A 288,358-nucleotide genomic window follows, 5' to 3' on the forward strand; every position below is an offset into this window, starting at 1 on the left:
AAAAGGTACTTGCTATTGCTTTATTATTTGAAGAGCTGTCTGGAAAATTTCACTAAATTAAACTGGAAAATAAATAGTATAGCAATTTTCACTACATTTTCTCAGTTCTTGGAATGGTTATAATTATTCCTTCAGAGAAAGCTCCTAGGGACCAAAATCTATTGCCTGTGTACAAAATCAGGCAAACAGTCCCAAACTCTAAAAATTTACAACCTGAATAAAATCCTAATCCAGAAACCCATTTACTCATTCGTTTTACAGTAAGTGTTTAAATAGCCAGGGCCTCTTAAAATCATGCTTCAACAGATGAGCTGTGTGGATGTAAAATATGCTTGTCACTTTCTGACTTTTGCCAGAATTTCCATAACTTATATAGACACAGAGCTTAGGAGCATAAGAGCTGAAATTCCAAGCAGTATTTTTATACATACACATATACATATTCTCTGTGTGTGTGTGTAATATATGTATAGATCTGTGTATAAATATGTATTCATGCACAGATGTGTATCCAATTGCAACGCTTGCACTACTGCTGGGAATCTTAGTCACTTCTGTGAACTGGAAAGGTCACTTGAGCTGTATGAATTCAGAGAACTTGCTCTGGGGAGAGAGTCTGGAAGTGTCAGCCCATATAGCTGTCCAAGTATGGGAAAATAATTCTGGATTTTATTTTTTTTTTTAATAGGGATGAGCCTGAAGAGCAAAAGATAGAGCCAAAGTAGCAGAGTTTGAAAGTGAGTTATAAATTGATTTCTCAATAGAGAAACAGTCATTTGTCATTTGGAAGGACAATCAGGAGGGTCCAATCATAATACTGGGTAGGAGCCATTCTCAGTCTTTCATGCCCAATAAGGCCATTCATTAAAATACTTGACAGCATTGTACTACATGCCTCTCTTTTGCATTGCTCTTACTGACTCAGAAAGCTACAGGGGTCAGCTGAGTGGACAGAGAACAGTACCAGTTTGAATTTTTGAATTATTTTCTGGGTGACCCTTCATCCTTCTCTCCCATGTCAATGTCCATGTTTGATGACTCTTTCAGGTCCTCAGTGAAATTTACACTGGTTACACAGGACTGCAGATCAAATCACAGATCCCCACCTTTTGTGTCAGGGACTCTCAGCTACATTTGACCCAAGCTATGACATTTGTAGAATTAGTGAGCCATGATTACAGGAGCCTCCCCGCTCACTCATCTCTACCCAATGCCAGCTGTATAGCCCCAGAGGGAAGGAGATCAAAGGGAAATATATTCTCACTTTGGGAAAAGTATTGCAGATGTCAGGAAATTCTTTTCACTGTCTGATGGAGTACAGGAGAAAGAGCAAAGTGGGTGGTGCTCTGTTGACACTGCCTGTCCCTTAACAGTGTTAGCACAGACTGATGTTAGAGGGGACACTGAGTATGTAGTTTAACTTTAGTTGACATTTAATGCTCCAGGGCATTTACCTGCTGATGGATAACCAGGGTAGTTGTAATGTGCTTATTTACAAGGCACTGAATGCAGTACCGTAATCTCCTTTAAGGAATATTTGTTCTATTTTCTTCTTGTATTTTGTTTCCAATTCCTCAAGATGTAGTGGTTGCTCTTGGCAACGTTCTTCAGATTCTTCCCAAAATTTATGAGGACAAAATGGCACATTTGAGGAAAAGCCAGTTTGCAAATTAAACAATCCACTTCCATTCAGTGGCAACGTCAGAACCATAGGTCTTTTGCCTTGGTAGTTTCCTGAGATTACTGTCATCTATTACCAAAGCTAGTGGACCTTGCAGCAAAAAACCCAGCATGCCCCACTCCCAGGACAACCCATCTCTTAGCACATCCTGGGATGTGCACAGTCCTGCTACTCAGAAAACAAGAACTATTTCATCAAAATATTTGAAATTATCCTCTTTGAAGTTAACCACCTAACAAAAAAAAAAAAATCAACAAAAATATTTTATTTATTTTATCTTCATTCCAGACTAATTTGAAATCTGTTACCACATACTTCAAAAAATATTTTTAATGAATATCAGCTCTATAGAAGCATTCACAGAAATTTTTATCTAACATTCCTGAGTGGATGACCCACAACTGAATAATGTTTCAGTGGCCCCCAGGTAGTTTAATAAAAACAGGAAAGCAAAATAGGCACAAAACTTCACAATGGGGAAAAACAACAGTGAGAAAGATGAAGGAAAAAAATCAGTTATTCTAAATAAATCCTTAACCCCATCTGCGCAGTATTTAATTATAGGAAAGTAAGAAAATCAAACCCTTTAGACACCAATATTTTCAGGCAATTGACACATCTTGGCATTAACACAATCATATTACAGTGAAATAGAATACCTAAGTCCGAAAAACCTTGGCTGTAAAACCAGATTTTCCTGAAGATGGATGAATGTGGAAGAAAAGAAATAGTATTTGCTTACAGACTGAAGTACCAATTAGGCAAAACTATATGCAAAATATGCCACACTGGTCAAAAAACATGTCACTTAAATTTAAGTTGCTGAAAAGAAAAATCACTTGGCGAAAACAATGTGATAAAGAAGTTATTTGAATCAAGATTCCACCAATTCAAGTTAATAAGGGGTTAACTCCTGGTTTAGTTTTTTTAAAGAAATTTTACAAACAGTGTTGGCTTGAAAAAAGGCACATACTCACAGTGCCAGTTACAGACATTCATACTTGTCAAGAAGGAAATGGAAACTTTCCTAGTAAAAGATATACAGTGGTGGGGCTAATGTTCTGATTTTGATCTTGTATGTTAAGATTAAAGGGTATTGTTGTGGCATGGCCATCGTTTAGTCTTTGCTGGCAGTACAGTACATCTTCACCCTCTTGATTTTGAAGTCTATTATCTTTTTAACCCCTTTTATTTTAAGAGGGATCTGAGTGCTTTTGTTGTTGAGCAGACACAGGTGAATTTATCACCCGTCAGCTTGCCAAAGGTTTTACCAACCTGCCTGCTCAGAGTTTGATCAACCAGACAGGGATTAAGTAAGAACTAATTAATAAACTATTTTATCCCTAATTTCTTAATTTTTAAGATGGAAGTTGACAAATTGAATCAGTTGACTAAAAAACAGCTGTTATTTAAGTAAATGCAGTTAAATGAATACCCTAAATTTTACTCCAAAGAAAGATTATTTTCTCAGCTCCATATCCGAACCACTTAAAACTCTGTATTTGAAGTTTAAAGCTGACAAAGAAGCAGGAGGGGAAATACTGCTCAAATAAAAACTGGACTCCAAGAGAGTTTAGGGTGAAGTTCCTGAAAGCACTTCCTCATTACCTAATAGGGATGTTACCACTTCTCCAGGAAGAGTGACACTGAGCATTTCTGAACCCTCAGAGATGTCCTTCTCATCTCAGGTGGGCTGTGTCCTGTGCAGTTTCACAGCAGTACCCACCACAGGGATGGATATGTCAAAGCTTGTTGCCTTCACTGTTGTAGTAAAGAGAGTCTATAGTGGTTAAGACACCTAGCCCGGCTGTGGGTGTAACACATCAGCCCTCTGGCTTATGGGCTGCTTTGCTCTTTGCTAGCTGACTTCAAGACAGGAGCATGGCTTCCCAGAGCCAGCCCCTCTACCTGCTACCTGTCCAAGGGGATGTTTGAGCTCTGCTCCCAGCCTGTCCCAGCAGGGTGGGGCAGCATGGTCACAGATCCAGCTGGAAGAATTTGCAGTGCTTTGCTTCCCTGGGACCCCATGGGAGCATACTGCAGCCTATCACCACAATTCCCTCCTGCAGAACCTCCCCTGCCTCCTCAGAGCACTGAGTGTTCTCGCCCCAGATTAAGGTATCAGGTTCACAACAACATTTGAACTTGAGCTGCTGACCCAAGTTAAAACTAAACAACCTGCTGTTCACAACTCTTTGAAAACAGGTTAGTGAACCTAGATTAAGAAGATACCTTTTTTTCCTGTACTAGTAAAGGCAGAGTTCCAAAGATGCTCTCTCATTTGTTTTGGTGGTGTGGTCTTACCAGGTTTTATATACATAGCACCATTCTGTTCCTTTTCCACCCTAAAGCAAATGAGGAAGGCCATTTCTGTTCAAAGTGAGTGTACATTTGTGTGAGATGTTTTAGTAACAGCAGCCTTGGAAGGTAAGGGCAACATGCCCAGATCTATTTACAGAGGGGGCTGAGGATGTTACATGTATTTACATATCATTATTGTAATAGGGAAGAGTAACTTTCCATACCTCTGAGCACTTCTCTTGCATCCAAAATCGAAAAAGACAGATCAAATGAGGAGTCTGTCAGGAAAATAAACGTCTCATATAAAGGACATATAAACTCAGGGAAAGATATGACCAAAAACCCAGGCGTGGCAAAAAAAAAGCTTATTTAAAATTACATCCATAATTGTAACAGTTCCCCTTGTTTATGCATTTGGCTTCTAGAGGAGATATTGTTATGAAATTAAGGTGAACATATTACGCTGTTCCAAATGATCATCTTTATGTTTTTCAATACAATGTAGGGTAATTTACTTAAATGTAGGGTAGTTCTCTTAAATGTGAACTTCTGAAGTTTCATACTGTAAGAGAATCAGATATAAGGAGAAAAAGTAAATTTGTCCAGGCTTGGCTTTAAGTACCCCAACCCCCTTCCCCCAATTCAAGGACATGTAAATTAATCACAAAGCAATCTCCTCTGAGACTGTTCTTGCTGGAGAGGGGGACAGGCAGTAACAAGAGCCCTGCTCCTCAGCTGGAAGACATCGGGAAGCAAAGGAAACACAGAACTGGTCTAAGGCAGGAGGGTTGGCTGGGGGAGCAATTACTGGGCACTGCCAGTGCAGTGGGCAGTGACAGCTGTTTTAAAAACATGCAGAGGATTGTATAGGACATGGATAAGAAACATCAGATTAACAAGAACTGACTTATATCTGTAACTGGTCTTATTCATGCAAACATTGGTCATGTTGCAGGAGGAAATGCTCTAAGGTCTGGCCTCAAGTTCTCAGTGTCAAAGTTAATGGTGCCAAGCTCCAAGAACACTTTAACAGCCAAACTTAATTGCAAATATGTACTTTTGCCAGGTCCCAATAGCAATTAAAGGGAGGGAATTAAGTTCAGTCTCTCTGAGGGCCCTTTTCCAAGGGTTTTCTTAGATGAAACCTCCACAGCTCCCCTGTACGAGGGCTTCCTCTCAGTCCCTGGGAACAACTGCAAAAGGAGCAGACAGAAAAGGTTCATGACAGCCCTAACCATATTTATGGGCAATGAAACATGCAAAATCCAGCTGGCATGTCAGGACGGTGATCAGCAGCTCAGTTAAAAGTATTAGTTATTGAGTTTGGTGAGGTCCAGGAGGCTTAGTCACGCAGCAGCTTAGTCAGCTCTGAGTCGCTTCAGCCTGTCCCAGACCCAGAGGGGTCAGGATCATTATGTGGAGAAATTCAGAGCCTGCAAGATGGTCTCCTCTCACTGAAAGTCTCAGTCATATTGTCTCACCTATATGCTCCATCCAGCACCTAGGTGGTAAGCATCACTCGGACAAGTGACAGAGATCCAGGCCTATTTTCCCACATAGCCTACAAGTATAAACAACTGAAAATGGAAAGTTTTCAATTGAAACAAGAATACACCACATGCCATGGTGAGCTGCACTTACATTTGACCAAGCGTTCTATCCTGTGATTGAACTGTACCATTTTCACATAGATATGTGTTTCCCGACAAACAGTCTCTGTTCCTTTTGGAAAGGATACTGTAACTTGCCAAATACAGCTACAACTACTTTCCCAAAAAGTAGTTTTGTTCAATCCCTCGCCACAGGTCTTTGGCTGTTTCAAAACAGCTGCTGTGGCATAAGCTCACATCTTTCCATGGCCATACAAATTACTGAGTAGCTTATTAAGCTTAAAATAGGATCCAGAGTAATTTAGAGAGCATATGAGCTTGCTTCAATACACAGAATGTGGCTGCAGTGTTGATTGATTGACACTTTTCTACAAGCCTTTGTTTTTCGGAGAGAACAAATGTGTTTCTACAAATGCAGTGGAGGGGGATTAGCTCTGAAATCCACCACTGCTGCCTTTTGTCTTTCAGCCCTTCCATGGCGTAACAAAGAGAGCTGTCACTGTTCTGTTAGTTACAGTTCTCTCTCTGGTCTTACGTACATAAATCCCTAATCTCGTATGTAAAAGCAGTGGTACACAGTAGGCAAAAATCTTCTTTAGAGACGCCTTATGGAAGGTTTGGATTACAGCCCGGTTAGAACATTTAATAACAGCAGCAGCGTTCCCAAATTCCTTTTTCAGAGTTTGCACAACCAGTAAATGAAGCTTTAAACTCACACTGAAAATTGATACAATTTGTTTGTTGATATAGTTACCGTCATCTGCAGTTGTATAATTTATTATCACCTACTGCTGTTGGGGATAATAAAAGAGTGAGTGGGTTTTGAGATGTGAGTAAAACATGAGCACAAAATCTCCACTGGAAATACTGAGTCACTTAATAAACATGTAGACCACAAATTCATTGTACATTTTTCATTACACAGGTTACAGATGGGCCTGAAATAGAGGAGTCTGCTTAGGTTTGTGTGCACATCTGCTCAAGCAGGGAGGAAGGGAGTCCAGCTCTGGATGTCACTTCAGCCCATCTCCAAAGACAGACGCCAGAGGAAAAACTTGGATGCAACAGAGTGAACTGGAGCCACCTCCAGGCCCATCAGCATGCAGTTTTGTAGGTTTTGGGTAATCTCCAATGTAAATATTGTTAAAGATGTTGTTGAAGAAATAGTGATCAGGGGTGTCCATATTCTTATAAGCAGCAGATAAGACATCAGAGATACCACAGCTTCTTTTTGACAGCAGCAGCAGCTGGCCCACACAGCCTGGCTTCCTGGTAAGCAGTACAGGCAGGGGCAGAGTCCAGGTATGCCCACAAGGTGCTCTTAGTCATGTACATGTGGCAGTGCAATAGAAGCTGACCCTCAGCTCCAAGGGACTGATCCTGCCCTGAAGGTAGAGCCTGGGCAGCACTCACTCCCAACCCAAGAGTCAGACCAGAAGTTAGAACTGCTAAGTTCAGCATTCATTTTAGACCCCTGGGAGGAGAGAAGCATCTGCAGAGAGAAATGCAGGGGATGTAAGCACACTGGTGGGTGCACAGCTGTAGGGAACAGAGACAAGCTGGTCTTAGAAAGTGGCTCTGAAGCAGGTTCTGCCTCAGAGCTTTAGCCAGACAAACAAGGGCAATGCTTCTTCTTACCTGGTGCACTTGCCTAACCCAAAACAAGCAGCACAACCTGTCTTTTCCAGGCTGGAAACTTGCTCACCTGCTTGGGGGCGGGGGAAGAAACCAAACCTTTGAAGATTAGATGTAGCTCTGCCAAGTAATGACACCTGTCATAACATGAATAAACTACTAAGAGTTTGCATTTGCCATTTGAAGTGCACTTTGTAGGAGAAATACAAGGAAATTGGTGTTCAGTATAAACCCAAATGTTAATCCTGTGTGTGTTTTGGAAAGGGGGAGGGAATAGGAGAAATGGTGGGAGTTCTATTCTAAGTAATCACCACTGTTTTGCTAATTTTTTTTCAGCCATGGACCATTCTAAGTTGTGGCTCCTAAGTGAGATAAGTAACCACTTGTAGATTTAGCCATCATGGCAGAACTGACAGAAATCAGTAAAATTCCCCCAGACTGAAGCACTTATTTGCTTTTTCATAGTTTTGCTGCTGTATTAAAAAGGCCAATTATTGATGATTTCCAGCAAAAGCTCTGCAGTCACATTTTTGTTCATTGCATAAGCCTTTAGATGTAACTCGATCATTAAATGTCTTTTATTGTTCTTTTTATTTCTACTTTTTTTTTCTGCGAATGGTTGTGCAGTGCTGCAGTTCAAATGTCTAGAAAGGCTGTAATTTCTTTGGATCATCATAACTCTGTTGTAATAAAATGGGCAAAATGCTTAATAGCAACCTTAGTACTCTTTTTGCAGTCATGGTTTGACATTTAGATGAATGCTAACCCAGCTTACAAACATGAGAGCATTCAAGCTCAGGTGCCAAGGCATGGCCATGCACTCCATCTGCGATCCCTTTGTGCAGCTGTCAGGGTGCCTACAAAATGCCAGACAAAAAGATAGGACCACCGTCTTACCCAGGAATCACATTACAGGCATTTATATTTTCTCTGCATTTTACACGCTTCCCCACCTCTTGAAAAGCCACTGTACTCACTTGCAGTTGACAACACATCCATCCAAATTCAATCCTACAGCAGTTTCCTAGGTAACTGGCACAGAAACCCTCTACATAGCAGAACAAGCCAAAATACCCGTTAGCGTTTCCACTTCTTTTCAATCCTTTTGGAACACGAAAAGATACAAAAAACCCACCACAAAAGCATTTAAAAAACCCAACCCCAAAACTAAACCAAACCAACCAACAAGAAGAAAGCCAATGACAAGGTAAGTTCAACCACTCTGTTTAACCTTCATCCAGGGACTTCTGCATCTGCTAAATATTAGCTCAAATCTGGAGACAAGACCAATTTAATGTCTGAAATTATTTCTCAAGGGTTGGAATTCTTTGGGTTGTCTTCAGAGATCACAAAGATCTTTCTAGGCTCTGACTCACACCAGTAATGTGGACAGATACTTCTGAATCATGCTGGGAGCTAACAATTTGTGTCTCTGCTCTCCTAGGCCCTCTTAGCGTAGCCAGTTTCCAGTGGGACTTTACAAGGGCTGCGAGGCAAGGACCATTAACTCCAGTCTCTTAGTGTACTTCCAAGGAGGTGTTTCCTCAGATTGCCTTGTAACATCCTTCGGTTCAATACTCGCCTGGGATCATGCCAGCTCTCATCTCTAGTGCTCTGCACGTGGCTGCAGCTCACATACCAAGGGTTCCTCTGTCCACCTCAAGAGAGAGACTCTGCAGTCCCCACTCTGGGACTGCTGTCTAGAGGCTCTAGAGGAGGAAGAGCAATGAGGGAAGGGGCAGAGGCCAGCAAGTGCATCTGGTTCGGCAGCACAGCTGTGGTTGCGGCACCTGTGGTGGGGCAGAATACATTTCCTTGTTTTGTGTGCAAGAGAAAGCAAATTCTTGCCTTCGCCTAATATCCACGTGTTGCATTTAAGCAAATACATTTCCTTGTTTTGTGTGCAAGAGAAAGCAAATTCTTGCCTTCGCCTAATATCCACGTGTTGCATTTAAGCAAATACATTTCCTTGTTATGTGTGCAAGAGAAAGCAAATTCTTGCCTTCGCCTAATATCCACATGTTGCATTTAAGCACTGGGAAAAAAAGCTGCAGCCTGAAGCCACAGGATCATAGAAGAGATTGGGCTGCAAAGCTACACTGACAGCCCTTCCTAGCACTAGCATGCACACACACATAGAGCTGATCCCTACAAAAAGGTAATTAAGGTGAGGGGGAAACCTGGGAGTGGCTCGAATAAAATACCCTAAAGGGGAGGAGTGGGCTTAGGAATGTGCATCTGAAGGGCTTGGTCCGGTGTCAACTTTTGTGAACAAGTCCTGCTGAATCTTGCTCACATACCCAGGTGAAGCCAACTCGGCAGGCTTTCACCAGCCCCATTCACAAGGAAGTAAGAGAGCTTCACAACTGGAGGCTGTAGCTTGCAGGCAAGGCCCTCCCTTCTCTGCCTGCAATTGTGATAGCTTGCTGAAGGGCAGCATGTGCACATCAGACTGGAGCATAGTTCAAAAGAAGTAAGTGTTGCCTGCAGCTGTCCTCACTTCAGAGCATGTTATAGCAGGTTGAAGGCTGCTGTAAGCTCTGCCAGTCGTTAACTAGAGGAGCTTTTCTAGCAACCAAGCATTGCCAGGACATAAGGACACACCAGCTATGTCCCCTGGAATGGCCTCTTTTCCTGGAGCTTGGGGGAAGAATTCCAAGGACACTTTCTGTTGATGTCCTGCATCTTACACAGGAGAGGGGAACTTCAAAAAATGGAAATGCAGGGTTAAGTGTATGAAGTTTAATCCTGTGACCTAGTGTGACACTGACACTGAGTCCAGCTACCCTGTCACACTAGCTAATTTGAGATATGGTAGGTTTACAATTGCAGACTTTTATGCCTGGGATCTTCTAAAGCATAAAAAGTAAGCACTTATAAAAAGCAAGCACTTCTCTCACTGCCATCTAACAGAACACTGTTGCTGAAGCTAAACAATCAGGGGGGTAGCAAAGCATGTTGTTCCTTGTTCACTCTCAGTGTTATAACAAGATGAGGATCATTCTTTTAGTTGTGCTCCCTTTTTAGATTCCCAACAGCTGGGTTAGAGTCCTAAGCCAGGGTCCTGTGTTGTTACCCCACTGAGATTTGTGTAGAGAAGCTCTAGCACGGGCCTTAGGGCTTGGCCCTTTCACAGTTGCACTGTCTGATAGCCTTCAGCTGAACTGTAAGGTTCTCTGTGCCAGGTCAGACTGAGCCCAAATCCCAGAAGAATTTAGTTTTTACTGTTTGAGGATGTTGGTGAGCTGAAGGCACGTAGACTTTAATCCATTCATTTGTCAACTTAAAGGCCACGCTAAGCTATATGGTGCTACACAAAACAGTCCTGTGCAGTTTTCTGCTTTAGGTCCTTCATGGTGCTGAGTGCTTCTTTACAGCTCGAGTCAAACTAGACCTTGCTTCCCCAAATCCAGCCTGCTTTTTTGTCCGCTCTGACGGAGCAAAATCTTTTGGTTTATGCCCTTGTTGACTTAGTTTTCTTAGATAGCAGCTAGATAAGTGGTACCTGAGTTTTCAAACCATTTTGGTTGTCAGCGGTAATATCTTCTTTTTTCTCCTTAAAGAGGTTATCATTGAAGTTTAATAATACTCCTGCACAAGGTTTCGTTGGTCACAAGAAATTCTCCTGATGTATCTGACTTGCAGCTTAATTGGAAATTTATGAAGGTGTAGCGAGGGTACAGCACAGTCCAACAATAAAAGCAGCACTTGGAAAACAAAATGAGCCCTGTCGCTGAATGACACGGTAGCCTGACATTAATCTGTCAGAGCAGCCACTGCTAATAATGCAGGAATGGGGAAAAATGGGTTTTTAAACACTCCTTAGAGGAACTACATTGATTTAAGTGAGTTCATAATCACCACTGAATCAGAGATCAGGGTGGACTGTTAAATATAACCATTATTTCTTTGTATGCTTTATGATTCCCCCTTCAGAAATTTCGACTGTTTTGAGAGCTCTTACGTGTAACCAGCACACAGGCACAGCCAGTGATCACACACCCGGTTTCACTGCACACCTAGGGAACATCCGACACTTGGGAAAAAAAAAAAAAAACACAAACCACACAGCTGTTTTTTTTTCTCTTTCTCTTCCATAAAAAGCGCGGGACAAAGGCTGACGCCCGTTCCCCACACTCCCGCCGGGCCCTCGCAGGGGCGAGGGGCGGCGCGGGCCCGGCCCCGCGCGGCGCTGCCCGCGGTCCTGCGGCGCCCCCCGGCGGCCGCGGGCGGAGCGGCGGGCGGGGCCGGGCCTGGCCTGAGGCACCGGGGTCCCGCCCGCCCGCGGCGCGCGTCGCTCACCCCCGGTACGGGGTTGTCGGCTCTTTGGCCTTTTCCGCTGCTCGCAGCCACGCGCTGCCCTCCGAGTGCGTTTCCCCGAGCAGATTCACGTCTCTACGTTGCTAAGAGTGCTTGCAAGGCCTGGGCTGGGCAGCCCGTGGCGGCGGATTTTCCATCCCGCTGCCCCTCAGCCACCCCAGGGCCGCCGGGGCTGTTGCGGCCCAGAGCCCTGCTGTGCGGCTGCGCTTCTGGAGCCGCGGATTTCCAGAAGATGCCAGCTTTTGCTCTTGCTAGGGCGTTTGCATTATGAAAATAAAAAATGAAGGGCTCATCCGCGAGCCAGGCGATGTCCTCCTGTCACAGACAGAGGCTGTCACCTCTGCCGTTGCTGCACGGATCGTTGCCTCCTTGAAAGGCAGATGAAGCCCTATGCTTTGCATAGCTGGAATGGCTGGCTGGCCTCCTGCTTTGGATGGTGTCACCAGAAGAGCCTTGCCACACTGTGTGCACTGTGTGTGTCAGGCGCCTTTTGTCACAAAAGCACTTTGGGTTCAGCTTCATTGAAATCAGTGGCCAAGTTCCATGTTCTACAGCACAGACAAAGCAAATAGAGAGTCCATAGAAATGCAGTGTGCATGAGATATGTGAGGGGAGGAAATAATGGGATTAAACCAGCCGTGAGAGCAGCCACGTACAAACTGAAGAGCCGCCCCAGAGAGGTGAGGTATTCAACAGTCTTCCTCTGACTTCCTCCATTTGCTCTCACTCTCTGAAGAAATGTAAATGTTGTCAAATCCAACAGGTATTCTTTGGAGACAAAAAGATTCAGCTCTGAGCTGGTATCACACAAAAAAATGATGGGAGAACAAGACTAAGATGAATGCTGGTGTTGGGAGGTTGCGGGGGGAGATACCCACATAAAGAACAAAGAGAAAAGGTTAAGCCCTGCCATGGTGACATCTCTGTCTCCTCCTTTACATTTTGGGGTTTGGTTTATGGAAGTATGATTTAAGAATGGCATAACAGACATCTAACAAAGAAGCCTGCATGTATAGTGGAGCTGAAACTTTATATGGATAGCACAGCAGCAATGTCTGGTGCCGCAGGAATTTAATTCTGTTCTGAGCTCCCCAACAAAAGAAAATTCGATGTGTTTCTTCCCTCTCTTTTCGTGAACATGATGAATGAAAAAGGCCTGAGGGTTGCATTATTTGTTTTTAATATGAATGGCTGGTCTGTTCCACCAATAGGCTTGGCTCTGGAGCAGAACAACTGAAAGCTGAGTCCAGTCACCAAACTCCACTAAACTTTGCCTCACAGTTTTGCAAGAGCAATGATGGAAAAGGGCAAGACGAGGGAATAAGAAAATTTCTTACATTTTTTAGAAGAGCAGATACTGTACTTCAGCTGTCTCAAAAATCTCAGGGCCTTTTTCCTACCAGATAAAAAGGAGCAAAAGAGGTCAACAAGCTACTCTCAAGCTGCCTGTGAGAAGCTTGTTGATGCTTCCTATTCCTAGCAATTACAGACTTTATGTGCCTTTTGAGACTAGGTACAGAGCAACTCAAAAGTTTATTTGTGCCATCAACTTAATTCTTCCATCCTGGTTAACTCCTAGAGAGTCATCTGTCAGAAAGTAAAACAGAATCACAGAATCAACTAGGCTGGAAAAGACCTTTGAGATCATGAAGTCCAACCTGTGACCTAACACCACTTTGTCAACTAACAGTGCATGGTATCTTTTTGACAAGCCCTGCTGTTTCCAATACCAAAGCAGTGAAGTTGGGCCAAATCCCTTGACCCTTCAGGAAGATGTGCACTGCACCTATAAGGCTTCAAGGAGTGGCACTTCTTTTTGAGGCTTTCAATCAAAAAGAGAGGGGCCAAGCAATTATGCCATAAGTTTTTCCCTGGGTCTCCCCTTTTGGTCCCCCCAGGTGAACAGAGGCACCATTTCTGTTCCTTCCTTCCTCCCCCTCTATGCTTCCCAAGCTTCTGCTCTGCTTTCCGTGGGGAACTGTTTCTGATTTAGCTGAAACTGTACTGGTTTACCCATCACAGAGCACCTGACTTCTTTAACATCATACATGAAGCTTTATCAGAGCTGATGCAAGAAAATCTCTTATACAACATAGAATTTGAGATTAAATATGCCCACCTTGACATCCCCTTAAAGTTAATCTCACAGGCAGTGCATGTGTCAGACCATCTGCAAAGAAAAAAGCGTGGCCAAGCTGTACATGAAAACTGCTCCATTAGAAGAAACTGCCTCTGTAGCACTGCATGTTCTCTATCTGGTTCAGAGCTGCATTCTCAGGCCTTCAAAATCCTAAAAAAGTATTACATGTTTTTTAAGAATTTATTTTTATTGTAATTGCCTTTTTTTGTGTGTGTGTGTGTGTGTGTGTTGTTTTGTCATTCCTATACACTCAAGGGTTGAAAGGTTGCTAACTTAATCTCAGACCTTGTCCGTCACTCTGGAAGAAATGTATTGTTTCTAAAACTGGAGGATGCTCCTTGTGGGCTCTCTGTTTTGCTGCAGCTTTAACAGACAGCAGTCCAAGTATAATGCTGCTGCTGGCTTTGGCTTCTAACTTTGCTCAGTCACTAATTTTTAGAAAACATTTCCCTCTAAGCTATCTCTCACTCGCTGAATTAGATTTTTTTGTTCTTACACGTTAGTGTAGTATTGCTATATTTTTTCCTCTGAGTGGACACTCTTTCTGCAGCATGCAAATACAGTTATCAAACATACTTTAAAATAAATATTTTTGGTATATACTGTAACATTTAATTGAATTGCTATTTTACAATATTTGCTGAATTTGAAATCTTAATTTTTGGTTTAAATTGCATGACAAGAGTTCTTAAAATATCTAGGATTGTCTTACTGCCCTCTGCATGAGCTTGTTCTAAATGGAATTATTATTCTGCCTTCTATAATCACTGGTCTAGCATAGACATGGGCATCTTGGTTCTGTGAAAACCTGCTGCAATGAAGCAGCCTAGGCCAGTCAGACCAGACAATGGGAAGGTGCTGGAAATGCAGAGGTGATAGTGCTGCTGTACTTCCTGAAGAGTAGGAGTCTGGAACATGAGACATCTTGTCTATTAAAAATTATTTTTATAGGTGTTGGCATAAAGGAAAACAATTTCAGCATCTTGCTTTGGCTCAGGAACTTCTATTTGGCTGCAGCTGAAATAGGGTGACAAGGTTCAATACAGAAGATATTCCTTCCTGATACTTGTCAGTGTGAAAACAGCTTTGGGAGCCAGGAGAAGATGAAATCTTTTTATGTCATTTATATCCCTGAGGACCTCAGAAATGCTTTTTGAATATTTATCTTCTGCTCTGTCTGTATTTATGCAATATCTCTGAAATGGAGAATTACACCTACCCCCATTTAATTAATCACAAAATGATGAGTGCAGAAACCCATGACTAGGTTCTCAAAGTCACACAGTATATCTCACTGATATAAATGAGAAGGAAATGTGAAAAAAAGACTTAGTCTTCACTGAAATGAATGATTTCAGACTTAGTGAAAATCCACACAGAGGGTGATACCACACAGCCTTTCACTACAGACCACTGCTTTACCATGTGGGCCAATATTGAGTTGTAACTGCATTTTGGCAGGGCTCTGAAGCTGTAGACATGTTAAAAGTAATCAGAATAAATAATTCTGAGTTGTCCAATGAGCATTCTAATAATGAGCTCCTCCTCATCACCTTTTGAAGGCAATTTTTCCAGAGGCAATCTAAAAATTTCTGTGAAATTCTTAGGTGTCACTCTTCTAGCAGTAAGCAGCTGAAACCTCCAAAAGACTTGGCTCTTGAGAATGTGGTTCTTATACTAGCAGAGGTAAACATACAGCTGTATATTTGCCTTATCTGAATTTCTGTATTGGTAAACTGCAGTCTACAGATTTTGACAGCTTTATGCCTTTTCCCTCAGTACCTTCTAAGACATTTTGACTTGACAAGGCAGAATGTATAAGGTTTTATGTCCCAGTTCAAAACTATGGCTTCAAAACATACCAATGACTAGAAAATACCTAACTAAGGAGCATTTCATTAGACCAGGGTCTGCAGCTGAATCATTAGCATCACCTAGAAGGCAGTTTCCCCTCCTGTCTCTGCACCCAAGGGGGGAGTTTGGATCACAAAATTCGGAAGACCATTGATCTGTGCGACATGCCTGCCACACACAACCTCTTTCATAAGCATGGTATTTAACTACCAGAATACATGGTCATTCCTGCAGACACTGAGAAGATTCATACATGACCTGTGTATTTTCTTCTTCTCCTAGAGAGTAGTCAATGGACTGGAAGAAGTATTGAGACTCTACTCTTGATAGTTGTGGGAAGAGTTTTTAATCACTTACAACAACCAGAATGTTCATCACCTGGCTTGAGAAAAAAAATCTCATCCTTTAACAACAGTAAACTTTCTTGCAGATTGCTTTCTGCTATGCTTGCAGAATTATAATAGAGTATGATGGAATCACCGTTTTGGGCTTTCAAGGAAGACTGCCATGACTTTCTTTGTTTAAGGCAAAAGAAGAGTAGAAATCCTGGAACTCTTTTTCCTTGAGTGAAATGGGCTGTAGATAGTGGAGTAAATGACTACCCAGGACCTGCAAACAGACATCTTCATAGAGGACAAGTTACAGGCTATAAGTAAAACCTTGGAGGACACAGAACAGCCACGAAAGCCCTCTCTGAACTTGTCTTCTGTGTATCTTCTGTAACCCATATCTGGGTTGAACCTGACTTCTGAGAAAACAGGCAGCCAAACTGGACATGTAATTTTTCTGTGAATTATGAAAATAAGAGGTCATGAAGCTCTGTTTTTTCCTATCCACTCACAGCAGTTCTGATGCCTCTCTAACACAAAGGTTAAGGCCAAAAGCTTCTTCCTCTGCCCACAAAAAGAGACATAAATTTGCATTTGAATATAAAATTTAGAACATTTACTTATCACAAAGAAAATAATTGTGTGATTATATGACAGGGATTATGAGTTTAATCATCTTTCCTCTTCCCCTGCATGACATATATATAAGGCAGTACTGCATTCTTAAGGGAAAACCAAGAGGGAACTTCAGCTGGTTTATTTATGCATTATAATCACAACAGCAATGAGTTTTTAAAAGATAGCAGTCCCTGGGAAAGGAGTCCAGCACAAAATTTGTCTGATGTAGCATGCTCTACTATGTCATTCCTAAAATCTTGGCATTTACGATCCCTGTTCATCAGAAACACCATAAATGAAATAGTTTAGCATGTTCTTTTGCTGCTATATTTTTTGTCCTCTAGGGGGAGATCAGCAATGCTGGACTTCATTTATTTCTCAGGATCAGAAAGGAAAAGGTATCCTAGTATTAGACACAGTGGTCAAAGTAATGAGGTTAATAAAGTTGAGGGCTTTTTGCAACAGAATGAAAAATTCCATATTTAAACAGATCGCTCCCACCACACAGAATAAGATGCCTTTTGTTCAGAGATTTACCATGTTTAATTAGTCATTTTTTCAGTATCTTAACCATGTATTCAGTTAAATAAAGTAATAAACAAAAGTGTTCAAAGTGAGGCAATACTGTCTTTATGTTATTATTAAATTGTGATCAGATATCTGTGGGACATGGAAAACTAAAAATAAGTACATAATCTTTTCTTCTCTAGCAAAATTTTAGTGCCAAATTCTGCTCTCAGGTAAATTTCTGTAAAGCATTGTTCATAACAGCATCACAATAGAAGGGTATGTTCATGGTTTTAAAAAGTGCCAAAGGTCAGTAGTTGTTCTTGTATCTTAAAGGCTCAGCACACATCAAGTGGAGCCGTGGAGCCATGGAGCCATATCACCTCACTGCCCTACTACATTTCAAGAAATAATTTGGCTATTTTTTTTTTAACTTCAATTTGCCTGTACCAACAAATGAGAGCACAATTTGGCTGCTTTCTCAGGGAAAAGGAAGCCAACCAAACATGACTTTCACCAGGCCTCAGTTTTTGGCCCCAGATTTCAACATACACTATTACAGCAATCAAAAGAACCATAGAAATTACTTATTTTACTGTTCCTTAACACGTATCACACAGTTCTGCAGCAAGCAGAATCACAGATGAACCTCAGAACATACAGAGAGCACAACTACTACACTGGACATGAAAAGGAAATTTTATTAAACATGTTTACATAACATGAGTTGGAAGTTCATTTAAAAGCACAGGGGAGTGTTAAGACAAGTGGTCAAAATAGAAAGATACTATCGAATTATAGCTAGTTGGTTTTTGTCCACTAAGACAGAACAGGATCTAGTAGTAGTGCACCAATGCTTGAGTTCTTCCTGCTCAGCAGGTCGAGCAGTAACCAATCTGTGCCCTATGGAAAGATGGGCAGAATAATTCCCATGTGTTGAGTAATAATAAATAGTTCGCTTGGTGCAGGCAGTATGTCTATGAATTAAAACCTAGTGTGTACACAGTTTCTACATGTGTTACAGCCCCACAGTAGGATTCTACACCAAAATAGTTATTAGAAGGAATTTGGTCCGTACTACATCACGTTTTCCATAGGGTAAAAAATAAAGTCCATCTATAGACATTTAGCACCAGACCCACAGACCTAGCCTGGCTAAAACCTGCAAAATGTCTATAAGAAAAATGGATGGCTTAGATTTCTTGGTTACTTCAGTATAGTAATTACGAGCAAACTGTACAAGTACATGCAACATACAAGCTGGCCTATGTGGAACTAACATACATTATTAAATAACCTTTTTCATCTCTTTTTACAAAACGTGCATGCAGCTTTGAACAGTTCCAAGTCATGCTGCTCTATTTGTGTGATCACAAAATTGAATGGCCTGTAAAAGGAGGGGAAACATATCAATGCACCTGCAGGAATCTGCAGTTCTTTGCACATTTACAGAATATCACAAGGGATTTCAAGGCCAAGAAGAACTCAAATGAATAAAAAGCAAATTGAAATTTGATTTTTTTTTTCTCCAAAAAGTAAGATATCTTGCGTTAAAAAATCAAGCCTTGTGCTTGCATCAATCTCAAAGAAATGTAAACTAAAATTTGGTAAAAACATTAGTAAGTGCAGAATATTTCAACTGGAATCTCCAGTGAAACATTGAACAACTCATACCATGCTCTATCCAGGGCAGACAGGTGCGTCTGAAGCGACACACATCAGAGAAGCCTGGGTACAGCTGAAAGTGTCATATGCTCAATTCATTCCTGGTCAACATTTTGGGAAGTCAAATATACATTTATACACAGAAACATAAGTATTTCCTCTCCAATTCTAGGAGGAAAATTGCATTACCAGTAACATATTCAATGTCAAAATTAAGACTAAAGCTGCTTTATACCAGTCCCCAGCAGTAGTTGCAGAATTCTTCAAAATTCTTCCATGCAAAACATCATAAACAGAAAAGTTATAATATATATATATAATGCAAACATATCTGCTTTTTACAAAGAAAAAGTGGCACTGTGATGATTTTTATTTTTAAGAATATAACTTAGATTGGTCATTTGTTCTGGGTTCCCACATGAAAGACTTGTAAGTACCAGAACTGAGGAAAGATTTGAACTCGCTGGAATTGTAACTGTGGCTGTTGAACACTTTAACGATGCTTACAGAGATATGCTTCAGCCCTTTTTTGTTTGGTTTAGAAAAAGAAAGGAAGGGTCTCTGTTAGCATTGTGAGGACTTCTACAAAACTAGCAGAATCACGTGGCAAAAAACTAGTGGAAGTGACAAGTACAGAAAAACTGCTGAAACACCAGGAAGGTAACACTGCTTGAGGGCTCTCTCAAAATGTGAAAAAACAACATTGTTAACAGAGTGAGAGCTTCCAGTTTGGGTCATCTTTGACTTAGGTCGAATCTGAATGTCTCTCTCTTTTTTTCTTTTTCCTTTCTTTTTTCTTTTTTTTTTTTTTTAATCATTATAAGCATCAGTGGTAGCTGCTAATAGATTAGCTGTATGTGATATACCTTTGTTCTGCCAATTTAAGCCATCTCTCAACAGACAGACATATGTTTGGATAACTACTACAAGCAAAAACAGAAGTGATTGTCTTTCTCCAATAGTGTTTCTTGACCATGTGAATATCTGGTTCCAATTGTTATCCTGGGTGATGTTTTTGAATAGACAGCACCTGCTACTATGATCTAATGCAGGGAGGCCCAGTGGAACTTTCCAGGGATGACTGGGAAGCCCTACGTGTCAGGGGAGTCAATGTTGGATCCACTAGCGATGAAGGTGGAAATAATTTATACCAGCCTATTACCACGCTGGACAGATCCAGTTCCTCCAGAAGGATCTGGGCAACTCCCATGAAGCATTTGTGGTCCATTCGGCCATAGTCTCCCCAGACTATTACCTGGAAGAACATAAAATTAAGGTTCATTATTGTCCCCAAATCCATGCTTATACAGGGTTATATGCTTAAACATGTGGTTATGTATGTTTGCTCTTGCTATTATTTGTGTTAGCATAAGGAAAATGTTATTCTCAAGAGTGAATGACTTCTTCCCTTTCATGGGAAAACCTCATGGCAGGACAGGAACAAGAGTCAACAAAAGAGAAATGTTTAATGCAGTAAGACATTTTTCAAGTCTGAAACTACAAGCCACAAGGATGTCCGTAATGGTATTTATAGAATTAAATGCTTAGTGAGTTGGAATGGATTTACACATACTGGTTAAATTTAAGTAAACATGCAAGTGATTCCCCACTATTACAGCAATTGCAATTCCCCACTATTACAGCCTAAAATGGGATTAAGAAGAAACTGACCTGAAGGACTTTACCCTGTGGACTTTCCTCAAAAACCAGTGTCTGTTGGTACAGAGGATCAAGCGTCTTCCTTGCAATTCTTGTCTTCTTCTTAGCTATACATGCTCCATTTTCCAGTAAATACACTTTAACATACGGAGCTGCAAACAGAACATTAAGAATGTTATGTTTGGACTTACAGTGCACATCTGAAATGGAAAACAAATGCCTTAAAAGGAAGCAGAGTGGAAAGAAAATGACACATGTTATTTTCATTTTATATAATCTGAATACTGAATACAATTATATTCATAAAAAAGATGGCACAGCCCACAAGAAATCAATTTGATTTTTATAAACTTTCAATGTAATTATCTAAGATGTTACTAACAACACTTCATGTCAGTCATTTTAAAAACATTTTCTTTTTCCAGGAGTTAGCTGTCACTGACAGCTATTCTAGATTCTCTATGAGTGCTTAGGGGTCAGACATAGTTCAAAGCAAAAGGAATCTTTAAGACTCTGCCACTCCAATGACACAGACACAAATTGCTCTTTCATCTTTAGCTCCTAAAGAGATTGCAAAGTACCATTTTCACTAAATGTTATTTAAAAGAACTGTTCCAGGAGTTACAATAAGCAGTGGCTGGGGTATTGATTCTAAATCAACTCTAATAATTGTTTCTATAAATCACTAGAGCTTCAACAAATGTCCTTATAAAATGACACAGTATTATTACAATATACATTATGTAAATTATTGACACTGACAGTAACACTAGCACAAGCTGCTCCCTTCTTGAAGCATTGTTGTGTACAGTTTTTTCCATACCTGGGGTAGATTTGGAGCCAGGTTTTTGTGTGAGGCCACGGGCTCGAATGACTTCTACTTCTAACTGGCCTTTTTTATCCACCATTCCAATCTGGATGTCACCTGAGAGGGAGAAGAAAGAAGCCCACATTTTAGAGAAGCATAACAGAGGAGATAAGGTATAAGAGTGAGAAAGAGAAAGACTAGTTTTATATTATTCTTCTGTATTACTGTGCTTGTTGTGTCTCCTGATGATCCCTTTAGCTTCTCCATCCTTAAACAAGGACTAAATAATATATATTTAGGGGGCATGGTTCCCTCTCTTGGTATACAGTTCATACCAGGTAAAAAGAAGTACTTTTTCTTCAAGAGTCTCCACCAAGCACACAGGTGACAATTTTTCCATTTTTATCAATATTCCACACACATTTTTGGTGGGACTAAAATGTCACAACATGTTAAAAAAAGAAACTACTTTCATTTCTAAACAGTCAAACTTGTTTCCTTGCCTGAATTTTGACAAATGACATTTCCTGCAGAAAAAGGACACTGCTTACTCTGAGACCAAGCACTGTTCTGATCTAGATCAATAAAATACAAGGGCAGTAAACTAAGTACTGATGCTCAAAAATATTGTATCTCTATGCTTTATATATCATGGAATCAACTGAGTAGAAATTTAACTTAGATTAAAATAGATAAAAATAGGCCATTTAGAATAAAAAATGCACAGTATGACATGAGCAGCTACATGACACTTGAGCAAATAAATGAACTTCATCCAGGAAATACATGAATACATATATATCTGATATGTAAGCTCTGATTATCTAAAAAAAAATCCCAGATAGTTGATCCTGAACTATAGAATTTGGAGTCTGGATTTAGAGAAACAGCATTTTGAAATTAATTGGGTGTGAGATTTTCACATGTTTCTCTAACAGCATATTAAAGCATTGTATATACCTTGGTATGTGAGGTATGACAGAACAGCAACAAAGACTTTTATCCATTAAACTTTGCTTGAATAAAAACAGTCATGGTTTGCACTAAAATAGTTCCGAGGAAAATTCCAACAAGCCTTTTTAAGAGCACATTTCTGTATCTCATATCCAAAATCACATTTCTGTATCTCATATCCAAAATAAAACATGCAACAGGTAACCAGAAGGGGGGGCGATAATCCAAACATCTTCAGATCATCACTAATGAAAGGATACCACAGATCTTCTAAAAATTGTTTAAAAACATGGTGGAGTGCTTTTAGTGGGCCAAAACTTGAGCCTATAGTAGATGGAGTTCTAAAAAAAGTCAAAATAAACGTCTTATTCAAGTTATCTGCAGAAAAATCTTAAGTTGCAAAACAAGATTAAAATAAAGAAACAGAAGAAATGTAGACACTTATATGTATGCCAATAAAGCCATTTAGATATTTATTGGACAAATAATCTCACTAATACATTTTCTTCTAAAATAATAATAAAAATGTTAATTTAATAAATTTGATGTTTATGAATGCTTTAGTAGCAGTCATTTGGATTTATACAGCAAGTTTTCCTAAGAGGGTCCTCAGAGCATTCTCAATATAGTTTTCCTTCTGCTCATAAGTTGAGAAGGGAACACTGTCTTTTGCAATTTTTTTTTTCTTTTTCTCTCTCCTTTTTCAGAGGTGTCTCTGTTTGGGAAATGAATTACTGGTTTACCAAGACAGTTGTATTGAAGCACTGGCCATTTATAATTTCCATCAGGAGAAGTATTATTACACTAGTGGATCAAGGACTCCTCAATTAACATCCTAAAGCAGGTCTAAGAAGTGCTTATATATAAGCCCAAAAAACTCCAACCCCAAATGCGTCCAAAGATACTTACACAGTGCTGCACTCTTGTACTCCTTACACAACTCATACCCTGTTCATAAAGAAGCTACAGCTAATGATGCTAAAGGAAATTACAGACTGGTCTGGAAAATAGAGAAGATCACAGATAACCCCCAGCAGCTGTTGTAGAAAAGGACTTTGTGTCTCTCATGACAAGCATTGGCTTTATCAGTGACTGATTATTGGTCATCACAAATGTTTCCAGAAGTTTCACTTTCTGGAGTGAGACAAACTAAACTTGGAAAAAGTGCAGTTTGGCCAGAAACCCTTTGTCACATCCAATATACTCTGTGTCAAGTAAATACGAACTCTAAACAGCTGAGATTTTGCAGTGAGCTATGACTGGTGAAACCACAATAATTTTGTGAAGCCAGAAATTTTGTTTGTAAAACCCCTATCTTCAAATTGCAAGTAAGATTAGCCAGTACCTCAAACGGAGCAAATAGTTTCTCACCCCACTTTGGATACTGCCATGATAAGAACACCAGTGACTGCAGATGGGACCTTCATGTTGACAATGAAGGAAGACACTTGGTAAAAGTCCTTTTGTTGCTGTAGTCTGGCAGTGTGTGCATTAGCTAATTGTCCTGTTATTCATTTAACAGAGGAGAACATATCATTCTTACCCATGGCAGGGGTTGCTAGTGTTTGTCGGCCCACTAACTGTGCAGGTCCCAGTCCATCAAGGAAATCACTGAACTGACTGTCAGCGCCCAGCCGTACTCCAGGAAATATTAAGCTGAAACAAAATAGAAGCTGGTTAAGTATAAGAACAGGATTAACTTCTGTCATCCTACAGTATTTACCTCAAAAGTACTGCTATACTAGGCAAGCAGCTCAGGATGCACAACCACAAATCATTCTGCAGTGTCAGGAATGAGATGTTTCCCATGGACCCCAAAGCAGTGTAGAGAAACTGCACATCAGCTCGAAATAGTCCATAAAATAGGTCTTGCTAAGGAGGTCTTCAGGAGCAGTGAAGAGCTTGATAGGTAAATAGACTAAGAATGACCTTGTATGAGAAAACATAAAAAGCTTCATGAATTTGCATAGCCTATTCTTCATTAGTGAGTGTGTGATTTACATTGATCCAAACCCCATCAGCATCAGTTAGAACAAACAGGCAAAACAGATGTATACACTAAATTAATCTGATTGCTCCAGCTGTTTAATGAAGCAGTAAACTGGCAGGTAGTAGCAGTAGTGGTGATTAGAGGTAAACCTAACGCCACTCTCTAGCCAAAATATTCTGGCAGACAAATTTGGATCTGCAGTTGCTACCCACCCCTCTGTCATGATACAAACTGAACTGTAACATCAGCACAGTGTATATGGAAACATTCAAGGCCAGGTTAGACAGGGCTTTGAGTAACCTCATTTTGAAGATGGCCCTGCCCAGGGCAGGGGGTTAGACTAAATGACTTTTACAGGTCCCTTTCAACTCAAACTATTCTATGATGCTATAATGTGTACTTAGCCAAGCTGCTTTCTTATATTCCATAGTGCCCACTTTTTTTTAATAGATATACAGTCTCCAAAAAATAACAAAAGAAAAAAAAACAGAGAGAGAAGGAGTGATCCATGGTGGGAAGACTCAGCTTTGACTTCCTTATAACAATTATGAGAAATAAAAGAACAGACTCTGAACCAAGTCTAGACAATGTATTCCCCAGCAGGCCATCCACCACTCTATGTCCTCTTCTTCCTCAAATAAAATTCCCTATTAGACTGCAAAAATAATAACAAACTTCCTAGTAAAACCAAAAGCATCTAGTATTAAAAGCTTTGATTTCTGCACATCAGGCTTGTGTGCTTCAGCCATTCCATTCACAGTTCTTTGCAAACCCAGCAGTTGCACAGAAAAAGTCCATTCCTCTCTTGAAGACTAAATGTTCATTGATTGTCTGTGACTGAAGCTGGTCAGAAAATATAGAATCATAGAATAGCCTGAGATAGAAGGGACCCACAAGGATCATCAAAGCCTGACTCCTGACCCTGCACAGGACAGCTCCAAAAATCTCACCGAGTGCCTGAGAGCATTGTCCAAATGCTTGCTTCTTGAACTCTGTCAAGCTTGTTGCTGTGACCACTTTCTGGGTAGAAAAACTTTTTCTAACATCTAAGCTAAATCTCTCCTGATTCAGCTTCATGCCGTTCCCTTGGCACAGTGTTTTTCTTTAGAAAACTCTTTGTTTTCCAAAAGGTAAGCTTTTTCACAGAAATTTAGTTTTAAATTCTTTTTTTTTTTTTAATATGGTTTCTTTAGATGGAGGAGGAAAAGAATCTCAAGGTCTCCAGTAAAACACCAAGATACGATCTGCTTATCTCCCCAGTGGCACTATCCTTTCACTCTTGCCTCTGCTTTGAGATGTTTCTTGCTTGTTTCATTGGCCTTTTTTCCCAAAATGTGTTACATTTTGCCACAGGTTGACTAACAACATTGAAAACATTCACTTGAGATCACACTTCTGGCTATATATGTGATAATAAACTTTGTAAGTACACATTCATCTTAATGTGTATTACTTCTAGTTCATTAAACTCCAGTTAAGGGTCAAGCAAAAGAACATGACAAGGTACCCAGGGTGCAAGCACTCTGTTCACTTTTCAAGCTTGCTTTCCTCACTGCCTTACTCAGAGGCTGATTCTCAAATCAGCAATTTATGGTTCTACCTTTCTGTCCTGCAGATGCCTTCTGTGACCTCCAGATCCAGACCTTGGCTGCCCAGCCCTGCCAAATCTATTTACACACAATGAGAGTGGAACAGAGGATTAAGCTGTTCCACTGAAAATGTCCTCACCCTTGGTGCTGGGCTCCCACCTCTCCTCTCCACTGCTAACCAGGGAAACAAGCTCCTCCAGCTCCTCCCTAAAGGGTCCAGTTTATTGGGCCCTTTGTCACCAAGGTGAGTAACTGGTGCCCTAAAGATTGACACTCCAGCATAGAGAAGGGAAGGAGGATGGCAGGGTGGAGTGTTGAAAGGGTAAAAATCAAGGAATCATAATGGGGAAAACATAGTGATATTTTACTCTTGTCCCTCATTCTTCATCTGATCTTTATCTGCTTTGGTTTTGAATTAGTCGTGATGGAGCCTGTTTTTCTTACATGGCTCTTAAAATTCATAGCATTATCACAGAGCCATAGAATAGTTTGGGTTGGAAGGCACCTTAAAAATCATCAAGTTTTGATGCCTGTGCCCCATCTAACCTAGCTGTGAACACTCCCAATGATGAGCTAATCCACAATTTCTCTGGGCAACCTGCCCCAATGTTGCAAAAAAATTAGAGTGGTGATAAGATCTGATGATGGAAGCACCTTTACACAGATCCTTACCACCACCACCACAGCAATCTTGGCTCTTTGTGCCTCATACAATACGCAGTAGCAATTGTGGTAACACACATATTAAAGCACAAGCATATAAAAAGGTGAAGCCAAAGAAGTCCAAATCTCTCTTTTTTTTTCAAGGTCTATAAAGGTGCATTTACCCACCCCCATTTCCCCCTTCATTTGGGGAGTCATTGTCAGAGAATTCCCTGGTAACCACTACACCTTGACACATGCAGTAGAGTCCCATGAGAACTGTGAGGATGCTGGAAGATTCCTGCACATTTTTCTGTCAGAACTGCCTTTGTTCTCCTTTCCTACATTTCAAATTGTTCAGCACTGAATGGAAACAGCTGCCCCATTCCCCACAGCTGTCTGTCTGACTTCAGCTGATGGGGCAGCTGGGCTCTGTGTTTACAGCTCTTAGTAAGAGACTTGGAACAACTCCAAATTAAACCTTCTTTGTATATAGTATTACTGAACAGAGTTTCATATCACAGGGATTCACATACAACATCTGAAGTTTAACACTGAGGTAATCCAAACATATCTCAAAGAAAAAGTATCCCTGTGTTTTATTTTGAACAATGCAGTCTTAATTTAGTTGTCTTTTGATGAACAAAATGCCTCACTGGGTGACAGTGAAAATAAGAACTCTTAAGAAGTTCTCTCTCAATTTCAATTTCCATGAAATTTGTGTTATGTACCTAAAATAGTTCAGTTTTTCAAATGTTTCAAGAGGAAGAATCTTTACACAGAGACATTCCCTTCAGCTAGACATCCCAAGTAATGGGAAAGAAACTTCTACTACATTAGAAACTTCTCCTGCTTTACTGATATTTTTAATGCCACTTACTTGCCCTCGGAGCTATAACTATTTATGCTGCCGTCAGTGGATTCTCGACTTGGCTGTCGAACCATACGACTTCTCATCTCTGCTGCCATTCCTGTTTCTGTGCTTCTCTGTATCGTGCTCTTTAGCTTCTTGCTGCCAGCCTCTGAAAGGAGAGAAAAAGAAGCAACAGTTAGAATAACTTACAGCAAAGCCTTCCCTTGCAGTTTTCACCCAAGAACGGTGATCTGACTTGGTCATTCCTATTTACTAACATAAAAAGACTATTCTGATTGAAGAAGCAATCTGTCTTCCTCAGTTACAAACTGGAAACGACTTCTCTTTAAAAGGCTGCAACCTGAAGATCTTCATTAGGGCAAACTATTTGAAATTAGATGTCTTGTTAGTAGCCTTTACACAGCTGGAATTGTAGACAGGTTGTGATACTGTCTACTAACCACATACTTGGTAATATACCTCTAGCCACCTTGCTAGGTTGGGTGATTGCAAAAGAAGATACAATTCTCACAGAAAATAAAAAAGGGAAAAAATCCTTCATGCATTCCACAGAAAAATGTTAAATACTAAGATACTTAGTATTGAAAATATAATAATGCTTTTGACATTATCTTACTTCTCACCACAAAATGTCTTCAAAGTAAACAGTAGACTTTACAGAAAGTATGAACTCAGCAGTTCCGAAACAGAAATAATTCTTGGGGAATTTGTTTGGGAAACCACAGAATAGTTAAGCTGGACAGGACCACAGTGGAGCATCTGGTCCAACCTCCCTGCTTCCTAGAGCCCATTGCACAGTATTGTGTCCAAACAGTTCTTGAATATCTCCAGTGAGGAGACCCCACAACCTCTCTGGGCAGTCAGACTCTAGGCTTGCAACTGTAGGATTAGAAAGTAATGTAAATATTTTGAAATAATTTAAAGACTTCATCCATTTGTCAAGCTTCTATCCCATGTCCTTTAAAATGTAATTTGATTTTCACCCAGAAGTTTTCATGCTTCTCTTGCGCAAGAAGAGCTTCCAGTCCTTTACAGGTTGTCTACATGTTATGGCTGATCTAGAGTGAATTCTGCTGTCACATGGCAGAAATTACTCTCTAGATGATGATAGTTGTTCTCAATGATCTTTAAATTTCTTCCACCAAAGCTCCCATGTGATATAATAACATGTGTTGTCTTCAAACTCGGTGTCCTGGTCTTTTTCATTTAGTTCAAAATAGTATCCAAAGTTAAATGGGTAACATCACTTTCTCTCAGAAGGCAGTAGATTTGACAAGGTTTCACATAAGTACATGCTACAACATTCTTCTGCATTTGCTCCTTCATTTCAGTGTTCCTTTATTCACCCCTGGAAAGTCTGCATGCAACTTTTTTCAGGGAAACAGATGAAAAAGCAAAAATTTCTTCCATCTCCACCTGCTGTGGAGACTGAATTGCTCTGAAAAAATTTTCACCTTCCTGTTGCACATTGTTGATGTTTGAAGCTGACAGATCTTATTCATCACAATAAAACTTCAGACTTTTGTAGCCCCCACACAGCCTGCCCATTCCCCAGGGTGTTTAAACATGCTGTGGACATTAGCTGGCCCTTGCTCTTTGGGTCTGCAGAGCTGGCCAAGGTCAAGGAGAAATCATACCATGCAGATGTAAGAGTAACCTCTTTAAAGCTCTCAGGGAAACAGCAAATATGGCCAAAGTGAAAGAATTACTATATTGGGCTCAGAGGAGACATGCCCACAGTGAAAGGGGCTGAGGTTTCCCTCTTAAGCTTTTTGGACCGGGGTTTGTTTCTCTGTGGCCACTAAGCCGCACCCAAAAGCCTCTGTGTGGAAGAGATCAGCTACTTCCACAGATCCTTTCTCCCTTCTGAGGCCAACAGCTCTGAGGTTTTCCTGTGGGCCACTGCAGCTCATCCACATTGCCAGTCCTCGGTCAGCTGAAAACACATTAACCAGTGCTGCTAAATGTGAGGTAGAGTAGTGTAGGCAAGGTACACCAGGCAGACCAGGCTCCACTCTTACACAGTGCAGGTGCCTGTGGGAGGGATTTGCTGCAGCTTCAGTGACTTGGTATGTAGAAACCTACATTTGGTCCTGAACTTTCTCTTTAAAAACTGAGGATGTGTTCAGCATATCAATGCTGATAGGCAGGATGAGTCTCAAAAAATAACTCAAAAAGCAGCTAGGAAGTATAAACCACATACAGAGCTGTACTTCAAAGCAGGATTTTCACATTTTCTGTAGGTATGCATTTTCCACACATATTGTTTTCTCTCTCTCTCTCTCTCTCTCTCTCTCTCTCTCTTGCCAGGACCTGTCTGAAAGTGTGTCTGTTTCCATCTGCTCCTACAAAGCATGTGAGATTATGGAGTTTACCCCCTGCCTGTATTTCTGGAGCCAGCCAGATCAGGCAGCATGACCTGGAGGATATAAAAGGGTAGAGCCTGAAATGTGTTCAGCTGAATAGGGTTGCTTATGAGTATTCAGGGAACAGGAAAAGTAAATGAGAAGACTCTAGAGGTAGCTACAAGACCATCATGGTCTTGGCACAAATTGGTAAAGATATTGTTCTGGACCACCTGGACAACATGGTGGGTGCTGAAATTTAGCAGTGAGAGCCAGGTTGTTGGGACAGATAACGAATATTGTCATAGAAATAATCACTGTAAAAATATCCATTCACTAAATTATAAAAATTAATATTTTAGCTTTGAGCCACAGTAGAGATTGAAAATAGTAGATGGATTTTTTTTTAAAGAATAATGTTACATTGTCATGGACAACATTGGTACAGCTGTTTAAACAGCAGTATAAACTGTTGTTTCAACCACTTCTTTGCTCCACAGATTTGAAAAGCACAGACCCTGAAGTAGTAATCCTTGTGCATGGCCAAAACCTTGTCTCACTGAGCTGCAAGTACCAGACTGTCGTTTTCCAAGTACTTTTCAAGTCACTGCTCTCTGTCTTACAGTCCCAGATTCTACTTCTTTCTCTTTTCTCATCAGCATTTTCAGGTTGAAGAATCAAAAGCATCCTTCTGCCTCCCCTTATAACTGCTATTAATACCCACAATGTTTCCCAGGAAAACTAGAATCCTCCAATTTATTTACTTTTATAACCTCAGTCTTAATATTCTGAAGTACAATCAGAAATATAACAGTAACCCAACAGAATGACAAAACACAGCAAGAGTTTTAGGGCATAGAGAAAATTGCTTTTGCCCATTGATAAGAATCAAAATACTTGTTGCACAGGTTTTGGAAGTTTTAACCTTGGTCACTTATGCATCTCATATCTTACATAATACATTATTTTTGCAATTTTAGCACAAAAAATCAAGAGATGGTTTATCTTGTTAGTCTGCTCCTGTAAGCTTCTCAGCAAAACCTAGTTCTATGAGGGAGGGAGGTGCTTAGCATGCAGATGAGTTGGGAACTGCTTCTATTTCCAAAGGTGCCTTGCTAAAGTGAACTCACTCTGGGGTACAATTCCAGTCCTGCCTTGACCGCACAATGAAATAAGGGATCCAAACAACTACCAGTGTTTTCTCTGCTATTGATAATACTTCTTTTAAAAAATTTCCACTTTCTTCTTGTATTACTTTTAATCTAACAGCTCTGCATATATCTTTGGAATGCTGCCTTTACATGAATAATACAGGTTCATAAAATATTCAAGGTCAATATCTATGCTATGACATACTGAGATTTTCTGCTCTTGTCAGGGTGTCTATTGGAGAATGCTTGATTCTGCTCCAAATCTTTATTAGTTTGGTATGTACAATTACATTTTATAATACATTACAGTTATTTGCATGCACTGTGTAAATTACACTATATTCATTGTGCAGACTGAGGATGTCTATACGGAATATCATTTAGACGTAAAATTTACTCCAATGGTCTGTGTGCTTCTCTGCTGTGTCAATTGTGTAAGGATTTCTGCATGCAGGAATGCAGACTGATGTGCATACATTACGTGTAAATATCTGGCTTAACAGGTACAAGCTAGAGAAAAACTACTAAAAAGCAATTGTGATGAATATTTTTGCAGATTTAATAATTAATGCCAAAGCATCATAAAGCAGCCACCTGCAGCTACAAAATAGACACAGCTTGTAAGCATTTTGCAATTAATCAATAGGCTTGTTGTAGCAGTCCTGCTATAACATGCTGATGAGCATGTGCAATGTGCTATTTCCATCTACTTATTATAAATATAGTCTCTAGTGATTCCTGTTTGGTCTGACAAGAAACTGGCCCCTGATTTTGGTTTCCCCTGACAAAAGTAAGTTAATGAAGACCAGGACCTGAGTAAGCAAGCACAGCAAAAAACAACTGTGCTCTACCTTATATCTGCACAAAATATCAAAGCATCAGATGTGTTCCAAATTTCTGTATGTCCTAATCACTCTGAAGTCTAGGAGCCAGGAGTTATTGACAACAGAATTATAGTGAGAGGGTCAATGATATCATCTATAGATTTAAGGTGGCCTGCTACAGATACCTCAAAGCTAGCTTTACATTCTAAATGTAAATCCAATTCAGAGAGGACAATGCCAGACATTCCCCCCCTCCCACCCCCCTCTCAGCAAAGGCATAGCTGTACATGGCATCACCATTGGCCTTTTCCTCTGTGCTCCGTGTGGTTTCTGGAGGCAGTTACTACATTTTGCTCTTGTTTCAGTTCAGGAAGTATGAAATGATGAGAGGGGCTGCTGGAGCAAAGCTTTCATCCGAGGTGCCAAGGTGTATGGGTCAAGGCTAGGGGACATACAAGAATGTGCAAGGACATGAGCTTGGCAGCTTAGTCAATAGGACAGTATTAGAGACCACTGTAGGGCAGAAGAGAATCCTGACATGACCCTCTATGTGCTGCCTATGGGGAGAGGTGCCTTAAGTGAGCATTGCCCAGAATTGTACCTGAGGGCAACTAGTTTGTTAGCACCCAAAAAAGAAGCAAATTTACACACATGTAGCACCCAAGTATGTGAAAATTCGTGATTTGTTCAAAAGAACACACCAGAGAACAAAGCATACACCACTGCTAAATCCGCTAAGGAAAGGGATCACATGAAGTGTCATTGCATGGCTCAAGGGCAATTCATTTGCAGTATCAAGTATGCTCTTGCATCCAAAGAAAGCCTAAAAAGACTACAGCTCCAAGCCAGCTCTGACAGAAACCTGGCAGGATTGTGACCATATGGTTGGTTTGTACACTGACTCTGTGAGACACCAATAAGATTATGCCAACTGCAATAGTAAGGGTCAACCTCAAAGATCTATAAAAAGAAAAGCCAAGGGGCACATTTCCTTCTGGACCTTTCTGACGTATTAGTGATTCCTACAACTTAAAATTGAGGTGCTTGGAGACCTGCTGGGTTACAATTTCTGCAGCATCCCCCTCACTTTGCATGTAGTGCTTTTAAACAACAACATTAAAAAAGTGCCCCTTGGCTTATGGTCCTAAAACAGAGTCAGAAGACAAAGAATAAATAGTTCAAAGAGCATTTGATTTTTTAAATGTGTACATCTCTCAGATGAACTCAGCAGTACATTGATCACTAAGACTGAAAGTGCATAGTGACCATGGGCAGAAGATAAATAGTAAAAAATTTGACATTTAAATACAAATTTCAACAATACTAGTTTCTAGACTTTATATCATGCAGTATTCCCCTTTACTTTCAATTCTGTGTATTGTGTAATATTCTCCTGAATATAATGCTCTTTGTAAAAAGACATGAAATATTGCAGTAATTGTCTTTTAAGTGTTTCTTCCAAACAGCACACAAAATATTCAAAGAAAAGAGAATGATGTTGATATTCTGTTAGATCCTGAGTTTTAAAATCCAAATATAAACCATCATATACTTCTTCCCATTTCTAATTATTAAAACAAATCTAACAAAAAAAATTATACTAATCTAAATTACAAAACCTTCTCGAAAGAATATTTACCTTTTCACCTGAGGCAATTCATTGAGAAGTTTTATCAGAAGTTTGGAATAAACTGTATCTCACAACTGTATTTATAAAGTCACAAGCTCATCTGGCAAACACCTTTCACTCCCAATAAATACTTTCAGTTAATACACAAAAGATAATGCCATTAGTCCCTTAATATACATGATATATTTTTCTGACATACGTAGAGCAAAGGAACAAAAAGCACCAATCCTAAGAAAAGGAGACTTCACTGAATTGATGTCAATGGTTGTATCAATGCTTTGATAGCATTTTAGACAGTGTACAGCAGAATCTCACCCTTTTGACTGTATTTTTCACTGAAAATCAAATTTGAAGAATCACACTCTTAACAGTTTCAGATTTCAAAGTAACTTATCCAACAACTCCTACTGACTTGCATGAAACAGAAGTAGCACTTTGACAGCAAATGACAGGAATAGTGCAAAGTATCAAAACAAAAGCAAACAAGTGGAAAATCAGGCCATTTTTTACTACCTCACAGTGGTCTCAAAACTTTAAGCAATTGTACAAATTGTACTTCCTTTAGATATCTTAGACGTATTTACTGAAAAAAATAAAAAAAGAAAAGTAGAAACAAGCATGTGTTTTATATGTTTGTTCTGATACTTATGATTTTTTCATGTCAGTGAAGAAAACCTGTGTTTAACCAGGACATATGTATCTTAAGGCAAAGCAAGGATGTCTGGTCAGAAAAAGATCAGTTACGGCTTCTGAAATTACTTTATGAAGATTAATTGTTTTGTCCACATACTTGCAATGAAGAGAAAAGAGCCACTGTATGTCAGCCTAAATGAGGCAAAGATGATCTATAGCAATGAGTTTGTACTTCTGGGATTGTGCTAAGCATACATTATAAACATACAGAAATGAAAGCAACTTAATTATCTTCTTCACACATATGCAAAGAGCTATATAAAACCAGAATATCTCAGTGAAGCTGATAATAGGTACACGTGCCATGTTCTTCATCTCCTAAAGCCTATTTCAATGAAATTCAATTATTAAAACAACAAACCCATGTTTCCAACAAATTATTTACTATATAAACAATTTATAAAATATCAAGCACTCACTTTCTCATATACTCTTGGCTTTTTGTTAGATGGGAGGAGAATGTGAGACAGAGGGAAATAAGAAGCTCAGAAGAGCTGTTAGTACTTCAACAATAACATTTTTAATTTAAAACACAGCCCTATATTACAACATTATTTATAAACAGCCAAGCCCTCTCAGAGAACTGACATATGGTATAGAGATAATATTTGTCAAAGGCAAGGGTGCTGGGGCACAGCTTGCAATTAATACAGCAGAGGAAAATAAAATGCAATGCAGAAAAAAAAATAAGGAGATTTTTCAGATAAACTAAACCAACATTTCATTTCATTAGGAACTTATACATATGTAAGTAACTTGATGTCTTTTGTGGTTTTAGGCAGCCATTACAATTTTAGTAAATTTGAGACCTTTTAAGCAAGTCTTCACAATTACAAGTAGTTCAGTATTTATTATTAAAACATGATATTGTGATTAATAAAAGACAATATTTTACAAGATGAAACCACCATTATGACAATTCATAAAGCATCACTAATAAAGAAATTTACTTGTACTATGCATCTTCAAAAAATTTCCTGAGAACTACGTGCTGTACCTGATATCAGCCCAAAGTCTAAATATTTTAATAACCTCCAAAAAACCTGTAAATTGAAACACTGTCAAAACCACTAGTGATAAAGTATCCTCCAGTAAAAAGATGTTACATGCTTTTTTGTACAGTTGAAAAGTTTCTGGATAATAGCTCAACCCTAATACAATTACACAGCATATTAATCAGGAGACATTACAGCTTCAGAAACAGTCCCTTCCTTTTCACCTCAATTACCAACCAGTGAAACAATCTGAAAATGCTTTACCTTTTCATTAGTTTGATTTTCTCCAACTGCAACTTCCAAGCACTCTAAGTTTTATTTTACTACTACCATCAACTCCATCAACTCCTAACCTCCCTTTAAGAGATAATTTCTAATGTATCAAATCAACATTATCTCACTACTCCAGTTTTTCTTTAGTGACTGTAGCATTGCAAAGTTGTAACTCCAGACTACCGTACATTGCTAAAGCAAGACTCATGCATGGGAAAATATAGAAAATACAAGCTTACCTTTGGTTTAAGCAAAATTAAACATTGGCTATGATATAATCCTTAGCAAGCAGCCAGCACCTAAAGCAGCTTCACCTTTGTTTAAATAACTCGTGCGGTTTCTGGGTAGAATAAATCTTTGGGGTCCTGGCGTTGCCTCTCCCTCATTATCCTGTAACCACTTGGCACTGCAGCACTGCGAGGAATGATCAAGTTGCTTCACTCACAAGTTCCTTATACAACTGTGATTACATTACAGGGCCTTGCAGTGAAAAAAGTACTGAACTACATGCTAGCTAGCACTTCATAATATATTGCTGAAAGGTTAAAAAATTTACTCAGCAGTGCATATTCCAGTTATGTGCAAACTGAGAAGAGCACAAAATATTCTTGACCAAAAAATGGTCAATGCATTTTTTTAATGCTGCTGGTCAAAATTTGATGAGGAGTCAGATAAATTCAGACTCACATTTCTCTGTCCTGGTGATTTCGACTCATTTTGAATGAATTTTGGTACAAAACCACCTGAAGCACTGCAAACCTGAGAAAACACCAAATTAATATTAAAAACTAAGTTACAGTTATGCAGCAGAAAAGTCTAAATGATGTTACTGTCTTAGAGGGACTTGAGCACAGCAGAGTGAAAAAAGTTTCACTGCCTCGGAAATACCCATGTGCATTCTGAGAACAGAACTTCATTTTTTAATTGCTCCTTTCATCTTTAAACTTCCTTTTGAGGAAACAGACTTTGCAATATTTGTTTCTATGTGAAATTTTTCCGTTTCTCTGATACTCTATTCTGAAAATGTATTATACTTTCATTTTGCAATTGGTTAAGAATCAATTAATTTAACACACCTTTATCAACTGGCATTTGAAATTGTAGGTACCAATTTGCCTTCTCAGGGTGATTAGAGCCAGAAAGAAAAAAGGAAATTACTCAGCATTTGTCAAGACAAAAGAAGAGGGATTATTTCAAACAGAATTATAATGAAGAAAATAATTAAAATGTGCACAATACAGTTCTGTAGATCTTCAAGTTATGGTAAGGTTCTGGTTATTTCAAGTATCATAAAATAATTAAGGAGAAAAATGCCACAAATTAAACTGTTCATTTCAGCTAATAAACACATAACAGAATTTAAGATTGCAAATACTGTAGAGGTGACAAATTCAAAATCCTCCCCAGTAGTGATGCAGTATATCTCATGTCACTCCTATGCAGAAATGTCCATGTATTTTCATTGCTTAGGCACAGATTTCCTATTTAGTGCAGTAGTTGAAGTTATCTTGACAATTTCAGAAATGATGCTTAAAAGGTGACATTGCCTTTTCCAAAAATACATAGCTGTATGCTATGATGTGTGTTAAATTAAAAAAAAAAGAGTAAATGGAAAGAATTATCTCAATACAGTAGCATGGGAGGAATGAAATGCTGACGTTGGGAGCTGCTCATGTGTGCATGTCAGTCTCCCAAGACCTGTCTTAAGCCTGCACCTGGCAAAGGCTCCAGGATCTGCCTGCCACCTTCAGCAGTGTTAAACAAAGCACTGCACTTCTGTCAAATGTACAGATGTTTCCTCCCACACAGGTTCTTGCTTAGGGCAACTCAACCAAGGTTTAAAGTTGAAATAAAAACACATAGAGGGAAAGCTCCATGGCTCTACAGCCTCTCAGAAAGCTCCTTGGGTTACAACCTTTCCTCCTTTATGCTTCTTCTCCTAGTCCCAGGAAAAATCATTCCAAATATTTCTGATTTGCAGAGCCAAACCCCCTTCCCAGGATTAAAACTGTTTGACTTATTCTTCTGGATTTGTAACACAAAGGCTGACCAAAAACTTGGCTTCTTCTTCCACCACTGAATCCTGAAATATTAAACTCACTACAAAGTAAATTTTTCTGGGTAGCCTCCAATGTACCACACCTCAAACAAACTTTTATTTAAATTTCCTACAAATTTAGACAAAATTTTGCATGTTGTTTTTGCAACCTTGTCCCTTGTACCACCATCAGTGATCCCACTGAAGTTTCAGCTATAGTAAACTATAACCATGCTCTTTTTCAGCCAAAGCACCTGTACTAATGCTTACTTTGCTTTTGAATTTCTTTTAAAATGTAACTACCAAATGTTCCAAACCAACTAGGTTGTGATGACGTACAGACAATAGCTCTCACCTTTGAGATCAGCCCAGGTAATAACTTCCAGATAGGAGGCTGAAAACTCAGGAGATGCTCTTTCTTTTGATCAACTAGAGTTCAAATCCAGTTAATAGTGGTCCTGGTGCAAAAATTTATCTTTTGAAACAGCTTTTTATTCACAGTAGTAGTTAAGACAGGTAAGTAGTGAGGGAGACAGTCACTTAACGTTTCCATTTCCCAAGAGCTTTTTGTGTCATTACGCCCAGTCTGGTTTGCATTAGTTACAGCCATCTGTGGGTAAAAACATCTACGCCTTGGGCAGCGGATCTGTGCTAGATAAACACTGCATAACTCTAAGATATAATTGTTCCCTTTGTGTTTATATTATTGAAAGTGGACAACTGCACACAAAGACCTGCTTCAGAGACACATCGTTCAGCCAAACTTCCCAAATGAATGCTCCGGCATAACTCTGCTATGAAATCCTAAGGTTTGCATCCAATATTGCTGGTTTATGTTCATTATCAAAAATGCTCTGAGGAAAACACTACTGTCAAGATACAAAAGTTCAGCTGTGCCACAGACAGAGACCAGCACAACAAAACCTGTCATCAGTATTGCTTTGATATCTGGGCAAGGTAGAGAGCAGTGTGAGACAGCAGGATTTTCTGTAGCACCTTGCATTTTGCCATCAAAGACAATTCCAGGTTATTTTTCAGGTGCCTAAGGCTGCTCATTTCTCATTCTCCCCAGCTCTCCTCTCTTGGTACAAACCTTGCTTAGCAAGGAAGCACTTGCCTTTCTCAAAGGAGAAGCAGATGAGACAAGAGTCAACAGACACGAGGCAAAAAAAGCTAAATACAGGAAGAGTTGTTCTCTGATTTCCCTGGTAAATTACACTAAATTTTTACTACAAAGCAAGATTTTTTTTATTGTGACTGTCAGCTTGTTTTATAAGAGATTTATCATATAAATAATCTGTTACAAACATGATAAAAAGCTAAGAGAAATATAAGCACATGGGAGAATTAGCCATGTATATAATAAAATAATATTTGAGAGCATCTGAATTACATCCAATAAATAGAAGCAGAGAGTGAGCATTTACAAAATTTTAAAGCCCTTTTGAACACAAGGCAGAATGAGATGGGGAAAAAAAAAGTGCTGCTAATACAGCCTATCTCTACAGAAAAAAACCTTATTCCCCCCCAAAACTTCTAGATATTTCTGAAGTGAAAACACTTCCAAACTGCTGTGCCAACTAAAACAGAAAATTATATGACATACATATTTTAATGCAACTGTGCATGAATACTAGTAAGTTTGAGGATCAAAGGCACTCGTCTTGAACTAATACAGTATTCAGAAATGTTGTTCCATGTATGCTAATAACAAAAATACAATACAAAGCTAATTTCACTACTTCTGAACTATTTAACAGGCCATTTTCTTCCCAGTGTATTACTCAAAAGCAGACACTATGATTGAGCATTAAATTTTCCTGCTGTATTGATATAGATGGCACTAACAAACCTATCACAGATGAAGAAATAACAACCATTTAATAATAAACAGGAAAACAAAACTTGCACATCAGCATCAGCACCAAAGAAAATGAGAAAGGACAGCAGAAAATTGCACAGCTCTGTACAAAGGGAAATTTTCAAATCCACATCATAATAACAAACATGAAAATCTGCAATAATCAATCAGCCAGTCTGAACCACAGATTTCAAATTCTGAATTTACTTGTGGATAGCAGAGAAAAAGATGGCTCCACAGAATCCACAGCATAAAATCAAAATACAATTAACAAACCTTTTTTTCATGGTTCTAGGCTTACTATTGGTTAAACAGAAACATGCCTTTTACAGTAACTTTAGACTCTGTTGCTCAAGCCAAGCAGTGCTACATCTTTCCAGGGATTTCAATATATATTAGCTCATGGATGAAGATCATAAAATACAGAAGTAAAACAAACTTGCCTTTCATAGCAGGATTACACCATGGTGCTTGGATCTTGCAGAGCTAATGGTTTGAAGGTCAGGCTCTTTGGAACAGATGCACTAATCTCTTATTATCTCTATATTACACAAATCATTTCAGATAGTATTTTTTCTTGGAACCAACAGATAAACCTCTATTTTGTGCCTAGGATTATTGTGATCATTAATGAGAGTGGTTCTTTATGGGTGTGTTTGAAGTGTGAGAGGGTAGCTGCTGTTGAGTATAGGTTGGTATAGAAATACCAATGGCCAATTAAATAGCAGGGAAAAGTAAGACACATAAATTCCATGCAGGTAAGATGCTGTCAAAATAAGGATTAAACATAATATATTAACAGAAAAAAAAAGATTCCTATGTACACAATGAATCAAAATCACATAAGGTAAAATCTAACATCAGAGCATAGTCTTGCTTTATTATTAGGAAATAGTATTTAAGGAAACATGCAGTTTTGTTATTATACCCTCTATAATAGGTCAGACTTTAAAACTCCATGGGTACAACAGAATCTAATATGACAGAAGATATGAGATAAAACAATAAATAATAAAAAGTGCATAAAGCCTGGCTTGTTTATATAAAGCTGGTATTACTACCTTCCTGACTTAGTAAGGTCTGATAGGACATAATACAATTATCTAATTGGTAGCCAACTTCTAATAAAATCACAATTAATGACATCAAGAGCATGCAAATATCATAAAACAGAAATTTTGTGAAGCTCCTTGATAAATTAAATAGCTACTGCCAGAATAAGAACAGCATAAAAGTGACTTTGAATGAAGTCAAATATCATACATAGATATTTTAATAACTATTTTCCAGCCTTTATATCACCATAATTATATGTTATTAAACACATCATCTTTAGGCTATGAAAAATATCAAAACTAGTATGTCAGGTATTAGAAAAAGACTATTTTTGAAAAAGACTGCAATCACAAGATTTACCCTATCTATTACTGACATAGCACTGAAGATATGTAATGAAGACAATCTCCACTTTCTTTTGAAATGAATTTTAATCTGCATTTTAGGGGTAACAGAAGCCAATGTCACTGAAAAATGACTCAAATCCAAAACTTATTTTACTTAATAATGCTTTCATACAATGTGCCTGATTGCATACTGTTTTCAAAAGAATATTTTTATTCATGATATCTCTATTTTCTTCAGCTTCTAATATATGTATTTAATTTTTAACAAGAACATATTGTAGCAGAAAATTGAAAGCATTTCTCTCAAGTCATGATCTTCCAATACATAGAAAAATTCTTAGACTACTTTATGTTTTTTTTCCATCGAAATATTTAAGTAAAATCAATTTTTCTAACCCTTGCCCAGTGATGATCTTTCTCTGAAGACTGCACTATGTGTAATGCCACGTTGGGACAAAGGAAGATGCCCAATGAAGACCAAAACTTTTTCAAAGGCCTTAACTTTTCTGTCATCCTCAAAGGAATTTTGGGCTACACAGAGTCATTGACTATATCAAATGAAATATAAAAGCATGGGTTATTTAGAAAAAATCTGAAGTGCATGGTGTTGTTAATATTTTCTTTTCTCTTACATCCAGAAGAAATTTTTTTGTCTTACATATTCACAAAAACATGCATCATTTTCACCAAGTCCAAGTTCATCATGCATAGATCTCCATGGGGCTATTCCCCATGAAGAATACATAGCACTGGACCTCACCATCATGAGGATACTTAATACATCATATTTGGAGAAAATTCCAATACTTTGTAATGTGATATTATTTATTTCAACAGTGAGGAAAATAAAACACTTTAGAAACCAAAGTTAACTTGCCTATAAACTCCTGTTCCAGCACAATGGTGCCTGAAAGTTTGAAATATTTGCTACTAGGATATGATTTATATAAAAAGTCTTAATACAACTCTTTTTAATATAACTCTCAATCTGTGAGTTTACATTATGTTCTGTTCTATTCATCCCAAGAACACAATGATAAATAAAGCACCAACCCAGAATCATGGTGAAATTCCGGTCTGCTTTTCTTCAGAATTACAAAGGGAAAGAAGAACACCTTGTGTACACTTAAGTGATCTCTTATCATACCACCTTCCTATTCAGCAAGGCAGGTAACCACAGTATTTTCAGGTATTTTGTAAGGATAAATTTGACAGTGGTCATTATTATTTTGGTAAAAAAAACCCTAGCAATTGCAATGAAAACATCTTGTTACAGAGAGTTCAGCACTGTGCCATCAAGTAGGATAACAAATGTCACCATGCTATGTTCTGAAGTACAAAACATGAGCTAAAAGAACAGTCAAAAGGATGTGAGTATAAACATACACATTTGCAAGGTAACCCAGTGATGGATGAATCTGTTTTAATTTAATTAATGAGCTGTTCACATATCCTATGCATTTCTTCATAGTTCAACTGAGTTCCCAGCTTAAAAGACTTTAGGAATCTTCTTACAGTCAGGCCCTGACTCAGCTTATGGTCAACATACCTTCTATAATATCACTAAAATACATCAAGTAATCAGGTACTGCTACTTGCTCATTTAGCTCACTTCACACTGCAAGGAGCGGTCTGTGGTATTTACCCTTAAAGCAAGTAACTTCTAAAGAGCAATTAATTGAAATTCCCCCAAACAGAAACATTCTTACTGGGAGGACACAAGAAATGAAGATCTAAATGAAGCTGGTCCACATTATACCCCAGCAGCACAGAGCTGAGTCCTACTTTAGCATGTTTGGGCATCAAACATTATATTGTTTTCAGCCACAGATCCCAATTTCAAGAAAGCTAACACTGTCCTGGTTTATATTGTAAACATTATTAAACATGTTTAATATGTGAGTGATATATAGATGCATTTTAAAGTATGGAAATTTAGTGTCCCACAGACTCTTTCCTTAAAATAATACCCCTGTGTAAAGATTACACACAAGTGGTTACACACATACATGCACACTATATTACTGTTTCTCTTATCACATGCTCCTAGGTAAACAAACAGTTACAAATATCTTTTAATCTTGCAGTTAAGCTTTTTAGGAAGTCTTGGCTCTTCTGCAGACTGTGGGATTTTCAGTGGATCACTCGCAGTCCTGAAGTTTGCTCCTCAATAAAATAGGACAATGGCACTTACCGTTCCTTTGTAAAATGCTTTAAGGTCTATGGCTGCCAACAATGCAAAGAACAAAGAACCATCACTACTATTAAAGAGGTCTGACATGAACTATAAAACTCAGAACATAAATTAAGAGCACATAAAATAAATTGCACTACAAAGATCAACAGTACGTATTTACATAGTAGCCATAGCAGTTCTTGCTCCAGCAAGATGACTGCTATACTGCTACTACAACTCTAAGAGAACTGATAACTTTGAACAACAGAAAAAAAATTCTGCAAAAGGTCGTCCATTTATTCTACAGAACAGTCTTTTTGGGCTGCTAAATTCTTAAGCCTTGAAATCAATGGGATTTTTAAGCATCAAACTCTCAAGACCAATTGATTTCTTAAAAATAAGCATATCCCCCCAACAGAGACCATTTTTATGCATAAAGAGAAACTACCTGTGCACTAACATGTTGACTGGCATGCCTGTGGGAAGCTCTTTAAGTGGAAAAAGAATGTTACAATGCAAAGCATCAATGTTCACTTCTCAGTTTTGCAACTTCATTTCATACATAGCTCTGTTAACAAAAACTGATGATCCTACTACTCTATGGCATATGGCTTGTGTCATTAGTACTGTCAACACTGTAGTCAAGGGTACCACAGATAAAGAGCAAAACATGAGAAGAAAGTCAGGAGATGTCACATCTGTCACCCTAAATTGACATCACAGAGACACAGAATGGTTGGGGTTGGAAGGTACCTCTGGAGATCATACAGACCAAACCCCTGCCATGGCAGGGTCACCTAGAGCAGGTGACATAGGAACACATCCAGGTGGGTTTTGAACATTTCCAGAGAGAAGACTCCACAATCTCCCTGGGCAGCCTGTGCCAGTGTTCTGCCACCCTCAATGTAAACAAGTTCTTCCTCATGCAGAGATGGGCCTCCTTATGTTTTAGTTTATGGCTGTTACTCCTTGCTTGACACCCATCTTTGAGATATCCACCTGCATTGATGAGATTCCCTTTCAGTGTCTTCTGTCATCATTCAGCCTCCCTTATGGGGTCAACCACTGATCCAGCTGGACATTTGATTTGCCTTCCCGTTTTTCTTCCTCACTTTTAACTCAACTAAACTTCATGCTGTCCAAATATTTTTTTGCTCTTTTAGCAACAGACTATATGCAACTGTAAGCAAAAAGCAATATTTAAACAATAATAAGAAAGCATAGTATTGACAAAAGCAATGACACACAACCCCCCAGTAAGACTAAGATAACATATTCATTGCTCAGTCTACCAGCACCAGGCACAGGGCAGCACTGGGTGAGTGACAGCACATTGCAGCTTGCAGTGCTCCCCTGTTGCCCTTTGAAGACTAAGAGCATTATTATATTCCCAGCATGCAAAAACTGGCAGTACCATATCCTAGAAAAAAGTAATATTTTCATTAATAGTACACCAAAAATTAATATTATTAAAGTGCTTACACTTTCATCATAAACACTGTATCACAGGTGCTATTATTACATATTCTGCTTGACTGATGGCAATGTATGAAAGGCTTGGATCATGACAGTTGTGCTGAGAGCACAACTAATTCAAGTTGCAATAAATTTACAATTCACTGTGTCATTTCCATCTACATGGTTATTCAGTTTTTGTTTTGACTGGAAAGATTCATAGCAATTACACAGTATTAGTTTTAATGATGACATTTGCTCATCAGAAAAATGTAGGATATTTGAGGTGATCACCAGACATTTGATCACATTTAAAACAATTGACCAATTGACTTCTTAAAGATTTTTCACGGCATTACTTCTGAGGCTGGCAACCTCACTTTCTTTAATATAAACCCATTAATTTCATGCAAACAATTAATACAAAAATATGACATAGACACATACATAACTGTGCCTTTTGATTAGTATTCACACAGCATCTAGCATTCACACAGAATCTTAGAAAGCTGACTTTACATCTTATGGATGCTGAGCAATCAGCAGAGCAAATGAGAGAAACCACTTATGAGGTAGAGACTTCAGCATCTCAGGAAGACTTAAAAAATAGAATCAGAAATCTTAAGACAGTTGTACCTGTGGAAAATAAGTGTGCCAAAGGCACTCTTGCATTTGTAATTTGAACTTAGCCATCACCCAGCCAGATCACGCTCAAGCCTGGTGCTCTGACACAGTTTGCTTATTCCATGTAGAGCTGGAAGAACAAGAATGTGGCTACTTTGTGTAGCCCAGAGGTGGTTATTTTTTACGGAAGACCTCCTCTATCCGAGCAACTCTGCCCTGTGCCTCTCCTCCTTGCAATACAGGCAACAGAAAACCTTGCAGGATTCAGCCACAGGACATGAAGGATTGGGGCAGCTGAAAGCCCTTGTTTCTGAGGGGGACCAAGGAAAGGGCTGGGAGCAGAAATAAAGAGGGCTGGGCATAGGCCAAGTAGGACTCAGCTCACTAAATTTCAAGTGTTTATAGATGTTGCACAGGAGCTAGTCATACCAGATTCCTTTTAAAACATATACAGAAAACCAGACATTTTAGGAGGCACTTAGTTTTTACTATTTCAGACATTCACTTGAGGATGGTTAAGCCATGTGTGGAAGTGAACATTTCTTTCTGCTGGCTAGAAAGCAAGCCTGAAGCGATGAACTGACAGCTGTGTTGTGGACACCTATACCTGTTTGGACTACTCCCACCCTTTCTGATTACAGCTCGTGGTCCACTCCTTTGAAAAATGGTGCCTTTCTAGTTGTTAAGGACAGGGTTCATGTTCTATATCCCACAATCCCTCTCCAAGTCCTGAAATACAGCTGTACCATGTAAGTATATTGAGAAAAACACAATCTGAGAGAAATGGACTCATGGGATTCCTTGAAGAGCTAAGCAGTGGGAATTACTGGCTGGAAGATTTGTGCTCAAGTCTTTCTAGATGCATCCTTGAGTTTTTTATTTTTTAAATTAAAAATGGAACAGTACATTAGGTTAAATATTCAGTCACCAGCATTTGCACAGAAAGATTTGTCTCTGAACCACAAAGACTAGGACTGGAGAGGGGCTTTTTGCCCTTTACAGAATGTTCCCTGGCCCAAATCATTAAACTTTAAATAGTATTGTGCTACAATCTAAATCTAAATTACTGGGGAAAGTCACTCTCCTGGGATTCTGACGATGGGCAAACTTTGGACCAGAAGCTACTGTGAGGCAGACTGGGAGAGCGTGAACCTTGGCTGAAAGGGGATCCCATCAAATGTCTTGATGTTGTTCCCAAGTTAGCTATAAACATGAAGCATAATAAATAAGCTATCTCCATGAAGCACAGTATAGGGTAAAGGTCTATATGCAGGCGTGGAGCATAAAAATACTTCTTGTGCAAAAATAAATAAAACTGTATTTGCAACTATGTAAATGCTTTTAAAGAAAACTGCAAACTGCTACTCAAACTCATCACATTTTCTCCACCACCTTCTCAGTCACTTTTTCTCCTGGATTCCCCAGTGACAAAGGTTCAACTCCTATGACCTAATTCCTGATTTGTGACTATAATCCCTGCATAAATATATTAAAGTTGCCTGTTCCAACACATGCTAGAGATGATAGCTCTCTTGCTGTGATATGTAGCCAGAGCTGTGAATTTTTTAACATTCGAGGAAAAAAGTAAGCACAATATAAATGCAACCCAGTTCTTTCAAAGCCAGCTCTTGGGGTGGTTGTGCCTCACAAGGACCATTACTGATACTCTGGAGACAGGGTTTGGTTACTAGATTGGATCCTGTGTGTGACCTTTCTGAAGTGACCCCTTCACAGTGCAGTGGAGTATCTCTGCCTAGTCAGAAGAAGTCCCTACCATGGTATGCCTCTAAGTTAAAGACAACTGATTCCCTCAAAATGGTTTTCTGGTGAATTATTTCTTTTCCAGCAATAAATACTACTTCAATGGAAAACTTTAATTATGCAAAAAGCAAATCAACCCTACCAGTATAAAACCTGGAGGTTTGTTTCTATGTCCCTTGAACATCTTTCCCAGGTAATGTTTGGAGTCCAGACTGGAGAAAGCAGATGAGCCTTGTCAAAGAAATCTCCTCACCCTGCCCTGACAATGAACTCCAGAAAAGAGCTGTTCAGATAGAAGATCATTAGTAGAATAACTTTTAAAGACAGAGTAATGGGTCAAACTTACCAACTTTTATACATAAATCCTAGGTCACATCTATCTCTAATTAATTCAGTGTTTAAGTCTGGCGATGCTCTGAGAGAGAACACTTAACACCATCAAATCTAATCAAATGGCAGAACTATAAATAAAGCCACCAAGAGCCATGTGAAAGCAATGAAAACAGCAACCCTGATATTCCTGCCTGGAAGAGCTTTTGGATATTTTAACATGCTTTGTAAACAGGAAATCCATTTCCATGCACCTGTGTTAAAATAACTTGTCAATCTGACAAGTTCTGTTCTGAAACCAGAGAAGTCATCACAAATAAATGGATTCCCAAGACACTGATTCTTCTCCCAAAGACACAAAATCTACTATTAACACACTACCACCACCACCACCCCCCCAGACTTTTAGAGTGTTTCACACTGATATTTTCCAAGCACTACATAAAATCAAAGGTACTCAGTTAACCCAAGCTTCAAAGGCAGGAACTGTTTTGGGCACCGTCCCTATCTTATCTAACCATGAAACTTCTGTGCTTCACAGATCACAGAATTAAAGCAGAAAGACAACTGCCTCCTCTGGGCTTAGCACTGACCTGGCTCGACCTGAAGCAGAGTCAAGCTTCCATCACACAGAGGATTTCTGTTAGGATGGCCAGACATCTAGAGCTTCCAAGAATTAAAACATCTCATTTCTAAGATTCCTGGTAAAGTGAACCTTTTGAAGTGATTAGACACCAGAAACTGAATTTTTGCAATATGAAAAATGGCTGTATGGGTAAATTAAGTAAACTATATGTGAGTGTCTGTCTGTGAGCATCAAGTATGTCTATAAATATTAAGTAATTTCAAAGCAAATCTCAAGGTAACTTTGAGGATAAAACCACAACAGTTCATTGAACAAATACTGCAGTTTAATCTTTTAGCCTTTTGAATATCTTAATTCTATGGCACTGCAGTTAAATATTTGTAGACTTCAGTCTGAAAATCTAAACAAATTGTCCAATTTCAGTAAATTCAAGCAAGCTGAGCCAGACCTGAGGATACACAGAGGCCACACATACTGTTACTGAGGTGTAAGTAACTGTACTGAGGTTTGTACAAAAGGAAACAGCATTCAACTTCAGCATTGCACAGTATTTTTATGCTGTACTCAGAGTAAGTTATACCAAATAACAGACATATTTAGCACCTAAAATGACCAGAGAAATCAATAGAAATATAAACAAACAGCACTTTGCACTAGTGGATCCCTTTTGGAAATTAGACGGAAATCACTTCTAAAAACTGCTTATCAAAATAAAGAAAAGCTGGCAGAACATTCAAAAGCCTAAAGAAAATGGTAAAAACATGCCACAGTTGATAAAAAAATATTTGTACTTTGACAACATGCCAGTCACTTAGAGATTTGATCATCTCTGACTTCCTGGGATTGTTTTTTTCTTTGTCTTTTCTTGGCAATTTGAAGAAAATTTAACATGCAACAAACTGTCTAGTCAAATGGTGGAGTGGTCAAAAGTCACTCCAAATTTAATTTAAATACTTTAAATACCAGTACATGTACAAAGGAAAATACAGCATAAAATTAAAATGATCTATTCAAATATGAACCTGTAAAATTCTCACTAGATTCTGATTGACTTGCTGAGAAAGCAATCACTTCTGGAATGTTTTGGTGAAAGCCATTCACAAGCACAGGGAGCAGACATTTCTAGGGGACAAAAGCCACTGCACATCAGCCACGTTTATGCATGAAGTGCAAGCAGATGCCACTGAAGAGCCAAGCTGTGTACTGAAGAAGAAGAAATGAATTGGGTGCCTCAAGCCCCCTTTTCCCTTCTCTTTTATGTGTCAGACTGGTTGTTAGGAAGCAAGTTTGGACTAGCAAGTAATGAGGTGCTTGTTTACATCTCTTCTATCCTTGTTCTATTTTAAGACTTGCCAAAGTGGTTATTACTTATGTTAATTTAATTTACATGCTATCTAAAGTATGAAGAGTACTCTGGGTAATAAAAATTATACAATCAGAGATCTAATTCCTTTGTCACACAGTTTACATTAAACTGCTGCTCCTTCTCTTCTTGGAAACAAAGACAGCATTGGACTGGCCAATCGCCCTGGGGAGCAGAAACACTGCCTGACTGATGCCTGTGGGTCCAAGGCCAGTGGCTGTCCCTGTTTATCATCTGTGTCCTGCAATGCTGCTCCTCAGCCAGCTGAACACAACCTCCCTTCTTGATATCTGAAGAGAACTGGAGAAGGGAGTTGCTTTTAAGAGAGTGTGCCTCAGGTGTGCTCAGACTCTTTCCTATCCATATGCAAAGCTCCTACTGGAGAGTCTATATACCAAGAGGGCTCTGAAAAGCTGGGTGAAAGTTTTCAGCTGAAATTAAAAAAAAAAAAGATTCAGCAACTGAAACATTTTGTGAACTGATACCTGCTCTGACACTGGTAGCATTTTAATTAAAAATGTTATTCATATTTAATCATATTTTAGGAAATACTCAAGCTAAATTTTGCCCTTTCAAGATCAAATAATAAATATTTAGATTGGAAATAATTTTTCATCTTCCTTAATAACTTGTAAAATTCATAATTAAAAATTATATTAATATTTTTCCATAACTTTACTGAGTTCTGCATATTTCATTACTTATGGTACAGAATTTGGAGTATCTAAGGGCCATTAGCTATATTGCAGACTTATATAGCTACCTTATATATGTATACAGCTTTTTTTATAAATACAGTAACAAAATCAGCTGCAGTAAAATCAGCAAGCTTTATTATTATTATAATAATCATTATTATTTTCCTTGAAACAACAGATTTTGTCCTAGATTAGGTTTATTGCTTTTGATTTGGATTCTGTTCCTAATAGTTCTATTCCTAGCCAAAAAAAAATTACTGAAAAACTCTCAAAGTTTATCTTCTTATTCACATGTAAAAGTCCTAATAAGATTAAAATAATGTCTCTAAATCTAATGTTTCTTTGGATTCACTAAATGAACCTTTTTTTAAACTCAGCCTTCCAAAATCTTATCACCAAAAATATGATTTTTAAAAATGTTCTAATGTTCTATAAACAAAACAAAAAAATACCTCCCCTAAAACCACACCCCCCAAAATAAACCATAAACCAACAAAAACACACAAAAAAACCCCACCGAAAAACCAACCAAAACCAAAAAATCTTCAAGATTGTTTACAAAGTCAGTCTTATTTTCTAAAATATACCAAACTACATAATTTCTTGGCCCTACTGGATTTAGAGATATGATACCTGTATCTGAAATACTGTGTTGAACAGGCTATCTAAATAAAAAAAAAAAATAATAATCAAGGTTCACATTAGATAAGGACTGCTTCTGAAAGAAAAAAAAATCAGGTCTATCGAAATTAAGCTCAGCCATCTGACTCTAAACCAAGAGGGCTTTATTCTTCCATGAGAAAGGAATGAATTCCTGTGCCACAGAGGAAGTGCAGTTTTCCTCTGAATGACTGCAGGTACTCTAAAATTCTACAAGTTCCAGAACACAATCTGTGGATCTAATCAGGCAAGAAGCATATGAAGAGTAATAAAATACAAGTTTTAAACTGACATTCTCTTAAAGAGAGGCATTTACATAGAATTTTTTAACGTGAAGATAGCACAATTTTCTTCCCTCTTGGTAGTCCTTTGGCACCACTCTATTTCCTTTTTCTGTCATAATTTTGGTATTATTTCAACTCTGTGTTTATACTTGCACAAAGTAAAGCTTGTGAACATAGTGTGAATCAGATAAAAAAGCAAATAAAAATCTTCTTTAAATAGAGCTCAGAACTATAAGTAGGCCTTTTTCATAAGAAAATACAATGTAAACATAGCAGTGAAGCTACACTTATTAAATACATTTGACATATTTTGAAATTATACAAGACATGCATGACATAGTTTAGGCATAATCAAGATTATGCTTTTGGAAAGCTATAGATTTTCCTAAACCCCACACTACTTACAGATTGGAAATAGTCCTAAGAACAGTTATTGTTGCAGTTATATCTCTATTTAAAAATCTAGGGAGAAGTTGCAAATACAAAAGCAGAACAACACTTTTGAGTACAAGCCAAGCAACTGCATAAAGGAGAAAAAGTCACAATTTGCATTTCAGGAAAAAGGAAAAGAACCACATGTAACACTAATTCGACAGAGCAGTGGGACTTTGAAAATACTAGCCCTTATTAGGAAATCTTTTGGAAGATGAATAACTGGAACTGAACTGTGTTTCTATTAAGGGTAGTGAATTCCTCAGCAAGACGGCAACAGTAAATAAAAGAGAACATGCTTACATTCACTCAAGAGTTTCAAAGAATTGAGTATCATTACTAGAAGAAAGAGCTCCTCTTATGAAAATAATCAGGTATTTTTCTTTTTTTTCAATATTCTTCATCTGCTTGCTCACCACCCTCCCCCTCTTCCCCACCCCTTGCTGCAGAAACATTTGGGTGCAGGAGCATCTCAGAGTTTTTGCTTGGACCGGGGTTGCTCTTTCCTGTTTGGTGTCAGGTGCAGAGCCCAGATCTTGTCACTATCCCTAAGGCACCATGACCATCCCTGCTGCCTCACTAAAGACTTTTTTAGATTGGCTGAAAAGAGAAATCCTTCTAAATGTCAATCTCCCTACATTCTTCTTTTAGTGCAACAGAGCCATTATCCTCACAGATCATCGCAACTATGCAGAGCAAGCTCTAAGGGGCTGCTCTGGCAAAAAAAAACCAACCCAGATAGGGAAGACTCTCACAGAGATAACACTGAACAGACAAGCAAGGCTAAAGAGGGAGCTGCAGGACAGACCACCACACTTCTGCTAGGCTGCTGAAACTTACTTTTCAAGTACACACAGTCAAAAGTTAAAGAAAAGATTTTGAAACCCTACAGACTTAAGATAACGAAACAGAGATAGCTGTAGGTAAGGAAGCTCATGTGTAAATATGAAGCATTCTTGCAGAGATCAATGCCCAACACAAGCAGAAACTTGGAAATGCTCCTCTAAGAAAACAGAGAACATGTGATTTACAGTAGACCAGGTTAAACCTGTGAGGTAACGCTGTAGCTGTAAGACTCATTGTAATTCTGAATTCCAAGCTAATTTTCTGACTCTGCCGCTAGAAAATCTGGTATCTTGTAGCATTCCACTTGGATGAAGAAGAGACAGCAAAACAAAGAAAGTAATATCAGAAAATAAATCCTATGAAAACTGCAAAAGGGTATTATGCTAGATAAGAAACAACAAGAAAAAAGGGCTCTTTCCCTATTGTGTTAAATGCTCTGAAGAGGTTTAAGATACTTCTCTCTCTGTTCTGACTATTAGAAAGTTTATTGCAATTTTGATATAAATATAAAAGTTATTTGTAACCAATTTATACCTATTTGTTATTATAGCAGTTTCTGATAGTGCTGTCTTTTAGATTCAAAAACTCCTCTGCATTTTTTTTTATCTGAAAATTTTCATTACGCATTCCGAAAGGAATGAACTTGCAATCTGAATTGTCACAGTTTTTCACTCATATTATTCTGTGAACATTCTGTAATACAGTGAGTGCTACCCAGAAAAAACTATTCTATCCTCAAGTTTATCCGTCACTGAATCACAGAATGTTCACAGAATAAGCTGAGTTTGAAGGGACCCACAAGGATCATTGAGTCTAACTCATGGCTCAGCACAGGACCATCCCCAAGAGTCCTTCCCTTAGGTTACCAGGCACTGACATACTTTCTAAATCACTTTCATCATCATATTCTAGCAGCATAAACACTAGCTCTAATAAAATATGTGCCTGTGGGTTTTGTCTTAAAATTCAACTAGCACATTCTGTGGCTTGTTTTGATAAAACCAGTTGATGCCTCCCTCCTAGCTGGTTTCTTCCTGACATCCAGTATTCCTGACTGATTCCCATGCTTTCTACCCAGTCTATTAATAATAAATGATTTACTGAATTCTAGATAAATTAATTATTTCAAACTTCTGTCTAGCACTCATTTCTTATCAAATAAGCACAATTTCTTTCACTAAAAAAAAAAAATTAAAAAAATAAAGCCATGTTATGATGTAAAAGAATCATGATCAGAAATGCATCCTTGTCATTCAATCAATCAAGTAATCAATATGAAATGTCAGGGGGAAAAAAAAAGCCTGACCACTGCATGAAAAGCTTGTCACAACCCTTGTAAAAAAGAAACACAGTTGTGCAAAGAAGCAATGGTGTTCTCAAGAAAGACAACAAACAAACCATCCTTATCCAGACCAACCATCCAAAGGCCTTGCCCAGCATATTTTATTTCTTATTTATTATCTGCTTTTTCTGTCCATACTAACTAGACCTGTAGGAACTCTCTCATTTTACCACAAAATTACTACAAGGATGGACAGAAAAATAGTTCTACCAGTATTTCCAAACAAAAAAAGACTGAGAAAATTAAGAACAGATTAACAGATTGGGGGGTGGGGGGAATGTGTGGTTTTGGGTTTTGATAGTTTGTTTTGTTGGTTTTTTGTTTGTTTGTGTTTGGTTTTGGTTTTGTTTGTTTGGGTTTCGTTTGGGTTTTTTTTTTTTAATGGCAGTGTCTACTCTGAAATGAGGTAGCTCTGAGCCTGGAAGGCTCAATTTAAGCATTGCTTTGCTTAAATTTCCATGTTTCCCAAGCAAGGTTTTTTTTTGCACAACACTGACTGCTTGTTAACAGTCACTAATTATCTTCAGTGAATCATTATATTCTCCATCAACAGATCAATGGATGAGGTTTTATTTTCTAAATCTTTAACTTCAGTCATCCAACCATGAGAGAAAGCCGCCTTGAGACCAGTCTTGGAAGGTGAAACGTGGGCAAATCAGTTGGATGAAGAAAAGCTCTTTAAGCTGCAGTGAGCTCACAAAAAGTGCAAAGATGTACTCAGGGATGCATGTCTATCAGAACTTTACTGCTCAGTGACAATTTCCTCACTTAGATGATACAATCTTATCTGAAATTGGGAATTTGCAGTTTAATTCAAAAGAACACAGAGAAAGCCACTTCTTTACAGGGCAAATTACAACAAATGACAGAAAATATACTTTAGCAGGAGATTCTAGGGAAATATGTTCTAAGATAGTGTTTTTGCTCAGGTTTCAAGTTACTTCCTGAGGGAAGCAGACAAACACTTCAAGATTCCTTCCAAGTATCCACTTCAGAGACACACATAAATGAAAAGAATTTTTCTTCATTCTGTTTTCACCTTGTGACAACACTTGATTTCAGCTCTGCTTCATGATATGTAATCTGTCTCTGAAGCATTAATGCCTATGGCTTCATTTCAGGTGGTTGATGTTGAACTTCACCAACAGAAGATGGAAAGCAAATAACTTTGGTTCTTACATAGAGAAATTTCATTCTGATTCACACCATAAACATGGCAAGGTATGTTCATTTATAAAATTGACCTGGTATCAGTGTAATGTCAAACGAGAAATGCTGCCCATTCTTCTAAGCTTCTTAGCTCTCCTTCTCTGCATCTCTTCCACTCTCATCTGTGTCAAAATAGTTGCAAGCCACTGTTGGCACTTAAAGAGAAGAAAAATGTGCTTCTACAAATAGATGATCTTTCTGAAGAGGTAGAAAGCAAAAGGGAGGAATTCTTTTGCTTTCTTAATATCTGCAAGTACCAGAAGAACTGAGAGGGATCCAGGGATGGGAATACTTCTTTTTATCTGAGATTAAGGTTTTCCTTCTCTCCAGAACTCATTTTACTGATGATACCCCCCACTATTGCCTCTATCCACTTCCAAATGCATTATTATGTCTCTATATATGGTCAAATTCCGTGATAAAATTCTTCCTATTACAGAAGTTTTCATCTCATTCAAAACAAACCTAGAGCCCCAAATTAAAATGTACTATGATCAATACTGGCCTCAGCCACTCATTGATATGTAAACTACAAGATAAGATTTTCTGTAGAAGGGAATAGTATTGTAACACAAAATCAAGACAACTGATGATGACTTCTTATCCTAATCTAGTTTCCTATAATTTTCCTGTGATTAAAAGTTTAGTTGCTGTATTCAGAAAATGGGAAATTACATATTTATTCTGTATATATGTATATATTTATTTATCAAAATAAGGCTGACAAAGAAAGATAGAAAAGTTGGATTACAGCTAAAATGGTTATGTATGCCTGGAGCTATTTTCAATTTTCTGTTGTCATTTTGGGAGTTTTGCTTATTTTTTTATCTTTTTCTTTTCTTCTTTTTAACTGTGATAAGAAGAGTGGGATTTTCATTAGGAATATTGTCAGAAGATTAAAAGCTTTTTCTGGTGAACTATCTAATTGATCTGATTTGTGGGCACAATGAATAAATACATAGTAAGTAGGGATTTCACAGAACAGTTACTACAAGTATTATGAAATCTTAAACATAAAAGGAAGGTGCAGCAAAAATACATAATTCCATTTCAGATTTACAAAAGAATATAAACAATTTTTTCACTGATAATCTATAAGGCACATATTCTGAATAAATATTTTCCAACAGCACTGAAGTGGGTGTGTAAAATAATGATTACTGGTCCTTCTAACTTCAACATGCAAGTGGATCTGCTCCGTATGTACAAAGAAATCCCTGTGTGTATGTATAGACACAAACATGCACAGGCTCACACACACACACTCCTTTTTCAGCTGAATAGAAAATCAAATCTTATAAATAATAGCTACCTTGCAGCAGTTCCATACACACCACTTCCATTTTTATATAACATCAAGCCCCTGCAGTATGTTAAAAGGAAGAATTATCTACAAAAAGTAAAATTCAGCCCTTTTTGACCATTCCTTCAAGTGAAAAAAGTGAGATGGCAATAAACTTTACTGGCTTTGAAGACAGCACTAAACTAGAATTTCAGATCTCCTCGAACCATAATATAGAAGCTATGCTTTTCAAAAAAAAAATCTGCCTTTTTATTTCTGATCTTCTGAGTTTTCAAAAACAAATAACTGTGTGTCATGCTTCCCTTACTTATAATCATGCAAGTCATAGAAATAAAACCTGAACAACCTATGGAGGCAACACATTTATTTCTATATTTTTATGCTTCCTTTAAAATACATATACTGCATCAACACCACACCTCCAGCTCCTGAAGATCTGCCCCAAAGTTCCTACTTGGTAACACTTTGGGAGGCCCATACATTTTCACATCAGTTTCAAAACTTCAGACCTTGACTATTAGAAACAATTTTCACATAATAAATTTTGAAGAAGTACCCAGTATATATTATATTGTCATAACAGAATTTTTATATAATTCTCAATAGTGGAGAGATTAGTAAGTTGCACAACACATTAAAATGAAATAGACATTTTTAGGTTTCTCCTCTCGTCTTGTATAATATAGGGAAGAAGGGAAGTGGGTCCCTGATTTAGGACAAGTACTTGGCCTCCAACAATGTCATTTGGAAGCTCTATCAAGCCTGATGCATATATTGTTCTAAAAAAATACATTAACTTAATTCACTGATTTTTGACAAAATTCAAAATTAGCGACTGACGAAAAATGACACATTTTTATTTGCTCTGATTATACCATAGATAATACTCTTAACCTGAGTCACAACAATAAAAGGTAAAGATGATTCTGAACTGTTTTACAATCATGAATAATACTTAATCATGTTTTTCATATTTGATTTGCTCTTTGAGTTTCATTAAAACTTTAGAAGTTCCATTCCTTGCAAAATTCCTATTGTTTTGAAATTTACACCAAGCAAAACTTGGAGAACTATAGTACCTTTCTATGAAGATTAGGAAAATATGAGCTTTAAATAGATGATACTGAGAAGTGCTTGGGAGTCACAGCTCAGATTTTAAGTGGACTAAAATATCAGCGTAGAAATCCTTTCTACATGACAATACCACTTTTGATTACTTACAGAGCACACCATTGATTCTGATGCATCTAAACCAGCATCTTACTGTGTACAACTATCTATATTCCAGTCTCATACTTAGTCACAGTGCATTCTTGAACAACACAATATTAATTACAGTTCTGGGCTTCAAATACATCAGTTTCATTTATCATTTGGTTCAAGCTTTAACTGTGAAAGGATCAATTCTACTGCCCATCTGGCAACCAAAGAAAACCAGGGGAAAGGGGGGAAGTATTTGATGATATAAATAAACAATATTGTTACTTACCTTAGTTTAGATACCCTGACTATGTGAAAGGAATGCTGAAATATGACTGCATTGCATGCTAGGCGGAAGCTTTTCCTCTTTGTTTTCCTTCTCTTAGTAAGAAAGGACCCTTAGGGTCAGGTCCTGCTCCCACTGAAGACAAAAGCAAAAGTCTTCACTGGAGCTCAGGAGCAGGACAGGGACTTTAAAACATTCTTCTTCCCTTTTTTATCTTTCTGTGTGGTATTTGTTCCTGGAGGGTATGCTGATATGAAGCTTTTAAGATTTCTGGAGTCACAATAAAGAGTTGGAAGGCTTATGCTCCTAATGAAGCATCGTGTTGTCATCTAATTTTTCTGAAATCACTGACCTCAACTTGCCAGTATTACAAAAAAATAAAGTATTAGATTAACTCTCAACTCAAAAAGCAAAAGTAATTTTTAAAAACTTATTTTATGCCTCTACAGGTACAACCTTGTGATTCGAGTTGCATAACTGCCATTCATTTGCTCAGATTTCAGTTTCCACATTCATACTCTTCCGCTAAAAGAAGTTTCCTACACATAAAAAGCTGGTCTTAGCAAGTGGTTATGCGCTGCTGATACTGACATGTGTCTCATTCCATTTCCTGGCCTACCTATAAACAAGGCTTCTAAGAGACAACGGTTTTCACTGATCAGGACAGAAAGTAACTACAGCACATATTCTAAAAGACATTTGTATATTGTTTCTTGCAGATTTTTAATAATCAAAGAAAATTAATATCTCAGAAATTTATTTACAGCTGGAAAATCTTCTCTTTCGAGCGGTCTATATGCATATACATGTAACACAGATGCCACAGATGAAATTATGGTAAACCATGTTTGGTGACAGTCCTGTTTCCCAAGAGTGTGTGTCTCACTCACCTGTTTGACTAAGTTGAGATGTGCTTCTGCTCCTTCGAGACACTATGGCAACCACTTTGGCACTAAAGCTGGAACGCCTTTTCTTCCCACCTGTTCCAACCATGCCGACAGCCGTGTCCGACTGGCTCCCGTCAATGTGCTCCAGCTTATACATCTCGCCGCTCACGCTTGTGCTCTTAGTGATTCTCCCTGAAGTCCCCATCCGTCTGCCTTGCATTTTAGGAGTAAATGTACTACAGTTACAAAGTAAAAACAAACATGTTAATTTGTCTGTGTAACAGCACTTCCAAAAGCCTTTTTTTTTTTTTTAATCAGTAAATTAATTTTAAGTCTTGATATATTTCCATTTGTTTGGTTCACAAGTAAAAGCTTAATTTGATGCTCCTCGGAGTACATATTTCCAATACTATTGTTTGTCCTCCACTTTGAGGGAAACAAATAAAATGAACACTTCCCCATGTTTTTAGAGCAACAGAGAGATACTTAAAAGTTATGTGAAGCCTTCCTGTCTATATCCCCACAATACAGAAACAAATAAAACAGCAATTTTACAACCAAAGAAAATTAACGTGGGGTAGTGGTTTAACACATGCATCTTATCAGTGCTGTTCACCAAAGCCTTAAGACTCAACAGAAATAAAGGTATAATCTAAATTTTCATACTTTTCACAGAGATCATGCAATATGTAGGATTTTTAGGTTTTCAGTCTCTCACTTCATTAAAGGTAAGTGCAATAATCACAGTATGAAAGCAAAATAATTTTGAGGCAAAATTCCTTATAACCCACTAGAATTTTCATTGATTGATAGAAAAAAGAATCACTCTGGCAGTTCTGATCGAGTTCCTTTAGCTATTGAATTGCATTTGAATGTTTCTATACAAATCCTTTTTCTGTTCCACTGTATAGAGGCAGGATAAAGTGTTCACAAAGTTTAGAGAACAGTCTCAAATACACACAGGACATACTAATACCCAGTCCTAAGTCTGCTGTGACCAAGCCCCAGCTCTAAAGTTAGTTGTCACTCTGTAGAGATGCAGAAATTTAAGTTGCAGCTAGACTCACTTCAGACACAGTTGTTAAATAAGGCAAGCATGTAGGAAATTCCTTGACCTTGTATTGCTGATTAGTAGACCTACTGGTAACACGCTATTTTAGGAATTTTTTTTTCAGTTTTTCAGTATTTTGAAGTAAAATTTATTTGTTAACCAACAGTCCTGCAGTCTCTCCCAACAAGTTCCCTTCTCATCAGATGCAATGGCCTGCTCCTGTCCCCCATTCCCATCCACCCCTCATACCTCTCCCCCAGTCAAAATTAGATAGAGTGGGGTTAGAGGCTTTTTTATGTCATGGCAAGTTTCAGACAGATAGGAAATCAGGCCAGGGAAAAATGAAGGGGTCAATGGGAAAAAGATTAAATCCTGTAACTTCTATGAAACTGAGCCCTGCTGGAGTTTGAATCGGTCCTGTCCCAAGACAGAGCCAGGAAAGTATAAAAAAATTTATCCCTAAACTATAATTAAAACAGTGTAAAAACAGTGTAAAAGTGTAGTTGGAAAAGTAAAGTCTTTGACTAGACAACACTTAATAGAAAGATCACTATCAACCTCTGCATAGGCCTTTAACTATCTTCAGCACTTAGAATCTGCTCCTGTTAAGCTCAGATAAAAACCACCTGTACCATCCAACAGAACAAGCTGCTTGATGAACCAAAGTGTTCAACACATTTGAGTGGACTACCTGAGGTACGCTGAGCTTAAAATAGGTTCTGTCATGTTCCCTCCCATCCCAGAGAAACTTTATTGACTGGCTTTTGGGTTTGCAAGGCAAAAATATAAGACATATGTATTTTAAAGTTGTCGTATAGAATTCCTTTGTGTTTTATCACCATTCTCCCCACCACACACTCTCTCACATAAATGTGAGTGCACACATAAACATATTCAATCATTCTAGGAAGAATTTTAGATGGGAAAAAAAAAAAAACCTCTTTAAAAAAGACCATCTTCCACACAAGTATCAAAGAAAAGGCCTCTAGGGCGATAGAAGGAAACACTGTTAAAGGTTTCTTCTCTGGAGCAAGAGACTCTTCAGTGTTTCAAGGAGAGGGCAGAACCACACAGGCCTCACTTTGAGGGATTCTACTTCCTACTTTGATTAGACATGGACAACTCCTTTCCATGTGGATAAATTCTTTCCAACAGCACTTGGAATTGGATTTCAGTGACAGTCTCTGTGTTGCCAAAAATGGCCCCTTCACAAAGCTTTCTGTTGTCATTTTGTTCCCATTTTTGAGCCTTGGAGCCATCAGTTCTGTCAATTCCTGAGTTGATGCATCAATATGTCAGTAAGAGAGGGGAAAGAAACTGAAAATACTTCTTTTGAGAGCATCTGTTGATTTTTGAACTATATTAACAAGTGCTCTGCTGACCTATAAACCTATAATTTCCAGCACTAAATTTCAATGAACTATAAAATCTGCCATGCAAATGAAGAATTATTTGCCATATTATTGAATTTTCTCTACTGAATTTCAAGTGTTTATGAATATAATAAATACTAAAATCACGATGTTTTTATGCCAGCCTTCACTTTTTTTTTTTTTTTTTTTTTTTTTTTTTTTTTACAATTTACCTGAAATGCTCTAATTGCACTTCATTTAATATGTATTTAGGGGGCAGTGATGTCCACCAGCTGAGAAATAAAAAAAGATAGTATTGTAACTTTTGGAAAAAAAAAATTTTTGATCAATGAATTCACTAATTCAGGGAACACAGAAAGCTTCTGAATAATAAAGAAAATTGCTTTTTTCAAAGACTCATATAAATTTAATTTTTGATTCTCTGCAACAGGTAGAGGAAACTAGAAGATTTATCTTAATTTAAAAAAAAACAGAGAAATTTAGAATTTAAATTAATCTTATACCTCTTTTTACCTTTCAAATATGAAGTCCTACTCTCCTAGGAAATATGTTCTAGTGTACTAGTACAAAATAGCCATTAATTTTCTAGAAATGGGCATAATGGGATAAGACCAAGGATCCTACACCTGTGCAATGCTGCCTCTTGTCATTACGAGGCAAACAGATTTTGTTTGTGTTCATCTAATCCCTGTGCTACTTTATTATTTTTCATTAACTGAAACAGTCTCAAAAGAATGGGCATTTTAAATTCAGCATTCATTTACCATCTAATTGATTATCCTTAGAACACAATGTTTTACCATTACATTATTGATTATCACTTGAAGAAAAAGCTCCTCACTCACACTCTTGCTTTATTCACTACAGTTAGAGTTTAATTTAGGAAGCACAAACAAGAAAAGGACCTGCATGAATATATCCCTTTGCATTTAGCTATTTTGATAATAACACACCTCAGTTTTTATTTTGTTTTCCAGACTTGCTGGGATTACTAACCCATTCATTTAAATGCAGATGCAAGTTTTTGCAGGCTTGTGGCTAAAATTGGTAAATTAAATTTTATTTAAACCTAGTTGTCATAACACAATAAATAAATACTGTTTTCTGTAGAAGTATAATGAAGAGTAACATATTTATCAGTATAGTCCATTTAGTCATAAATTAATTAATTCACTAAATTTTTATTTACAATTATTTTATGATCTTTAGCAATTCTGATGAATGGTTCAGCAAAAGTCTTATGTTATTTCTAAGAATTTCTAATTACAGTCATAACAAAATAAGTGATGTGCATATTAAGAATGCTTACAGACAATATATATGGGCCTGTGTATCACTTCACAGATATTCAGCATACAAAAAGAGTCATTGGATTTCTAACTTTTTAAAATTCAATTTAACTTGTAAAGAAAACCCCCCTCAACCCCGGCAAGAGCAGAGGAGCCTCCCCAGCATTGGGGTCAGACACTACCCTCAGGTTCCTGCATCAGCAGGAACGACACTGCTCCCTCCACCAAGAGAAAAATGCTTATGTTTCCTGCCAGAACTTATTCAGTTGAGACAAATCCATCCACAGTTGTACCTGAACTACACAAGACATCAAGAGTGTATTCACATATCAGCCATCAGAGTTCTGAAAGAAACAACACATTCAGTTTTGCAAGCTGCCCCTACCTGAAAGTTGTATCCTTGGGAACGAAGAATGAGCTTTTAAGACAAAAAACTTAATCAAAGAGTAGTTTGATTTACGAACTAGCATAAAAATTAACCCTGAAACAAATTTTTTAAGAGCATGTTATAAGAGCATTGTGGATTGTACTTGCTTATATTAAAGTACAGCACACTCAACTATATAGAACTGAAATCAAGCCAAGTACTTGTATTAAATCATGATATGTCTTTCTACGTACAGATAACTACAATATATGTATTCAAGATTCATAAAAGCATAGAAATAATTTGATTTGAGAAAACTGGTATATAGATATATACTCAGAATCTCTCAGTAATTACATAAAATACCTGCACATTCCACCTGAAAAATAAAGTTAGTAAGACAGTGGTAAGAAAACTAGAAAAATGCTTGTCCATAAACTCACCTATATAATCTCTGGAAGTATATCCTTTCACAAAAAAAATCTGAAATGATTAGCCATTGCTAAAATTACAGCATTTCCTTCATTCTCTTCGAATTACTGATGATGTATAAAAGAATATTTTAGGTGTTTATTTTCGTGAGCCCTCATTTTTACTCCAGCCATTTTCCCAGTAATGCAAGCCATGAGTAAATAAATGATGCCCCTGTATTCCTTGCTGTGTAGATGATGGTGTGAGTTCTTTTCAGGCAGTTGCAGCAACTTGAATCTTCCAGCTGAATCCCTGGCCCCCACCAGCACAAGCCACTGTGCCTCCCCTCTCTCCTGCCAGTGCAGCACCACGTACTAACTCATAGCCCCTGTGGCACCCTTTTGCAATGAAGTAGCTCGTGAATACTAATAATCTAAACACAAAATAGCTCTGGACCAAAGGGAAGATATTTTTATAATAAGAAACATTACATTTCTAAAAATAAGTGTCTTGTTATTAGTATTATATGATATATAATCAATAAATAGAAACACTTATCTACAACTTTCTGTCATTCTAAGAAAATATTTATATTTTATATGATATATAAATTTTGCTGCAAGATAAATTACTGTAACTTTTAAAATAAATATTTATAAATATTCATTAGTATTTAATAAATTAATTGAAACATGGTGCTTTACAAACCAAAGGACAAACATATATCCTATATTATAATTCTCTCTAGTTAGTCAAAAGAACTTTTTAGGCCATACAAGTTGGTTCGATCAAATAATAATTTTGTACAGTCTGTACCAACTGGAACTATATATTGATTTAACAAGCACATTGATCATATATTAGATTATCCTAGGGTGAAATATGTCCTATGAAGTAGCTATTAAAATCACAAAAAAAACCCCTTGCTTCTGCTGTCAAATCACCATATTAGAGTCCTATTGGTGTATTAAGATATTTGAAGATCAGTAATTTGTAAGTTATATCTGTTGCTGACAATATTCCTGTATTGCATGCAGGTGCCACTCAGTGCCACAGCTGCTCCCTCTGGGATGACACATCCCCAGCCCCACTGTGTTCAATCTGCACACTCCCACTGAGGTAAGGGCTGGGGAAGATTTCACTACAGCAGCCTCCTCTGGGAGCTTAACTGGTTAAAATCCTACGTTGGAAGATCAGGATATTTCCATATTGGAACACAGTATATCAGAATCTGGGCTGTGACAATGTTTTTCTCAGGAGCACACTGACCACTGAACTGTGCCAGCTTCACAGCTCTGACAGATTTCTACTTTTTAAACTTGGAAAACTAGCATTTTTCTATGAAACAAAAGAATAACAATTCAGAAAGTAAGCCTGAACATTATGAAAGATAAGCAGATTTTAACTGTTTTCCAAGCAAAAGATAAGCAGATTTTTTATTATTTGCCATGAACATTTCAACTTAATTTATATTCTCTGAAACAAGCAGAGCAATTGTCTCTGTATGTGGGAGCCCGTGTGTCTGCCTGCACATACCCAAGGCACCATCAGCCTGAAGCCAGCTAATGACATGAGTCATAAAATGAAAGCAACACAAAAGCAGCCACTCCAGGGGCACTGCTCAGGGTTAAGTATTGCTATTAAAGCTGATGTGGAAAGGCTCCTGTGAATCAAAGGACAAACAGCTCAAATGACCCAAACTTGACTGCATATAGTCACATATATATTCCGTTAAACTGTACCAAACATAGAAAGGATGTAAATGTTAAATCAAGCTGTATCAAGAAAATAGATATCGGGTGTGTGTGGGGGAGTGTGTGTGTGTTTGATAAACACAAAGATGTGCAGGTCAACACTGAAGGAAGCTTTTTTCAGTATCAAGAAAGCTGAATTCACCAGTTTTTCTTTCTTTGCATGACATTCAGGAATAATGTTATTTTGCCTGTTGGCTTTTTTCCCTCTAAAGCACGAGGTACTGAAGTACCTGTGGTGTCACTGCTCTTCATGTAAAAAATGCTACATCATTGATATGAAATACATTGCTCACTACTCCTTTTCAAAAGTAGATGACAGCAACAGGCAATAGCAACAAAATAGGAAATGCAGGAGGAGAATCTGAAAAGCTAAATGGGACAGTGCAAGGTCAGGACTAACAAAAAAAGTGCAGATAAAATTTTAAAAATATAGTAAACTGAGATGAAGATAAAGCAAGTGAGAAGTACTCTGAGGTCTGAGCCATGGCCAAAACTATTTTGCCACATTTTTTTAATCTAAAAATAACAAGTACTGCCTGTTTAAAATATTAGCATAATGTACTTAAACTAAAAGTTTATGGATTACATTTCATCTTTATCAACTGCAGTAATTAAACAAAAAAACAATTAAAATAATTTTTCAGTCTTTTCTAAATAGTTAAGAAAGACTGCTGGTGATGTGACAGTTTCTTTAAAAGAGGAAACATAATTAGATAATTAAAAATGCAGCAGCAATGCTCCGTAGTACATTCTTCATGTACAGATGTTCTGAAGGGATTAAAGACTCCATCTCCCTCCCTCTCTGACAGATACATAAAGCAGTTTATAATGATGGATTTTCAAAAATCATTATCTTTAGATAATGAATAATTAGAACATTAATTACTCTGGCTTCACCTTGGTGTATATAAATGACCTCAGCACCAGAAGTTTCCATCTGTAATACACTCTGGGGGTAAAGAGGATACATTATATTTTTTAAGCAGCTTATCTAAAATCTTTTCATTTATATTGCCTTCATGGTAATAATTTGGAGGCTACTGCCCTCTATTTCCCCCTGAAAAATGTAGAAGTTGTGACTCAGGTTACATCAGAGTGCCTGTCCTTGCCCCAAGACAGATCACCTGAGCAGCAGTATTAACTAATCACAGTACACGCTCAATGTGTTTCTCTCTAAAGAAACTGGGAAGTGCACGTTAATTAAACTTTTTTGGAGTTTAGTTTTTAGCTGCAGTGACTTGGATAATCAGAAACAAAGTAGGATTGGCAATTTACTTCAAGTGTTGCAGTGGATGCTTGCACTGTGGAGATTTTAGACAAAAATTGCCTTGTCTGTTACCTATATCTATTCTGTTTGTCAAACGTGAAAAATTTAGGTAGAAATTTTTCATGCCTGGTTTCTGCCCATGGTCAAACTTCTTCTTTAATCTATTCTAAGTTCAAGCTGATATACTATGGCAGATTGCCTGGCCCTTTTGAAGGAAATTACAAGAAAAAAAACCCAAAACCAAAACCAAACAAAACCCAAAACCAACAACAAAACCAAAATTATCAATTCACTTCACTTTGAGAAGTGGCTGATGCCTAACTGAAAGATTCCAATGAGGTGATCCTTCTATTTGACACAAATACAGTACTTGCCAGTTCTTTTGAGTACCTGTCAACTTGGTAAAACAACTTCTTTAAGAGAAAAGAACAACTTCTTTAAGAGATTTCAAAGGGATCTGTTTCATTACCAGGAAACTTTCTTGTTACAAAGTGACATTGCACTCACTCACAGGCCCTACTGCTAAATAGATTGGACATTTCCTGGATATTACTATTTTGTCTCCAGGTCAGAGGCACAAAGTCAGTACGTCCCAGGAATGGCACCTCTTGTCTGTTCTGCATTTGGGAGAAATTAGCTAGACTGTCCAGGATGCAGGGAGGCTGCAATTGTTGGCCATCAGGCATGACTCAAGACATAGTCACCTGACTGGAGTACAAAGAGCTGTAATGGACAATAATCCCTGTAAGGAAAGAGTTCATGGTGATACTGAAGTAGAAAGAGAATAGGAAAACTGAGGAATAAATTCCTTTTAGCACTCTTTCCAAAAAAAAAACAAGTTCCTAAAAATTCCTGTGGAAACTGAACAAGACAAGTCCTCTCAATGTCCCATCACAAGTATTTAGTATATTTTGACCCCCCAAAAGATGGCCAGTTTATCATTTGTAGCCACAAAACACTCACTATCCTCTCTGCTTTTGCAGAGAAAGCTTTTTTCATGTGCCATCATCCCATTTTGTGTGGTGAACTCAGCAACCACAGAATCTCTTACTCTGTCATTGGGTTAAACAAACCAGAACGCTAAAAAATCATGTGAGTCTTGCTCCAAACTTCCCTCATGATTGGAATGTTGAATCCACAGCATCAAGACAAAATAAACTCCCATGCAACAGGCAGCATATGACCACCAACAAAGACATGTCCGAATGACTTGTCACTAATCACATAAAAACTATGGGGCAGAGAGTGATCTCCCAGAGCAGTAATAAACTAAGAAAGTGAGAAGACCATTCTTTATCTTTCTACAATTCCTGACTAATTCTCTAAACAAATTTAGAGAAGGCTTTATCTCTATGGCTTCACCTCAAAATCTTGATCAGGCTTTTTGCAATGTAAATACTCTTTTTTTTTGCAAAAATTAACACTACTACCAACCTGAAGTTTAAAAAAAACCCCTCCTTCATTTATCAGTTTTGATGACAGCCACAACACAATTGTCCACATCTGTGAAGCTCTTAGTCCTTGCTAACCCTGCTAGGGAATTTGCAATAACTCTAAATTTCATTTTGCACTGTAATAAAACTGTATTATCTTTCAAGGCCTGCACTGTTTGTTCTTATATCCATGTTTCTACATTTTAATTGTATTTTAAGCAAAGTAACAGTCATAGTATTGCTACTTAATACAGTTACATGAAGACTGACAAGTTTTCCATCAGCTCGAGCTTTTGGTGTACATAAAGACTAGACAAGTTTAAAATTTTGTTTAAAATACCTCTCTGTGTTGGCAAAGATCATTTACTCCTCTAGGAGGAAATTGACTTAAGGTATCAGTTTGCTAAGCACACACAGAAGTCTCCCCTCCCTGTTTTTAAATAAAGATATGAACCAGTGTTCTTTTTAAACCCAGATTTAAAATGCTACCATTATGCAAATGTGATCCACAGGATGTTATTAATAACCATTAAAAGTGTGTTAATTGCTGTAGAAATGTATCACTATCTTGAGTGTAGACTTGTTAAAGAGTTTAATGGGTTTTCACTTTCCTGTGAAATTCACATTGTTTTTTGGCTTATAAATTTCCAATCCAGAAAAAAAGACTATTATTTGTATATTTTAATACAAAAGAAATATTGCATTGTAAATATGCAAATTACTTTATTTAATGTAGACTGGTTCTAGCATCTCTCTTCCTTAGAAAGGAGGAATTCCAATTTACACAGAAGAGGTAGGATTTCATACTTATGAAAAACATAGCCTAATCATCTTAAGAAACCTTGCACACGAAAATTGCAGGATCTACAATTTGTCATGAGAAAGAAATACACAGGTCAATAAATAGCCATAAGTCAAGTTAAATTTGCAGAGACATAATTTAAGAAATAAATTGTGAACTTAGTATTTTGACCATTAAAATGGAAACTTCAGAAAAGAGAACAACAGCATTATGTCCCCAAAGCCATGCCAGTTCACATTAAGAAAAGAAATTAGTAACTTTTCAACAAGCACCATTGCACTGGAGCTTTGACAGCTGATTAAAAACAAATCATATTGAAGCATTGATTCTGGTGACCCATAGCCCAGCTGATAAACTGCAACTGCAGCCATCTAAACATTTGCAAGACCTGAGCTATGCAGGCTTTGAAGCAGGCATAATATGGAAGATAAATAGCAAATGAGAACTTGGTTCAAGATTCTTTAGAAATGTGACATCTGAAAACGTTGATATCATTCATAAGTGAATATATATGCAGCAGAATTCATCATTTCTGCTACTGCAACAGGTATGTAATTTGACTGTATGGTGCTTTAGGCCTGAGAAATATGGAACAGACCTTCCATAGTGATGTTTTGAAATGCTGCACATGGTAGAATTTAAGCAGAAGCCCAGGAAACATCCCTTTGAAAATGCCATTCGAGGGCCAGCTTTCAACGTGAGGCAGACTGATATTGCCACACCACTGTCTGTGTAGCTGTGGAGGTTTGTAGCATCTAGCTCTTCATACATAGCTAACACCTTCTTCTAAGCAGGAGACCCAGCCCAGCACACCGTCAGAGCACTGTGATCATTGTTACCTGGTGGCACACAGCCAGGCATGCACGAGGCATGCAGGCGTTTGGGTTTCTTTAAATCTGCTTGGCAGTGCCACAGCACACAGGATGATCTACTATGCCTTCTACTATGACACCTTGAAGGCTCTCAGAATCCAAGAATGAGGAACCACCTTGATTCCAAGTACATGATATCTCCTTTGCCAGACAAGGATCTGGGTTAATAACACCCTGAATAATTAAAATAACATTTATTTTTATACAGAATACAAGTAATGAGAGCTATAAACCCTAGGAATATCCAATTTTACCTTGTACACACAAACACTTCCCTCTTATGCTAGGCTCCAGCACTGCATATTCCACTGCAAATTTATATAGCTCAATCCTTTCTTTATATAATGTGAACTTGCCCTTACGTTGGTTTGTTAAGAAATATGGCATCAAACTTAGGCAAGGCACAAAAGATCTGTTATACTCCACACATTTTTAGTATCTTCTCCCAGGTATAGATAATGAATGTGGCATAGTGAATATTCTCCACAAAGCCAGTCTGAAATTACTTGTCAGTTTGTTCCCATTTTACAGGTGATTTACTTTTATTGATGAATAAGCTTTAGTGGTTTTTTGTTGTTGCCTCCACTAGTTCTCTTTGCAATATTTATATCAATAATTAAAAGATTTTACATTTCATTTTTTTCATGAGTAAAGTATCTTGACTACACCCTTAGTCACTGTAGCACAAATTCAATATAAAGATTTTAATTACTTCTGTAATTAACATGAAATTAATGGGTTTCTTTATTTCAACACAGACCTCAGTCTCATCAAATGCATGAAAAAACTTGGTGTGTTGTTTTCCTTCACTGTTATGACATGAAGTAAAACTTTGCTCAGCTGGCTCTGTGGTGCAGTAGTGCTGCATTTTAGTGAATCAGTGTGCTGAGAAGGGTGGCTGCAGCCCTGGTCTAAAGAGAGGGTGGAGGAAGGAGTGAACAACTCTATTGCACCAGTCACATCACATACATGTATGGTGTAACAAGCAACATTATTGGGAATCCTGAGAAGAGGTCAGAAGACCCTCCAGACTCTCTCTAGCCCCTCACCACTATAAATTGTATCAAACTAGCTCTAATGTACTACATGGGAGGATGGAAAACCAGTGGGAGAAAATCTATCTCCAATCCAGAGAGTGACCTCTGGCTAAATCATCTTGAGAGATCTGCAGCTCAATGCTGCTGTTTGTCCTCAGTGAGATGGCAAACCTCCAGTCACTTCACCTGGCTCCAAACTAAAGACACGGAGCATTTTGTGCAAGAGAACAGCATAATAAGCAGCATGAAATGAAAATCTGAAAGAGAGTCACAGAACAGGTGAGGCTGGAGGACACTTTTGGGGATTGAAAGGTCTGACTCTCCTGCACACTGCAGGTGTGATAAGAGCAGGTTGCTCGGGGCCATACCTGCTTGGGGTTTGGATATCCCCAGATATTGGAACTGTGCAAAATCTCTGTACCACCTGTTCCAGTGTTTAATAAATTTTGCAGAAAAAATGTTTTTCTTGTGTTTTAGTGTGATTTGCCTTATTTCAGTTTGTGTTCATCCTCTCATTGAGAAGAGTCTGGCCTTTTTTCTCCAGTCCCTCACTGCAGCCTCTGAAGGCTCCCTTGAGCCTTCTCTACTGCAAGGTGAACACTCAGCTCTCTTGGCCTCTCCTTTGTATGACAGACACTCCAATCCTTCACCATCTTCATGGCCCCTTGCTGGACATGCTCCAGTAGCTCCATGTCTCTTGTACTGGGGAGCCAGCAGTGGACTTAGAACTGCAGAGGTGTCTCACCAGAGCTACTCAGCTCTACTGAGTGGGAAGGATCACGTTCCTCAGCCTGCTGGCAACACTCTTCCTAATGCAGCCCAGGAGGGTGTTGGTCTTCTTTAATGCAAGGAGGCACTGTTGGCTCAGGTTCATCTTAGCATCCAGAAGGTTTTTTTTCTGAAAAGGTGATTTCCAGCTGCAAAGTTGTGTTCTAGCTGTGTGTCCCCAATGTGCAATGGCACATGGGGTTACTGCTCCCCAGGCACAGGATTTTTCATTTCCTTTGTTGAACTTAACGAGGTTCCTAATGGCCCGTTTTCTCCATCCTGTTGAGGTCCCTCTGAATAGTGTCACATCCCCCTGCTATATCACCTATTTCTATCAGTTTTCTGTTGTCTGCAAGCCTGCTGAGGGTGCATTCTGCTCCATCATTCCAAACACTAATGAAGATGTTCAATAGCACTTCCTTAATTTTGACCCCAAGCATACACCATAAATTATTTGCCTCCAGCTGGACTTTGTGTCACAGTCACAATGCCCTGAGCCTGACATTCAGCCAGTTTCCAATCTGCCTCACTGTTTACTTACCTAGGCTGTACTTCCTCAGTTTGTCTAGGAAGGTGTTTTATAAGAGGGTGTTGAACATAGCAGAGACAAGATGGAGAACATCTGATATTCTTCCCTCATCCATCAAGCTAGTCAACTAATGAAGCAAGGCCATCAGGCTGGTCAGGCTTGATTTGCCCTTTGTAATTTCATGCTGACTATCCACAATCACCCCCTTGTTCTACACATATGTTTGGAAACAGTTTACAGGATTATTTATTCCATCACCTACCCAGAGGCTGAGCTAAGGCTGACAGGCCTATAGTTTCCAAGATCCCTTTCCCTTCTTGAAGATAGCAGTAATGATTTTTCTTCCAGTCTTCAAGAACATCCCCTGAGTGCCACGTTCCAAAGATTATTGACTGGCTTTGCAATGCCATCAGTCAACAACAGCTCATTTAGTATTCATGGGTACACCTCATCACGTGCCAATAACTTCTACATTTCCAGTTTATTTAAATGTTCCTTGATGAGATCATTCTCTGCTGAGTCCTTGCTCCAGACTTTCCCTTCAGTCATCAGTGTACTACAGAAACCTTCTGGATTACTTGTGCCCTACTGCATTGCTCAACCAGCAGATCCCAGGATGGTTTACGTTCTCCATGAAAACCAGAACCAACAACTGGAAGAAGACTTCATTTAATTCTTCCTGATCAAGAAGTCCACAGCAGACACCCACAATATCACGACATTGGTTGGGCCTCTAATCCTGACCTATAAACTCTCAGCTGGTTCATCACCCATCTCCAGGCAGAGCTCCCTGCATATTCTGCTCTCTCACAGAAAGGGCTTGCTATCCTTCCTTGCTATCCTGCCCTGTGCTTCCATGGATTGCAGGACAGTAATATGAGCTATCCCACCACTTCTCTGTGGTCATGATGAGACCATAGCCCTGCAGCTGCACAGCAAACCTCTAATTCCTCTTGCTTGTTCCCCATGCTTTAGAGCACAGGCCATCCAGAGAGCCACACACTTGTGCTGATTTCCCAGAAAAGGTATGAGAGCTTTCCCTAAATGCTCTTCTCTCAATCACATCCTTATTCATGTGCATACACTCTGGGTAGCTCCTCCCTGCCCTGTTTTGTTGTTTATGAGGTCCTGGCTGCCTCCATCTCTCTGCACCCATTGCCTATCAACCCATCAACCACTTCCTCACTTGATCCCAAATCATAATTTCTCTACTCCGTCATTCTTGTTTTAAAGCTCAAGTGTATTGGAGTTAAGTGTCAGTGTACTGAAAGAACAACAGCTACACAAAAGTTGTATATTCTCTTCTGGAAATCAGGGAAGAAAATGCTTGTCAGGTAGAGTCTGTCAGTACAAACTTCAGTGACATACAGAGAACATAAATCCTAAAAACTATATATGAGTTTGTGGTGCAAGCCATTCAGTGGCATGGCATAACATGTGAAATAAATTAGAACCGGTTTAAATCCACTATTACAACTCATTACATTATCCTCTTTCCTAGATAAGCTCATATAAAATATTTTAATAACACTTAAGCATTCAATTTAAAAAAGCGTGTAAAAACAGATTAAAATTTGGCACAGACATTATATTATTATATCACACATTGATCAAGATAAGAAACATAATTCTTAGTAAGCTGTGGTTTTCAAATTTAAAATGAGAGATAACAGTAATATTCCTAATGCAGAGGCAATTTGTTTGAAATCCAGATACAGTAAGATAAATTCACCTTAAAAAAAATTTAGTCTTTCATAAATTTAGCAGATTTTATTAAATCGGATTTAAATGAAACACCTTATGGTAGCCTGTTATTCCTCCAAAACAGAAGCCTCCACCTCACCTTTACCATGCAGGACATCTCCCTACTTAACAGCACCAAGAAGTCCAGGTTATCTGCATAAACAGGCTACAAATGAAAAGTGATGCAATGACAGAATCTGGCATAATTTTTTATTAAGTCAGCAAATGTCCTTCTTTGTCTGATCAAGCCCATACAGTGCTGATTAATCATCATGGGCTCTTACTTATCAATCATTTGCATTAAATCATAAAAACATTTCCTTCAGCTTCATTTAGGATGCGAGAAATGTTTCAGAGCCATACACAGTAACATCTCCAACACATGCAGGCACAAAGTATTGCATGACTGCATTATAAATGCATAAAGACCATGATCAATAAAAGCAAATCTCCATAAAGAAGGACTGATAATTTGGCTTCACTCATTAAATACACATCAACTTCAAATTCACAAATCTGATTCTGATTCAAATCAGAAGTCCCAGAACTTTTTGTTCACACAGCAAAAATTCCTGGTGTTTTTTTCTGCACTTCCAACTAGAGAGCACGGCAGTTAACCAGACTTCTCAGAATGGTAACATAAAGATGCTTTGAATAATTTCATATACAGAGTAGCTTATCCACGCTAAGCCATTTGTTATAACACATACCTGAAAATGCTAAACAAATTAGAAAGCAAGAAGCTATTTTATATGCTTATATTTAGAACTTGCATCAATCACTTCAGGTTACTAATCTGAACCCCAGACTACTTTTCAAGGTAAGGATACTTGTTGAATGACTTAATTTAGTGAAATGGCTAGCACTGAGCCACCTCCTTTGAGTTTCTATATGCTTACTAGGTTCATCTCTAGAACATATCTGGAGAACAAAAGTGGGTGCATAGAAAAGACAGTTCCACAAACTTTGTCCTTAAATGTAACATTATGCTCACACAGTTGCCATGGCCACTGGCCTGACACACTTCCAAAGGAAGATGATGCTGGGTAGGTGGTTTCAGAATGACAAAAACAGGTAGACAAAAAGTGCTATCCTTCCTGCTCAACCATCCCATCCTATCCTATTTGATATATGTTAACACTGGGTTCTTTGGAGGCAAAAATAAAATTTGAATTTCAAATTACTAACCAAACTTGAACTTAAAACTTCTAATTCCTTGACCTTAAAGAAACTTTAGTAATTGAGAGAAATTCTTTTAATCTTAAATGTCAAAAATTAAAGCAACCAATCTAAACAAGTCATCTAGGGTTTCTTCAACATTTTCTAATGCTAATTTTCTAATGCTAGAAAAGGATGATTCCCCTGCCTATGACACCTGTCTGAAGATGTGGTGAACCACCCAAGAGAATAGGTGTTTTCTTCCTTTTAATGGTGGTTTAGGTAAGCTAAAAAAATAATTTAATAAAAATCTATTTTTAGGTGAATTCCGCTGAAGATACATAGTTTTTAAGGCTGGAATTACACAGCAAGAATCTCAAGATGAAAAAAAATTGTTCCTAAAACAATCAACCCTTTCCCCAATCTTTTAATTTCTTCCTCATATTTCTACTGAAGGAATTGCATTATATGTTATTACTACACATTTTGTTCACTATGGAAGTACTACCTGTATTTAGAGAAGATTAAAGCAAGCAACCAAAAAGTGTCTAATTTCTGAGGACTGGATCCTGTGGACAGTATCAGAAAGGGAAGGCACCTGAATTCCAATTACATCTCACTTTACTGGCCTAGAGTGAAGCTGAACTGAACTCCCACTGCAGGCACTTGGCTTTGTATACCAGGTCACCCAATCCTGCACCCAAAGTGCTCTGCTACTCCTAAGAATGGAAGAGGTTGAGGATTTGAGCCCAGGTCTCACCCTTGCCAGGCTTACACAAGGTTAGTGGCTCTCCCAGTCCTGATATTTACGATCAGATGTTCTGAACACAAGGAACATTTCTGATAAAATCTGTTACACGTATGTGTGGGAAAAAAATCCTATTTTTGTTGAACCTGACAAAGACCTGTGAGAGAACCTAGTTGAGAAAAATTCCGTGTCTATGAAATAAGGTATTTTGGTATGAAAAAAGCCCCTTGTAAGAGTCAAACACTGAAAAGCTAGGACATGATGAAATGCAGCTTTTAAAGACATGAATTGAAATGACTTTAAATACATTTACACTTCCACTGCAGTGTTCTGCTGGATTGTGGATTACTGCAGCTGTCAGGGCATACCTCCACCAATCTGAAATATTCACTTTAAATACCCTTGTGAACATTCCTTGAAAATAAAATGAGGTGTGTCTAGCTCAAACATTGAGGCCAGTTCCTGAGTTTTCCAAACATCCCTTCCTTTTGCATAAACACACCAAACTCCTGCAGCTGATCTTCTCAGGCACCGAGTCTGTCTAGAAGTATTCTGAGTGGTAAATGCTGCCTTCCAGACTTACATTAGGCAGACTTCTTGGTAGGGATAATTTTTTTTTTACAGTTCATAATTCTTGTGTTTTAGAACACATAAAATCGAATTTTTAACAGCTCAGGAACTGGCAAATGTAATCAAAGACTACCAAGCTAATCCTAGAGCCGTTGTAGTTGCTGAGAGTTTTGTCATCAAGTTAAATGAAAACAAAACTCAATGTGTGCATCTAAAAAAGCCCTAACCCCTGAATAGATTAGTATAAAGGATGAAAGATATATTTGATTATTGATAATGGAAATTAATTAAACTACTTTTGAACAAAAAAGTATCAAATTACTACATGAATAATAGTTTCAAATCTAGTAATTTATCATATACATGAAAACAGCAAAATAAGGGCATGTAGGTAGGGAAAAATACTTTGAGGAAGAAAAACCAAGCTTTTATGAAAAAACTGCTTAACTAAAAAAATCTAGTAATATTTCTGCTGTGATACCTTACTGACATACTGATTACACTGATTCTTAGCCAGCAATGAGAGGACAGCCTGTGTTCAGGTTCAAGTGGGATAAATACATTAATCTATCTTCTCCTCATGGGAAGTTTGCTTTCTGTTTAGGATGCACAACTGCAAAAATACTGTCATCTTAGGCCAGTCATGGAAGACAGTTTACATGTGCATAACATTTTTCACAAATTCTCATGTTGTGCTTATCTAGTTTCAAGAATTTCTGCTTGTATTCCGGCAGTCAATAAAAGAGGGAGTGTGATGCAATTGAAGCTGCATGGAGAACTCACCTGATCCTGCCCCGAGGGCGCTCAGATTGCTCTGACATGAAACTTGTGCTGCTGAGGCGAGAGGCACTGCTGGTTCGGGAAATGGCTGACACATCACTGACATCACTATCTGATGATTTGGCAGAGACGTTATCACAACTTCTGTACTGATCTGTTTGTATATTATACTAGAGATCAAGAAAAGAAAGGGTGAGGAGTCTCATCAAAACAGAATGCATTCATTGAGACAACACATGACCTAAGTATGACAATTCTCTTTAACTGCTTTTAGATATAATAAAATTGTATGAAATTCAAAGATATGCCTACATTAAATAATGCCTTTATGTCTAGTACAGAAATGAAACATGTTATTTATGGACTAAAGAAGATACCTGGAATAAAATAATGCATTGGAAATTAAATAGGCTGTTGGTTCTTCAGCATTCTAGATCTATAATAGTGAAATACTTGTATGAAATATTTATGCAGCAGACAGACATCTCAAGAACATGCACACCATCCATTTGGCTACAGACTCCTTTTAAAATTTTTAAAATATTAAAAATATATGCTATGAAATACCTGCACATAGAACTGCATATGAGCCTGAATGAAATGTAATGCTACATGAAGGCATTAGGGACTGATTTCAGTTCCTAAGTTCTATAAAAAAAGAAAAAAGTACATTTCCTATCTCAAAATTTCTCTTTGTATTGTGATACTAGAGGACTAGTTAGGCAGAAGGCTAACTTAGTAAATACAGTATTTGTTTCCAGGCAGATCTATTCCCTGATCTAGTTGCTTTTATATCTGCACATACCTAAGAACTAGCAGAAGACCCAGCAGGAGGAATATGTGGACAGACATAGAAGTTACTCCACTTTTCAAATCAACTGTGACACCAACCCTTACATAATGCTCTTATTGCTCATATCATCAGTCAGACAGGTACAAAAGGAAGTTTCAATCCTAGCAATGTCACACTTATCTAAACCTTTACTCATACAGATATGGGGACCAAATAGTTTTCAGGCTCACAAAACTAAAACTCACTGTCATTAGAGGAAGGTACTCTTGGCATTCTTCCCAGGGTATATTATGGGAAAACTATTAACACATAGGACCACTAGGCAGTTTTTGACATGAGACTCTAGGGAGTTCATTTTCCAGATCTGTGCTCTGTAAAATTACAAGTCATAAAAGTTTGTTTATGAATCCTACACAAATCTGTGGCTGTCTGTCAATATACAAACTCTGACTAGGCACTGGGTTTCTGGCTGAGTCACTCAGCAAATGCCATGACTTAATTTCAAAAACCTGGCAAACACAAGCTTGAGTTTGTACAGATGAATGTATCAGGTCTCCTTTCCTTAAGCCAGGTTTACCTTCTCTTGCACCAGTGCCTTTCAGCACCTATGCTTGTGCACACCTGGAAACTTCTTGGTAAAACACTGAACATAAAATGAGGAAGTCAATAGGAGTAGAGAAGGGGAAGGAATAAAGCAATTCTAAGCACCAATTGTAAATATAGAAATCTACAGGACAAATGGAGGTTATATAAATTTATTGTTTCACTGTGTTTCTCAGGTGTGCATTAGAACACTGCTTAGCAGAAACTCTTAAGCAGTTTGTGAGGACCTGTGAGGACCTTGCAGTGGCTGAGTAAAAACATCTGCAGGAGACTAAGCTCTGGTTTATTAAAGGCAACTTTAAGAAAATGGGTAACAGAAAGGTACATCAAGTACTATGATATTCAAAAATATTTTCAACTACAGCAGGAATTTATTGGGAGGTTCTCTTTACAAGTGACTTGTGACTTTACTGAATAGAAATGCCCAATGGGGTGAGACTATGCTAATATGTTCATTAATATCACCTTTTGTTAATGGCTTGTAGAGTCTGTTAAACAATTTTGCTGATTGCTGTCCTTCAGACTGCAAGATAAAATGGCAACTCCAAAATGGAAACAAAAAGCATACTAATTATTATTGGACCTATTCCATAATAAGATATCATGTCTCCTTCTAAAGTCCAAAAAATATTCAGAGCAAGAATACAAGTTTGAAAATTTTTTATTTAGGCTAAATATAAACATTCAGAGGCTAGAAAACTGAATGGTTAATTCTCTCCGGTGTAAGTTAAACTGCCCCAGTCTCAAGTCAGACTTGATGTTTTATGCAAAATTCTTAAAGAATTCCTAAAGAATCCTTCAAGCTACTCTAAATGAGACATGTAAAAATATGAAAACCATCTGAACACATGGAATGATCTGGCTTTCTATTAAGCTAAACAGATTTGCAATATGCAAAATCATCTGTTTAAAAAATAAAATTTCTGTTGATTTCAGTAAAATAGGGATTTCACCCATCCCATATATTGAGATTATATCTAAAAATTATTCCTTTGAAGTTGAGGCTTCAAAAATTCTTTGTTTAAAATATAACCAAGCAATCTATCTCAAATGCATGGGTTGTCTTAAGTATAGTAGCAGACCGCTTCAGAAATATGCTTTATTTGTATTTGTTGAAGACAATCTGACTTCTTCCTCTGCAATTATAATGTCCAATTACTTCTCTTCCTCACCAAAAAGTCCATATTCTCTTTGTGGCCTTTGGTTTGAGAGTGCACACAGTGAACCTGCAGTGGTAGAGGAGTTAGGTGGTCCCTGAGCGACCATGACGTGCAGACTCCCCCACCAGAGAACCACTGGGGCCAGATGCAGTGACTTCTGGAAGCTGTCCTGCTGGAAGCCTTTCTCCTAAGTATTGAGGGAGGTTTTGGCTGCTGGCCTTTGTTCCAAGCCACACCTGAATCTGGCTGTTAGCACCCAACTTATAATTCAACAGGTGGACGGGGTATGTAATGAAAAAGACCTTCTGTTTCACTTGTACTGAATTTGTTCCATCTTTCATGAGGTATCTCGGTGGGCTGGGAAAGATGAGGCAAGGCAAGAGAGGGAAAGCATCAAGCATGGTTGTGCAGCTTACTTGGTTAGAATATTGAGAGAGAAATTAGAAGCCCAGTTTGTGTACCAGTGGCTTTCAGCCTCATCAACTGACTGTTCAGTATCAATATGAAACTATTTATTGGTGCAGGAGTCTCCAGCCCAGATATCATCCTGTAAGTAGGGGCTATATAGATACTCTCACTCTGTTTTGCTCCCAATAGTCAAGCAGTCTGAAAAATTGAATTGTTTTGTAGATATCAGACTGGCTTAAAAGACAGTTTTTCATATGTTGGTAAACAGAGAATTTTACAGTGAGAAGGGACATAAAGAAAAAACTGAATCCATGTCTACTACTTGCCTTGTATTGCAGTCACACAGCTACTGCAAAAAACATGGAGCATCCCTTCCTAAATGAGATTTTCATGGCATGGCTGAGCTTTTCCTATCCCTTTATACTGTATGCCAGGGCTGTGATTCCCAAGAAACTGAAAACCTTTTCCTTCACAGAAACAGAGATTAGCACAAAAGTAGTGACACTGAAAATTAATGCTGAGTGCTACAGAGTTTACATTTTACTACTACTACTTCTGGATTTAGCTTTTCCTTCTTATACCTCCTGCTTCTAATTAATTCACCAATTTCAACAGGAGGCATACAAGTTTTCCTACTGATTTCCTATCTACCTCTGATATAATGTGATAATCAGTCATCTCAGCTAACAGATGAACAAAATTAAGGCAATTTTGAAGTTACCCTTTTTCCCCTTCAAATACAGAGAGAAGTAAATAGTACTATTCCACAAAGCAGTGCTCATTAAAATGAGAATATTTTCCTGCTGCAATACACCTGAGTGTATAATTCAGAAGAAAAATAACATGGGCTAAGATCCTCTTATATGGTACCTGCAATGAAGTAATGCCTGCAGGTTTCCAACTGGGCTCAAAAATAATATGATAAAGTTCTACTGTAAAGTAAAAAACTGCTGCTCTTTGAAACTGCACATATATTCGCAAGAAGTTTCCCTGACATGTTATATTTAAACATTACATCATTTTGAAGCTTCAAAATGAAGTATATTTTCAGTGCAACCACTTCTCTTTCTACCCTATATCTTAAAGCTTATGTAACATTTCTTTTCCAAGGTGCACTAGTTATCACATTAGGAGAGTTGCTGAAGTTTGCAGCAACTTCAGTAGCAATTACTAAAGAGTAGGTCTGGATTTTTAAACATTAATAGCAGCTAGTTTCAAATGCCAAAAATATCTGTGCTTTCCTTGCCTGCATTAGAAAAACTGACATCTATAAACAGCTGGAATGCAGTTATTCCATTCACTTTACCACCTGTGGAGCTGTTGCTTCTTCCTCACCAGCAAAAGGAGAAAAAAGGGGTATGGTGAACTGCAGATGTGTTAACATCAATGGGAAGAGCAGAGACACAAACCAAAAGAGTGCACTTCACAAATAATTTTACAGCTCCTTCATGACTAACAATGTTAGCAATTTTACTGATTATAAGACACATCTTAGAAGTCATTTAACAGTCCATTATAATTGGATTATCTTTCATATTAGAAAGTATTTCTAATATGAAAGTATTTATATTCCTAGATTTAACTCCCAAAACCATAAAGAATACAGGAATTCAGAGCTTTGAAAATTAAATGAGTGTGCTGTCCTTTGACTGCAGAAAAAGCCCCAGGTGACTAACCTTAACAAATATATACCTCATTATGTGCTTAAAATGAGGAAATGAAATGAGAAAATAAAACAGGTTTAAAATGAGGTCATTAACGTGAGGAAAGAGAAATACAGACCAGATGCACAGATTTGTCCAGGGACTTACACAAGTCTTGAGATCGCAGCTATCTTTTGAGGCAGTTTAATGAGGAATTTTGTCAGAAAACACTGAATCCTGCACAAAGCACCTTGAGTTTTATGATTGCTCACATAGGGTTCCTCTGAATGCTGATGGCATTCACAGCCCAGCAGTTGGCAGGGAGCACCTTAGGGTGTTCAGGACTCACCACTGACTCCCACCAGCTTCTGTCTTAGGAGCGGCTCATGCCATGGTCCAGAGGCCACTAAGCACCAGTGATTCTAAAGAACTCTTCCTGCAATTGTATCCAACTCCTATGAACACTGCTTAACTTCCAATCAGGGAACAGTAAAAATAAGTCAAACCATGAAGAAATTGCAGTGAAGCCCACAGATCAAATGAATAGAACTCACTAAATTTTAGGAAATCCAGCCAGTCACTGGAGTGACTGCCATCTTAATATGACATACATTAAAGATTTTTTTCTTCAAGGTGGGTGAAGGGGACCAAAAGAAGATGCCACATCTATGTGCAAAAGCATTCTATATATACAGCCCTAGATGCCTTACCCAGTATGATGTAAAACTTAACATAATCAGCCTCCTATTAGCCCAAGTATCCTACCCAGACCCTGCTTTAGACATTAACTTTTAACACATAAGAGTAAAGACAGTAACTATTGAGTTAAATCCACAGTGCCTCTGAACAAATGCCACGATTACACTTTTAAGCTAAATGCTTTTCAATCACATATAGTCTTAAGTCAGTAGTGCATCTAAATATAGAGTGATATCCTTTTTAAGTACATACTACAGTGCTCTAATCAGGAACTCTCTTGAATAAACAGAACTTCCAAAAAAATGTTAAGCCAGAGCAGCTGCAAGCATGGTGTTTGTGTTCTTTGTGTGGCATCTGGAATAAAAAAACTTACTCTATTTTGAATTAAAAGGCTAATTGAGTTACAATGTAATTCACCTCTGTGCAAATCCAGAATTATGCCACCAAATGTTTTGATTCTCTCAAGCACTGAAACAGCACAAATATGTGCACACGAGGCACTACAGCCTTACCAATATATAAGAAAGAAGGCAGACATGTTTAAAGCTCTTCTTTAAACTCTTTTAAAAAGTCCTCAGATCTCTGATGGTTTTTAAAATTATGGAGTCTTTCCACTGCACTGTGAGGAAAGAAGGATGTGAGCTCTGTGAAAGCCTCAAAACAGAGTGGAACAGCCATGAAGACGTACACAAATGTTGCAGGGCAGACAGTTACCTATTCAAAATCCATTAATGGATGTTCGAAATGGAAACCTGCAGAGTGCATGTTTGGAAAACTATTGCTTGCTTACTGAACCTAGAAAACTGAGAAACTGAGTGGGAGAAATTCCAAAATTGCAATGTATCAGAAATTTACTGGAAATAGCAAAGGACCAGTTACAATATCTCTGTTTAAAAAAGGCTTGTTTCAATATAAAAGAAAACTTATTTAACTTTCAGGAATTATTTTGTATATGCATAATTAACTGTTGCAAATATGTTCCAGTCCCATACTGAAGGAAAAATTTTGAATGGTTTAGAGAATTTTGTATGTAATAAAACAAGCAAATTTGCAAATGCAAAAATATTGGAAGAATCATGTTAGCTGATTGCTCTGAAATGCAGAATGGACTATTTTCCCAATGTTCAGCACAGTATAATTAATAAATATATTTATTTTCTAGAACAGTGGGCAAACACTGCTATTTGGGAAAGAAAGAAGCATTTTGGTTAAAGAGGGAAAAACTCTACTTGCAATTGCTATTTCTTTAATAGTCAGTTAATATTTCTTTTTCACAATTCCAGAATGCTTATTATACCACTTATTTTTTTTTTAAATGTAAAGTCTTGTTTCTGCAGCTTTCAAAGACTTTTCACAAATTTTGGCAGCAGAAATTGGGTACAGTCTTTGATTCTGAGAAGTCTCAGTCCTCAGCTTTACCACAACAGCTGATATAACATGCTACATTTTCAAATGTCCAAATCTTCATCTGTCTCCATTATTTTCTTGATTCTTTCACCATTTTCACAGGATAGAGAAAGACCGTAGCATAAGGTTTGCTTTGGTGACATTTTTTAAGTGATGACTATCACCATAGTGAAATGAAGCAAAATTCTGAATAGAATAATTTCAGTGTTCTTTTGATTTAGTACTCATCATGATTTCTATTTTGATTTCCACATGCATTTAAAACTGAAAGAAGATCCTAAAAAGCTCAAGGTTCTAAGGATAAGAGAAATTTGGAACATTGCAGGTTGATATTTTTTAACAACTATTTAACCATACATTGGATCTACACTGATCAAATAAGAAAAACATATCGAGGGCCAAAATGATGGTTATCATAATATTAGTATTATTAATATAATATTAGAGTTAGGATCAAAAATTGTATTTCAAAATGAAAAATACAAAAACTTCAATCTATCTGTAAGCACATATAATGTAACTCAGAAACCTGGCCTCTGACTCTGAACAAAGGTCTTTGGTCATCCTGGCAAAAGTCTTCAGATTGCGTGTTACCTCTCTCTAATGAAAATTTTATCAACTCTATTTTGACTATTTTTTTCTGCCTTGTTAGGTGATTGGGAAGTACCACAGAGAAGCACTGCATCTCACCCTCTTGCCCTGAGTGGACTTCTTTTGAAGGTAACAGCAAATCCAGTAGCAAATGAGCTGTTCTAATGCAACAAATTCCTGCTTCTGATAGAGGATCTCATTGGAAATTTCCACCCCAGCTGTTGAATTTTTTTAACAGCACTGATATCCTACAATTTGGCCTTTGAGGATCTAAAGCCTTGTTTCTCTTGTTTCTCTTCCTTTTGAGAACTGTTAATTTAAGTTCTTCCTAAGTTGTCTGCAACAAGGTCTTCAACCAATCTTTCAAATCTGTTAAATATTAAAAGCTATCTGCCAAATTTCCTATTTAACCATTCCTAAGTAAATTTGTGATTTTGCTTTAGATGCGTACCTCACTTATACATTATTTTGACCTATATCTCCAGGAGCACCCAGCTCCTCACAGCTTGAATTGTAAGCAGCAGTGCAGATGTGCAAGACATTTTCATCAGTTTGCTTAGAACCCTATACAGTTTAAATTACAAAAGTTATGGGCTGCCATTTTAGCCTTATCAAGAAAACAATATTCCTCTACACAACTTTGTTAATGTAATTTCAATACATTCCATTATCACAGAAACTCTTTATGCTTTTATTAGAAAAGGAAATCAAAGTAATCAGTAGGTACTTCAAGAAAGGAAATACTTTATCTCTGACATTATTAGGATGCAAAACCATTATACAAATATGAAAACATCTGCATGGGATTGGACCTAGTTCTGTCTAGCTCTCTACACATCAGACAGCAACAAGGGCCAACCTACTCTTTCATGGCCTACTTTTCCAAACTCCAGGGCTTGGAAGTCTGAGGACTTCCTAAACTAGATGTGATAAGTTTCTTTTTAACAGCCGTTGAAGGATCTTTCTTTCCTGAACTTTTTCTTTCTGAAAAACTTTCCTGAAGTTTTTAAGCATTTTGTTTTTTACAGATTCATTTTAGTTGATGTCAAAGAGAAACTCTAATGCATATCATATGGGGGCAAAAATGATGTTAAAAAGCTATTACTTGAAGACATTTCTGTCAGGCTTTAAAATACAGTGTTCTTGAAGGTTATATAATATTTTAAATAAACAAGTTTTTGCCTTCAATTTTCAAGCCAAAGTACCATTCCAAGACTACTGACTTTACCTTGGTATATTGCTCATGCTCATGTTCTTGGCTAGAACCAGACCCTGATGTCTGATTATAACGGCGCACTTTCATTTTCATCTGTCTCGTTCGCTCCTCCACTACTAAGCTTGCTGCAAAAACACACAATGAAAATCAATTAAAAATAGAGAAAAGGTTTCGGGAAAAACAAATGGTTTAGCAACAATTTTAGCTTATTTCCATTTCAACAAAACAAAGAAATGTACACACATGTAGAACAAGCAGGGTGTAAGCACAGAACAAAGGAACACTAATGTCAAGAAATCAACCACTTTTGTTGCGAGAGTCTTTACCTGAAAATGGGCAGACATTCCAATTTCTACACATAATCAAGCTGGTGCAACAGATATGAAAAGAGTCAAAAAATTTAGGTGGCAGGCTGAATTATACACTTGTTAAATATTCTGGATGCAGGGGACGTAAATCCATGATCATCTAAGCATGTGGTTTTTTAAATGTAGAAAATATTACAGTAGCATTCTAAGAATTAATGCATGAAACAGGTATTAAAATTTATTTTAAAGTAATAACTCCTCCTACTATCTTGAAACATAGCTAAGACTATTTGAGAGGAATAATTTCTCCATTCAACCAGACATATCAAAACAACAGTCATTTTCTAGTAGTTTGGGTTTAACAAGACCTCCTTTAAAATCACTACTTTGTTCTGTAATGATCACCTTTACTTCAAATAATTATTTGTTCTTCTGTTTTCAACTTCCATACGGCAGTGTTTCTTTAAAAACAGATGTCTTGGACCTTTAAGGAGTTGTGGTGCTATAAAGATCATCATCTTCAACTTGAACAAGTTATGGCAATTCATATTGGCTGTGCCTGCCACAGGCAGACGATCTTGCACTAACAGAGAGAGTGCTGGAAACACCCCTGGGTCAAGGCTTCCTCCAAGTAACTTAACCTTTGTGGTAGCAAATAAATTTCAGAGGGATCTATGTATTCTGCTATTCTTAAACTTTGTAGCATTTTAAATTCAAAGCAATACAGGTAACATCAATACCATGAAAACTGTAGCTTTTTAACAGTTCTAGAACTAGACCCAAATATTTATCAGCAACTATTCTAAATTACAGGAATATTCACTCTGTTCATTGTGGTTTAACAGGTTATAGCATCTCAGAAAAACTTCTTTTAAACTGGAATTTTTTTATGTGTCACAAATTTAATTTTGAGGCAACCTCCACAAAATCTTCTGCTTTTGTGCCAACTGTGGATTTCTATTACTCTCTACAAAACCACTACTTTTATGAGTCAAAGAGCCCCTCCCCAGATCAGTGACAGGAGAGAGACACCTATATTATATATTAAAGCTGCCTGTAATCAACTTGCAATCACAAAAACCAGATAGTTTTAAAGTACTGGAAGATAAGTACTCTATGTATTTTCAATTAAGAGATACTAAAGTTCTCATGTGTGGCTTTTATGCTGTTAGTTATACACTCTGGCATTATTTACAGGTTTATTTTTTTGTCTGTGCTTTGCCAGCTCAAAGATACAAGGTCAGAAAAAAAAAAGCAAAAAAAAAGCACTACACTCAGGATTGGATATTTTCAACTATAAGCTACTGCACAAATCACAACTGTGCCTGCACATACCATTTGTAACATGCTCGTGGAAATGACAGAATGTCTGTGTGCTGGTTGGGTATGAAAATATATACAAAGGCATCATTGTGAATTCCTTCCACATTTCTTATTTAAAAATAAGAAAATTAGGTACAGCAAACTACATTAAAATTCTGCTAAAATTACAAATCTAAGGCATGGAATAAAGTTAGCATTATCTTCAGTCTCCCATTTGCAGAGTCCAATCTAGCAAATTCTGCACATGCAGAATGTCACACTGGGCTCAGCAATTATTCCAGATGACTAATTATGCCAGTAAAGGTGTACCTTAATTGCAATGAGTCCAGTTCCACCATCAGATATGCAGGCACAGCTCCAATTACTTCAATGGAAGTTGCATGGAGGTATCTGAAGGCAAAATTGAGCACTTTAGGTGAAATTTTTAAAGATGGCCTCTTATTTTAAGGACAGATATGAAAGGATTAAGATAGATCAATTAGGGACTGAAGTAAAAAAAATGGGTATCTTAATCCTATCATACGTGCATGAAATAGACTGAGGATATGAAATCAGAGGGAAAAATGAGACCCCTTTAAAAATTTAGCCCTACATGTGATGGTGCACAGATTAGAGTTACTCTAAACATAACCCTTTCATTGTGTGAATTTTAGGTCCTTTAACCTGCCAACTGTATGTTATTCTAAATAATATATATGATATGTTATCCTGTATTGCCTATGATACTCAGGAAAGAATATCCTATTATGTAATTTAATGCTATTTTAGAGGTTATTACTTCAGTCAAGACTGAGTAAATATTCAACCTTAATTCTGTAATTCTTGATTTTTGTTGTGTTTAAGTCCTTAAGCTTAACATGCTTATTTTCTGGTTTCCCTTTATATATATATATATATATATATAAAAGAATGTGAGAACAATTAATGAGGACTGTGAAGTAAATTTGAATTCTCTAATGGAGAAATTTGATTTTGTGCATGAAGTACAATGTAATTTAGTACCAATTAGCTGTGAATCTATTTATAAGCATGCAGTTGCATGAACCTGCTCTAGAAAATCCAACTGTGTTCTTTCCAGCTTTATTTACCACACACATATGAGCATATGTTGAATGTAGCTCAGTTGTGTGATGGAAAATTTTATCTGCTTGACTAGTGGCTTGGGAAAACCTTTACATGTTAATCACAAGAAGCAAAAAAGAAGTCTAACACGGGAGCAAAAGCACATTAGCAAAACTGTAACAACCATAGGTAACAACACCATATGATCACATTGCTTTCTTGGAACATGGCTGGTTACCACAGGTAACAAAAACTTGACATAAAAAGTACTTAGCCTGTCTCTTAGAAAAATATGGATCTACTTTCTTTTAGGACATCACTATTTACAGAGTGCTTTTCCTGGAGGTCTTGAGAGGTAGAACTACACAGTAATTTACAGATCAAAGTAATCCCAAGACCTTTCAACTCTAGAGTGGCTCTAGAATTAAAAAATGAAGATTTGCTATTAGTGTCTCAAAATAGTAGTACAATTACAATCAATATCAGTTATGTCAACGTGTTATTCTCTAGTGTCAGAAGTCACACTTCAAAGAGCTGTAACTATCATGTCTTCAAGGGCTGATAATTCAGATGTGAGATCAATCAGTGTAAAAGCAACTGAGAGAAGAGAACTCATTGATCAGACTGCTTAAATAAAGCACAACTTTATAGCCAAAGCTTACTACTAATAAACCACGTGAAGGTTAGCAACAATGATGTACATAAACAATCAAGCCATGCAGGAGAGAAAAGACAGACATATGAATGGAATCAAAATGTTATATTTCAATTCCATTAATCTATTTATAAACCCATCTGACTCCTGTAATCCCAGGTGTACTGGGTCTGGCTGGGATGGAGGCAGTTTTCTTCTCAGCTGCCTGTTCTTCTAGTTGTGACTAAGTGTTGAGAACACACCAGTGTTTTAGTAATTCTGAGCATTGCTTGTATAGCACCAAGGCCTTCTGTGTTCCTCATGCTGCAGCCCCCTGCCCTGTCCTGGCTTCCCCCTGCCCCCAAGTAGGCTGTGAGAAGAAAAAGGTGGGACAGGAGACCCCAACTGACCAGAGGGACCATTCCATACTGTATAGCATCATACTCAGCAATAAAACTGGGGTTAGTCTAAAATATGCAATTCTGTTGGACACTACTTGAAAGAGGCATGGAATAAACTAAAGAAAATAGCTACAGATCATATTTTCAGCCTGCCTACCCTCAAACAAAATTAGGACAGACCAACAGTTGTTTTTTCTTAAAGGAGATAGCCACTTAATTTTTCTAAGACTTTACCTGTTTACTAAGATTTTATGTGCTAGTCACATTCCTTTTAATATATGACTATTACATTAAGATATATAGAGTTACATCTGGTGCCACAGAAAACTACTATGGGCATGTTTCAACCCCTAAATGATGTTTAACTGAGGGAGAAGTTAGAACTGGCTAGGATCCTAAATGTTCAGAATATATGCTACCTTTTCAATTATGTACAAAATAACATAATAATCAATGTACTACACTAATATGGCAGATAAAGTTTTCCTTTTTTTCTTTAATAAAACTTTTCTAGACAGAATGTGTCATATGGCATATTTCTGTTATCCAGAGAATATGAATCTAACAATTCAAGACATATGACTTTAAAAGAAATTAAACTTGCATTAGTATCAACAACAGATCAAACCTGTGAAAGTCATTGGGAGCTACAAAAGCAGAACTAATAGTAGTGGCCAGTGCAAAAGAAACAGAAGTAATTTTAAGGTCTAAACTTCTCCCTTTAAGGTTTAAGAGGGGGCCTAAACTCCATGCTAGATGCAAAATTCCCAAATGACATGATGCCTTAAACACCCATCTATTAGGCTAACAGCATCATGTATAGAACTTATGTGGGATCACTTAAATAAGGATTGTATCACAGGCAGCAATAATGAACTAGCAAGAAACAGCAAAAATGCTGTTACTGCCTCTCTAGTTCAATTTTTTTTATTCCTGAGCTCTAACTCTTTATATATCCACCTCTTTCATATTGCTACACTCTGAAAATTTTGGAAAACAGTGTATTTTGTCAATAAATAACATCTAATAAGAATGCCTTCATACATTTCAAAAAAGGGTAGGTAAATCAGATAAGCAATAAGATAGAGGTTTAAAAAGTCAGGTGATTAAGCCCAGGAACAAATTTCCATCCCTTGCATTCATTAGTGAAAACACCTTTCTAAAAGGACATTCTTGCTCAAAGCCAAGTATGGGCTTAATGCCAGAATGACTGGTGACATTACATGGTCTGTGATTCAAACCAGTAACTGTACTGTGCTTTTCTAGAAGGTAGAAAACCTATGGATGTCTTAGCACTGGCCATACCATTTTCAGTAATGATGAAGTCTGCAACAAATGCATACTCTTCTCTTGAGGCACTTCATATTCCTGTTCAAGATGGTCAAGACAGAAAGAGGAGGTGCAGGCAAACAGTATGACTTGGAAAGCCTCCAAGTCTTACCTGCACTATTAAATGTCAGAGTAAGCTATATAACAGGAAGAAATTGGCATCAAGATTTCAGATAGCTGTAACTCCAGAATATAGCACACATACATCCTTTATGATGCGAACTTTAAGAGAAAAGGTCTAGAAGTCTAAAATGACACAAAGATTTCTTACATAATAAAGTACTGAAAAGTAAGTTGAAGTTAAAATTTATCTCATAAACTTATCTCATAATAACAATGCTTCTGGGCCAAACCCAACAGGTTCAGGCAAGGGAACAGAGAACTGCACTTATTCCAGAAGACAAGAGAGGTCTGACCTATTCTTCAACTTCATTCTTCATATTAAGAAGAAAGATTGGACAGTGACAAACAGCTACAGCTGTACTGCCATCTAGAAGCATATACACAGACTTTCTACACAGCAAAAGCTAGGAAAATAATCTGTCTGAGCAACTTAGATGCTCTGTGAATGGGAATCAGGGGGGAAAAACTATCTGATTTGAGGAATTATATATGAAAAATTAAAAAAAAATTGGTTTGAAAAGTGGTAGCTGAGGAAGAAATAAGGCAGAACTTATGTCCATAATAAAGTCAAGGAAATAAAGCAACAATGAGATTTGGATGGGAGAATCCTCTAGTGCAGAAATGGCTGTGTGGCACAGAAAAGTCATGCTGGTGTTGGACCAGGATGATCCATTTCAGAAATAATACAGAGTCTCTAGTTTATTTCTGTTGATCCTTCAGGACGAGTTTTGCAGTATGCACACATAAATTATCCTTCCAATAGGTTTCATGTCTTTAAAATTACACGGCAAAATCTACCACGAAAATTAAAAAGCACACAAAATCACAAGCAGATAAATGTTCTGAAATATAAGGTAAGTAACACTGAAAAATCAATTTGTTGCCAAGATGAGGAACCTGCTATGACTTCTTTGAATAAACAACTTCAAAAATTAATGGCAACATGCATCTAGTAAGGGAGATGGCTCTGAACCCTGCTCTGCCTCACCAAAACCTGCTGTAGCTATTTCAAGCTTGTGTGCATGGATTTCCTTTCCATGGGAGCTGATAGTTCTCTAGACCTCCTCCCAGTGATAATTAAGGCATGGCCAAGGCACATAGTCAGATTTGCAAGCTGGGAGATGAGCTTGGATCTCTCAGTACACACAGAGGCATGGTGGCCATCTTGAGATTAACAACTCGCTCCAGAAGGAAGATATAGAAACCTGAACTGGATGATGCAACATTCAGTTCTTTCTCAAAGAGCTTCAGGGGTGATCCACAGAGAAGCTTCTATGTAAAAGGAAACAGCAAGAAAACAAACACAGACCGCTTAAAATTAAAAAAAAAAAAAAAAAAAAAAAAAAAACAACCAAACAAAAACAACAACAACCAAAAAACCCAAACCACTGATTTTGGCAGCAAAAAAGTCAGCATTTTCATAATCTGCTAAAGACTTTATTGCAACCTTTTCCATTGATTACATGGAACAGATGTTTGCTTTGTTGCAGACTCATATGGTCAGTGTTGTCCACTTCTTAGTATATGCTCTCCCTCACACTTATGTCTTCTTTTACAAAATATCCTGTAACTCTCCCATCCTCATCTCTAATTCGCCTACTGTCTATTCTTTTTACCTCTTCTAAGAAGTTACAGTGGGCTACTAGTGTAAATCAGTTCAAATTAAGCCAGATCTGCTGACACTTCACTCTTCTGGCTGCTCTTTTGCTCAGTTCTTTTGAGCCCCTGGGTTTCATCTGCCATCAGGTCCCTTGAGCCAGAGGAATCTGTGCATGTAAATATCCCACCACCTTCTACACATGCCCAGATATTGAGCCAGATCCATCCAAATCTCGTGGGAACAAACTCTTTTACAAACCTGTTAGAGACAGTCTAGTTTGTCTGCATAAAGTCCATTGTTTTAAACAAAAATATATCCACTGCAGCCCAAATCTTGACACAGGCATAATCAACAAACAGGTAAGATTGATTTGTACTGTCCTGTTTGAGAGAAATATAAATACTGAGACAGAAATAATTTGTAAAATTAATCACTCTTAGCACTTTCTTAAGACATTTCATACTATATTCTAAACACTGCAAAAATAACATATAATTGCTAAAACCTAAGTTACATATTTCTTTTTAATCTCTTTTTAACATTATCATGAAAACATACTTGTTTGACATGGGTGTTGGAGTTCAGACCTAGTGGAAAAGTTGCTCTATTTTTACCTAAGCTTTCATCCCTTCAGAAAGTAAAGGAGTTGCAGGAAATACTTTGATTCAAGTTCAACTCACAGTTTGTGACCCACCCAAGCCTGTATTCAGACCAGAATTTCCCAAGATGAGCAGGACTCAGGAATAAAGGTTAGAAAAGGTTAATCAGTGCTAGTAATATTTTTGCAGCATAGTATTTTGATTTTAACATTAAAAGGGTGGGTAAATTTTTAATTTTTTTTTTTTCTCTACAAGCTTCATTTGGATTTTGAAGTATTTTCTACTTTCAGATAAAAGCAAAAAAAAATAGGACTTTTCTGCAATATGGCTTAGACAGAGACATAACAGACTACAGTTTTCATTTTGTGGGACAGCTTTAGATACCTGTTGTTTGAGCTCACTGATTCTCCAGTGTCAGCACAGGCATAAATTCATAGGAGGTGAGCATTGTATGTCTGCCCCTAAAAGCTCCCGTACAACAGGACTAACTTTCTGACATGGGAATGACATGCAAATAGAACACAGCTCATTCTTCAGAATGTCTCTGCATACAAAAAATAGTTTCTGACCATCACCACCTTTAACTATTCCTAAGCCCACACCTAGGAAACATCCATCACAGCTGCCAAGGACCATGGCTGCATCACTAGAAGCATGTGCTGTGCAGAACTCAAAAACAGTTTAGGAAAATCTTAAGTCTTTGTCTGAACATTAACTCAATCAAGCACCTTCTGAGCCATGTAAAATATCATTATTACCTCTGTTAAATCCAGTATATTGCATTTCAATAGCAGCGTGAGAAATCATGAGAGAAATTGCTGTCAGATTCTAAAGAGGGGCATCAGATAGAATAGAGATATTTGAGAAACAGCCTTTTTGTATGTTAACACTGTTAACTAAAACCTGTACACTGACATGGAATATAATGAAGGAAAACCCAGTATCAACAGTTGTCAAAAATTTGTAAAAAATTACATAAATATTTACCTTTTGTGGGAGAGTTAAAATTCTCTTGCTCTTCAATGAATTAAATGCACGGAATGATGGAAACAGAAAAAGAAATCAGCAAATTTAAAGTTAGATAAAGAAATGTGTTACATGTGACAATGGCATGTACAGTAGGCAGTACTCCAGCATATGTAAAAGTAATGTAGAAAATTAAAGTGATAAACAATGACAAATAATAAAGCCTATGACTTTTTCTTTAAAATTAACCGGAACAGTGATGTTACAGCGAACCAGATTGTGGAGTCTTTAAGTATTCTGCTAGAGAAGCATCATCATACCCAAATTTATGAGTGACATAAAAATCTTGTTTTAAATATCACTCTTATTTCTGAACTACACAGCACTATTTGAAGCCTCTTCTGCAATAGTAAGTGTTACAAATTTATTTTCTATTAACTGAAATTGATAATACTCAATAACCACCAGAGTATTAAAAATCAATTTTTAAGGAAAACATAAAAGCTTATGAGGCTTGAACTCATTTGTGAAAGTTAGCAGTGCTAAGAAAAATACTCTCCAGCATGAGTAAAGACTCCACAAGCTGCCTCAAAATATGCAGTGCCACCTAATAATTTAAAAATAAAACCAGAAATATGGAGACAAAACAAACAACATTGATAGGCTGAAATCTAAAACTGAAAGGACTTTTTCTTCTGCCACTCAATTTTTATACTGATAGATTTGAAAAAAATTTTTGACTGAAAAGGTTTGATCTTTTACCATTACCACAACCATACTCTCACTGCAATGGCCTTTAAATGATCAACTATACAACCACAGAACTGTTTTCACTAGCACTTCTTTTTCTTTTGGGATCTTAAATGGGTTAAATATAAAAAGATACTTGCAACTCAATGTATTATTTGACAACACACTGATTTTCTGTAAGAAATTCTGATTCTTATTTTTAAAAGAAAAAATACTGGACATCAAAATACTTTGTTCCCTGCAACATCAACATTGTACAAATATCACACACATGAACTTTATACATGTAATCCCCATTCAGTCCCAGCAGTGTCTTCATGTAGTTTTCCCTCATGTAACAGCAGCAGCACACACACACATGCACTTCACCTTCCATACAAGTGCTGTACAAAGCTTTTTCCAACATGAGCTAAGGTACAGCAACACCTAATGCTGGATGCACGTTTGCTTTGCTCGGTGTCACCACGTGAGCTCTACTGCTGCAACCAGATGCTGCTGGAAACACACACAACCACACTGCTCCAGTCAGGTTTACAGATGCTCTTTACATGGAAACAGATTGCTATTATCACAAACTTTACTCTCATTATGTGACTTCTGAAATAGGAAACTACATTGTCAAAGCTATGAAAAAGAAACAATGTTGTGAAGACTCAAATAGAGGCAGATAGAGGGAGTAAGACCTGTTTTGCTTGAATTAGCCCTGAAAGATTGATGCTAAACTGCAACCATTGTAGATTTACATTGCTGGCTCATAAATTTCAACAGTGCTATTTTCTTTTGTTATTTACTTGCTAGAGTAATAATATAAACCCTACTATCTGCTGGAATATTCACTTCCTTGATCAATACAATGATCAACCATTATACAAAAGTGTAGAAAACCACCCTCCAATCTTATTCAAGCAAGAATTCCTGTGATGTTCAATAGCTACAATGACAGATGACGGACTGAGTAAAGATCAGAGATGTATCCTTTATACAGAAGTATAATTTAAAAACCATGCAACTACATCACAAAGTTGTTATAGAAACAGCTAAAAAGCAAAGTCAATGAAGAATCCCCATCCCTCTTAACAATTGCACAGTTCCACTCAAACATGATGCAAATACAAAAACAGTGATGCAAATCTCTTACAACCCAGCACAGAATGACATATTTAGAATACACCATTGTCCTTACCATGGCTTAGAATTTCACTGCTTTAGTCACTGAGCCAAAACATCTTCATAGGGTTATGTCCTTTCATAAAATCATTCATTAATACAAGAAAATTCAAAACCACTTTTTTAGTAGCATAAGTTAGAGAAATTACTATTAAATTGTGATGTCTTGAAAACACACATAGACACACCTATACAGGAATAATTTTCAGTATTGAAACATCTCAGGACTTTTCAACACAACAACATCCCAATCTTGCATTCTAAGAAATACTGCTGACAGGGTTGCAGTGGAAAGAAATACAACTATGTCTTCCTTGAATATGACCATAATAAAAATAAAAATAAAAATAAAAATAAAAATAAAAATAAAAATAAAAATAAAAATAAAAATCCCATTGCCCAAAAACTACAGAAGCCTACAATCTTAACTGCAACCACTTTTTAAAGTCTGTACGCCCTCAAGTTGCTATTATTTAGTTTGTATTGTCTCAAGTGAAAATAACTATGCCTCTCTTCCACTCTAAAGCTACACAAAGTTGCTTTACCCTTCAGAACAAAATCACCAAGAAACCTGTTATTTTTTCACATTTTTTCTTGCCAGTGTGAATGGTAACACTGTTCAAAGGTTTTAGTCCTTAAACTTGACCTTTTCCGCTACATTTAAAGTATTGATCTCCATTCCTGATCAATAGTGTCCTGATCAACTCTGTTTCTATAACGGAATACAGATCATTACTTTCATCTTCTCTGTAACAATTACTTCTGTGAGTTTTTGGGGTTTTTTTTAAGAAGTTATGAGTATTATTCAGGACTTTGTAAAACTGCCTTGTTTTCTTGTAAGTAGAATTTTTATGATCTGCAGACTGCCAACCAGAGTAGTAACTAAGACAACATCATTTGGTAGAGACAAGGAAACAAGATTTTGTTTAGTTCTAAACTTGACAACAAAATGGAATGTCTGAAACACAACGTCAGCCAAGTCTTGATAGCTAAAGATTAATACTAAAAATATCACTCTGTTTCTCCACATGAAAACTGCTACCAGTCTCTTGCTCATTAAATTTCATTTGTTCCATAATGAGGACTTTAAAGAGTAATAAAATTACTTCACTGGATTCTTCTGTGTCTTCTGAATGTGCAAGAGAGCAAATAAGAAGCCCATTCTTGATATACAAATATGCAATTTTTTTGCAGCAATCACTATGCCTTGTGTAACAGACTTAAATGCATATATGTATATATTTAGATTCATAGATGTATACATTTAGATTAGTATTTGACCCTCATAAAACAACAGGATTCTTATGGAACGTAAAGTACTTTACTATAAAAAAGATACTTTATGGCATATCACACAGGTTTTCCTCAAAACGCTTGACTTCAAGATGACCATCAAAATATAGGAAGAAAATGCATTTTGAAGTATTTCCAATACATTTGGATATATTGCACTAGATTTTGACATCACCTGTATCTATGGTGACTGTGAATTTATACCATTAAAGACACACTGTAGTTCCCAAGCACAGTTAATGTAAATCTTTTACAGAACTCAATATGTTTTGGGTTCATACTACATTAAGTTCAGGTCACTTCTGGTCACTACATTTGACCCTGGTACTCATTTGACAGGGATTATAGAGGTGAAACTAATATTAAAATCTGGTGCTGTAAATCAGAGCAAGTACTGTGGTCTTAAGGCCTTAGTGAATTTAATTTTTAACAGTAGTATTAATTTAGACATACCAGCATATGTACTTCAACAGATACTGACACGTACTATAAAATTTTTTAAACACATACTATAAAATGTATGCAATTTAGTACTCCTCTGCAAATATGTTCTGAGCCTGAGCAGAGCATTAAACATGGGTAAAGCAAGAAGAGTTCCCTTTCAAAAGCAAGGTCAGTCATGCAGATGAAACCAAAGCACCGTGTAGAGAAGGAAATCTCTTTAACCACTGGCTCCATGTGCTGTAAAACAGCCCCAGCGACGGGCGGCACGATGTGTAACAACAAACCAACCACGGCGCATCTCACCTGCACATTTTATGTGGAAGGCGCAAGCACATTCAGCACAAGTGTAAACAGGAGTTCACTGAAACAGCATTACTTTACAAGTGTTCACGGTATCAACAGCATTATAAACCTAGAGTATCTTTGGCCTTCTGCTCAACTTTCATTTTTTCTTTCCTCTTCTGTACGCGTCCCATTTCTACTCATTTTCACAGTAAGTTCTACATTCATTTCCAACGCCTTCAACAAAACATAAACTGGTATTTTACTCTCACACACCAGTTACCAACACCAGCAGAAAGATGATATATGAATATGTAAATAAAGCCAAATTAAAATTAAATTAAAAGCTAATTCATCATTATATATTGTACCAAGTTCTGAAATTGAAGTGGAAATATGGAAGAAAGTTGAAATTCATTACTTATTACATTTCCCTATAAAGCTCCCAACTTGCTAATATGCAGAAGTAGAAACTCTGAATGTAGTTTGTAACTAAATTCAGACAGTACTAGAGTCACTACAAAACAAGAGAACCAGAATAGAATGTTTAAAGTTAATAAAAGCCACTTATATCAATATATTAGTCATTCAAAATAAACACATTTATCAAACAAGAGTACATTTTATATGTGCTAATTGAGGGGTTTGTACGCCATCACAGCTCAAAGCCTTAACATTAATGCAAACTGATTGCAGATTAATGCAAGCCATCATACAAGAAAACCTAACTGGTAATCTATTATGATAAGGTGGTCATGGTCAGCAACTTTATCTGTTCAAGAATGTGATCTGCTAACAGTTCTGCAATGCACTACAATATTCCACCATTACAAGCATTTCTTTAATTTCCACAAAGAAAACCTTGTAGTATGTGGCAATCTCAGTTGTTGCTTGTAGTCAATGAGACAGGATTTTTTAAACACAGAAGAAAACATGAATGTACAAGTATCATCCATTGTGCCACTTCATTTTACCATAACAGCTCTTTCTTTCTCTGTGTGTAGTATGTTGCAAGAAAATGAAACAGCAATGTACATCCTTATTTGATCTTAGTATGTAAGAAACATCCTCCGTAATCATCAGGTCTGCATTGTCTTTTTCAGAAAAAAGCAGCACACTCTTTGCCTGATCAGTTCATTCTTAAGCAAGAAAGTGACCTGTGCTCTCACATTTCCCATGATAATGGTAATTGTTTTCTTTATTCACTGAACTATGAACTCCAGAAGAAAAACAGATCTGTGACATTTATTATTAATCTGCGTTAATAATGCACAACAATAAATAAAAACCACAAAATAAGAAATGAGTAAGATTGTCAAAATCCTTGCCCCTGTTTTTTTTTTTTGTGTGTGTGGTTTTTTTTTTTTTTTTGGTGTTGTTTTTTTTTTTTTTTTTTTTTTTTTCTGATAACATACCAGACATGTTGGAAATTACCATGACTCTAGTAGAAACTTTAAACATGAAAGGGTACTAGAAAAGTAAGACAATTAAACCACATGTAATAAACCACCAGTCAAACTTCACTGGATTTCCCAAACTACAAAGACACTTTCATTCTCTTCTATTTCTTTACTGGTAGAATCATAGCATTGGACATCTAGTTATGCAAGAAGACTTAAAGTAAAGAAAGGTAAGAAATCAAAGAGTTTGAGCTATCACAAGCTCATTATTTGATACCTTGCTCTATACTGCCACTTCTTACTGGAACTTGTGGTAGCTGTCTTCCCCTACGACTGCTGAAGGAGGTGTCTGCAGGAGGAGACTGTGTGGGACTTCCTTGCTGATGTGTTCTGCAAATGAAATTGAGATAAAAGCAAAATAAGGCAAATGAAGAGACATTTTATGTTCTGATTTTTAAACACTAATTAAGTTGCAGGTACTGAAGATGGGTTTGAAAATGTTTGCATTTGGTCTATACCATATGCACATACTCAGGTCTAGATACCTAGTCAACTTAAAAGGTCTTACATTTAATTTCTCTAACTACCTTCAGCTATAGAAAAATTATTTCCTTTTGGTTTTTTGTTTGTTTAATTTATTTATTTATTTGTGGGTTTGTTTGTGCTTTTTGACATTTTGTTTTTTTTTTTTAATGAAGTAATATTGAAAAACCAGTGAATGAAAAGCAGTTTTCTAAGAACCACTTATGATTATTACTCAGAATTTATATACATTCTCCTGCATTGGTAAAAGGGCAATATGAAATGCCACTTTTATGTTTTATTAAATTTAGCATTCCCTTTATGCTGATGCAATAATTGCACAAGAACACTGGACAGCAAGTATGTATTTCCAAAGGACAGAATGTGTTTTTTCCTCAGAACACAAAGAAGGAAAAAGACCTTCAACCTTTGTATTGGGATGGGGGAAGGGAGGGTGTGTGCGCAAAATATGCACAAGACATTGCTACTATCTAAGTAAATATCCTAAATCACTATGGCTGAATTCCAGCCAGCACTGTTTCAGAACATTCTGGCTACTTGATGTCTTATTCACAGATATGAGTGTAACACATCAAATACCTTTGGAACCCTAACATTTCAAATAAGTACGGGCCCCTATAATAACTATAGGGAAAAGGTTTAAGAAAGTAAAAGAAAGGTGAGAAGAAGCAGATGGCTGAGGACAGCTTACTATGAAATGCCCTTGCCAGTTACAGTAATGTCACACTCACTATAGTGCATAAGCACTGTTTATCCAGCTGCAAAGAGATCATTGTAATTTAAAGCAGCACATTTGTACAAGTTCAAAAAACTGTTGGCTTTCACTAGGTAGATCAACTGACTTCCTCTTAGCCTGTAAGATCAGAGTTTGCTGTGGAAACACAGCAAACACAAGGTAACAGCACATGCAACAAAAGGACTAGCACAGAGGAGGCTATGAATACCTGGGTTTACCACAAAAGCATTTCTGTTTCTAAAACATACCTTTTCTTTTTATTAAAAATATTAACTGCATTTCAGTTAGTGACCTAAAAAAGGACAACATGGAAGCACACCTGTGATTCCCTTAGTTCCCTTTACAGTTTGAAATAGAAAATCTATTTAAGCACCTGTAAGTACTAAAATAGAAACATAGTTCTAAAGGAACTCTAATGAAAGTATAACATATTATGCAGTAAAATGATTGATTATGTCAGTATAATAGAGCATAATTATTGCTAGTTCCATAACTCCATACACTACAAGATAACCTGAAGCATTTCAAGTTTGTAGAGTGCCAAAATATTCTAACTGTGCCTTTTTACTCTTGTTTGGCTTTCCAACAGGGCAGTCTTTTGTGAATGGAACTACTGTATCAGAAATTATATCAGAAATTTCAATTCTTGTGCCATCGTTTCATTGTGGGGCGATGTGTTGGGGTTGGTTTTTTTTGTTTGTTTGTTTTTGGGTTTTTGTTTGTTTGTTTTTTGTTTGTTTGTTTGTTTGTTTGTTTTTAAATTTTTGCTGACTTATGAAATCTCCCTTCAAACACCCGGCACAACTTCCCCACAAGATACAGTCAAGGTATCCAAGGAACTATCTGGTTCATATGACTATCATACACTAAGAAATAATCCTAAAAAAGCCCCTATATATGAAATAACACAAGGATACCTACCAAAGATAACAAAAAGGTTTGGATTCAAAATAATTTCATAAGTAACAGTCCCTGTGGAAGACCAGCCACAATGCAAAAAAACCCGATTCTGTTGCTTGAGCTTCTATTCTCTCTCTTAAATCCTAACGTTTCTTCACCTAACTCCTGGCTTGCCCTAGTGATAACCATAATATTCTTGCACATACTAAATTTCCTGATTCTGAAAGATGCTTACAATAACAAAGATGACCTGAGTTCTAAAAATTTCTGTTTCTCCATGATCACTACAAAAGTAATCCATGCCAACTATTGCACATGATCAGGTTTTAAGCATCTATCAGATGTCTAAACATCATAACATCCATAAGGTAAATATGGACCTTACTCTGTGCCAGAAAGTTCTTGTTTGCTTTTACTATGCAAAAAAAATATATATATATCCATATCCAGGAATTTAGCTGAGAGCCCAGTGAAACACGGGAAGTCTGTCCTGCCATTACAGAACTGGACAGGACTTAACCTGCAACCCAGAAACTTATCTCCTTCTCCAGTAATACTCTTTTTACAGACATGCCCCCTTTCCAAGAAAAAGATAGAGGATCTGCTTAACTCAAATGAAGACAAATCAGGCTTAAGGTTTGCATTAGCTGGGGTATTACAATGAGATTAATATTTGCCTCTTGGGGTGCAAATAAAAAGAGAGACAAAAGGCAATTGAAGAATAACTAGCATGGCACTAAGGACTTGCTGCCCTAGGAGAAAGATCTGCTGCTTGCAGGAAGAAGCCTGCAAATGGCTGAATAAAAGATTGAGACAAAAAGGAACATGGAACAAGTATGGAAGACAAAAGCTAGGGGAAGATGAGAGAGATGTGAGATAAGAAGAAGAGAGAGAAGAGGAATTTGGGAAAAAAATGCTACCTGGTGAGCAGTGAGACTGCAAAGAGCATGTACATGTGTATCTCCTGGTTCTGCACAGAGGAAGGAGACACTGCAAGCAGCAAACCTATTAATTCAGCTGGCAGTGGCCTACAGGAGAATGCCACAGGTTCCAGCTCTGCCAGTACACAAGAAAACTCAAATTCCTTTCACTTCAGACTGCCTCAGACACGCCCCAGTAGCATGCTGCTACCTAAGAAATTATAAAGAAAAACTCAGAATAAGAGAGGGTCACCAATCCAGCTCAGCCCTGGAATGGTGTCCTATGCCAAATATAGAAAATACAGATCAAGACTGTATGCATCCTAAAATATGACAGTAATTCATATTTATTACATATATTTAGTCATTTCATCCCCAACCCTGGTAATTCTAGGGTTAAGGCTGAAAGAAAACATTTTAGAATTGGGATGGACAAATTTTTGCTCATTCATACAAGAACAGAAAATTATTTTTGTGTAATCAATTTTACTCCTTCAGAACAGTTTACTGAATCCTATCTAGAAGGCTTATCTCATTGAATTAGGAAAACTTCTAGGCTTTAAAAACTATCTTCAAAAGGCTGTTTTTCTCTCTTTTATATACATTTCCTAAGCTATCACACTACACGGAAAAATTAATCTTACATAGCATGTTGAAATGCCTTATAGAGAAGCTGACAGCATGCTAACAGGCTATTCTAATAATCTGCTTAACTAATAGTAGACAGGATTTGCAAATAGCAAAACAAAGCCCAATTGTAAGAGAAAAATGAATATTTGAAGAAGAAATAGTCTCAAGTTATATTTGACAGGAAAATTCATTGCCTGTCCTATTATCAAAACTTTCTGGCACTAGTGGAATATTGCATCTATGATGGATGAACCAAACTACAGAATTCAGACTTATTGAAACATTTTTGTCTCACATCTAATGCTAGTGAATCATTTTATGGAAACAGAAGCCTACAACAGGAGATTTAAAAAGAAGCAGTACAATTTGTGTTTCCCTATGTTCTTGTTCCCTGGGTTTATTGCTGAATCACAAAAAGACAAACCCCTTGGTCATCAGTTACTTTTCAGAAGTCAGAAAAAACAGTGGTAAAAATAAAAGGATTTAGTAATCTCCATGGCACAAAAGTCCCTGATGCAATCATATCAAGGATTTCAGTCATCATTTAAGTAATCTCTCTGACTCAAATTGAAAAAGCACCTGGGTTGTTGTGACAACAGAGTCATCTGACTCAAGGAAAATGTAGCCATTGCTTTTGGATCAGGAACAATTATCTGGGACTAGAAGCAGTAAAACTAAAAAAAGTGCTTAAGTTTTGCTACATAATGTGCATTTTCACTGAAAATAGAGATGTCTGTGTTGTTAATGGAAGTTTTAAAGCTCTCACAATGTGAACAGATGTATATTCCACCTCTGTGAATCAAAATACCATAAATCAATTTTTGGCAAAGGCAGGATCTCCTCCCTCCTCACTGGGAGTTTAAATATGCAGGGTTTAAAATACATACAATATACAGGGTTTAAAACTTAACTAGATGTACTTATTATTCAGTATATATCTTTATTTTTTCTACATTTATATCTTTATTGTTTCTGTCTTTCTGGTTCTATTAATATATTCTATTCTACTTTTTCTAGATCTTTATTTTTTCTATTTTTTCTATTTTTCTATTTTTTCTATCTTTTCTACTTTTCTTATGATTTTGAACATGTAACCCCATACTACTATAACATCAAAGTATAGAAGATATAATGACAATACAAATTCAGAAAAATTCAATTAATAAACTTCCAGTCTTTATATTAATTTTATGAAATTATCAATTTAAATGTGTAACTTAAATTTGTTATATATTAAAGTGAAATTCATTTGATCAGTGACATTTTGAGTTATTTATCTGTTATAGCTGTCTCTATCTATTTATATAATCCATTGCGGTTTTTCATCCTCAAAGTTAATGTAAATAAGGATGTTTTAGGAAAAAGAATCAATGTTAAAGTGCAGAAAAGCACTATCTAGTCTTTGTCATTGAGCTTATCTGCAATGATGGAGAATGCCAGAAAAATTCCACATGTCTGCAACAAAGTGTCAATAATCCAGATACAAAATATATAATACTGTAAATTATGGCAAGGAAGCTTTTTGTCACAGATGTTCTAAGAAAGTTGTATTAGAGGTATATCCCAAAATCTGGAATTGGACTGATAATAAGAGATGCTTACACATTAAACAATACTCCTACCTTTCTGTTTCAGCTGCAGGGCCTTTCCTAGCTTGTTTTTGGCTGCTATATCTTTCCACTTTTCTGGACTGCCTGTGAAATGACATGTCAGAAAAGAAATAAACAAAGAAGAAAAAGAATACAGAAATATGAAGATTATTTATTCATGTATTATAAAGGTAATAAAAGAAACGATTGACAGATGAGAAAGTGACAACTATCATCATAAACAGGCTGGTGAAGTCTAGGTTTAAGAGAGATTGCATTAATTAGGTTTGATTGAGGCTCATGGTGTGCAGCTTGTGAGGTACCAAACCAGGGAAGAAAACATTAATCCTGACTAAGCCAGCAACTAGCTTCCACTTCACAGCCTGCATTTGACTAGAAACAATGACTCCTCATAGCCCTAAAAGGCCTCTCTTAACAGCATGAGAAACAAGTTCAGAGTAGACAGCAGGAAAAAACCTTGCAGAAAGAACCAGAAAGTACTACTTGAAGGTTTAAATAGATCTAAAAATTGCTTTTAAATCTGAATTTCAAATCAAAGCAAATACTGCATGATATCAGATTTAAAAAAGGCTGTCACTATATTAATAAAAAATTGTTTTTTCAAAAATATCATTCTATTACCTTTTAAAGTTTTTAGAAACAGATTAAACCAACTCTATTTTCTTCCTAGTCAATATAAGTAAGTTGGAAATTATTTAACTCCTTCACAAAACTTTTGCAGAATTCATCTGACATTTAGGTAATGAAGCACTAGTTACCTCAGACAATCTAAGCACTCACTTTAATATTAAATAAGAACAAAGAAGAGTAATAGGAGTCTATACATATAAGAACAAAGGTAAAGCCACATTTCACCATTATTACCCAAGACTATAAATATAATATGTAAATCTCTGCAAGTCTTGTGTTCCAAAATTTTCTGTATTATCCATGGTAATGTTAGTACTTGCAAAATCGAATTTACCACTTTAAACTTCAGAAAATCATCAATATGTATTATTTTTAAGAAGAAAAAGTGCATACAGTGTTTCAGGAGTGGTAAAACCAGGGAGTGATGATTAGTCAATCATAGACCAAAATGCTGACAAACGTTAATTACATGCAAGATTTTGCAATGATACAGTCAATGTTATATATTAGGCTATATAAATTACTGTGGGCAAAACAGAGAGACAAAAATAATATGGTATGGTATGTTTTCCTTTTAAACCTTTGTGGTTATAAAGAGTAATCCAGTGCCTGAAATGGAAGAGACCTAAACAACTGTGACACCAAACTATGCCCAAAGAACATAATTATAGTGGTTTTTCATTATTTTTACCCACTGCAATATTTGATGAGCATTTTCTTGTGATGCAGTAGATTACACAAAAAAGAAAAGACTGCAGCAAAAGACAAAATACTTTCTGCATGAGCAGAGGTCATTACCTGATGCTTTCAGAATTTAAAAAAATGTATTTTCTCACAAAAAATAGTATGTCAGATTAAAAACAGAAATCCCTTTTGCCCTCAATCTATTTTTTTTTTCTTGTATATTCTCATTGTTTTTCGATTTTTTTCTTTACCAGGACAAATACAAAGTGGATACAGAGGAAAATACACATATTAAATGCTGCAGCTTTACTTAAAACCTACAGTTAGCAAAGTTCTAAAAGTTATGGCTATATCCACTGTGTCCAGCAGCATTCCAATTATGTCACCCTCTTAATTTTTTGTTTAGTTGGTTCTGTTTGGGGCTTATTTTTCTCTTACTCCTTATGTTGCTTGCCAAGATTGTGACATTGCATACAATGGAGAAAGAGAGCTCATAGAGAGTGGTTTCAGTCAGATGGAAAAGCCAAGAGCAGGATGTGCTTTGCTGTGACAATACACAGCACTAATGAGCTGAGTACACTTATTTCTCTGCTCTCAGGGCTGTCCTTGAGAGCAGCACATACCAGAAATTATTTAAAATCAGTTTCTCTTTTGTTTCCTCCCTCTGGCTAAGATGATGCTGTATACATTTCCAATTAACCCAACATGCTCCGATTTACTCCCTAAATGTATTTCATAGGAGAAAAAAAAATATTATCCATGAATGATACATGCACATATGTACTTGTACATAAAACCAGGGGGAAAAAAAACCAGAAAATGTGTGAAATATGCAGAGCACATGAAGAATATACGATAAGCAATACCTCATTTACTTTGATCTATGATTTGAGTAAATAAGGATACCTCTGTGCTGCTCCAGGTTTAGCACTTAGGTGGTCTACACTGTCCTGTTTTGGAATGCAAGACTCCAGCGTCCTTGTTCTTCACAATATTTGGAAACATGGATGTGAATTTGGATGGAATGAGCAGAAACAGAGAGATGGTCACATGCAGTGAAGGTGGAGACATGCAGTCAAATATATAAACAAAAAGCATTCAGTCACTATCTATTGAAAAAATCTGTATTTCTCATTTTTCTAACAAAAAGCATTCAGTCACTATCTATTGAAAAAAAGCTGTATTTCTCATTTTCCTATTGCAAACGCTATAAAATTTGAGATGTAAGATCAACAGTCTAAAATGTAATGAAGTATAGAATGAAAGCCTCTTAAGTATTTTTAAAAACCACTATGCTCTACATGCTGAATGGCAGCACTGTTATTTAATAGGTGCTATTATCCTTCTTGAGAATATATAAACATATAAAAAACCTCTTTGCTTAAGAAGATGCATATTTTGTCATTATATTGTGAAATTGTGAAAATGCAAGTAAATTTCCTAATTTCATGCATTTTGATGAAACTTTCATGTTCTATTGCCACACAGTCTGCTACAGTAACAATTTTCAGTTATTCAAGAGCAAAGTAGAATAACTGACCCAGATTATTTAAAAATAAAAAGTATACAGGAATAATTCTGAATTTCTATGGAATTTTAATTTCTGCTGAAGCTGCAGAATTTGTTCACAGCTTTCAATCTGGCAAAAATATTATCATCTTGTTGGTTTATTATTAATTTTTAACAAAATCTATTATAAGATCCATGTATGAAACTTTTTTTTTTCAAATATCAAATTTGAACTTTAGTGAGAAAACTCAGCAAAATTTGTGGTCCACTAATAACCTAAGTTTTGTAATATATTTGCATCTATACCCATTAGGGTCAGGAATGGCTAAAATTTCTCTCTAAGATCATAAATCTTCCAACTGTCACACCAAATCATTGAACAATATCATATTTAGGTAAGCACTACATATTGTTTTATATACAGACAAGCTATTTACAGTTCATGTTCCAAAGTTCTATGTGCCTCAGTGTATCTACCAGATCTGTGTTAACAAATCTACACACAGAAATTTGACAGTATTCCTACTGAAATTAAAAATTACTACTTCTGAAATGAAAACATAATATTGTTATACAATTCAGCGTCCAGTATTTTTAAATGATTTATTATTGTCTTGTAGAGGAGCCCTCAGTGGTTTGCAGTGAGTTTTACTTTATGTAGCCTTGAAGCCACCAGGAATGTCATGTTCAATACTTCCTGAGTTTTACTGAAGTTTTCTTAATTAAAGGCTGGATCTGCACGGTACCTGCAAGTACCAAGAGGGTACTTGCTCTGCAGCTGGCTTCTGGTGACTCTGGGACAAGCATTCCTACACATGACTGACAAAAACTACTTTTCTTAAATGAATATATATGAGAATTCCTTTTTTTAAGGCTTATTTTATCCAGACTTGGTTATATGCTGATATTGTATGCGAATTTTTCCAAATGAACAGTCTGAAAAAAAAAATTCACCTACCATTAAATGCTCAGCTTTCATTCACCTTGTTTTTATCATCACTTACAATTTCACAGATCTTCAGATACCCATCTGTCTACACTGTAGACATTAGACATTTAAACTTCCTAATTTCTAATAGAAAAACCAAAAAACTTTAAAGGAGTTATGCTATCCAATTCAACAGAAAAACTATCCTTTAAAATATCTCCCAGAAATGCATGATACTAAGCAAACATTTGCAAATTTTTAACACTGAAATAATACATAACTCATGTCTTCATTTAATCAGTGTATCAAAGAGTCACTTCTTCCTGATATGGCAAGTGAGCAAATTCCTTAAGAACAATCTTGCCAAAACTTTTATCAAAACTTATGTTAATAACAATTAGAAATAAATACAATGTTGCAAAAAATTAATTTATCAAAATCAGAAATAATGTATAAGTCATAGATTTAAGAAATGTATTCAGAAATAGGTCTTGATTCCACTCTATATGCAAATTGGACCCATTTGTAATATAAATCTGTACTGTACTCAAATGAAGAGTAAGAGGAAGTCTGTCAAAGTCAATTAATCTGTGAAATATAATTCAAAAACTGTGATAAGCAGTTAGTTTGTTATCCCTGTTGATCCATCAGTCATTCCCCAACAGCCACTACTTCAGTTGTCAAACTGACACAAGTATATCTTAAAAAAAACTTTAATTATTGAACTGAGTAGTTCTGGCCCACTGCAATAACTATGTGGATTAATCAAATGTAAGCTTACAGAGTAGAGAACAAAGGTAAAGCACCTTTGATTTCCTCACTGGTGCTCTCTCTACAGATATGCAAAAAACTCAATGTTCTCAGAACTTCTCTTAATGTCGGAGAAAATCCTGGAACTTATAGGCTGCAAACACTCATCAGCATTGAGGTTAGCTTAAATTCCTTCTGTGTTCATCAGTGCCTGACTGCTCATCACTGGGATTTGGTGACCAGATTGCATGCAAGACTTACAAACACAAGAAGGCACTGATTTCACATAGAAAATTAGACTCCTGTTTATCCATCTCAAAAAACCTTCTCATTAAAGATTCCGTATTCTACAGATGTTTCACTGTGAAATGTTTGCTTGTGGGCATTAGAGGATTTCAGCCTTTCTCCACAAAATTTTAGCTGATGTAAAAAGGCTTACTATTTGGCATTGAGAATGGCAGTACTTAGATGAAAACCTTATTTCAGTGATTTTTTCAAGTCTGATACTCTGAAGTCAAAGGCAATCTTTCCATTGACTCAAAAAATGAGAACCAAAATTACTTAAAAATGCCTAAAATATATAAAGTACATTTCTAAACTCTTAATAGCTGTCCCATCAAAGGGATGTATTGGCAAAATTTCTAGAAATGCAGCATCTGTAAGGGAGGACAGCTTTGAAATGATGTTTCACTACTTTAATGTTGTAATTTATAATGCTGTTTAACTCAAATTTAAAAAAACAAATGCTACACACACACAGTTACACTCTTCCCACCTGATATGAGTGGAATATTTCCAGTATCAAGCAAACAAGATAAATCACAGTACAAATATCAGTATTTTTGGGTAGACTTTAGCAGGTCAGGACTGGCACCACTGGTATTTCAGTCTTATAGTTTTAAATGTAACTTCATAAGTTCATGTACAAATTATTTACATTAATCTGCATTTACATTAATTTGTGTCCTGTCACTTCCTGCAACACAAAATACTGTAAGAAAAATTTTGAAATTGCACTTAAATATAAATTACAATGTCTGCTTAAAATAAGGCCAGATTTATCTGGAAATAAAATAACAAAGAAAAGATTACTGCTGCCAAAGCAATGGGATACCAAAACTCATGTGATTAGAAAGCTCGTGAGAAGTAAAAAACAAAGGTGCTTCTATTAATCATAGGTGATATTCAGCATAAAAATTAATTTAGAGGCCTGATGTTCTTAATTAAAACCTACCTTATTAGGAAACCTGCTCCATGGAGGCCATCCTGATTTGGACAGAATTTACAGACAGTGCCAATTTTTACATACATCAACTAGAAAGTGTTAATGAGACCTCCAACATATCAGCCTGTGGGTTTTTTTCCCATTAGGAACAGTTTGTTGAAAAAAAGGAAAATCAAAAGCAATGAAAACAAACATATACACAAGAATATGCTCCAGGACAAGTATTTATCACATTATAAAGCACCACAGTAAAAGCAGCAGCACCATTTACAGAAGCAGGTAAAAACAGACTAAAGAACATTAACACAGATGATGTGCTGTTGCATCAGACATCATATTTTGTGTCTTGTGACTATTCAGACAAACAGAAAATTTGAAAAGATGTTCATCCTTCTGTGCTTTATAACAGTTCAACGAAATGCAGAGATGATATCTAAACTGCTGTTTTATTTTGGGCTTCTGGAGGTTGTAAGTCTCCATCTAAATGCACACTTCTAAATTTCAGTGTACTCCTCTGAGACTGCAAGATGCAGTAAGCAATTTTTCAACTGGGAGGAGTTGACTAGTACCTGTCATCCTCCGGAGATGCATGCTGGATATGAATCCTGGGACTAGTAGGTCGTCTCCTCTCTAGGGAGGGGGACCATCTACCCCTGTTTGCCCGTTCAATAAAACAGGAAAAAAATACAGTATTTAGTTTGTGGTAAAATTAAATATATGGGATTTGGGACTGGAAAAATACCCCAAAAAGTAATGAAAGGGTGTAATTTAATTTTTTTTTTTCTAACAGCTTTCTAATACCCAAATATACTTTACTTAAGGCTGCTTAATGCAGAAACATCACATCTGAAATGAAGAGGAGGTGTGCCCAAAGATGCAGAATTTAGACCAATATAAATCTTCTATATGCTGTACCATTAAGTTTTCAAATAGTCTCAAATGCTAGACTACCTAAAAGCCTGTCATTTGTGTAGGAAGCTTCAATTCCAAACTAGAAAAGACTTTTAAAGACCACATGATCGTCATTATCTTGGTATTTTGCTAATCCCATCTCTCCTAGCTATTTACATGGAAAAATGTAATCTCAGTAAAAATATAGGACTATAAATTATGATAAAAGTTCTAGGGCATAAAGCCACCCTTTTCTGGAATGCAGTGAAAGAATGCAGGTAAATTATTTAAATAAAACTAAGCTACACAGATTTGTGTACAAGTGCTGGGATCATTTTTTATCATTTGAAAATGTGCACTGAAAGTGTGTGCAGCCAGCTTCCTCTTCTGTTCATTTCTCTTTATCCCTGCAGTACATACCAGGACATTATGTTACACAACCACAGTCAACAAAAAGGACCTGAATTGAGAATGAAAACTGGTGCATTATGAGATTTTGTTTCTTGAAAAAGAAAATTCAATTCAGAATTATATATACTATATTATAGACTGATGCTTATATTTTTTGGGATGTCATGTGTTTGTAATGCAACAAGTGTATGAATAACAATCTACAATACCAAAACAATAGCAAAACGTTTGCATAAACTCAGCACAAGTATCTAATATTTCCCTTTCTGAGGCATTCTTCCAGTCCATATAATAAGGAAAAGGGTTTGATTTATGGAACATGCAAATAACAAAGGTTTCAGGGACATGAGCATTATTTGAACAGTTAGGTAAGTCTTTCAGATGTTTTAAGAGCAAATAGGTTGTTAGTAGTTAGTTTCTTTTTCTCTCCAAAGCAAGAGTTAAAGAAAATGTTAATGCATCAGTGCACTCAGTCAAAGCCCTTAATATGCTGATATCCACTACAGATATTAAAGAGCATTTGATAGAATTAACTAGGTAATTCAGTAGGAATTTTCAGAACATGCTCCCTTTCATTGAATGCTGAATGACTGTGAGCCACAGTACGACACCAACACGTAACTTCCTATTTCTTTACATGGTTGGAAAGAACCAGAAAGACAGCATGGCACAGACCTAACCTAACGCAAACAGTTATTTCACTGCACATTCTTTTAAATGGAAATGGGGGTATTCGACATAACTGTTAAGGGTATGCAATATAAAAATCAACATGAAATCAGGACAAGCTTTAATTGGATCAGCCTCCCTGGTATCTGTTTATGATTAGGTAACAGGTAACTGCTGAGCTTTGTCTCTTGTTCAGATAGTAGTGGCCAGCTGATGGCAAACATCCTGGTTTGGTTCCCACTCCAGTGAAGCACCTCAGAACAAATCTAACACAGCTGTGGGGCTGTATTTTGCAGGTTTCCTGGCCCTTGTACATGACCTAATCCCTGGGCTGTACTCCTCAGTTTTATTTGCTCAGACCTCCACTATGTGATGTCTCAGGCCAAAAGCATACCAGAAATACCAATCAGTGCAACTGTTCTCGTGCTAACATACATACAACTGCTTGCAACAACAGAAATTTAGAGGGTAAATAATAGCCACACTACTTATTATTAACTGTCACTGACTGCAATCTTAAGGGAACATGCTATTATGATGAGAAACCATTCCTAAATTAGTTCAGTCTGCCCTTGAACTTCATGTCTAAGTGTTCTCCTGAGCAGAGACTGGGTGTTGAAAAGAAATTTCTCCATTCTAAAGAAATAGCACCCAATTTACAAGGAAAAAAAAAAAAAACATAAGTTTTGAGACACAGTGAAAAGGATAATAATGAAAAAACCCAAAGCATAATGAAGTAGTAGCAGGAAAAACACTTTCAGTGGCAATAGAGGACATATTATAAACTTAAAGATGCCTTGCAGATCATCAAAGGAACTTCAACCACAGAATCATTTTGGAAAACAAAAAAACAAACAAATTACCAAAACAGCTTGGAATAAATAGAGGGTAGATGGTGGGAAGAGAAAAAAAAAAAGGCAGGCATGGTGCAACTGCATAGAGGTATTAGTAGGGGATCGATATTTTTGAATGTCCTAGAGTATACTGTGCAAAAGAGAAGTATATGAAGGATTAAACTCTGTACAAAACAGTCTATGTAGCAAAAAACTTTAGCAGGGCTGTGTCAAGGCAAGGTTACTTTGCCAGTCAGGTTATATGGACATTACTTGGTCAAATGATGGAACTTACAGGAGGAGAAAAGGAGTTCTGTCCTCACTGTTGTTTTGGTTCTGCTACCCTGAAACTAGCTAGACTTTCATATCACAAATTCATATACACAGCTGAAAGTAGTTTTCTGCTGGTATAAGCGAGTCAATAGAATGACTTCTACTGGCAAAGCAGTGTCTTAAAAACCAGTAACTACTCTGACCATTCCAAATGACATGAATGACATTGCATAAAGTTCAAGGATCAAAACTGTTTCCAGCAAATCAGTGACAGAGAGAAATAGGGCTCTACTGTTCATCTGTTATAACACTACCATTTTGTTAAAATGTGTTTTATTTTAGCTCCTGTTCTCAAATAGAATCTAATTCATACACTGAGTCAAAAGGATAGGGGGAATAAGTAGAAGTAAATTTCCATAGGTAAGTATATTCCTAATTTTGTTAAAGAAAATATACAAAGGTATATTTAAAAGTCCGTATTTAGAGGCATAAAAGTCTAGACTTTTAAACAATATCTACAATGCTGTCGTTCGGGGAGGGGAGAAGGAAGAAGAAACAACATGAAAACAACTAACAACGTCTTCAACACACGTCTCTCAAATATACTGATAAAGTGCTGGAGATAAAACGTTAGAGTGCTTCTCTTTGATGGAACAATTCTAGACCTGAGATGTGTCTCACCTCCTCTAAGTCTCCAGTAATGAAACAACCTTTTCCATATTGTACATTGTAATTTTTATTGTGTTCAGTGTTTCATTATAATTAGTTTCCTAGAGAGATTTCCTACTGCTTAAGGTGAACTTGTCTTACTGTATTTCAAATCTTTTGTTCTCATCTTCTCCAGCACAGAACCAAAATGCTTTCTACAGACCCTGAACTAAATTCTGTGTTCTTCATGCATATTCTTCTATCCCCTCATGCAACTGATGACTAAATTCATGTTCAAGTGTAAGCAGATTCCACATTCAACAGAGGAGAATTAAATCATCTAAAATTTATGTTCCCCAAAACAAAAAGATTAATTTGAAGGGGTTTATATATTAAATAAAACATCCTCCTCCAAAATTTGGGCTACATAGGAAAATATCCTATGTCACAAGAAAGGAAAATAAATCCTCTGCCAAAGCCACACATACGTTATTATTTTCAATGAAATTATCAAGAAAAAAATTGAATATCAATTTCCTTAACAAGAGCTTTTCTGCTCTGTGAAGGATACTAAGTCAAAATCTCCTATTTAGGACTTCTAAAAGCTAAGAAAAACTTTCACAGTGATGGGCAATTTTTTTCTGGATCAGACCCACTGATCATTTGGCAAATTGATCAGTGGTTTAGTAGCACTAAACTTTTAGTAGCAACAGAGGGCATTAATACAGACTAAACACTTTCATTTATATACATCCTTCTGCTCATGCAAAATGATGCAGATTCTGCACAGTGCCCAGTGGACAGAGGCTGCTGGACATGAATTCTAACAGCATAATAGAACTGCTTCACATCAGGACAGATACAGCTTTGAATATAAAATTTTACGAGATCGTTTATAATTACCAGTTAATGTTTCATTGAATATTCAACTTGATGGGTGGCATCTTGAAGTAAGTACAGAAAACACTGCTCACGTTTATGTGCAATTACATTAAGTAACTGCTTGTAGATGAAAGCAGCTGTATGTATGTACACACTCAGTCATTAATATGTTACAATATTTTTTAAAAAGATCTAGAAAAAAATATCTGTATTTCATTCTGAGTGGCTCTACGTCAGTTGATTTTTTTTTTGTTTTTTAATAACCATATGCATATTATCTGCAATGTCTTGAGCACAGACCTAGAAAGAAATAAACTACTGTAGATTCATCAGAGATACCTCAGCAGAACATTAGTCACTTCTCTACAACAAGAGCATAACTTAAGAAAAAGCACTGTTCCAACGAAGGAACAGCAGTAATTGGGGAGAATGGAAAGGGAAATGACAAGCAAAAAACTCAAGTGAAACCCTGTCTCAGAGAGGAAAGTACATTCTTAGTGCCTTTCTTCAGACATCCTGCCCCACAATAAAGAAAATAACACAACTGTTACAACCACCACACTATGTATCAACTAAAAAAAAGCACTATTAACTTCCATACTAATTAAATATGTACTGGACAGACTAAAATGTAATTCTGTCCTATTCCCACTCAAAGGGAGCCTATTATTGCCCTCATTGAGCCTAAAATCTCACTCTAAAGTGGTATCATTCTTAGCCAAAAACATGGGTAGTGATGAAAAGTTCTCTTGTGGAATCACCTTTTTTATGCCATTAGTATTTGATTCACCTAAAATTTTGAATCAAGCTCTTGTAATTGTGAAAGTACAGAAAGCATCCATAACATGCCTGCACAATGTATGTGACACAATACTATTTCATCTAAATTGAAAACATGTCTTAAAACTTATGTGAACCTTAAGATAATATCAGAGCAAGAAAAACCTTAATGCAGTTATCCACCTTGCAAAAGCAGATGCAGCAGATTAAAGAAAGCAATGATGTTTGGCTGTTCTGTAAAAAATATATCAGTATTGATACAGTTCTGGTTTGAAATGTGAGTTTTGTTGTACTTTCTAATTTATGCCACCGCTTTATTAGCAGTCCACAGAACAAGCAAGAAACAGATGTAATGCTTTTTAGCAAATGACGATGAAGATTCACAACCAAGTGGTAGTTTCAAAATACTTAACACTGCAATGCTATTATCAGCATACTGAGGACTTTTGTAAACAATGAACATCAGCTTGAACTAAAACAAAGGAAGTAGCCAGAAGCAGTCATAAACTCCAACACACAATTTACATGACATACATGAATACAGGAGCAAAAGTGTCTACAAATACCAAAGCAGACAAGAATGTACAAGAATGTGGAATACTCATATGAAGAAAAACAAAACTTATAAAGATCACCAGCACAGATGACAAGAAATTCATAAGTTTTTATTTTATACCTTTCTCGTTCTGGTGAATGCAAACTAGTATCTGGTCTCAAGCAGTTGGTACTAGCACTCCTAGCCCTGTCAAGGGAGGGCTGCAGTTCACTAGTGCCAGTGCATTGCATCCAATGGTAGAAGAGAAAGAAAAAGAAAACAAAGAAAGGAATACAATGTTAGATATTAACTCATAAAATAATGCTCTCTTTACAGAAAATGTAGAATCACAATGATTTAATTAAGGAAAACGTAAAAGGATTGACTGGATGACAGTGTCAAGATTTGTTTAGAAAACAAAAGCAAACAAAAGGCTGCGAGAAATTTTTTGCAAATATCATTGAAATGTTTAAAACTGAATGAGACAAAACAGCATCCACTTGTAAGAAAAGTGGAATGAGAAATACCAAACAATAAAGTTATATCCTTATTAACAGCAGTAAGTTTTAAGCCAACATAAAAGAATGTGATCCACTATATGTCATGTGAAATCCCTTTACAGTGAAGCTCATTTATTCTGCAAAATCCATATTAGATACCAAACAAGTGGGGGGATTAATCCTCAGTGTCTTACCTAACCAGTAGATCATCTCCAAATTTTGATATTCGTAAATTAAGGCAATCATGAAGGAGTGAAATATCCTGTCTAATCACGGGTTTGGTCTTAGCACATGCAGGAAGAGTTGAGCTTTGCAAATTAAAATTATTTAAACAAAATGAAAATAAATTTAACATGTAACAGAAATCTCATACATAAACAAAAGAATGCAATAGAGAAAAACGTGCAACATATAATTTTAACAGTGAAAACAACTCCAACTAATACAAAGTATTTTGGTTTAGGTTTGTTTGGTTTTTTTTGTAACATAGGTGTTAATTTAAATAACTAGATTAAGTTATTTTAGGATTTTATCCCTTATCTCTCAGTCACAAAAATATATGAAACATTTTGGGTTTTTTTCTTTAACAAGGGAAGTCAATTCATTTTTTAAAAAGAAGCTAACTATTTAAAGGGGACTCTAAACACTTCTTACCTGTATAGGTTCCAATGAGTACCATTTTCTAGTAAAGGCATCTTGGGTGGTAATGTTTTATAGTGCCTAACAGAACTTCTGGAATGTGGTGGGTCAGAAAAGAACACAGGACAACATAAAAACATGCCAGAAATAAAAAGACAGGTAAAGGCAAACCAAGACTGACCAGAACATAAAATAAATGCATAATATTCTAATATATTGTATAGTTGTAGGAGTAGATATCTCATCTATGTTTTTCTCAAGTACTGCGACAGCTATCTGGGGAAACATTTTGTATTAACCCTTTTCTTAATAAAGTGCATGAACTTATGCCAATGCTAGTACAGCTTAGATGTTTCCTTGAAATGGAAATAATAAATATTCCATTTATAAATACTTCTAATTAAAATACACTGTTTTAAGTTGATATTAAATTTACTCTTTATTTTTCTTAGTGATACCTTACTTAGACCTGCAGAGATATTTTTTTTTTCAGTAGCTAAGCATGAAAGTCTCACTAAAACAGGGATATATAGTACCAAAAATTTAATTACGGATGTATTAGCAACTAGCTTTTTTGAATGTATAAGTCTTTTGGAAGTGGTGTACCAGCTTCAAAATTTACCAGTAATAAAATGATGTTAATTATAACCTAATTAAAAAACCTAGGAGAATTACTACATCAGCCGCACTAAGATGTCACATGACAACCGTCTAATATCATAATAGATTTTAGAGAAGCAAATGTTTATTTTGTCAGCCAGCTGTATCCATTGAACAAGAAAGAAATTTAAAGGCAGACAGTGGCTGCTGAATGGGAATTATGGCCATTTAATGGCTAAGGGTTAGTAACAACATTCTAACAATTTTCCACATACCCTACTAGGGCACAACTATGGAACTGCTAGAAGAAGAACCAGCAGGCTTGAGGGTTTTGCAGCAGTCTGTCCTGATAGGACACTTGATTCCTGTTAAGCCTTGGACCAAAACACAGCAGGATCAACATTAGAAACCAGGCTGTGTCACAGACAGATGAACCAACTCTCTGCCTGGAAGTATCAGTGTTTGTAAAACCCTAAAGGATTTAACAGAGGAGCTTTGACCCTTCTTGTATGGGTTTAGTGGTCACTACTGGGGAATTCTCTATCAGAGGTCACTGCAACATTGCACAGAAGGAATAAAGGAATGGCTGTCATCAGGCCAATCCTGGCAAAAGAGCAGATAGTACCAAAGCAGGGGTGGTCTAAGACATGGAATGTGGCAATCCATGATCTATAGCATAGGTACACAACTTTTCACCATTTCTATTCGTTAATACAGAGCAACAGGATGGATAGCTAGGACTAGTATTCCCAACTGGTGCATTAAATTCACCATATATCTTAACTTTGTAGCTTGGACTACCAAATTTATTTCATTTAACATGAAACCATTAACATTTCTTTCCCAGCTGAAGCTGTCTCAAGGACTAATTAAACCATTGTTCAGCAAGCTGCCTAGAAAACAAAGATAAAGCCTTATAAAATTTCTAACATGAATAAATGTTGGGTCACTAGAAATAAGAAAGGACAGAAGATGGCATAGAACAAATTTTTGCTGAAACTGTTTTCAAAACTATTCTTTTGAGAATGTATATTGCCAGTCTCAGGGTATTATTTGGAATTGGGGTGTATAAGCCTCAGAGTTAAATTTAAAAGACTCAATCTATTGTCATCTTTTACTTTTATATTAATCTTCAATACATTATTATAAGTACCATCCTGCTTTATAGTGTACCACTACTATTACTTTTTAAGGGTGAATTTTTTTGGTTTTTTGATCACAAAAATACTGTAACAATAAATGGAATAAAGAAAAAGGCAAGGAAGTGCTGTAGGCTCTGAATTCAGTGTAGCTATTACCTCTCTATTGCTGTCCTTGCAAAAAGGACACAACTTGCAAAAAGTTGTGCACAACTTTTTGCTGTGACCAGACTGGTTCGGTAGATTTGTAAAACTGTTGGGCAAAGTGCACCAGAAGTTTATAATGCTGTATTTACTTCATTAATTGAGACCTTAAGCAATGCCATTGAAAAATTATAATAACAATTGTAATCTTTAAGAGGGAAAGGAGAAAGCACAGGGCTGGGGGCAGGAAGAGGATGAAGCTACAGAAGATGGAGCAAAAGGACATGGGAAAGAGGCAGGAAAAATTGCTATTATCTGACAATAAACAGGCAAAAAATAGCAAGAAGTTAAATAAATTATTAAACCCTAAAATTAAAATCTTGAGGGAAAAGCCTTTTTAGCTGAAGTACAAGAATGAAATATTTCTACTGATAATAAAAACTTAATTTAACAGCTTCACTGATAGAGATTTTTTTGAAAGCTTACATATTTATTATTTTAGTTTTTATACTACTCTGCTTTAGAACAAAACGCCATCACAGCATCTTCAATACTGCTTCAAACTTGATGATGAAAATTAAAGCAAGCCAAGACATTTAAAAAAATAAACAGTACTTTGTAAGAGAAAATCCTAAATTAAATAAATGAATAATAGCACTAGACAATATGGTTTAACAGTTGGTGATTTCAAACATTTAGCACTGACACAAAACTCTCATCACAAAACTTCAGGACAAAGGAGAACTACCTGGTTGAATTAGTTGAATGGTTAACTACTTTAAGTTCAACCTACATTTTTACTTATTGTAAATGAAAGATGTTCTACACGACGTCATGGATTTTTAACATGGTTAACAGACATGGTGAAAAAAAAAGGTGGGGGAGCAGACTTTGATTTTTTAGATAAAGATATTTCAGTCCGGTTTAGTTTCACAACACTGGAAAGTGGTAAGACAGGGAGATCCTAGCTTTGGAACTGGAGATTAATGAAGACTGAAGATGGGCCCACACTACAAAGTTTACATGTGGATCCAATATATAGAATAATTTTTAGATGTAAAACCAAGTAATACAAAACCCCTCAAATCTGGGACTTCCAGTAAGTCCTTGTACATCAGTATTTATTCCTCTGCAAGTGACTAAATCAGCATGAGATTAGGTGTCACAACAAGCAAAGATTGTTTAATTGTGCATGGCTGTTATATAAACATAAAAATGCAAATAAAAGAAAACAAAACCAACTAAAAAAACGATGTCTGAAATTATTACAATGCTGACATGCACTGGGAGATCAGGACTTTTGTGACTAGACAGAAAATCTACCACAAAATACAACTGCAAAACCAAAGTTTCTTCAACTCCTTTAATCCTTACTACTGAGGCTCAAAAACAGACACAGACATCGGAATCTAAATTAAAAACAGACAGAAAAGAACAACTGACATCTGGATCACAATGTACTTGGAAGTTCTTTACGTACTGGGACTAAATACCACCATGGAAAAAACGTTGGGCACACAAAGGTACGCACAACTAACCAGATGTGTTCATGATTCCCACACTCCTGGATTTACCTGATGGTATGTAGGCACTCTGCACTTCTTCCTCGCTTTGCTCTGGGCAGCATAAGAAGCTCACTGCACAGACAGGATGGGTGGTGAGTGAAACAGATATAGTTATGAAGCATTAGATGACATGGGTTATGCCAATGATAAGCAAATGAAAACATAAAAAGAAATGAGAAGCATTCACCCAGATAGATAGTCTGATAAGACTGCACGTCTCAAAAAATATGAGTCAAAAAATGCATGTAATAGCTACATTTTCAACAAGTTCATTTTAGTGTGGCACCTCCTTCTGTGATATTTTTCTTTTAAATTCAGAATTACTTTTTCAGAGCCCTTCATGATGAAACAAATAACATAGAATGGCTACAGTTTTCTAATAACCTCCTGTCTCATGAACTAATTAATGGAGAACTGCTTTAGGAAAAAAAAACAAAAAAAAGAAAGATGCCTGTTTGTTTCGTGTTGGGTTTTGTGGCTTCCTAAGCTGCAAAATCATACATGTAAAAGCAGTGAAGGTTTGATAATGATTTAATGCAGGTTGGTTTATGGGAAGAATAACCAGTCACCCTAAAGGGTGAATATATGTTCATTTGAAATATTGTGTTTGGCCAAACATAAATTCTGACTCACAGCTTTTAAAAGGTTTTTGTAATGACAATCCTATGGAAACAAACAAAAAAGCTAATCAGCCATCAGACTTTTTGTTTCTTTTTCTTTCAAATTGAGGAAAATCAGCCTTCTATTATTATTATACTGTAAGCAAACACATACTACAGCCAGCAAGATGGTAAAATTAATGCATATTTTTGCCTATGGTAAATATGACTATGATATGAAATATCCCTTGAATTAAGCCTGCAGTTTTATGCACTTCAACACAATCAGAAAGACCAAGCTCCAAAACTCCGATCATTGTAAATATGAAATTAAAGGTAAGCTTCATGGAAACATGCTAATTTTAAAAGAAGCGGGGAATCCCATGAAGTACTATGGCAAAAAAAAAAAAAAAAAGAGAGAAAATATTACAAAACAGATAAAGCAGCAGTTGTTCAACGTGTTTCACACTTCATGTCATTATAAAATGATGCATTTCATTGAAACACTATAGGCATTATTTACCTAAAATTCTAAACAGGGCAGCTTGAAATAATAGCTTGTGAGTCATTTAAGATTCAATTACATCTGGAGCCACTAGCTTGATGCAGCAATATGTACTAGAGTTGAACTGAATTTTAAAATTTTCTTTCTAAGCCAAATTTCTATTCATAAGCTCAGAGGACTGACAGAATTTATATGCGTGTTTCCAAATTACAAACAACTATGGATTAAGTTACTATTTTCTTTAGAGTTGCAAAGTAGATGCAAAGTCCACGTTAAATCATTGGGTACTCTGTTAATATTTACCTTTCCTTAGCCAAAGAGTATCTATTGTAATTGGCCCAAAGCAAACACTTTAATAAAAAAGTCATCCTGAAAAGTGATATAAAATAACAAATCCACCATGAAATCTTCTAGTTAAAAAAAAAAAATCCATCAAGAAGATTACCAATATTGTGAGAATATGCAGTTCTCTGATAAATTAAGTCTGTTTTGGGAGACATTTCAAGTAGAGATTACTATTCTCAAACAAATGTTTTCTATACTCATAATTAACAGATTTTACTTAGGAATAGAAGAAACACAAAAAAAAAAAAAAAGAAAAAGAAAAATGCCATGCTCTTGAAAATTCTGCAATGATTTCCTAATAAAAAGCTTTTCCTAACAGTTTATATATATTTATATATATGTATATATATAAATATATATAAAACTGTTGAAGTGGACAAATAAGTTCCACTGGAAACTTATTGCAACAGATGCTTCTGTAAGAGAGTGATAGTAACTATTTTTACAAAGACCTATATTATTATTTAATATTGATTTTGAACCATTAACAGTTCATTGAAAAAATTATTGAAACTAATCAGCAGCTGTAATTTGTGGCATGCAATTATTGGGTAATTCCTCAGCTTTCAAGCCAGGTTTACATTAGATATCTATGTGTTTGGGTGAAGGGTTCAGTAAATGCACAACACATAATATCTACACTACTCTTGATACTAATCCATAATATTTAATGAAGTTGGGGTTTTTTAATTCTTGGCTGTGACAGAGGATCTTTCTCAACAAAACCTGGTTTGGATCTTTCATATGATGCTATTCTTTTATACTGAAAGCTGGCAAAACCTGCCAGAATTAAACAGACTTCACAACTGATGAAATCTGGAGGAAAAGATGGAAAGGAAAATGGGGAAAAGGAGACCACTGCTGACAAGATTATTATTCAAGGACACTAGGTACATGGACCCATCTTTAAATCCTGCAAATAAGCCACCTACATCCTTCATGTTTGATCATTAAACTTCCAAAAAAGTTTTGTGAACACTGAAAAGAACTGAAGACTCTGAACAAATCCAGAAGCCCATTGCTCCCCTGAAAAAGGCTCAGTGTAAACCCAGCTCCTCTCCAGCTATAATCCATGCATATATCACCAGTTATGTTCAGGTTTGAAGCTTTACTAAAAGAGAAATTTCTAGACAGCTGTCTATAGTTATACTGTCAAAAGCTACTTTTTAAAGCCTTTTTCTCTTAAAATCTGATGAATAAGAAATCAATTCAATAAATATTTTCAGGAATCTTTTGAATATATCACCGCCCAAAATAAATAATAGCAGAAAAAATGACAACAAGTGGACACTACTTGAATTAGCCTAACTACAAATCTGACTACTATATTTAAAAACAATTTTAATTTACCTCTGATGGAAAATTCTGTACAAAAATCCAACTTAGTCAATTCTGTACACACTTTTTGCCTATTTGAATTTTTAAATGTACGAGACAACTCAGTAATTCCCACACCTATGTTACCATTCTATGTTACAAAGGCAAAACAGGCAAGATCATATACAAAACTGAACTAGCTTAACTGCAAGAGCCATTCAGTTTTTCTGTTGCTTCAAATCTGGCCAAAGATTTCCACTGATTTTTATGGTTTAATGTTTACATGTTTTCATGTCACTACAAAATGTACTTACTGGATTAGAGGGAAAGATTTTGTTATACTTAGTTCTAAAAGTAGTTACTTACTGACAAGAAAAAAAAATCTAAGACATTACTATGACAATTGATCTGATCTGAGTAATAAGCTTGCTATTATAGCCTAGCTATATGATTTTTTTAAAGCAAACAATATCCCATAAAGATTGATAATCTATGTGACTTTCATCATTATTTTTCACAACTGCTGAGCTGAAATACCTTTCTAAGCTTTTTTTGCAGTATAAACTAAAAAGAAGTTCTAATTTCTTCCATTTCATCAGAATATAGACCCCTGAAACAGTGTCTACAAGGGGAGACCGAGCATTCCTTGAGTGGAGCTACTCCGTGTATTCCAGGGAGAGATGTGTGTGTGTCACACATCTAAGACTGGAAATTTTTGCACACTACAACTGGTACTGCAACTATCCTTGCTATGCCTGGGTAACGTACAAAGATCACCAGAATGTTACGTAACATGCTGGGAGACTGCACCCGTAGGTGTCCAAAATTTATAAACATATGCATCCAAACCAACATGCATCCAACTCCCAGCTAGGAGGAATTAATGTCTGCTATTTTGCTGGCTAGCACAATTGGTAAATTCTGGTATTACAAGAAGAGCTAGGGCATACATGAAGATGCATGGCTTTCTAGCAAAAATCTGTGGGCTTCATTTGGGAAAAAGAAGTAGAATATCTAGAAAAAACAGAAAAGAATCATTTGTCTAGATATCTGCTGTCAACCCAGTACACAGTTTTACCAAAAAAAAAGGTATAGATAACAGTGGCACTAGATCCATCAGTTATGATGAATTCTTTCCCTTCCCCATTGCTATCAGTCACATTTCTAATGAAAATCTGAAAATTAGGCAAACCGACAATGCTCCTAAACTTTTTTCCATGTTCAGGCTGACAATGTACCTTTCTTGATCAGACAAATACTGACTATCCATTTCTCTGGATCTGTAATCAGCTGGAGTTCTGGAGGCATCATGGTGTCTAGTTGGAGAACGTGATCTTCTCATCTGATGAATTTCATCTAAACTCCTGAAAAGCAGAAATATGTATGTTAACCTCATTGTCTCATTAATAACAATGGATCACAGTACAAATTGTTTGAAGGAAGTTTTTAATCATAAATTATTAACACATGATTTCTGAAAGAATGCCACTAAAAATTATGCAGTTTATACATGCCATTATTATCCTACAAATATTCTTAAGTGGCTTCATACATGATCTGGCCACTGACTGAAAAAAAAATTCCAAACCTATGTACTAGTTATGGTACAGAGATGATGAGTCACAGAGAAAGTATGAGTAAAAGGAGGTAAGTCTTACAAAGGTATGATTCATCCCATGAGTGCTCTTGAGTGAATAATAAAAGCATATATCAAGTTCAAATACTGCACTAAAAAAATTTAGATAGAAAAAACAATCTTTTAAGTTGTGAAAAAGTCCTGAACAAGAGAGAAGTTAATAATGACACAAACAGTTATACAACCGTGAAAGCAAGCACGTTGAATTTCATTTGTGATGCCTACCTCTGTAATGGCACATTTGGTAAACGTGAACGGGGCCTGCCCTGATCGTCACCACGGTGAGGAGACACAGAACGTGAACGATGATGTGTTGTTGCTCTTTGCTGTTCTGGCACAGTTAGCGTTGTGGATTTACTTTCTCTAGTACTAGACCTATAACCTACTGGCAAGAGGGTAACAAAAGGCAATTAGAGAATAAAGGTCTGCCTTTAAAAAGAATTCAGATGGCTAGTCTTCCAGGAGTAGCTATCCAAATGCTTACACAACTTTCAGGTCATCATTCAGCTGTTGTACATCCCGATGTATCATGCACAATAAATCACTAGCATTACCTTTAAATGTCTACATGTACAGAGACTGAAAAAATGAGCCTTCTTGATGTACTGGAAGATGTGGAGCAGTTTTCTTACTTGGGGAAGAATATTCTGGGTATTTTGTGTCTATAAGAAAATATTTGAAAGGAATCTAAACAGCGCAGGTTTACCTCATCTGAAAAATGGAGAAAGCATGCTTGCATACAACAGCACAGACTCACACAGGGCTGCTCATATATAAAGCATCTTTCTGCCTCTTGCTTCAATTATTCTCCTACTGAACTTGGCCAAAGCCACCTACTAGAAAAACTAGCAGGATTTAGAGTATATTGTATCGAATATTGTGCAGAATATTTTTTCCAAATACTGTGATTAGGCGGCAAAATTTCTCACAGTATTTTTAAATAGGATTAAAAAAAAAAGCAGTAGAATGTTAGCACATTTTCAATATTTCAACATTGTTGTGCCTTTCTGTGTGTAGCACACTCTTTGCCTTGTTATACATTTTGACTCCCATACTAAAACAGACAATTAAGCTCAGTAAGACAACAGTTTTCAAAAGGTACCTGTTATCTTTCCAAAAGAACCTAAGGAGATCTGCTCAGACTTCACTTGCTAATTTCCAGACATTTAAATGAGATTACAAAAATCCCTTAATAATATAGAAAGTCATCCCTTAAATTATCCTTTAATCACTTCATAAATTCTTGCTTAGGTATCAAAATAATAATCTTTCTTCTTCTCTAAATTTGTCTAGAATTAAAGTTACTGTAATGTATGATATTGTTCACCTAAAAAACCAAAGGAATCCTAAATGTCTTTTAAATCTTTAGGCAATTGTACAAAAACACATGCAACTTAGGTTTAAAAAATGAAATATAAATTTAAATTTAAAATATATTTCTAAAGCATTTCTAGTCTCCCTAAAAAACCTGCACATAGGATTATCCTGTGAACTCAGAATTCTAGTATAGAAAGATGATTTTATATTATATACTTTGCACAGCCAAGCTATCTCAGGAACAATACCTGAAACTTAAGCAGTGTGTGTACACAAAGCTTACAGAACAGAGACAGTAATTCATTCTTATCCCAAGTATTAATTCAAGAATTGTCATACTGGTCACATCACACCCATACCTTCAGTGACCATGCCAGTGACAGCAACATTTCCTCATATCCTCAAATACAAAGGCTCTGTGCTCTTCAGGGTGAACAGAGAAAAATTTTGCATGGACCAGCATGATAGCAGCAACCAAGCTGATGGTAATTTATGCAGAAGTTTCTCAGTTGCTCATGGGAAACTGTCAGGTGTGACAGGAAATGAATGCAGGATGGATGATGAAAATGGATCTAGCAAATGTTTGATACCAAAATTATATTATTTTTTCTTAAAGACAATACAGACAAGGAAAAGGTAATGTATTGATGTCACCCTGCTGCTACAGAGGGAAGGCAAATACATTTATACAGGTTACATGTGACAGAAAAATAAACTGCTCTGAAGAGTTACCCATAGAATAAGCAATGCAGCGTGTTAAAAATAGCACTGGGAATACTGCCAACTGTATATCAGGTTTTATTGGCTTTGCTTTTAATTAAAGAAGTTACTGAAGCTTTGCTTAAACAGATTGGTCTCAAAACATGTTCAGATTTTATTAAAATTTTCACTGACCCTTATGGAGTACTGGGCAGTATAACACAGACACAGAGTGACTAGTGTAAGGACAGCTCAGGATCACAAACTTACATAAGAGACTTGAGCATCTCTCATATATCCAGAGGTTGAGAGACTTAAAAGAATATTTTCCTCATGTAAACGAATGTCAGCATACCACCTGTCCAAATCATTTTTGTTAAACCTGAGCTTCAAATTAAAGTTACTTTCAGCTGTTGATATAAACTTTTATGAACATATGTAAGAGCTGATTAAAAAAAGGATAGGTATATTACTGCAAGGTACTACTAATAAATGAGGATGGTATAATTACATGAAAGATAAGATTCATTAATCAGTGCTATAACAAGGGAAAAATACTTTTCTTAAAACATTTTAGAATTTATTAAAGTACTACTATTTATGATGCAACAATCTTTACTTCCACTGACAAGAAGTTATTCTTTGCAGCTGCTGATACTTCTAGGAAAATAGTTTTCTTTGTTATTACTAAATTCTAATACTGCATTTGCTTTAGGAATTGGTAAAACATTTGAAACTATAGTTTTATGGATTTTCAAGGTTAGTTAAATTAGCAAAACTATTTTCCTTCATGTTTTTAGCTTGCATGGAGATGAAATTTTGTGGTTTTACATTTTGTAATTATGTGTTTATTTATTAAAAATGAGCAATAACCTTTGTGAAAATCTTGAGATATTAAGAGGGCTAAATAACTTCCTTTTTTTTCTCAATACTTTAGGTAAAAGAGAATATTTATAACTTTCAGGAAGATTCTGCCTGACTAACCTGATCTTCTATGACGAGGTCATTCTCTTATTGGATGAGGGAAAGGCTGTGGATGTTGTTTACTTTAAATCATTAAAATCTTGTACACTGTTTCCTCAGGATTCGCCTGGAGAAACTGGCAGCCTACAGCTTGGACAGATCTTTAAAGGGAAATATTTTCTTATGTGTCAAATGTTGTAAACTCAATTTTTATATTCTTGCTTCCCTTGACAAGGAATATCTTAAAACTAGACTAATGTGGTTGAAGCCAATAGAGGCTATTCCAAAATGGTGCATCACCATATTACATTAAAGGGAAATACGGGTATTTTCTGTTCCTTCCCACATGCATGCTGTGCAAGAGAATGTGTGAGAAATCTGAACCAGACGAGAGCTGGGCTGCACTCTGGTGAGGAGCATGGTGCTGAAGGGCAGGAGGAGGGCAGGGGTAAAGGCCCTGCAGGACAAGGAACTTGCATGGAGCTTAGTTTTAACAGAGAAGTCTGATTTAGGGAGAAGATACTGCAGTACTCATTCAGTGTAAACAAGGGAGCAGTCCAAAGGCGTGACAATTCAGCCATGAGGCAAGTTAAGGTTGGACAGGAGGGTAGAAATGCATATATATGAACTTGATCTGTAGTCACATTTGTGAATCTGCCTAAAGTTCTCAAACAATTCAACAGACATTGGGACTGGAAACCTTTTCCAGGTCTTATTGCAAAATGCATTTCCCTACCATGTCTAGGCTTTCATAGATTTGTGGCTGACGACTCAAATTTTCTTTGTCCCTGTGCCTAAAGTCTAACTCCCTTTTAAGGATTCGGGTTGTATATGCAAACAAACCCCACACACTTATATGCATTTCCACTTCACACAGGAATCACAAACAGATGAACTCCACTTAGAACTGCCAAACAAACGCATCAGTTAAACTCACAATGGACAAATTTGTGCTTGGTCAAGTGAACCAGCAGAATGTTTCTGATTAGGTGGACTTCAGAAGGAGCTTCCTCACTATGCCCTTCAATTCTTAACTTGGAGACTCTCAGGTCATTGCAAATCCAGTTTTAAAAATTAAATCCTGCTATTTTCTACAAGGATCTCTGAGAAAGTTTGGATCTGTGCATTCCTCAAAGGCACACCTGAGCATGAAGTCCAAAGAAATGTCAATAAGAATCAGTTACTCAAATGCTGGCCCAGTGAACAAATTCCAATACATGCAGCTAAACCATTTTGAATGCTTCCTCTCAGGTGGAAAATTATTTATTTCAAATGGATGCATGAAAGGACTGGCAGCTGAAAAAAGCCCCAGTTCTTAATAGAATATACTGAAACTTTAAACATAAGTCTACAAAGATATACCAGTATCTAAATTTTCAATTACAAAAAAAACCCACTAGAACAAACAAACAAACAAAAACTCCAAACAAACAAAAAACCCACCCAACAAAACAAAAAAGTAATGAAAAATATTTAGAGCTCTTTATTTATATTTAATTTTAAATACTAACTCTCTCTGCTGATGTAAAAATATCAAATATCATAACTAGGCATATATGAATTAATTTCTCTCTTAGAGACTGAGCTACAAAGTATATAAAATAAGAAAAGAACCCAAGGAAGGAGAATTTGTCTCAGTTAACATGAAGATGATACAGCATTAATAAGATATGTGATTTACTTGTACAGTTATATAGTGGATAAATAAATTGTGAGATTATTTTAAACACAGATCATGAAGATAGAAAGCTTTCTGAATCCCACCACGATTTAATTCAGTGGTTTTCATCAGGAAGATCCACAGGAAAACTGATTTAGTGCTGGCAAAGACATAGAGACTCTTCAGTTAGCTTGGGACAATTGGGAAACATATTTATCTGACTTGTGGCAACAGTGAACGAGAACTAGAAGAACGTGATATCCAAAATAATCCTCAAGATTTTCAGTATGTAGGAATGCTGAACTAAAAGTCAAACCATGACAGTCTCTACAAGTAAATATTTATGAACATTTAGGGTAATGATAGTTCATGAAAGCTTATGAAAACTATAAAAAATATAGCCATGCTACATGCATCTTAATCTATAGCCATGCATTACCAATAAAGTCCATGGAAGACTGCATTAAATCTAAGTTTCAAGCAAAAAGCAAAATAATTTAAAAAATGCTTTCAATAAAAGCTGAAATCTTAACTATTTTAAAATGTGGGAGTCTTTTACATTTAATTTGCATTTTAAATAATGCTTGGAGCATTACCCAGTAAGAAATTAACCAATTTGAACAAACCAGTGGGTCCCATATGAGGAGTGATATGCAAAATAAATATAAATGAATGAATAGTAGAATCTTTTAATTTATCAGGTATGGGACAGGTACCATGGAATAATCAGGAAAACTGTTTTTTCCACAATGCACTCTCCAAAACCAGTATCCTCAATATTCCAAAATATTATAAAGAAAAGAAAATCCAAACAAGCAAAAAAGTAGAAGAAAAAGAAAGCAGGACCATGCTGTTCATCCACGCACCTGGAGGAACAACTCCAATACCATCATCAACATCAAAATCTGAGATGTCACTATCACTGATTGGCCGAGATCCTGCACAACAGTAAGGTAAACAAATACCTGAACATCTGGTCATGTTATAATACGTAAGAATATGTTCATTTAACATAATAATGAAACCAAAAAGATGATTTTAAGCCAAAACAATAGAGAAGGAGAACTCAACTGCAGTGACTAACTGATGTTTCAGAAGATAGCTGAGCCAATTTAACATCTTACAGCTGCTGCAGCCTCCTTTCCCTTTCTCTTCCCCTTAAGTCCTCAGTAATCCTCTACTAGGACAGATTATCTCCGTAAGCCTCCAAAAGCAAAACTCAAGGAAAGGAAAAAAAAACACTTTTGTGCTACTTCAGTGAATATGCTGAATCAGCTGCTGAACAGGAAAGGAGATGAGGCAACATATGGTGAGAGAGAGGAAGAGGAAACAGCACTGCCAGCTTTTAGAAAAGCTCAAGTATCTCACAAAAACTAACCTTTAATTTGGTCTCTCTATACATATCCTGCGTTTGGGCATCTAAGCAGCAATTACAGCACTAACACATATTTATAGTTCATTCCTGAATGTGCACCGATTTCCTATGCATTGGCTGGAGTGAATGACTTCCATGTTTGAGAAAAACCAGAAAAATAGCTTGGAAATGCATTTTAAAATAATCCCCTACATCTTTCATATTTCTAAGTAAATCTTAGTTTAATTAAACAGAGAAACTACAATGTTGAAATATCTCCTTTTAACATGCCTCATACAAACCTGAAATCAGACTCATGAAAACAACTGTACCTCCCAAATACATGAATACAAATTCTCTTTTCTGCAAAGGTACACTTTAATGAGCATATTGGAGGTTGAGACTAACTTTATGATGAAAAGTGTTTTTAAGTCTTGTAAGACTTCAAGGACTTCTTTTTAAAAAATAAAATATTTTTAAGTTTTTTAGAAGTATCCAATAATTATAAACTTTATCTTTCTATTCAAAAAGAAATTTATGGAAAAAAATCTTTGAACAATTTTGTTTTACTAATGAAAGCCAAATCAATTCCAGCAGTTTCGCACACTTGAAAGTTATACATCAAAGTTATAAGGCTAACATGTCATAATGTCATAATTTAAATTGCCTTTCTGCAACACATTTTCATTACTTTCATTACTTTTAAAGACTATGAAATAATATCTTTTTTATTTTATTTGGAATTTAAGTACCATTACACCATATCCAGCATTCTTAATTTAAAATTTAAGAGACCTTAATGGAATTTGGACCTACTTTGTAATTTTTTGCTAGTGCTTTCTCCACCATGAACATGTCTTCTTGGCATGAATGGTGATGGATGAGGCAGAGGTAGTGAAGATTCATCATGTGTCTGTAGCTTATACCAATGTGGTTCATCATCTAAAAGTGCTGTCTCCAGCTCTATAAGAATCTAGCAGAAAAATCATCAGATTTAAATTTTACACTGAAGGCACACAGAGAAACACACACACAAAATACATATGCAAATATACTCAAAACCAAACAATGAACTCAGAAGAAATGTGATTGTATGCATCACCTCTCCAAGAAATTCACTTTCTTCTTCTTGTACTCTTGGCTGATCCCATACTGTGATTTCAAGCATTCGTTCTCTAAAATCTCTACGATGTACATGTGAGTAGAGAAAAGTTTGATTCCATTTTGGCTCTAGACTTTTCTTTACTGTTTTGGTCCTTCTTTTACTTTTATCACTGAAACATAAATATTTTTTGTAAATTATTCATAGTGATAAATCAGAAAATACTCATCAGCATGTAACTGTTTTCATTTTCTCTTAGGCAATAATGCCTAAATGAAGAAAGCACTTTCTGCACAGTGGATCAAATTCTTAAAGAAGACTACCAAGTTAAATTGATACTGACTTGCATGATTCAATTGTAATTTTTTGTTATAAATAATCTAACTATAAAAAACTGTAAAAAGGAATTCTTCATAAGCGTTCATTAAAAGTTGATTCAATACATGCTAAATTAAAACGTAACTTTATAAACTGGAATACTGTTACCTTCTGTCAGGAAGAAAATACATTTTTACATAGGGATTTCTGGGGCGTCCATCTACTCTTGGTGGCAAATCTGTTGCCTGTAGAACATTTACTATTAACTGATGTCCCACTTTGTCATACCAGAGTTTAACCTACAGGAATAAAGTTACCAGAAAACATTACTGAAAATGGAGAAGAAACAGAATTTTCAGATTGCATAAAAAATAACCACAATGTAAAAGTAACCGCTGTTCTTTTTTTTTTTTTTTTCCCAGAGACAATGAGATACATTGCATTTAAAATACCTTAATATTTGATAAGGTTAGATGGAAAAGATGATGGTATATACCAAAGACTTATATTTATCACAGCTGAATAAAATTATGGTGCCTGATTATACTTCCATTGTTTATTGTACTCACTGCATAGTCTTGGAACTGTAAGTGCACCTAAACCAGCATTTCTTAGCTCTGCACCTTAAAAGCTACACTAAATAGAAAGCTCTGCCTGCATCTTCAAGGCATAGTCGAAATCTATCTACACAGATTTGTGACCTTTTCAAAAGTGTTTATGGAAACAATAATACAGAGCTACATAATTTCTTGAGAGAATCATTATGTTAGGAAATTTTTAAGCCTGCTGTATACTTCTGAATTAATATGATCAATATAAAGAAATAACAGAATGTAGAAAACAAAGTTTAAGTACTGACAGTATATTTAATAAGAAGGACTTCAATTAGTATTACAAGAAAGTTCCAAGATGTATATAAATTAAAATGCATTACTGAATAGTGTAATGCTTAACAAGTATACAGGCCTTTAAATGCTCCTGTAAAGAAAACAGTGATACTATGCTTGAATCTGCAGATTACTGGACATGTACAGGAAAGTCACTATTTTCAATGCAGAAGCTACAAAATTGCAAGTTTCAAGGCACTTTTATGGGCTCTTCTCAACATAAATTCCTGTACTCTTTGATTTTTAAGACAACAATATCTTATGTCTGTTTATGTCTGCTCATTACAGTCATGGCTTGTTAGTGCATCCAGAGGGTGTCAAAAAACTTTTGAAAAGATGTTAATCTTTACCAACACTGAACATTTCTCTTGGCCTCCCAACTGGCCTTGGGAATGTGCAGGGCTGAAGGACCAGCGCTTCACAGATTTCCATTAAAAACCCAAGAAAAACAAAATATGCTCACAGAAAGCTGCCCTGGTAGGACCTGAGGCGCATCCCGTAGGGCTCCAGGGCTAGTCGGAGATATAACAGAAATAGAAGGCCTTTCCATCTTCTGAGATTCAAAAGAACTTGAACCTAAAACCACATGAGAAACACATGAACTTACTCTCCAAAATTTGGATAAATTATGAAGTGCTTTTTCTTTGAATTGTATAAAGTTGATGTAGAAAAGGGAGTGAAAAAACTGGTTTTTTACCCCTACATCCCAGATTAAACCTGTCATTTTTTGGTTTATTTGAAAAAACATATAAAAAGAGTGTTCCTCATACATCACTGACAAACCATAGCAGATGTTTAAAATAAAATACTGTTATCTGACTGAATAACACATCTCCCTCCCCATGCAAAATACTCTGATTCTATGAACCTAAGTCTTTGATGAAAACACATCTGTTGTATGGATTATACTCCCAGTAGCCTCTGAAATTTTAATAAGAAGACATGCAGGACATGAATCTGGCATGGAGGATATTTCAGCAACTGCTGGACACCATCAGTTCTCCCCTAGTGAAACAGAGCCCTCACTAATGGGATGAGCTTGTGACAAGTGCTCACACCTTCCCTGTCCCAGGGAAGGTTTCTAGCTGCATCTCAGGAAAGGCTCAGATGGGAAAAGACTGGGAGCCATGGCCCTCAAATACTCTGGCTGAAAACATTCAAATGGCATAGTTAAAAAAATACCAGTCTTTTGAAGTATAAACAAAAAATTAATCTAACCAAGATTTTCTTGTTAAAAAAAAAAAAAAAGAGAAATGAGAACTTTGGACTTACTCTGCGTGGTGCAGGAGGTGAAATCCTGACACCATTTGTACCTTTGGCAGTCCCTTATACCTGTTTTCTCTCTTATGTTAGGGGAAGTAAATTATTATTTTGGTAGTAACGACACAAGATATAGAATGAAAAAATAGAATTCTGCTAGCATTTGAAATCTGTATATGTTTCATAAAATCCATATTGTTTCAAATTTAACACACAAGGCAAAAACCCATTGAATTTTGTCATGCAAAAACCTCAGAGCCAATGCAATTTCCACAGATCATCTTTCAGAAATTTCATAGCTGAAATAGTTTTGCTGGGTACAAGATCATGCTTAAAGAAAAGAACAAGGTGTGTACTCACTAGACTCTAATGGGGGGTGGGAAGTCTCGGGAATCCGTGGAATATCACTAAAATGTGAATGCATAGCAATTAGAAACAAAGGAGACAACCTTTGGCTGTGACAAATACATTGCTGGGATAGTGCTTTAAAAACGTGGTTCTGTTTCTGTTCTAACAGGTTACAAGGAAAGAAAGAGGAAATATTTCAAGACGTACTTTCCACTACCATTCATGAAAATCACACTAACACAAACCACGTTCAGGTTAAAGAACTAGCAGATACAACAATACGAGCACCACAATGTTAACATTGTGGATGGATTACAGGATACTTTTACAACTGGAACAATAAAGAAAGATAAATTTTAGGAAGAGAAAAATATACAGTACATACTGTACTGTACTTCCTTTGCCAAATGAAGTACAGCTATGGTTGTTCAACTACTTTTTTGGAGGAACAAAAATCAAAAAAATAAGACAAAGATTAACTCACTAGTAATTTTTATATAAACGTCTCAAGGAGTTCAGAGAATGAAACTGATGAAAATGTCTTACAATAATAAAAAAGAAAAACAAAGATCATTGGCAATGTTAAACAAACAAGTGAATAATACATTTCTCCAAAGGATAAAAGAAAATGAAACCATATTAGAACTGGGTATGGACATTTTTCAACACATACATATCCAACACATATACAGATATAAGTAAGATAAACTGATTGAGTCCACACATCTATCAGAGTTTTCTCATCAATAAATTTACTCTTCCACCAAAATCTGGATGATGCTAGTTCCTGGCTCTTTCTATTCCAAACCATCACTGAAAATACCTTACAAGAGCAACAATTATCTAGTATTGAACAAATCGTAACAAAGCAGCAGAGCAGGGAAATGGAAACAAAACTCTTCAGTGAATTACTTGAATGTATTTTCATCCACACGGACTAATCCAAAATTGGAACTGCAATAACATTTCTGAAAAACATTTACAAGATTTTAAGTCTATAGTTGAGAATTTTAAAGGTATTCAGACAGTCTGCTCAGTGAAACACAGAAATCTTTCTCACTTGGAACTCAATAAAACTAAAACTCCTAGTTATGTAAAAGTCACTAACAAAAAAGAAACAGACACTTGTATCAGAAAAAAAGTGCAACGGTGCCCAATCACTGAGCCTTAAAGTCACTTTCTGTGTCCTGCAATTTAAACTTGTGGTGCCTGTGTTATAAAATAAACTATTTCAGCTCTGTGTTAATGTCTCAAATCAGCTTAAACCTCACATCACTAAACAAGAATGTGCTTCTCCTTGTCTTGACTTCATGAGTCAAGAATAATGTGGTTTCCTCAAACTCATGGAATTAGCTGAATTAGTCATTCATGACATGGCACAGTACTACTCTACAAACATATGAACAGATTAATGACCTGCTGCACAGCAGGGCTGCTATGCTGTCTTCTTCCTCTTAACATTTTCTCAGGTCAGACTTTCCAGGGCATTTCTCATCCATTTGAAGTACTTACCTACCATAATCAAACAGATTTTTTCTGTTCAATACAATGTTAAGTTCACAATATTTTCTTGTGCTAGAATATGAACACTCTCATCTGCAGTATAGCACTGTTTATAATAACATCAATTTTAGGATGTCTAAATGAAGGTTCACATGTGCAAGGACTGTTTCAACATGGAAAGTCCCAGCCACAGTGCCAAGTTCTATAGTCCTGGTGTGATTAAAGAAAAACACTAAAACTAATTCTGTTTGGATTTTTTTTTTCTTCTATTGTCAACAATACAGTAGGAAAAAAAAAGGCTAAAAATAAAATTCAAATAGTAATTACACATTAATAATAACTTAATAACTGATTCATATTTCTGCTAAGGCAGTGTCACACTATTACAACCAATACATAAAAATTTAATAAAAATCAACATGAGAAACAGATCCACACAGTTTAAAAGAGGATTAAATATTGGCATTTTAATTAGAGAATGAACATTCTAAACGGAAACTATAATCTGAAACTTTTCATGTAAGAAAACTAATCTTATCTAGCCTGCTTTTAATTTTGCACTGCAGAAAATATTCTAATGTATGATTTACAAAACAGCTCTTTAGAGAAAAGAGTAGCTCATTACTTAAAATATTCAAAACTAGACTAGTCAAAGAAAAATTAAGTGAAAAGTTTCACAACTGCTTATCTAATACAGTAACAAAATTTTACTCCCCTTTGGGAACTATATGAACTTGGGAAAAGTAGTGTCAGACACACCTCCAGTAAAGAGGTGCCCACTTCAAACTTTGTCTTTCTATCTCTACCTTGTGTGGTGTTACATGATATTACATATTATTATCTTATGGCTGATCCTTTCATGTCTCAATGACTATATAAATTAAACAAAACTGTACCTTAGGTTGAAACTTCTCTGTGCAGATATATGGTTTGTGAGAATCACTGTTTTGCACAAGAACAGCTATAATTTCTCTGATGCATATAGTCAAGCCGTTGCTCACTAAAGAAGAACCAAATTCAAATGTGGTTGTAACCCACACTTTTTAGGTTGTTCTAGGAACAGATGTATCATATTCTACACCCCAGAGAGCTTCTAAAGAGTTTCTGACTATCTCTCCCCAGTGCTCATCCTGCTATTTCCAAGCCCATTCCTTGCCATCAGAACCTGTAGATCAATCTGCAGTTTGCACTAATTACTTGAGCAACTCTCTGGAGTTCAGCACTGCCTGGTTTATGATGGAGGTTCAACGTCCTTTCCAGGACCTAAACCACAGTAACCAACTCTGCACAGAGGAACTGGATCATATCAGAGAAACAACAGTTTTGGCAGCATTATCTGTGGAAATCTAAGCAAAGATAGCTAGCATCTGACAAAGAAAGCAGAGACAAATGGAAAAACATTTGTTTTACCTGCACTATCCCATAGAGCACACAAGAGATGGTGAGTTAGTTACCATGCCACGCTCCTTCTCCGAAAAGTATACTGCCAGAGGATTTTCTGTGCTGTCCTATGTTAACCATCTCTCACGTTGTATGCATATTCATAGGTAATTCTTCCCCTCATATTGAGATAGCCAACCCATTAATTCTACTTTTTATAGGTTCCTTATCTACCTTGTGTTGCAGCCATTAGAATTAGTGTCAATTAGTTTCTATGGAGTTTCCACGGTACTATTGCGGTTATACTGTTTAATGTTGTTATGCCTTTAGCTGCTAATAGTGTTATGTGCTTCACATTTTTCTCTAATAAACATCCTACAATTATCCATTACTTAAAATTACATTTGCTGGCAGACAGAGAAATCCAAATTTACAAGACTGAACAAATTGTTTAGACCGCAATTTTGTAACTGGCAGTCTAATTTGTGGGCTTACAGTCCTTCCATTATTCACTTAAGGCAAACTGTGTCATATTTGGGCTTTTTAGACCTAATATGCTAGGAATTTTTAAATCAAGACCATTAAAACTGCTGGTACATTATTTGCATTATTAATACGGAGAGATGAAAACACTTAAATTATGTAGATGAAATACCATTTTCAAGCCTTTCGGGAACTTAGTCCCTCACAGGAATTTTTGCTGTAATGGATTATCACTTAATGCTGTATCAAGCAACTTCAATTTTGCTTAGTCAGCACCTAAAAGTACCCACCAAACTTTGACATACTAGATGTGTTGGATGGGATGAAACAAAATTCCCTGTCATGAATTTGAAACCATCACACAGTTTGGAAAACAAGACAAAGTGGAGCTAGGGACAAAATCAAAGTAATCTGTTAATCAAGCAAATAATTTTCCATTATGCAAGACAATTTACATAGATCATAATTATTAAGAAAAAAGAAAAAAAGTGGGGAAAAAATCCTGTGCAGTATGCTCTTCCTTTTGATAACTACTATTAGGATTTTGTCTGTTGTACAATGTCTGAAATTTTTAGTTATTTTCAGATGACAGACAGGTAAATCCCAATCTGACATAAAACAACTGGACTTTGACTCATTACTGCAGGATAGAAGGGATCTGTCTTTAAATTTTAAAGTCTGTGCTCTAGGGATATTTATTTGCTCTCATAAAAACCCCAAAAAACAACATGACCCTCAAGCAAAAGAAAAAAAAATTAAGAAACTATAGAGATATAACTCTACAAGAAAAATGTTGCTCTATTATGCAAATAAACTCCATGCCAAACGCCATTTATCTCAAAACAAAAGCAAAATCTAATGTTATCTGGTTTTGACTACATATTAAAAAAATATGTATGGGTCATCCAAAGAAAAACTTTACATTTTATTGGTACTATTTCTGGGTGCACTATTCTAGCGTAAAATCCACTGTTCAGATTCAGGAACATTCTTTGATTTTGAACAAACTTCAAAAAAAGGGTGGTATTTTTCCAGTTTTTCTTCAAGAATGCGGCACTGGAATGCACTCACCTTGTACTTAATTTTTCTAAACTAATAGATTTATCAAATTTGTAAACTAAAAGGACATATTTGTTTTAATACTGGAGTTACCTTAGAAGTTTAAGGGCACAAAACATTTGCAATATTGACAGCAATAAATATGTCTAAAGTCCATTGTCTGAAATGCTAATCTAGCACTTTCCTTTTATATCAGTTCTACAGTTGTACAAATCTATTCCCATGTTTTCTTCAACTGAGATGTGGAATTGAAGTAATGTCCAATATCAACATATTTCTTTCTTTGCTGATTTAAATATAAAACTAGACTTCCTAAAATCTCCTTAAGGCATGTTATTTTTAATAACAAAACTATACAACTGAATTTGCAATTTTCTTTTAAGAATATCTCCTAATTTATCTCAAAAAAATGCAAAATAAAGCTTCTACTTCCCCAGAGTTTTCAGCTAGATGGTAATTATAGCATTTAACAGCCACTATTATTGCATCAGACTTTCATTTTCCATTAGAAGGTCAAACTGATAGGTGGAATTACGTATTAATGTCAATTTTTTAAGCACTTTAAATAGAGATTGCCATTAAAAAGGCAAAATTTATTTGCAAAATATAGCTACACTCACATAGCACAGACAAAATCAATAATCAAAACATAAAAGGATATTTTAGTCAGAAAGAAAATGAATAGTTTTTTTTCTAAAACTGAAAAAGTATCATATTTGAGACAAGAAAAATTATAATTAAGATGAAAATAGCAAATTCAAAATAATCACTTTTTATTGTAAATCATGTGACTCTGTTTCACAAGGTAAATGTGAATTTACAATAAATTATTCAATTTTGTAAGACCTAGCTCAAAACATTCCTGATATCACTAAAACTGCTATCACTAATGCAGGACAAATCCCCCCAGTTTTATCAATTTGAACAGATATTATTTTCCTTCTAAGGTGTATTCGGGAAACTGAGAATATAAGAATTGTTATCACAAAACTCCGAACCTGGGTTCACAATAAAAAAAAAAATACAGATTATAAACATAACACATTTATGCTAATTTTTGATTGAATCTTTTGCTTCCATGTTTGACAACAAACATTTCAGGGTAAATACAGTCTTTTCAATTACAAGTTTTGTGCTTCCTTTTTTAGCTTTTTAAAGAAGGCCTGTTTAAAATCCTACTTGTATTGGCTTACTAGACTCCTGCAATGCTTCCTTCCACTCATGAAGACCTTTATAAGTTATTCTGATCTAGTAGGCTGAAAGCCTGAAAACCAAAAGTTTGTCATGCACAGGTGTACCTCATCCACCAATTTTCCTTTGCCACTTGGCAAAAGCCTTTATAGTACTTTGACCACACAAAAAACGATATTTATGCTTTTACGTCACTGCAAAGGCACAAGACTGTAAATGGTAGTGAAGAAAACAGACTATACAGAATGTCAGTAACAGAGAGAGAATTGTATCCCATTATTAAGCAGTAAAATAATTAAATCACAAATAATCCCTTTAAATTCCTATTAACAGAAGTAATAACTATGCTAAAGAAGTAAGCATTTAGCCTTACCCAATAGGCCTTGAAACAATGATTTCAACTTGAGGTTCTGATTTTGATTCTAAAATAATGTTGTAAACTTCTTCATTTGTAGCTCCAGGCAAGGGTTTACCATTCCATTCTAGAACTTCATCCCCTTGAATATATGAGAAGTTTATCTCACTTTCATATTCTTTTACAACGAATGAAATCTACATTTTCAAGTAACATAAAAATAATTTAAAATCATGAAAGAGCTGTACTGAAACCTTCATACTTTCCTGCCAAGGTGCTTTTTAGCTGGTTGGCTCCCAGTGCTTATATCTTGCACAATGATGTTCTGTTCCTCATGCAAGACTTCATATTTGCAATTATTAACATTTATGATTTTTTTACAAATACTCAAAGTTTTATCAACTACCAAAATTTTGGATGTTTTTTATAAGGAAAACAGTGGTTTTTCTAACTGCATGGACTCATCCATGCCTTTTTTGTGTGCTCTGGTCCCATGCAATAGGAAGATCAGACTTTCACTCATTGGAAACGTGCAAAACAATATCTTTTTTCTGGCAAATAATTTTGTCTCTAAAACTAGTTTTAGAAATTCAAGATAGCTTTCATTAATAAATCCCAAAAAACCTAGACCAGAAATAGAAAATTAGGATTTCAGCCCAAATGGTTTAAGATTAATGGAGACAAATTTATTTCCTGTAATTATAATCTGCATTTAAAATCTATAAACAACTGCTGATTTGGTAAGAAAGAAAAAAACTAAGAATGGCCAAAAAAGTAGAATATTGTTAGAGACTCATCATCCTTTCTAGTTATTTATTACTATCTGCTTCAGGCAATTATCCTTAAGCCATCCACATTGGCATTGGAGCTTCTGGGTACTTAAGGCACTACATAGGTACTTTGGTTTGCTAAGACAGCATTTGGAAAGTAGTTGCTTAGAACTGTAGTAAAAATATAAACCATTAAGAAGTGACTATGAAAACCAAATGCTGTGCATAATTCTCACTTCATTTAGAAGCTTGAAAAGTGCCATTAGCACAGCCATTTATTTGTAAATGCAATATATACATCTAATAGAAATTAAATATTTTAGGACCTTTTTTGGCTTCATTTTCATTTGTAACAGTTAACACTGAAAGGAACACTAATAAAATCCACTGTGCATGCAGTGTGTCATCCTTCAGTGATGTGAATTTTGTTTGTCACAATCAGTTAAAAAAAAAAATTTGCATTGCTTCTGTGGAGTGTAATAAGCAGTTCCTGAGCTAGCAAACAAAAATTTACTGTTGTCACTCAGTCCTCTTACCAGCATTCCTCAGGAGTGTCTTTTGTTTTGCTCATACATCCAAGCAATTGGTGTTCATAATAAACTAGAAATGTAGGCAACCATGGCCTTTCATAACATTACAGTATTGTTCTGTATTTAAAAAACATTACCATAACACATGACAATGTTAGTATAAATTAAAGGTTGCATTCAATAGGGCATTACTACAAGACAGTATATTTTATACACAACTGATTGATTTACCTGCTCTGAGATGCCCCACCACATCAGCCAAGCTACCTTTCTTCACTTTGGTAATGAAGGCACCGAGTCGTCCTAATTCTGTCATTTTTCCTCCAACAACCTAGTTAATCATAAATTTATGAGTCTCCAAGCCATCAACCAGATGTCACATAAAGCACAAATATATAGACTAATCAGTTTTCACATTATTTTTAAAATTACACCTGAAATGTTCATAGACACACCTATTGTCAGTTTGGATTTTAGAGAAGTCTAAAGCCAAAAATAAGTAAAACTGACACACAATGAATAAAATTGATATTCCTTCTACTGTTTTTGACTAATCAATCTTACACAGTTTGTTAAGTACCTACATTTGTTGCAGAAAGAACACTTAATAAATAAGCAGGCAAATGCACTTTTTACAAATAATTGTCCATCATGTACTTACATTTAAATTGCAAGTGTATGAAATCCCAAAATGCAGCTGGTGCATCAATTGAAAACTTAGCAAATACACTACTATTACATATGGGCAATAAGTTCACAAGACTCTTGATACTGCTAAAACATAGGCACTCTCATCCAAGAACATGACAGGACAAGTCAGCAACTTCTGGCTTTTGTTGAACAAAAGAGAAACTGAAACTGAAGAGATCTGTTCTTGAAGATGACTACAGGATACAGCGATCAGGAACATCAGAAAAAAACCAAGTGCCCTCAATAGGCCAGATTTTATATAAAATACAAAGAAAATGTAGTTTTGCTGACTTATCTCTTTAATTATCTTACTCTCTCCAGTCAAGTGAGGGGTTTTTTGTTCTGGTTTATTTTTGGTCAGGAAAATCCCATAGGAGTTTTATAATAAAATGAAAGAGTAGAATGATGGTTCATTAGGTATTAGTTCCCCACGTTGCAATCACAACAACTAGCAGGGGCTTTAATACCAAAAAAGTATCCAGAAGCCTATCTGCCAACAATACTGTCATATGATAGTGTGTAAAATTTATCAGTGAGTGTCTTAGTTCATATTGCATACAACTGAAACTTGAAAAATCAAAGAGAAACTCTACAACTCTACAGTCTATTTCTCCTACTTGTACCAACTTTTTTTTTTCTCACATATTCAAATAGAATTGTTTGCTGACAGCAAAGATCAGCTTTTGCTATAGACTACTGAACATTTAGTAGAGTGAAGCTGTTTTCATCTTTTGTATTACCATGGCACAATATCTCACTTCAAGGTGGGAATATTTCAGATCTTGCATTCTTTCTGTTGTCGTCAGTGGAGAGGGAAGGACACCCAAATTAAATTCTATCAAAGTCATCTTTGTTGCTCCATAGATTTAAAAATATACACAGAGAGAGAAATGCTTGAACTGCTACACTGTATTCCCCACTAGCTTCAGAAACAGAACTCTCTCTAAGTGTTCTGGCAATTTAGACACATGAACCTAAAAGTCAGCCAAAAATGTAAATTAGGGATTTAAATCAATTGGACAGTGTTGCCAATATCTAAATTTTGGGGTGCTAGATTAACTGGAATTCCATTTAATATAACCCCTACTATGATTTAAGAGGATTTTTGTGTAAACATTTGCTTTTTTTCTACAAAATTTCTGTTTTCAAATGGTTGTGTGGCTCTTAAACACAGACCTTGTAAGAATTTGCATCCAGATGACATTTATGTATGTCAATTATAAGATTAATTACTTGACCAAATTGCAAACAGCAGAGCTAGAAAGGGCAGGACTCCATTAATGCATTGCCATGTGTAGTATGTATCTTGCAGACAGGAAGCTGAATTAATATACATTTTTAATCAAAATGATTCAGCCCCTTTTTCATGAACGACTGAAGTTTGTATAGAAGGAGTAAATGTATTTATCGTCATAATTTATCTGTATAACTTTCAAAATTTAGGAAAAGAGAAGAGTACATTTTTTGTCAAAAGACCATATGATTGGAGAGTCCTCTGATTTAATGTGTTACACTTATATGTCTAAGGTCAGTGGAACTTCTTTTCATTTAGCACATAAATCATGTAATACTTACTTTTAGCCCCAGTAATGCACCTGATTCTTTAGGCATGGTTGTTCTCTTGTTAAGAATAACACGCCCAATTAAGCGATCTCCCTCTTTGGAGGGCTGCCACGTTACGGGATGCTGTTAAAAAACAAGCAATTAAATTGAATTGGAATTTTAAAAATGTATTTAGATGCATATGTATAAACCAATAAAATTACTGCATCATCATGTCACAGTTGACACAAACATCCTTCAGATGTGTTACATAATGCACCTGAGTTTTCCATGAGTATATCTGTTGGACTCTGGCTACATTAAACATTTATGCCTCTTGTAAGAAAATCTCTGCATTAAGTCTACAGATAGAACTATAATCCAGTTCAAACTTCAATATAATTAAACATTTTCAATATGTCTTAGATAATAAAATTAAATATTTATTTTTAAATTACACGTCTCTGAAAAGCACATTCAGAAATCCTGTTCTTTTAGAATAACATATGCAGGTCTACCATATGAGGGTGCATTATATAATAAAATCAAAATTATGCTTTCCAATTCCAAGTCTTAAAAAAAAATCACAAATCTTTCCCAGAGCAGCATCACACTCACAACTGCTTTTTTTTTTTTTTTTTGGTTCATAGTGAAATTAAGGGCTGTGTCTATAAAGGAATTAAATTCAAGTTAAAATTCAGGCAATTTTATAAATACACATTTCAATAAAACTTTCTTTCTGATTTCCATTTCCTTGGTAGTCTAAAACAAATTTTCATATGATTTGTGTAGAATACTTTTTATAGTCAAATATCTAGGCTGAACTGAAATAATTAGCAAACATTTTAACTTATGCTTGTGAATCCCTATTTTCTATTTCTTACCGAACTAATAGGGGACGTCTCCCTGCTGTGCCACGTGGCAGGATCCAGCCAGTAATAATCCAAGTCACCTGGAAGAATATGAATAGAAAGAAATGTGTAATCTCTCAAACAGAGAAAGATGTATGAATGATTACTTCTGCATGCATTAATTTTAAAGTGCAATCGTTTGATGAAGGAAATGCAAAACTTTTCTTATGATTCAAATCAATATATCAATTTGAAAACAATATAGTGTATTAATATGAAATAATTATATTTTATAATTACTCTCCTTTTTCATGAATTGCACCTTAGAATTGGTTGTGCACACTGTCTATTTTTACCTTTGCTCAGTCCAAAAATGGACCCCAAAGCATCACACTCACAGCCATTCTCCTCCCCACCATTTCCATAATAAACACACAGGACTACAGCTAATGATGACACGAGAGGGAATACTCCACAAAATAGGCACTTAGCTATAGCTAAGGACAGAACAGTAAACCATGCTCTAGAATCTGCAAAGATCAATGTTGTGACAACAGGTACTGTACAGAGCGAGAGGCACAGGAGCAGGAAATAGAGTACCAGAGGGAACAGCCACACAAATACAGCAAATAGTACCAACAGCAGGTACAAGGCTGCAATCTTCTCTTTCACTTGGGACAAACTTATACGCTGTGTACCTCAAGAAAAAGACCATGAATTAGAGTGCTCTGGAAGCCATCAGCCTATCAGGACAAGGAGGGCAGTTTTGGCAATGTATCTTCAATACCTTACTTTATAAAAGAGATCTCTGTAACACTATTTTATGATGCCTGTGTTCATTTATAGTAGTGGATCGAATAGAAACTCAAACAAAGCATGCAAGGTAGAAGAAGATACCTTCACATGTAGAGATTTTTTAATTTTTTCTCTACAAATACCTAGATGCCAATTATGAAATACAATTTGTAACATTCTCTGTAACTCATACAACCTTTAATAGCTTATCATCTACATAATCATATGCCCAAGTTTATTTTTAAACAGCATATTACTATCATATGCATTTTTGTGGTTTCATTAGCTACTGCAGTTCTGCAGGTTGGGAAAACACATTAAATCACATTAAAGATCTTTCAGTTTTATTTTTAGGATCCTTCCTTGTGCCTCTAAAAACTTCAAAATTACAAGAACAACAAACCCACAAACTACACTGACACCTGCAGTAAGCTCTATGATACAAAGCTCCCCAAGTTTCAGTAATGGACTCAACAGTAACACCAAAAATGAACTGTCTCCTGTGTGGGGCTGGCCTGTCACACGCCAAACACAACACACTTTGTCTTCTTGTTTCAGAGTTATTTGCTTAGCAATAGGGAAAGCAATAGTTCAGCTCCAGCATGCAGACGAATGTATCCAAATCCTCAAACATATTTCTGCTCACCCTCATTGTTTCCTGCTTTCTTTTCCTTCTTCCTTCCTAGATTCAGCTACTTGCTCCTAGTTTCCCTGCCAGTCTTCCTCCTGGTTACTGCAGATCCATTTACTTCATGCACCTAGCATCCTTCTCCACCTAGTCCCTGCTGCAGCAAGATCCTCTCATACATCTTCTGTCTTGTCTAACCTGCTGATTTTCCTATTCTTACCATCTACCTACCCTTTGCTGCCTTTTCTTCCCTGCCCATTTTTTTCTGTCTTCTGTCTGCTTCTGCTTCTGGCTTTAGTGTCCTTTCTGTATTTTAATCCCTCTTTAGCCTCAAAACCTTTGATGCTAAGCTACATTCCTGCACCCTCCTTCCCACATCTAAACCTTTAGGTGTCTATCCCTTTTTCCCTCTTCTGTCTGTCCCATGCTTTGCTAAATTCCAAGCCATCAGCTACATCCACAGCAGCTGGCCATGACACCAATTCTCTCACCCTCTGCTCTCAAAAGCTGAGAGCAGGAACTGCCCTGCAAATGCAGCTCTACTGAGCTGGAACGTGAATGATATGCTCAGAAGCTATAAAGGCAGCTATCAAATCAAACATCTTGACTGAAGGTCACTGAAAGTGGTAAGTCTACCACTTGGTAATACTTTAAAAGCTGCAAGAATATGTGAATTGGATGGAGAAAAATACACATTCTTTAAAAATGACTCAATTTTAAAATTTCCATTAAAATTCAGTATGATACAGACCACTGGCACACAAACGTCTGGGGCAATTTACAACTATAAAAAAGATTATACAATGGAAAATGTCAGTTAATCTATTCATAAACACTCATCAAATAGAACATAAAAGTTAAGACACAAATGAAAAAACTCCCCAAATGAAACATTAAAAACATTTTATGCCAGCAACACTGATACAAGGGACATCTGCAGTTCAGTACTCCGTTATATCTTTGAAAATAATTTCTCCTTGGTCATCCTATGCCATTGCTGTTTCTTTGCCTGATGCCTATTTATGCTATTCTTGCACCGCCACACTCCAGAACTCACTCTTTAATTGCACAAAATAACCTCATAGCAGCAGTGTTATGGAGATCCGGGAATAGGTAAGTAACATGCAAAAACTTACTAAGAGCAAAGCTTCAAAATTTCAGGTTTTCTCAAAAAAATCCCCACCAAAACTGAAAACAAAAATTCCTATACACAGAGAACACTCAATTGGCCAAAGTCATTAAAAATAACTAGTAAAACAAGAAAAATTTAAGACATTAAAGAGAGGAAAAAACTACTTTCATAAGGAGCAAATAATAGCTTTATAGGCTTAAACTGCTTTTAAATACTTTTTAAACCATTCTTTAAAATCATGAACTTAAAAATAATAAGCCCCCATAAAAATACACATATAGTGTATCATTATTTTTTGTACATTACTGATGTATTTCTAAAACATATTGTGAAAAATGCATTTGCAGTTTTAATGTATGATTTCCTTAAGACCAACTGAGTAAAACAGAGTATATATTTGTAAAACCTTATTTCCTAAGGGAAGAATTTAAAAGTTGTATCCTAACAGCAAGGAAATGCTTTTCCTATTAACAGGCTGCAGTTCAATTACTTTACTCTTGGATGCACATGGATACAATAATAACTTACAGAATACAAATGTGTTGAGCTTTTTCCGTAAGTCTTTTGCAGCCTTCCATCAAAATTCTAGATGGGGAGTAAAACTCTTAATAAATTCTCATTATTTTTATATCTGAAATGTGTGCTTTCAAAATAAAGGAAAAGCTAACTCATACAACCAAAAATCCATTTTCTCAAAAATACTTTGTCTTCAGCAGCACTATTCATACCAAAAGCTAATGCTGGGGTACTGTGATTTCAAGTAAGATCCTGAAAAGCTGAGAATTTCTGGAAAAACAGCCTTGTCCCTCTCACAAAGCCAAAACAAGCATAAAATATGAGAGGGCCCGTTATTGTGTATGAACAGTTATGCTGATTTCCAAAGAGTCTTGAATACTGGGGATAAAATACCCCAAGATGTTTTCCCAAATCCATCCAGACTGTATTCAGAGACTACTGTTATTCAGCAAAGAATGTGCTCCAGCAATTTGCTCACATTCGTATGTGCTGGATTTGCAGGAGGTACTAAAGAAAAGAAGCAGAATCTAATGATAAAAGTCAGTCAGCCCATGTTAGGCACTTAATTGACCATTAGCAGCATGCTGCTGCTAATTAACACAGCGGTTCTATCAGATAACTAAGAAACTTAGACAAATATTTTTCAGAGGCTACATCTAAAATTACTCTGCAAACTGAATAGTCAGACTACATCTCTCTAATTAACTCACAGAATCATAGAATGGCTTGGGTTGGAAAAGACCTTAAAGATAGTTTCGTTCCTTATCATATCTTCCACTAGAACAGGTTACTCCTAACCCCATCCATGGCTTTGAACACTGTCAGGGATGGGGCATCCACAACCTCTCTGGGAAACCTGTTCCAGCACCTCACTCCATTCACAGCCAAGATCTTATCTAAATATGCTCTTTTTCAGTTTGAAGCCATTCTCCTGTGTCCCATCACTACAATCACTTGTAAAAAGTCCTTCTGCAGGTTTGTTGTAGTCCTTCTTTAGGTAGTGAAGAGCTACTAGAAGGTCTTGCCAGAGCCTCCTCTTCTTCAGGATGAACAACCCCAACTCTCTTAGCCTATTTTCATAGGAGACATGCTTCCATCCTCTGACCATCTCCATAGCCTTCTCTGGACTCACTCCAGCAGCTCCATGTCCTGCATATGTTGGGAGCCCAGACCTGGATCCAGCACTCCATGTGGCATCTCACCACAATAGAGCAGAGGGAGAGAATCACCTCCCTCAACCTGCTGGCCATGCCACTTTTTAGGCAGTCCAGGATGTATTTGGCTTTCTAGGCTACAAGCTGCCAGCTCACATTGAGCATTTCATTCACCAACACCTCCCAAGTCCTTCTCCTAAGGGCTGCTTTCAATCCATTCTCCACTCACTGTACTTGGAGTCTGTTGATAAAATCCACCTCTCTCCAGTTTAGAGGCAAGGATGCCATATATAGGACAGTGTCAAATTCCTTGCACAAGTCCAGGTAGCTGATGTCACTCTTTCTTTATGCTGCAACCTCATTGTAGAAGGCAACTAAATTGGCCACACATTATTTGCCTTTAGTGAAGCCCTGTTGGCTGTCACCAATCACCTCCTTATTTTCCAGTTTCCTTAGCAGAGTTTCCAGGATGATCTACTCTATGATCTTGCTGGGCACGAAGGTCAGACTGGCCTGTAGTTCCCAACACCTCCCTTTTCTTTTTCTCTTTTTAAAAATGAGGATTATGTTTCCACTGGGCACTTTCTTGATCTCCCAGTTCCTGCCTTTGCCTGTGGCAGCCTGGGCAGTGTGGCTGGAGCACTTCTCAGTGAAGACTGAGGGAAAAAGTAATTCAGTACCTCAGTCTTCTCCATATTCCAATCAGGTCTCCCCTTTCCTTCTGGGGAGAGCCCACATTTTCTCTACTCTTCCTTTTATTACTAACACACTGTAGCCACTTTCCTTGTTGCCCTTGATGTCCTCAGCCAGATTTAATTCTATCAGGGCTTTAGCTTTCCTAACCTGATCCCTGGCTGCTTGGACAATCTCTCTGGTGAGCTGCTGTTACAGATGTGGTACATCCTACTGTTAAGCAGGAAGTTACCTCTACACCCAGGAAAAAACATGATATCATTTTATCAGAAAAATAATTCAGTGTATAAACAACATACGCTAAAATCATTCTAGTTCAAGCTGCTAGCTAACCCCATTAAGAGAATCTGTGAGTATCCTGCCTTGGCAAACAGCCCTTGCATTAAGATGGCAAGCAGAGAATTCAAAAGCTACCTATTGCCTATTTCTATAGAAAGCTTCACAAAAATGCTCATTATCTCTTAGTCTCAAACCAACCTACTTCAGATGACTACAGTTAAGAACTTAAATCCTTGCAGGACAAGATCTGTGTTTTACCATCTACACAGTTCCAGGACAGGCTGGCTCATGCAGTTTGTGGGAAGAATGCATCATAAGGCTGTGAAATACAGCATTTTCTTTTGTAGTGAAAATATATAATTGCACTGGACTTCAGTTCCCTGCTGGTAAATGTCCTAAGCACTGAATATTGACATGCTGTAAGATTCCAAAGTTAAAATAAAGACTAGTACACCTTAGAAGTGACAATTTATATATATAATACTCCTACTTCAGATACAAATGTGGCACATAGCTCTCAAAACTAGAACTAGCCTCTAAAATTGCTTCCTCAATTCATTATTTATTTAGGTATTTTCATTTAATGATGAGATATAAAATTACTTTTCTGTATCTTAATTAAATTTCTGAGTAACAAAAAAAACTTTGGAAAAGGGTCTACACAGCTTTATCAAGCACTAGGCTTTCAGATTTAGATAACTGACAATCTCGGCTTATTCAATACGAACTGAAGACAAATGGTTATTCCTTACTTTTGCACTTAGAAGATAAGAACATTTCATACTCCTTCTCATACAAAATAAACATGTTTTTGAAACAATCCCCTTAGTTTAGAAATCTTTTTTGAAGTGGTAGTTACATTGTGAATAAAGTGATGCTGATTGATATTTTCAAACAAGAAATATAGAAATAATTAGGCAAGGAAGTAGTGAACTGAAGAAATATTATGTAGATAGTTAAAGGCACTAATATTAAGCTAAAATCCAGTGAAAAGGAAAATCCATTTGACTTCTCCCCTAATTACCATTGCAAAGTTGTTCCTTTACAAGAGTTTGCAAATTCATGATTATTTTTTATTTTGTAAAGGAATGATTTGCCCATTGGTGATTATGAAAAAGTTTTTCAATGTATTCTTTTTCTTGCCTGGACATCAAAGACAATTTTCTATGATCTGTTTAAAATTAGTTTCTTATCCAGATTTAACAAAGAATTTTTATGTCATCGATTGTGATTTGCTTTTAACTAGGTGTACAGGTTAGACATATGCATTTTTATAATGAGATACTGCACTTGTGTTCATTGATGAATGAAGGTTGATCAAAAGACAGATTTCCAAAAGACCTTCCAACACAAACACAATTGGGCCCATTTCTGTGTTTCACAAAATGGACTTCCTACCCAAATTATTTCAGTGTTGTCTTAAGGCTTTATAAACCACTGAAAGCAAGGGTTACTAATCTTACCAATGGAAGCTTAAAACCAAAAATCACAACCTATCTAGTAGTAAACAAATGGAGAAGTTTTGAATGTTCCCAAAATTTTTAACATGGACACAAGTGACATAAGGAAGCTGTTCTAAGTTTCCTGAATGTGTAGGGAATCTTCTCATGAACTCCCTGAGCCAACACTTAGTAACTTCACTCAAACACCCAGAGTCTTCAAAAGTTCATCAACACCTTTCCAGCTAGATGTTTATTTTTATCTCACAGACCATCTAAACTGCTATTCTTATTGCAAGCATGTGAGCCCAAGAGTGTGTATGATTCACAGAGGGATGGTCCTCAAAAGTATATTCTGTAGGGTCATGACAAAGTGTGACAGATGTAGAGATGTAAAATATTAAGCAAGATGCACAAACTTCTATTAATCTGAAAGTCGTTTTACAAGGTTGATTAAAAATATTTTCTTGAGGATACCAGAAAAATGGTTAGCATCAGGAACTTAAAATCAGCAGGCAAACATTTTGATTTTGATACTCTGGCATTTAAAGATTTAAGGAAAATTTTGCTGTCTAATTGTTGTCTCTGATTTTGCTGAGTGGGATTGCTCTCTTGAGTGGAATCTAATTTTCCAGATGGATGGAAGGAGATGTCCTTCTAGAAATGTAGAGCTTCTCTGAAAAAAATTATTATTTCTATTTAATTCCAATTCAATATTGACACCAACTTGTGTCAACAGTTTCATTAAATTCCTGTTTCACATAATTAACACTTTCAGTTTTGATATGATTTCTTGATAATATTTTTGTTCAGCCTATAATGAAATTTTAAAAATGTATAGCAAGTCATATCAAAAAGTCAAATGGTCTCATAATTTTGGATACGTATGTACACAGCTGCCTGGTACACTAAAGGTCTGACAAGTTCTTAATATTTTTTCTGTTGTTTTGAAAGAATTCCCAGCACTTCAAATATACCATGCTGTTCTTCAGCACAACACATTTTTTTTCCCCTGTGGGTTGGTTTAGGTTTTTTTCCCCTATCTCCTGTGCACATTAAACCAATTGAGTAGGTGTTGATTGCAAAAAAGGTAATATTTCCATTTTGGTCTCCTTTGGTATTTTTCCTCTGAGAGTTTAAAAAATTCTTAAGTTTTTTTATTTTAGTATTTTTATTTTTTTATTTTAGTATTTATATTAACAAATTATCATTTAAAATCAAAGCTGAAAATACACTCTCCTCAAACCCTAGGCTGTTTCTATACACCCAAATTTTAGCTAGAAATTTTAAGAAGGATGAAGAAAACAGAAAAGAAAATGGCTGTAAAGCTGTAAAGCAGCAAGCTGTAAAGCCCACACATTAGAAGTACTGTGGGGTTTTTTTGGTTTAGTTTTTTGTTGATTTGGGGGTGGCTTTTGGGTTTGGTTTTTTGTTGTTGTTGTTGTTGTTGTTGTTGTTATTGTTTCTGTTTGTTTTGTGTTTTTAATTATCATTCATGAGTATCCTCAGTTATGCTGCAGTAGAAGATAATGAAAGGTTTTGTTTCTTCAGTTCAGAGGGCAATACTGCAGGGAGACTCTTTGGAGTGCACTCTGAGAGATCACTGACACTTGCAAAACAATAAAGCAAAGGATCTTTGGAGCTTTGCTTCCTACCAGTAGGGAGGAAATAGTTAAGAATGTGATCATGAATAAACTCATGATCTTCAAAAAGAGAATGAAGCTGAGCAGAAAAAAAAGCCAAAAACCTTTCTACAAAAAAAAAAAAAAAAAAAAAACACACCAAAAAACAACACCAAAACCAAAACCCAAAAAAATCCTACTGCCAAATAACCAAAGCAAAACACTCCAACCTTCTCCAGCCTTAGAGAAAATTAGGAAGCAGACACAACAGCAAAAGGAGTCCAGCTATCATGGAAACATTTAAGAAATCCAATATTGGAAGTAGAACCAGGCCAATTCAGAAGAGGGAGAAATGCAGTCAAAGATTGACCAACTAAATCATAAATGTTTCATTTTCTGGAAGAATCAATGGAAAGTTCCCTTTGCATGTGTACCTTACAGTGAACAAGTACCAGGAAGCACACAAGACATAAGTAGAAACACAAAATAAAACACAAACAGTAATGTATGCAAAAAAACAACTGAAATAATTCTGTAACTATTTAGTCCCTACTACTTAGCATCTAGTACCAAGTAGTTGCCAATCTAGAATATTATGTAAAGAACCTGCTACTATTTGGCTCTATCAGCAGATGTCAAATATTTTCATTTGAGCAGGAGTTTTGTTTATGAGCATGCCATGTTAAGAGCCACACCAGAAGAAGTGTCTAGCCTAGGGTGAAAATTTATTTAGAAAATAATAGTCTACATATATTCTAACCATATTTGGCTAAAACTGATAACAAATACCCCCTGAAGTATTCATTAAACAGGCCTGTAGTGTTTGTCTGGAACATAGTAATAGTCAACACTCACACTACTGTTCCATGTAATGAAACAGAAACATATTCGACTTGTAAGTGACTTGACCCCAAGGACAAAGGAATGGCTTTTCATAGTAGGCCAGAACTAGACTTCAAAGCTATCTTGACAAACTAGAAAAAAACCAAACTGGAAATACAAAATCAGGCTCAGAGTAGACAAGGAAATGGCTCCACACTCAGACCAGGATAAACAAATGTAGAAACAGGGAGAAATCCACCAGCTGAGAATTAGCAGTGCAGAAGATGATGGGGGGAATGCAATTGATCTCAATGGTAACAGGAGAGGATGGCACGCCTGTCTGCTGTTGGAAAACCACTATCCTTGCCTTTTGGGAATTACAGGGTTGGCCAGAGACCAAGACTTCAGTGCCTTTCCTACTTTTGCTACAAAAGTACCTCCAAAGGTCACACTGGTGAGGAACTTAAGGTTTTATTCTTCATTCAGTGGACTTTGTTTTGTTTTGTTGTCCATCAAGGTTTGTTTTTTGGGCAGCCTTGTACTTAACCAATACCCTGACATAAGAGCTGACCTTGATGACAGCTCATTCTCTCAGGTTCTGTCCTTGCAGCACACAGTTCAGTTTTCAGAGAGCAATATTTAGGATACTAAAGAGTCATTATGGGGGAGAGATGATATACATTTAATGGACAGAGAGCTATAGATAGCCTGGTTTAACAGTCCATTGTAACTCTATAGTCGGGGGGTGTGGGGCTCTGTGATTCTGAAGCATCTTTTAGATCTGCCAGGTCCATGCTATTCCAAAGGCTGGAGACATGCTGCTGATTGTCCATTGCCCACAGCACAGCCTTGAAGCACCACAATGCAGGGTGTCACTGCTCTGTATTTCTCAACCCCAATCCCATTTCACCTTCTTCATCTACTTTTGCCAACATGTGCAGGAGACCTCTGGAATGCAGTTTACAGTCATCTACGCAGTGAATAGCTTGAAGAAGAAACAGAGATTTAGCTTCTTTATGTACCTATAAACAACTTATTAAGCATGAGAGAGTGCAAGGCTGTGACCTTTGCCAAAGGTGTTCTCCAGTCTTATCCTTTAAACTCCATGGAGAGCAAAGACTGACCATTGTCTTTCCCAACCTCAGCATTCTGTCTTGCTGATATTCCTGCTGCTGCTTCTGTTCCATCTTTTTGACTGACATTAAATCATATTTTCTCCAATGCATCCCTCAATATTATGCTCTCAGTAAACTCTAATTCTCCTCTAAACTCTGTAGAAATTAAATAGATTTCTAACATATATATCTTAAAATATAGTATATAAAACATTATTTTCAAGAGCATAAAACCTCTTTCATGACTTATTCTAACATACATTTTTAGGATTAATTTTTCTAGTGAAAAAACTGCTTTTCAAAATCAATTTTTATAGACAGTGTTATCAACTACTTAGATATAGGATTTTAAAGGTATTTGTTATTCTCAACACACTGCATAATCCCCAAGGAACTTGCAGTGGTGGATCCTTCATCTCACTTTCCCCTGTGACCCTTCAGTGATTTAGCTGAGGACCTTATTTCAAATACAAAAGGGAAAAGCTGATGTCCTTCCCTGTGCAGAAAAGTGCAGTGCATCAATATAATCATGCAGAAATAATGTACAAGATAACCAGAACTGTACATTTATTATAACCCATATATTATTATAACATAACTGCATCTTATGATAAACAAACATATTTTCATTCTATGTACATGAGTTTGATGATTTTTCCCCCTAAATAATATGCAAAAAAGAAAAGTAACATAATCACATTCCATTCTGAACTTTTTCAAGTTCCTAAGAAAAGAATAATTCAGGAGATTGAGGACTTGTCAATTGTCTTCTGCCAAAAAAAAAAAAATACAGAGGAATTTTCATTTGTTTCCTGAAGTAAATTTCTAAATTCATTATCCTTAACTTCTCCAAAATGCAGAAGTCATGATGCAATAGGAATATTTTTATTACTTTTCAGAAACATTTCTATTTTGATGTGCACTTTCCAAACACAGATTTTTTTTAAAAGCTCATTCCATATAGCATTGCTACTGTCAAATTATATTTAACACATGAGCTTTCAAAATATAAACATAACTGAAACACATTTAAAAGCAACATGGCTCTTTATTCCCTCTTTAAGCTGAATATATGCTGCAATTAACAACTTAACATTCTGAGGATACAACATCTCCACTAAAACTGCGCAGTTAAATAAATCTGTTCATAAAAGGATATAATTCTGTTTAAAAATATGAAATATAAAAAAAATAATTAAAACCTCAGCACTATATAGCTCCTTATTTACCTGTCCCTGAATGCAACGTATGGAGCAGAAACTGAAGAAACCCAGCAAACATAGCAGCTTCAGCAAGAGAATGCTTAAAGCACAGCTGGCATCTAGTAGGTTGCTGAATCCAGCCTGCAACTGTAGCAAAACCGTAATGCCAGCAAAAATCCACTTCAGTGTGAAGGAGACGATCTCAAAGAAGTCATGAGGTCCTTGCGTCCTGATCCTAAGCCAAATTATTCTGCAGTGTCAAACATTCAACACCAGTGACACCAAGCAGGGCTAACGAGAGCTCTTGTCAGCAAAACAAATCTCTGCAGTGTAGTGCAAGCATCGATTACTGCATTAGTGCACTGCAATGACAGCAGGGAGTTTCAGCCTTTAGAAAGAGTTCATGGTTTTAGGAATCCGGAATCAAGGATCCTTAGGAAACAAGATGGGGGGGCGGAAAAAAGCTCCTTCCTCTCTGGAGAGAACAGGAAAGAAGTTTCTTAGTGCTTTTAAGCCAACAGTAGACACAAGCTCAGGCACCTAAGTAATCAATACCACTGCTGCAGTTATTATTTATATTCAGCAGTGGTGCACTGAACAAGTTTAATCAACTGCGTAGCCAAAGCAATTGTGTTTTGGAAATGTGGTTTTTTTAATTTATGTAAGACATCCCAAGCTGCAGTTTTACTTCTAGCACACTGAAAACACAAACTGCCCTTGAGAAAACTTACCACTTTTTACAAATTAATAGGATAATTTAATTCTTTTCATATGTAACAGATGTGTGCATGGAAACATATTTTTGTATAAGAAAAATATACTCCAAATAAAAACCCCTGGGAAATAACATTTTGTATTCCAAATTACATGTTCAAGATAAAACAGAAAAGCAGAACTTGTATTTGCAAAAGCCAGATGATTAGAGAATTATAGCTAATAGAATTTACTAAAGTACTTAATCTACTGTAATTGTATACAAATGATACAACAATAAAACTATTTCTGTGGCAGAGGTAGCCTTCCTCTGTACAAACAGATGGTTTTCTGCAGCCTATCTACATACTGCAGGACTTCCAAAATACAATGCAGAACATCCAAAATACAAAAAACCTGCTGTTTAGAAACTAAAATGTGAGAAAGCAAAGCAAACAAAGAGAAGCTTAGAAGGGATAAAATATAAATAGTAAAGCTAATGAGAGCTTACAGCTCTTTCATACTTAACAATATATGGATCTGTTAGTAATAATAAAAATAAACTTTTAATCAAGTTGTTTCCCTGTAATTCTGGATCAAACCCAAGGTACTGAACACTCTCTTTCACATTCCCATGTCAGTCAACAGCAAAAGCCACAGAATATCCCTGGACACTGCTGACTTTAAGTGCCCCCAGTAGCACTCCTGTATCAGCAGGAGGAACATACAACTGTCTAACTCTGCCTTATTCACAAACATGCCCTTGATAGGAGATGGTTTTTTGGAGGAGAAAAGTGTCCAGTCCGTATATATTTTAAGAGACAGTGATCATCTGCTACTGACCAAGAAACATATACCCAGCTTTCTCCTAAAGCCAGAAACATTTCTTGCAAAAGAAACAAAAGACCGAGTATGTCAAGTGCCTGATGCTTTCACAGCACATCCAGTGACCCTTCTGCATTCCCCCCTGAAGGATGAGCTCCTCTTCTGCCAGGGCAGGCATTGAGGGCTTTGTGTCACTTTCAGAACACAGCACACCTGGGTCCTTAACATGCACCTCACCTCACCTGCACATGCTAAACAAAGGCAGGGGATTTTGTCATAACAAAAATCAACAGATGAAAAATTCTTGCTTGCTACAACCTCAGAATTTGTAAATGAGACTGTACTATATAGGGCTCGCTTTCTGTCTTATTTCAAGTGTTCCTGTCATTCCCAGGCATACACGTGTCTGTGAAAAAAATAATGAACTAACCTGAACACATTTAGAAAGGTTGTTTGTGCCTCATGGTGTTGTTAAAGCTCTCACTGTCTCCCACTCCCCTATGTGATAACTCCTCCCTGCTCCTCTAGCAGGCAGTTCTTGATGCCCATTTTACCCACTGCCATCTCTAGCCATGAGCTCTGCCCAAGTCCTGCCTGACACCCACAGATGGCAGAGGTGTCTGCAGGTATTTGCTGAAAATAAGGGAAGAGAGGAGCAACAGAAGAACGTTCTGAGGTCAGAAAGGGCATTTTGCAGAAAAGAGCAATACCACCAACTCCAGCATGCATTGCTCATCCCTAAGGGTGGATTTCATTCCTCCCAGCCCCAGACACATCAAGCCTTTTGGCTGCCCCCAAAGGCTCACCTGACAGCTTAAGAACAAAGTACTAATAGTTGGTCTATTTACTTTTACACCATTAATAGCATCAAAGCATAGGAAACTAACTGTAAAACAGGACATCATTCCATTTTCCTAGTAAAAATACATAATTAAGTTGTAACACATTTTCAAACTTTGCACAGGATAGCATTGCCTTTGTAATCTCTGCAGGTTTTTTCCTTTGTAAATGATTTTATTGCCACTATCTTCTGAGGCACATTACACTACACATCTGATAGATAGATATTGACCATCGTATTTTAGCCCTTCGTAATCTTCTTGCTAATAGCTGGTCTAGATATTAACTTGTATATGATACTCCTGCAGTTATAAAAATTTCTAAGACCATTAGAAAAGCATGAGATTGCTTAATCTCACACAACTCTACCATTATTCAAGTTTTAAGAGAATAAATTCCAAAAATAAAACATACTGTTCACCTTTATGCCTGGGTGAAAATGCAACTGTCCTCTAAACCAGAGGTTTCACAACAATTTTTTGTAAAGAGGAAAGTCAGAGAATGGTCCCAAGCTTAATTCTGTACCACAAAAAGACCAATCCAAGTAAAGAAACCCCTATGCTTAAAGTTGGAATTTAAATTAGAAAATCAGGGAAACAACAAAAAAAGATCTGTATTGCAGTCTCCAGACCTCAAAACCAAGTTACAGTGGGCAAGATATTCTAATACAATTGCAGGAGTCTTAGATACAATATTAGGTATTGCATGTGACATTTTGCACTGTAGCCCTGTCTGATCTGCTTCAAAAGGTCCTGGCTATTGGGGGAGATGGACAGTGACCAGACAAAGCACATTCCACACCTCTACAAGCAGGGAAAGAAAAAGACACTGGGATGGTTATAGAACAAATCCTTCTGGAATGCAGTCCCAAGCCCATGAAGGCCAAGAAGGTGGCTGGGAACCACCTGCACAGCTTTACCAAGGGCAAATCTTGCCTGACCAGTATGATTTCTGGATCTGCAGGCAAGGGGACAGCAGCAGATATTGTTTAATGTAACTGTAGCACAGCTTCCAACCAAGTCTCTCACAATATCCTTCCATTCAAATCAGAGAACTATGGATTGACTGGTGAGCTGTGAAGTGGGTGGAAAACTGACCTAATCACTTCACTCAAGTGATGGACAAAGGACTGGAGTTTGACTGGTGGTAAATTGTTAGACACATAAAAAAGGACCAGAAGAAAGATGCATGGGGAGGAAACAAGGCTTTCCTTTGCTCTGCTAGCAGCACTCCAGACACAAAAAGCTCCACTGAGATTGTAGAAAACTTGAAGTAGTCTTTGGCTTTGCATCCAGAATTAAACGCATTAGAAAAAAATGTACTTGCTTCTGATAGGCTTAAATGCAGTGTTTAGCTAAGACTGAGCTAATTAAAACATGTGCAGCTTAAGTACATCTTCTCTTCAGTAAAGTATTGCCCAGAGAAGAGACTGAACGTTTTTCAGTCTCTTTTTCAGATTCTTTGGCAAAATAGTTACAACTTTGCAAAGAAAATGTTTGACCATTTACCAGACAAAGACTTCTATGCATAAATACACAAATGCATAAATTCACACATTTCTGAAGAAGGAGTTACAGATTCACATAGGACTAATTGTGAAATTTTTCATAACTACTGAAGAAAACTAGAGGTTAAGAATGCCTGGTGAAAAAGACATATAGCTCCTTAAAGGAAGGTCTGCCCTTAAACACATATCATACTTGTTAGAGCTCATCAAGTTCCTCTCCTTCCAGGTATGAGCATTTTCTGTTTATATTCCTAGCAGATAACATAAAAATTAAAAAAGCACCGAAGGAGAAATGAGGTTGCCAAATCAACAGAATAATATGCTGAAGCTAATATGTTTGGTCTTTTATTTAGCTTGGGCTAAATCAATACCATGCTGTTGCTGCTCTACAGCTTTCAATTCAAACCTTGATCCAAGCTAATCAATTCAAAGTGAAAGTGAAGTGACTTGCATCCATCTGAATAACACCGTGTAAAAGCACACACTGGGAGCAGGCTGTGGTGTGCCTCCCACTGGCATCCCATGGCTTGACCACATCGTTCCTGGAGGTCCTCTGGGGAAGTTTTACAGAACATCATCCACCATTTTGCAGCAGACTGGCAGATAAAAGAGCATTTCTGCACAACCAAGTGACAGGAATCCCTTCAAGTACTCAAGTCTGAAAGAGCCAGTAAAGGAACACCCTGCTATTTATGGCTTTTGTAACCAGCATTCCAAGTTCCACTGTCAATGGTTTAGTACTGTGCTGCCACTGATGTTTCATTTCCTCTGCCTCCACCTGGGATTGACTCAATTGTTCTTGACTCCTCTGAGGAAGATGATTGTGACAGTGAAACTGGAAAGAGACAAAATGAACACTCACCCTAGAAAACCTAGGCTGGGCCTTCAATTCCATAGGTGCAATGGCTGAGATCTTTGCTATCCAACCTTCGTGATTCAGTATTTTTGCAATGCATTTATCTTACTTACCTTATCTGCTAAAAAAAAGTCAACAACTCCTAAGATACATCATTTTGATAACTGGCCTTGCCTGAGGAGAATCTACTGACAATCAAGAGAGAACATCAGTGCAAGTCTAACAGCCACTGTCAGATTTACAGATTTCTGGACTTCCTCTGACATCATAGGATAATGAATTGACCTCTGTGTGTAAGGGGATTTTGTGGCGTATTCTTCTTCCTGACAAGGGCAGTAAGTAACATATTAACTTACAATATCCATAAAAGATCTGCTGGATAGCATTTTTCAGAGCCAAAGGTCATCTTAAACAAACCCTAATTCAAGCAATTTGCTCAGATATCCAATTGCTAACTGAAGTTAAATGGTGCCAAATCTGCAGGCACTGACTTTATAATTTACTGATCAATGGCATCAAAGTATTATTTTTTTCCCAACTTTAACTACTGTTTCTAGCTTTTGTGCTACTATCTCCACAGAGCTAGATTTTCCCCAATTCCCATGCCCCACAGCACAGTGGATGTGGAAGATCCATATTCCAAGTCCCTTCCTTGCCTGATGCAGGGTAAGCTGGTTTGAAGGGTTGCTATGCCAGCACCACTTTTGACAGCCATGCTCAAGTACAGGCTTGAACTGACAGAACCAAATTGCTGCAATCTATTCAGCCTGTAAGAAGAGGCTGCAGGCATCCACCTGCACTTGAGTTTTCCTGCCAAGAGAAGTCGAGCAAAACGCATTCCATTCAAACCCAGACACAGCAAAAATAGGAGCATCAACCTAAGGTGACAATGTCATTACAGCTTATTTAATTCAGCCACATAACCTTACAAAAATTTCTTAAAACAACATCTTTTCTCCCTTCAAAAACTCTCCACCCCCATTACAAAGTAAAAAACCAAAAGATTACACATGTTCTGAACTAATTCCTGTACAGGCTGTGATTGAAAGGTTATACAGCTTGGGGTGATAGACATTTGTGTGTTACTATTTTATTCTGTTTCTGTATTTCAGGATAATTTTGACAATTTAACTCACATGGTTTTCTTTTATTTTCCTTACTATCTAAGTGGATGTAGATATGATTTAATTTCTGAATCCTTCTACAATTCAGATTCCGCCCAGATCCTTTAATTCTAGAAAATGTCAGGTTTAAAACTAGAAAATAAAGGAGCAGTGCCATGTGTACTGACCATTCCAAAAGGAACCTCTATTAAGCAGCATTTTCTATTATTTTAAGATGTTATATACCATCCAGACAAACAAACAAACAAAAATTGCTAAAACAACATATCTAAATGTAGGTTTTAACAGTGACCATGCTGTTTAAGCATTGTCAGAAAATTCATTCCTAATCCTTACAAAATTTTTCTAGGGCAAAGTAAGATTAGGTCCACAATAGCACAGATAACTGATGTTATGATGGCAACATGCCTAAAATTCATATCAATATTTGTTGTTGCAGCTTTTTTTTTTTTAAGGGAAACTATGCGGATATATTAGAATTTTTAAGGATATATTTGAAGGGAAGTCAAAATGTAAATGGTACATTTGTTTAAGGAAAAAAACAACTGCTCACTGGAAAAATTAAATGTCTTCCTAAGTGTTTCAGTGATTTGTAGGAATAGTCATTCCCTAATACTTTCTTAGCAGTGATCTTTAAAACTTGGTAACAAGAACAGATTAACCAACTTGTTTCATAACTGATTTCAGAGCAACCTTTCTGTGGAAAAAAGCCAGCAGCAGCACACCTGGATTTATTCCCAAACATTCAGTTCCAGTTCCATTCATAGGGGACTGCTTTGCCCTTCCCAAAACATTGTCTGCTTAAAGAGAGTGACAACTCCCCTACTGGCAAATCCACAATGCCTCTGAACCTACCTGGGTACACTGATAAGGTTCAGCATGTTACAGAAAAATTGGCAGAAACAGCAAACACCAGAATGTTTTGAGAACCTACATCCATTTAAAATTGTATTTCTGAGCTCCTTTGTAATGTCCTATTTTATCTGTAAGTGCATGTCACTTTTATACTGTATTTTAAAATCTGAGCCTGTAGAGAATACAAAATTCCTAGGCATACCATGTATTTTGATATGAACTGACACTAATTTGCTGTGGTAGTGCTCTGGAGCATGACAGGCAAGAGCTGGTGTTACACTTCTGAACGACCCAGGGCTTGGCAGAGTTGAAAGAAACGTGGCAGTCACTAGCCCTGAGCTCATGACACTGGTTAGTATTCACTGCCAGAGCAGAAGTTTTTGCTCACCTCCTAATTCAGCTGAGAACTGTATGAAGTGCACATGGGTTAAAGAGAGTCACCTGGGGAGCACAGGTGACATGAGCTTCCTGCTCTGCAAAGCTGTGTGTCACTCCTACCCAGAACTGACAGCACACCAGTGCCAGGATCTAAAATTCCCACCTCAGAGGCAGGAGCAAGGCTGAGGCACTCCAAGGACTGTAACTAGCTGCTTCAGAATGACATTTCCTCTCTTGTGACACCTGCTGACGATCTGCAGAACATTCTGACTTTCAAAAACATGACAAAGGGAAAGAATAAAACAAAAATCTGCAGGATTTTATATCACACGTAGCTCTATTCCCTATCTCTGGGATAATGCCCTGTTAATTACATATCATGATCCTTGAAGTATTTAACTGGAACAGACTCACATACATTCGATTTCATATAAATATATGTATCCACAAATTTGTACACCTCCCAGAAAAAATCTTGTCTTAGTAATGCTATGAAACTACAGTAAAACAAAGAATATGAAAACATTCCTTCTTATACATTATTTTATATTTTCCTTTTGTTCCTGAAGCCACTTGACTGTAGCATTCCTGAAGCAGACAATGTGGTCTCCCTAAACAACTGTTTCTTATGCATTAGAAAATTAGCTTGGAAGGATAATTTGGGTAAGTAGGAATAGAATATGCAGCTTCACCAAGATTTCTTAAGCACAAACACAAAAAGTCATGTGGAAACGTGTAACTCTGAACCTCCCAAATTTTGAAAATCTGGCTCAAACAAGAGTACCTTTCCCTTGTTATGTTTTGTGGTTTTTTCCCCGAGGATAGGACTCAGTTCAAGAAATGAATAACTGCTTCCATTTCCACATGCAGAATATGTCCCAGACATCACTATTAACACTAAAACTACAGGACAATGTAAATCTGATTATGGAAAAAAAAAATTGCACATGCAGATAAGATCTGAAAAAGGTTTTTAAATTACTGGTTCAAGTAGTAAAGTGTGCCTGCATTCCTAGATTCTCTTTGTGCTGAGAGAGAAACTGCTGCACAGAGGCTGATAAAAAAAGTGAGATTTGACTGCTCCATCTGGTGGCTCATTAAGCACAATTTTAATGGTTTAAGAACATGTGGCCTTATGGTTTAAAAAGGGCCACGTCTGGAGTTTTTGTTTTCTCTGAGCAACAGGGCAAAATAAATTCTTAGAACCTAATTATTTTAATAGCATGGCATAAAAATGTAGAAATATTTACCTATTTTTAGAACATAACTATATTAAACTTTGATATAATTTTATTTTATATTTTTAGATTTTTCTATTTATTAGCTGATTTATGCTTTTTAGTTAATAAATGTCATAAAAACCAGCAAATGTCATAAAAACCAACAATTATACAAATCGTTCCTTTGAATTTATAGCAAGATACATTTATATTTGAGTTTACGTTCCCAATGAAAAGGTACCTATGTTTTCATTAAAACAACAAAATTAATAATAAGCCAACCATTAAAACATATGCACTACTGACTTGTTACTACAAGAAGCAAATTTCAAAGCTCACGTCTTATTCAGCAAGTGATTTCTATTTGCAACTGACAACTTATAAGCAGATCTAGAGCACAGAATTTTAGAGGAAAAAAGAAATGTGTGCCCTTATGTCTACACCAATTTATTCCACGAAAATTCTAAACAATTCTGAGAACTTGGGTTCTTTAGAAAACTAGTAAAAATATCATGACAAGTTGCTTTAAATAGAATTCCAACAATCATTTTGAGTATAGCTAACTAGAATTGAAGCCCATATTGCAGAGGAAATAATTACAAAATTGAGGACTAGGTCACAAATACTGGAACTTTAAATTCTAGAAATTAATGTGTACATGTTGCTGCATATCTGAAAACATTTTGTCTTGAATTACACATGCCTGAGAGGTAGTCAAGGAATATAAAACAGAGGGAGAGTGATTTTTTACACAGGCAGATAATGGTAGGACAAGGAGGAATAGTTTCCAACTAGAAGAGGTTTAGATTAGATATTAAAAAGAAATTCTTTACTCAGTGGGTAGTGAGGCACTGGAACAGGTTGCCAGAGAAGCTGTGGATCCCCCATCCCCTGAGGTTCAAGGGCAGTTTGGATGGGATATTGAGCAACCTGGTCTAGTGGGTGGATCCCTGTCCATGGCAGATGATCTTTAAGGTCCTTTCCAACCCAAGCCATTCTATGAATAAAACCATTTTACATATTCCTTTACCACACACAGTTCCCACAGCTAATATCATATACATTAAGCTAGGACCTGATATGCCATCAGAACCTCTGTGTAATGGAATTTCAGTACATCCTTAAATTCTCTGCAGATCTGCATTGAAAACTGCAAAATAATCCCATGCTAATTATGGCCCAAATGAACCATACAATACATATTTCTCAATTTACTCAATGGAGCAAGTTAGACTTGGTCCAGTCTGCACATAAGGTACAGCAAAGACACAGGTGTCAAAGTAAAGAATGCTGATATTTTCTTTCTTTAAATAGAAAAGGTCATGAGAGAGAGGAAGAAAATGTAGAAAGAAATTATTCTAAATATAATATTTTATTAGCAGTTCCCTCATGGCTTAAAAGAATGTGTAAGAAAATATTTAATTTTGAGGGTCTAAAACAATTCTGATGTAAGCATGCATTTACTGCGTAGCATCACAGTATTTCCAAGACATCCACTCTCCTACAAAAGAAGTTTGAAGTTGTTTAACAATTAGAAAGCTCTTAATATACAATTTTAGCAGTCAGTCAAGGGTATATGCTGAAGATCTCAGGCATAAGAGAGAGGTATTTTTAAGACGTTAGACATGTACAAATGCAGAGATTTAAAGTGCTGGAATACCTAAAAAAGTAACCAATTCAACTCACAACATCTAGAGCAGCTGGGTATCTACAGAGGGAGTGGTGAACTGACTAACAGCATGTTGGACCAGCAGAACATAGGTCCTGGCTGTCTTCTACATGCCTAAGCCAACCAATAATCGCTGTTGCATATTACACTTCGCACATGTCGTGCTTGCAGACATTCTATTCTCACAGCAAACTTATGTAGGAAAGACAAAAACACGTATCAAACTGAAAATAGAACTGTAAAACTCTGCCCTGTCCTTACGTATCTTCAAGCTGAATGGTGAAAGAAAACTGTCTCCCTTTAAACTAAACCCTTAGAAGAGTCCTTTTTTTTTGGACCAGAAAACAAACATGTTAAGTTGTCAAAATCATTAAGGTCTTAAAAATAGCGAGATGGGGGTGTAGAAAATGAAAAGAGCAGAAATGTCCAATGCACACAAATATCATGCTGTTGTATCTTTTAGAGGTGGCACCATCAGTAAAACAAACAAATTAACAAAGTCAAAACAAAACCCCACAACATTTCTAAATGGCCCACAAAACCAAAATAGCCAAAAACAAACTGAAAAGACACCAGCCCAAAGGATGAAAAAGGCTGTAACATCTCAAAAAATGAAAGGAAGAGTTTCACAATATTTATAAGCAAAGAAATATACATACATTAATCACTTTGATACCTGACAAGAAAACCAAACAGGCAGATAAAAGGGTAATTTAGCTGATTAGCAGCAAATTATTATGTAGTGAAAACGGGCATTTAGGCTCACAGAGGCAACCTGCAGCTATCTACAAGAGAACGCAAGCATGTCAGAGGACACCAGAGCATAACCTGAAATTCTGCAGGATTCAGAATAAATGGACCAAAAAGGTACTTAGCAATAATATGTCCTTGCACTAAATAAACATTCTAATTTATTATCATCAAGGCAAGCTGGAGTCTCAGTCATGCACTGAAATCTCATAAAATTAGGCAATGTACAATCATAAAAAGAAAATCTGGACTCCACTGAACTTACAATTTAAATGCAAGGCAATAAAATGGCAGACAAATAAATAAGGAACAAGTGACTACAGCTTATACCATTGTGTTAGCCAGTGCCAAATGGGTTGTCATTCACGGTGTGCCTTTAGAGTAATCCCTGGAACAGCTGTGCCCTGCTCCAGCTAGCACTCTCTGTTTACTACCAGGCAGGACACAGGCCAAGAATAAACCCTAACTTGACAGCTTCCATACACTCTTCTCTTGAGGACTTTGAGAATGTACCACAATTCATTACTTGGCCAAAAACGTCAAAGAATGGCCCTTTCATCTGCTAGTCAGTAATTATCACCAATGGGATGGGCCTGTTTGAAACCATGACACATGTTGTGCTTGGCATCACAGGAGAAATGGAGATAAGAATCAGCTTAAGAGATTACAAAGCATAGATCGGGAGTCCCTGATTCTGAAACTCACGTGTTGTACAGGAGAAAGAAGGAACAAAGAAATCACCAGGAGAATACAAAAATGCATGAGGAAATATGGGAAAACAGTTTTCAGAGGGACATTCAAAATGGACAAGAACAGGATGAAACCATGCATATTTATTCAAAGGAAACACAGGCATCTCATAATTATTAACGCTCTTTCTGACACAATCAAGTTTTTCCTAGAGCTGTTTATCAGTATACTGATTTTAGAAAACTCATATAGACCAATCTATCTACTCAAAGCAATGCTTAAAGAAAGAAACTGGAAGGGTTGCTGTGTATTACAGCAACTGTGTTATTGTACACTAAAAAATATATGGAAAGGTATAAGAAAAATATTAGCACAAAGTACTAACCAATAATACTCAGTACCTCATAGTATAACCCTATGTTTGGATTCAATAGGATGATCAGAATGAATACACTAAGAGAAGGACACAGAATGAACATCTTCAGAAAATAACAGAATCAGATGCTTGTTTGTTCCTAGTTAACTCTATAATTAACCAAAATTAAAACCAATAACAGTGCACATATTATTCTAGAAGCCAGTAATTAATTTACCTTTTTCTTTCATAGGCTTTAATTTTGCACCCAAAGTGGGACAGATTTCCCATACGGGTGGAAAAATGAAAAGGTTTGGATCTCAGTTCCAAGACCACAACTCATCCTTCAATACACTGCACAGACCATCCAGTTATGCAGCTTTACCAAACTCAGTTTGGTTCATCTTTCACATTTCACCTTTTTCTCTAATTTCTCAGATCAAAAGAGTAACAGTAAACACTAAGTTCACATAATTGTTATGGTATGCAAAAAATAAATGCATATAAAAATACTGAGTGGCAAAAGTGTAGGGAATAATCAACCTCTGGCTGTAACACCATGCCATGTGATAAGTTACTGAGTTTTAAGTCCAGATAACTTCATAGCAGTATTTTGAAAAGCACTGCTCAGCACCCAAAATTAGGGCAAACTTTTCAAAAGCTTTTTCATCTACTTCTTAAACACTTAAAAAGTGCTCCATGACCCAGAGCTCATGCTCACATTCTCATGCCTGCTACCTGGAATGGCTTCTGTATGAAAAAAACTGACTGCTGAATGTTTTTGAGAATTGACCTTTCATGGAGAAGCCTATAGAGCTCCTGGGTTTCTCTACAAGTTCAAACACTCTCATAGCCTTTTACCTGAAAGTAAAGGTACCCTGATGTCAAACATTAAGTGTTTTTGAAGATTCCAATCCAACCATGCTTCAGTATCTGCCCTGCTGTAACGAAAATAATCATCTTACCACTGGAAAAATTCCTATCAGGACAAATTTGTAGCTTTTTCATTCATTACATGTGCGGAAGAAAAGTAAGCTACAAAGAACAAACAACTAATAAAATCATGAACTTCTGAAAAATCAAGCAACCCAGAAGACAGGGCATATTAATAGTAAAGAAACATAAGGTCTTGCCAACTGAGATTGATATGAAAGAAATCTAGACTTCATGGTTTGTGCCATCATCTTGATAAGTCAAAAGGTGCATTTCTTTTTTCCTTTTCCAAAGCCAGATTATGATGTAAATTTCTACTGGAAATAGCTCGCAGGCTGACCAAAAAAAAAAAAAAAATATACAGATAGGGATACAGTGAATTTAGTCCCAGATGTTCCCAACTTAGCTCAGATCCTGCCACAGGAACAGCAGCAGCACTTCTAACATAGAGCAATGTCAGTGCAGGCTCTGAAGAAAAATATTTTTATTTTCAGGAATCCTCCATTTCAACTGAGTAAGAAATTATGATTACAGTTTTCCTTAACTTTCTGGTTTTTTTTTTCATCCCCACTTCTTTCCTAAACTATTGAACACAATCCATCCCACCTTTCCTGATTTATCATGTTTTATAGACCTTGGTGATACTTTGCTCTTTCCTCTGAACTTCCTCTGGCATGCTCATAACCTTCTTAAGGTGAACTAGAAAAAGAGCTGTATTAGGATTGTAGAGGAAAATTCAGCCACATATCTTCATGACATCCTCATTTATATGGTTACATATTTCTCTGAAATGCAGGATATCTCGAAAACAATTTAACTTTTTCCCCCCACTCATGTTGAGCTCTTCTCACTTGTATATGCATGTACTTTAAGTAATTTCATATACACAAACCAGATTTTTTACTGCCCAACTCTAATTCAACAAGCACTTATTTACAGCTCCACAAGCACTGTAAATAATTTCAGCTGCTCAAAAGCACTGAATACTGATAGCATTGAATAATGCTAGCAATGAACAAAACTCTGAAGCTAGAGTAATTTTAAATTATATTTCCATTAAAATCTGAATCAGATGTAGGTCTAAATTACTGCAAAAGGACTAGAAGATAAATTTGGACTAATTTCTAAAAACCAACAATCTTCCTAGGAGAAAGTATTTCTTTTACACTAAGTAAAATATATTTATTTTATTTTACACTAGGTTAAATTTATTTTATTTTACACTAAGTTAAATCTCACCCACACTTTTAAACAAATTCTGCTCTGGTTTTAAAACTCCATGCCTAACTCTCCAAACAGATGTTAAAATATGCTAGCAGATGTTACAGTACAATTTGACTTGCCTACACTCCAGACTGAAAATAGCTCAGTCAAAAAGTTTAGCTAAAAACATTTCAAACCAGTCTCCCCTTCTCTACAGCCCTTTCCTGATGTTTTCTTTTGGCTCTTTTATAGGCCCTATTGCATGTGTGTGGTTTCTCTCTTAGCCCCCAAGCTACTTTCCATGTCAACAATGCTTACAGAGCTTGCAACAAATCACTGGGCCAAGGATATAATTTATTCTCTCCTTCCCCTGGGAGCATCCCCAAGCACAAGTACTGGAAGGGACCCTCAAAACACCAGAAAAGGATGGAGGAAGGGGCCAGACCCTTTCCTCCTGGAGCTGAGCCAGCACTGAAATATTTGTCAGCATCCCTTTCTGCTCCTGACCTCCACATCCTCTCCTCCTGCTCAGAACCCCCTGCCTCACACCTGGGAATAAACCAAGAAAACAGCAAGATCTCTGCCCATAACATTTTCTAACCAGAAATTAATGCCATAAGAATGAAATGAAATTAAATTGGGTTGCCTTGTTCCTCACAGTACCATGAGAAAGGCATTATGGATGAAACAATCATGTCTTCACTGAAAGAAAACAGAAAACCATTTCAGGAGTTTCTTTTCCAAAGAAGGCACCAATTCTATCATCCTCTCCTCACTCCCAAATAAATCCATTAGCAAGTATACAGAGCGAGTTTTATTTAGGTTTTCAACGTTTTACTACCAATTTGTGAGTATTAGTCATAATTTCAAGCCTAAAGTGTGTGAACAAAATATACATGTAGGCAAATATGAACAATAAGTATGCAAAATGTAAAATCATTAGAACATTTATTTACATGACAGTACTGGAGCTGTACCTCCTCCACATTGCTCCAATTTCCAACAATACTTTATCTTCCAGTTTCAAAGCTTGCATGACAAATTCTGAAGTAGATCTTGTATGCATCAATGGATTTAATAACTTTTATGCAATCTCATCTGGACACGAAGTTCTACACAAATTCTTATTTTTCAACTTCAAAGAAAATACTTTTTCCTCAAACTTATGCCAAATACAATTTGCATTCTTCACTGGATGGCAGTTGACAGAAACTATTACTTTTAAAATGAGGTCTGTATTTAATTTTTAATAGTCTGGTTTATGTTATTCTAGCCTGTCTTTGAAGCAAGTATGAATGTAATTTATGCCTTCTATATGGATTCCTTTCACCTTGCCTGGACTTCACTGGAAACACAGTCCCCCTATTGTTCAACTATTAGAGATTTCAGAAAAAGGAGTTCTACAGCCTCTATTAATAATAGAGTGAAAATGATTATCAGCAATCTGTAGTGTCCTGTAAAGGGTGTAGATAATTTGATAAGAATTTAAGATGACACTCATCAATTTTTTTTTTTTTTTTGGACACTCTAAAGAGCTCTTTCTCTAGATTTACTCCAATACGGAAACAATTTGACACAAATCTTTGGATCCTCCACCAAAGAAGTAAAATCCCAGTGGATTTCAAAAGACATTTATTTTTTGGAAAGAAATCTCCCAGTACTTGTGCATAATTTTTGAATAATTTTGAAGAAATACATATTAAGTGATTACAGTAAATAGCAGGGAATGTACTAGCTAGATTAGGTTGATTTTTTGAAGGCTTTTTGGGCTCAGAAGATAGGGTAATGCAATACTAATCTGTTTCTAGGAAATGCAAATGTTAAAAAATAACACTTGCACAGTATCTGCTTTAGATGACATTTTTGGCTATTGATTTTCAATACAGTCTTATCCACTCTATCTGTACTGTATCTTTCTCTGGGGCATCATTTGCCTTTAAACATCTCAGTAAGCTGTTTCTTACAGAAACTTCTATTTTATTTGTTCAACATAGAACTGAAAATGGTACATCTTCATTTCTTAGCTGCAGATCATTTCATATTGGCACTCAGCAAATGCAAACATTACTTTTAAGATCTTGGGGTTTTTTAAAGGGCCATTCAAAGTTTCTAACTCCATCTATATTACTTTGGCACCAGGTTTCTGACTGAAATGACATTTAGATAAGAGAAGATGGATTCCAGACCTGCCTGGGCTTATAAAGTAAAGCACTATAAACTTTGAACCTATGCACTATCTCTCCCAAGTTACAAGCAAAGAACTGAAGAAATTCTGGTGAAATTTGGTTTGTAATAGTGCTGCTAAATTGCAAAGAAAGGGATTATGACCAGGGTTATAACAGCAACATTTTAAAATTATTTACATATCTATCTATCTATATATATCTTCAAAACTAAATTCTTTTACTGTAGCATATTTTTTTTAGAGTACTGGGGGTTTTCTAAAATATTTTCTTAGGTAATAAAATCTCCTGCCTTTCCATCTATTTTTATTAAATACTCCAGAGTATTTCAAGTACTGATGAAAATGTAACTGCAAAAATAATAGGATACTTTAGTATCAGAAATGCTTCTGCTTTCTCATTTCTATTCATTTTCATTCTCATCTCTATTCTATTTTCTATCTCTTTTTTATGGGCTATACACTCCTATCTTCTAAGGCTTTCCATTTACAATCCTTGTTATGGAAAGGTCATATCAAAAATCAGGCAAAAAAATTAATGGCTAAATATCATAGCTATTAAATTAATAAATATACCTCTGCAATTAATGCATTGAATACCCCTCCATACACACACACACATACACACACACACACATTTATGCTGCCAGTTAGATACAAAGTCCCAAGGAATGCTCAACAACATAAATCATGTATGTTGAGGTCAGTGGTCAGACAGGTCCCTAACATAATTCTATGAATAATTTTAACTCAAATGCAGTGAGGTAGCACTCTGATATGACATGAACCATGGTCTCCACTCTGTAAAGGGGGACCCTAAATATGTGTCTAGGAGGTAACCAAGAACTTGATTCAGTCATTGAGAACATAAGCCTTTAGCAACATTCGAAATTCTCTGGAATTCATAACACTAAAGGAAAAAAACTCAAGCCTTAATGTTTTGAGAGTACACTGGGAAATTGGTCAAAAGCTGAGATCAATGTCATGAGCCTGAAAGCAGCTAATAACACCAACTACATCAACGTCATTATGTCAGTAACTTTCAGCATGGACTTGACTTACATAACAACAACCTTTCAGTTTATAATAACCTACACTGATTATGGGAAATTCTGTCTACTGCATTAGCAACCTCAAACTGATAAACATAATGAAAGCAAAAAAGATGGAAAAGAAAGGCTGTATTACTGACTTCTACTACCAACAGATGGAGTCAGGGAAAATTACACAAATCCAAATGTCAGCTTAAAACATTGCCACAAAATAAGGGAAAGAGATGTGCTGTTTTAGAAAGACAGGATAGTTGAGACTGGAAGGGACCTCTGTAAGTCTCTAGTTCAAATACCCTCCCTCAAAAGTTGTGCCAGCAGAGCAGATTGCTCAGGGCCTTCTCCATTTGGGATTTGAGCACGTCCAAGGATGGAGACTGTACAAATCTCTGTGTGATACATTCCAGTATTTGACAAAATTCAGTCAAATAAGTGAGGGGTTTTTTTATTATGTTTGAGTGGAATCTGGAATAAAGTTTCAGAGTATGATCACTATTCCTTCTTAAAAATGAGCAGAAAAGCAAGTTTCCATATTTTGAATGGAAAAGCTCATGATTAGAAAGTTAAAACAAGCAGTTAATCAGATGGGATAGGAGAGAAATCTGCTATCTTTGCTATGTATTCCTGGAGCTTTAGGTGATGCTAGGAGACCATAACATCAGATAAAGAAAGACAGACAGGTTAACATATATGAATCACAGACATGTCAGGAAACAGTGCCAGGAACTAAAAGGCAATGCAGACAAGCCTTTGGCATTTTCAGTATGAATACCAGCAAGAAACTTTCAAGGTACAAACACAGATAGTTGAAGTAAGGAGCTAAAAGCTACTTCCAAAGACACAGAAAGCTTTCATCTCACTGTACTGTCATCTAAAGACAAAGCAGGATTATAAGGCTGTTGCTAAATTCTGCCAGTCTTTTCTGACATTGCTTATTTTATCTGCTCACAGTTCCTAAATTTGATTAATTTCTTCAGCCAGAAGAAAGGCTTTGTTTAAAAGCACACAGTGTACTACAACTTACTCCTTGCTGCTGAGTGTTACCATCAACAGATGAAGACAAACTGAAATAAAAGACTTTAAACATACTTCTTAGCTCAAGAGAAAATTCATCTAGACAACAACTTTGTCAGTTCTCATTTCTTTTCTACATAACACTCCCTTTGCCCCATATCTACTTGTCCTCAGTAACAATGAACTCTGCTAGATTTTTGATATTTTATTAAATGTAGTAAAAATTTGCATATCTTATGATGCTTTATAATGGTCTCCTCTGATTGTTACAGAAGTCACTTTTAATTTCAATCCATCCACAGAAAACTGTTCTACATACAGACAAAAGAATGAAGTAATGACCAAAGGAGTACAGATATCATCAAGAGAGTAGACTAGAACCCTTGAATTCTGTCACTTCCAGGTGAAAGAGGGAAGAGAATGAAAAGGAAACTCATCAGCTGATGCTACCTGTAACCACCTCATCTAAGAATGCAAAAGGAAACATTGTAAAGCACATGTAATCAGGTATAAGACACTTCTCAATTGGCAAAAAAAAAAAGAAAGGCAAGGGGGAAAAGTGTATGATTAAAAAGAGGAGAAGAGAGAGAAAAATACAGATTTTTTTTTTTTTCCCAAATCATGGCCATGTGCATAATATACAGAAAAGTCCTTACCTTTTTCACTGACACTTTCACTTTCTATCTCCACATCTTCACAGCTAGTATATTCTGGTGTTGATGCCCCTTCTTCCTCTGAGCTACTAACTGACATCTGCCTTTTCTTTCCGCCTCTTTTTGCTCTATGAGGCTTTGGAGGGGATGGCCGCACTGATTCCGACTGGTCAGAGCTAAGGGAATCATTCCTTAGCATGGTCTCCATTTTCTCCCGCTTTGCTTTTCGCATGAGAATAGCAGAGCTAGGATCAAGGCGGCTCTGTTTTATAAAGGAATCGTGGTTCTTGTATTCTACGTGTTCTATAGGAACTGGACTATGCCTGGGAGTTGGTGGGCTATGATTAGTTAATTGTTTAGAAACAGAAATTCTTACATCACCTGTTCTGTCTATAGAGTACGACCTCTGAGTTTCCACAAGAGATTTTCTGTCCTGAGTTCCCTGTAATTGTGAGCGTTTTCCTAATTTATTCTCAGGTACCTCCGCTTCCTCCATTTCTGTGTGTGGCAAAGCTACATCACTGTGTCTTCTCTCGTGTCGTGCTTTAGAAACTTTGGCGTGCATGCGCATCTGCTGCTCCTCAGGGTGTGGTTTTACAGGGTATCTTGCCAGATTGGGGTCACTCCTGTAACGGGTATGATATTCATCTTCCTTCCTTTGTTTTTCATCATCAGGCACTTTGCCTTCCTCAAGTTTCTCTGGCAAGTCTGGGTAATCCTGTGACTTGCCTTTCTCCAGCCTTCTACCTTCATGCCGCTCTTTACGCTCCCTGTCATCTGTTGGTCCTTCTTTTTGAAGTGAGGATTTTGGCACACGCTTACGCTCGCTCTTTACACCTTTGCCATTCTGGTCAGAAACCAACACTGCTTTCTTCCTACAACAAAAAGGAGTACAGTATGAAGAACCGAATGGAAAATAGAAATACTTACATACAGTTATGGAAAACAAATTCAAAACCAGGATAAGCTATGGCAAAACAGAAAATACTGAATCCATTAACACAAATTAAATCTATTAATCCTTCCATCTTATTTTTATTTTCCAATAGCAAACAACTTCCAGAGTCCACAAAAACATAAATTATGAATGGTCCAATTAATGAGTAAAATCAAAAACGAATATTGACATGGATAATTTACCCATGTAAGTAAGAAGACCCAGAGTTGTCTTTGTAGCAACTGCATCATTATGACAGAGTACTGGAGTATGTTCTCCATTTTTCTGGCAGCAGTCATGAGAGTTACAGATTAACCACAATTCACTTCAAGTGCCCTGACAGCATAGATATAAATACCACCAAATGGAGTATCTACAACAATAATATTCCAGAAAGAAGTAATATAGATATAAAAAAATGCAAAAGACAATATATCCGGAAATAGTATTTAAACTAATTTGATTTATCTTTGAAGGTCTAAAAAGAAGTGCCCATTTCAGAAGCATGTAAAGGAATGCAAATTGATTTCCTGAGATAAATTAATGGCATTCCTTTCTCCAGTAATAAAGAGGATGAGAAGTTTATTTCTCTGTGCAGACATAAGTACAAAACAATAAATCATGAGGCTGCATGATTTTTTTTTCTCTTTCATATTCTGCAAGCCAATAAGCAAGCCAAATAATCATAAAATTCCCTTATGCTGGATATTTTTGTTTCTCTCATCATTCCAATTGCCCTTTCATTTAGCAGTTCACATATGAATCCATTGATTTTGAAGAAGGAGGAACACAGCTATACAGTGTATTTGAGAAGAATGCACACTGGTATGAAGTCACTAGGACTTTGTTTTGTGGCACTGAATCTTCCCTTCCACAAGTGACACATCTCTTGTGTCAAAAGAGATGTGTCACTCACAAAGAACAAAGTTGGACATCATCCACATTAAGTTCCCTTCTCCTTTTTTTTTTTTTTTTTTTTTTCCCATCTCATGTTCCTCCAGAGTTTTTGGTAATTAATGGGACCTGAGCTTACTACAGATAGTCTTTAATCAGAATGCTTGGAATTTGTTTGAAACTCTCAGTGATAAGTGATAAGTGAAACTCTCAGTGATAAGTAAAGAACACTAATTTTGTATAACTAATAACTAATAACTCAGTTTTAGGCAGCAAAGCAGAAATATAAAGTGTTTTGCTGCCCTAAAAGTTACAACTGCTCTGGGGGCCTTCCCTGTGTTGAGGGACAAAAGTCAACAGAATTATGGGAGGGCATCACTTACACAATACATATATGTAGCACTAACCTGAATTTGGTACAGCTAAACCCAGACAGATCTCACCCATATAGTAAGTTACTAGCCACTGCTCATCATCTATTTTCAGCTCCCATAGCTAGGGGGAAAAAAATCACCAACCATTCTGGCCAGAATCTGGAGAATCTTCTATGGCAGACTCCTGTTTTGTCACAGGCTCCCTCCTCAACTGCTCTGCCATCTGCCAGGCAGCAGCCAAAAGAACAGCACCTTTTTCATTGCATTAGCCTCTCCTGATTTGCTGCTTCTCAACCCATTCATCACATGGAATGCAGCTCAGGAACTACCTCATTTACCCACCTAAAATAGTTTGCTTCTGGTTGCTTTATTCTTGCAAACAATTTGCTCTGAATTCAAGATGGTACTATTGCTGTTCTACACGAATGTTAACTTCACACATGTAATTGAGGTCTTTTAACTGCATTATTTCTAATAAAATAGGAAGTATCATTGATGAAGAGATAAAACAAGGTTTTCTGGAAAAATTCCACAGGGTGCTTTCTTAGGTGCGGATTTTTCATGAGAGTGTTGCTTTAAAAATTCAAGAATGCTAAAGGTTTGCTCTTTGCTTAATAACTTTAAAGTATCAGTCAAATTTAAAATTTACAAGTAACCTACAATTCCATATTCAAAGTGTACATCAAAATGCATTGAAGTATATGGGAATATCCATAAAATACATTTTTTTTTTCTTATTTTTGTTGCACAGACTAAAATAGACAATGTATTTTCTAGCAAAAATTTTTCCTTCCCTGGTCAGTAAATCAATTTACTCTTTCTTTTTGCACAGTAGTCAACATACAGACGGCCCAACTGAACTAGCATTTAGCATTGTAGGCTCTATCTAGCCAGAAAGCATTACCTCTCTTTTGGAGGTTCACTTCTAGACCTTGAAGCTTGCTTTTGGTCCGGGCCCATAGCCGGCTGTGACACTTCTGCTCCTTTCCTACGGTCAGGCTGCGCACTGGAAGAGGAGATCTCCTGTGATGAGGCAGCTGCTGTACTTAAGGGAGTCTGTGACCTCGATCGCTCTTGAAGTCTTGCTTTCTTTTCTCTCGGTGCATCCGAGCTTGCGCCCGTCGCTGTATCACTCAGCGTTCCGTCCTGACTGGGTGACGGCTGTGGTCCGCTTCCAAAAAACCACGCTCCAGATTTCGTTAGGATTTCTTGTTGCTTTCGACATAAATTGCATACCCACATAACCTAGTTGAAGACAACAAGAAGAGTCAGTGCAGCTACCTCCCAGAGCCTGGAATGCATGCTCACTACCGCCGAGCAGGTACGACCTCTGGCTCTCTGAGCTAGTGAGGCTGGTGCTCATGACAGGACCAGAACATGCTTCTGCACTGGCTACAGCCAAGCATCCTAGAGGCACATGCTATGCGAGCTTCTCCAAAATGTGTTGTCAATATACATCAGTCCTACCTGTGGCAATCCTCCCTCAGCCCAGCCCTAGTTCTCCTCTGAACAGACACCGACAACGTGACCAGTGCTTGTTGGGGGGGTTGATGCAGCGGGGAGTGGGTTGGGTTTTTTCCACTGGTGTGGATCACTGTTAGGACAGACAAGCCCACCAGACCGTAAACAGGACTTGTACCTCAAGGGGCAGCGTCCTGCCCAGCTAACTCCCAACTTCTGTGGTCACAGCAAATTGACACGGTATTTTCTTGTGAATTAATTTTCTCACATTAAATAACTCCACATTATTCTGCAAATAAATTCATTATGTACCGTGAATGATTTTAGCTACACCTACTGCAACTACTTAGAGGTGTAAAGTAAAACCTTAAGAAATCTACTAACAGAAAAATAAATACACCAGTTAAAAGAATGCAGAAGTACCATATTTTGTACTACTTGCAAATTATCATCATAATCTCTTTGAGTTATAGCTGCAAATAATAAATTAACAAACATGTGTCCCGGTAAATCACAATTAAGTTGTGTGCCTAGACTGTGGTGCCTAAGATTTTTTTTTAAATTGGAGGGTTTCATTCCTACACACAGATATACAGGAGCACACACATTAAAGCAAGACTCTATGTTTCCAGCCTGTATACTGTAGATACAGTCTTAAGTACAAGAGCAACTCACCAGAGAAAAATAAATGGTTAATCAAGACTAAAGTATGTGAAAATTAAAGAAAAAATTGAGACAAATAAAAAAGCAGTTTTCAGAAAGAAGAAGAAATGGGCAAAATGAATGAAGGATATAGAACGGAGAGGATTTTTTTTTCAGCAATAAAAATAGAGATGAGAGGAAACAAAGCGGATTTTTAAGGAAAATGGTAAAGAGAATCTCTTAATTTAATATGGAAAGTATATAGGAATGGGTAAAATTGCAATGAGGCTAAGAAGGACGACAAAAGTTGGAAGGAAAAATATGCTTGAATTATTTTGTGTAAACAGGAATGATGCAACAGTCACAAAATTATACAGTGCTTAAAATAAAAAGGAAGAGTAAAAAAAAACACTTCATGGAAGAAATCGAAACAGGACAAAGTTCTATTATGGAGCTCTTTTACTCTCTGGCTTGTGAAGGTAGTGCATGGCTTACAAGGCACAATGAAAACTTCAGGCATTTTACATATTTAAAATAATTAACATTTATTTAAAACACTCTAGAATAGACTATCTTTTTAGGTCTGAAGACTACATCAGAACTTCCAAGTGCATTCCTGCACTGTTTGACCAAACCACACAGAGAAGATATCCAGCTCTTTACCCTCTGTCAGAATTGTACCTTTATCAAAAGATGACTGTTATTTTTCTTCTATTTAAGAAGGATAATAAAATATCTACTAATACATTAATTTAAAAAGACCCAACCTTAATAAAAAACTACAGTTATTTCAATAGGGGCATAAACATATATCATGATGAAAACAAATAACACTTAGTAGGATAATAGAAACAGCAACTTTGACAAAGATAAATTCTAGATGTTTAAAAAACAAAGCCCTTGATTCTGAAATGTCTAATTTATTCCATCTAGTACACCTCAAAAACCAGCAATTCACTTTATTAGACTATGTGTTCTAAATAGAACAGACTTTTAGTCTATCAGATTATTATTACAGGTATTCAAAAAAACCAGCAAGACTAACGGAAAAAACCCACATTTTAAAATGTTTTTATAGGATCTGCCACAGCTGTTAGTTCATTAGACAGCAAAAGTGTGCATGCAAGTGTGTCTGTGTATAAAATCTATGTCAATGCTATAAACCAAGGTCAGTAACAAAAAATTGTCATTACTTGTATTTTATCAGTTTCCAAGAAAGGCTGAAAAAAGTGTAAATAAAAAAATTAGTCAACTAGAGTTTGTTTAAAGGATAAGAAATACTTAAGTAAAAGTAAATTATCCTAATTAAATTGCACACATATGCAATATGTATGCCAGCCTAGTAACATACTTCCTTTACATCTTAATGCATTCAGTAATTTTAAATATGTATAAATTATGTAATAAAATTCAAGAAAATACTGTTAATTTGCATAATCACCTTTGATACTGTAATTAATTTTATGCAAAATATTATGAGATACAAACAAATAAGAATAGCTAATGCACAAAGAGACTCCCAAAAATACAGACTACTGAAAGAAGAAATAGTAGACAAGTAAATACAAACCCATTTTCTTACAGCTATTTTTAAACTCTGTCTCTTGGATGGACACAATACATACCAATCACCACAGATTACACATGTAGAAAATCTGTATTATACTCACATAGAAGCTATATATAACCACCCCTGTTGAGGAATCTCTTCCAGAATTAAAAAATGCTACAGTTGCCTTGAGATCTTTATGGTCCAAAAGGAAAAATAATAAAAGCTCTTCTTTAAGAGAAAAAAAAAAATCAAAAATTGAGGTGACAGAAGAGTTTCAGTGACAAAACTGTATATTGAAAAACATTTTTAGAGAAGTATGTGGAGCAAGCAATTCAGCAGCATGCAGGAATTATATCCTGATTGAATATACTGGGATGTGGTCCAAACTAATCTAAACTAAAGCAGGTCTGTGTAATAACTTATCTTAACAATCCACAGATGTTAGGCAACCAAACAAATGCTCTGATGAAGGATTACACTTCTCTAATGTGGCTTCTGGACCTCCACGTGATGGATCAGTAAAATGAAGACAGTAAGACAATTTTACTCTGGCCTGTCACTTCAAAAATAGTTTCTGTTTACTCTCCTCTGGACAGTGAGCTCTGATGAAGTGCTACATTAAGTCATTCAAGACATCCAGAGTCTGGTTTTTGTTTCTGGGTTTGTTTCTGGTTTATTGCATCCTTGCACACGTCAATGTGATTTCACACGTGAAGCTATCAAAGAGAACCAGTAAAAGGGTGTTTTTCATTCAAAGGGTTCATATGCATGGCTCTGGAAAAAGGTGCATTTTCACAGCATAGCAAAGGGTTCTGGGCTTTACTGCTACATAACAAAAAAGACCAGTGGCACACACAGGACTCAGCACATGTGGGTCAACAGTTCCCACACAGATTCATGTGAAAACTTGACAGGCTGCGTGAAAACATGCTAGAAGGATCCCATGCTTGCCTTCATGTGGCAGAGTATTTCATTCACAGAAAAAATATGCCTCAAACTTACTCTTACAGGTACTGCTGAATGTGATCCACAATGAGGAGGAACAGTATTCCTGTACTAACACAACATGAAATTCCAACTTGAAAGAGCCCATATTAAGGAATATAAATATATATATATATATATATATATATATATATATATATATATAACTATACACACAGAAAAAACATTTTCAGTTACAAAAATAAGAACAATTCTACACAGTTACATATTTCAAACCTGCACTTTAGAATGCAGAAAAAAGGCTTTTTTTCAAATTCAAATTTGGAAATTTCCAAACATGCACTGGGAGGCTAAAGTCACATTCTGTGGGGCATAAAATTATACCAAATTTACGTGACACATGCCAGGCAAAACTCAGACTTCACCCAAGCCCGGATTCTGAGGAGGGTCCATAAGGAGCACACTCCTTTATGCTTCCTGAGTTTAGAAATTGAAATCCCACAGTTAGGATGACTCCCATGCACCCTGCTTCATCCCTGTGCAGCAAATGAGGTAATAAGTGTGGTAATAGAGCAGGCCACAAGCTCTTCCTTACTGAACCTTCACACTACCTAAATTATTTCCCTTCTGAAGGATGTACACAGTACATTTTTTGAGGTTGTTGATTTAATGTACATTCCTTCTGTGCACTTTCAGAAGACACTGGTTATTTCAGACAGATCTAATTAGGCAGACCCTCTTCACTGCCTCAGGAACCATTAACTTCAGCAGAGCTCTGCCAGCACCCTACAACTTATCTCTTGAAAGTCAAACAGAAGAAACAATAACAATTACCTCCTACAAAATTTTCATTCACAAAACTAAGTTAGCTTATGCATCACTTAATGTTTTTGAGATAACATAAAAACATGCAGCAAACCATGAAATTATTATACAGCATTGCATTTATCTCTTCTGCTATATCAGAATGATTTCTGCAATAAAATCCTAGCTAAATGTTGTGATTGCTTCACTCCATTAAAATATAAATAAATAAAGCTGAAATCTGCTCGAATAGTTACATTAGTCCAAAATCTTAATAAATAAACAACTCTGCCTTTCTAATGAATGTGTGCTCCTGAGTCCAAGTTTACATTAAATATATTTTTCAAAATGTACAGACAGCTGGGTGCATCCAATAGATCCTGCTCAGCAAAAGGGAAGGTCTTCTCCCCAACTCCCTCCTCTTTCTTCCTATCTGGGTTTGTTCTCTCCCTTTCTTGCTCACAGGAAGGTTCCCTGTGCCACATACTCACTTGTATACTGTTCCTTGTCAGTCAGGTTCTCCCAGGAGCCACTTGTATTTAAAAACATTGCAGAAACTTATCTGTATTTTCTTAATCTGGTTTCATTCCCTGTCACATCTATTTTTTTCATGGAGGGAATGATGAGTTGTGAAATCATGTGAGCAGAAACAAAAGCAAATGGGGATAAGGGCATGTTTTACCTACAGCACTGTCTCAGCATCTCCCATTAAATTACATCTTGAAATGACACCAATACTGGCACACTAGACTTGCACAGAAACATTTTTGAGCACTGAAGCCAAATGACAAAAAATAATCAGTCTCTGTGCTAGGATCTCTGCTCTACTTCAAAGCAAGGTGACTCCAAACAAGTTGCTTCCTGGAGGTGCACCACAGAACACTCCAACTCCCCACCTCCCAGGAAAAGTTGGTAAGAAAATGCTAAAGGCAAAAGACCAAGGCTACACAAGTAGCCTTGTGTCAGTTTACTCACACTGATACTCTAAAACTTAGGAATAGTCCCAGATTTATTAGTAAAGAAGTAACTGAGGAGTCTAGGTTCTGGTTTTTCTAAAGCCTCTCCCTAGACTGAAGGGCTCTACAGGACTATGCAATTCTCTGCTGCCCACCTCCCCAATCAGGGAGAGGACCACTTTGCCCATGCTGATGGTCATCAGACATACAGGGCTCAGCCATCTCAGGAAAGTGATAATAAGCCATTTTAATTTAGTACTCTCTGTTCTTCCATTCCTATGGAATCTGCTTCTTCCAGAGCAGACTTTCTTCAGAATTCAGGTTTTCAGCTAGATATTTTTATTCCAGTTTGGCAAGAAAAGGAAGATTTTGCAGACAGTGATTGGGTTCTTTCCTATTTTCTGTCCACACCCTACAACAATGTGCTACCTCGCTGGACAAATGCAATAAAAATTTGCACAGGCATGGAAGTTTTCAGATGATTATATTCTCAAAAGGTACATAAAACATGAAGCTCTATAAAAGTCCTATAAATATTTCATTAGTGCAATCTCTTTTGGCGTCACAGAATCGACATGGCAATTCAACCACAAGGAATTTCATAGGAAATGAGGCTGCTCACAGAACTACCTGTTGCCTTAAAGCCTATGGTGCAATTGACAAGCTTGGCTGAGAGCTTCCAGGAGGGATGTTTAGAACTCTGCCTTACCAGAATTTTCCACTTGCACAAGAGACTGCACCTCCTACTCTTTTTCTGCTTGCCTTTCAGTTAGCTGAGATGTTACATTTTCAGATGAGAGTCTATGTGTACAGATAAGGATTGAAGTAAGATGCCTAAATTGTTTCTGTCTACACTGAAATTACTATAGGCATGTCAGGTGTTTAGGTCTCCAGCCAAAGAGATTCCACTCAGTTTCACATAGAAACAGTGAAATAAAATAAGATCCTGTGTCTAATGATAGCCTGGTGCCTGTAGCAGTAGAGTCAGCATATCCCACCTTGCTGCCACAGGATTTAGGTCCCATGTGTAGCCATATGTCTGTGTCTTATGTACATAGGGCATAAAAAATGGCATCAGATGCATACTTTTAGGCAACTGAGCACACAGTTCATGTACTGGTCCTAATCATGTTCCTGGCCTAGGTTCCTAAATCCACAGCTAAAAACTGCCTATAGGAAGGGGAAAAGATGCAGTGGGGCAGTGATTCAAGGAGTTAACATCAAAAGGGCATTTCAGGCTAGTTTTATTGCAACTGCTGTTAGCAACAATGTTACTAGTCATTTGAAGATTAAAAAAGAAAAGAAAAAACACCTTTCTTCACATGCCCTTCTGCCAAAATCTCTCAGCTACTGCTGCCAGTCTTTCAGAAAGCTGCCGACAACTTACCCAAAAATTAAACGTTATCTAGAATAATCCTGCAGCAAACTGAGTGTTGGAACTCAGAGTCTTAGGCAACTATAAAGTAACAATATGAAATATCATCTCTAAACAGCTCATAGCCATGTTCCAGACACTACTGCAATGTACTTCTCTGAGAATATCTTTGGAGTTCAAGGAAGAAAGCAAACTCACTAGTGGTGAAGGCGGCAGTTGTGTCTAAAAATTCACACCAGCATATTTACATACAGTAATTTAAATATTCTTCCCCTGCAAGTCCTTTTCTAAATCTGTTACACAAAGAAATTAGTACCTGGTACTAAAAAAATACCATGAAAACTGCATTCTCATGGGTACAGCTGTGATCTTCTAAAGCAAGACTATAGGTCGTTTTCCTCATAAATTAGATACTTTTTCAACTTTGTTTCTCTTGCCTGAATTTCTTTCCTTTTCTTCTGATAACATAGTAGCCATGAATGCTAGTCACATTTTCTGTAACATCAATCTCCATTTTTCACAGACCATTAAGTTACCCTAGAAATTATTATCTCACTGATAATTTTTATGTATTCTTCTAACCTTCTTCAAAAAAAGCCTAAAAAGTTTTGTATATCTATTTGAACATTTGGCTGCCTTCATGAGCCACAGAAGCTGTACTCTTCTTAATCACTTCATGGTTCCCATAGTTACAGATACACAGAGAACACAAATATTTTTTTTTTACATTACAGAAATCTGACAAAATAAGGTCAATGGCATGAAACAGCTTTACAGTCAGGACTGACATAAAGTTTTGGTTGCTATTCATAAAACAGAGACAACTCTGTTTGTCCATTTACAAACCACAGTAAAAATATAGCAATGCTCAGAACCAGACTGTCTTTAATCGTGGATGGGTATGTTCATCATTTATGTGGGAGCTTTCACTACAGCACCGTTATTTATCTTTTTATACTCTTCTTTTATGTATTGCAATACATCTTTTATATATATACATAAAATTATTCATAAAAAGCTCATGGAAAGGAAAGTGAGTGGGTAAACTGGTGCAGGTCATAGAAGAATTGATATGCATGAACTAAATTTTTACTTTTTATTCTTAGACATACACCAAAAAATATTAAAAATAGTGCTATGGATTCTACATCTTTGGAGACATTCAAAACCCTAAAGAACACAGTCCTGGAAACATGATCTACTTGAGCCTGCTCTAGGCAAGGATTTGGACTCGATGACCTCCAGAGGCACCTTCAAACGTCAAAAACTCTGTGAAACTCTAAAGAATAAAGCACTGATAACAGCCTTATTGTTCTTCAGCTATGTTACATACTTTACTGCTAGAAGGTCTGCCTCTTTTTTGTCTCACTATCTACACAGGTTTCTGCTCTAAAGCAATCCATACATATCACCTGAAGATCTGTGCTCACGTGAGGGGCTGTGGAAAGCCCACAGCATGTTGACCCATTTTCTTCCCAGAGAAGAAAACCATACACCATGAACAAAGCTACTTCCTCAGCTTAAGATTACTTCTGTCAAAAAGCTGGTGGAGTGACTGAGTGCTGGAAAACTTCCAATATGATATAGTGAGAAGAAAGTTGTATTATATTTATAGCATATATGTCTGTACATATATATATATATATAAAATATATTTATATATATATATATACAAAGACATCTCCAGAGATTTCAGAGATTAGGTCTCTATCCTGTGTTGAAGTAAGATGTGAACAGCTGATGGCATCACCTTTAGGTTTGAGAGGCTATCTACCTAAAACATGTATTTGAGGTTCCCAACCTGTATAATGCCTATCACTGTTGAGTCTATCAGAAGAACATACTGGCCTTGACAGCCACCAGGAGCATGGGGTCACCAGGAAATCTGTTCTGGGCACCTCTGTCTGCAGAGGCAATTCAGGGGAAAGAAAAATGAACAAAGGAGCAATGCTTACAGACACTGCTTGGATCCACAGGAAGAGACAGTGGAGCTGAGACTAACAGAGCACTGTGAAGACATGGTGCAAAAACACTGGGGCTGTGAGGAAGAGGAGGATTATTACTGGCTCTGAATAGGGAGAGAAGGCAACAGAGAATGGCTGGCAGTTAAGGAATACTCCTAGTGGGAATGGGCTGAAAACACAGCAGAGTGAAATCATGTTAAGACAAAGATTTTTATGTATGATGTAACAAGCTGCCAAAGGAACATAAGGAAGCATGTGCAGCACATGTGGATCTGTCAATTATAACAAATGCCCAAAATCCTGTTTGGAAGAACAAAATATTTAGGAGAAGAAAAAAGCATACTTTTGACATGTTGCAGGATCATCTCACTGCAGTGATCTCTGCCATGCAGCTTGACAGAGTTCTTCTCTGACCACTTGGATTGATCATCTTTCCACTCACAGAGAATCACGATTTATGAACATGAACTCTGCTTAGAAAGAATTTTCCTCTGTTCCCCACCAACTCCTATGCTGAGAAGTTCTGGCTGCTGAGTTTTCTTAGAGCTCCCACACTCCCAAGTCCACACAAAGCCTAGAATAAGTCTGTCAGAGCCTTGCAACCAGATTGTGAAATTAGGCATCTAATTTGTGAGTGATACAGTAGGAGGAGAGTGGCACCAAGCATATGCTTCCTCCTGTGCCTGGGCAGCTCCACACACAGCCCTGGCTCACCACCAGTGTCTGGGACAGTCCTCCTGAGGCTCAGCACAAAGATGTGAAATGGTTTCTGATCTGCTACTTTTTTTACAGCACATACAGATAACGGTACTAAACAGAATCTGGACATGTAAGCTTAAACAAAATCATTATAAACCTCTACCAGACTGATCCTGCATGTTTTAACTTTTCTTAAGAAAACAAAAGAAAGCTCTCAGTGAAAGAAAATAAATTCTCAGAAAAAGAGCAAAACTCATAAATTAATACTTGTGAAATATTTAGTTTCAGGGGGAAAAAAAGGCACCATGGTGTAAAATTAGCTGGACAGAACTTTTCATGCCTGGGGAATGTTGAGCATCATATGGTCCCTTTAGTATTTGGCACAATTACTACTACGCAGTAGGGTTTTGACAAAGCACCAAATAGGATTATGCCCTGTACATGTTATATATATTCAGGTTTCACCATCTATCCTTAAGTTTATAGTTTTCTTCACATAACTAGAAATACTTAAGCCTGACTTTTTGTTATGAATGTAAATGCTTATATCCTTATAATTATGTAAAGCATAACTATAGGCTTATAATTCTTATAATACTTATAATTACAGAAAGCAGATTCTTCCCACTGATATCATCACAGCAACATCTTCTGTGTTTAAAACAAACAGACACTTTATTTGTACAATATTCTACCTCACACAGACCAGCAACCTGATCTCCTCAGATAAAAAAGCTACCAGAGTATCCTGAGGAAACAGAACATACTGTGAGTTTGCTCAACATCTGATTTGCAGTTACTCCCTTACCAAAAGGATGACACAGTTTTTTTGGCTTTTTTGTTGTTTGGGTTTTTTAAAATTTCATCTTTGTTGATCCTACCTTCTGAGATGTCCATGGTCCTTTCTTTTAATTCTCCCACCTCTCGCTCCAGGTGCAGAGTCTGAGGCTAAGTTGATTAAGTCTGTCCTATCTGTGCTACCAAGCTCGAGCACAAAGGAACCTCAGTAAATCTGGGATGGAAGATTTGAGGAAGGGGAAGAGAGAATATCAGTGTTCTACAACAAATTTGAGTGGATATTTCAGATTTATTAAAAAAAAAAAAAAGACTGGGGAAAACAATGTTTTTGGTAAGGAAAAGTGTAGATTTTTAGGAAAGCAAAGACCATGGGAGACTAAGAAAGGGTTAAACAATTGTGGATCTGAATATGGAAGATTCAAAAGATAAGGAAAAGGAAAATGGGACAGGAAAATGCACTAGGAATTTTGTGCCAGTGTAAGAACACTGCAATTTTTTAACTGATCTAAACAGCACATTGCTGACAGCAAATGTACAGACTATACCCAGTATTATTATCAGAGGTTTACTGTTCTGAATTTGCAATACTATTGGCAGGCCACACAAGGAAAGAGGGAAGTTTCAATAGGGTAAGATGATGTGAAGCAGTGCAGAACAATACACTTAGAAAAATCAAACAATAATGACATTTTGTTATCTGATGAAGCTACTGTTACAAAAACAGGTTAAAATTTGAGATCAGAACTTTGCTAGATGAGGAGAACCATTCTGATCTTCTGCACTTACCTGTATATTCTCAGATATCTAATGAGGCTTTGTAATTCCTAAACAAATAAAAGGCATATAGTGCAGTGACAGCTTCAGGCTATTTGGGGAAGAGGCAACAGTTAAGGATATTTTGCCTCTTTATTATTTGAAATAGAGGGATGCCTACTCCATGGTGGTACAAATACAGGGACCATGAACTGGACTTGTGCTCACATGCCTGTTCAACAGAAGCAAGCAATCTTTTTCATCAGGTAAGGGATTTGTGTGTTGCAGTTTTCTGTGTGTGTCAGGACTTAAATTTAATGGCCAGCTAGATCCCTTATATAAAAGAAAGAGAATCATGTCAGCAACTAAGAGAACTTTCTTATTCCCTGCTTGGTAGAAGGTAGCTTTGCCATAGCAACAGCTTCCAGAGCTGGTGAGGTCCATCTACTGCTGCCTAAACTTGGATCACCTTTCCTGCATACTGACATTTGCTCAGTATTCAGCCATATGTGATGTAGCTGAACACTAAACACAAACATGGAGTTTGCAGGAAGCAGGAGTACCTCTGATCACATTGTATATCAAAAAATAACTTTCAGATACATCAGCCTTCTGCTAGGTTCAAAGACTGTGCCCATTTTGTGAACTGCAAAGATCATTTTCACCAAGATGTGTGATAAACATTCTATGCTCAGTTACTGTTCTTCTCAGTTTTGATTTGATCCTTGCATGTTCTTGTGACTCCATCTTAGAGCTTTTTTAATTCAGATTATGTAACACTGCCAGCAGAATGATCTCAGCCAAACAAATCAACTTCAGTTATTTAAATCCAAAACAGACATAATAGAGAAATCAGACAATTCCACCCTCATCCACAGTCACAGGGAGAGGTTTTCAAGAATATATTATTTTAGTAGTATCTACTCTTGCTAGAATCTGAGTTTAATAATTCTTTTGTATTTCTCTCTAGTTTATAATTGATCTTAACTTTACACTGAAATCAGGTCAGTAGACTACATATTTATAAGGTTAGTTTTATTCTGGTTGTCTCTGTAAGTTTTAGGTGATTATACTAAAGCCAGCGGTTTATCCCAGATTAAATACAACTGGTTTACTGGAGGTCAGGCTCTTCTGGCCCTGTTGTCTTTAATAACTTTCCCTTAACCACTTCAGTTCTTTAGACAAAAGAATACAGGGAAGAAGGGAAGACTTGTGAGATGAGGTAGCCAAGATGAGCAAATGTCCAAGAGGACACAGACAAAGAGATAAAAAGGTTCAAAGTAGGGTGAAGAGAAAAGACAGAGAGGCAACAAGTTGAGGAAAAAAATTGAGAGATGTACAATAGGGAGAAAGTAGGACAAATATCAGGGATTATGAGGAAACTAGTGTGCTGGAAAAGCAACAAAATTGGATTGTTTTGTTGTCACAGAGCAAAAGTTCTTGCATTTGGAGCAGAGATGACACATTGACAAATAAAGCTTACTTCAGAGGAAACTCTACTTCCTTTTCTTGATTTAAGGTTTTTTTCTTTGGGTTTAGTTTTTTTTCTTCAGAAAAGAAAGAAGGCATTTGGGGATTCAGGGTTGTCTTTCTCTTTTACGAGAAATGCTTGTAGTTGAGCTTTACCTCTCTTCAGGCATAATTAGCATAAGACATTACCAAGCCTACACACAGGTGCACTGTGGCAAACCCCCTTACAAACGAGCTTAGCAGGACTCAGTGTACAGCAGAAAACAGCAGCAGATTGGTTGTGAGACACTAAAGCTCTAAATGCAAACAAAGCACGTCCAGAAGCTTTTGTAAAAATCATGTGGCACTGCAGTCCTTTATTTGCAAATGCTTCACTTTTTTACCCACCTGCTTATTAAGAAATAACAAATTCTGAAACTTAACATTCAACCACTAGAAGAGGCCTCTATTTTTCTACCCTGAGCACAGGTGATGAGAGTATTGCTACCCTTGCAAGAATTTGCTGCTTGCACACTATGACAGAACAGAAAGGTTTAAGATCTGCAGTGAAGGTCATGCTCTGCCTAAGTCAGACTATAGTACCAAGTCCTCTGGATGATTTTAATGGCTGTCTTCCAAATTAAATCAAAGCAGAAGTGACTTTTCAATTTCTAAATCTACATATCTTTATTTCTCCCCCTCTCTACTATGTAATTAGATCCAAGCATTTTGTTTGAAAGGGCTGCTGAGCCTATGCCATGTCACTTGCTGTGCAAGAACAAGGAGCTTTTCTTTTTGAAACATTTATGGTTTTTGCTAAACTTAGCCATCCCAAAATGTTTATTACACAGAAGCCTAAGTATCGCTGTATATGACATTAATCTTGAACAATGCTCTCTTTCCTTGCTGTTTGAAGTACGGGAACCTAAGTTCTTTGCACTCATTTAATACAATAATATGTGATATTTAAACTGAAAAAGGAAACTACTGGGCAGCAAAAGTCAGCCATCCAGAAAGCTATCAGAAATAAGAAATGAAAAAGATTGAGCAAGTACATACCTTTCAGACATTCAGTAAGATAAACTGCTAAGAAATAGTAATTACTGTTAAAATATATTCTGGAGGGGTTATATTCTTAAAAGGACAGAAAAATAAAACCAAAATAGAAGCAAGGAGGAAAAGGTGATTTTCTTAGCTAAGAAACACTGTGGTAGCTACATTTATAACACAGATATGGCAAAAAAATAGAGATTTTATTTGGCAATGATTATCAAAGAAAACACTAAAATGCAGATTCCTACCAAACAAACCCAAGGCTTTAACTGACTGAAAGGGCACAGAGCACCCTGTGTCAGATGTGTTTTGAGAACAGAGCTAACTTACAAGTAATATAAGGTGTTGTACATCAGGAAGCTCTTCTAGTCATAATTTAGCACTTCCAAACAAGTGGCTTTTAAAAGCAAATGTTAAAACAGTTAAACCCCAAATGTGATCTTTCTGGGGCTAAAATAGAAAGACGGCCATTTTATGTTGATGTGAGTTTACAGTTAGCTCTGTGATCATCATTTAACTCGTTTTCATCCACATGGTGTATACAAAGTTGCTTTTGTATGATTCTAATTTATTACACAATGTATAATGTAACAGCGGAATGCTAAGTGCAGTGTTATTATCTACGAAATATTTAATTATAAATTAGCTTATAAGGGAAATAAAGCCTGTAACACTGCTTCAAAACTTGCCATGATATGGTTTCAAAATTTAATTGTAATCAGAAAAATTAACAGAAGTTGAGAACAAAATGAGAAATGAAAGCAAGCGAATAAGGATGACTGCAACCATGTGCCACTGACAGCATAAAGGATCTTCTACTTTTAAAAAAAGAATAGAAAATTAAGAAAAAAGGGAAGTCTTCCAAAGTAATGTTTTTAAAATCTGCATCATTTGCCCTGAAAACAAGCTATTGTTTCATGCATCAAATCCAAGGATTAAATCCAGTCAGTTCACTGAAGACAGCAGTAACTACAGGTACTTATGGCCAAAGAAGAGGAAGTGATTAAGTAGAACATGGCAAGCTGATCCCATGGTATGCAGAGCTACAAAAAGAAATGGGCCTTGCCAGCCCCAGGCTGAGGGAAGGAAGAGGGGAGGAAGTACTGTAGTTCCCTGAGCAGGGATTCCCCTACATCCTGCAGAGAAGACCATGCTGAGGAAGGTTTTCCTGACTGAAGCTACAGCCCCTGGAGAAACCACATGGGAGCAGGTATTTTTCCTGAAAGACTGTGGCCCACGGAGGACTCCAAGCTGGAGGAGGAGGGAGCAACAGAGGAGAACCATTATGGACTGGTCCCAGCCCATGCCTGATGCCCTGTGCCACATGGCTGGACAAGGCAGAGGAGTGGGGAGTGGAGTAGTAACATTGAGACTGGGAAGAAAGGAGGAGCAGAGGGTACTTTAGGTTTTGTCTTTGCTTCTCAAAATCCAACTCTATTTCAGCTGGTAGTAAATTAAATTAACTATCTCCAAACTGAGTCTCTTTTACCCAGGTGGCAATTGGTGAACCAACTCCACTTTTTTATGGCAGCCCATGAGCTTTTCCATCTTATTTTCTCCCCTTGTCCTGTTGGAGCCAGACAGGGTCAATTCACCACAGAAGTTCTCTAGAAAGACTTACAAAATGAAGATATTGTGTAAATCTTGTATTTGTGAAACAAACTGCATAACAGTTTTTTATGAATGACTGAAAGCCCATCTACAGTTCTTGGAATCCTAAGTTTATCCCCATAGTTTTTAATGGGAGAAAAAAATCATCTGGATGCATTTCAGCAGCATCCCGAATAGATTTATACTCAAAAAATGGAAAAGGATTTGCCAACATGACTAAGCATATCCTAAATACAATACTGAAAATTTAAGTGTGGGTTAGTACAATTTTCAATAATATACAACATTTTCTTGTCAGTGACTGTCAGTAATGTAGGGGGAAAAAACCAAATTGAACCCTCTCCAGCAGAATATATTCACAACTTTCTACATATCACAGACTGCACAAGTCCATATACCCTCTTTTAAGGAGGTCAGTTCACGTAGGAGACAAAAGGCTAAAAAAAAACCAGCTGGTGCATGAATTGTCAGGTTGCCTGTAGAGGAGAGAACATGTGGGTTTGCACAGAAGACTCAGAGTAAGTGTGTAGAGTTTCATTAGAAAGAAGACTAAATATAGGTTTCTAAATGTGTCTACAGACCATTGCTGCTGTATGATTGCCTACTGTAACTGATGAAAATCTGCTGTAGGATTTAACTGCCTCAACACTGGCGTTCATTCCTACCTTCAATGCCCTAACATTTCCAAAATATGAGCATGGAGCTGTAAGGTACAACACAGGTATTACCTGAGAGCCACCCTGACTCTCAGGGGCAGCTGCTGGGAGCTACAGTAAAACTCTGCAGTACCTTATAGGATATTTGATGACTTGAGGCTCTATCTGGCTAAACAGGAGCCACAGCTGAGAAAGATTCAGAGCTGATTTAGTCTAGTTCAGAGCAAGCTGAAGCACCCTGGGGCACACTGATCTCCCCCTATAAGTATTATAAAAGCATAAACCCAGCTCACATATAATGTAGGGGTTCTCATCTGGAACTGGACTACTCAGTCTGGCAGGAAAATGTATTGACTTAATCTCCTTTGGATGCTTTACCAGTCTCCTCTTTAACAGCCTACACAAGTGACCAAGAGGTAAGCTCCTCTGACACAGAACAATAGGCTCTACTAAACACTCACTGGCTGATTAGGAAAACATCAAGGGGTATTGGAGTGAAGGGGTATAACTTGCAACACAGGATATTCACAAGAGTATGTTTAAATCTATGCTGAAAGCTTAGGGGCAAAAAAAAAAAAAAAAAAAAAAAAAAAAAAAAAAAAAAACAACAAAAAAAAAACCAAACCAAAAAAAACCAAACAAAAAAAAAAAAAAAACCTAACCATGAAGTGGATTAAATTTTCCTCAGTTTAATTCCCTTGTTGCTATTTCTGCTGTATTAAACTTACATGGGCAAGAAGCTGCCTCTGTGGTTTCTTCACCCATCCACAAAGGCAGTGAGATGAGTCCCTGAAACAGTCTAGAAAAGCAGGCTCCTTTACAGCTAAAAGGACTGATCCAAATTATCCTGAGGGCTAAAGCTGTCAGGCTGACAAAGGTCCTAGGAGCAGTTTGCTGATGAACTTTCAACTGCCCTCTCTCTATTTGTAAAAGTAACTTGGTCAGAGAAGAAAAAGCAGAGAGGAATATTAACTTTGCATACACAGGTATGAGCTTTGATCACTTACCACGTGTTGCAGAGAAAAAGTTACTCTACCAGTATTAAAATCCCAGCAACATACAAAAATGTCCTCCAGTCATGACAACACAATCATCATTCCCATGCTCATCTATTTCCAGAATGTCCCAGCAACATCTGCTCATCTCTATGATTAATCTGCACTTCTCAGTAATACTCAACTTTTTAGAATGCAATATCCCAAATAACTGTCCCAAAACTCACCACTAAAAAGTGTTTTGCTATGGGAGCCTGTTTTGTATGAACAAGTTAATAACAAATATAATAGATTATTGAGAAATTAACATTTAACTCCAAAGATTCCATAAGCCTGTTGCATGTAAGTTATTTGACAGGTGTTTTAGCTGGAATCCTGAAACTGCACAGTACATGATTAAACTTCAGCCTAAATAACACACAGGTTTTTGGAAACCTCAATCTGGACTAAAAAAATTATTGGGTTTTATCTGCTCTTTAAGGAAACTCAGATTACATTTTGTCCAGATTTTCATTTAATCCCTGGTCAGTCATTAAACAATTGGTAACAGATACTTTATATCATTTTATAATCACAGTTTTGGAAAGAGATTTAATTTATCTCCATAGGAAGGCTGACTTGCAGATGGGTCCTGATATTAAAGGAATTTGAAGAAACTCACAGAATATTACAGAAACTTTGTCTATAGATTTCTTTGCTTGAAATACACACTACTATTATGCTTAATAAAACCATGTACCTTAGGTATATGTATGACAAACTATCCAGTGCCCTCTCTAATTGCAGCACTGGAGATGTATACACAGAAGTATCCATCCCTTTAGTAAAATTACAAAATGCTCCAGAATACAAAATATATAAAAACATAGATGGAAGTATTTTTTATCTAGGACATTATATGGCTAAAAATACACTGAATTTTAATCCTGGATGAGGATTAAGGTTATTTATGATAAAAAGAGAAACAGCAAGAGAGCACAGATTACATTTATCCCTCATAATTACTTTGTTCTCTTGAAATTTTTTCAGCTACTTGTTGATTTCTCATATGCATAATAAGTCAAAAATCTTACAAAATCTCTTTGCAGTAAGATCTCTTTTTTGGCTAAAATACCTCTGGTTTTGTGGTGCCAGAATAGCCCAGGAATTCAGTTTACTAAATTTAGTTCTATTTAGCATTCCTATGTTGTTTTGTAAACTACTAAAACCAAACAATTTTGCCTCTGCAGTGTACATAGCTATGAACATTTTAAATATTAGGAGTCATACTTAGTCCTAACCCCCATATATCACATTAAAAATCCCATAACATAGAAGAATCTTACATGAATGAGGACTACAATGATTTAAACCGAAAGACAAAAATTCCAAGAAGAAATAACATTATTAAGTAAAGAGTTTGTTGGGCTTAAGGGGCACATGCTGGGCTGTCAAATCAGCCTGAGCTTAAATGAGTGCACTCTCACATGCCTGGGAGCTGGGAGCTGGTTTTTGTGTGACCACATGGAACAAATGTATTCAGAGGCTGAACAAGGGGATTCAGTTAGTTTTGCCAAAAGCTCAAGTCTTTTAGGGAAGGATGATGCACAATTAGAAGACATCTTCCATTTTATGGAATCCTTTTACAAGACTTCTCACAGTTCCCACAGCTGGGCACAGTTTGAAATAAGGGACATGATGCTGGATTGATTTTCTAGCAATAAAATATACCCAAGTGCATCTAGGAAACAGATCACTGCTGGAAAAACGGAAGGTGTAATGCTCAGATAAAACAAGTCCTAGCAGGTGCTGCCACAGGACTTCTAGTTCTGAGTTCTGCTCGGACACCAGCAGTCAGCTCTGCTGGTGCACCACATCCCCTCAGGCATCCCACAGAAGAACACACTTCTTCAAGTTTCCTGAGCCTAAACACATCCCTGGACATCTGCATGTTTGCTACTCTGCTCTCCCTCAGTGCTTTTGAAGGGAGAAAAAAAAAAAAGAAAATAAAAAGTACCTGCAGTCTCTAAAACTAAGCTTTTATTGGAGTATCAATCAGAAGAGATATCAAGGTTTCTTTCTTCTGGGTGAATTAGATTAAAGTTTAGATTGTGTGAAATATTTGCCTGCCTGGTTTGTCTTTGTAAATGATCCCTTCTCTTTAGCCCTCCACAGCAAGGAGGGCTTCCAGATAATATTTTTCTACACTTCCAAACTATTTTTTTTTTTTGCACCACAAGTGAAACAGCAAATGACAAAACACAAACCCATCTCCCTTGGTTTGCCCATAGATGGCACATTGTTATGTGGCTCTCCATCCAGAAATGGATGTGTTAATTTTGGACACATTTACCTGAAGCATTCAAAAAATAGCTCAAAATTATGGCATTGAGGGTTCTGTCTGACAGATGCCTCCTTCACTGATAGGCCACCTCTCACATGGACAAATGCTGTGTGAGTCTATTAACTGTCTGATCCTACACAAGTACACACATTTTATGATAGTCAACAGTAATAATGGCATTTTTACTTAATTCCTATCTTCAAAGCACTGCACACTACAATTCATTTCCAGTGATCAGGCCTGCCATACAGAAGCACACTGGATAATGGGTTATATCCACACTCACCCCATTCACATGCAGATGGATTGATTCCCCAGGAACCCCCATTGTCCTCCACTAACATTGCAGACCACCAGTTTCAAAGAGCTGTAAATCTACCCAATGAAATGAACTTACTCCCTAAAATGTTGATATAATACATACATGCAAAGAAACTAGGCATGTATAAATTAAATTCACCTACACCAGTCACAGACTCTGTATTAGTCACTCATTTCATCACCAAGATGATTTCTTTATAAACAGAAAAAAGATAGTTTGTAGCACAACTAAGGCACCTAAATATTATAGAAAGCCATATTCTTAAAATTTAGATTTTTAAGAGAATGGAGATACTTTTTCTATATCTTCTTTCTTAAGATAGTGTATTTGCTTACATTAGTTCTGCATTCCATAGCAAAACAATAATAGTATGTTTATTACATGTGGTATATAGAAATATCTAATCTCTTCTATGATTTCTGCAGTGCCAACAAGTAACAAATTATTCCATTACAGAAATGAAGATAAAAGAAATATAGCAAATACACAATACCTTGCAAAGAAAATTTTTGGCTTAATTTGAAATGTAATAGGGCAAACTGAATTCAGAAAAAACAATTGCAAATTTGATGTGGCAATGAAAATGCCAGTGGCGTTTTGGATTTTAAGACACCATAAAGTCAATAGTCTTTAGTAGTGAGATGGGATTTGACTTGTTAACAAGAAGTAACAATAAATTCAAAGCAATTCATATAATGAATTACAGGATTTGAAAAAAATAGGACATTGTGGAAAATTAACACAATTAAATGTGCATAATACACTGAAAGGATGCAAGGACGGTTTCAAATAGCTATAGTGATCTCATAGCTGAAGATGCAGCTTGCTATCTACTGGTTTTCAGGGATTTAAGGCTGAGTTTGCTTTCTACTGATTGTAACATTACTGGAAACACGTTGAAATAATGAAGAACTGAAGGACTCATAAAGAGATTCCTGGAGTGACTATGCTTTGAAAATGATCATCTACACAGGCCAAGCTAAACAGACATCCTACCAGTAACTAACCAACCCTATTCCAAAAAATCTGGAAAAAGATATAAACCTGAAATATTTACTGTATAATCCTTAAATATTTATAAGACTTAGTATTTATGAGAATGTTAATAATGATTCAGTAATAATGATTTGTACATAAGAATAAAAGGTTCCTCTTACAAAAAACACCCTCATTAGAGAAGAAATGCTCCCTTCAAAACTAGGATTTTAATTGTATGCATCATTATTATTACAGTTATCTACATTATTGATGGCAAAATTGCAACCTCAATCCTTTTCAGATGCTATAGCATAACATCTCTTTTTGTCCAGATAAATGGCACATAAATAATAACTCCTCAGGTGAATAAAATACCTTGAATCATTAACAGATTTCAAAGGTCAGAAAATTGGGTTGCCCTGTACTTCCTGTATTAGGTTATGTAGTAGGATGCACATATATGGTATGCATGTATATTCACTTATGAAAAATCTATACAATATATGCTTATACATACATATTATATATATATATATATACAACTGACATTAGGCAAGAGGAGGTGGAATAAAGCTTCTCCTGATTCTCCTGAAATGCCTAATTGAGTTTTGCAATCTTATTTTTTCTTGTTGTTTCAATGCAAGTTTTTGGAGTGGAAGGAATTATTACACTCAAAGGTATCAAAATAATTCCCATAGTCTCAAATCAGTTAAATTGAAACAACAATACTGAAAATACAAGACTGAAAATAGGATAACATGGCAAGAAATAACACGGCAAGAAATAACACTGTGGTGGATTAAAAGTTCGGGGCTTCTAGGCCCCATTATACTACATGGAATTTCCACTATTTTTTATATCAGGTATCCACAGATTCCTGTTACCCAGCCTGCATGACAACAGCAAGAACAGATGTGAAGGATTCAGGAGCCCTTTATCACAGCTAAAGAGAGGAAGCTGCAGTAGCAATAGATTTTCGTGGTCATAAAGTGTAGAATCACACGACAAGTCACAGTTTAAGAGTTTGGCAAACAGGTGAACTAAACCTGGGTAAACCACAGAGCTTTATCAAGTGGTTACTGATTTAGTGATGATTTAAGGCTACGGTGGAAGAAAAACTCAGGTGTCTAGAGACTCTCCTACAGTCCCATTATTAAATGAAGAAACTCTGATCTGGTTAACTTCAGAGCATTAGCATTGTCTGCCTTAATTTTAAGGATTTCCTTAAAAACTTTATAGACTCACACTTGTTTGAAAGCAAACTAACTACCCAGAAGCAGAGGACAGTGATCCCCACCTTACTTGAAATAGAATTCCTCAGTTTCTTGCTGGTTTTTTTTTTTTTTTTTTCTGCTTGAAACAGCTGTTCTAGGGAGGCATTACTGAAAGGCAGTGCTTCTTTCATGATGCATATAAACCCCATATCTTTTGGGAAACAAATTACATTGAATGCTACAGAAAGAAAATGTACTTGCTATCAATTTGCAATTTGCTATGTAATTTACGTCCTTCTGTTGGATTTTTTTGTTTTGTTCTACAGCTGTGTTAGTCAGAGCATACAGAAATTAGCCTTTTAATGGACAATTTGACCTAGGAGTTCTGTTCAAGAGATGTAAAAAAAAATCCTGACAATCCAGACATTTTGTTCTGACAATATTACCAACTTCTGTTAAAGCATTAGTACACAGCTGAATTGCATGGCATATGTACTCAAGTTGGTAAGGCCTAAATTAGCAAGCCATTATGTAAGCAAATTTTAAGCATAATTTAAAGGAACTAAATGACAAACTCCCCGAAAAAAACCACCTGACATACAATTAAGGAAATGTTTCCAAGTTGTCTTTCTTTCCAAGTATTAATCACGACATTATACTAAAATGAAAACAATCTCAGTGAAAGCCAGATCAGAGCTAGGACTCTCTTCTGCCCTGATTATCAGCATTATTTTCTACAACCACATACTACTAAGTTCAGTGAAATATATTCTCATATTTTTATAATGTATTTTACATCCGGATTTCCCACCAGTTGTCCTTTACGTATGTAAATAGAAAAAAGAGAAAGCAAACTGCTCTTTTCTGCAAAACACAGGAAAATTGTGACAACATTTACTTTTATCATTTGCTCCCATTTTTTTCCATTGGAAATTAAAAAAAAATAGTAATCCTAATGAAACCTGCACAATGGTAGACTGATTGCTATGGATAATTATATGGCTTAATCTGGAATATGGATCTTCCACCTAATTTTGTCAATGTCATACAAATTTCACTTAGTTCAAATAAACCCACAGCACCTCACAAAATACTTGAATTTTGATCCAAAGAAAATACATTTGCTCATTAATTTTTGTGCCCTAAAATGTATCTCCTTTTCTATAAGGAGAAACATGTATCAGGTGATCACAAACGAAATACATAGTTTTGCCTAACCAAATACTCTGAAAAAGTTCTACAGGAATGAGGAAAGAAAAAAAAAAAAGTTGCATTTTCAGTCTTTTTTCTGCTTTACAAGGTTATGGTACCATGGCAGAGAAGAACAGATAAAGCAGTGGCAACCACGCCATCAAGGGGACTGAGGTTGGGCCCTTCCCACTCCTTATCAAATCATGGACAACAACTAGTTGGACATTTTGCTGACTTCTCCACTGCCCTAAAAACCAAAATATTTCACTTCACAGGGGAGAGTGAATGGAACAGAGGGAAGTAACTTAAACCCACTACCATTTTGGCAATTAAAATCTTGATGTACGGAACATAACCGAAAGGATTTGAAATGAGAGTGTAGGCCCTCTATAAAGAACTAAAATCACCTAGAATATTCTGCCAAAACAGAAGTGTCAGCTTTCTCTTAAAAAAAAAGAAACCTACCTGACTTCCTTCTGAAATGTTATCTCACATAAAATTGAATTAAACCCATTAAATGTGGTCTGCCTGCAACTATATGAGAGCAAACTCAGGTCAGAAGTGCAGAGAGCTAACCAATAGTCAAAAAGCACAAAAGAACTTAAGAAACGTATTTGATATACATTCTGACATTTTAGAACAAGAATCATTGAAATTTATATAACTCATTAGCCACTAGAATATGCCAGTTACTGCCAATTAATTTTGGAAGTGTACTGGAGTCATTTCTTGATCAGCCTAGGATGCCGACTAACTCTCACTAGGGGTAGTGAGATTGGATTTGACTTGTTAGCAAGAAGGTCTTTTATGATTTTAAATGAGGAGAGAACATATTAAGTTCTGCTATATCTATTTGAAAAAAATCCTTGAGAAATATTTGGCACTTACTTGAAAAGGTCAAGAACAGCTTCAAAGTATTACATTTTTAAAATATTTAGCTACAATCAAGAGCTGCAAGGACCTCTTAGGAACCTTGTACATTGCCCTACAGCCACAAGCAACCACATCACATAAATCTTTTCCTAACCTCATTAAATTTAGCCTTTAAAGTTTTATTGGGCTCTTTTTTTTTTTCCAGTAAGCCACATGAAATAAATTCTCAAGGCTTTTATGCTTGTAAACATCTTTTTTCAAGCCAAGAGTGTTTAGGGCCAAGTTATACACATTTGGGCTCATGTATTCACTGTCCTCTAACGCGGCTTGGGGTCGCAGGGTCCGTCCGACCCCGGGCAGCCGTAGGTGTCCCGGATAGCGCTGGGCTGAGAGGCACAACCTGTCCAGGTCCCTCAGGCAAGCTCCCAGCCACGGGCAAACTTAGCGAGCAGCTAAGTGAGATCAGCTCTTTGGTGAATTCAGCTCTTCAGTGATTTCAGCTCATTGCTCGCTAAGTGCCTCGGCAGACACAGGGAAGAGAGAGGAGAAGGCTGTATGAGATTCCGCAGCGATGTCTTTATTGGCAGCTCCTGTGACAGGTTCCAGTGACAGCTCTTCTGCCAAACTGGACAGAAATGGGGGTTTATATAGGGTAAGGGGTGTTGGAAATTGTCCAACAGTAAAAGTTGAGGAGAATACGACCCATGGTCTTACAGAGAGATAACAAGGGTCTGAATGCAGAAAAGGGGCTTCTTTGGTCCAGTCATCATGACTTGACATTTCTTATCTTAGGCAAGTGACCACCAGGGAGGCCTCACAGGGCCTCTGACTGCTACAGTCCTCTATTCTTATTATTTAAATTTTCTGCATTTCTACATTTCAATTCCACACTTCCAGGTATCAACTGTAATTGCTTTAGGTCTTGTCCCCTTAATCTCTCTAGCCTTCTCTAACACAAGCAGCTCTCCATTTCCTGAATCATCCTCTGATTGACTTTCTTTGTGCCTACCACAGTTTGTATCTGTAAAAGATGGGTAATGCATGAGAAACAACACCCCAGGTGTGGTATCATTAATTCTCCAGCTCTACAGGAAACACCTTGAATCTAGGTTAACACTTGACTTTTCCTGAGCTGACACTTTGGTAATTCACACTTCAACATCCTTTCCAAATGATGCAAAATTAACTTGAAGAAATTTGGCACATGTGTTTTGTATTAATATAATTTATTGTGGTAAAAAATTCATGCGGACACTAAGGGAGGGATAAATATGTTTTAAAAGTTTCTACACAACTTGCCATATGTAATTAGTCAGGAATGTTGAGCCACTGGAAATAATTAAGAAATAATATTTTTCTCATGTTGCTCTATTTTAATTATACCAATTGTTCTAAAAAATGTTATTTTTAAGTATGCATTAATATTTTGAAATTAATTAATTCTATATATTACATTAACTTTTTGAGAGAGGCACTGCTAAAGCAATGGTACTTTAAAAAGTGATCCCCATGTTTCTCACACATTCAGGACTAGTTATTATCATTAACTTTTTAGGTTTTAAAGAGAAATAGCTCAGCTTTATCACACCATATACAATTTATTTCCACACGTTACTATTATGGCATTTTCTTGGCATGTGGAAGACTGGAGTTCAACACCTAAACTAACCTAAACCTTTAGGAAAACCTAAACTAAGACAAGTGCAAATGATAAGGATGTATTTAATTGAATTTAGGACAATCCAAACAAGTCAGATATGTCTTCAGAATATATCTTCAGAGTAGCATTAATACTGACCTATTGCAATATTAAAAACCTATTGCAATACTCAAATGTGATAGAAATAATCTTCTCTGGGAATTCAACAGTACTAAATTTCAGGTTACAGGTATGTTAATATTTAAATGGGGGCATAACACCACTTCATATCACAAGCATAACTCAATGAAGAACACATCAAAAACTACACTTGATTGTAATTAATTTGCACTTGTTTCAGCTGAGGTGCCAGAAAAGCTAGCTAATTTCCACACTTAATACTCCAGTTAAAAATCTGGAGTACCACCTTTTGCAGAACTGCCCCAGAAGAGATGGCAAATGCACGTGCACTGTTCTGCTCAAGTACTGCCACACCTGATGCCACACACAGGGTGCAGAGATGAACAGGGAACTACCCTCACCTATCTGGGACAAGGCACAGGCAATGCTGGTGAATATGCCTGTACTTGATCCTAAAAGTTCTGCAGATTTTTGAAATTATAACTATGCATTCAAAAAGGATTCACCCCACCTTGCTCACTATACTTATGCCCAGTTTGTTTGCCTATATATATTATTTAAAATGTCAATCAAAAAGCTGATTTTACAAGAATTCCCTGAATCTGCTGCAGCCAGAAGTGAAACACAGCAAACAATGTAAAATTACAATTAGAAGACTAAATTAGATTTCCTGAAGCTGATGGAAGGACTTTGCATACAAAAAGTCAAAACTGTTAACTAAAGATGTATTTATGAAATAAAAATTGATTACATTTATTGGCTCCTCTACTTTTTAGCCTATAAGTAATTCTCAGTTCTTAATTTCTTTTATTGTCATAATTTTGACAACAGTCTTGGATTTCCTTATTGAGCTGTCTTCAAGGCCTATGTTCAGCTAAGGGACGTGCAGGGTCTGGGTGTCAGGATTCCTGTTTTTCCTGGTTTTCCCCCCTCCCCTGTGGGTGATTATGAAATTTCAGTTCAGTTTTTCACATTAATATGTATCCCAGTTAACTAACAACATTATAACAATAAATTATAAAAAGCATGGATTCTAACCACTTTGTCCTCCTTTGGGAAAGCATCCAAGGAAGCAGAATAAAAAGAGAAAAGAAAAAAAAGAAGAGATAAAGAATAAAATAGGCAAGTATTAATAGACAGATTTCAAAGAAATGCAATTCTAATAACTCTCTATGAAGAGACAAAAACACAAAATTAAGAAAAAAAAGAGAGCTTTAAATAAAAAGATGACATTACTGCATATGTTGAAAACACGTTTTCCCACCCTGACCCACAGAAGCATGAACAATATAAGAAACAAAATGCAAGTTACAAATGAAATGACACTTTTCCATTTCTGTGGCTTGAAATAGGGGGTGAAAAATGGGTAAAATATATATTCAATTTTTTTTCTGAATAAAATTAAGCTGTATCACATGCACTCATTAATAGACTAATCTAATACATCAAAGTAAACTATTATTTTCAGAGAATTGCTCTGATGACACCATCTACAGGTGACACAATGCAATGCATCTGTTTTTACTAATATATTAATACATGCACATTGTTGTTCAGTTGACCTATGTAGTTTTCTTCAGAATGAGAATTTAATTTAATAGACACACAGGTACATCAAGGCTATGGGAAACCTCTAAAATAACCAAGAAATACATCTTTTTGAGAGGTTATTTTTGGTTTACATGAAATTTCAGAAGGCCTATTCAGCTGATGTCCATCTTAAAGAAAGCGAAAAGGCCACAAACCAGTTCCCTTGTGAACATGATTATCTGCTATACAATCTGTGTTCACTTTAAGTGAATTTGTGTTGATACCAAGAGCACCTATAAATTTACCCTACAAAAGCCTGGCATCTTAAAGCCACATGAGAAAGTTGCCTCATCTCATGACAGAAAACAAAACTGTTCATGTAATAAAAAGAGATGTGTAAAATGTTTTATAACACACTATAGTCCTTGATGACCAGCCAAAAACAATCACTGGATAATTCCAAATTTAGATCCTACTGCTCCTGCATGAGAAAGTAGTCAGAGGCTTGGAAGGGACTGACTGACCAGAGGGTACTCTTGGATAACATCTGGTTTTGTGGAAAGCTAGTGCAGCTAACTCATGCAGATCAGAGGGAGAACCATTCAGTTCACCTACCAGAAAGTAGGATGCTTAATCCAGATTAATCTGAAGTTTTATTCTTTAAATAAATTTTAAACAAATTGGTATAGCAGTTTTCCTGTGCTAAGAAAAGTGGTTGTTTTTGGGGTTTTTTTTCAAATTAAAAAATTGACTGATTTCATGTAAAAGCAATCTATAAATGTTTATTAAAATAAAAATTGTAATATTAAATAAGGCTTCAATAAAGATTTATTTATGAGCAAAAGGGTTTCTTCTTTTATTCTATGAAAAAACAAGTATATTTTCTACAAGATGTCACTCCATAAAACTAGACACAATTATTCTTTTGCTTTAATTAACTCTGTGATTCCCAAGTCCCTTGGCAATCATTAAATACATTTGTTTTACTTGTATGATTTTAATTGATTTACGTGTATGATACACACATCATAATGAAACAATGGATGAAACACTTCAATAAAATGAAGCATGAAATGCCAAACTTAAGGTGAATAATCTGCAGCATGACAACATCACAGAGGCTTTTTCTTAAGAGTACACGTCAGAAAACTTACATTGTTTGATCGCAGAGAGACACGACCTCCACATCGAGCACAGAACTTGGTCCGGCAATAAGAGCATAAATGGCCACAACCATCTGCAAACTTTGTTTTATGACAGATTCCACATGTTGGAGCATCATCCTTGTGCTCTCCCTGGTAACGGCGGGCTTCTTCCCCTATCTTTCTTACTTGCTCTTTATAGCTTTCAAATTGTTGATGCAACCTCCTGCATAGATGAGAAAAAAGTTTATATAGCATGAATAGGAGGAAAGATTACCACTCTGTATTTCTTTCAGTTTGCAACTCTACCTAATACTCTAGGCCTGTTCACAATACTACATGTACCTCATATCAAATACACACTGCACACAGAGGACTGTATATGGCAATCTAAAGGAAAAAAAAATAGACATCTTTATTCTTGAAGGTTTACTTCAAAGATTACAAGCAAATCATTTCACTTGACCAGAAATTGATCCAAACGCATATACTAAACAAAACTGCCTACCATGTACTGAATAAAATAAATAATTCTGTAATCAAATTTGCATCTTTTTAGCCAACTTAATTTACATGTCAGATGTAATCAAAATATGTAAATCAATCTCCAGTTTCAGTGCTTTCAAAATCTAGATTACTAACACACGTAACAAATATTTCAAAACATGGTCTACGATGACACTGACCTCACAAGAATATGAGAACATCTTTTTATTTCAAATTTATATCTTAACAATCTGTTGTGTTGTCTCTTGTTAAGTATGAAAGACTGCTTAAAGTTTGCTATTCCTCATTACAGATATTTTTTCCAGCTTAGCTGTATGAGTATATAGAAGCATTAGCAGGTACAGAGGTTCCTAGGATGAAGACTGGTTTTGAAGGAAGCAGCACTTCTTCTCCAGCTGCCCCAAACAACAAACACCCTGACCCTATACCCACCATCTGGAGAAGCATGCTGCTACACAACAGACTCACCTCCTAATCTCAGCTCAAAAAGACCTGAGACAGCCTAAGGAGGAGATTCCAGAAAGGCAAAACTTGGTCTTTGCACTGTGCTATGTAGAACCCGGGCTTTTCCAGCTGTTGCTTCAAATCTACATCTCCATGTATAACATTTAAAAATCATGAGCAACTACACAGATTATGAATAGAAAGAGGGAATCTTGAGTTTAATAAATGGAAACAGTAGGTGTGTTGTCTATAGAGGTCTTGGTGATATCCTTTATCTCTGCTTTGAGCTACCTACTTCCTTAATTAGCACTGACTCACACCATTTAACCAGTGTATTTTTAGTGACACAATTCCATGTTTCTGTGGGCGTGTGTGTGTGTGTGTGTGTGTGTGTGGTGAACTTGTCTGGAGTTTTAAGATGCAAATGATCTGTGTTCTTTGTATGAAATACTTTTTTGGTGAAGTGGATATTTTTTACTTTAATGTGATATTCAAGCCTAAAAAATGAGAATTCAACTTAACTCACAGGAATTGTGATAAAGCACATATAATTCAATTGGACAGGAATATTATTGCTTGTAAATACATAAATCAACCAGCTCACACTAAAACCAGTAACATCACACAGGTGCATTCTAGTGAGAATGCAGTAACAGTAAAAGCTAAGCAGCCAAATAATCTATTTTCCCTCACTACAAACATGATGCATTATACTTAATGCTTTATGCAAATCAAAAGCTTGGCAGGAGCAGCAAGGGGGTTTGTTTTGTTTTATTTTTTACTAGTCTGCTTAAAAACCTTTGCAGTATTGAGTAAGATGAGAAAAGTAGGTCAAAGAATTAGGCAAAATACTGGAGACTCTTAATACTTTTCACCATATAACTGGATTACACATATGAATTAACTTATCTTACACAGCTGCTCACTTATAATGCATAAAAACAACTGAGGACATTCAGGAATTTTTACAATAACCAGCTTAAAGAATGCAATTAAATAATGGAGAGGTCTGTAGGTAAATTTCTTATTACTTCAAATATTCTATTAAAAAATAAAACCATGGAAACTAAATTCAGTTCTCCTCCACTAAAGTAAAACCAAAAGCCCTGGCTATTCACTAACATGGAAAGGGAAGATCACAGCAAGCACTGCCCCTGTTCCTGTTCTTTTCCAATTAGACTGTCTACATTTGAACTTTTTCTATCTCAAATGAAGCTTAGGAAGAGCATTAATACAATTATGTTTTTGTCCTTGTGTGTTCACCAAGGGGTATATGAACATGTTACAGACCGGGCAAAACTTAAGTGAAATGAGATTAAAGTTCTTTATTCTGAATCCATATAAGACACATTTCACTATGAGGGGTTTGAAACCCTTATCTTGCATATCATACATGGCACTACTGAGGAAACGCTGACATTTTATCTACAGCAGGAATGGAATTGGAGAAAATGACTGCACATTTCACAGAGCAGAAAGAATCTTACCCAGCTCACAGCAGGTCTGGTTCAATTGGCTCTTTTTTTAACCACCTTTCCTACCTTTTTGAGGAAAAACTGTATCTCTGTATCTCTGGCTATTCTGTAATGGTGGCAGCAAATTCCTCTCAATGGTTTTGTGGGTATATAGAAATATATTAAGTATTAAGCAAGAACTAAAATACAAATGGTAGATTTTGATTTGCTCCTTAACTTCCAGGCTATTGAGCACATTTTCATCAGATGCAAGGAAAACTTAAATCTATTAAATATTCCTTAATGCAGACAAGCACTTAAAGGTTAGACTTAAGACCTAATAACAGCACATGATAAAATGGCTTGGCAGACCCTTGAGGCACATACCAATTCAATCCCTTCTAACAGAAAGAGTAACCAGACCACTGTGTAAGAGGGATGTATGCATAGACACATATGATTTTTCATTATGCACCCAAACGTTTATCTGGTTCTGCTACTGAAGTGAAGGACACTTGCAGGATTTGCTTACTCTGAGACATTATTGCTGCACTTCACTTGTACAGACCTCCCACCACACTGAACAAAAGAGCTGCATCCACACAAGCTGACGTGTCTGGGGAGGGTGCTGCTATTTCACACTCACAGGCACGGCACATATGCATGATCAAAAAAAGATCCCACCATGGGAGAATCTTTGGGCACATCACATCTCCTATGACTAAACCACATTCTTCTGTTGCTGAAATACTGGAAGAGACTGAGCTGCTTGGAGAGGGACATCAGCCCTGGGACTTTACTGCACCTATGAGGGGTCAGCATCACTACCTGTGGTGCACAGAAACCAATACCCACTTTGCAAGCCTACAGGGAAAGAATTAACCCGCTCACTTTTGCAATATACATAGAACTCAACATATGTTTAGGTTACTGCTGGGTTTTTCTCCAAGAAAACATGATGGCTTCCTCCTCCCTTGTTTTTTTCAAAGGTATTTCACCAAAACCCCTGCTTCAGCTGTGCTATACATGTGCCATATTTTCATTTGAATATTCAGTATTTTATTTTGACAGTGTAAACAAGTACAAAAATTACTGACAAGCAATTCTTCAAAGCTTTACTCACATCTTCATATACTTAGCAAAAACTGTAAGCCTTGGAGAACACTTGTGATAAATACCTTACATAATTTAAACCTTTCAGACAGCTCACTGATGTAATTAGGAGGACAAACAATGAACATTGAGGCCATTTATAACATTGACTGATCAAAAAGTGCTACATAAACACAGAGAAATTAACATTTATGTTGTTGGGCTCTTTGGACCTGGACCAAGATGTATATTTATTTTCCTATAATTTTAATTATTTAAATTACAATCGAAGGCTGTAATTTTTTAGCAGACTATATTATTGCTTCTTTTGCTGTTTTAAATTCATGTGTTAAATTATATTTTGCTGTTTTGAAAACCTATCTAAATTATTTGCACATATATGCTGAAGAGTAGAAAGCTTCAAAATAGCACATTTGCATATACATGCTCTGTCGGCACAGATTTTATAAAAAAATTATTAAGATTTCTGTCTCTTTCATGCAGACTTACATTTTAAATTACTTTAAATGTAGTATGAAATTCTATTTTATACTTCCTTAGAAATCCAGTAGGTGGCAATGCAGCTCGCATTTTCACTCTCCCAGTTCAACTCAAATGGTTCAGTCTCGAAATTAAACACCTGATGTAATGTTATAAAAATATTATGCCCTGTCATGAGTTCATGTTAGTAGAAAAAGTGCCGCCTTCTAAGTGACATAGCCTTAAGTAGCTATCCACCAGCAGCTACTGCATGTCTGAAATAAAGCTTAGTAAAATGCAGGATTTTGTCCTGTTCACCCACACCACACAAACACATCATCACACAGAGCTCAGACAAGTTTTTCCATAAGATAAGCAGGCGTTTTACCAAGCTCTGTTCTTGGCATTCTTTTTTTATGATAAATAAATAATTTAAAATGCAAACAGCAATACTGTGCATGCCCACGAAGGCAACAGCTAGAGCTAAAAACCTGTTGGTGATCCTTAAGCATCTACATTGAAGCTGTGACCTGAAAAACGTTGTTCAGCTGCTCTGCAAAGCTGGAATTACCTCAGTCACACCGGATGCCTTGCTGGTCTGCCAGCATTGCAGCACCCATCTCATGGAGGTGCTTCCAGAGGGAGCCTGGCTTTGGCCTCAGCCCCACCAGCACCTCAGCTGGGAAAAGCTGTCAACTTGTCCTGGGTTTTGGGAATACATACTTTAAACCACAAAGTCAAGACAGGCCATTTTAGCAAGTTACTGTGGATAGTTTTGTCTGAATAAAGAGAAATGAGGGGTTTATGGGGAATCTAGCATGTATTGACAAGGAAAAACAGCTGAAGTTGAGTGGAGAAGTCTAGATATATTTTCTGGTAACTTCATTAATTATCCCAATATAAAATTTATACCTTCTGTACAGGTAGGACAAGTTAAGGCTGAATAGTAACAATATATCTAACTCTTCAAGCTCCCAAGTTCTTGATGTAGCAATGTTACTGTGTTACTCTATTTGAAGTCCAGGATATTTTTAATTGTTTGGGGGTGTGCTGCTTTTTTAGCATGGGTAATACTTGGTTTGGTTATTTTGTAAAGATGAAATAACTGCAGGATGTACTCATATTGCAAAATATTTGACTTCTGTGAATTTGGATGTTAATATTTCTATATTAATGCTATTATTTTACTTTTTTATTCAGTGTGAACTGCTTCTTAAGAACCAAAGGCAAGCAAGACATGGCTTCCATAAGCTGTGAAACAGGTAGCAATATGATTAATCAACTAATCTTTAGAGGTAAAAAAAGGCCATGTTTCTATAAAAGAAATACAAGCATTAATCAAAGGACTTCAAATGGTAGAGTCAGTGCTTCCATATCCATATTTTCTCCTGCACATACTGACTGTTTCTAGTCCCCTTGCTGCTTCCTACTGTCCAACTTGTCACTTTTCCATTACTTTACTTACCACCCATTTGACCTTTCCCTAATCACATTTCCTGTAGGTCTTGTCTCTCACTCCTACACATTTTTAATAAATATAGCAAAATAGTTATTATAGACATATAATGTGTTCTATATCCTATAATAAAAACAATAAATAGTCATCAAAATTTCAGATTTTACCCGGCCTGAAGCTTTCTTCATTCTCCCCTGTTCAGTCAACACACAACTATGGATTAACTCCATTTTCTCTCAATTTGGTGGTCACCTGCCATCCATAACATTTTTCATCTCACCAGCAATCACCTTAATCTGGCTGGGCATCAGCCCTTCCTTCTCCACATGCCAAGATCTCTTCTTCCTCCCTGTTTTCTTGGTGCAAACACAAATCTCACCATGCTTGTAACTCACAGGTCTGTCTCTCTACCTCACACTTGACTCTCTCTCTCCAAACTGAAGTGTTTGGCATGGATACTGACTGCTGTCAAGGGTGACCTGTACGCCAAACTTCAGAAATTGAAACAGAAAATTCCTTCTACCTCCAGCACAACTTTCCACCCTCTCCATTCTGTTTCGCACTCGGGGCCAATAACCACTGTGCTACACACTAGACTCAGACCTACTTAAACCTTCACCTAAACTGTTGCTTAAGTTGTGGGGGCTAATTTTGCAAATTAAAACCGAACCAAACCAAAACCAACCAACCAACCAAAATAAACACACCCAAACCACCCCCACCCCCCCCCCCAAAAAAAAAAAAAAAAAGAAACAAACAAAAAACAAAACCAAAAAAACCCCACCAAAACAAAAAACATAGAAGTTTAGGTGATTTCATATCTTTCCAGCTTAAACGTGCAGCTATCACCAGCCCATCCCTCAATTCCTTTTCCTACCAGTGCAAGCCTGTCAGTCTGATAGTCTAATCACAGTTCTGCAACAAATATAATTTAATTTATTTTACCTCTTTCTTTGTATTCCTCCAATGAATCTGCTTTTCTAGTGCATAAAACATAAATGGCTTATCTTCACCTTCAAAGACTTTGACAGCCAATTTCCATCCTGCCTATGATTTCTCATTCAGTACTGAGATGCTTCTGCTCAAATTAAACTTTCAAGCAGGAATCACAGAATAGTTTGGGTTGGAAGGGACCCTAAAGATCACCTAGTTCCAAGCCCCCTGCCATGGACAGGGACACCTTTCACTAGACCAGGCTGCTCAAAGTCCCATCCAATCTGGTCTTTGAGGACTTCCCTTTGTTGCCTCTAGCATGGGAGTATTAGGAACGTCACTGTTACCACATTATCCTCCTTAAAACTCTCCTTCACCTTGATGCCTGCAAAGATCTGGACAAAAATTAGATATGTCAAAAGCATGTTAAAAATTTTACTTAACAGGCCAGGCAATACAGACTCTCCTGTCTGTTCTTATTGTTCTATTATTTGCCTAATACTTACAGTGCAGGCTGTGAAAACCCCCACTCAGAATGGTTATAGTCCACAACAAGTGCTTCCAGGCAGCATGGTAACACCAATCTCCCAACATGAACAGAAACACATGAAGTTAATTTTTAAAACTTTTTTTCATCATGTTATGATTCTACTTATTTACTTTCTGCTTTCCAGCCCTCAGGCAATATACTTAGAGCTTTCCCCATGTCCATGAGAGGCAATGCATTTTTAATGACTTAGTATTTTCCTATAGGTCTGTGAAACCAGTTCAGCAGAAGCAAAACCACGAAAAATTTTATTATGAGAATCATGATAAAATTCAGACTTGGCCAAGACAAAGGTTTCACTTACATACCTCACGCAGGAAATTAGACTTGGCCTTCACCACTGGAAAGTTGTTCACATGTAGCAGATATATTTTCTCTCTATACAAGTTGTCTTAATTCCAATATCTTCCTATAATCTATTATCAAGCACATACTACCTGGCAGCATCCTCACAAGCCTGTACAGGCTGTTGCAAAGATGTCCCACACCTTGTCTAGAAAGTGTCCCTGCTCATCACATCAGAGAAGAGACACACCAGCAAAGTGGTGTGAGCTGCAGTTTATTCCCAGGGCTCTTATCTGGTGCCTTTTCACCAGCAGGAACAGTCATTTTCAAGTTAACATTTTACTTAGGGCAGGTTTTCTGCAAGCATATAAATGAGCTCATTAAATAACTTGTATAAAATGCAATTTTTCATCTTCCTGGAAGATCTCCTAATGTAGATTATTGGAAAACTTTATTTTCATATACTTCTATTTGTTGGTGGCTTTTTAAAATAACTACAGCCCACAAGCAGACTTTTTCCTTACACAACTGAAGAACTGTGAGTCAAAAATGTGCAATATCTACAATAAGGAATTTACATTCCAGCTTCCCACAGTTCCTCCCAAATGACCGATATCCTTTCTAAGGTAAAAACGAGAAACCAGAGAACAAAGCAAACAACACATAATAGTACTAAAAAATGCATAGCTGAGGAATTCATAAAGAAACTGTGCATGTCTTGTATTAAAAAAAAACATTTATATGTTGAGATATATTTAGTACTGAAGGAATCAGTGCCTTCTGCTCAAACTCAATTGGCAAAGTGACAGTTTGACCAGAGCCAGTAGAAGGGTGGTGACAACACCCCACAACGTGTCAATGCCTCTTCCTTTGGTCAGTATGGGCATTCTGACACACCTCTTACCTCTGTGGGCAACCTCACCAGTATCAGTTATCCCATGTAACCATCACAGGTCTGCTGCATTTTCCATTTAATTTCTTCACCACTCAGGTCTTCTAATACAGATAATGCAGCAGGAGAGCAGCTGGTTTGCTCTGAGAAATTGTCACCAATTCCAAGTGAGAAAGTTCAAAAAAATTTCATGAGTTCATACAGAACTGCTAGCAGCCTGGACTTTACCAAATGCAACACCTAAAAAGTTATAGAAATGTCACTATGTTACAGTCGCACTCTTACTACAGCTTTAAAACACACGTTCAGGCTAAGCATTGTCTACCTAATAAACACAGAACCTATAAGCATATTCAACTTTTTAAAGATTGCTGAAACTACTCATGCAACAAAACTGCAGAGGTAAATAGCTGCATTATTTATTTGCCATTATTCATGCAATACCTGTTGCAGAAAAAACAGCCATAATGACTGAGGGACAGCAATACCCATGCAACCACACAGTCAATCAGTCCAGGAAACTCAGTGGGCTTAGACACGACTGAAAAAAAGAAAATCGGACTCCACACAGTTGCATTAATGTTTATGGATTAAAAAAAAAAAAAAAAAAAAAAAAAAAAGAACAAGAATCAGAAACTGAGGAAGAGGATTTGACTGCAGCAGAAGTGTGAGCTTGAGCATCTCTTGCACTTGTACTGTCAAACCCAGGCATTTAAAGAAATAAAGCTCTAGGATAGTACAAGGCTCTAATATTGCTTGTATGTGATTTTATCAGGAATATGCGTCTCCTGGAAAAAAAGGCTAGAAAAAAAGGCAAAATCAAAATAACACAATTTTCCACAAAGATTGCTTTAAAACTGAATCTGATTTTCTACAAACATTGCTTTAAAACTGAACTTCAGTTCCCAAAACTTTTTCAGCTTAATAGTCTCCATAAGATCCACTGTAAAAAAGGCCTGAGAAATTTTCTGTTGTCTACCCACATTATCAGACTGATGTCTTAAGTTTTAGCTTTCATATTTTTTGGATTCTGTACTGCCTTAGTGTGTGACTCTGAACTTCATGTGAAGTGTTAGCAAGTTCTCTTCACAGTGTAGTTAGACAAAACAATCCTTTTCCAGCTTGAAAACCAAGGACCGTTGCAGCTTTAGGCTCAAGAAGTGTAAACAATGGTGAATTGAAGAGAGCAACCAAGGAGGATGGGACTTCATAACCTGAAGCTCTAATTGGACAATTGACCCCAACCGGGTAAACAGACCAAAACTTAAACAAGTGTGAAAACTCATGACTGGGTGTCCATTTTGTGTCCACCTTGGGTCCATCTTGGGCAGAGCCCTGGCCTGGCTCTTGTGCTGCCCAAGGTGTGCCCTTTGAAGGCCTTTCAATAAATGCCTACTCTATTCCTTTAACTCTGTCTAGCCTCTGTTCCAGGTAGCCTCTTTAGGCATCAAGACCACAACAAGGAGAGCATCTCTTCAATTCACAACACTCTTACAATTTAACCCCTACAAAATTGGGAAGTAATCTCACAATTCTTCTCTTCTCAGCTATTTCAGAGGCAAAGATCTATTCACCAATAATTTACTTATATATATAGACAGATATATGTGGTTCTCTTGTTTGATTTTTTTTAAATAAATAAAGTAGTTTTATGCAAGGCTTACTTAAATTATGAAATCAGGGCTTACTCTGACATGAAGAGAAGACAGATAAAAATACTAAAGGTAATTAATAATGTTCATTTGCCTTTGTACTTTCCGTGAAATGTTTTCATTCTCTGTGTTTTCTTTATATAGCATAACAGAAGAACCGTTTTAGTGCAGCTATATGGCAGAAAACAAAGATCTCAGAGACACTCAGCCATGCCAGGACCATTTGTGACATTACAGGGCATATCCTTTTACATTACTGCATTTGCAGATACAAATAATTTTCATACACATTATTATGTATTTAAAAGAACAAGCCCTGAAGTATGTTAGACAGAGCTTCTCTTACAAAAACTTCTAAAAAGACTGCTGGAAAGTCCCTTAAAATGTTTTTCCTTATCAACTGACTAAGTGATGTCTTCATTTTCCTCATTTATTTAAATATTACTGATTATCAGTATTTCTGATCACTTAAATATTACTGAATTTAATCCATCACCCCACTCTCTTCCCCATGTTGTATAAAAGACCACAGAACTTGTCTCCTGAATGAGCTGACCTATGTCAGTTTGCGGTAGCATAACAATGCTTTAATGTCACAGAGTGATCCTTTAAGTAGGAGTCTCTGAGCTCCATAGGAAATTTCTACAGTAAAATACTATTTTGTGAAGTGGCTCTGCCAGAAAATGTCCCTTAAAATACATTAAATATATGAGTAAAGAATGATTCGATTTATTTTCTCTTCAAAAACATCCGCTTCATTTTATTATGGAATACAAATATCATTTATTTAAGCTGAACTTCACCACAATCAAATTTTTGTGAACAGACAAAACCTAATCTGTTTTCAGACTGACATGAAAGAGAATTAAATAGTGTTCTCTTCAATTTATTGAATTAATTTATTGAATCACACAATATGCTACTGCAGGCACTTTTTTCTCTAAGGATGGTCATCATATCGCAACCAACCAGCCATAAAACTCAGAATATTAAGAAAGGAGCAGGACAGAGAGAAGAGGATGGGGGTGAAGAGGCAGGGTGCTACAGCAGAAAAGCTCAATTTAAGAATCACAGCATGAGGAAAAAAGATTAATGAAAATCTTAAGGAAAAGTTTTTAAAAGGGAGGCAGAGATTTGCACCTACACAAAATCACACGCAGAGGTACAAGTATTTGGCTCTCTTGTTCTGAATACAGAACTATTCACCAGTAGACATATTATTGAAGCAAATGAGAAAGAAGGTGAAAGAGAAGCCCATTTATACAACTGAACCAATTTAAAAAACAGTTCCTTAATGCAACCCTATCTAAATTGCAATTAGCAACCAGAGTAAGAATAGATGCTGCTATACTCTGACAATATTGGTTTTGCTAGTCACACAGTGGGAAAATATGTTTAAACACCGTATCATCTGCTGCAAACAGTACAATGCACATAAGGTTAAAAAAAAAAAAATCCTTAGTGCTGGAATAGATCCCTTTAGTCAGCTGGCACCTGGTAAAAAGTTGGGAAAGTTGAGAGGTATGGGTCCTGGTTCAACATTAACAGGAAATTACTTGGGATCAATGCTTATCAAAACAGCCTTCTGAAACAGTCTTTCTCATACATGCATTTGGAAGAAAAAAGAAATCTGAGTATTTTTGGCATCCAATGTGTTAAACAGATGATAGGTATCAGATGGCAATACAGGGTGAGTAGCAAAAATATGACAAACCACAGTGGTCTGTAAACAGAGCAAAGCTACTGAAATTCTAACTACCATATGGTGGTAACAAACAGGACGTGTGCAAAACAGGAAAAGATCTCACAGTGAGGGGTGTGATAGGAGCCAGCAAGATGCAGAACTGAAAAAAAATACAATAGGACTGCAAGCAAAACAGTGATAATGTTTCAAATTAATTATATTCAACTGAGGCTCACTGTGTACAGTATGTCTTCTACCTAAAAATAATTTAACAGCCTTGCTGAGAGCATCTCCAATTTATCATCCTGTTCACCTTCCTTTATAATTTCCATATTACAAGGAACAAAAAAGGCTCGCACATCTATTTTAAATATACCATCAAATTGCTTGAACACAAGATAATGATTAAGCTTGTCTCCAGCATTACTTAATTCTCTTCATTCTTCTGGATGCCTAAGTAAACACAAATGAAAAGCATATGGCATCTTAGTGAATTAGAAAATTAGAAAAGGAGAACATTAACTGGTTTATTCTATGCTTTAAGCATACCACATGGCAAAATTAAAAATGTCAAGGCTCTTTATATTTATGATTTATTTTCATTTCTTCTTTTAAGCTACTCTCTATTTAAGTTAAATGTCTGTGATGGCCCGTTGTGGAGAGGACGGGCTGTGAAACAGCCACACCACAAATCTCTGCCTCCCTTTTAAAAACTTTTCCTTAAGATTTTCATTAATCTTTTTTCCTTTGAGAGGCCAGGATAGATAACATCTAGTCAGGTTATGGTGAAAGGTGGGTGAGAAGAAAAGAATGATGGGAACAGTTATGTAAATTAAGTTATTCCTAATAAGGTTATGTTCTGAACCCTGCCCTCTGATTGGTTCCATATAAGGCATTGCTTGTGTTCCTCTTTGTTCATTGGTTCCCTGCCCTGAGTTAATGTCTATGCAAGGTTATGTTTGTCTCTTTCTTACCTCTTCTGGAGTAGCTCCCTACAGTGTACAGCTTATGGTTTTGTTGTGCATTGATTGTTAGCACACCTTTTATTTTACTTTATTAAACTTTGATTTTCGAGCTCTCCAGCTGTACCCTCGCTATTTTATTTACTGCCACGCTCCCGGCTCATCTGGTACCAGGGTTGCACTCGCAGGCGGCAAGAAGTGCTCGTCCACTGTGCAATGCAACAATGTCCTCAAAAATACTATTTGTGAAAGAAAACCAATAGCATTTTTCTCTACATTTTTAATGCCTACCTTTTGTCCAGAATATCACTGCTCATAACTGTTTCAAGAACATTGTCTTGAGTAGAAAAATGGAGCCTCTCTTGTGATGAGCATCCTTGCTTCTTGAAGCTCATTAAGACTGTACAGGCTAAGAAATAAACCCATGTTATCAAAGAAATTTTCTGCGAAACTGTCTCACCTGATGAAGATCTTGAGTAGATAGTGTAAGTCCAAAATTAGTGTACACTATTTTCTTTCTTTGAACTAAATTTCCACAGCAAGGCCTACAGAAAAACATGACATTCAGTTTCAGGTTTTCTTCTCCTTTCCTTCCTGTATCTATCAACATTTTAATTGATTCCCAAGACAACTATTTATGCCCAAACTCTTATGAAAAGACATTCCCATAAAAAAAAATCTAGTCCACACAGTTCAGTACTGCTAATATTTTAAAATATGGATTTTATTTCTATAATAATGCATATTGGAAAAATGCCATTTGGACAACATAGCAGAAGGACACCAAGAGGGATGCTTCAGTAACCATGTGCTCATTCATCACATTCAGCAGACCCACTGTAGTTCTCTCCTGAGGAGTCATACCCATCATATGCATGATTTTAGGAGAAGAAAAGCTTCTGCCAACCTATTTACCATTTAAGTCATAGCAGAAAACCCCTAAGGCTCATTTTAAACCAATAATGTCTTAAATAACAGGAGTGAGTGTCCCTTGGGAAACACTGCACAAAGTCTACTAAACTATTTTATGATTCTGCCTGCTACTCTGAAGTACCCATAAATTTGGCAGAGAGACATTTCTCCAAAGCTTTTCCTTGGTTAGTATTTTTCTGCTGTTCCATAGTGGTTCTCAAAACAGCCCACTAATTAGTGTGCAGTCACAGGGATTCGGGGTCCCTGATCATTTTGGACCACCACAGAGGTCCACAGGCTGCTGAGCCATCACATGCCATAAGCTCAGACCTACAGAAAATTTGTTTCAGCCCCACAGAAGGGTCCAGGTACAAATCTGATACTCCAATGTAACTGTGTCCGTACACAAAGCGCTGAAAATTTTTGGGTGACCAGGAATTTGTTCCAGAGAACGTGGATCTAACCGTATCATCAGTCTCCTACTCACTCTCTAGTAGGAATAAGTATTTCATTCCCCTTGGATAACCCTTTGCAGACTCAAACACTGTAAAGATTTAGTTCCTGTCATAACTCAGTATTTTCTTAACCTAAAAATGGATTTCCAGATGGAGCTAGATGTAAAGGAAGAATATCAATCTTTTACATCAGGCCTTCTTATTGCTTGAGCCAGCAGCCTCTGAGCAGAGTTCTTGTCATTTTGATGACACTGACTTGCCCTTCTGCCAAATTCATAGATTTTTCACAACAACATGGAAGAGTCACAGAATGTGAGCACTGTTTTGCACTCTTGTTCTGCACCATGTTTAAAAAGGCACTCCCTCCCTTTACATGGGGTACATAACTTAAAATCCAAAGCTGTGAGTCAAGAGTGCTCAAGTGACATTTTTATCCAGTACATTGTACCATATTCTCTAAAAGCTGAACAGAATGATGAAGAGTGGAAGCTGTGTGGGCATCCAGAGTGAGATCCTTCAAAATGGATGATTTCTTATCAGCTCCCTCCACCCAAGTGGAACAACTAAAAATTTCTTTCTGTCAGGTATAATCTGAACAGCCACAGTGCATTTCTGAAGTAGAAGTGAAAATCTGGAGGCTTCAAGAAAATTCCTGGAGCTGGCCAACAGTAAAAATACTGAGAGTTTTTCCATGTTTCAAAGAAAATCACCTACCAAGCCATCTGTGCATTGCACCACGCCTTGGTCTGTTGCCAGGACAGCAAAGAGGTGAGCTGGACCCAGAACACTGACATCATCCAACCATGTCATTGACGTGGCCTCATACGTGCCAGAAAGTAGGAAGCTAGGTACAATGTGCCAGAAAAATTTGTTATATTTAATGATGGGGCAAAAATATCTGACTTGGCTGATGAAAGGCAGTAATTTTCCCACCTGAAAACAGATAAGGAGTAGGTATCTCTGAGTAGCAGCAGCTGTCACCTTTTTTTTCCCTAAATATACTGCCAAGATTATCAAAATAATATCCTGGTATGACCAATAACATGTGTATATTCAAAAATCTTCCTACTAGGATTGCACCATCTGAAATGCCATTTCTAGCACTTTAGGAAGTGGTGACTTAGGATATGGCACACTGAAGGACAGAGAGGATCTATTTTTCTGTGATGAAGACTGAGATGTATGAGATTTTTTGTATGTACAGGTTTTCTGCCTCTGCTCACTGCCACTGCTGTTGTAATTTAGTTATGTCACAGGTCATTAGAAGACCAAAATATCTATGTGAGGAAGACTAGAAGAAAGTAGAGTGTTAGGAACTAAAAGGATGATATCTCTAGATAAGAAGTTTGAAACAAAATCTACTAAGTAATCTATTTTGTGTAATTTTGTTAGATCTAGTCACCTGGGGGATTATTTGGTCTTTGATATGGATTCCTCAGCCAAATCACTACACTGTTAGGAGCCTGGAAGGATTACTACTTTAGCCTGGAGAAGTGTGGAAGCATGGCTTTGCACACTTTGTGTCACTACCTAGTTGATTACCAGGGAGTTATCATTGGTGATATGTGTGACTGATGGCTGAGAAATAGTGGAGTGGTTGCAACCATTATATTGGAAATATTATCATCACCTACAATTAAATATATTAAAGCTTTAAGTTTAGGTGAGTTGTCTTTACTAGACCATAAAATATCTATTAGTGCTCTTAGGAAACCTGTTCCTGAGTTAGGAAGATGTACAATATGAGCTCATTAACATTCTTGCAACATGGTGACATCAAAAGCTTTAGTTCTAGCTAATGTAATAAAAATGGCCCCTTCTGTCTCTTCTAGTGGAATTAAAAATCAAAATTAAAAAAAAAAAGGAAAATATAAGAAAAATAAAACTAAAACTAATAAATTATGTAAGTCCTGGAGTGCAGGAAGTGTGTAACATTGTATTGATGGGATCTGAAGCTGTGTAATGCATTAACTTGAAGATAAGAAGCAAGTCTTGTTCAGAGAATACTGAGAGATCAACACCTACTAGGTGAATCACACTCACCATTAAAAATGCATGCCCTGCTTCCAAGGACAGTCACTTCAACTCCAATCCCTCAGTGCTTAAGCTGCCTTTCACCACTAGATTAAAAAGCTTTTAGTGGTGAATACTGTGCGTGTATGAAAGTGTTTACACTTTATAATTAAGTCACCTTTTGATCTTCTGTGTGATAAACTAAAGAGATTAAAATCTCTAAATCCTCCACTGCAAAGTAGTTTCTCCAGCATCTGAAACATTATTGTAGCTCTTAACTGAGCCTTTTGTGACCTTTCAACAAGCTTTAAAAATATAATGCCCTAAGAATCGTGTCCTTCCTTTATCCTTTTTCTAAATGCTGTATTACAAATGCCAAGGGTGAATGTCGGGCTTAATGGTCCAACAACCTCCATGGTTATCCAAGTGCTCCTTTTGAATGCTGCCTCTGTGACAGGAATCTAATACATTTACAGAATATTCCTAATTCCAAAATGTAACAAAGGAAAACAGATCATCAGCCAGCCAGAGACTACTGCAGTCAAGTCTTCAGTCTTCTTGTGCACAAATAATTCAGGCCTATTTATTTAAAAATATTTATCAGAGGAGGTGACATCACAAATTTTGTTCCATTACTATCAGTCAGAAATTACTTCTTGTCTTCATAGGATGTAAATACACTTTTTCATTTTTCGCTATGTACAAAAAGAAAAATTTAGCAAATTTTTGTACATCTGAAAAAGGGCCAGCATCTTCCTTAGGGTGCCTTCTGTCTAAAATACATTACAAAATTATTTATTTGTTATCTCTTACCAACTCCCTGTATTTCATACCTTCTAATTTTAAACACTTTGTGTTTATAAAGAACAAGACAAATAAAGATGAATGAAGGCAGTTGGTGCTGCATCATTCCTAAGGTAGATATCAGTTACTCAGTTAAAATATCACATTCCCGAGAAGATATTCCATATTAAACTTGACAGGATACTATTGAATGCAAGCAAATGAAAGTTTCAAAGTCTTACATCAGTATTTTCATCTCTGAAAAAAACCCAAAAATACTGCCCTATTTTCTTCTTTGTAGTGTCTACAAAGAATTGCATGAAATCTTTTCTTCACATAAAATCTTTCCTATTCTCAGTAAGCACATCTGAAATTTTTTAAAGTACAAAAATTAACTCTCATTTTTATGATTCACAGATGAAGATTCCTACATAAGTATTTAATTAAAATAAAAATTAAAAATGCGAAATGAAAAGTGGAAATAATTTCTTATGAAAAAAAACACCATCATTTTCTTGGCCAGTCAGGTGTATGCTTTTCATGTGACCATTTGTACTACTGAAAAATTTTCAAAGTCAAAAAAATAGCTTCTTTTCATGAAAAACAAAATCAACTGCCCCTCCTTAAGAAAGAAGTCTCACTCTTCTAATGTAACTATTCCACCCCCCCATCCTGTTAAAAACACTAGATAATGTGAATCACAATAGAATTTAAATAACTAAGCCTTATCTTACTTTCACAAAAAAAAAATACAACTATTACTTGCAGCAAAATGCTTCACTGTGTTCTATCCTTATTTTCTTCTACTAATGTTCCCTAGCTAAATCCCGAAGTCTTCAGCTTGGAAATTCCTTAGAAACAATTCTGAAATCCTTCCTTCACCCTACTTCCTATTTTTAGCTTTCAGATGTTGGCAGGTAGAAAAGTCGATTGCTTGCAAATCCTGAATTTCAGCAGAGTTCCTTTGATTTCCTTCTTCGAGGTTGCAACAGACAATTAGTATGTCCCCGCTGTCAGAAAAGTTCTTAATTGAGTTCATGAAAAGGCTTTTGAATTCTTGACTGAAGTGGAACGCTCTTGTTTATAGCTCGTGGTGCCATCGCTGCCAGGCTATGAATAGCTCTTCCGCTTCCCCTCGCGCGCTCTCCAGCAGCAGAGAGGCTGCGGCCCCTCGTCAGCTCCGCCGTCACAATCGGCACCGCCGGCAAACCTTCCATATGCCTGGCAGAGATCCCCGTGCCACTGCTGGAGACGTTCTCCAACAAGCTTGGGTCTTCATCTTAACTCACACACATTCAACTCCTGTGGATATTCTCAGCTCAGTCAGAGAGAAAGAAAGGTTTTCTAACCAGGCAAGAGCCTGGGAAACAGTTGGGAAAGAATGTAAATAATTCTCTAATCTACCTTGTTATTCACATTGTTTATAGATATGCTCTGCTACTGTGCGTCATTCACTGCACACCAATGGTGTGACATGTTTTTACTCCGAGACCAATGAAATTAGTCTTCTCGATGTTCTCTATATATAGAGCGGTATATTTGAAATAAATCAGAGCTCATTTTCTTTGCCTTCTGATCTGGAGTTCTCTGTTCCCGTCCTGCTCGACAGCGACAAACTCCTACAAAATCCAACATGTCGCCATAAAGAAAAGAAACCCTGAGTATCTGTTGTTCAATTTTTCTTGCCATCTTGTATGAACTGAACTGACCGCTACAAAAAAACATCTGAAAAGCCTAAATCAGAAAAAAGATATTTCTATGAGCTGAAATTCTGACATTTTTATATAAAGTTTTAGACCTCCAAACAATACTGTGGCATTCAGCGATTTTATTTTCAGTGAATCTTAATTTTAATCTTCCAATATTTGGTGAGTTACTTCTTCTGGTACTAATCTCAACCCATAACTCTTTGTTATATTTTCCCTCCACTGTCCAGATGCGGAAGGGAGTAATAGGGAGGCTTTAGTGGGTGCCTGACTCACAGAGAAGGTCAACTCAGAAGGTCACTACAGAAGAATAAAATAAAGACATTTCTATGATTGCTAAAGAATATCACAATTATTCCCCTATTTCAGATTTTCTTTAATTCATTACACCACAATAAAGTCCACAGTGGCTTCCTACTGCAAGTTAATACAGAGAAAGGTATGAAGGAACCAACCCATACCTTCCATCATGAAAACTTAGGATGTCATCTCTAACATGTTCCTTCAATTCAGCTCTGAGGTTTGAAATGTATTCCTATGCACTTCTCTTTGACAGATTAATGCACTGAATATGGTAGCTCATTAAAACATTTTAAAATAAAGTACGGTTTGGGGATTTCTAATGTGAGTATAATTTCTAGAATTACCTCAACATGGAATTTCTCTATTGCAGTATTTCCCCAGACATCACTGCAAGTACAGAAAAGCAAAGCACCAAAGCACACTTTCCATTTTAATTTGTAATTGCTCAGCACCATAAAGTTGAATAGGGAAGGCTGCTGTTGAATAACTGTTTGGTGCACATATTCAATAACTCCTCACTACAAGCAAATGAAATCAACAGTTTCTATTAATGGACAGAATATCAGCAGTAAACAATGAGCTGAATGTCCCTGTTGCTTCACAATACAGAACAAAGGAATGGAAAATGCATGAAGATGTCTCAGCAATGATGGGGCAGAGCCACTCTGCAAGTTACTGCCTGCCATGTCTATACTCGTTCACAACCGCAGTTAAGAGGGCTAAGCCTTCCTGACCAAAAGACCAAAAAGATATGGCCTTGAACAGAAAGAACAGTCTGTGAATAGCCATCCATCATGGCTTGGTCTTGGTGGGGGAAACTTGCTTCCAGAAGGCAACGATTTCAAGAATCTCCAGAAGTTAAGCCTCAGCTAATAAGAGCAGATCCATAGTTAGGTAACTAGAACACAAACACTCTTTTAGATTAATTTTGCTAAAACTGGATCTTTATGTCAAAGAAATTCCCCATACAACAACTGGGAGAGTAAACGTCCCTGCAGCCACTTCCCCACATTGAGCAGTGAGCAGACACATTTAATAATACAGGCTATTTGTACATATGCAGGTAAGAATAAAATAAAGTGATACATTCAGGGCTTTGGAAAATTAACTGCCTGACAGAAAAGGTTCAGGACCAACATTTGCTCTAATTATTCCTCCTGTAAGCAGGAAAAAAAAAAAAAAAGACTGCCATACCTTTGGTCTAAAAATCTAGAAGCAGAGTCTCTCCCCCTCTCATGCCCTGCTTATTTAATTCCCCTTTCCACTCACCCGCTCCCCCTCCTTCTTTGTTCTATTTCCACCTTCATTACCACCTCCTCCTCACCTCTCACATTCTCCCTTTTGTCTCCCTCACTCTCCCTCTCACTTTCTCTCCCCCTTTTCTACTCCTCATCCCACACACCCTCCTCTGTTAGCTTCACTATGTGAGAAGTTAAGAGGAAAAGAAGAAAGAGAAAAGACAGAAGGATTTACGGAGGTGGAGAACTACAAATAAAGACGGAGAGATAAAAAAAGAAAGATGTGCTAAGCCATCCTATTTGTGTCAGTGAAAGCAAGGATATGAACCCAGAGCCCCTGATCTGGCAGACAGATGCTAACTAGTAGGAAGCAATTCTGCCAGCAGGGACACCATTTAAGAATTCAATCAATAGCAAATCTCTGGTGAAAACAAATAAGCATGGAATATTCAAATGTAGATTAAAAACCATTAAAATCACACTGGGTTTTAGTGGCAGAGTTGGAATTACAAACCGTAGTACAAATGAAGTGATTCCCTACTCAGAAAAGCTTCAAATACAAAAATGGCTGCACCGTCATCTTCCCCCAAAAATACCTGCAGCTGCTGATTTGTGTACACACCATCACATGCATAACTACATATTTATATACATTGTCTGGAAAGCATACTTTTTAATATTGAGATTTTACTGGCAATATTCATAACAACCAATCCAGTTTATTCTTACATATTCTCCACCCAGGATTCATGAAGTATGTGTCAGAGTTTGCAGCAGGGATCCTCCAGAATTGCTAAGCCTGCTCATCTTTCATGGCTTTAGAATCAATCAGGCAGTATAGGGAGCGATGATTGGGTTTTGTTTTTTTTTTTTTTTTTTAATTAGATCATATCAGGATTATAATTAGCACTGTGTAGGAACAGAATTAAGGTAACAGCAAAATGCAGAGTGATTCTACCCTGCCTGGCATGGCTAGTGCCAGCATTAAACCAGCTATAAGCATCTGATCATTTTTTCTTACCACGTCTGCTTTCCTGTCGAGTGGAACCAGCTCCAGGAGGAGCAAGCAGAGGGTGCTGCCCCAGTCACCCAGTTGCAGAGCTAGCAGGGTGCCAAAGTGTCACGGTCACTTTCACTCTGAGTATTCCTGGCTTCCAGGAGCAACTGCAGACCTGCTGTGCCATGCACAAATAATGTGGGTTTGGTCATAGGGGAAACACCTGCTTGGCTGCAGACACCTTTTCTCTGAGCTGCTGTAAGGAGACCAAGGTGTTAGAAGCAGGCTATGCAGCACACACTCTTTCTCACCCTCTCCCACTCTGAAGCACAGCTAACAGCAGAACATAAACACACTGAGCCTCCCTTGTTGGCAGCTAATCCCTTGGGGCAGCCACACAAACACCACCCCATCACAAGGTGTAAGACATGTACAGCAAACCTCACTTGTTCCTCTGCCACACCAGGACATGAGGCTTGACCAAACAAAGCTGTACTGAGAAAAGCAGCAATCATGACAGAGATGCCTGCTCACCACAATTTGCAGACTATTGTTCTTGCAGCTCTGGCAGAGTGGGAGGTAGTCCCTTCAGAACTCCTCTAGACACCTCCGTTGTAATCTACAGAAGAGGCCCCACTGCTCTCTCTCTTTGTCTACATCTCATTATGAGAGAAAGTAGAATGAAGCTCACCTTGTTCATTTTATCTCAATAAATGGCTGCCTGATAATCTATATTAATTTTAACAAAAAATAACTAAATACCAACAAGTAAGGCCTCGCAAAGCAGCCAATATTATTGAAAGCAATGTGACTACTGTAAGAAAGGCAAGTTGGAACACAGACACATTTCACAGAATAAAAAAAAAATATGTAGGCTGTAAGGGGTCTCTGGCCTTCATCTAGTCCAACACCCTGCTGAGAACAGCATGGTTTTTGAAGATGCACTGCTGTCTGTGAGCAGCAAGAGTAGCTCTGCAAAGCAAAGGGAGCCAGCCACTGAGCAAGACAACCTGGCAGGCAGACACGGCAGCCTCAGTGACAAGGCAGAGAGGCCCTGAGCCCAAAAGTGGGGATCAAAACAGGTTCAGTGATGGTAGCCAAGCTCAGCCAAGAGTCCAGTGATTGCCAGGTAAGCCTGGAGTTATGACACATGTCCCAATAAACAGCATTTTTCCCCACCATCAGTTCCTGAGGGATAGCACAAGTAGCCAGTTGTCAATTGTATTTTGGATGTGGACCACCAATCTTGGAATGTAGCAATCCAACCAGCACTCACCAGTCCTCAAATTGTTTACTGGAATACTAGTGAAGACTTTTCTGGAGAACTTGCTGAAGTACATTTGAAACAATATCCAATGCACTTCTAGTGTTTAGAGAGCCAGTCATTTGTAGGAGGCAGTTATGTTGGTCAGGTATGACTTGTCATTAGTAAAGCCATGCTAGCTATGCTCAACACTCTCTTGTCTCTCATGTGCTCAGAAATGGGCTCTAGAATAATTTGTTCCATAATCTCCCAATACTGTGGAGAGACCAACAACCTTATAGGTGTTGTTCTTCAACAACATAGGTGCAACACTTACATTTTTCCAGTCATCAGGGATCATCTGATTGCCAGATGATAAAAAGCACTCTTGTTACATTTACAGGCTTCCTCCACAACCTTAGCTGCATCTGGACCAAGATTTTTAAGAACTACTGCAAAAAAATCTTTGCATCATTTCTAAAATATGTTCTATATCTAGCAAAAATTCAGATGAATTCCATACTTTGCACAGGTTTTATCTGATCTGGGGTTCAGAAACTGACATTTTCACATGTCACTACAGACTTTAAGATCCTATTGACAAAATTAACATTTCATCAACCAACAGCATTTGAAAAGCCCACTGGACCAAGGACAAGGATTGTCTCTCTCATCTAAACAAGATCCCTTTCAGTTTGATGGATTACATTTGTTGTCAAACAAGTTTTCTCTGATGCCAAAGCCATCGCTGTGAAGTTGGATAAGCTGGTTTTAAAGATATTTTCTGTGAATGCATAGCAGCATGACATCTTCCAGTGGCTCAGATGTGGTTAATCCATGTCTGTTTGTGCAGAATGCACTTTATCCATACGTGTGTCTTCTGGCTAACTTAGCCACTTGCCCGTTTGCATATTCAGGTGAATGCTCCATGCCCAGTCTCTCCACTGTGATCAAGTTCCTATGTACTTTCACGTAATTTCAGTAAGATACGGTACTTTTTTCAGATAATCAGTTAATTCCATTCCATAATTCTTTCCATTTTACTGAAGCCAAGATATAGGCATTCTCTCCATCCTGTGGAGAATTGGCTGCACTTTTCTGCTTCTGTTCTGCCTTCACTACAAAGGGAATTACATTAGACTGGCAGCAACCATCTCATGGCTTATTAGTATTTTCTTTGCTGATCTTTGAAAGGTTGTACCCAGAGAGGAAGCATTTAGCAGCTAAGAAATGAGCCAAAGAAACACAATACTTGAAGACAGTTCTCTCTTTCTCAAACTAAAAAAAAAAAATATTTTACTAGACTAACTAACAGCTTTATACACTCTATCAATTTAAGAAATCAAAATTTATCTAAAAGGTCAAGAGAATACTCATGAGATTGCTCTACAAAGTCCTGATGTGACCTCTAAAATTTCTGTCATTTCTCTACATCCCATTTTTTTCCAGATCACACTCTTGAATCAGAACTATGGACTGAATCTTAAAAATTAATAACCAAGAAACATATAATATTCCTATATAATATATAAGAATATATAATATAACATACTTTGTGCCAAGTTTCCCACTTACTTTTCAGCAGATACTCATGTTATCACATTAATGAACCAAAATAGGTCTCAGGTAACATGATTATGATTATTAAAGAGGGCATCCTTTTTCTTCCCTTACTGATTATTGTCAAAATACTCAGCAATAGTTTAAATCATGCTACCTGATTTTTGCAATTTCAAACAACTGTATAATTTATACATTATTTGATAATCACATAACTTTTATTTAGCTTAAATTCAGATTCACAACAGCCCCTAACAACTAAGTGGAGTTTATCTCCTTCTGATCCCACTGCCTAGGACTTGTCAGGAAGGAGAAATAAAGAAACAGAAACCCTGCAGGTGTCTTCTGGATAGAAATCCTGGAGAACAGTGAGGCGGGGGGGGCAGTTCACCTGCTTTTTTTAACACCTCTTTATCTCAGTGTCAGGCACCATCACTACACCAGGAGAGCTGGTTTTTGGGTCACTGCAACAGTTCTCCTGAACTAGGGTTTTATTAACTCATAATCAGTTGCTGAGATACACCTAAGGGGCCTGTTTAGACTGACATTTCCTCTTCACTACAGCATGTAAGAATTTCAAGGAAAGCACCTTTTTTTCCCTGAATTGTATCAGGAAGTCACAAAATGAGTACCCTTGGATGTCTGGCAGATGCAGATCTTCAACTAAAAAAAGAAATTCCAGGCTGGTATGTATCAATCAAAAAACCTGAAGATCTTAAGTTGTGACTGCTGAAAACATCTGATGCTATTAAAAATTGAATGGGAGGAGGAAGGGAAGGGAACACAGAGAAAATGGGCTGAACCATGAACAAAGAGACCAGTACTCCTGGAAAACCTTAAAGTTTGGTTGTATCTTTCCTCACTTTTAGGAAAAGCTTACAAATATCCTACTGTAGGCAGTCCTTACAGTATGTCCATTTTCATCATTTTCCTCTAACATGTTGAAGAGATTTTCTGTCCTGGATTTTATGTACATGACCCAAGACCATAATTCTGAAGGATAATAACATCCTTCATTATATAGAAGAAGTTAGCCTAAGGTCAGCAGGACAATACACATCAACTACAGAATACTAAATAAATTTCAGTGTATTTGATCTGCCTAGTGATCAATAAGGATTTTAAAGGTTTTCTCAACCCCATGATGAAAAAGGCTGGAGAAGCATGTGGGCAATGCCTGCACCACCTGTGGGACAGCAGTAGTAAAAAAAGAAGCTTAATAGAAAAATGCCATGATATTGTAAGAGATAAGACAAGCCTTAAATCCTCTGTTTCTTCACTAGGCTTAGTAGCTGCTACCCAAATAAAAGGAGGCGATATCAGACATACTCCAAAGATACTGGATCAGATTATTCAGTGACACTATCACGTCATATAAAAGCCACTACCAGAAAACACTGATTTGAAGTAGTGGTTGATCAAACCATCCTGCATGCTTTGAACAACCTCTGTAAGCTAGCATGTACATAGTCGTAGTAAAAAGCCAGAAGAAGTCCCAGGGTGTTGACTTGGTACCTATTTTGTTTAATATAGAAACCTTTAAACATTTTATTAGAAAATAAAGTCAGCGGGATGTTTTATAGCTTAGAATGTTCTGATATCCAGTGTTCTCTAAAAAAAACTTCTCAGCATGCTCCTGTAAATTGGGCCCTCTGCTAAATGGCATCAATAAAATGGCAGCTCCCACTGAGAAAATTTAAACTAAAGAAACAATCCCTTTAGAAGCTGGAAAATTTAATCCAGAAAATTCACACTTTAATTTTACATATACATCCCAGAAAGATCAGAACTTCAGAGGCACTTTCATGACATTTGCTAATCCAGAACTCTATGATCCTTAGACCTATATTTAGACCATTCTCTGGGACTGGTCTTAAACACGGGAACCAAAGAAAAAGGAAACCATTTGCAGATTCATGTGAGAGGAGTTCACATTAACACTGACTTGGTGAGTTTTTGACTGAACCCGTTAAGTGTGATCTGGGTTCTGTCAGAAGGAGAAAAAAATTTATTATAAAAAAAGGCAGCTGAGATTTCACCAAAATGAGCATCCAGCCTCCAGAGCTCAGCTCTGATAACAACAGATAAGGCTCCACAGCAGTATCAACAAGATGGATCATTTAGGCAATAAGTACAGTCCTTATTTGCACAAACCATTAACTAGCTATATATATACACACACACAGAGAGAAAACACATGGAAACTTTCTTTTGGCTAAGGTTTTATTTTACAATGAACTTGGGGAGAGATGGGATTTCATACAAAGTTGCAGAAAAAGTCCTTAAAAAGCATTTTGAATGAATGTCAGAACATCTTCTATTACAGCTTATTTTTGATGAGTAATGATTTTTATTTCCTTCGAAATCTATTTTTAAATTTTTTTCCTAATAGAAGTTACTTTTAAATGACAATACACAATTCCATCTTCATGCATTTCAGAGGTCACTGTGAAGGAGGATTCGGGGGCTGCGCTGGCTTTAGGCTAGCAGGAAAACACCTCTTGCAGTCAGCCCAGGGAAATCCTGGGCAACCTTAGGGCTGCCTGCACCACGATCCCAGGAAAGCCCCCTGGGCTGCAGCACAGCAGACATGCCCTCCTCACACCTCTGAGGGACCGTGCACCCCGAGGAGCTGCCATCCTGTGCCCCAGCCTGGGGTAAGCTGGCCCAGCCTCAGGCACAGCGACAACACCCGCTGCCGACAGCTAATCAAACAGCTTCATATTAATACATAATTGATTCTTTTTTAAAAAAGAAACTTCCAAAACATCAAACCATTTTTCTCGGTCATTAATTCAACCCGTTGAATATTTTATATCTCCAGACACTTCTACTTGTGCATGCTTATTTTAAGAGCACTTCATCACAGCCCTGATGCTACTTGTATACATCCATTGCTTCTTAATTTCATTGTGTACGCAAACACAAATAGGAATGCCTACAGTTTGATGTCATTACACCATCCAAACCATACTGGAAAGATGTGAAGCCGCTTTTACTAGCAATGGTAAAACTTAGAAACCAAAAATCTGTCTGATTCCATACACAGAATAGCTAGGCCTACTTACATAAGACTATTTTTGGCAAACAGAACCTTTTATTATTTATAAAACAGTAGCGACAACTTCTCTTTCCTCTGAAAAGAAACAAAATTTTGCCTTGTGTGAACATCTTATTTTGACATAACTACCTTCATATTTTTTTAATTCACAGCATACATCTTCTGTTTTCAAACACCAAATATCTACATTATTAATTCGATCCAGAATAATTTATGTGGGATGATGGATAAAAATGCAGCCTGGAAGACAAGAGCTTTTTTTAGGTTTTTTTTTTTTCCAAGTGTTATAGAATTGATAATTTTATGAAAATTGAATAGTCAATAACATACATATAATCAAACTACCAACTTCACCTTCTACATCACCTTCATAGCCTGTAAACCAAATTCCCAAGGAGCAAAGCATCATCCACCCACTTCCACTCTTCATGCTTCAGATTTTCTACAGATTAATGGGTTAGAAATGGGCTCATGTTACTATCTCGATCAACTATCTGCAAAAAATATAATGCATTGTTTTCTTGGTAATCAAGGAACTACATCATAAAAAGAACACCCTGCTGAATTCACCTGCTAGCTTTTCCTCCAACTCATCAATTCAATTGCTTGCAACTGCTGTCCCAACTTTAATCATCTAACTTAAGGCTCAATAAGCAAGAAGAGGAGCAGATATAATGAACGTGTCCCCCAGTGGCTGCTTTTTAAAAGACTTCTTGGAAGTCTAATTTTAAGAGCAGGATGGGAAGAGAGGAAAAAAATGACAGAGGAGCAGTGGTGAGGAGTGGGGCAATAATTTGTATTCTTTTCCAGTAAAATGAGTTCTATGAAACTTGCTTCCAAAAATAGAAGCAATGCTAGTGGAAATAAATATTATACCACTTATGTTTTTCTTTTCTTGAGCATCAGCTCTCTGAAGGCATTGAAACATTTTCAGTAAATAATACCAGCTAAAAATTAAGTGTTACACAAATCTTTACTTTTCTCAACTCTGCACAGAAAAATGTAGTGCCCTAGTATTGATCACACAGTGCATCATCATCAACAACTGACAAAGAGAAAATACATGATGATGAGATAAATTGATGATGGAAAATACAAGTGGATGCCAACAGCGGCACTACATCATACCAGACTTGGTTGTTGTAAGAGGCTAAATTCTCCTCAAGGATTTAAATGTTTTCCCATTAACAAAGATCTACGTCAGCTTACTAAGAAAACCCCACGGAACCTAGAAAAATATTCATTACATCAGTACACACATTACAGAGTTTGGCAATCTGTCACATATAAAAGCAAGAAAAATAAAAGGAATAATCGAATTTGAAATTAACATCAATACACAGTTCTTCACGTTGATCCACATATGCATGATCACTTATTAAGAATATTTTTAAAGAAAAAGTGCACTGAATTTACATGTGGTTCCTCTGGGAGAAACAACATTACTCTTTATCCAGGTACCTTTACGTATTAAAGAGTTAAACTCCAGCCCTTTGCTACTGAGACTGTTACAAAAACAGAAAACTTACATGAGAGGCTTACAAATTGATTTTTTTTTTTTTTTTTTTAATATAAAAGGCCAGTTTTCTCACTTCACTAGTCTCTCCCCAGGGAAAATCAGCATGTTGCAACACCCTGGTGGAAGAGAACGCTGTAGCGCAAATAAATGACTAAAAAAGAACTTGTTAATGACTATTATTTTTTCAGGTAATATGCATACATAGATCACACATTCAAAAGTGACTAATCTTTGTAAATTGAGATAAATCAGGAAACTTTGCCACTATTTTTTAATTCTTTTTTCAAAACCTAGCAGCCTTCCATAACACCTTCTAAAATGTTGGGAGTAGCAATTTTTTTTCAGAAAATGTCTACAGTGAGGAACTGCAATCACATAACTGAGCAGTTTTCAACATGATTCTCTCACAGACAGAGATGGCAGCTGCTTTTTTCCAACTCTTTCCCACACAGTATCCAGTTACTGCCATCTTCTTCTTCCATTAATTATTCCTTTGATTTTCAGTTGTGCTATTTCTTCCCTATTGCTTATTCTGCTATGCTTTTCCACCTTCTATTTAATTTTTCAACTTTCCTTCCCGCTTTTTTTTTAATCATTATTTTCTTAAGATTTCCCTGCATATTCTTGGTAGGGCTGTAGAATACACCTACTCTTAGCAAACCATTTCAAAGTCTGAGAGAAAATTCAGATAAAATTACATATACCAATGTTATGCAAATACAAATATCCCACAGCTCTACCTTGCTACATCTTCCCTAAGTCTACTGACCAGCCTAAAATGTCTCTGTCTTGTGTATTCCACTAACAAATTCTCCTAACTTCAATTCCCCTTCACCTCAGTCCATCTGTCTCTCAAATCACAGTGTCCGAATCTCGCTTTGTGTTTCCCTCCCTCACCCCAAAGATACCTTCTTTCAGTTCTGCCAGGTCTCCCATCACAAAGTGGGAAAAAAGTCAGGACCAGAAGGCAAAAAGTATTTGAGCTGGAAGGTCAGGAGAGAACCACAACTGGTCCTTCCAATTTATTACAGAAACTTTGTTTAGCTGTTTAGAATCAGTAAGGATGCAAAACAAATAAAAAACAGAATCTAGAAGCTCCCATCAAAACCCAAAGGCCAAGCAAGTCTGGTAACTTCAGATGAGAAGAAATCACTTGTCAAAGAAATGTTGATGCTTAGGTCAGGATTAAAGGATGGCTGCACCAGCAGTGGCAAGAAACCCTTGGACAGAGAAAATGCAAGTGACCCCAGGCAAAAGATTCCAGGAGCGCGGGGGAGGAAATGAAGTCATCTTCAAAGCCTCCATTTTATCAAATGGGAAATTTAAACTTTATTAAGATCAAATCTAAAAATCTCCCTTTCATTTTCTGTTACTTCTCTGTCTCTTGAATATATCACTTCAATAGTATGTGTAATACGTTTTGGTTCTCATGCAGAATCACTTTGGTTGGTAGGGATATCTTGAGATTTTCTTGTCCAACCTTGCTGCTCAAGCAGGGTCTGTTAGTGCAGGTTTCCAAGGATGAAGTGTCCAGGTCCTCTTCTGGAAGACTGCCTTCTAGATGTTCATTCCCTAGCCTGTACCAGTGCCTATAGTTACTACTCTCTAGATGCAAGACTGTATGTTCCTTTGTTGAACTTCATAAATTTTCTGTCTGCCCAGTTCTCAAGCCTGTTCAGGTCCTTCTGAATTGCAACACACTCATCTCATGCATCAGCTATTCCTTCCAGTTCTGTGTTATCTGTGAACAAGCTACAGGTTCATTTTGTCTTGCAGTTCAGCTCATTAATGAAGAGGTTAAACAGCACTGGACCAGCACCCGGTGTACGAAGAGACAGCACTGAACATGCAACACTAACTACTTGGGAGAGACTTAGGAAAAATACCTTGAGGTTAACTACTCACTAGCTTTGCTGAATGATGTAGCTGAAAATAACCCGAGTATCATTTACATTGGGTTCCTGTTTACTAGAAAATTGACAGCACTGGACTGCCAAGGCTCACAGGCAACATTTATTAACACCAACATTCAGTTTTCTATACTGCACATTGCAAGGCAATTGCTTAGTATGCTGGCATTTTCTTTGCAAAATAGTTGAAAAGACTGAACTCTGCTGTAGGCTGCAGCAGGAAGTACTCCAATATACAACAAAAAACAAAGGAGGATATGCACAGCTAAAAGGATGTGCTCCAAAGGATGTGTCATATTTAGCTGAGTGCACAAATGTTGTGTCCATCCTTCAGCTGACTGCTGGAACTGATAGAATTGGAGACCGACTTTGGCACATCTGTAAACCCCTCTATTGAGGACAAACCACCTCCAATCAGGGTAAGAAAGAAATTCCTTCCATTGGAGTACTAAAATAGTCTTTCCTTGAAATCATAAGAAAGGGCATCATTCTAGGCTTATACTATTAGACTCTTAATTCTTTATTAACAAACAGTTAACAGGCAAGAAACACTTTATGTGCTATAAGAGAAACATGCTGTAGTTTGAAGACCTAATGGATGACTCGAAGAGCACAGAGCATATTGGGTCAATAATTCTTACCAACAGTACATTGTGTTACTTATCACCGTTTCCCTCATTTGCAAGTATGATGTCTCTTGACTCAGCCCCAACTTTAGCACCACCTGGCTTTCTCAAAATGGTTTTCAATCTATGAAAAATATGTTCTGAATTATCATAATGCAATAAATAGCCCATCTGATGTACTTTATGAATATTTTTTTTCCATATCCACACTCTTAATTTTAGGTTAGCAGTTTAGAGTATTACTTTAAATCTTTTTGCACATATACATATTTCTAAATACAAATGTTATTGATAAGAAAGAAATCCTCAAAGAGGATCCTTCTCAGTGAAGCACAATTAAATCTATTCAACTAGACAGACATTATTTAGTAAGTACATTCCATAAGCTACTGATTCTGAAATTGTGCTGTAATACAAAGGAGCCAATTTCCACATTAATTTGTATTAATGCAATGACTTAAGATCAAGAATTCTCCTTATCCTGTTCTTGCCTACTGTGAAACCATGGCCTGAATTCCAGAAACATCTCACACTTGAAAGGCAAAGCCCACAGAAAACTCCCGTATTGTGAAGAACAGCTTTCACTCTTGAAGAACAGATGTTTTTTGTTCAACACTATTTATCCTAACATTTTAGCTAAGGAAACCTAGAAGTTGTTCTTTGCCAAAATTTGTGTTTTCTTCAGAAGCAATCCAAAGAAATTTTACACACACACACACAAATTGCAGAGAAAACTAAAAATCATTGCCCTGTAAAATATTTAAAAAAAAAAAAAAAGGCATGTAGAAGAGTCTGGTGAATAGCTAGTCCTTTGGTTACTACACTGCTCATAAACACCCTTAGTCCCTTCGAAACTTTCTAAAAGATAGCCAAGCTTATCATAAGTAAACACATAACCAAAAAATCAATATCCCCCACCACTGTAGATCATGTTTGATCTCCAGGCCTTGCATCTGAGTGTCTGTACTAAGTCCCACTACAAAAATCATTGTCCCATGACCCATTTCATTTGCATATCCTGTATAATACAAGCACAATTCTCTGTATAAATTATTCCTGTTTGTGATTCATCAAGCTTCTTATCACAGACATGGTTTTCTGCACCACTGGACAGAAAGGCTCCTACAGGGAGTGAAATCAGCCAAAAGAGAAGCAACTCGACCAGAAACAAAAAGATTAATTAAACCCACCAATTTATGGAAGAAAAGAGAGCAGCAATACCTATATACTGCAATTTACAGAAGTTGTATCTATTCAGGAAGAAAGGCACCTACAGAGCCTTCCCTAGCTCTATGATGACAGTGACTATTTGAAATGGTATCTGGATAAATTTCTCCATTTCTATTTAAGAAGCTGTAAAACCATTAACACGTCAAAAATACTTGACTTAGTTTTCCCATGGCAAGCTAAGTTACATAAACATTCACCTGCTTACTCTCTAAATTGCACTATATTTTTAAAACTATTATGAATTCATATTTTATCCTACTTCTCTTTTGATGGCTTGTAGCAGATGGTAGAATTATTTAGTTTGTTTTCAGTTCATCATGTACCTACCCTGTATGTGTTTAACCCAGAAAGGAAGCAAATGCAGAAGAGGAGGAAAGCCACCCCATTGTGTTGATCTACCTACTTCCCTAGGGCCACACAAGAGACTGCTTTGCTCCTTAGAGTTCCTCTGCACTGGCAGCTCCTGCCATGGACCATCAGAAAGGGAGGGCACTGAAGAAATCTAAATTTGAAAAGCTGCCAGGGAGACTTCCAAGGCAAACCTCTGATGGACTGGAAGGAAGGGCACTGCTCTGGAGACGAGAGGAAACTGCATGATTTTCATGGCTCAGGAAAATTCTGAAGTTGGACCTTTTTAAGAGGCTCAAATAAGATTCACCTGGCAGATTAGAGTTTCCCCCAGTAAAACAATTATCTTATTTTAGATTATCTGAGTCTGGCCTAGTCAAACATAAATTTAGCTAACTGGAAGTTTACTGCTATCACTTTGTTTGTTCAGCTTGAAGAAAGTTGAAGTTGAGTCTTTGAGTGAAGAGACTCAACTCTGATTAGAGTTTCCTGGTGGAGATTCCTACTTCTATGATACATTTATTCCATTTCTCCTTTTGAGATGGAGAAGTAAAGACACAAATAAATGACCTACATAAATACAGCAGCTGTCAGTGCTAATATAGAGAAATTTTTTAAAGCCCTATGGTTTGGGAGAGAAATAGTGATTCAGTTATTCTAAAATAATTTTGTTCTCTAAAAGCAAGGAACTAGTCACCTCTAGTCTTTCAATAGTTAGTGGTGAAAGACGAAGATACAAAGGATTACCATTCAATTTATTACAGATGCTTTCTCAGTATACAAGCTCACTAAAAGTACTTTTTATCAGCACGAAGAAGAAGAAAGTTCAGATGACAAGAAAAGGGATGACACTCCAAACCACCTGCAGAGTTATGAGTTTTCAGACACTGACTTTTCCTTGCATTGTCTGTCATGTTATATTAGAAGCAGAAACAGAGATCTATCTATACATGTGGTTTCAGAAGTGGAAAGTGCTTTATTTGCTGTAACTTCAAAAAGATGAAAGCTCCTAAGGGCAGTTAAGGTTCCCCTAAAATATACTTGGTTCATGTAATAAAATCTACAACAGTAATAATGAATGTAAAAATGGTTTGCATTATTAAAGTATTTATCTTAAAAAGAAACTAACATTTGAGGCCACCACTTATATTTGTACTATGTTCCAAGTTGTGCCAGTTAGGAGGTCTGGTAGGAGGACTAGAATTACAGCAATGGGATTTACCATAATGCAGACCTTAAGAAAAGGCCATTAGAGTCGCTGTTCTGAGTACACATACCATTAATGACTTCAGACTGGCAAGCAGCCTGGCACAGACATGATCACTTCCCATGCCAAGAGTATTAGTTGCTGTCAAGACCACTGCTAATGATGTTGTCTATCACTCTTGACACTGTTGACTGTGACATCCAGTCAACAGTAAAATGGTTTATGAACCTCTGGCTGAATGTGAATCTGGCTGAGTAAAATGATTATGCATTATGTGAATTCAAAGTACAATACTTATTTAACAGGGCTGTAAGAGATACTAATGGAAGTTCCCAAGAAACAAAGCATTCTGTGTACCTGATAGTGAAGCATTACAATAATGAGGATGTTGAAATATTTACATGGAACTGTAACACTTTAAATATTGTTATCCTGATGATATATCTGAATGAAAATAAAAATCCAGGAAATTATTTTGACAATTTCATGAAGAATTCCTCATTTAAGAAGACAGAGACCTAGGAAAACTAACACATACAGACATGCCCTGACTTGGGTAAATTCTATTGGATTTAATTTTAGAGAATCACAGAATCCTTGAGCTTCAGAAGGACTGCTTGAGGTCCTTTGTCCGACCTCACCCTGCTCAAGCATGGTCAACTACAGCAGGTCACCTGGGACCATGTCCAAGCAAGTTCTTGATTATCTTCAATGATGGAAACCTCATGAACTTCACATGGCATGAAGTTAATAGACATTTGGTCTAACGTGCTGTATTTTTCTGAGAGCTTTTTTCATTCTTTGGTAGCTGAGACAGCCAGCTGTCCTCAAAAAAACCCATGCACCATACACCATGCAGTTACCAACAACGGAGAGAAACACTGCTCAGAGCAGCACATCCCACAGCACACTGGAAAGCTGGCAAATCTTCACTTCAACAGGCAGGACAGGGGGAAAGTGGTTTACTTTCCATTTTAATGCTTTTCTATTTTGCCATAATTGCTTCATTAAGAATAGTTTTTATATTCATCATCTCTTCCATGTTTTTAACTTTAAAAGGCAACCAAAAAAATCCAGCTCTAACTACAATCTTCTGACATCAGAATCAACCCAAGTTTTGGTACAATATTATCTACATCAAAAAAAGCTGGTAATTCGTATTGTCTCACACTATGCTTAAGGCTTAAAAAATCATTGACTTGCAGTAGTATAAAACAAATCTAAATTATTTTAAAATAACTTCTCAAGGTGCACATAGCTTAAAAAGGCAATCAAATTTACCTGAAACATACACTCGAATGGGAAAGAGAAGTATATTATCAGAACAGGTAATCTTATTAAAATTTCAGTAGCTGTAAAGAGTTTAAATTATTTCTTTCAAGATTTATCAAGATGCTCAGAAGGAAGACAAAGACTCAGATAGACCATATACAACAAGACAATAATAGATAATTCACCACACTGAGAAGGAGCGAGGGAGCGGGGAAGGAAGGAAGGAAGGAAGGAAGGAAGGAAGGAAGGAAGGAAGGAAGGAAGGAAGGAAGGAAGGAAGGAAGGAAGGAAGGAAGGAAGGAAGGAAGGAAGGAAGGAAGGAAGGAAGGAAGGAAGGAAGGAAGGAAGGAAGGAAGGAAGGAAGGAAGGAAGGAAGGAAGGAAGGAAGGAAGGAAGGAAGGAAGGAAGGAAGGAAGGAAGGAAGGAAGGAAGGAAGGAAGGAAGGAAGGAAGGAAGGAAGGAAGGAAGGAAGGAAGGAAGGAAGGAAGGAAGGAAGGAAGGAAGGAAGGAAGGAAGGAAGGAAGGAAGGAAGGAAGGAAGGAAGGAAGGAAGGAAGGAAGGAAGGAAGGAAGGAAGGAAGGAAGGAAGGAAGGAAGGAAGGAAGGAAGGAAGGAAGGAAGGAAGGAAGGAAGGAAGGAAGGAAGGAAGGAAGGAAGGAAGGAAGGAAGGAAGGAAGGAAGGAAGGAAGGAAGGAAGGAAGGAAGGAAGGAAGGAAGGAAGGAAGGAAGGAAGGAAGGAAGGAAGGAAGGAAGGAAGGAAGGAAGGAAGGAAGGAAGGAAGGAAGGAAGGAAGGAAGGAAGGAAGGAAGGAAGGAAGGAAGGAAGGAAGGAAGGAAGGAAGGAAGGAAGGAAGGAAGGAAGGAAGGAAGGAAGGAAGGAAGGAAGGAAGGAAGGAAGGAAGGAAGGAAGGAAGGAAGGAAGGAAGGAAGGAAGGAAGGAAGGAAGGAAGGAAGGAAGGAAGGAAGGAAGGATATTCACTGTTTCAAATGGCTCTTATTTCAGTTGACAGATTTCAAGATGCTTTAAAAAAATAGAATTATCACCATTCTATTGATAAGGGTGTTACAGTCCACAGGAATAAAAATAACTCAATGCATATGGCTGGACAATTGAACAATGAAGAACAGTGTAATCCAAAAATGGTACCATCTCAGGAAATGGGAGCGTGCTCTATGTACAGATACCGTCAATGGGAATTTTTTTCCTCTCTTCTCCAATATTGCTGCTTGCTTTGCTGGAGGACCACAGCATACAAAAGCAAGTAGAACATTAAATCAGACTGCATATGCAGCACAATAATGACAAACTGTGTGAATTTCTGAAGAACACGACAAATATTTTAAAACATGTATGGCATTAATAGCCAAAATGCCAAGCTGATGTTGCATGCAATATGATCTAAGGGCACATCACATAATTGGCTTAGGGGAGATTCCTGGTTTTAGCTGCTGAAACACTTTCCACTTCTTGCAAAAAACCATGCCAATAACTTAAAAGGAATATTGCTTTCAGATTAAATTTTAATTATGTCATTTTAAATTATTACTTTTTCTGAATATATATATGGTGCGATACCATGAAATATGTCTATTACAGTATACCACTCTGAAGTGCATAAGCAGAAGTGGAGTACATACCTTGAACTTAAAAACTTAAATTTTTAAAACAATCTTGAATTTATAAGAGGCAAAAGCCAGAAAATCTTGAAGCATTTATTCCAACAGCTGACAATCTCAAACAAAATATCTTAATGAAATTTAACAGCTCTAAAGGTATACTTTTTAACCATGTATGATCAGCAGTAGCTTCTGCTTAAGGCTATGCAAAATTCTAAACCAAGAAATTACTTTGTTCTGTGTAGCAGAGTTTATCATCAAGTGAGGAAGCAAACATGCAAATAAAATGCTTACTGCATCAGAATGTATTAAAGTAAAATGAAGAAAAAGCCTCTTTCTTGCTTAAACCTTAGAGTACCCTCAGAACCCCACTCTCTAGGGTATCACTAAAATCTGCTGGTTAAGATCTTGGCTTGGTTTGATTCTAAGTATGTAGTTTACTTCTCTGGGAAAAAAAATGTATAGTGTAATTTCTCACTCTGTAACCTGTTAAGAGAGGATTTTTTTCCCCTCTGAGCTCTGCTTCTCTTCAGCCAGCCCCATACATCCTGGACACTTCCCCATCTGGGCAGAAGTCCCAAAGCAGTAGCAGAGTTAATTCTAGCAACTCCTACTGAGATAACATCAGTGTAAGGAAAAGGGTGACAAAGTGACTGCTTCCTCCCAACTCAAGAATACCAACTCCCCAAATCAATGATGTGAATGGCACATTTACACATGCTTGAAATTGCAGACTATGCTAGGAGAAAAGAAAAAGAAAAAGAAAAGAAAAGAAAAGAAAAGAAAAGAAAAGAAAAGAAAAGAAAAGAAAAAAAGAAAAGAAAAGAAAAGAAAAGAAAAGAAAAAAAGAAAAGAAAAGAAAAGAAAAGAAAAGAAAAGAAAAGAAAAGAAAAGAAAAGAAAAGAAAAGAAAAGAAAAGAAAAGAAAAGAAAAGAAAAGAAAAGAAAAGAAAAGAAAAGAAAAGAAAAGAAAAGAAAAGAAAAGAAAAGAAAAGAAAAGAAAAGAAAAGAAAAAAAGAAAAGAAAAGAAAAGAGGAAATTCTGAGATGTGCCCCCCAAACTCAAACCAAAAAATTTCATAATGAAGGGAAAGCTGCAATCTCTCACTTTAAATCACAATAATGCAATGTAATCATTCACCCTCCAGAGGTAGTCAAGCAGTATTTTGATTCTTGCATTTCAGCCATTCTGAACAACTTAATTATCATCCTTTGCTAAAATGGATGCAGGAATGATGCAGGTTTAATTCTCCAGCATGTTTTATGGTGTGTTTGGTTGCTGATGTGAATACTGCAATTCAGTAAAGCAAGCTGAACTAAAAAAGCTAAAGCTTTTTTGCCTTTGCAATGATTTTAAGAGATTTCTAAATAACAACACTGAAATGCAGAAGGACATATTGCAAAGACATGTTGGAAGCAAAACTACTGACATTTGCAAGCCTTATATAGCAAACATCTCTCTCATCTTACTTCTTTTCCAGATCTGCTCTCTTGCTTCAGCATTAGTTCCATGCTTGTATTGTACATGTATGTGGAACACCCCAATTGGAAATACTTTGAAAGCATCAAATTGGATTTAATAACTAACAAAATTTATCAAATGATCACTTCATTACAGAACATTTCCCCTTCCTATATGAAGGTTGGGGTTTACCTATAATTTAAAGCACAGATTCAGATCTTGTTTCCAAAACACTTCATATATTACCAGGTATACTTAGTTTCATTGATTTATTTTAGTGATACATATACATATTCATATTCAATTCTGCTTTATTTTATCATGTGATTCAAAGTGACAGCCTATTACTGAGTTCATATTTCCTATCTGACTTTTCTGGAGTTTAGATTAATAAATGTATTTGTAGTCTTTATTTACACTACCACTTTGGAATTACATTTAACATCCTCCATACAACAATATATACTTACCTATGGCAGATCCACTATGCCTCTGTAAAATACTGACTTTCTATTACCACCATGAGAAAAGACAGAACTTTAGGAAATTAATTTCTCACCCACCTACAGTTTACTCAGGATGCTCATAAAATGCATACCAAGATCAAATCTATGGAGTAAAAATAGACATAACTGTTTAAATGATTATTTGTCCTTCCAATGCTTTATACTCACAATAGATGATAAATCACTTATATTTGTGACTGAATCCTATTAACACAGACATGACTAAATTAGAATTACTAATTTGTCTTTTGGTTTAAATGCTAGTAAAATGGAGGCACTAATTAGTTTTTGTTTTAAATGCTAATAATATGGAGGCAGGAGTGCAAATTAAAACTGTATTTTAAAGTTACATGTGCATTTAACACTGAGATGCAAAATTTTAAAGTGTGCTTATTTACCCAGAACACTGTTAATCAATGAGTCATTTCTGTGATACTCATCACAAGCTGATAAAACATTGCCTAATGCTTTTATTGCAGTAAAAATGCTAATTTCCTACAGATTTTTTTTTTTAAACACTGACTGATTTCTTTACCACAGGGTGGTGGTAAAGTGGTTTAACACTTTTGAATTGTTCTCTTCCTTAGATATTTTAAAGCTAAAAAATAATAGTTATCTTGCACTCCAAAAAGATAATTGTGGTTTATAAAGATGTTTTTGTAAGTTTCTTAGCTCTTTTGCCCACAGAGGACTGGAATATTTTGTTGGTCAACTGCAACAGTATTTTGACGAAGCACCGTACATCTCCAGCATAGATGTGCAACAGGCTGTCATTTTTGTCAGAAATGAAGAAATTCTCCATCAATTAATGTTGTAGGTTTTGATGTAAAAGAACTGGTTAAATAGACCCTCAGAACAGTCAATTTGCTCATTTAATTGGCTCAGTATTCTTTCCCACTTCTCTTAATTGGGTGAGTAACTAGAATATAGATAATGCAGTATAAGGATAAAATTACATGCTGTGTAAATTCTACTACAAAAAAAATGATGGTAAAACAGTTCAGAATGAAGCACATTTCAATTATATAATAAAAAATACATTGCAGTGACATTGCAAGTCTCCCTGTAACTGTTCCTAGCATGAAAAAAACAGTGGAATGGTTACCTTTGAAAATAACTTATTAAATCACATGGATCTAAATGCAGAATAAGGACACCCAGAATAGCATTAACTCTGACCACTGAAAACAATAGATGACAATCACATGACTAGTTCATTTTTTGTACTTGCAGTCTAACAAAAAAATTAATGCATTCTTTATTTTTAAAAAGCATTTCTCCTGGCTTCGATCATAACATGTCAAACTCACGGAATTATCTCTCTGAAATTGCAAGATCCAAGTAAAAAAAAATTAAAATATCAAATTACATCAAGACATGGCAGAAAGGTGGTGATAAAGGCAACCTAAGAAAATCCCCTAGACACTAAGCAGCAGAGCAATTACTGAAGCATTCTCTCCTTTTCTACAACCTAGACAGATCTCCTGGTTTTCTCAGATAATACAAAGAAAATATTGTTGTCCTGGGAAACATTATCAGATGCAGACAGTATCAAACACACAGAACACCTTCTAATCTCCTTTACTGCCCTGGAAATTCAGAAGGAGAGGTCATCATTCCTCTGCTAAGAAGGAGTAAAGTCACACTGGAGAGATTTTTCTGTACTACAAAACCGTCCATTAAGCCAAGCTGCCTCTGTTCATTCCTTGAAGGGAGAACTTTCTCCTACAGGAAAGAATCACGAAGGAATCTTCTCGAATAGGCTTCCTGACCAACATACATGCAGCAGTAGTACAAAGACTTCCTCCAAGCTCAAGCTTTGTTACCATATGATTTTTTTCCAAAATGACCTTTTTAAGGAGGGCTGGTACACTGTGGATATGTACTCCTGGTCATGGTAAGTCCTGTCAGATATATCTGCCCAAACATCAAGGACTCCAGGTACAAAAATGTAAAACCAAAATGTGGTCTCAGGCATCATAGCCAAACTCAGTCATTTTTTCTGCCTGACTTCTGAAACACTTTGGCTTGTGGGCATTGCTATCTCTCATCAATCAAACCTAAAACCTTCACAGTTACAGATGTGATCAGCAGCAAGTCCACTTCTGGACTCAAGGGGCACTTCATCTTAAAGTGCTTTCCAGTTCAGAATTCAAATGTGTTCCATCTGAACACATGCGTTAAGCGAAAATACGGTTGCTACTGCAATCAAAAGATTTAGAAGTCATCTATGAATCACAGCTCAAATACCACAAAACTTCATTTGAAAAATAAATACTACACAACATTTCCAAACTTCTGGTGTTAACTATTTTTGGTAAAATTTTGTATTTTGTTTCCCTTTTGTGTTAACAAGTGTTGTCATAGCGTTTCAAGCCTGCCACTTCATTGCAGCTTGTCTTTTAATTTCATTGACCTTCTAAATCTGCAAAATCCTACACTTTAAATACTACTTGAAATGTAGTTTTGGGTGCTAGCATAGAATATTCCATGTGAAATATTTTCTCTCATTCATGCCTCCCTAGCTATTCTTACTAATGGGTGGGGATTTTCTGTGCACTTATTCAGTGTTGCTGTTCCCCTGATCTTAAAGGTCTGCTTCATGAAGATGGACAACTTGTGCACATTTTAAAATCAAGCTATCATTACCATCACCTGCAGAAAAGTTTTGAGGTGTTAAAAAGCAAAATAATTTAAACTGCAGTAACAATACATAGTAACATATCACCATTGTTTTAAGACAGAACCGTCTGACCAACTGAAAGCAGTTTTCTCCCCTGAAGCAGTTTTGAAATCATGTCTAGAAGAGTCACTAATTCCACAGGTATCCAAGCTGAAAAAACAAGAGAAAAGTAAATTGCTTATAAGCCAGTAACTCTTCTTTTAGACCAGAGCATAATGTTACTACTGCTACTATTTGATTCTCTTTCAGCATGACAAACTTTTAATCAGAGAACTAGGTCCTGGAGAAGCATGTGGCATGGTGTGTTTTTGTTGCCAATAATCAAGATAAATTACCTTTCCACAGACTCATATGATCAAAAAAATTATGCCAGGAAATAAACTGCTTTGAGACTATAGGAGGTAAAGAAATATTTCCATGGTAAGCAATGCTCACAGAGCTTCACAAGAGTCTTCTTAAAGAGGGAGCTTTCCAATGTATTTACATCCAAGATGTAAATGAGAAGCCTGGCTTTAATTTCTAAGGGCATCCTGAAGAAAATACCCTGCATGGTCTGCTCCTTTCTACAGAAATTTCAAACTTTATTGCTTTACAAAGCTAATAATATAGAAAATATCTGTGATTTCTTGCTGCCCTACATCTCACTGTAGATGTCATACACCAGACCAAGGATGCAAACCAGTAAGTCCCTGTAAGGAAATACAGAAGGGCCTCCTCAGAACTGTGGTCCTTCCTCCTCAACAGAAGATGAAGCTTTCCAGAAAGCTTGTAAACAGCTTTCCACTCTCCTGTTTAGGCCCCTCACAATTACAGAGACTCTGGAAAAACATGGTAGGTTTGCAATAGGGTCTTCTGGCTTTCTTGTATGCTGTAAATCAACAATATCACAGAACCATCAAATTGTTTAGGCTGGAAAAGACCCTTAAGATCACTGGGAGTGATACAATCTCCCTTGAGCCTCCTCCTCTCCAGGCTAAACAGGCCCAGCTCCCTCAGCTGCTCTTCACAGGACTTGTGCTCCAGACCCTTCATCAGCTCCACTGCCCTTCTCTGGCTTCGCTCCAGCACCTCAGTGTCTCAAGGCATGGCCTCACCAGTGTTAAGCAGAGGGGAAAAATCACTTCCCTGGTCCTGCTGGCCACACTATTACTGATACAGGCCAGGATGCCATTGGCCTTCTTGGCCACCAGGGCACACGCTGGCTCATGTTCAGCTGCTGTTGACCAGCACTCCCAGGACCTTTTCCACTGAGCACTCTGCACACCCAGCCCGTAGCACTGCATGGGGTTGTTGTGACCCAACAGCAGGACTTGACACCTGGCTTTGTTGAATCTCACACTGTTGGCCTAAGGCCCATTAATCCAGCCTGTCCAGATCCCTTTGCAAAGCCTTTCTACTCTCCATCAGATCAATACTCCCACCCAACTTGGTGTTGGCCACAAACCCACTGAAGGTGCACTCGAGTCCTTCATCCAGTGAAAAAGATATTAAACAGGACTGGCCCCAGTGCTGAGCCCTGGGGAGCCCAGAGTGACTGGCTGCCTGTGACTCCATTCACCACTACTCCCCTGGGCCCAGCCATCCAGACAGTTTTGTAGCCAGTGAAGAATGCACCACCAAACCATGGGCTACCAGCTTCTCCAGGAGTATCCTGTGGAGGACACTGTTAAAGGCTTTACTATGTACAGGTAGACACATCCACATTCCTTCTCTCATCCTCAAGCATGTATCTTTGTCACAGAAGGACCTGCCTTTCCTAAACCAAGGCTGGCTGGGCCTCATCCCCCAGTTGTCCTGCATATACTGCCCCATGACATTCAGGAAAAGTTTCTCTGTGACCTTCTCTGGCACCAAAGTCAGACTGACAGGCCCGTAGTTACTCGGATCGTCCGTCCAACCCTTCATGTAGATAGATGGCACATTTGCCATTTTCCAGTCAGCTGTGATCTCTCTGCTTATCCAGGACTGCTGGCAAATGATGGAAAGTGAGCACTTTTGCCAGCTCCCTCAGTACCCTCAGGTGCATGCCATCAGGGCCCATAGGCTAAGTGGTGTAGCAGGTCACTAATAATTTCTCCTGGATTATGGAGGTATAACTGTGCTCTTCATCCCTCTTCTTTCAGCTCAGGGGTCTAGTCTTGTTATTAAAAAAATGAGGCAATAAGAACATCCATTTTCTCATCATCCTTTGTCACTATGTCTCGTCCTATATCCAATAAAGGCTGGAGACTATCCCTGGGCCTCCTTTTATTGCTGATTTTTTTACAGAAACATTTTTATTGCTTTTTATGGCACAGCCAGATTAAGTTCTGCTTGGGCTTCAGCCTGCACCAAAACATGACCTAGTCTGTGCTCCAGAGAAATGTTACAATGGGCAAGAAGAGAAACCCAAACCACTCCGTCTACCCGAGCCTGACTGAAAAAGAAAAAAATACCAGCCAATATTAACAGAGAAAAAAAAAACCTAGAAAGATCTAGGAGCAGTTGAGGACATTTTCACAGTTATTTTGGCAGAATATGATCTTTTCCATCCACGTCTGTTTTGCTCTGGTGGAGCAACAGCCCTCGCAGCGCTCTGCTCTCCTCCACCTCAGAGCTGCTTGCTCCAACTCCTGAAGAATGTAAGAGCCCCACCCCTATTGCTGAAGGGCCCTCCCTTCATGTGCCTGGATGACCTCATAGGGCATCTGCTCATTTCTCACCAGCTGATGCAATGTGCAAGGCTGGGGTCTGGACTGACTTAGTTGGAGAGGCCTTTGGGACAGACCTTGAGCACTACAGCCATGAGCAAAAAGAGCATAAACTGAAGCATGGGGGATTGAAGCATGAGTGATGGCTGCCAGACTATGGAGAAAAGAGCAGCTGATATTCCAATGAGAATAATGCAGAAGCCTGATTCTCACCAACCTTAACTCTGTAGTATTAATTCAGTATTATTTGTCCTTTTTGAGCCTTTATTCTTCCTTTTGTTGTTGTTGTTGTTTGTAATAATAACTTAATGTTCTTCCTTTTATTGTGCTACATAAATTATCCTTTGTACTGAATAAAGGTATTCAGTAAATCATAAATGGAAAAATGCAAAATCAAAGGAAATAGGAAAGCAACAAGATATAGAAACAGGGATACCCTCAAAACCTAGAATGAAAAACTGGATCAAAATAGCATGCAGGACAAAGTGAGGAGTGTTTTTTCACAGTCTTGCATACTCCAAAGATGTATATGCCATACTTCAATCAAGAAAAAGATGTTAAAGTTTATTTTGTAGAAGAATTACAAAACAGATCTCTCTCACCACCTCCTTCATGATACAGATCGCAAGACAGCAATAAATGGGACAGAACAAGAAGTGATTTGGGCATAGACTCCATGGATAAACTTAATAATTTAAGAGCAAGAGAAAACCACCATTGTTCACAATACCATATTTTGGTGCATTTAGATGAGATGCATTCAGAAATCTGTCTGTATGGCAGATGTCCCATGAAAGAGCCTGGAACAAAAAGCTTGTTTTAGAAATGGGCTAACAAGCTACTCAATTCTGAGTCAGTGACTGGCTGTTCAGGCATAATGCCTTAGATTGCCTGGTACCATATTTTATCTGAACTCTAGGGTACTCTCAACTGCTCTAAATTTATTCTGGCTTTGGGTTTTACATCTCAGGATACTCAGGTTCATTTTGCTACAAGCCACTAGAAATAAAAGCCTCTAGAATTTGGGCCGTCTTCAAAGAGGATTTGTTTTATGAATTGGCAATTTATTTTTCAAAAAACTGAAGAAATGTCAAAAAGAAGAGACACCTCTTCTTCAACTGGAGAGACATCTCCAATTACTTCACTTTTATGTAAGTCATTAAACCCAAAATCATAGGGAACTAAGTTAACTACTCTTTATTGACACCGTTGAGCAGGATGGGAACAGAGAACTCCACGTTAGAAGGCAAAAAAAATGAACTGATTTATTTCAAATGTACTGCTCTATATATAGAGAACATTGAGAAGACTAATTTCATTGGTCTTAGAATAAAAACATGTCACACCATTGGTGGGCAGTGAATGACACACAATAGCAGAACATATCTATAAACAATGTGAACAACAAGGTAGATTAGAGAAATATTTACATTCTTTCCCAACTGCTTCCCAGGCTCTCACCTGGTTAGAAAACCCTTTTCTTTTTCTCTCTGACTGAGCTGAGAATATCCACACTTTATCACTATTTTTTTTTTATTTTATATGTATGATAGGAATTATATTTTATACAAATATTTTTTTTTTTTTGTCCCAGGGTATGGGATCAAAGCTACACTGGATTTTTACCCAGCTGATTCAGTTTTTCAGTGCACTGAAGCAGCATCACTAATTATAAATTCAGTAAGTCACTGATGTTTTATTACTTTATTACTTCAGTAAGTCACTAATGTTTTATTACTTCCACATTTCTGGTCTTAGTGATAAGAGCTGAACGTTATTTGGGCAAACTACAGCAGACATTTTCCCCTTCTCATCTCCCTCTGGAGGAGCAATGGCTTCACTTTTCTGTCTACAAAATCCCATGCATACCCACGGATGTGTTCCTCACACAATGTGTTAAGTGTGACCACCAAGGTGGCCAGAGCAGGTGCGGGAAGGCGCGTCAGATGATTCACTGCACGTGCACGGTGCTCGCGTGTGCTCTCTTTTGCACAGACTCCACTGACTCCACAGTGAGCATGAAACATCCCTGCACTCCACATGGACATTGCTAACACATGGTAACTATTTGTCTGGGATTCCTAGGTGTCTCACAGTCCAGCCAGCCCAGTCAAGAAGGGCAGCAGTCCCGCAGACGTCCCACAGAAAACTGCCAATTCCTTCCTTTCCCATCTCAACCCCAACCTGGATGATGCTTTTCAATATTACACCTAAGCAATGAATTGGAAAAAAATGATGAAAGGGATGATTTCTGTTTATCAGGAAGACTACGGCTAGGGCGGGAAAATTGATTTTTCTTTTAAACCCTTTTGTATGAAAGGGAATTCTGCAAACGGAGCACACTGTTGCCATAGGAAGCTCATGGTAATGCAGGATTTTAACCCAGGGTTTACAATTAAAATTCTTCAGGTCTGGAAGAGTCTAAGCCTTAGTCTAACCCCTAGCACATCAGGCCTGACAATCTGAATCATAGTATAATGACAATAAATGATTTATCAAAAAAATATTTAATCCACGGATGCACAGAGCCTTCACCTACAGGTGAATCTGTTGTTTGGTGAACTCACTGACTCAGCTGTGGTTTCTAGATGATAAATCCATGCAAATTACCCTTACTCCTGGTAGATAGAAGGATTACAAAACAGGATTTTCAGAAGCACAAGTCCACATATTTATACAAGATTTATATGACTAGGAATCTAAAATAAACATGATTTTCTTCAAAACATAAAAATCTTTGCTCTATAAATTTGTTAGAAAAAAATATGTAAAAGGTGAATTTATTCTGATTACACCTTTCCCCTTCCTCGCACCTTAGAATTAAAAAGTTGCAATTTCTAATCATAACATGGAATTGAACACTGTTTTTGCAGATTTTTCACAGATCAGTAGATTTATACTTTCTAAGCAAAAATCCTATGGCACCCTATGGTTCAAGGAGTTAAAAGCCACACACATTTCCATTCACACAGTAAATGCCTTCATTCTTCCTACTCCCTTTGCATCCTTTCCATCTTCCAAAATCCCTTGCATCCTCTTTCCATTTTCTCATGTGTGCCCCTGGGCACTCAAAATTATTCTTTACAATGCAGCAAATGCACTTTTTCCCGCATCTAAATCAGCTTTTCTTTTCTTGGTTATTCATTTTTTTCTCTGTAGCAAAGAACTATTGAGACTGCAAATGCTTTCTACAACAAGGCCAGTTCGGATACATGAACAGAATAGACATTTTTGTACTTGATGCTTATCAATGTTCTCTCGGATCAGACACTATTAATCTCTTCCCCTCCATCATGTGACAGAACTGTGGCTTACACTTATGTCACTCACACTATGAAAAAAGCCTGGCTATCACTTTCCAGATCCCTACATTTGCAGAAAAGCAGATATAGGTTTCCCAAAACCCTCACACTACTGAGAGACTAAGCTCTATGCTTGTCAGATCATATTAAACAGTAAATATAAACAGAAAGAACTTAAAAGGATTTGGCCTGTCTGCCACTAGTTCATACAAACTCAAAATGAAAAAGGTGCTTATAGGGTGCCTACAAGGTCAGGCTCTAATTTCTGAATCTCAAGGAGGGCAATACCTGCCTTTCCCATCCGCTCAGCTGTCAGGGAGGGCTGGGTGCTAGAAGCAGGTTAGGGAACACTGCCGTGGCACACACAGAACTGCTCTCAGCCAGCACATACAGGTGCTCCCTTGCCCCCATGTCAGAAATTTCTCCTCATCTCCAGTTCCACTGGAGACAATTCTGCAGTAATTTCTAGAATTGATTGTCGCCCTGGTTATCAAGAGTTTTCTAAAGCCTTCTGAGTTTACATTCTTGTAGAGAACTTTCCCACACAACTTTCTGTAAACAACCTTTTGTTTTGCATTCTTTCATAGAGGTGGAGAAATTTGATGTACAGGTAGTTTGTCCAGTGTCGTTGGAGAGGTGGCACGTTCACCCTCCAATCCACTGGCACCTTTTGAGAACTATAAAAGATTGGAGTCAGAAAAAATAAATTAGTCTCTTCATCGTGACCAAAGCTGTGGTGCGTCGTTTTTCCTTGTGTCATCTGGTGACAATCAATCAGATGAAGATTCTCCAAATCAAAAGCAAGCAGCTAGTTTGTTTACCTCAATAGGTTCCACTACCCTTCTTCTCAAACCACAGAGGGAGATATTAGCTGTCTTAAACTCTATCTACTCTACTGTAACACAAGAAGAAAGGGTCAGCTTTCCATGAGTAAAGGATTTTTGAACCAGATTACATGGCAGTTCCAACAGAATAAGGTAAGGAGATAGCTCTTATGCAGAGGGTTTCTTCATGGTTCTCCTGAAAGCCTCCAAATACTCTTTTCCTGGAAATCTCCATTACAGCCATACAAGACAGAACTACAAGGGGAAGCATGCATAAACACGTACTGTCTTCACACAGAAACAGGTCCTTTGGAAATGATGTTTGAAAGTAGTCATGCTTAGAGGGAGGTTTTTGAGTGGGTTGGTAAAGTCTTATCAGGCATGTGAGAGATTTCAGTAGAGAGTCTATCTGAATTTTTAAGTTCTTAAACACTGTCCAGATTTTTGTCCTTGCATCTAGGCTACAACCAATGACAAAACACACAGCTACCTAGAAAGATGGAAAATATAAGTTACTCAGCTTAGGAAATAAAGTTCACTAGTCTATCACAGACTGTTGTTCATATATAAAGAGACTTGACTCCTGTGACTTTACTCATCCACATTAGAGCCACTCCCTCTGTGGTTCTTGAATAGCTAGGAGACAAAGGCACATGTAGGAATATCACATTTGTTGTCCATATTTACTTTAGACTGAGCTATAGGGAGTCTAGATACAGAGTTTCCTATTCCTTTCAATTAACCAGCTTTTTTTTTTCTCATAACCAACCACCTAGAAGAAGCCAGTGATGCTGCAGATGATTATACATAGTCTGAGGCATCCTATTTTAGCTGTCTGGATGGCAACTGAGTATTAGTCAGTTAGCCACTACTACCAGCTCTTTCACATTTTCCCATTTCACATGGAAGCAAGCAGAAAACCACAATAGTAGGTAGAAGCAGTTTGTGAAAATCTGCACTGAGAGAAGATATTGGTTAGAATGTGTACTGGCAGCAAAGATAAAACATTAAAAAAATGTTTCTGCAGGTAGGATTCTCAGCCTTGCAGCAGCTATGGCACTTCTGTCACAGAGGCATTTGTATGTTTTTTTGGGTTCTTTAATGTTCCAAGACAAAGAATCAAATGCAAGACTATGATTTTTCTGATCAAATAAATCTATTCCTGTAGTTAGTTGTTAGCACTGGACTCTAAGAACAACATAAAAGCACAAAAAATACTTTACTGGGTTGGGCAAATGGTCCATCCAGTCCTATATTTTGGCTCTAATACTAATAAAAGATGAGGCTACATAGGGAGAGTACTTGAGCTGCTCAGCTTTGCATAGCTCTTTCCCATCATTCTCCTGAAGTATCCACTGTTGTTGTTTGGGGGATGCAAAAATAAGATGAGCCTCCCAAAAAATTGAGAGGATATTAGCTATATCTGAAATGTCACAGAAAGCTGTAGCATGCTACGTGGGGAAGTTGCCAAGTTAAAAATAGAAACTGCCAATCTGACTACAGCTGTGAGATGCATTTCACTGACAGACTGGCTTTTATCTCTTTTATTTAAAAGGATGAATCTCTTAAAAAATCCTCAATATGGTAAAATGTTACCTACTTTGGAACACCAAAACCTGCAGTGCTGACTACAGAGAGGAATTAAAAGGAAACCAGTGTATTGCAATACATGTACTCAACAGCAGTAGGTCAGCAGAAAGTACTGTGATGGATCTGCTGCTGCTCCTGCTTTTCTACTTTCTGACTGTTGCAATAAAAGAGATCGTTAGGAATCTAAAAAGGTACCTTTAATGGCTGGATGCTCAATTACTAAAGTGGCACTAGCCTGCCTGGGTTTGAGACTCTTTTCAGGGCATCACATTCCCCTACATAATGTTTAGAGCTGTACATAAACAGCTATGTATCGCTCATCTCTAATATCAGCTGTTCTCCAGTAATAGACGAGGACTTCAAGCCAGTCTCCAAATATCAACCAGCTGAATGGGCTCAAAAAGAACTGACCATACATTACCTGAAACTTCTGAAAGATGAAATATCCTAAGGTGCAATGCAAGCTTACATTTGATTTCTTCCCTCTGTTCTGAAATGTGTCTTAAAATCGAAGAGAGATGGTTCTAAAAATTGTATTTGTACAGCATTCATTTTTCAAAATGCAAGGAACCAAGCACACTCATTTAACACCCACATAATCCTGTGAACAGATTTTTTTTAGGCATCTGTAAATCACTTCACTTTGACACAGTAAATTAATTGCACATGTACGTATGGATAAGAAAGGCATCAAACCCCTTGTGTGCTGCTGGACTTGAGCAACTGGCCACTTCTCCATCTCAAAAGAGGAAACCAGTCTACTGCAGGAAAGTGTATTTACTGGTGCATGAGACTCTGCCAGTCCACTCCATGAGAAAAAGTAACACACCTGGAGAAGTCTCACCTCCAGCCTGATCTTGCATACACTGATCTCTTAGCAGGTATTATAGAATATACATAGAATAGTTTTTCTTCAAGTGGGTATTTTTCTTTGTTGTACATAGATTACACTTGTTAATACTAATGAGAGCACTGAGAAATTTTTGAGAACAAAGAGAAACTAGAGCCCCAGGGGATATGCACTCACTCCTACTGAAAACAGTGACTGCTATAGTTTGAGGTGCCTGAACTACAACATGAAGCTTCCTCAAAAGGAGATAAAGCATACATGCACTTTCATTGGAACATTGCCATAGTGATGTTTGGCTTATATGTATTTTAATCAGAGCTTCTGAAAAAGCTTCAAAGAGCCTACGATGTACAATTTAATTAGCAATTTATTAAAGAGAGACTGGGGTCGCTTTGAAATTCTGACATCTGATATGGAACAAACACATTCAGTGCCTTCTAAACCATACACAGACAGTGCTCCAGAACTTCATTTCAAATGAAATCTCCTAGCCCAACATTATTTTCTTCCAGACCATGCTTACTGCAGTACTGGACACAGGAATCCATCTGCAAATAGGTCAAATACAGGAAATTCAAGAGTGAAGATTCCATTTCTCAATGAAGAGTTTTGTTTCTGTAAGGGAGTAAGTGTTTTGAGTTTAGGACCCTAAGCCTCAACTTAACAACCAAGGACCTTCTACTTTCAGGTGAATTCCTTAAATTTAAATGCAATGGCAGCCTGGACATAAACCCAGCCTAAAATACCATGTCCCAGCCAGTTGTAGATTAGCCTGCAGTGACAGCTCTGCAGCTTTCTGAGAAGGTAGGAACTGCATAGGCCAAACTAGAAGAGAGAGAATAGCTGATACAATAGCTTTTCCTTACACCCAGTTTTGAATAAATCAGATTTGTAAATTAAAAGTTGAAGTCTTTCAAGCTGCTGTAACTTCCACACTTTGGATAAAAAGATAAAATAAAATCTTGTCGAGACCATCTATGAGATTGGCAGTCATTGCAGCGACAGGAAAAATATAGATGCAGCAATTTTTAGAGTGAGAACATAAAGGATGGTTTGCTGCTTCTGACACAGTCTCTTCTTGAAATTAAATGTTTGCTGTCATTTTTGTCTCAAAATTATGAAGTATATTCCCTACTCACCTCAGAATTTCCCTTTTCTCTCTGGATCAAGACCCATTAATTTCCTAAAACTGCTTATTTTAAAGGCAAAAGACATACTCCAGAGGTGTCATAAACTAGAGGGCACTCCTTGAAAGTGATTTATTGCCTTTACCTGAACAACAGTAGATCTCCATGTTCACAAACCACTGTAGGTTTGAGAAGAAAATAATTGAAATATTTTTCTTTATTCTAAGCAGCCCCTTTTAATGAGATGCATTTAGCACACATCTTCTCATTACATTCATCATACCATTTTTGAGCAGCTTCTCAAATCGCTTGTGATTGCACAGACTCGTCTTCTGCAAGAGCCTGAAAGGCGGCTGCTGCTGCTGGCTCCACCTCTCAGCTCTGCAGTTTTTTATGAATGACTAGCAATCACTGACAATGAATGACTGCCAACTGCCCACTCAACCCTTTCTACTCTTCCCTGCACGTACATACTAGAGAAGCAAACAAGCATCGTGACTGCAAATGAGCCTTCAGTACACTTTCCAATATACGGCATTCATCTTTCAAAACAGGAACTAAATGTTCTTCCGGATACTTAGAGTATAGAAATTAAATATTAAAAGCTTATGCAACATCCTTTTTCTTTCTTTCTTTTTTTTTTTTTTTTTTTTTTTTTATCAACCAGATAACTTTTTAGGCATTTAATCAAAGTGAAATTGTCTTTTTCTGAATGCTTCACTGCTTCAGCAACAAACAGGAAAACCGGAATTAAAGAGCCCTCACCTACTTCCAGCAAACTGAGATTTATCTGCAGCCAAAACACAAAAATCTTTCAGTTGTTTTGAAATACTATTTGGTAAGTTTGCAACATAAAAGATACCTTCTATCTGGAAAGCAGTTACTTCTATACAACTAATTCCTTAATTTAATGGATACATCAAAAAAAATCAGTACTATTTTGCTGGTTTATTACAATGACAATGGCCTATAAAAAAACATTAAATGTCACAGCTACTATCACTGCCTGATAAAGCTAAATTTGTGACTGTAAGCAAAGGGTAAAAACTCACACAGGAGAAACATTTTAATTACAGAATAGTTTCTCGGGCAAAATATAAATCAAGAAGTCACTGCATGTTCTGAAAAGGCTCTGCAATAACTGAAAATTAAAATAAAATAATAAAATAAAAAAATAAAATAAAATAAAATAATAAAATAAAATAAAATAAAATAAAATAAAATAAAATAAAATGCAAGGTATGCTCTATTGCCTACTGCTTAAGTTGCCCTGTCAGTTCTTGCAGCCCTGTAGTCCAGTATTGCCACTTCCAGGCACAAGCCACGGGCTTTGCACTGAGTTTTCAAGGCTTTGGGACCAACACATGTCAGGCCTACTTTGTCTGAACTTCCCTTGGCCTGTCTTCTGCTTGGTTTGACTTAGTTTAGCTATAGCAGCAAATAACAGAGCTTTGTATTTCCCATTATGTAGAAGAGAAAGCAGGACATATTTGGGACATGCAAAGACAAATGAATATGAGCAGGTTGTAATTAGCACAGTCAGAAATATGAAAGCAGCACAGTGCCTTCACCAGGCATTATTCAATCAGGACAAATATAAAGGATCTAGAACAGAAACATATAAAATTGTCAGAAGATGGTGTGTTCAATGTCCTAATGTCTAACAATTATCAAGAATAGACTTGAAGATGTAATTTAACACACTGGAAAATTTTACACCGTGTTTCAGCATAATTATTGCTAAATAATGATCATGAATCACAGGTAAAAGCTGGAGGAGGATGGGAGAGACTTGGGACCTAAAAGATCTTGTCAGTATCTTTAAAAGAGCAGCAAATTTAAGTAATTTAATGCACTAACAATTATTTTTACTGTGTTGATAACCAAACAATAGTACATAGGCTGCAAATCTCATTCTCCATACACTTTCTCTAATTCCATTGGGTTAAATGAAGCTCCTACTCATGCTTTGCTCACCTGAGCATAAAGAAAATAATGTAAGTAGTAATGTATGCCATGACAGAAGTATTTCAACACCTTTATCTTCATGTCAAGGGCTTAACTTCAGCTGAGACCCATGATGTCATCACAAAATCTATCAAAAGGTTTTAGTGAGCTCCTCCTCAGGTGCTGTGCCCTAAAGGAAATTGTTTCCTCTTCTCCAGTTCCCAGCAAATACTGATACATACAGAACATGTGAAGTGCTTTGAAAGGAAGGACAGAGCTAACATTTCTGTTGTGCTCTGAGGAGCACTATTAAAATAAACCCTTACCAGCATTTTTTTTGCTGTGATTTGGGTTATCTGGTGTTTAGGGGTTTTTTTTAAGCCTTTTTGCAGAAGAAATAAAAATACAGAGCCAAAGAAACAGACTAATAAACAGTTTCCCTACTTAAGGAAGATGAAATGGCTACAAGGAATAGCTAAAGGAATAGCAGTTAAGGAGGCCTGATGATAAGCAGATTCTTACCCAATTAGTTTGTTTTCCATCTCCAGCAGTTTTAGGCAGTCTTGTGATGATCACTTTTTTTTTTTGGCCGTGCTTCCTTACATCATTATACTATCATAAGCCAGCACAAAACTGCTATCAGAAATCTGGAAGGTAGCAGTTACAGACACAGGCTTTGAAGGTCTCTAACCCTGATAGAAGCTTGGTGCCTTTCCCATCCCACCACACTGACATCCCCTCCTTGATTTTGCTGCGCACAGTCTTTGAGAGCTGATCACTTTGCACTGGCTAGCTTCTAGGCCAGGCACCCAAGGGAGATGATCAGCCATTAAGACTTCAGTAGTCAAATAAGATTTTTGCTTTTGTCACAACAAAACCCAACATTTCCACACAAGAACAACATTACTGTTTTGCAGTTCTCATGATCATACTCCAGCTTGAGGCCCATCTGATGATCCCTGCAGGTATTTCACTCACTGTGCCACAGAAAATATCCGAACTGCTATCTCAAACAGTCAATACATCCCCAAATTCCTTTTCTTTTGTATTGGTTCCCCTGGGTATGTTGCATTTTCAGTACAGCCAGCATGACTGCTTAACGTGTTCACACTAGTGCTATTCATAGCAAGCAAATCTCAGTAATTCCACTTTTTCTTTTGGTCTATTTTTGCAGGTGTTCTGATGCTGACATGATTAGGTTGAGAGCATACTTCTTCTTCTGAAAGTAATTCTGAAGCAAGACCAAAAAACCTTTATTCCTGCAAGATCTGGAATACCATCAGTCTTAGGGACACATTTATGATTTTTTTTTCTAAGCTATTTAAGATTCTTATGACAGATTATGACTAAACAGTACTAACCATTCTTTCACATCCAATTCAAACAATATAATCATGGAGAAAGCCAGCATGTTAGGCATCCTAACATATTCAGGAAGACAGTTCTGTTAACATAGTGCAAAATCAGCTCTTCAATTATTCTTGATTACATCTATGCTGCCCAGTTGGAAATATCTGAGAGATGCATTTAGACTACATTAGGGGACATTTATTGTATGAATTATTTGCAAACTGTCAAACACCAGCATGGTGTTTACCTAGAATACATGTATCACCCTTACTGTCTTCACTTTAATAGACATACAATAATTCAGGTGTTTGAAGGGTTGTCCCCAAATAGAACAGCTACACTGATATTTTGAAAGATGTTTTTTTCCATCTTTCATGCTCTATTCACCACATAAATGATGTAAATGGAAGCCATTTATTAAATCTTTCACAGAGATGCATTCAACATGAATCCAGGCAAGGAATGTGTGCATGAATATGGTGACAACATTTCAGACTTTGCTGGTTCTGGGCTAAAATAAGATCTGCAAAGAACTGGGGAGGCAGAGAAAAGCAGACAGGTTTGTGTTTTTTTTACATTTTATTTTTCTTTTCATGGAAGTCTGAATATTCCTTATTTTGAAAAGTATACATTACTTGTCAAAAGTGAACCACTTTTTTGGCCCCTGTGAAGACATGCTCCATTTACGGTCTCCACAGAACTCATTCTGTACATAATCTATATATACTCCTACACACAGGATCACAGGATATTTGAGGTTGGAAGAGATCTTTGGAGATGATCTAGTCCAATCAATTGCTCACAGCTGGGTCAGCTCTGATGTCTTATCAGGTTGCTCAGTCAGTCTTGAAACCTCAAAGGTGGAGACTACACAATCTTTGGGCAACTACTCACTGCTTGACTATCCTTACGATGAGAAAGCTTCTCCTTATATTCACTCTGAGTCTCTCAATTCAGTTTATGCCAAATATCTCTCATCCTCCAACCAACACAGTGTTTGGGAAAGCCTGGCTCCATCTTCTGAATAAACTCCTTGTAGGTACTGGAAGGTCACTAACAGGTTCCCCCTAAAGCCAGCTCTTCTCCAGGCTGAGCAAGACCAGGTCCCTCAGCCTCTCTCAGAACAAGAGCTCCAGATCAATCCCTGACCATTTTGGTGGCCTCTGCTGAACTCCCTGCAGCTCATAATCACCTCTCCTGTATTGTGGGGTCCAAAACTATATGTATCCTACCAGGGAAGATGGAAAAGGTCCAAAAGATGCAATATTCTAGATGACACCTAGTGAGTGCTGACTAGAGGAAATACTTCCCCTTGATTTCCTGGCTGCTGGATGCTGTTGGCCTTTGCTGCCAAGGAGCACTGATGGCTTATATTCAGCTTCCCATCTTCTGGATTGCCAAAGTATTCTGCTGAACTGCCGCTCCAGCCCACACTGGTACATTGTTTCTAAGCAGGATCTTGCATTTGCCCTACTGAATTTCATAGGGTTCCTGTCAACGCACTACTCTTACTTATCAGGGTCCCTATAGATGAAAATCCTGTCTTGTCTACTGGGCTTCCCAGTATGGCATCATCTGCAAACTTAAACCAAAATGCATTCCGTTGCCCTTTTTAGGTCACTGAAAAATACATTAAATGGCAGAAACCCCTGTAGCACTCCACTGGTATCCAGACAGAATATGAACCATTAACTGCTGCACTCTGAGCCTAAATATCCAGCTGGGTTTCTATTTGTTGCTAGTTTATTCAGACAGTAAGGCCCCAATATGGACATGAGAATATTATGGAAACTGTATAGAACTTTCTGTTAAAGCCAAGGTCGATGACACAGTACTCTGTCATCCACAACAACAGAGATTTCAGCATAGTAAGGCAACTTAGTTGGTCAAGAATCATTTACCCTTAAGAAATACATTCTGACTGTCTCAATCACCAATTTGTCCAGAAACATATTACAAAAGGACTCACTCCATGATTTTCCCAGGGGCTGAAGTAAGGCTTGACTGGCTTGTAGTTCTCCAAGTTAAAATTCTGGGATTTTTTGAAGATGGCCACATTTGCATTTATCCATTCAACACAGAAATTGCCTGACTGTCCTTTTCAAGGTAAGACAGCAACCTTGTAAGGACAACTTCTGACAGAAGTCATAAGCCTCCAGTGTTCCTCAACACAGTGTTCTACCACTTATATAAAAACTGCCCACAGACTGGCTGCCCAGTCAGGACATTCAGGTTCTCATCTCTGCAGGGTCTCTGTGAAGACACTCTCAATCCTTTTTCCATCTTTCCTGATACCATACACATAGTCTGCTCCTCTCCTCCTTCAGCTCCATAACTTGGCCACAACCTCCAGCAGACATAGTCACCACCTCCAACTGCTCCAGCCTCCGTGAGCCTGCTGTTCCAGAGGCTAACACAGATGGGTTCTTCCACAGGGACTCTCCTGCGATTGCACTGCTTCCCTGGGCAGTCCCAACCATCAAGCAGTGGGCTGCAAAAACCTCCTTCCGATATGATGTTTCCTTCAACACCCACAAAACAGCCTGAAAATTAATCCAGCTAGCTAAAGCATTCAGATGAACTTGTGAGTTGTTTTTCAGCATTCTCCTAAACTGAAACCTCCAGAAGAATCAGACAATGCAGTACCTTTTTAACCACTGGGACCCTCCTGGAACATGAGAACCTGAAGTGATTTTTGGCCACAAGCTGCATGAGAAAGAGCTTCTTAACAGCAATGGCAGACACAGAGAAACTAGGGCCCATGGGTAATACATTTCATGTGGCATGGGTTTCTTTAAGCCAGTTAAAAAGACTCCTCATCTGAGAGATTTGATGAACATTATGAGGCCTCTTTTGAATTTTTCGATTATATTTCAAGTTAGAACCCAAATCTGACTACAATATGTTCAAGAAAAAGGAAGCAGTGCAATCATTCTGTCCACTTCCCTTTTGTTTATGGATACTCATTTCTTTGGTTTTGGCAGATCAGAATGGACCTCCAAGTACAGAATCAGTACTGAAGGTCTGAGACAGGAAGTAGGACAACCATGAAATGAAATTGCATTAACTAGGGCCAGACATAAACTTCTGACAACATATAATCATGGACAGTTATGATTCTGGGGGAGGAAGGAAGCAGAGAATAACTTGCTTTCATGCATGTTTTCAGACAAAATATTTTCAAAGGGATATTAAAGATCACTAGTTCCAACCCCCCTACCACAGACAGGGACACCCACCATTAAGGCCAGGTTGTTCAAGGCCCCACGCAACCTGGGCTTGACTACCTCCTGAGATGGGGTATCCACAGCTTCACTGTGCAACCTGCTTCATCATTTTCACAATAAAAAACTTATTCCTAGTATCTAATCTAAACTTACCCTTTCCTTTTAAAGCCACTCCCCCTTGCCCTATCACTACAAGCCCCTGTAAAAAAGCTCCTCTATAGCTTTCTCAGAGGCCCCTTTCAGGTACTGGAAGGCTGCTATAAGGTCTCTCCAGAGCCTTCTCTTCTCCAGGCTGAACGACTCAAATCTCTCAGCCTGTCTTCTTGGCAGGGGTCATCCAGCCCTCTGGTCATCTTCCTGACGCTCCTCTGGATTCACTCCAATAGAATAGGTCCATGCCATTCTTCTGTTAGAGTTCCAGAGCTGGATGCAGAGCTCCAGGTGGAGTCTCACCACAGTGAAGCAGAAGGGGAGAATAACATAGCCCTGCTGGCTATGCATCTTTTGAAGCAGCCCAGGATGTGTCTGCCTTTCTGGACTGCGAGTGCACATTGCTGGGTCATGCTGAGCTTCTCATTCACCAACACCCATCAAGACCTTCTCTTCAGGGCTGCTCTCAATCCATTTACACCCAGCCCATACTTGTATTTGGCAATGCACTGATCCATCTGTAGAACCTTGAATCTAGCCTTGTAGAGCTTCGTAAGGCTTACACAGGCCTGCCTGTCCATGTCCCTCTGGTCGACATCCCTTTCCTGCAGCGTGTTGAGCCCACTGCACAGCTCAGTGTCACTGGCAAACTTGCTGAGGGTGCATTCGATCCATGTCCACGTTGCCAACAAAAATGTTAAAAAGCATCAGGCACAACACCAGCCCCTGAGGAACATCACTTGTCACTGGTCTCCACCTGGACACTGAGTCACTGACTACAACCCTTTGAAGTGCATCCATCCAGCCAATTCCTTATTCACCAAATGGTCCATCAGTAAAATCCATGTCTCTCAGGTTAGACACAGGGATGTCGTGTGGCTAAAGGCACGCAGTAATACCAGGGTACAAGTGCTACAAAATGTACCATATAACCACAGGTATGAATGTTTCATGAGCTCCAGCAGAGCCTAAAAAACATATTGCAAATTGGGTGGAAGAGAAAATGATGCTCAAGGAAGGGAAAGTGGGTCTTCAGCACTCAGGTCCTTAATCACTCAGCATGTGGGGAAACAAAAAATCAAAACAGTTCCTCATCATGTTCTCATGACTAAATAACTGGAAGCAAGGGAGAGGGAAAACACTAAGACTCACCCCTAACTATTCCTTACAACTGGCTTTATGCAAAGCCAGCAGCAGGAGTATTTTAGATATGTAACCAAATAGAACCCTAATAAGAAGACAGTTACATAAAATGGAGCTTATACAGAGATCTCCTGCAGGCTGCAGCGTATTATTTGGTAGCTTGGTAGCCATCTAGATGTCCTAGCCCCTTGCCCAGTGCCACCCCAAGGCTTATTCCCAGGCCAGGAGATTTCCCAAGAAATATACTGTACTCTGGTGGTTCTTTAGGTTGCTTTCATTGATCACTGAAGCCCCTGTGGGCAGTTGTCTCATTCCCAGATTGACAGTTTCTCTCCTGTAGTTTACTAGCACACGTTGTTCACTTCACTGAGGGCATATTTTGCCATTTAAAAATGTAATTCAAGCTATTTCACTCCTCTTAAAATTTTATTTCTCTCTAGTGAAACCTGCCACACAATACTAGACCATATAAGCTTCACAAAGAAGGTCAACACCATCCTGACCTGCATGAGGTGGGGGCACTGCCAGCAGGTCAAGAGAGTTGATCCTGCCCCTCTACTCAGCCCTGGTGAGGCCACACCTGGAGTACTCTGTCCAGTTCAGGGCTTCCCAGTACAAGAGAGACATGGACCTACTGGAGCAGGATCTGCAAAGGATCACAAAGACAAGTGAGGCTCATACAAGGGGAGGCTGAGAGAGCTGGAACTGCTCATCCTGGAGAATAGAGGGTCAGGGCATCTCATTAATGTGTGTAATATGTGATGGGAGGGTACAAAGAAGACTGAGCAAGGCTTTTCTCTGTGGGAGCCAGTGAATCGACAAGGGCCAAATGTCACAAACTGAAATACAGGAAATTCCTTTTAAACATAAGAAAACCTTGCTTTTTTTTCAATCAAGAGGTTGATTGAATACAAGTTTCCTGCAGAGGTTGTGGAGTCTCCATGCTTGGAGATATTCAAAATCTGATTGCCCTGAGCAATCTGCTTCAACTTTTCCTACTTGAGCACGTGAGCTGGTCTAGAGGATCTCCAGAAGTTCCTTCCCATCGGAACTATTCTATGAGTCTGTGTGCACTGGATGCCTCATAGGCAATACTTTCTACATTCTACAACACTTTGCAGCGTGCTAAGATTTTCTCATTCTTAATGAATATGCTTCATTATTTCTCAGAGAATTAGGCTAGAACTACAGCAGTATAATACAGTAAGTTCAAAACTGTTCATTCAGGAATATTGTTTCAGCAGCTAAACATGGCTGTATCATGGGATGGTGCAGAAAATTCATGTTTCATTAGCACTTCTTTCAGTGGTCCCACTTCTATTGCTTATACTTGTGAAAACATAGTCAAGATGCCCCAGAACACCAGCACCAAAGTTTCCTGCATGGTCAGCAGTGTACTTACTGTAACTCTCATGACAGTCTCTACACTAAGTTCTTGTGGGGAAAGGAGGGAAAAGGGCTCAAATCCCTCATTACCAGCCAACTGTACACTTACATCAGTTCTGCATCCAGAAGTCTGGTGTATTCCAGGGAAAGAGGTCAGGAGACTAGCTTGCTGCTAGTTAAAGAAGTGTATCTTGCCCCCAAACCATAAACTGTCACATGCATTATTTTCAGGTAAGCAATGGAATAACTGGTCTGTGCTTTCTGGGTTGTGATGGAATCTGGACAAAGCACAGAACAGTTCAGAAGGACAGTAGCATCTGAGCTGTGATAGCCTGCATCCAGAGCATACAGTAGCATTACAGTAGCAGCTGTTAATCTGCATTAATTCAAACCTTTGCCTACAGTACCTAAAAATTCCATCAAGAAGGGTGTTAAAAGCACTGTCATTTTAAAGACAAAAGGGTTGTGTATCTTTAGGATCCAAATTATCGCAACATCCAAGTTAACTTCCCAGGTTGAACAACTCTCCTCCACATGCAGTGGGTGATCAATAGTATCTTTAGCTAAATGAGATTCAAGTGTGCCCAACTAAGTGTGTCTGAAAATGGTTAATAAATCCAGACTTCTACACAGTTGATAACCAGGTTTTATGTGTATCAAAAATACAAGTGCCTTCCTTGCCATTCACACCAACTTCATCCATTGGTAGCAGAAGGTGGAAAAAAACATATGGTTTTCAGTAAATATCATTTTGATTAATTGTCAAAGGTAGAACTAACTTAGTTTTTGAAAGCTATTTGACAAATATAAAAGACTAAAAACTTCCTTTTAATAAAATCTAAATTTAGCTTTAATAATTAGAATTTTTATAAAAAGGAAATTGTCTTTCAAAGCAAAGATTGGCACTAGTTCATGTTGTCAGATTTGACAGCATGAAATCAGGGAACAAATGACAAAATTCTGCAGCTGCTAAATACTGTCAAATACACTTTACAAGTTTTATTCTTATAAATTCATTATTAGGAAGTCCTGTTCTTGCAAGGAACTGACTCTCTTCCCAACATACAATTAGGGCAAAAATAGTTCTAAAACACTCCTCACCGTTGTTAAGATGGCTTGTGATACTTTTGACATTTTTTAAAAAGCCTTGGTCTGCACACAGCATTGTACCAGAGCCCTACAGAATTGGCAATAATTTGGAAACAGCTGTAACAGTTTAGGAGCAAGTTCCTGAAGCTTCTTTTCCATGAGAGACTGAACAACCACAGGCACCCCCAGCCAAGGCATAAGCTAACCCAGCTGAATTTGTACAGAAGTAGGTGACAGCCAACCCAACCCACTAAGGCAGCTCAGCAGCTGACTGTGACCTGCTGGTAGAGAACAGCTACTGATGTTTTAAACCACTTCAGCTATGTGTTGGATTTCATTTTTCTAGGTAGAAAGGAAAAATATTAACTTGGATAATAGATATTGTATGTGTGGAGTCACATCAGCATTAACCTGACACAGCCTAAACTGCTCTACCTGTGTGGCTGGACACATAAGGTAGTACATGTCTTTACAAATGTAACTGCAATTCCAAATATTTAAATATATAAATCAGATACAAATCCTTTGAATAATTTTATTGCAATATTTTTTTAGAATAGCAAAGAAGTGCTACATGAATTTTAAAAATCCCACTGGTTTCTTTTCATTGCTGTTAAGGAAAACTCAAAATCAATGTGACAATAAAATCACTTTTAGAAAAGCATATGCTAACAAAATTTCTTATTGGACTATTGAACCATTTTTTTCCTGCATGTTCCATCTGATTTGTTGAAAACCATTCACAATTCAACGTTTCAAATGTCAAAAATGTAACTGTATTCAAGGCAACTGTGGTGCACTTGAGTGGTGTCCTTGCCATTGTCATTTTTAATAACAGCACTTGTCAGCTGGCCACAAATGAGCCCTGCTTCTCACATTCTGCTCAAGACTGTCTAAGGTAATTCACTTCCTTCAACTAGGGCTGCAGACATAACATGCTTTTGTGTAGACCTCATTGCAGCAATTTACTTCAGCATCTACTGACTACATTCATTTCTGCCTCCAGACATCATTGTGGATCACCTGACTGCTCCTGGTCCAGTGCTACTTTACATCAGTTCATGCTGGGAATTACTGCAATCACCCAGATCCTCTCCTCCCAAGCTCTGGAAAGAGTCTCACAGTAAACATCCATCCTTCTATCTCTGGGCAAGGCAACACAACCTGGTATCCTGTAAAAAACTTGGACAAGCCATTTTTATACCCTGTGACACTGTGTTAATAGCAACAGAGAAGGTAAAACACTATTTCTATACAGCCTAGGAAAATTTGAGACACCAATAAAGAAAGCGTGATGTTCTTGTAGAGGTTAAAAAAGGTGAAAAAACATAAAATGTAGAACTGCTTAAATTAAAATCTCAAGCTCTGCGATTTAAGCAGAATTCATATATGGAAAAAGGAAGAAATCTTACCATAGTCACTATAATCAAAGATCACATCAAATCACACAATCAAGGAAGGTTTGTTGGTCTCTGTCAGATAAACCAAGCATGAACACGGATTCAGTTCCTAAAGAACATATTTTATTTTATCACTAATAGAAAAACCTTCATTAGAAAGCACTTGTGTATTATTATCACTATGTTTTATTTAGTTTTATGTTGATGATGAGATCTGTTGCTTTTATAAAATCATCTTTTCCTATGAATGATGAGCGAGTCTATTTTTTGTTTACAATAAAGCTTGCTTCCTGACCTCTGCATATTGAAAATATGGATTATTTTTTACTACTTTAAGTCACCTAATTTCCAGCACAATTAGAGCTACATTTGGTATACTCTACCTGTAACTTTTTTTCTTCTCATCATTGGTTAAGTTACTGCATTTATTCATATAATATTTCTAATGCTATCCTATAAAGACCTATTGACTAAAATTAAATGGCAGTTCTACATTATTTTTTTATAATTCCATACCTCTCTAGTACCAGGAGAAAACCCTTCAGCACTTGCACAGAACCTCCTCATTTGGTCTGACAAAGGGTGTCCTGGGTAACCCAAAAATTTGTAATGTATTCCATATCTTTCCATATCTTGTTTCTCCTCGTTCCCCAGGCAATCCATGGGAATCAGCACCTTTGTATCTAGTGATTTTTACTGTTATTATGCCTTTTATTGTTTCAGTTTTTACTAAACTTTTTTTTTTTCACTTACATCTTCTCATATGTCTCTCATTGCTTGTGAAAGGGTAGTCCTTAAAACTAAAGGGGAGGTAGCTTGTTTCCCAGGCACCATCCTGTAAATTGTCTTAAACCAACACAAAGGCTTTTGCAAGAAATCAATGCCTTGTCCACATTATATTTACTGGGAACTAGAGCTATAACAAGAAGAAAAAATATTTTCAAGGTCATCCAGTAAGATACTGGAAAATCTTTTAAGTTCCTAGTCCCAGACCTGTTAGTTTGAGGGATGGGTTACCTAGAGCATTTATTGGCAGTTCATGTTTCTTTTCCTTGTAACATCACATCCAGCTCCAGGCAGTCTCTGCCAGTTCTGTGTCCACAGTCCTGACTGCAAATGAGGATGCTCCCCTTAAGGTTATTTTTATGTTTTTTCTAGGTGTTCATTAACACAGATTTTGGAGCAAGATATCCCCCTGTGCTGTAACTCTCTGATGCACAGGACAGGCATCCAGGAACTGCTTCCAATTTCCTGATCCCGAGAAAGAGGATTTAGCTTTGACACATAACTACTGGCAAGCAGATCCATGTTGCCTCACTGCCACAAGGAGGGAGATTCAACTTGCCTATCTTCACATACCTACCAACAAATGGTATTGCTAGCTGAGCTACTCACTCTAGGTTACATCTGGCATAGAAAAACATGGACCTTAGGATGAGATGAATCTACCCTAACAAAGGCCCATTCCTCTCCAATGACAACTACAGAGAATTTCACATTACAAACTTGCACAGAGATTTCAGGTACAGGCATGCACTTATACTTGTTAAATTGAATTCCATTGATGCTTTCTAAGTGAGCACAGGCTTGGATTTGGATGTGGCATAGACAACATACCAAGAATATTTGCGGGCAGATTTTCTTCTTTTATGGTGTCAGGACAGCCAGAGGACTGATGTATATATGCCAGAGAGCTTAATCTTTACACATGTAACAGTGATCAGCTAACTCCTCTCAGCTCCACAAGGTTTAAGAACAGCATTGCACCAGCCTCGAAAAGACACTCTCCCTTTGATACTTCACATCTAAGATCAAGCTTCAAATGTGTCACTCAGTTTTTCAGCCCACAATCACGAATTTAACCTCCTATCAATCTGGCTGGAAATTCCACATCCCTAGATTAAATAAGCTCTTCGACAGAAAATTTTAGACTTTCCTTTCTACAACATGAGAAGAAGCCTGAACAACATGGCTCTCAGACTGACCATCAGGAGTTCTATGAATTCAGATAGGAGAAAGACTAAGAAAAACCCAAATTCTCATGTAAGTGGTTATTCACAAGTATAATAAATTCTCAGTGTTTTCCTCCTTTCCTACGGTCTAAATTGAACTAAATCTGCATTATTCCGAACTGTAATTTTCTGTCTTGGAGCACTGAAGACATATTTTCGTGATATCTCCCTAGCTAGCCACCAGGATCACAGGGTGCCCACCCTGGATGGTGGTGAGGAAAAAGGTGCCTGGTAACAAAACACCCCAGAGGAGCAGCCAGGGACTGAAAACCCATCAGTTAGAAGGGCTGAGTGTGGACACGGTGCTGGCACCCTGGGGGAAGGAAGCGCCTTTCCCACCTTCCATCAGAGACTGTAGAAGTCACAGTCCCATGCCATACTCAAGGAACACATCCATGTGTAAGAGAAGGGAGAAGAAGTACAACCCTATTTTTCCCTTTCATACCTGGTCCTAATCCTCTCAACACACACACCAAGTCCTCTTTGACCTCCGCCACTCCTTCTGTTCCTGTGAGACAGAAGCATGAGTTGCCTTCAGCTTCCACACCCTATTTTTAAAATCAGTACTGCTTTCTGATTTTTTCAGGTCAAGCCAAGCTGCCCACGAGTCTGTTGATGCTCCATATGCTGCTGAAACTGGAGAGGAAGAAGGGCAAGTGAACACTGGCAGAGATCAATCAGAAGGAGCTGGTATTTCAATAGCATCGCACGTGATTGAAGGTGTAAGTCATTCCCAGTCAGTGCTTCCCTAGAGGAAAGTTCTTTCTTTTACAGATCTTTACACATAAATCCTTAGTGAATATGTTGCATACTAAATGTAAATGCTGAACACTGGAGGACTGGGCCATGTTTTCCACATACAAAATACACAACTCCATTCAGCAGAAACAATAAATACATAGCACTTTGGAGTCCATTTTATTCTTCATGTGTGTGTGGCATGTGGGAGGGGATGTATGGATTCCTAAAATTGTGAAGAGAAGTCACTGCCACCATCACTAGCTGGCTAGATCTGAAAAGGAAAAGGCTGTTTTTTCACTTGGCTGAAATTGAAATCTCATGAGAACAGCTGCTGTCATTTGAGTTCAGGCCAAGATGGCAACATTTGAGAAAAAAAACAACGATCTTGTGAATTTCCCACCACTTGGAACTGAAATTTAGAGATGCCAGCATCTGATATTTTTAAGTACAGAGTCGAAGCTTAGGCAGGAAACTGAACTATTGAAGCAACTACGCAGCCACCACCTGTGTCATCCTCTCACCCACACCTCATCTCCAGGGTCTTTAATGGTCCAAGAGCTCCAGAAAATTCCATGTCTGGAAATGGTAGATAACGACCACTGATTGTTGGCCACCATTTTGAACCATGGAGCTTTCTGGAGATTGCAAGGAACCTGACACTTCAAAAGGAAAACCCCACTTGGCAGGAGCCAGCTTTCTCATAGATCAGCTGAAATGAGGACTTTAAGTCTCACTAGGTACATACACCATGTACCTAGTACATACTAGGTACATACACCAGGTGCCTTCTGCTTCAAGGGCACATCTTCAGGTCTGCCTTTTCTAATTCAGGCATACAGAAATACAATTAAAATTAACTCTACTAAAATAAATTGTTATCCTACGTACCCAGCTTTCTAAGGCTGACAGTGAAGCACACACGACAGATGTTAATCATGCCACTTAACACATGACTGGGTGGATGCTGTGGAAATGTGGGTGGTTTAAAACTGGATATAATACCAACCTACAGCTGCAGAAGTAACTGAACTCTGCCTCTGCTTTAACAGCAGACCTATTATTTATACTCCTATAAAAGAAAGATCCTTTTAAAATTACCTCATACCTAAAAAGTATTAACTGAGAACTCAAAACACTACTAAAAAATCATAAGACACATTTTAAGAGCTAGTACTTGGTAATGCTAAAAAACAATTATAACTGACACACCTGAAGAACTCTCTATACAGGATTGAACGCATTCCTTTGTTTTTGCTCATTACAAAATCTTACCAAAATATCAAAACTCTCTTTAAGACCTTTTGTTATTGAAAGCTGTTCACATTTAAAGATCTGCAAGTAATTTTCACTTCAAAGCTTTCAAAATACTAATTATCTTAAATTTGAGTTATGTGAATTATTAGAATGCATTATATACTTCTGCTCCCTCACTGAATGAATGTGTAAAGCAAGGTTGTAATGCAAACAACTGATAAAGTCTCATTAAAGATCTGCATCAAACATTTGTAGGTATTTCTTTAAATGTGCAGTCTGCTCAAAGAATCCTGTAAGTATAGGTTCATGGAAAGCAAAAGTAAAACAGTTATCAATACAGTGAAAATTTAATTTGGTTTTAAATGGCAATGAGAATGTGTTGAAGATGCTTCATTCTTTTTCTAGTTCTCAGGACACTCAGCAAATATTCAGTGAAGAAATGCCTTTGAAATAGGAAAGAATGTAAGTTTTTCAGTGTTCCAAGTAGAAAACTGCTACATAGATAATCCTTCACCTGTAAAAGCTACCCTACACTCTGTACCTTACAGATGTCAATACTAACTTTTAAAGAATAGTTAACCTAAAAGCTAATAGCAGACATAAAATTCTCCATTTGGAATACAGGCAGCACTCTGTGGGCAATACTGTCTCCATGTCAAAATTTAAGTCATATAAATTATGAGTTCAAAGTTCTTTCTTGGTTATATTTTGTGTACTTGAAAAAAACATGTCAGATGACCATGATTTGACCTCAGCCAGTCAAGATGTTCAGTTTTACATCCAGTGGAATAGATGGCAATAGCAGAGTAAAACTAGATTTTAAATTTCAAATTGTATTATAGCATAAAAGCTTACTTCAGAACTGTCACACTGTGTTTGAAACCTAATAATTTCAGACACAGTGGTAGGTAAAAACCTTTTTTCCTTTCATTAGAGATAAGTCATTAATATTTCTGTGATAACTACAGTACATCAAAACTGAGTGCATTAATCTGATCAGGCTCCTGACGTGCTTTTAACTTTTCAGTTGCTTTCTTAAAAAATGGACAACGTAAATTGCATTATAGCAGTCTATCTGTATTTTGGTTTTAATGTTTATATCATTGAATTCACTGTAACAATAGGATATCTAGGTTTAAAGTATTATTATGTGAAAGTATTATCAAAATCACTACCAATTAGTGAGATTAATGAGGCATGAATAATCACTCTGAAATTTTTCCTTAAAGAAGACTAGTTTTAATAAAAAGCTATGATATTTGACACTATGATCAGTTTAGTGAATTTTTTTTGCATTTTTTACATTTTTTGACCAAACATCTAATGACTATCTTAAAGTAATTTTACACTCAGTTCTGCAGTGTGCACTTTTGTAATTAAGGGTCTCTGTTTCAGACAAACTATTCTAGGTAAGAGTTAAAAGCTGAGAGACTAAGATAGTGTATGAAATTTGAGAGAGGCTCTTTCTGCAATATGTGTGACCAAAGTCTCACTGAAATCAGATGAAGCTTGGTCAGCATGGCAAGCAGGAAAGTCATGTAATACATGCTTAAGGTTTAATTACTCTTTTTCTCAATTTAACACAATTGCAGGTGTGGAGAAAAAGTGGAGAAAAATCTACAGAAAACTGTATCAATTTTTTTCCTAGACTGATTAGAAGTAAGTAAGTAATTTACATGGTTTGGTTCAGTGACCTGTAAGATAACCCATCAATACTAACTGTACTGCTAATGAATTACATTCAAAATCTTTTAATATAAGTCAGTGTACTATAGAAACAGATTCTGCAAATGAACACATCAAAGTGCTTTAAAATTATTATTTAGCAATCATTTTAAATTCAATATTATTAATTTCCACATAAACTAAGATCACACTCCCCTTTTTTCTGCTGTGGGGGCTGACATACTACCCTTCTGAGTGGGCTTAAACTCAAAGCTATTAGCCTATCATCTGACAGAGTCTCTAAAGAATCATGATTTCCTAAGTTTTATCAAATATGCAGCCAGAAAAAGATATGTCAATCCAATTATGTATTTTTATTTTTGCTAACAAAATCATTAAGTTTACTTTTTTAAGGGTCTTGTTTTCATTTTTAATTGGGCTGAAATAAAGTGGGGGCAAAGCAAGGAAGTCCACTTAACAACTAATTTACTGTATTTTAACACATTCTTACATTACTTATTTGTAAATAACCTGGTAACCATAGGGGTTTTTTATTCATTATTTTCAAGTCAAAAGCATTCTGCCCCTGCACAGAAAATTAAAACAAAGAGTATAATTTCATTGCAGACCAGTTTCTAATGAGTCAGTGCACAGAAATTGGCCCTTATCAACCAGTTCAACAGTTGTTACCAGTAGGACATTCAAAGCCCTTCAGACTTCTGAATTTTTCAGACAGTTTGTTCAAAGCTTCAGACCCACACCCAGAACATCACAACCCTGAAGTTCACCAGAAGCACTTTGCTTATGCTTCTTACAAAGCAAGGAAGGTCTCATAGGATCACAGAATCATTCAGGCTGAAAAAGGCCTCCAAAAGGTCATCAAGTCCTACCGTTAAGCCAGCACTGCCAAGTCCACCACTTAACCACAACCCTATGTGCCACATCTACAGCACCATCTCATAGAAGAGATGTTTGTGCTACATCTCATAGACAGCACCATCCTCCACACAGGAAACCCCAATGAACAACAGGAGACCAAAAGGTGAACAGGGAGCAGCTGCAGCTCGGTGTGATTGAGCCAATTCCTTATTATTCGCTCCTGTAAGTCACTTCAGAACTCCGGAGTTTAAAACTCAGGATTATTGACAACAGCCAGAGCCAGCATGCATGCAATGCAGAGATGTCAGTCTACACACAGTTGAGGTTTACTTGCATGGCTTAAGTGGTTTAGTGGGCAGGGTATGCTTTTGTAAATACAAAAGCAAAACAGGAAGTCAAAACAATTTTTGGCTCCTTACTTGATTTTGAAAAAAAAATAGAATGTTTTGAATGCCAAAAGGTAAATAAAATAGGAGCATCCCAATCACTTAAGAAGAATTCCCCAGCTATACTTCAGACTCAGTAAGTAAATACTAATTAGCAGATAAAATGACAGCAAGATTGTTACTTCAGTGTTAGTAAATATTTTTATTTTATTGTTGTTTGAATTACAAGTAAAAATTTGATAGTCTTATTTATGACACCTTCTTTTAATGCAACTAAGAAATTGAGGTACTCAAATAGGCTTTCCTTTAAAAAAGGAACAGCTTTTCAAACACTGACAACCTTGAAAATCCTCTAAGGTGTTGCATCTAAGAACTATCTTATTTCAATGACAGTTTTTAAAATCAAAGCCACCATCCTTAATAGGCACATTTTTCTTTTTTCAATATTGGTGAACAACTGTGATGTTCTGGTCTGGAAAGTGCTAAAGGACTGTGAGGAATCATCAAAACCAATTATTTTGAACAGATATTGCAACTATGTGCTGAAGTAAAGCACATGAAAATTAAAACTACAATTCTAAAAACAGAGGCATGTTCCAATTGGGAGCAAACATTAACATCACATTTCAAACACCTAATGGTAAACAGCAAAACCAGGTAACATACAATGTCAGCATGCTACTGAATTGCATTATAGGTAAATGGCATTTACACTTTTAAATTGACAGAAGGATGATTAAATACTGACTTATGTCCCTCTTCAACTTATTTTAAATTCTAAAATAGTGGACATAATCAGTGTCACTGATTAATGACATTCTAGTATGGTGCAGGACTTTCAAATACATTGATGATAAAGAGATGTACAGTTAGGTTAACACATTACAAAACTTTTTAACACTATGTATCTTCTAATTTTAAGTAAACACACATTTTGTCCTTACACCTAACTCCCACTTTCCAGATTTTCTATACTGAGAGAGGTGCTATTGGCTGCACAGAATTCAGCATCAAAGAGCTAAAAACCAGTCTCAGTTGGCAGAGACTGGCATATTCTCAGGTACACATTTGCAAAATGACTACAGGAACTTCCTGGGTAGTGACTCTGTATGACTGCAGGACAAACCTCCTTGCTGACTCTGCACTTCCAAAAACAGGATTTTGTTTGAGTCTCATTTGTTGTCCAGTGAACATGTGTGTTTCAGAGAACACTGAGAAAAACTTCTTCAAAATAATTTACTTGTTAACCTTTTCTTACTGCCCCTGGAACAAGTGGGTTTTCTTTTATCCAGAACAATCTTTCTCAAGTAAAGACCATGAAGCTGAGCTCTGTTTGTGGAGCTCAGCAATAATGAGTTCTTGAAAGGAGAAAGAACACAACTCTATACATCCTTCTCCGAAGACAGATGACATCAAACACACAGCACAAACTTCTACCAGCTTTAGAAGGAGCTACTAAGGGAAGTAAAAGCTTCTCCAAACAGAAGCCAAAAACCATAAAAGTCAAAATTTAAGAAATCTTATTGATCACACCATTTTAGCCAGATGCTAAATGGATGCTGGGTGCTGTAGGTGTGCAGTCACAAAGGCACAGCCCCTGACAGCAGATTATCCAAGTCCAGGGAACACCACAATGCACGGACACCAACAGATGGGAGAGCAGAAGGAAAGCATGAGTCAGTATTGGCCCATGTGTCAAAAGACCTGGCACATGAAATTCCAGGTATAACTGCAGGTCTGGCAGGGGACAGTCATATAATGAGGAAGAAGAAAATTTGCAACTACTTGCAGAAGGGTGATTAAAGCATTCAGTAGCCTGGGCATCCAATGTTTTATTACGACCTATGCAGTACATGTGACTTTAGCCAGGCCTCAGTCACACACTTTGGAGGGAAATGACTATCAAAGGTGAAGGTAAAAGTAAGAAAATTGAAAAGAAAGAATTTATGAAAATACACATTAGGCCTTCTAAATAAAGGGAGACATAGTTGATGTAAATTTCAGTAAAGCATTCGACACAGAGTCAAATGAGAAAGCATTGGTTAAAATGAAGAAGGTTTCTTCAGCAACCAAGCTGAAGAAACGGCAAGAAAACATTTATCTGAGAGGGGTACTACCAGCCAAAAGAAGGATGACTAATCAAGTTTAACAGAACTGGGATTAGGATTGCCTGTATTTATCATTTATCTCAGTAATATTTCCAGAATAAATATAACTGTGATGAAGAAATTTTCTTGTGATACAAATTCGGGAGACAATGATAATTAAGGGAAAGACTGAACTGTACACAAAGTCAAATAAGATTGCATTCAGTAGTACAAAATGTATTGTCAGGCAGCTACAGATTAAGAGCGTCTACTAAAAGCTGTGAGTTCATTAGCTGGAAACGAGTGAGGAAAGAGAGACACCAAACAGCCCAAGTCTGTTCGTTCATCAGAGCACGGCTGTGAACAACAAACGCAGACCCAGAATATGGTAAATGTAGCTCATTACTGATAGAGATGCGAGAACACTACCACTGTAAAAGTTCTCTCAAAACCTCATCTGTACTGAGAAATGCTGCAGAAAACCCAGTGGAAGCCTAACAATGTAGGATTAAATGTAGGTTTGTGTATTAACATAGAAACTGACAGTCAAGGATCGCCTACAAAACTGTATTGGATCTCCTGTTAAAGCATTTTGACAATGTTGCATATATTGTTACCTTAAAAAATTCACATGTTGTATGTATTGTAATTATACACATATTTAAGTTCCACCTAAATGCTTTCTAATCCCTCATTAATGCAAGGTGTATTAAATAAAGACAAGAAATTATCTAATGAGAAAGGAGGAAACGGTGGCCAGTGTTTTGCGATAGAAGTAGTACAGGAAGGTTCCCCTCATTTAGTTATGCTTGCATACCAATAACAAGTAAGAATTAGTAACTAGCAACATATACTCTCAACCAGTCCTTTAGAATTCAAGGATTTATGGACTTTAAAAATGTAATAAAAAATATATCAGGTATAAGGGCAGAATATAAAAGTAGTATGGAAATAAATGAAAGGTACCACTGGAATGGCCAGAAAAAAAACATAAGAGAAATGAACTTCCCTAGCACTCTGAGGGCCTCCTCAACTGCAGTGATTATTTCAGCCTAGCTCAGATGATGAATCTGTCTGCAAGTTGCATATCTTGGTAGCCACCCACTGACAATTCTTGAATTTCAAGAATATATTATGACTCTGGCCAACCTCCTTCTGTATTTGTAGGAAGAAGGGAGACAGGAAAAACCTCTTGGAACATTCTGCTGGGCAAAAATGCAAGTAGGATGACTTGAGAATGAAGCCTGCCTGAGCAAAGCAGACCCGAGGAGCTCATTTGGTCACCCAAACAAATCTGGCAAGAACATAATACAGTCTTTAACTACATGAGGATAAAATGCACAGAGCAGGAGAGCTGAAATATACACTGTCTAGAAAATAAATTCAGCCTGAAGTTTTTAATATCTAATTAGCAGGCCAGATGTGATGATCTCTTCTAGCCAGCATCTGGGAATGTAGGATTCCTTGTGACAGAGGAATCCTTTTGCAGAGATCTGAATAGTTATATGTATGTGTAGAAAAAGCATCACTCCTAACACATCTGAAAATACCAAGCCCTCCTCTGCAGCTGAATACTGGAAAATGTAATTTTTAACCAGTTTCTAAAAGCATCCTATGAATATCAAAAATAAAAGTTACAGAGCTACAAGAATGGCCAACCTTATGTAATTTACTCTTCCATAAGTACATAGCAGCAGAAGTATACAGGGAACATCACTGAACAGACCAAATATTTAGATTGAGCTTTTCAGGTCAGGTAATAAACACTGCACAGAAAATCTGAATCAGGCTATAGCATGCAAGTGGAGGAGGACAGAGAGAGTATGGGAAACACCAACAGAATTACATGGTTACTCAGTTTAGATATAAATATTATCCTTCTGATTCAGATGTGTGATCATCTTTTCATTGCTGGTCCTTTGAAGTGCAAACACATATAAAATCACGAAGAGATATTTTTATCAGTTATCTGAATTATTTTCTACCATCATAATGCCTGAATTATAAAGGGAAGCCACGACTAAAAGCCTTTTTATCACATAAAAGCAGTATTCTGAAGTAGTTACAATGCAAATTATGATCCATCAATATATAAAAGTAGGAACTGTAAATGCAGGAATCAGTATTTGACAAGCATCTTTCAAAACAAAAATTTAATTTACTTGTGTGTGTGTGTATGTATGTATACATATATATATGGTTTTTCTTCAGATAAGTATTTTAAAGACCAGCAAATAATTCAACTACTATATAGTGGGAAGTAATTTAGGAAGATGCTGTCTTATAAAAAGTCTTTCCTCAAACTAGCACAGAAAGGAGCAGGCAGCATCCACACTGATCATCTGAGGTTTAGCACAGTGGTTCTCCTCTGGAAGAGGCACATCATCTTTCCAGGGACTGGCAGAACTCCAGCCCTGCCTTCACAGGCAGCTGCTGACACACTGATTTGAGCCAGCACACGGCTGTCCAGGGCAGCTCCCACATAAGGCTGCTGGTCTGGATCTGCCTGCCTCTGGCTGAGAAGCAAGGTAAGAAGCCAAACATAGCCTGCTGCTCACTGGTGATGATTCTGACCAAATGACTTGAGCACAAATCACTGATCAGTGCTGACAAAACACTAGCAGCTGGGAGAAATTCAGTGCTGTAGCCAGTTCTCAGCTGCCTCTGCAGCTTCAATAATTTAACCTACAGCATGGTGTTGAACTGATCTAGCCAGAACAAAAAGCCAATAGAGGCATCACTTTAATTGAACTCTGTCTTTGATTCAGAAAGATACATTGGGTAGTTCAAACGCAGATTTCAGAATGGTTCCATAACACAGACACTGCTCTCTTCTGAGGGCTTTCTTCTTCTTTGGTAGAGAGAGGATGGTAGAAGCAATGCTGGCTTTGTCTGGAAGTAGGAGGGTGTTAAATCCAGTGATTGTCCATCATTCTGTCACTGTAAGACTACAGTCAGGGCACAGTCAGGCCACATCTTACTTATCATTGACTGAAATCTTGCATGTCTGGTTTTAAAACTGTCCAGATTCAAAAGGATCAACAAAGTAAGATGCCTTCTAAACCTAGTGTGACTTGGCAGGGAAAGATTTTCTGGGAATTAGAATCCGTGATCTGCAGATTTCACAGACGAGACTGCAGATGCATTGCTTCTCATACACCATGGCTTCATTCATGCATGAAAATCAGCTGTGATTTACACAGCTACCCAGAATATATCTCCAGGGTCTGGATCTGAGTAAGTCCTAGTTTGCAGCTCTGATAACCAGAGAAGGAAGAGCTGTGACCCTTCTGTTGTGTTACCCCTTTTAGGGTATCTATGTTGCTGACTACATAGGAACTCAGTGTGCTGGAATCTATTTAGTGGATCATGCTCCTCAGGCCAGGTGCCTGGAGTTAGGGGGTGCAAAAGCTCAATTTCTAGCAAAAACCATTTTTCTGGACATACTCTAAACTACAGATCTAAGCCAAACAAGTTTATTCTCTCTATAAAATAAAAAACTTATCAGTTTTACTTATGTCAGTCCACCATGCATATCTGTGCATACAAAACAGAAGCTGAAAAGAAACCATAAATACTGTATTACTGGGCTACCATTAGTTGTCTTGTTTCATTGGCCGTTTCTATTTTAATATCTTTCACCTCTTTGTGGGAGGATCATATATCTCTCACCAGTGTTTTCAGCTGAGGGGACTCCACACAGATTTTCAGTGGCACCAGCACCTCTGTGAATACCACTTGTTTCTGAGCCCATCCTGGCTCACACCCCACATACTGCTGCTGCTGATGCATTGAAAAGCAAACACCAGAAGACAAATTTCCTTTCTGCAAGTGGCATTGCAAGGTCTTCACATATTCACTAACAGCACACTCCTCAGGCTGACTGAAGACAAAGATAATTTGAGGGAGACATATTATGTGGTTTGCACACAGAGAGAAGAGACTACCTTAGATGTAGCACAAAGAGCTCAGTTCCCTACAGCATCTGGAAAGCATCAGACATGTCTCCATAAGAGCAGAGGGCACACAGTTTCCAAAGGTGACTAAACAAACAGTGGCACCATTACCTACAAAACTGATTTGCTGACAAAGTTTTGAAAATTTACTTTTTAGAGTTTTTCAATTATTTGCTGATGCATACTGAGAAATGTACATACAGGAGACACATGTTAATTCAATTTACACATCTCCTGATTTCTGAGTTCTCACACATGGAAACCTAAAGTTGTCTTTAGTTTTTCAAGGAATTTCTTTGTGGAAAACTAGTGAGTTTTTTGCCTAGGACTGAATACTTGCACAATCTGACAAATATGTACATGCAAGCACACAGGTATGCACCAGAGCCACAAAGTGCAATGTACATCTCATCTAGTTTTTGGGGTGCAGAATGCAGCCATCGCATTCCAGTTGTTACCCCAACCTCCTTTACTAACCAAATGGGCACTTTCAGGCTATGAGTCATTTTCTCTTAGCATAGAGGTAAAAAAAAATAGGTTCTTCAAGGGTGTGATTCATCTGTCCTGTTTCTCTCCATTCCCCACACAGGGAGCCTTGGGTGACTAACTCAGATGTAGATGTCTACATTTTGCCATATGAATCCCACTCACAGTCTGTAATTTCCCAAGCGTATCATACAAGAGCATGAGATTTCAAAACTAAAGAAGGGAGGTAACAGAGACAATTTCCCTATCCTCCCCCCACCTGTGCCAAGTTAATTATATATGTTGCTCTTATACTGTATGTGGTCGCTAGAAGATCTGACAATATACCTTGACTTGTAAGACTATCAAAATATTTTCCAAGTACTACTATTTTTCTGATACTCAAGTTGAATGTTATTATAGTGCCAAGAAAAAGCTCACAATGAATATCACATTTTCAGGAAAGGAAGGAGTTAGATGAAATTATAATTCAATTGACTAGATGAAAATTGGTTTAAGAGAAAGAAATATGCATGTCAGAAGGTTTCAGCATTTCAAAGGACAGCCTAGATTCAGGCAATCTGGAAAGAGAAAGAGGGTTGATCTGTATTCTCACAAACAACCACAGCTAATCAAATTTTCCTAAATTGATTAATAGAAACAAAAGAAGAAGCAGGGGTCCCTGTAACTGCTCTGAATATTAACTTGAAAACTGTAATCTCAAGATGCCCCTCAGTCCTGGCAAAGCTGAATTCTTAGTGATGCTGGATTTTTAACCTTCCCTGGAGGTGGCAGCAAAGGAGGAAGAAAGAGAGAAGGCACTACTTCCTTTACTTGCAGAGACATGGAGATGAGAGGAAGAAATAGCACAAGGTGATGTCTGTGGAAAGAAGGAGCATGAAGAATTTCAGAAGTTGAGAATCATCAAATTTTTATTTACAGCAATGAGGAGAAATTTCTAATCCTTCTATGCAGAATATGCTCACTCTAGAAGTTGAAGCTTCTGCTCCACTTTTCGGAGTAAAAGCACAACTACTTTCTTTCCTGAAATATTTACTGCTGTTTCTTGGTAAACAAAGCCAAACCAGATGACAGATATGGAACATACTATTTTCACAGAGGAAGAAAAAACAAATAAAGCAGTGCTCCACACAATATCTTTGAAGTACTTAAAAACAAAGACATATCTCAGGATCCCAAGCAATAGGATGTCTTCCTCAATAATCTGCAAGCTTCTGTTTGAGGAAAGTTGTCAGATGAGTGACCCCTATTAGTGAGTATTTTCCGTGCTCCCCTGAGAAGAGGCAGACAACGAAATTACAGTTCATGACTTTGGGAAAAGGGCTGTCACGAAAAGCTAATGATATTACCATCCTGTGTGAGATATTAGTACATTACCTATAAATATACTTTACAGAAATACTGGACCACCACTAGAGTCCATGTACACAGATCTCATCTGGAATCTGTATAAGACAATACACCTCTGCTTTTCTTTCAAGACATTGATTGGAGCTGTTTTACCTTTTTTTTTTTTTTCAGTTTTGTCATTAATCTTACAAGAATTTCCAGACACATTTCCATATTAACATGCTTGTCTTTTTTAAAGTGAAGCACAAGAACATTTCCAATTTTAGAGGATTTTTTACAACTAAGAGTAATGTATTCCTTCTATTAAAATACTTTGCAGATTCATTTTCTTCCAGTATGCATCTAATGCATTTAGGTCCCAAACCTGCAATGAGCACAGATGCAGGGGTCTGCCCACACACAGCAGGAAAAGGGCCATAATTCTGACTCATCTGGTAATTTATGCTTCTATACTGGTGTTACAAGAATGTTAATATTGCATGAAAATATTTCTATAACACTTATAACATTTGTCAAAAATAATATTCAGAAATTGTCAAATTGCCACCATCATTCCTACATGATCAGAATATTTCATCTCCCAGTAGGCTGCACTGGCAAGGGCACGTAGGAACACAGCAAACCCAGCACACATGCTTTGGTATTGCCACTGTTTGCAATGACCTGAGCTCAGAGGGGCAAGGACATGACATGCCAGCAAATAAAAATATCCAATTCAGTTGCTGTGAAATGCCTCCAAATTCCATGGCATAAAATGCTTTGCCTGCTGCCAACCATATAGTTAGCAGCAGACCTTTAAGGTCTAACACCACTGTCTATCATTAGAGTGTACATTCACCTCATGTTCATATCTCTCTCTTAGAAATGCAAAAGATAACCACAATTCTCAGAAAGTGCTTAGCAAGTAAAACCAACAATTTTACACTGGCCTATGTGTAGCAATGACTGTACAGAACAGGTCTAATGTATAAGCAGAATAAGTCACATGTGGAATAAACACAGGAGTTTTACATTTTTATATATATATATATATATATATATACTTCGTCTCAGCTAGGATAAATTTAAAACTTGAGACCAAAATTTAAACTTTTGAATGGTATTCCTACTATCTCATTTAATGAATTAATGTGGTTAAATTAAGAAATGTTCCCCCTAATTTTTTTTCTTTTTTTTTTCACCTGTAGCATCCATCATTGATGAACTATATGAAGTTTTGCTATTTTTACTTGGATGCACACGGCCAAATTTATGCAAGTTTGCCAGTTTGATTTCATTTTGTATTTTGCTCTTCCATGTTTGCATTTCAGGTATCCTTAATCTTTTGCCATTAAGTACACTAGGAGTTACACAAATGTACCTCCTAAACTCTCAGTAAGCAGTGATGGAATTGCTGGGATGCATTTCTTTTTATTCTATGCCAATAACACCAAAAAAAAAAAAAAAAAAAAAAAAAAAAAAAAAAAAGATTCTCAAATGCACAGGCAATGGAAACAAGAACAAGTACCCTGTGAAGAGTATAGAGGTGAAATTCAGTGTGTGGGTATGGGGTGAAAGGCCACAGTGAAGCTGCAACTGAAGTTGACAAGGGATGCAAAGAATAACAGGAAGGCCTTCTCCAGGATGTTAACCAAAAAATGGAGGTCAAAGAAGGTGTACCACCCGATAAACAATGCTGGAAAACTCTTAACAGTGGATGAGGAGAAGGCTGAGGTGCTCAACAAAGTTTTTGCCTCAGTATTCAATGGCAACCTCTCAAGAGGGTGGACTGCAAGATGGGGACTGGGAGAACAAAGCACTTCCCACTGAAAGTAAAGATCAGGTTCATGATCAGCTGAGGAACCTGAGAATACACAAGTCTACAGGACACAATTAGAGCATCCCAGCATCCTGAGAGAATTGTCTGATGTAGTTGCCAAGCCATTCTCTGTGATATTTGAAAGGTCATGGCAGTCAGATGAAGTCCCAGGTGACTGGAAAAGGAAAACACTGTACCCTCTTTTGAAAGGAACTACTGACCTGTCAGCCTCCCCTCTGTGCATGGAAAGGTCTTGGAACAGATTCTCCTGGAAGCTGTGCTTAGGCACATGGAGGACAGAGAGGGGATTTGGGACAGCCACCATGGCTTCACCAAGAAAAAGGGAAGGGCTGCAGATGTCATTTATCTGGACTTCTGTAAAGCTTTTGACGTGGGTCCCCACCACATCCTTCTCTCTAAACTGGAGACAGAAGGGGAGACTGTTAAATGGATGAGGAATTGGTTGGATACATCCAGAGGCTTGTAGTCAATGGCTCTGAATCTCAATGGACATCAGTGACAAGCCCTGTCCATCAGGAGATTGTACTGGGACCAGTGTTACTTAATGTCTTCATTACTGACAGAAACAAAGGGATCAAGTTCACCCTCAGCACATTTGCAGATGACACCAGGCTGAATGGTGTGGCTGACACACCTGAAGGACAGGATGGCATCCAGAGGGACCTGGACAAGCTCGAGAATTGGGCCTGTGGGAATCTCATGTGGTTCCACAAGACCAAGTGCAAGGTGCTGCACCTGGGTCAGGGCAATCCCTGGTGTCAGTCCAGTCTGGGGGATGAACAGACCTAGGGCAGATCTGCTGAGAAGGACTTGAGAGTGCTGCTGGAGGAGAAGCTGGACCTGACCCAGCAATGTGGGGTCCTGAAAACCAATGGTATCCTGGGCTGCATCCAGAGCAGCGTGGGCAGCAGGGCCAGGGAGGTGATCCTGCCCCTTTCCTCTGCTCTGGTGAGACCTCACCTGCACTGCTGCATCAGCTCTGGGGTCCTCAGGACAGCGAGGACCTGTTGGAGCAGGTCTAGAGGGGGGCCACCAAGTAAATTGGTGCACCAATTCCACATAGGAGCACCTCTCCTATGTGGAAAGACTGAGAGAAATGGGAGTGCTCAGCCTGACTTTCCAGTACCTAAAGGGAGCCTAGAAAAAAGCTGGAGAGGGACTTTTTACAAGTATGTAGTGACAGGACAAAAGAGAATGGCTTCAAACTGAGAGTAGGTTTCGATTAGATTTTGGGAAGAAATTCTTTACTGTGAGGTTTGTGAGGCACTGGCACATGCTGCCCAGAGAAGTTCTGGATGCCCCATCCCTGGAAGTGTTCATGGCCAGCTTGAATGGGCTTTAAGCAACCTGATCTAGTGGAAGGGGGAACGAGGTGATCTTTAAGGTCCCTCCCAATCTAAGCCATTTGATTACTCTACAGTTGAAGCAAAACTGTTGCTCTGAATGACTGAGATGAGTTTATTAAAAGAATCTTTAACTCAAATGACAGACCTAAGTATAAAAGATATGACTGTGTGTGTGAATGCATACATGTGGCAGAGTGGGAGATGTGGAATTACATAGATATGTATGTTACTGGATAGAACAAGATCATATGTGGGAAGAAAATAAAACAGGTGCAATTCCTGTGGTCTTGAAATCTTCTCTTGGAAAGGTCAAATCATTCAACTCTTCTAGATCCTTCCCAAGTTTCACAATTATTGGGTCAATGTCACTCAAGCCATAACACAGTGAAAAACATTGAGTGCTTTTTTTTCTTCCTACTAAATGATTAGAAAGCCTTCTCTGATTCATTTCTGCCCATATGAAATTACAAATAAAACCAAAACCAAGTAAGGCAGCACCTTTTCCTACCACTAGGTAAGCTGTGGCCCTCAGATGTGCAAACACAACCACTGTCATTGTACTTCGAGGGTCCATATTCCAAGGGAGCTGTAGCGCAAGGAAGAATGCAGAGAAGATTATCTACAGGCTCATCATTCTGAAGCTAGATGATGAGAAGTTGTAGCTGGAGTTTATTAGTTCTTCAGTCAGTCAAAGTCATTACTTGGTTTTTTTTACTTGCATTAAATTAAGATAGCTTGAAGGCACATGGAGCAATTTACCTTACATGAACTAAATGAATTAACAAAATTGCACATGGAGAAACCATTATCTGATCCCTGGTTGCAATACTTCACACTTCATTAGCATCTGTCATCCAAGATCTCAAAGCATTCAGAAGCAAAATCTTCTAAAGATGAGTCCTACCTTGATCAGAGGTTACTGCTTGCACAGGTTTGTGTCTGCCTCTCACTGAAGGTGTCTGTGAGGCCTTTACAGGTCCAAGGCCATATTCGCGACAAAAGTCTGAAAATCTGACTGAAAGGAGCAGATCTGCAGGCACAGGTCCATGCACAGCTGGAAGGGGCACCAGGAGGCACACAGGGGCCAAATGCACAAGCAGAGCATTCTTGTTACATCTCCAGAGCTCTGCTTGCATAGGCACTTGACAGGGAAAGCACTTGAGAGCACAGTTTCTGCAAATGGCTGTATTTGAGACAACTGTTTTGGAAAGGGCAGACACACCCACCCATTATGCTTCACTCATCCACAAACACACAACTTTGGATTACTGTATTCCTTCTCATTTCCTGCAAATAAGTTTGTCCTTCCTTTTTCTCAATATACTGTAAGAAGATAAAATTGAAAATTAAGGTAATTAATAAATAAGAAAGACCAAGCACATTTGTTAGGATTGTTTGGCCACTAGGGAATGAAAATGGCAGTCTCCACCACAGTGTGACACATTATGGGGCTTCATGGATGTAAAAGCCATGATCTCACAAAGAGAAGCATTCCTCCAAGGAGTGTAGACAGGGAACTGTGGGCAGAGGATTGAGTTTTGCACAATTTTAACTACTGGTATTTAATTTCCAACACTGAGC

At 37.2% G+C, this 288,358-nt stretch overlaps 2 protein-coding genes and 1 long non-coding RNA gene across 5 annotated transcripts in view; 1 reads left to right on the forward strand and 2 right to left on the reverse strand.

The window, feature by feature from the left end:
* The first annotated feature begins 11,480 nt into the window (after nt 1-11,480).
* LOC128785031 (uncharacterized) lies at nt 11,481-13,870 on the forward strand. Its single transcript, XR_008429735.1, has 2 exons — nt 11,481-12,227; nt 12,311-13,870. It is a non-coding gene; the product is annotated as an uncharacterized LOC128785031 (long non-coding RNA).
* A 3,806-nt stretch (nt 13,871-17,676) lies between these two features.
* On the reverse strand, nt 17,677-177,862 carry LOC128785029 (regulating synaptic membrane exocytosis protein 1-like). 3 transcript variants are annotated; one of them, XM_053937106.1, is made up of 32 exons: nt 177,525-177,862; nt 174,419-175,290; nt 144,256-144,323; nt 143,405-143,515; nt 141,371-141,470; nt 139,858-139,981; nt 134,353-134,409; nt 133,881-133,927; nt 132,724-132,836; nt 131,542-131,672; nt 131,056-131,227; nt 130,770-130,926; nt 129,466-129,537; nt 124,186-124,345; nt 123,563-123,688; nt 119,568-119,630; nt 116,126-116,203; nt 115,666-115,779; nt 115,113-115,202; nt 109,619-109,702; nt 105,544-105,621; nt 103,336-103,407; nt 98,262-98,374; nt 92,670-92,699; nt 84,316-84,428; nt 75,787-75,953; nt 57,835-58,067; nt 27,183-27,324; nt 23,625-23,737; nt 21,143-21,244; nt 20,332-20,471; nt 17,677-19,915 (listed from the first exon to the last, which is right to left on the reverse strand). In XM_053937106.1, exons 1-32 carry the CDS (start codon nt 177,860-177,862, stop codon nt 19,697-19,699), a joined length of 4,599 nt encoding a protein of 1,532 aa, XP_053793081.1. In that variant the 3' UTR covers nt 17,677-19,696. The 3 variants fall into 3 exon arrangements, with proteins under 3 accessions (XP_053793081.1, XP_053793082.1, XP_053793083.1); XM_053937107.1 differs by lacking the exons at nt 92,670-92,699; nt 103,336-103,407; nt 105,544-105,621; ... (18 more) ...; nt 174,419-175,290; nt 177,525-177,862 and having other exon boundaries at nt 98,262-98,636; XM_053937108.1 differs by lacking the exons at nt 57,835-58,067; nt 75,787-75,953; nt 84,316-84,428; ... (21 more) ...; nt 174,419-175,290; nt 177,525-177,862 and having other exon boundaries at nt 98,262-98,411.
* Nucleotides 177,863-204,002: 26,140 nt separating this feature from the next.
* LOC128785030 (regulating synaptic membrane exocytosis protein 1-like) overlaps nt 204,003-288,358 on the reverse strand; it is a 112,504-nt gene continuing 28,148 nt past the window's right edge. Inside the window, exons 2-3 of the mRNA XM_053937109.1 lie at nt 205,699-205,912; nt 204,003-204,064 (exon numbers count right to left, since the gene is read on the reverse strand). Of these exons, the coding sequence (XP_053793084.1) occupies nt 204,017-204,064; nt 205,699-205,912 (262 nt within the window). The 3' untranslated portion in view covers nt 204,003-204,016. The remainder of the gene's footprint in view (nt 204,065-205,698; nt 205,913-288,358) is intronic.

The sequence above is a fragment of the Vidua chalybeata genome, chromosome 3 (genome assembly GCF_026979565.1).
Source record: "Vidua chalybeata isolate OUT-0048 chromosome 3, bVidCha1 merged haplotype, whole genome shotgun sequence".
NCBI lineage: Eukaryota > Metazoa > Chordata > Aves > Passeriformes > Viduidae > Vidua > Vidua chalybeata.

What these genes read in the sequence shown, in the direction of transcription:
- LOC128785029 (XM_053937106.1), bottom strand. Translation starts at nt 177,862, where the DNA reads ATGTGGGTATGCAATTTATGTCGAAAGCAACAAGAAATCCTAACGAAA. An exon ending in AGACGTCCCCTATTAGTTCG is followed by an intron (nt 143,516 to 144,255) that starts GTAAGAAATAGA and finishes GTTTTTTAACAG; the next exon opens with CATCCCGTAACGTGGCAGCC. An exon ending in CACTAGCAAAAAATTACAAA is followed by an intron (nt 129,538 to 130,769) that starts GTAGGTCCAAAT and finishes ACTGTTGTGCAG; the next exon opens with GATCTCGGCCAATCAGTGAT.